This window comes from Oncorhynchus mykiss, chromosome 5 (assembly GCF_013265735.2).
Source record: "Oncorhynchus mykiss isolate Arlee chromosome 5, USDA_OmykA_1.1, whole genome shotgun sequence".
Classification (NCBI taxonomy): domain Eukaryota; kingdom Metazoa; phylum Chordata; class Actinopteri; order Salmoniformes; family Salmonidae; genus Oncorhynchus; species Oncorhynchus mykiss.
Genome location: NC_048569.1, coordinates 28883973 through 29133545, shown reverse-complemented (window position 1 = coordinate 29133545; position 249573 = coordinate 28883973). Strand labels below are relative to the sequence as shown.

General features: G+C 41.7%; 12 protein-coding genes, 1 long non-coding RNA gene and 1 pseudogene across 20 annotated transcripts; 8 read left to right on the top strand and 6 right to left on the bottom strand.

Moving 5' to 3' along the window:
* Positions 1–12318: 12318 nt before the first annotated feature.
* LOC110523572 (zinc finger MYND domain-containing protein 19) lies at positions 12319–17055 on the bottom strand. Of its 2 annotated transcripts, none has more exons than XM_021602377.2 (6): positions 16834–17055; positions 15546–15605; positions 15287–15393; positions 14983–15123; positions 14546–14726; positions 12319–14336 (listed from the first exon to the last, which is right to left on the bottom strand). In XM_021602377.2, exons 3-6 carry the CDS (start codon positions 15385–15387, stop codon positions 14193–14195), a joined length of 567 nt encoding a protein of 188 aa, XP_021458052.1. In that variant the 5' UTR covers positions 15388–15393; positions 15546–15605; positions 16834–17055; the 3' UTR covers positions 12319–14192. The 2 variants fall into 2 exon arrangements, with proteins under 2 accessions (XP_021458052.1, XP_021458051.1); XM_021602376.2 differs by having other exon boundaries at positions 16688–17053.
* A 125-nt stretch (positions 17056–17180) lies between these two features.
* On the top strand, positions 17181–29983 carry bspry (B-box and SPRY domain containing). Its single transcript, XM_036977217.1, is given in 9 exon segments — positions 17181–19029; positions 19827–19845; positions 19848–19924; positions 20074–20304; positions 25381–25406; positions 25531–25546; positions 25548–25656; positions 28368–28723; positions 28725–29983. Coding segments are annotated over 9 exon segments (1407 nt in total). The 5' UTR covers positions 17181–18636; the 3' UTR covers positions 28905–29983.
* A 6220-nt stretch (positions 29984–36203) lies between these two features.
* coq4 (coenzyme Q4 homolog (S. cerevisiae)) lies at positions 36204–44021 on the bottom strand. 3 transcript variants are annotated; one of them, XM_036977216.1, is made up of 7 exons: positions 43828–44021; positions 38314–38466; positions 37754–37850; positions 37513–37615; positions 37298–37427; positions 37116–37209; positions 36204–36432 (listed from the first exon to the last, which is right to left on the bottom strand). In XM_036977216.1, the coding sequence occupies exons 1-7, from the start codon at positions 43859–43861 to the stop codon at positions 36240–36242; spliced, it is 804 nt and encodes a 267-aa protein (XP_036833111.1). In that variant the 5' UTR covers positions 43862–44021; the 3' UTR covers positions 36204–36239. The 3 variants fall into 3 exon arrangements, with proteins under 3 accessions (XP_036833111.1, XP_021458049.2, XP_021458050.2); XM_021602374.2 differs by lacking the exon at positions 43828–44021 and adding an exon at positions 40563–40786; XM_021602375.2 differs by lacking the exon at positions 43828–44021 and adding an exon at positions 40587–40786.
* Positions 40699–62973, top strand: traf2b (Tnf receptor-associated factor 2b). 2 transcript variants are annotated; one of them, XM_021602372.2, is made up of 12 exons: positions 40746–40889; positions 41076–41129; positions 48077–48275; positions 49425–49503; positions 49810–49908; positions 51654–51815; positions 51941–52015; positions 56625–56699; positions 57944–58180; positions 58475–58778; positions 58939–59087; positions 59236–62973. In XM_021602372.2, exons 3-12 carry the CDS (start codon positions 48106–48108, stop codon positions 59452–59454), a joined length of 1569 nt encoding a protein of 522 aa, XP_021458047.1. In that variant the 5' UTR covers positions 40746–40889; positions 41076–41129; positions 48077–48105; the 3' UTR covers positions 59455–62973. The 2 variants fall into 2 exon arrangements, with proteins under 2 accessions (XP_021458045.1, XP_021458047.1); XM_021602370.2 differs by lacking the exon at positions 41076–41129 and having other exon boundaries at positions 40699–40889; positions 59236–59647.
* A 3449-nt stretch (positions 62974–66422) lies between these two features.
* On the bottom strand, positions 66423–72271 carry LOC110522906 (annotated as a pseudogene).
* A 1489-nt stretch (positions 72272–73760) lies between these two features.
* Positions 73761–77603, top strand: LOC110523568. The gene is made up of 4 exons (XR_002473465.2): positions 73761–73918; positions 75574–75725; positions 76970–77059; positions 77197–77603. It is a non-coding gene; the product is annotated as an uncharacterized LOC110523568 (long non-coding RNA).
* On the bottom strand, positions 77604–88443 carry alad (aminolevulinate dehydratase). 2 transcript variants are annotated; one of them, XM_021602368.2, is made up of 12 exons: positions 88306–88443; positions 87378–87500; positions 86751–86801; positions 85450–85546; positions 81200–81335; positions 81011–81094; positions 80786–80874; positions 80553–80608; positions 80366–80453; positions 80169–80255; positions 78340–78469; positions 77604–78235 (listed from the first exon to the last, which is right to left on the bottom strand). In XM_021602368.2, the coding sequence occupies exons 2-12, from the start codon at positions 87491–87493 to the stop codon at positions 78177–78179; spliced, it is 993 nt and encodes a 330-aa protein (XP_021458043.1). In that variant the 5' UTR covers positions 87494–87500; positions 88306–88443; the 3' UTR covers positions 77604–78176. The 2 variants fall into 2 exon arrangements, with proteins under 2 accessions (XP_021458043.1, XP_021458042.2); XM_021602367.2 differs by lacking the exon at positions 88306–88443 and adding an exon at positions 88236–88279.
* On the top strand, positions 88333–91221 carry LOC110523567 (transmembrane protein 203). Of its 2 annotated transcripts, XR_005051708.1 has the most exons (3): positions 88333–88464; positions 89014–90142; positions 90288–90321. XR_005051708.1 is itself a non-coding variant. In XM_021602369.2 (2 exons), exon 2 carries the CDS (start codon positions 89306–89308, stop codon positions 89720–89722), a length of 417 nt encoding a protein of 138 aa, XP_021458044.1. In that variant the 5' UTR covers positions 88333–88464; positions 89014–89305; the 3' UTR covers positions 89723–91221. The 2 variants fall into 2 exon arrangements, 1 of the variants encoding a protein (XP_021458044.1); XM_021602369.2 differs by having other exon boundaries at positions 89014–91221.
* Positions 91222–92165: 944 nt separating this feature from the next.
* Positions 92166–121527, top strand: tprn (taperin). Its single transcript, XM_021602366.2, has 4 exons — positions 92166–94456; positions 118041–118257; positions 118792–118916; positions 120579–121527. The coding sequence occupies exons 1-4, from the start codon at positions 92279–92281 to the stop codon at positions 120639–120641; spliced, it is 2583 nt and encodes an 860-aa protein (XP_021458041.2). The 5' UTR covers positions 92166–92278; the 3' UTR covers positions 120642–121527.
* A 2908-nt stretch (positions 121528–124435) lies between these two features.
* Positions 124436–128779, bottom strand: ssna1 (Sjogren syndrome nuclear autoantigen 1). The gene is made up of 3 exons (XM_021602365.2): positions 128386–128779; positions 126736–126935; positions 124436–124725 (listed from the first exon to the last, which is right to left on the bottom strand). Exons 1-3 carry the CDS (start codon positions 128435–128437, stop codon positions 124633–124635), a joined length of 345 nt encoding a protein of 114 aa, XP_021458040.1. The 5' UTR covers positions 128438–128779; the 3' UTR covers positions 124436–124632.
* A 130-nt stretch (positions 128780–128909) lies between these two features.
* On the top strand, positions 128910–139447 carry anapc2 (anaphase promoting complex subunit 2). Its single transcript, XM_021602363.2, has 14 exons — positions 128910–129052; positions 129314–129572; positions 129685–130006; positions 130253–130385; positions 130637–130856; positions 131037–131156; positions 131328–131445; positions 135299–135477; positions 135709–135850; positions 136125–136200; positions 137836–138039; positions 138192–138324; positions 138429–138670; positions 138803–139447. Exons 1-14 carry the CDS (start codon positions 128975–128977, stop codon positions 139013–139015), a joined length of 2439 nt encoding a protein of 812 aa, XP_021458038.1. The 5' UTR covers positions 128910–128974; the 3' UTR covers positions 139016–139447.
* Positions 139448–139929: 482 nt separating this feature from the next.
* On the top strand, positions 139930–197977 carry LOC110523562 (atrial natriuretic peptide receptor 2). 2 transcript variants are annotated; one of them, XM_021602361.2, is made up of 22 exons: positions 139930–140949; positions 147762–147943; positions 152368–152481; positions 153293–153428; positions 153587–153681; positions 155937–156072; positions 162794–162878; positions 175258–175378; positions 176556–176651; positions 178137–178214; positions 183578–183682; positions 184063–184134; positions 185082–185241; positions 185363–185518; positions 188642–188810; positions 190435–190581; positions 191287–191410; positions 193364–193432; positions 193530–193704; positions 194577–194675; positions 196882–196973; positions 197446–197977. In XM_021602361.2, exons 1-22 carry the CDS (start codon positions 140247–140249, stop codon positions 197506–197508), a joined length of 3177 nt encoding a protein of 1058 aa, XP_021458036.2. In that variant the 5' UTR covers positions 139930–140246; the 3' UTR covers positions 197509–197977. The 2 variants fall into 2 exon arrangements, with proteins under 2 accessions (XP_021458036.2, XP_021458037.2); XM_021602362.2 differs by having other exon boundaries at positions 176577–176651; positions 197446–197975.
* Positions 197978–202135: 4158 nt separating this feature from the next.
* On the bottom strand, positions 202136–207283 carry spag8 (sperm associated antigen 8). The gene is made up of 6 exons (XM_021602360.2): positions 207075–207283; positions 206612–206771; positions 206318–206363; positions 205184–205298; positions 204932–204994; positions 202136–203523 (listed from the first exon to the last, which is right to left on the bottom strand). Exons 1-6 carry the CDS (start codon positions 207144–207146, stop codon positions 203410–203412), a joined length of 570 nt encoding a protein of 189 aa, XP_021458035.1. The 5' UTR covers positions 207147–207283; the 3' UTR covers positions 202136–203409.
* Positions 207284–217501: 10218 nt separating this feature from the next.
* LOC110523560 (pro-MCH 1) lies at positions 217502–218123 on the top strand. The gene has a single exon (XM_021602359.2). The coding sequence runs from the start codon at positions 217569–217571 to the stop codon at positions 217965–217967; it is 399 nt and encodes a 132-aa protein (XP_021458034.2). The 5' UTR covers positions 217502–217568; the 3' UTR covers positions 217968–218123.
* Positions 218124–249573: the final 31450 nt, after the last annotated feature.

Here is a 249573-nt window from a genome sequence, read left to right as displayed (position 1 = left end):
TCAGTGTGATCCAATGCTTTACTCTACTGGTCATAGTCAGATTTTATTTAGGCAAGTCAGTTAAGAATACATTATTATTTACAATGATGGCCTACCAAAAGGCAAAAGGCCTCCTGCGGGGACGGTGCTGGGATTAAAAATAAAATAATAGGACAAAACACGCATCACGACAAGAGAGACACTACAACACTACATAAAGAGAGACCTAAGACAACAACATAGCAAGGCAGCAACACATGACCAAACAGCATAGCAGCAGCACAACATGGTAGCAGCACAAAACATGGTACAAACATTATTGGGCACAGACAACCGCACAAAGGGCAAGAAGGTAGAGACAATAATACATCACGCAAAGCAGCCATAACTGTCAGTAAGAGTGTCCATGATTGAGTCTTTGAATGAAGAGATTGAGATAAAACTGTCCAGTTTAAGTGATTGTTGCAGCCCATTCCAGTCGCTAGCTGCAGCTAACTGAAAAGACGAGCGACCCAGGGATGTGTGTGCTTTGGGGATCTTTAACAGAATGTGACTGGCAGAACGGGTGTTGTATGCGGAGGATGAGGCTGCAGTAGATATCTCAGATAGGGGGAGTGAGGCCTAAGAGAGTTTTATAAATAAGCAGCAACCAGTGGGTCTTGCAACTGGTGTACAGAGATGACCAGTTTACAGAGGAGTATAGAGTGCAGTGATGTGTCCTATAAGGGGCATTGGTGGCAAATCTGATGGCCGAATGGTAATGAACAGCTAGCCGCTCGAGAGCACCCTTACCTGTGGATCTATAAATTGCGTCTCCGTAATCTAGCATGGGTAGGATGGTCATCTTAATCAGGGTTAGTTTGGCAGCTGTGGTGAAAGAGGAGCGATTACGATAGAGGAAACCAAGTCTAGATTGAACTTTAGCCTGTAGCTTTGATATGTGCTGAGAGAAGGACAGTGTTACCATCTGACCATACTTCCAAGTACTTGTATGAGGTGACTAGCTCAATCTCTAAACCCTCAGGAGGTAGTAATCACACCTGTGGGGAGATTCTTCTTACCAAACCATATGACCTTTGTTTTGGAGGTGTTCAGAACAAGGTGAAAGGCAGAAAAAGCTTGTTGGACACTAAGAAAGCTTTGTTGTAAAGCGTTTAACACAAAATCCGGGGAGGGGCCAGCTGAGTATAAGACTATCAACTGCATATACATGGAGGAGAAAGCTTCCTACTGCCTGAGCTATGTTGTTGAAGTAAATTGAGAAGAGCGTGGGGCCTAGGATCGAGCCTTGGGGTATTCCCTTGATGACAGGCAGTGGCTGAGACAGCAGATGTTCTGACTTTATACACTGAACTCTTTGAGAGAGGTAGTTAGCCAACCAGGCTAAAGAGCCCTCAGAGACACCAATACTCATTAGCTGGCCCACAAGAATTGAATGGTCTATCATATCAAAAGCTTTGGCCAAGTCAATAAAAATAGCAGCACAACATCCCTTAATATCAAGGGCAATGGTAACATAATTGAGGACCTTTAAGGTTACAGTGTCACAGTCCATAACCTGAGCGGAAACCAGATTGCATACCCGAGAGAATACTTTAGACATCAAGAAAGCCAGTCAAGCCTCCCGGGTGGCGCAGTGGTCTAAGGCACTGCATCGCAGTGCTAGCTGTGCCACCAGAGATTCTGGATTTGCGCCCAGGCTCTGTCGCAGCCGGCCGCGACCAGGAGGCTCATGGGGCGGCGCACAATTGGCCCAGCGTCGTCCGGGTTAGGGAGGGTTTGGCTGGGCAGGGATATCCTTGTCTCATTGCGCATTGGTGCAGCTGGCTTCCGGGTTGGATGTGCATTGTGTCAAGAAGCAGTGCGGCTTGGTTGGGTTGTGTTTCGGAGAATGCATGGCTCTCAACCTTCGCCTCTCCCGAGTCCGTACGGGAGTTGCAGCGATGAGACAAGACTGTAACTACTACCAATTGGATACCACGAAATTGGGGAGAAAAAGGGGTAAAAAATAAATAAAAATAAAAGCCAGTCAGTTGATTATTCAAGTTTTTTCAATACTTTTGATAAAAAGGGCAAAATAGAAATAGGCCTATAACAGTTAGGATCAGCTTGAGCTCCCCCTTTAAATAAAGAATGATCCATGGCTGCCTTCCAAGCAATGGGAACCTCCCCAGAGTGGAGAGACAGGTTAAAACGTTTGGAGATAGGCTTGGCAATGATAGGGGCAGCAACCTTAATTGAGAAGAAAGGGTCTAAACCATGTTTAGAAGTTTAAGAAGCTCATTTAGCACCTCGGACTCAGTAACCACCTGCAGGGAGAAACTTTGTAGCAGGGCAGGGGAAAAAGAAGGATAAGCATCGAGGATAGTCACATTAGAAGGGGTGGGAGATGAGGAAATGTTGATGGGCAAGGATGAATGGCAGAGTCAAATAGGAATCCTGACTCAATGAAGTGGTGATTAAAGAGCTCAGCCATGTGCTTCTTGTCAGTAACAATCACATCATCAACATTGAGGGAAATGGGCAGCTGTGAGGAAGAGGGTTTATTCTCCAGGTCTTTAACCATTTTCCTGAACTTCTTGGGGTTAGACCCACAGAGAGAGAACCGCTCCTTAAAGTAACTAACTTTGGCCTTCGAGATAGCCTGAGTGCACTTATTTCTCATTTGTCTGAACAAGAGCCAGTCAGCCTGAGTATGCATGTGCCTGAGTATGCATGTAAATCCGCAAGATCACTGTCGAACCAGGAGCTGAACCTGTTTTTATTTGTGAGGATAACGTAGAGGAGAGGAGCCTTTTCTGCGTGTATGGAGTCATACCTTTTAGGATTGGTAATAATATGAGAAAGATTTATGGAGTCCCATTGCTTTAGGACTAGGTCAGATGGTTTAAGCATGTCCCAGTTTAGGTCACCTAGCAGGACACATTCATACTTAGTGTATGGGGGCAGAAGAGAGTTTAGGGCAGGTAGGGTACAGGCCGGTGCTGGAGGAGGACGATAGCACCCAGCATCAGTCAACAAAGAGATATTTGAAAGTTTAATACTTAAAACCAGCAAATCAAATTGTTTGGGGACAGACTTGGTGGAGACAACTGAGCCCTGAAGGTGATTGTTGGTAAAGATTGCCACTCCCCCACCTTTGGAAGATTTGTCTTGTCGAAAAAGGTTACAACCAGAAAGGTTAACATTAGTATTAAAAAATAGTCTTCCTTAACCACGTCTCAGTAATAACCAACACATTTGGCTTGGAGCTGTGAACCCACACTTTTAATTGATCCATTTTAGGTAATAAGCTTCTAGTGTTAACCTGCAGAAAACCCAGGCTTTTCCGAGAGCAGAAATCAGTGTAGCAGATATCAGAGCACAAGTCAGAATTGTGGCTAGCAACAGTAGATGGGTCAGGGTGTACATGCACATTTCCAGACATCATCAGCAGTAATACAATCAAGGCACGGCAGAGGACAAGGAGAGCTCTGCAGTGTTGATTTATGACATTTGAATGTGCATTAGATGACAACAAGATAATATTGTACAGCAATTTCAGTAACATTAATACAAAGCCGGAGAGAGGTGGTTAGAATAGGATGGAAGGCCAAAAGTCAGTGTAACCAATAGAGAGTCAGAGTCCCGAGTGTGGGAACAAACAGTCTGTCCCACGGTTGGGTAAACAAGAAAGTTCATAGTCAACAAAGCATGCAGGAGTCATGAGGCAAAAAACAAAATAGCAAAATGCACACAATTTTTTTTTCATATTTAACGACTTGGGGCTAGTCATTGTAAGTTCAGAGTCACTCGCCCCAACAGTGCGTGTGTGCTCGATGCGAGCGAAAGCTTGGGGGTACCTGACATGGGGAGACAGAAGGTGAACAGATCACCAGGTGGAATTCAAGCAGCAGTGCAGCAGGCAATAGGAGTAGGTGACACACCCACTTGAGATAAGCTTTTATTTCTGGAGGCAGATTTATTGTAGAAAAGGCCAGTGGATGGTCTCTGAACAGCAGGAAGGGGCTTCAAATGCCTCTGGATTTGGGTGGGGCAGGCTGCGAGGGACTCCTGCACTTGTTGGGCCCAAAGGCCTCAACACCTCTCACTTCACGCCCCAGTGCTAATTGAAGTTGCATCTGGTCTGTCCTTGCAAGCCTGGCAGCCTTAACTCAGCATTCAGTCCCCATAAAGTTTGGTCAAGTTTGTTGTCAGAGAATGGCTTCCTCTGATTTCGCTCTGTACTCTTGGTCCTGTTATAAGCCTGGTCCTAGAACAGAGAGGGTTATTGTTATAGGAAGGGATTTCAAAGCATAATACACGACACGACGATGAGACGGTCTACATGGAGGTCAGAAACCCGACAATGTGGTGCCAGGATAACCTCTCCCTCAACGTCACTAAGACAATGCAACTGATTGTGGCATGGACTCTACAAGGTGCTGAAAGCATTCCACGGGGATGCCGGCCCATGTTGACTCCAAAGCTTCCCACAGTTAGTTCTCCTTCGGGTGGTAGACCATTCTTGATACACAGGAAACTTGAGTGTGAAACACCCGGCAGCATTTCAGTTCTTGACACTAACCAGTGTGCCTGGCACCTACTACCATACCCAGTTCAAAGGCACTTAAATATTTTGTCTTTCCCATTCACCCTCTCAATGGCACAAATACACAATCCATGTCTCAATTGACTCAAGTCTTAAAAAAATCCTTCTTTAACCGGTCTTCTCCCCTTATCTTCACACTCCCTAAGTCCAGAACAGACTCCGGGAAACACACAGTACTACATGGAACTCTATTCCACGCCAAGTTACTCACGCAAGCAGTAAAATCAGATTGAAAAAAAAAAACACCTTATGGAACAACAAACTGTGAGGAGACACATGCTAGCACACGCACTCCACACATAATGGTATTGTTGTATGGTGCTATTGTACATTTTTGTGTTGTGGATAAGTAGTGGTGTAGTAATGTTATATGATCTGTTTTATTTGCAATTTTTTATGTGATGTGTCTTAATGTTTTTGGACCCACGGAAGAGTAGCCGCTGCCTTGGCAACAGCTAATTGGGATCCCTAATAAAATACATGGATTAAAGTGTATTTAACAAGTGACATCAATAAGGTATCATAGATTTCACCTGGACAGTCATGGAAAGAGCAGGTGTTCGTAATATGTTGTACACTCTATGTACACATCTACCTCCTTCTACCCTTGCGCGTCGACTCGGTACTGGTACCCCGTGTATATAGTGGAGTTATTGTTAATCATTGGGAATTTATTTATTGTGTTATTTTTTTCTATTATTTCTCTGCATTGTTGGGAAGGGCCCAAAAGTAAGAATCACTGCTAGTTGTTTATGAAAACGTGACAAATAAAATTAGATATGATATACACTGCTCAAAAAAATAAAGGGAACACTAAAATAACACATCCTAGATCTGAATGAATGAAATATTCTTATTAAATACTTTTTTCTTTACATAGTTGAATGTGCTGACAACAAAATCACACAAAAATGATCAATGGAAATCTAATTTATCAACCCATGGCGGTCTAAATTTGGAGTCACACTCAAAATTAAAGTGGAAAACCACACTACAGGCTGATCCAACTTTGATGTAATGTCCTTAAAACAAGTCAAAATGAGGCTCAGTAGTGTGTGTGGCCTCCACGTGCCTGTATGACCTCCCTACAACGCCTGGGCATGCTCCTGATGAGGTGGCGGATGGTCTCCTGAGGGATCTCAGACCTGGACTAAAGCATCCGCCAACTCCTGGACAGTCTGTGGTGCAACGTGGCGTTGGTGGATGGAGCGAGACATGATGTCCCAGATGTGCTCAATTGGATTCAGTTCTGGGGAACGGGCGGGCCAGTCGATAGCATCAATGCCTTCCTCTTGCAGGAACTGCTGACACACTCCAGCCACATGAGGTCTAGCATTGTCTTGCATTAGGAGGAACCCAGGGCCAACCGCACCAGCATATGGTCTCACAAGGGGTCTGAGGATCTCATCTCGGTACCTAATGGCAGTCAGGCTACCTCTGGCGAGCACATGGAGGGCTGTGCGGCCCCCCAAAGAAATGCCACCCCACACCATGACTGACCCACCGCCAAACCGGTCATGCTGGAGGATGTTGCAGACTGCTGAACATTTTCCATGGCGTCTCCAGACTCTGTCATGTCTGTCACGTGCTCAGTGTGAACCTGCTTTCATCTGTGAAGAGCACAGGGCGCCAGTGGCGAATTTGCCAATCTTGGTGTTCTCTGGCAAATGCCAAACGTCCTGCACGGTGTTGGGCTGTAAGCACAACCCCCACCTGTGGACGTCGGGCCCTCTTCCACCCTCATGGAGTCTGTTTCTGACCGTTTGAGCAGACACATGCACATTTGTGGCCTGCTGGAGGTCATTTTGCAGGGCTCTGGCAGTGCTCCTCCTGCTCCTCCTTGCACAAAGGCGGAGGTAGCGGTCCTGCTGCTGGGTTGTTGCCCTCCTACGGCCTCCTCCACATCTCCTGATGTACTGGCCTGTCTCCTGGTAGCGCCTCCATGCTCTGGACACTACGCTGACAGACACAGCAAACCTTCTTGCCTCAGCTCGCATTGATGTGCCATCCTGGATGAGCTGCACTACCGGAGCCACTTGTGTGGGTTGTAGACACCGTCTCATGCTACCACTAGAGTGAAAGCACCGCCAGCATTCAAAAGTGACCAAAACATCAGCCAGGAAGCATAGGAACTGAGAAGTGGTCTGTGGTCACCACCTGCAGAACCACTCTTTTATTGGGGGTGTCTTGCTAATTGCCTATAATTTCCACCTGTTGTCTATTCCATTTGCACAACAGCATGTGACATTTATTGTCAATCAGTGTTGCTTCCTAAGTGGACAGTTTGATTTCACAGAAGTGTGATTGACTTGGAGTTACATTGTGTTGTTTAAGTGTTCCCTTTATTTTTTGAGCAGTGTATGTAACATGCTCTGATACTCACCAACAGTGCATTCAGAAAGTATTCAGACCCCTTGACTTTTGTAACATTACAGCCTTATTCAAATGAAATCCCCCCTCCCCTCAATCTACACATAATACCCCATAATAACAAAACAAAAACAGGTTTAGATGTGCAAATGTATAAAAAATTAAAAACAAAAATATCACATTTACATAAGTATTCAGACCCTTTACTCAGTACTTTGTTGAAGCACCTTTGGCAGCGATTACAGCTTCAAGTCTTATTTGGTATGACGCTACAAGCTTGGCACACCTGTATTTGGAGAGTTTCTCCCATTCTTCTCTGTGGATCCTCTCAAGCTCTGTCATGTAGGATGGAGAGCATTGTTGCACGACTATTTTCAAGTCTCTCCAGAGATGTTCGATTGGGTTCAAGTCCAGGCTCATTTACTCAAAGACATTCAGAGACTTGTCCCAAAGACCAGGCCTTGTCCCTCCATCCTCTGATTCTATGGCATGATTCAGAGGTAGAGTGGAGTAGTCGGGGTGAGAGTTCAATGTCCATGTTTGAGGATAAAGACAGACAAGGTCACAAGACTTAGGGTTCCAAGATAGAGAACAGTCTCTGTCCAGAAGGCTGAGGACCGAAAAAGAGTATCATGCAACTGCTTACACAATGATACCTTTTGATATTGGTTGACTATTTCCAATTCTACATTGATTGACACAATGTTGCTTGTCCATGTAACAATTTTTCATTTATGTTTCTGCTAAAAATATTGAGCCTTGGAGTGGGTCTATTTGGTGAAAAGGTCCCTATAATAAAACTCATTTTTATTTGGCAGTCAGCTGACCTGTATGTGATCTCTAGGCCATTCTCAAGGAAACACTTCTCCTAGGACACAGTGCAGGCCCCCAATGGGAGGAGTCTAGTTGTCAGGGGCAATGGCTTGGAAAACAGCTACAGGTTCGTAAGACATGAGTTCACATCCACCCTGAGCTCCTGGCCAATGGAGGGAGAGCTGGATAGAGACTGGAGGGGAGTCAGAATGGGATTGAGACCACAGGAGGTTGGTAGTACCTTAATTGGGGAGGATGGGCTCGTGGTAATGGATGGAGCAGAATGGTATGAAATACATCAAACATTGTTTCCATGTGTTTGATGCCATTCGCTCCGTTCCAGCCATTATGAGCCGTCCTCCCCTCAGCAGCCTCCCCTGATTGAGAAATAAATGCAAGTAACAACAAAATGTAAATTTCATTGGTTGAGGTGTTGTTTATCCATATTGAAAAGAATATGCCATTGTCATTTTCATGTAATTATACCACCAGTAACTGATAACTAATGGATATTGATATATAATCAACCTTATAGTAATATGATCAATACAGTAATAGACATCCTATTGATATTACTCTATTTTTCAAGCTATGTAATAACTGACCAACCAAGCATACATGGCATTCGAGGTTTGTTGGAATAATCTGGTTCAACAGAGATGTTCCAGAGTGTACTGTAATGAGCCAATTTTCAGTCGCTACTCGAGGAACCTGTGCTCTCACGTGTAATAATTCCAGCTGTTCGTGACAGTACTTTCACTGCCCTGTGAGAGCGAGAGAGGATGGAAAGGGTGAGGGGCTGTGCTTCAGCCAGGTATCTATCTGGCTACACTATGATAGATTGTGAAATATTTTCCATGTTCTCTAATGGTACAGTAACAGCGAGATTAATGCTTCTTGATGACAGAATGAGCCAGGCACTAGGGTGTCAGACGGAGTGATGGACATAGATGGCAGCGAACCAGGAACTGTCCTGGTCTTCTGTTTGTAAGCGGTAAAGAAGGGAATCAAGCAGACTGGGGAAGGAGGGGCTACCCAGCACCAGATCGTGTCCATCTTCTGTTACTAGGCAACTCAATGCAAAACAGGCCGTCTGTCCCGCCTCTGGCTCAGCCACCTCACTCATCAGGGCTTGTAGACGGTGAACCTGGAGAGATTAACAAAACAATACCCCCTTTGAATAACAGAGCTTGGTGTGGATTCAAAATCAAGATAACCTGTCAGTGTCAATATTTGATGAAACAATCTGAGGTAGTGAAGCAATAACATCATTCCTACTGGCATGGCATTCTGGGATCAACAGCGCAGTATCATGGCAGCGCTGTGTTTTGCCACACAAGACCTTATCCCCCTGTGTCCTTGCCTCTGTCCGATGTGGCTTTGTGCCAGGTGGCTTAAGGTGCTGGGGACTGAAGGGTGGCATAACAAGCCTTGGCAGGCCACCTTACACAGAGACAGCCTGGCCAGGATCAGGGCAGCAGAGTTGACTGTTCTCCCGTCTTTGGTCCAGCAGGGTCAACAGGCTGGTCAAGACCTGCTCAAACACAGCCTGATCTCTCTGTAGCCACCCACGCCCAGCCGAGCTCTCAACCTGAGAGAGAGATGATTCAAGACAGAGGGTTACTGGTAAGGCTGCCACACCCACACACCAAAGAGGCTAAGGCACCAGCAGCATTCATCACAATGTCTGGATCATGTCTGGTTAGGTGTTGCCCTAGAGTCCCTACAAGGGCGTTGCTGCACTTTGGAGCCATGGCCTGCAGATGCTGCACAACCTCTTTCCACCAGGACTCCAAGAAGATAGGCTGCAGTACTGCAAAGCCTGAATGAGCAGGGGAAAAAAACATTAACCACCGGTCAGGAGCTGTCACATTGTAAAGACTGACATTAATATGCTTTAGAGATTATGTATGTGTGTCTCAGAACCATGATTATACAAATTACAAACAGTAGCAGTAAACATTATTTTCAGTAGTCACCTTATACTCAGGCGTAGTCAAGTGAAGCCAGCTTCCAGCCTCCATATCACTTATTGGTGTGACATGGGTCAGGACAGGCCATCAGTTGTCATGTATTGTATTATTTCAGGACTTAAATGCCTTTTGTGGTTAATGTAACCTTTATTTAAAAAGGCAAGTCAGTTAAGAACAAATTATTATTTACAATGACGGCCTACCCCAGCCAACGCTGGGCCAATTGTGCGCCGCCCTATGGGACTCCCAATTACAGCCGTATGTGATACAGCCTGGATTCAAACCAGGGACTGTAGTGACACCGCTTGCAGTGAGATGCAGTGCCTTAGACCGCTGCGCCACTCGGGAGCCCTATAAAAAGGGAGTCTAAGTTTAATGACTTGGATATGATTGCCTGTGTAGCATTCCAACAAGATGCAGTCTGTCTTAAAATAATACCCATTTCATTATATTAACATAACCCTTAAAATACTCACTGGGTCAGTGCTGAGTGAGAGTTGTGGCTCAGATACAGACGTTTGAAATCCATAAAGGCTGTCCGTTATGTCCAGTTAAATATCCACTGTGCTCAGGTGTGCAAAGATATTGTTTTGTTGAAAGCATTGCAATCTGTCCTTTAGTGCCACGATAACATCATTCGAGCCTCTGGGCAAATTGTACCGCAATGAAGATAGACTTGTGACATTTTCTAGTAGCAGTCGCAGTGTTTTTCCAGAAAAAAATGTTTATCCTTTAACCGCTTTTTCACATAGGTCCTAATTCATTAGTGAGGGTTTCTCACTCCTCTGCCTGGGTTGGGTTCGCTTGGGGAATGTGAAGGAGAGGGAGGGGATAAACATCACAGGCTCCTTATGCTCCTATCTCTTGTCCTAGAGAGCTGCACAGTACCAGACCAGCCCACTGATCACCATGTTGATGTTGAGTAAAGATTATTCATTCCATTTTACTTAGACACACATTAAACTGTCCAGGCTCCTTAATTTGTACATTTGCCTACTGTCCCCTCTTTACTCTAGTTTATTCACACCTGCAAATAGATTTAGGCAATAGCCTACATTTTCAAGAGGTAACGATCTGATTTTACAAGCTCCACCAATAAATTCCCTGCTATCATTTTCTGAGCCTAACCCTGATATGCAACCCCTTCAAATTGCCCCTTTGTAAAACTATTATAGTATGCTAAATGAAAGATTGACCGTTTCGTTAATATACAGTGCATTCGGAAAGTATTGAGTCCCCTTGATTCTTCCCACATTTTGATGCATAACAGCCTTATTCTAAAATTGATTAAATATCATCTGTCAGGTTGTATGGGGAGCGTCGCTGCACTGCTATTTTCAGGTTGCTCCAGAGATGTTCGTCAGGTTCAAGTCTGGGCCACTCAAGGACATTCAGACTTGCCCTGAAGTTACTCCTGCTTTGCCTTGGCTGTGTGCCTAGGGACCGTCGCCCCCAGTCTGAGGTCCTCTGCACACTCTTTAGCAGGTTTTCATCAAGGATATCTCTGTACTTTGCTTGATTGATCATTCCTGCGATCCTGACTAATCTCCCAGTCCCTGCTGCTGAAAAACTGTTGCACCACCATGCTTCACCATAGGGGTGGTGCCAGGTTTCCTCCAGATGTAGCGCTTGGCATTCAGGCCAAAGAGTTCAATCTTAGTTTCATCAGACCAGAGAATTATGTTTCTCATGGTCTGAGTCCTTTAGGTGCCTTTTGGCAAACACCAAGCACGCTGTCATGTGCCTTTTACTGAGGATTGGCTTCCATCTGGCCACTCTACCATAAAGGCCTTATTGGTGGAGTGCTGCATAGATGGTTGTCCTTCTGGAAGGTTCTCCCATCTCCACAGAGGAACTCTGGAGCCGTCAGAGTGACCATCGTGTTCTTGGTCACCTCCATGACCAAGGCTCTTCTCCCCCGATTGCTCAGTTTGGCAGGGCGGCCAGCTCTAGGAAGTCTTGGTGGTGCCAAACTTCTTCCATTTAAGAATGATCGAGGCCACTGTGTTCTTGGGGACCTTCAATGCAGCAGACATTTTTTGATAGCCTTCCCCAGATCTGTGCCTCGACACAATCCTGTCTCGGCGCTCTATGGACAATTCCTTTGACCCCATAGCTTGGTTTTTGCTCTGACATGCACATAGACAGTTGTGTTCCTTTCCAAATCACATCCAATCAATTAAATTTACCACAGGTGGACTCCAATCAAGTTGTAGAAACATCTCAACGATGATCAATGGAAACAGGGTGCACCTGAGCTCAATTTCAAGTCTCATAGCAAAGGGTCTGAATACTTATGTAAATAAGGTATTTCTGTTTTTATTTTTAATACATTTGCAAACATTTCCAAAAACCTGTTTTCATTTTGTCATTATGGGGTATTGTGTGTAGATTGGTGAGGGGCAAAAATATTTAATACATTTTAGAATAAGGCTGTAGCGTAACAAAATGTGGAAAAAGTCAAGGGGTCTGAATACTTTCCGAATGCTCTGTATCTAAATGAACCAACATCATAAATCATAGGTATGTGAAAAACAGACATTTTTGCGGTGACATACCAAGAGGGTCCCTTAAATTCCCACAAGGGTCATACATGGTGAAACATTTTATTTCATTTTACAGTTATCCCCAACTTTAGTCTTTATTCTGATTCATGCTTTTTCCTTTACCATTTAAACTTTTTTTTTTTTTAAAGACACCCAATGGTCCAAACTCTCCCTTCCTCTGAAAAAAATATAACAGTGGGGTATGTTTAAACAACTCAGTGCAGTGTTATAAACCGGTCTACATAACTAACAATCAATGTGTTGCATGTATTACATCTGTCTGCTTGTTACATGCTAGATCTGTGAATGTTTGTCAAGATTCATCAACTTAAAAGAAAACAGGAAGACTAATGCCACATTCAAAACAACTGGGAAATCTCAGACTTCCGACTTCAGTGCATTCAAGACAACTGCGAAGTCAGGAAAAAACTATCCCCGACTGGGAAAGTAATTTTTAATGGTCATTGAACTCAGAATTCCATGTTGTAAGCTGGCATCTTTCTCGAGCTCAGACTTTCCGACCTAAAGATCCCCAACGTCATGATTTGACCTGGGTTATTTCTGAATTCCCAGTTATCTTGAAAGCACCTAAATCTCATTCCCAGACACTTCTGCCCAAATGCGAAGAGCCTGGTAGACCAACGGTTCAAACTTCTCCAGCCAACACAGAAAAACCAAGAGAAACTCCCGGCGCATACGCATTGGGTTAATTTACCAATCATCTCCCACAACACCTTCCCCTAATTCTACCCTGTATGCCAGCACACCCCAAGCACAGAGTCACACGACTAGCTAAAATTAAGCTACAAATACTTTACTCAGTAAGTTCACTCCCATAAAATGCTATGGTCACTACCACTAAAAAGCCAACTTTGAATCATTGATGTACCAGGCTTATATTCACTGTGTGGAATAGCATGGGAGCAAGGTTACAGGAAGACAAACTTTGAGCAGGTATGCATCAATAGTACACTGAGGTGGTGATCTGGAAAATGTATTATTTCATCTACGATCACTTGGACATAGAACAGATCTTTTTAATGACTGATGTGTAGAAAACAAAACATATTCGGGCCATTTCATACAATCCCAACGTAGCCTGTCCAATGGCCAACCTGGGTTTAAGTTGTTCCCAGGACATCCCTCAAACATTAGCGACAGGGACTGGGTGTGAGCTTCTGGAAGGGAAACCGAACAGATCGCATTGAGAGAGATTCATTCAGGGATGTTCAACACAGGAAAGTAACAATGTGATCAAGTCCAAAAATCACTAACCCCTTTCCACCATCAAAAAATAATAATAATACACAGAACAAAAGAACCTCCCCCCCAAATGTTCACCACTTCATCTATATCCTTCAGTCCATAATGGCAGCACACACAATACTGCTAGCGTGAAACAGCATGGAAAATCTATCAGTTTTATGTTGGTCTTGGAGCATGACAGGAAGGTGTCTTGAGTATGTGCACCAAAGGTCCAAGAGGGAGTAGTAGTACAGTGAAAAGGTCCATGTCCATTGTACCAGGTGAACAGCAGGCACTGTCATCCCTATATCCCTGTACACACGGCATTACTGGTTGGTGGGTGGGAGTAAGGAGAAAGCTGATGACAACTGTAATCAATTGTAGTCCAAAAGAAGCACAGCCAGTTTCATCCATGTGACCTCTTCTTACTCAAACATACAAATTCATAGCAGCAGGTAGAGCTCCAGGAGGACCTCCCTCTCCAAAAAAAGCAAGTTATGGAGATTTGTAGTTCTGTGAACTGGTTGTAGTTTTTTTTTTTTTTTTTTTTTTTATCTTCCCACCCTTTCAACCAACCAACATTGTCCTCTGTCATTTGTCTCTGTCAGCAGATTCCCCCCCCTTGCACTTCATTTCCACCCCCCCATTCCCCTATTCTGGTGATTGATTCAGAGATCATCGCTCAGGTTCAGACTCTAGGGCTAGGACCCTCTTGCGCTCACGACACTGCTTCTTGTGGGCGGGCCAGTCCCTCTGCTGGCATTGGGAGCCACAGTAGCGAGCCACCTGACAGCGGCCACAGATGTTGAACTCTCTAAGCTGTGGGCAGATGGAATACAAAGTCAAACTGGTGGAAAGACACTGTACGGAGACTTATATTGAACACCTCAAAATAGCAAAAATAATCTATGTCAGCCTCTGATCACAAATATTCTCAAAGCCATGTACTTCAGCACTCCCTTCCCAAGAGTGAGTATATAGAGTGAAAATAACAGAAGAAAGCAGAATATATGGGTAGCAGTACATACTCTCCTCTCGATGAGCGAGCAGGGCGGGTAGTGACACTCGTAGTAAGTACAGGAGCACTCCTCCTCCTCCACCAGCTCTCCGTTAGCATTGTAGTAGCGGGTACGACTGAGCTCCAGGTACTGCTCCTCTACGGGGTCAGCTGGTACCTGCTGGATGGCCAGCCAGTACAACGACTGCTCTCTACAGGGATAGAAAAAAAGACCCGTTCAAAGTTATGTTCTGACAAGTGAAACATTTAAATGGACAAGTAATACCAGGCGAAGTCTGAATAACCTTGTATTTTCTCAATATTATGTTGTATTTTCCTCAGTAAAGAAGTGATGAATGCTAGGAGAGCAGAATGTAGCTTTAGTAATTGTAGTGGAGAAGTGATGAATGCTAGGAGAGCAGAATGTAGCTCTAGTAATTGTAGTGGAGAAGTGCACAGCTGTAATACCTTTGCTTGCTGGAGATCTCCTCTGATTTAGGGCTCCAGCCAAGGGGGACCAGTCGCAGGTTGTCCAGACGGTTATCCACTGTAACAGAGTTTATGTGGACTACTTGGAAGCTGGGAGCGATGCCTCCTCTGTGTTTCTCCCTGGATAAACATTGAAATCGCCTTATGACTCAACCGGTCTGCCAGCATCACACACTGAATATGAAGCATGCAGTTTGTTAGATAAAGGCAAAAAAGCTGCCCTAACCGACAGACTATGAGGATGTATTTAGTTGCAGATTTTGGTGATGGGACATCAACTCACCAGAGCAGCTCGTGCAGTGGCCTGCCAGCCCAGCGCCCTTTGCCAATGTCGAAGGCATAAGCAAAGATCTTTGCCCCATTGCCATCTGCATCTACCTCCATGCGTGCCTGAAAAATATGGTGTAACATTGATTTATTTATTTATCCCAGGCCTCATAGTCAAGACCAGTTGTTTTTACCAGGGCCAGGATAGCGTGGGAATGGTCTCTGACTATAACGACCCTCACACAAAACCTCCACATAAATCCTCACCCTCTTACCTCAAAAGCATAGTTCTCCACCAATGGTATGTCCTGTTCATCAATCAGTGTGTACTTTGTCTGCAAAATAATGGACAGTTATTGCCACATGTAATGTGGGTTTACACTATTATTGTGTGGGATTAAAAACAATGGGGTAAGATTACAACAATGAGGTGTGCGAGATGACGAACACATGTGATGGTATAATCAAGACCCTGATTCAAGTTACATTTGCTATGATCACACTGACTGGCACGCAAAAGCACAAGTGTTGATGGACTATTATATATGGTCTCTAGATGGATTAATGTTCCAGGGGGTCACTCCATTACACGTGATATGTATTATATATGGTCTCTAGATGGATTAATGTTCCAGGGGGTCACTCCATTACACGTGATATGTCCAAGTGGTTCTCATTTCTACAAGTGACATTTCAATGTTTACCAACTGTCCTAGCTAAAAACAAGAGGACACAAATATTAAAGTCACTGTTCAAATTCGTCTGGTAAAAACTGTTTGACGTAGCTAGCCTAAACAAAATATTAGCTAGGAGTAACGTCAGTTACATGTCAATAATAATGGAACATAATAGACGAAGTTTGACAGCCTTCAAATGTAAAGACAAAACAATAAGATTGTTTAAACAATAATAATACCGTAGTTAGCTAAAACACAAAAGGTAACAAACGTTACTTGAGAGCTGTCATGCCGGTGTTCCTGGTAGAGCGTGGCAATGGCTTCCTACTACTACTTTGCTAGCCAGTGTCGCCAGTTAGCTACATTACAATTTGCTTGACCGTTTGTGAAGTGTGCATTGAGGCCAGGACATGTTTTACTTTTTTAACATTGACCCATACAATCGTTGCGTCCATACATTAGCTAGTTAGCTACGAACGTCGGTTAACTGTAGCTAGCTTCAGCATGGCTAGCTAATTAATAGGTTGTTCTGGGCGGCTTCGAGAGAAGACGAATCCAGCGAAACATTTATATTAGACCACCTAGAATTCGAAAAAGATCCACGACTTATGTCTGTCTGTTTTCCATATTAAAACATATTCGATGCCAGCCATCGCCTATCTCAACGAGCCATTTTGTAAGCACTTTTGTGATCCCCTCCCTTCTTGTCGCACACATGGCAGCCCCCGGATCCAGCTCACCTTCCCGGCCACACGGCCAAGTCGAACAATCCCGAGCTTGAAATCCGACATTGGAAGAGCGGTCGATCAAGGGGCGAAATGTAAGAACAGGTGAGGCGATCTACTCGTGTAAAAGTCGTCAGGGCGACCCCCCAGACCCGACTTACTGCCAGTTTGGTTAAATAGGGTCAATCGATGTCCGAATTTGGTCCTCCCCACCGGCTAACAAACCTCCGTGACACACCGCTGGCGTAGAAGAAAGCCAGGCAAGATTTGGGGGAGGGTTCGAAGAAGCTAAACATTTTTCAACCACTGAGAATACCGTTTTGAAAAGCTTCAATCCAATCCAAAAAAGCGTTACATATTTTGTGTTCTTAATCTATTGTCCTATCCGATTCTCCAATCAAAGACGGGGATTTATTTTGAGCACCACCCATTTCTCTCCTGACGCCATCACGTTTCTGTTGCTTGTTCCTGTGTATTCCGACAGTGAGCTGTCATTTTAGCGCGAAAACAGAAACGGTAGGATTGCCGGGTGCCAGACAGGAGTAGCCCATGGATTGAAAGAACCCTTGGATTACCCTGCCCTGTTTTTTGTGATTGTAATCCCTGTCCGATTCCGAGTAGATTTAGAGTAGGCCTAGCTATTCGATTTAGAGTAGATTTCTACACTCGGATTCTAGTCTTCTGCGTTATTTAGTCCAGTGGTTCTCAAACCTAGACATTTCGCAATTGTATTGTAGCCCTGAACTAACTCAACTGGTTCACATGTTTTGTTGACAATTTAAAACTGGTGTGCTAGTTGTGGAATAGTTCAAATGTCTGGGAGTCCCTGAGGAGAGAACCCCTTATTTAGTCCACCAAACAGGTGGTTGTCTGTTTCCTCCTTCAAAATAAAAACGATTCCATTTTTAATGCAACATGTTTTATCCCCCTTTCCCTTTTTGTGCATTTTATTTCCGTCAATGGAAATGTATCTCTGAAATTGCACTTTAAATACATTTGATATAATGTTTATTTAGGCCTAAGTAAAATGGCCAAAAGTGCTAGGCATAGACTAGAAACCAAGATTAGCCTACACGTTTACTGTGGGGTTTACAGTAAGCCATTTATTTTATAAAACGTTCTAATGCCACATTGAAATCAAGTTGGAAACTCGGAACCTCCGAGCTAAAATGAAGGTAAATTATTTGCATAGAGCTTCCTAATGGTTTATTCTGATACTTCCCAAATCAGAAACTCCAGGCAGTCCTATCAGAGTTCCGGACATGAAGTGAATGAGCCACGGTATAATCAGTCATGTGCATATTGCTGTGTTTCAAAACAACTGGGAATTTGGGACTCTCCAACTTCAGTGCGTTCAAGACAAATGGGAACTCGGAAAAAAATGAAGCACGGACTTTGAATGGTCATCCAATTCAGAATTGCAAGTCATAAAGTCGGTCATGTTGCCACTTACAAAACAATTGGGAACTCGGAAAAATACGAGGTCAAATCGTGACGCCAGTGATCTTCAGGTCAGATAATCGGGACTCTAGAAAGAGGCCCGAGTGCCCAAATTGTAATTCTGAGTTGGATGACGGTAGCAAATCTATTTTTCCCAGTCGTATTTATCCGAGTTCCCAGTTGTTTTGAACGCGGCACAAGAGTCTCAAAATAAATGTTCATAATTGAAATACCATTCCAGGACGCTAAATGTAGGCTTATTTTGTTTATTGAATTATACAATATTCAAATATATAGCCTATACTAAACTATAATACATGTAAAGCTAAAAGATCATGTAGTTTTTTTTTCATTGATACTGCCCCGTTGTTGCAGTTGTTGCTAAACTTGCTTTTCAGCACTAGTGTACGTGTTACTTCCGTGTTCATACCTTGATACACCTGTGTTATAACTGCAGTAGATTGGCTACTGAAGCCACCTGTCGCGTTCTATTGCTATTAGGATAGTAGGCTATTTGACGTGCCATGAGCGCGGAGCCAGAATCATGTGGTTTGACACCTGTGTCTTTGCGAGACGACCCAGACACTGGAGTGGAAGTTCGAGAAAGTTCGGGAGACTTTAATATGGATTTACAAAAGCCGATTTTCTTCTCCTTGGATGTACACCAACATGAAACTCAGTCAGCTAAAGTCGTCTCCAGGTTGTCTAGAAAGGCTGCCGCTACATCAGTGGTGACCACCTCCGACTCAGAATCCGTAAAATTCTCAGGTGAATCGGAACTTTGCATGGAACATGAATCAGACCTGGACTGGTTCTGCAGCTCCGAGCAGAAACGTATATGCTTGCACTGCACCATAGTGGGACCCTGCCAGAGCCACATAGTGACACCCCTGGTCAGCAGAGTGACAGGCGTTAGGGTGAGTGCCCAGACTTTTCCCGAAATCATATTATCCAGATGTAGTCTCTTTGTAGAGACAGTTGGCAGTTCGGGCCTCTTTCTAGAGTCCCGATTATCTGACCTGAAGATCACTGGCGTCACGATTTGACCTCGTATTTTTCCGAGTTCCCAATTGTTTTGTAAGTGGCAACATGACCGACTTTATGACTTGCAATTCTGAATTGGATGACCATTCAAAGTCCGTGTAATACCATTGGAATATACCACCTATTAATTACACCATGTCCTTTTTGAGCAGTTACATTTAAGCTGCATATTGTGCGTCATATGGACCTTGGTCACAGTGAATGGGGCCAGGAGACTTTGTTTACCTAGAGTTAGGAGTGAGAATGCAACAGGCAAACTGAGTATACCTTTGGTTACCTGGGGTACAACAGTACAAAGGGTCAGCTGGTTTGTGTTTTGAAAATGTGTGTTCACATGCCCGGTGGGTGTGTAGGGTGTGCCACACTTATCCCACACCAGACTGAAGAGTTTCCCCTGTTGATGTGTCATGGGTTGTGAGGAGACAAGAGTTTCAAGCTGTTGGGAAGAGGCAGCATCAATTCTCATCAGTGCTCTTCTAAATTATTTTCTATTTCAGGATACACAATGACATGTTGGTGATGGCAGTTCAGCACTACAGGAATAAGCTTATCAGGATAGTGGGTCCCTACTTTTGAGAATGTACCTGATCAGCTCTGTGGTTTTCAAGTCCAACACCAGTCTCGTTTTATGTCAGTCACTGAATGTGTGTGTGTGTGTTGTCCTGAACAGAACCAACTGGTTAACATATGTGAGAAATGCAGCTGCAGGCCCAGCGCATGGAGCGCTTTATCAACCAGACCCTGACTGCCAAAGAGCGGACAATGCAGGTGAGCAGCCCTGTGACACTCACACTGTCCCTTATGTGCTTACACTTCATACAGCTTTGGAATCGCAAGCTCTACACACAGAAATCCTATGGATTCCATAAAAAACGTTTTGCTGTGTCCCCTATGCCCTCTGCTGTGTGTCCATGCAGGTAGAGGCGAGCGGGGCTCGGGAGCAAGTGGTGGCCCAGGTCAGTGTGGTGAGGGAGGCGGTGGAGGAGGAGGAACAGCGGCTGCTGGAAGCGGTGCAGAGGGAGGAGGAGAGGGTGGAGCAGTGCCTCCTCACCCAGAGAGCCCACTGGGGCTAGGCCCTGGCTATGCTCACACAGACGCGCACACGTCTGGTGCACACCCTCACAAACACACCGGACATACAGCTGGCAGTGAGTAAGGGAGATGGGTACAGGTAGGGAGGGAGAGACCAATGATTTATATATACACTGGGGCTACAACTGACTCCTTCCATTGTGACGTCCCTCTAAGGCACTTCCGCTAGCTGTCTGAATCGTCGTGTCTCCAGCTCGTCCAGCTACTCACTGGACCCAATTGATCACTCGGCCACGCATGCCTCTCCCAAATGTCAATATGCCTTGTCCATTGCTGTTTTGATTAGTAATTATTGCCTTATTTTAGTGTAGAGCCTCTAGCCCTGCTCAATATGCCTTAGCTAACTCTTTAGTTCTACCTCCCACACATGCAGTGACCTCACCTGGTTTAAATTATGTTTCTAGAGACAATATCTCTCTCATCTTCACTCAATGCATAGGTTTACCTCCATTGTATTCACATCCTACCATATCTTTGTCTGTACACTATGCCTTGAATCTATTCTACCGTGCCTAGAAACCTGGTCCTTTTACTCTCTGTTCCGAACGTACTAGACGACCAGTTCTTATAGCCTTTAGTCGTACCCTTATCCTACTCCTCCTCTGTTCCTCTGGTGATGTAGAGGTTAATCCAGGCCCTGCAGTGCCTAGCTCCACTCCCATTCCCCAGGCGCTCTAATTGGTTGACTTCTGTAACCGTAAAAGTGCCCTGGACACCATATGTGAATTGATTGCCCCCCATCTATCTTCAGAGCTCGTGCTGTTAGGTGACCTAAACTGGGACATGCTTAACACCCCAGCCATTCTACAATCTAAGCTTGATGACCTCAATCTCACACAAATGATCAATGAACCTACCAGGTACAACCCCAAATCCGTAAACACGGGCACCCTCATAGATATCATCCTAACCAACCTGTCCTCCAAGTACACATCTGCTGTCTTCAACCAGATCTCAGCGATCACTGCCTCATTGCCTGTGTCAAACGCTCCCTAAAACACTTCTGAGAGCAGTCTTAAAAAAAAAAAATGTATCTCTTTTTTTTTTACTCTCCTTTTTCTCCCCAATTTCGTGGGATCCAATCGTTAGTAGTCACTGTCTTGTCTCATCGCTACAACTCCCGTACAGGCTTGGGAGAGACGAAGGTCGAGAGTCATGCGCCCCCCGAAACACAACCCAACCAAGCCGCACTGCTTCTTAACACAGCACACATCCAACCCGGAAGCCAGCCGCACCAATGTGTCGGAGGAAACACCGTACACCTAGCGACCTAGTCAGCGTGCACTGCGCCCGGCCCGCCACAGGAGTTGCTATTGCACGATGAGACAAGGATATCACTACCGGCCAAACCCTCCCTAATCCGGACGACGCTAGGCCAATTGTGCATCGCCCCATGGACCTCCCGGTTGCGGCCGGCTGTGACAGAGCCTGGGCTCGAACCCAGAGTCTCTTGTGGCACAGCTAGCAATGCAATGCAGTGCTTTAGACCACAGCGCCACCCAGGAGGCCGCAAGCAGGCTTTTCTAATCAACCTGGCCCGGGTATCCTGGAAGGATATTGACCTCATTCCGACAGTAGAGGATGCCTGGTTATTCTTTAAAAGTGCTTTCCTCACCATCTTAAATAAGCATGCCCCATTCAAAAAATGTAGAACCAGGAACAGATATAGCCCATGGTTCACTCCACACCTGACTGCCCTTGACCAGCACAAAAACATCCTGTGGCGTACTGCATTAGTATCGAATAGCCTCTGTCATATGCAACTTTTCAGGGAAGTTAGGAACCAATGCATGTTAGGCAGTTAGGAACAGGCAGATAGGGAAGCAAAGGCTAGCTTTTTCTAACAGAAATTTGCATCCTGTAGCACAAACTCCAAAAGGTTCTGGGACACTGTAAAGTCCATGGAGAATAAGAGCACCTCCTCCCAGCTGCCCACTGCACTGAGGCTAGGGAACACTGTCACCACTTATAAATCCGTGATAATTTAGATTTTCAATAAGTATTTTTCCAAGGCTGGCCATGCTTTCCACCTGGCTACCCCTACCCCGGTCAACAGCCCTGTACCCCCCCACAGCACCTTGCCCAAGCCTCTGCCATTTCTCATTCATCCAAATCCAGATAGCTGATGTTCTGAAAGAGATGCGACATCTGGAACTCTTTCGTATCGTCTGAGATTCCCAAAGATTGGAAAGCAGCCGCGGTCATCCCCCTCTTCAAAGGGGGAGACACTCTAGACCCAAACTGCTACAGACCAAAATCTATCCTACCCTGCCTTTCTAAGGTCTTCGAAAGCCAAGTTAACAAACAGATCACCGACCATTTCGAATCCCACTGTACCTTCTCCGCTATGCAATCTGGTTTCAGAGCTGGTCATGGGTGCACCTCAGCCACGCTCAAGGTTCTAAACGACATCATAACCGCCATCGATAAGAGACAATACTGTGCAGCTGTATTCATCGACCTGGCCAAGGCTTTTGACTCTGTCAATCACTTCATTCTTATCGGCAGACTCAACAGCCTTGGTTTCTCAAAGGACTGCCTCGCCTGGTTTTCCAACTACTTCTCAGACAGAGTTCAGTGTGTCAAATGGGAGGGCCTGTTGTCCGGACCTCTGGCAGTCTCTATGGGGGTGCCACAGGGTTCAATTCTCGGGTCGACTCTCTTCTCTGTATACATCAATGATGACGCTCTTGCTGCTGGTGATTATCGGATCCACCTCTACGCAGATGACACGATTTTATATACTTCTGGCCCTTCTTTGGACACTGTGTTAACCAATCTCCAGACGAGCTTCAATGCCATAGAACTCTCCTTTTGTGGCCTCCAACTGCTCTTAAATGCAAGTAAAACTAAATGCATGCTCTTCTACCGATCGCTGCCTGCATCTGCCCGCCCGTCCAGCATCACTACTCTGGACAGTTCTGACTTAGAATATGTGGACTACAAATACCTAGATGTCTGGTTAGACTGTAAACTCTCCTTCCAGACTCACATTAAGCAACTCCAATCCAAAATTAAATCTAGAATCGGCTTCCTATTTCACAATAAAGTATCCTTCACTCATGCTGCCAAACATACCCTCGTAAAACTGACCACCCTACCGATCCTTGACTTCGGCGATGTCATTTACAAAATAGCCTCCAACACTCTACTCAGCAAATTGGATGCAGTCTATCACAGTGCCATCCGTTTTGTCACCAAAGCCCCATATACTACCCACCACTGAGACCTGTATGCTCTCGTTGGCTGGCCCTCGCTTCATATTCGTCGCCAAACCCACTGGCTCCAGGTCATCTATAAGTTTGCTAGGTAAAGCCCAGTCTTATCTCAGCTCACTGGTCACCATAGCAGCACCCACCAGTAGCACTCGCTCCAGCAAGTATATCTCCCCCAAAAAAGCCAATTTCTCTTTGGCCGCCTTTCCTTCCAGTTCTCTGCTGCCAATGACTGGAACTAACTGCAAAAATCACTGAAGCTGGAGACTCATATCTCCCTCAACTTTAATCACCAGCTGTCAGAGCAGCTCACACATCACTGCACCTGTACTTAGCCCATCTATAAATAGCCCATCCAACTACCTCATCCCCCATACTGTTATTTTTAATTATTTTTAAGTATCTCTACTTGCAAACTCATCTTCTGCACATCTATCACTCCGGTGTTTAATTGCTATATTGTAACGGTTGTCTTGGGAAGAAGGAGAGGAGGACCAAAGCGCAGAATGGTAAGTGTCCATAATGTTTTTAATAAATACAAATTAACACTCGAACAAAAACAATAAACGATAACGTGAAATCTACAAAACCCGAAACAGTACGGTGTGGCGACAAACACACACACGGAAACAAACACCCACAAACCAACAGTGAAACCCAGGCTACCTAAGTATGATTCTCAATCAGAGACAGCTAACGACACCTGCCTCTGATTGAGAACCATACTAGGCCGAAACAGAAACCAAACATAGAAAAACAAACATTCTGCCCACCCCAACTCACGCCCTGACCATACTAAATAAAGACAAAACAAAGGATATATAAGCATATATTGTAATTATTTCACCACAATGGCCTATTTATTGCGTAACCTTCCTTATCCTACCTCATTTTCACACAAAGTATATAGACTTTTTCTATTGTATTATTGACTGCATGTTTGTTTATTCCATTTGTAAGTCTGCTGTTGTTTGTGTTGCACTGCTATGCTTTATCTTGGCCAGGTCGCAGTTGTAAATGAGAACTTGTTCTCAACTGGCCTACCTGGTTAAATAAAGGTGAAGTGAAGTGAAGTGAAATAAAATAAATAAATTAAATTAACACTAGATGATTGATAGGGGGTGCTGTGTTGAAGCCACAGTGCCTCAAACTTGGCCGCCCCCACCATTGTAAAAAATATTTTGGAAGCTATAGAATTGCATTTGTTAATGTCTACATTTAGTTTTTTGCCACGTTTATTCTATTACAGTCATCTTAAAGCAGCAATCAGCAGTTGAAACAATAACAAAGCAATCTCTCTGCTACTGTTTCGCTAAGAAGCTGAGGAATGGGGCTGGAGAAATGTAACCACTCTCATATTCATTGACCGAGCTATGGATGCAAGGACTAAAAGTCAATTATATAAAAATTATAGTTTTAACTATGATTTGCGGCTATACCGTGTTTGTTTACATTCACTTTGTTGGCAAACATTGGAGTAAAACAAGCTTATATTTTGGGTACTGATGAGGTACGACAGTTGAAGTAAGCTCATGAGGCATTTAAGTTATATTCTTCAAGAATCAATGGGTGCAAATCATTAATTTAGAAGTCCAAAAATGAATGTAGCTACTGCAGATTGCCCCTTTTAAGGCATACTTTTACATTATATTCCATACATTCCTTTGGAGAACTGCTCTTACTGGGGAGTACCAAAATGGCTGACCGGTGGCTTCACAGCATCCTAATACATAGCATCAGCATTCTAGTGTGTATATAAATGATTTAGAACAACTATAGAGGGTGGGACGTGGGAGTGTATAGATGTGGAAGAAAGAAGGATGAAAAAAATAGGTGGTGATGGTGGTGCAAATGATGATGATAATAATGATACACTTGATTGCTGTAAATCATCGTTGACGCTCTCTTGTGTTTCAGACCTCTGGCCAGGAAATAACTGAGAGGTAAATATTCTGTTTTGACATGTATATTTGCTCAACCACTTGGTAAATCCTGCGTTGTTCATTATCCAGATTTACATGACTTTCCTTGTGTGTGTGTGTGTGTGTGTGTTTGTGTGTGTATCAGGATTGAGGAGGCAGAGGGGGGTGGATGAGCCTCATGACACCGACCATCTCAACCTGAACGCCAGCTGTAGTGACAGCAAACTCATGAGGGGCCTGTGGGCCAGCGCCATACTGCTGGGACCAACTGGTAACATGATACAGGCCAGGGCAACTTCTAGTTCAGGATACAGTAGTTTCAAATAGTTGTAGTTAGTGTCTGAACAACTGGCAATAAGTGCTTAATTAATTCTGAATAAAAATACACTCTTCTCTTCCCTCTCTCTGTCACGTTCTGACCTCTATTTCCTTTGTTTTGTATTTATTTAGTATGGTCAGGGCGTGAGTTGGGTGGGCAGTCTATGTTTGTTTTTCTATGTTTTGGGGCAGTTCTATGTTTTCGGCCTAGTATGGTTCTCAATCAGAGGCAGGTGTCATTAGTTGTCTCTGATTGAGAATCATACTTAGGTAGCCTGGGTTTCACTGTGTGTTTGTGGGTGATTGTTCCTGTTTTTGTGTTTGCACCAGACAGGGCTGTTTTGAGTTCTCACGTTTCTTGTTTTTCGTTAGTTTGTTCATGTATAGTGTCGTCAATAAATTACAATGAACAACCACCACGCTGCGCTTTGGTCCGCCTCTACTTCACAAGAAGAGAATCGTTACAGAATCACCCACCACAACAGGACCAAGCGGTGTGGTAATGGGCAAAGGAGAAAGCAGCAGCAGGAGCAGGGCGAGGAGGTATGGACATGGGAGGACGAATTAGACGGTAAAGGACCTTGGGCTCAGCCAGGAGAATATCGCCGCCCCAAGGAAGAACGGGAGGCGGCGAAAGCAGATAGGCGCTGGTATGAGGAGGCAGCGCGGCGTCGTGGATGGAAGCCCGGGAGTCAGCCCCAAAAATGTTTTGGGGGGGGGCTAACAGGGAGTATGGCTACGCCAGGTAGGAGACCTGAGCCAACTTCCTGTGGTTACCGGGGGGCTAGAGAGACCGGGCAGGCACCGTGTTATGCTGTGGAGCGCACGGTGTCCCCAGTGCGGGTGCACAGCCCGGTGCGGTACATTCCAGCTCCGCGTATCGGCCGGGCTAGAGTGGGCATCGAGCCAAGTGCCATGAAGCCGGCTCTACGCATCTGGTCTCCAGTGCGTCTCCTTGGGCCGGCTTACATGGCACCAGCCTTGCGCACGGTGTCCCCGGTTCGCCTGCATAGCCCAGTGCGGGCTATTCCACCTCGCCGCACTGGCAGGGCGACCGGGACCATTCAACCGGGTAAGGTTGGGCAGGCTCGGTGCTCAAGAGCTCCAGTGCGCCTGCACGGCCCGGTCTATCCGTCACCACCTCCACACCCCAGCCCTCCGGTGGCAGCTCCCCGTACCAGGCTGTCTCTCCGGCCCATCCGTCCAGAGCCTTCCTCCTCTCCAGCGCTGCCGGAGTCTCCCGCCTCTCCGGCGCTACCAGAGCCTTCCTCCTCTCCAGCGCTGCCGGAGCCTCCCGCCTGTCCGGAGCCTCCCGCCTGTCCGGCGCCTCTGCCGGAGCCTCCCGCCTGTCCGGCGCCTCTGCCGGAGCCTCCCGCCTGTCCGGCGCCTCTGCCGGAGCTTCCCGTCTGCCCAGTGCCGCCCGTCTGCCCAGCGCCGCCAGTGCCGCCCGTCTGCCCAGCGCCGCCAGTGCCGCCCGTCTGCCCAGCGCCGCCAGTGCCGCCCGTCTGCCCAGCGCCGCCAGTGCCGCCCGTCTGCCAGGAGCCGCCAATGCCGCTCGTCAGCCAGGAGCCGCCAGTGCCGCCCGTCAGCCAGGAGCCGCCAGTGCCGCCCGTCAGCCAGGGGCCGCCAGTGCCGCCAGTCAGCCAGGGGCCGCCAGTGCCGCCAGTCAACCAGGGGCCGCCAGTGCCGCCAGTCAGCCCAGCGCCGCCAGTCAGCCAGGGGCCGCCAGTGCCGCCAGTCAGCCAGGGGCCGCCAGTGCCGCCAGTCAGCCAGGGGCCGCTAGAGCCCCTCCGCCCGGAGCAGCTGCCCCTATGTCCCGAGCAGCTGTCCCTCTGTCCCGAGCAGCTGTCCCTCTGTCCCGAGCAGCTGTCCCTCTGTCCCGAGCAGCTGTCCCTCTGTCCCGAGCAGCTGTCCCTCTGTCCCGAGAAGCTGCCCCTCTGTCCCAAGCAGCCCCTCTGTCCAGTGGGGTCATTGAGAGGGGTGGGCATGGTGAGTAAGCCACGGAGGCGGACAATAAGGCGGACTGAGACAATGGCGAAGTGGGGTCCGCGTCCCGCGCCAGAGCTGCCACCGCGGACAGACGCCCACCCAGACCCTCCCCTATAGGTCAAGGTTTTGCGGCCGGAGTCCGCACCTTTGGGGGGGGGGGTACTGTCACGTTCTGACCTCTATTTCCTTTGTTTTGTATTTATTTAGTATGGTCAGGGCGTGAGTTGGGTGGGCAGTCTATGTTTGTTTTTCTATGTTTTGGGGCATTTCTATGTTTTCGGCCTAGTATGGTTCTCAATCAGAGGCAGGTGTCATTAGTTGTCTCTGATTGAGAATCATACTTTTGGTGCAAACACAAAAACAGGAACAATCACCCACAAACACACAGTGAAACCCAGGCTACCTAAGTATGGTTCTCAATCAGAGGCAGGTGTCATTAGTTGTCTCTGATTGAGAATCATACTTAGGTAGCCTGGGTTTCACTGTGTGTTTGTGGGTGATTGTTCCTGTTTTTGTGTTTGCACCAGACAGGGCTGTTTTGAGTTCTCACGTTTCTTGTTTTTCGTTAGTTTGTTCATGTATAGTGTCGTCAATAAATTACAATGAACAACCACCACGCTGCGCTTTGGTCCGCCTCTACTTCACAAGAAGAGAATCGTTACACTCTCTCTTAAGCTTATGGTTCAGCAAATCTGACATTTGATGAGCGCACTGTCAGCTCCGCACTTTCCCTCTCAGAAGACCTTTGCACTCTGACCTTCCTGCCTAAGTGGTCACGCCAGTCCCCGCCCTACAACCCAGCGCGCTTCGACTGCTGGCCCAATGCGCTGGGCACCCTGGCCATCTCCTCCGGCACCCACAGCTGGGTGATTGACATGGGTGAGAGCGGGGCCTTCAAGGTGGGGGTATGCTACTCCAGCATGGGGCGCAAGGGCTCGGGCAACGACTCCCGCCTGGGCTACAACATCCAGTCCTGGGTGCTCTCCAAATACAATGGGGACTTCTCCTTCTGCCATGTGGGGAAGAACACACACCCTGCATGTGGTCCACAAGCCCAAGAGTCTAGGGCTACTCCTGGACTGGCCTAGTCAGACCCTGATATTTTATGACCCAGACTCCAGTGCTGTGTTGCACTCGGTCAGACACGCCTTTAGTGGCCCGCTGCTGCCAGCATTTGCTGTGGCTGACTGCAGTGTCAGCATACTGCACTGACCTCTGAAGTACTGTAACTGAAGTGTCAATGATATAGAATTACGGGTTACACTTTCATAAGGCATATCATATGAGTTGATAATATAACAGTGAAAGGGCTCATTAATGCTTACAACAAGTAGTACTACATTATACCTGCTGATAAAATGATACTGAATTACTTAGAATATTTGTACATCCTACTAATAGAATACTATCAAAGCTTCACAATTTATTTGAATGTAATCAAATTGGCCAAATTTAGGCCCCTATGTCTCTCTGCATTGAAGAGGTATGCAGAAGGTTTTTTGATGGGAGATATATATCTAATTTATTCTTTGTTTATTTTAATCTGAAGTAATGAATCTGTAGAGATTTCTGTATGAGTCTCTTGATCAAATTATACAGTAGTCCTAATGAGTCATACTGTAGTCATTTTAGATATAGGAGTATGTTATTTATATTTCTGTTATTATATGTTATGATAATTTACTGTAAGTTAAGTGACTGTTTGATACCTTTTCTATCTTTTAAAACCGACACATGTCTGAAGGAATGGTTGATCCATACGCATACAAATATTTGTTAATTGTCTGATATGCAATGTATGTCTCTATTGAAACTCACATCCTACTTTCCATCCATCCGTCAGTGGGAAGAAAATTAATGAAACTCAATGCAAGAGAGTCTAGAAATGAACAGCAGGAGGCAATGTAGTGTCATAGTGATGCGAAGGTTGACTCGGAACCCGCAATCCCTGCGGTTAAAGGGTTGAATAAAGAGAAAACAATACCTTACAAAAAATCCATAAATGTATAAGTATTGTGCAATTTATGTCTATAGGCTACATTTACGCTTTTATTTCATTATTTTAGGCTATCTGGTATTAGTGCGTAAGCATAAATTTAAGGCTGCGATCACACCGACAGCGCATGCATTTTGGTTGCGTTGCAGAGGCAGTTGCAGTGCGTTCGGTGTGATGGCTTGACAGAAGTGGTAGCAGAAGGTGAATGTTGAACTTTTGTTGCATACATATATCCTGATGATGCTGTGTACTATTTTGTGCCATGAGACTGTCAGTGTGATGAAGCCTCAGGTACACACCGACAGTGTCATTGCGCAAAGTAGTACGCAGCATCAGGATATGTATGCAACAAAAGTTCAACATTCACCTTCTGCTACCATTTCTGTAAAGCCGTCTGCGCAACTGCCTCTGCAACGCAATGCTGCATGGCAAATGCAGCGTTTCATTGGAAATGAATGTAATTCTGGTGTACCAAAATGTAACACTGTTGGTGTGATCAAAGTGTGTGCCTGTATGCGCACCAAATAGCCTACACGCCAATCGCCAAATGGTATTGGGAACAGGCAGAAAAAGTTATGGAGGCAAAATGGACAATGTCCGAGTTTAATTAAATAAGAGAAAAGCTGCGAAAAGTAATGCTTGGTGAAATGTTAAAAGAGGATAACAGTTCCGGCTATGTTATGTGTGATGATTGTGAAACTCTACTTGTGGAGAAATATTGATTTGTCGTTGCTCGTTAAAAGAAACAAAGATGACAGAGAACTTTACCAATGTCAACTAGATTGAAGCATTCACTCTATCATTTATGACATTCTGGGGAGCATGGGGTTATTTAGTCTTCTAATCTAGGGCAACATATACAGTTGAAGTCGGAAGTTTACATACACCTTAGCCAAATACATTTAAACTCAGTTTTTCACAATTCCTGACATTTAATCCGAGTAAAAATGCCCTGTCTTAGGTCAGTTAGGATCACCACTTTATGTTAAGTATGTGAAATGTCAGAATAATAGTAGAGATAATTATTAATTTCAGCTATTATTTCTTTCATCACATTCTCAGTGGGTCAGAAGTTTACATACACTCCATTAGTATTTGGTAGCATAGCCTTTAAATTGTTTAACTTGGGTCAAACGATTTGGGTAGCCTTCTACAAGCTTCCCACAATAAGTGAATTTTGGCCCATTCCTACTGACAGAGCTGGTGTAACTGAATCAGGTTTCTAGGCCTCCTTGCTCGCACAAGCTTTTTCAATTCTGTCCACACATTTTCTATAGAATTGAGGTCAGGGCTTTGTGATGGCCTCTCCAATACCTTGACTTTGTTGTCCTTAAGCCATTTTGCCACAACTTTGGAAGTATGCTTGGAGTCATTGTCCATTTGCGACCAAGCTTTAACTTCCTGACTGATGTCTTGAGATGTTGCTTCAATATATCCACATCATTTTCCTGCCTCATGATGCCACCTAGTTAGTGAAGTGCACCAGACCCTCCTGCAGCAAAGCACCCCCACAACATGATGCTACTACAACCGTGCTTCACGGTTGGGATGGTGTTCTTCGGCTTGCAAGCCTCCCCATTTTTCCTCCAAACATAACGATGGTCATTATGGACAAACAGTTCTATTTTTGTTTCATCAGACCAGAGGACATTTCTCAAAAAAAGTACAATCTTTGTCCCCATGTGCAGTTGCAAACCATAGTCTGGCTATTTTATGGCGGTTTTGGAGCATTGGCTTCTTCATTGCTGAGCGGCCTTTCAGGTTATGTCGATAAAGGACTCGTTTTATTGTGGAAATAGATATCTTTGTACCTTTTTCCTCCGGCATCTTCACAAGGTCCTTTGCTGTTGTTCTGGGATTGATTTGCACCAAAACACATTCATCTCTAGGAGACAGAACGAGTCTCCTTCCTGAGCGGTATGATGGCTGTGTGGTCCCATGGTGTTTATACTTGCGTACTATTGTTTGAACAGATGAACGTGGTACCTTCAGGTGTTTGAAAATTGCTCCCAAGGATGAACCAGACTTGTGGAGGTCTACAATCTTTTTTCTGAGGTCTTGACTGTTTTCTATTGATTTTCCCATGATGTCAAGCAAAGAGGCACTGAGTTTGAAGGTAGGCCTTGAAATACATCCACAGGTACACGTCCAATTGACTCAAATTACATCAATTAGCCTATCAGAAGCTTCTTGAGCCATGCCACTATTTTCTGGAATTTTCCAAGTGACTAGCCTAGTTAGGGTCGGGTGCCGGCCTCAGATTTTCACTTTTCACTTTTGCCAAAAGTTTGGCAGTTGCAGATGTGTTATTGTGAATTGCAGGCGGGTGCGGGTGAACACACAGATGACCCATGCATCCTGTAGCACAAACTCAAAAACGTTCTAGGACACTGTAAGGTCCATGGAAAATAAGAGCACCTCCTCCCAGCTGCCCACTGCACTGAGGCTAGGAAACACTGTCACCACCGATAAATCCATGATAATTGAGAATTTCAAGAAGCATTTTTCTACGGCTGGCCATGTTTTCCACCTGGCTACCCCTACCCTGGTCAACAGCCCTGCACCCCCCACAGCAACTCTCCCAATCTTCCCCATTTCTCCTTCACCCAAATCCAGATAGCCGATGTTCTGAAAGAGCTGAAAAATCTGGACCCCTACAAATCAGCCGGGCTAGACAATCTGGACCCTCTCTTTCTAAAATTATCTGCCGAAATTGTTGCAACCCCTATTACTTTTGTATCGTCTGAGATTCCCAAAGATTGGAAAGCAGCCGCGGTCTTCCCCCTCTTCAAAGGGGGAGACACTCTAGACACAAACTGCTACAGACCAAAATCTATCCTACCCTGCCTTTCTAAGGTCTTCAAAAGCCAAGTTAACAAACAGATTAACGACCATTTCGAATCCCACCGTACCTTCTCCGCTATGCAATCTGGTTTCAGAGCTGGTCATGGGTGCACCTCAGCCACACTCAAGGTCCTAAACTATATCATAACCGCCATCAATAAGAGACAACACTGTGCAGCCGTATTCATTGACCTGGCCAAGGCTTTCGACTCTGTCAATCACCACATTCTTATCAACAGTCTCAACAGCCTTGGTTTCTCAAATGATTGCCTCGCCTGGTTCACCAACTACTTCTCTGATTGAGTTCAGTCTGTCAAATCGGAGGACCTGTTGTCCGGACCTCTGGCAGTCTCTATGGGGGTGCCACAGGGTCAATTCTCGGGCCGACTCGCTACTCTGTATACATCAATGATGTCGCTCTTGCTGCTGGTGATTCTCTGATCCACCTCTACGCAGACGACACCATTCGGTATACTTCTGGCCCTTCTTTGGACACCGTGTTAACTAACCTCCAGCCAGACAAGCTTCAATGCCATACAACTCTCCTTCTGTGGCCTCCAACTGCTCTTAAATGCAAGTAAAACTAAATGCATGCTCTTCTACCGATCGCTGCCTGCACCTGCCCGCCCGTCCAGAATCACTACTCTGGACGGTTCTGACAATATGTGGACAACTACAAATACCTAGGTGTCTGGTTAGACTGTAAACTCTCCTTCCAGACTCACATTAAGCAACTCCAATCCAAAATTAAATCTAGAATTGGCTTCCTATTTCGTAACAAAGCATCCTTCACTCATGCTGCCAAACTTACCCTCGTAAAACTGACCATCCTACCGATCCTCGACTTCGGCTATGTCATTTACAAAGTAGCCTCCCACACTCTACTCAACAAATTGGATGCAGTCTATCACAGTGCCATACGTTTTGTCACCAAAGCCCCATATACTACCCACCACTGCGACCTGTACGCTCTCATTGGCTGGCCCTCGCTTCATACTCGTCGCCAAACCCACTGTTTCCCGGTCATCTACAAGTCTTTGCTAGGTAAAGCCCTGCCTTATCTCAGCTCACTTTTCACCATAGCAGCACCCACCCGTAGCACGCGCTTCAGCAGGTATATCTCACTGGTCACCCCCAAAGCAAGTTCCTCATTTGGCTGCCTTTCCTTCCAGTTCACTGCTGCCAATGACTGGAATGAACTGCAAAAATCACTGAAGCTGGAGACTCATATCTCCCTCATTAACTTTAAGCACCAGCTGTCAGAGCAGCTCACAGATCACTGTAGCTGTCCTTAGCCCATCTGTAAATAGCCCATCCAACTACCTCATCCCCATACTGTATTTATTTATTTTGCTCCTTTGCACCCCAGTATCTCTACTTGCACATTCATCTTCTGCACATCTACCATTCCAGTGTTCAATTGCTATATTGTAATTACTTCCCCACCATGGCCTATTTATTGCCTTACCTCCCTTATCTTACCTCATTTGCACACACTGTATATACTTTTTCTACTCTATTATTGACTGTATGTTTGTATATTCCATGTGTAACTCTGTGTTGTTGTATGTGTCAAATGGCTTTGCTTTATCTTGGCCAGGTCGCAGTTGTAAATGAGAAGTTGTTCTCAACTAGCCTACCTGGTTAAATAACGTTGAAATAAAAAACAATAATAATAAAAACAGGTTTATGGGGGTTTGATCGCAGTGGAGGCACTAGAAATGTCTGTAGTTTTCGGTTTGGCTATTTGTTTCAAGTGTATTAGTCTGTATATAAATCTCTTTTCCAAAATTCGTCATCTTTCCCATGTCTTATTCGACTAGTAGTTGTTCTGAAATGTTTATTGCTTGCCTACATTTTACTCCCTCTATGTTAAATATAACACACATACACAAATTATTCATTTCGCTTTCCTATCCTGACGTGAAGTTCGTTCTACATAAAGTATTTGACTCTGATGTGTGCCACACAGAAAGTATTTGACTCTAGCCACAAAATTAAGGAAATTAGAAGGGGGGAGGGGGATTTAGGCAGGCAAGAAAATGGCCTTGGCGAAATCCCCCCCCCCCTAATTTCCTTAATTTTGTCACTTGAGTCAAATACTTTCTGTGGCACACATCAGAGTCAAATGACCTTGGCTAAAGCAGGTCTGATTGAATAGAGCCTTTAGTCTTTTCATAATGCTGTACTACTGTACTCATCCCAGAGTCATTGAAACGGGCATCAACAATGTGCAAAGCATTTATTGATGAGCGACACATCTCACCCCTGAGATACATGAACAGCCCTGTGCTCATCATGAATACATATAAAACATATTACATGACTGCCATTCTTTACAGTAAATGTGCCATGTGTGATACCAATAGGGCTATGTCAGATATTTAAAAAAAAGTAAGTCTTAGTGTTTTACTGATACCAGACATTACTTTTTCTATCAACAGTCATCAATTGATGACTAAATAACCACTCACTTCCACCTCACATAGCCTAACTGCCAGCAACATTACTTGTATTAGCAGGTTAGGATAATTAACGTAGCAGATTAGATGAATTAGGTTAAGATCGCAGGAAAAGCGTTAGGGTTCAGGTTAGCTAACATGCAAATAAAATCACATTTAGGCATTCATTTTACAAAAGCTGTATCTTATCCCATTTAGCCATGACCTACAAGATCCTCAACAAGGTTGTTACAAAAAGTGCCTTGCACTCAATAGGTAGGTTTATAGTGAATCATTGTGACATGTGTAATGGAAATGGCAGATATAGTAGAACAGAGTACCACAGTATGAACCATAATACCCATAAAAGCCAACTGTCAAACAGGGAAAAGGTTCCAATCGTTTTTCCACCATTCATTTTCCCCATAGGGGATTTTTAGCAACCACTACAAATAAGGGCTGTTTTGTGTAGGCTTACCCTGCTGTGATGATTTGGTAACGGTGTAAATCTCTCTAGGTCAAGTTGACTTTTATAAACAACAAATACACTTTTTCACAAAAACATTGCTACAGTGTCCAATAAAAATGAAGAGGTGTTTCCATTTAGGCAAATTGCGTGTATGCCCTCCCAGGAGTGCAAGTTTCCCCATGGCACGGTCCGTGGTGATACTTCACACATAATTATTCCAACATGGCACATATTAGTCAATTATTGCATTATATCCATGCTACCTGAGGCATGAAACAGACAAGTGGGAGGGCATGCAGATAGGTCAGGTCAGATCGTATTGGTCACACACACATGGTTAGCAGATGTTATTGCGAGTGTAGCGAAATGCTTGTGCGTCGGAACTAGAAGCACAAGCATTTCGCTACACTCGCAATAACATCTGCTAACCATGTGTATGTGACCAATACGATCTAACCTATCTGTATGCCCTACTGCATGCCCTCCCACTTGTCTGTTTCATGTCTCAGGTAGCATGGATAGAATGCAATAATTGACTAATATGTGCCATATTCAAATAATTATGTGTATCTGTGCCATGGTGAAAATTGCATCCAGCCCTCTGGTGATCCTCTGCACCCACTGTGAATATTGGCCTTTTCTTCCTTCACTTGAAATCATGGGGGAAGCTTGACACAATTGCTATGACTCAGTCAGTCCACATACAATGCCTAAATTACTGTATGACATCCCTCCAAAGAGTCCCTGCATTCTGTCCCATCTGGTTGTACAGTGACCTCTGACATTCGAGGTCAGTGCTACAAATCTAATGTGGCTTTCTGGCTGGTGGCCGTGATGGTGAGCGGGGGAGGCTCGATGTTCAGCTCCTTTCTCAGGTCCTCCAGACTCTGCTCCCAGCGGCGCTCGTAGAAGATGCTGAAGACACAGCGGGCCTGCCGGCCATTCCTCACAGCCCACGGTCCCAGGGACGTCACCAAGGGCTCCAGACGACTGCGAGAGTGGCACAAGGAAACTATCAGGCCGTAATAACTGCATCACTCTACAAATACCAGACTGTGATGTCAATGGTTATTGTATTACAGAGCAGAAATGATTTACAGTCAAAGCCAATACTCAATCATGATGACACTTTCAGTAAGTATTAGTTTCCACACACATGGGGGATGTTTTTCAGCCAGGAAGGAAACTAGACTTCCCTTCCAGAAAAACAATACGTGTGAACTGTAATTCTTTCAGAAGACAGAATTCCATTCCTTTCAGTCAATAACTACAGTGTGTTGAATATAACTAGCTCAACTAGCTCTGTGACACTTGCAAATAAACCAACTATATTGTCTTAGTTCCCTGAAGGAAGTCATCCACCTAAATGTCAGTTCTCTTTACACCTCAGGGTGCTGCTCAGGTGTGTGATTGATTACCAAATATCAGAGGTGTCCAGAAAGTGTATGTTCCATTTACCACCAGTCTCCCTTAGAATATACAGTACAACTTCCTGGAAACTGATGACATCACAGATAAATCTTGGGATGTATTCAATAAACATTGCAGAAATGTAACGAGTAGAGCCAAGACTACTTCCTATTCAACATGGCAGACAGTCAGTCTCCTGAAAAGGCCCCTGGTTTATATTACTACATACAGTATGAATAAGAAGAGAGCCTGATGGGCAGCACCTTGTGGACAGACGGAGCGGTCCCAACGCTGCTCCCAGGATGCACATGGGCAGGCCAGTTTGAGCAGCCTCAAACCACTTTACTGCCACTTCACCTGAGTTTGAGGAAGTGAGAAAGAAAATACATGTAGTGAAACACACTAATACCAATACTCTCAGTGAATCCCCTTTCCCCAGACTCACCCAGCATGTTAGTGGGCATGCCTAGTAAGGTGTGCAGTAAATCGTGGACTTCTCGGTACCGCTGCATGACATACGCCAACTCCTCATTATCTACAAATTTCACGTTCACCCTCGAGTCAGGGGTCACCCTCTGAGAAAGAGAGACGTAGAGGGATTGGCAAATAACCACTACGCTTCCTCTATAAAGAGATCCATTATGTCCTTCACAAACTCACATTGTCCTCAAGGAAGCGCAGGTACTCTCTCCCAAAGGATCCATCTGGAAGGGAAGCCATCTTGGACAGATCCAATGTGGATAGTCTGATCCGTGGGCGCTCACTTACACAGAAATAGGTGAAACATGCACACATGAGCATTCACAGACCAGCAATTGTACACACAACTTATTTAAAATCATAGAGATGTATATTTCAGGGTGAACATAGAGTGAGATAGACAGCAGAAGTTTTGGCATACGTTAGAATGGTATAGCCCTCAGGGTCTCCTCTCATTCGATCCCGAAGCGTCATCAGGGCCAGGTGTCCTGTCGTCTCTCCCAGCACTGCCACCATGTCTACATGGGGAACACGGCTTACAGTGAAGAGAAATGTGGTACTTTTTATTGAGATAATGCAGTACAGTATGTTACACCAAGAGTCACTTTCAAGTTATTTCTCACCCTTTTGAATAATTTATATTTCAAGGACTTGTTTAAATCAAAATAACATCTACGACATAGTTTCCCTATGACTCTTTTAGTTTCTTGTTTTTCTAAAATGTCAGTGTTTTCCACACCTTGATAACTAGGGATCTAAATGACAAATGACAACCATTAAATAACCCTGCATGGTATTGTGTACTGTGCGTAATGAAACGCATTCAAATAGTTTGAGTTTCAAATGCAAAAGAAAGGAAAGTAAAACAGTGAACACAGCCTACCCACATGTTCTGTAAGAACAGTTAAGCATGCCAAACTCCTTACAGATGCAAAATGACCATATGAAAGTATCACAACTGGAAGTGGGCATCCCTCTCACCATGTCTGTAGGGGTCTTGCAGAGCTGCCACCCCGGAGCCGACAGCCAACAGTGCTTTCTGGATGGGGCTGGTGGGGATGTGGCCTGGGTACAGTCCGTCATACTGCACGTCTGCAGAGTCCACGCCATGGTGAAGCTGCCGGACACAAAGGGCTGTGGGTGACACCAAACAGCATCAGACATACAGTAGAGTACACATGTACATCCCATCAGGACATGGTATTAATACTGTAGTGACCTTAGTACTGAGAGATCATGGGACCACAGGTGGTTTCCAGTGCTCTGTTTCCAGTAAACACCTTCAAACTGGGCACATATGCCAATTCAACATCTATTCCACATTAGTTCAACGTAATTCAACGGTTCAACACAAGACAAAAGAGTTGATAGTGGACTACAGGAAACTCCAACACCATCATTAAGTTTGCCCGACGACACAACGGTGGTAGGCCTGATCACCAACAATGATGAGACAGCCTACAGGGAGGAGGTCAGAAACCTGTCAGTGTGGTGCCAGGACAACATCTACCTCAACATGAGCAAGACCAAAGAGCTGATAGTGGACTACAGGAAAAAGGGGGCCGAGCACGATCCCAGGGCTATAGTGGAGCGGGTCGAGAGCTTCAAGTTCCTTGGCGTCCACATCACTAACAAACTATCCTAGTACAAACACACCAAGACAGTCATGAATAGGGCACAACAACATCCCCTCAGGAAACTGAATAGACTTGGCATGGGTCCTCAGATGCTCAAACAGTTCTACAGCTGCACCATTGAGAGTATCCTGATTGTTTGCATCACCGCTTGGTATGGCAATTGCTCGGCATTCGACCGCAAGGTGCTACGGAGGGTAATGCGTATGGCCCAGTACATCACTGGGGCCAAGCCTCCTGCCATCCAAGACCTCTATACCAGGCGGTGTCAGAGGAAGGCCCCAAAAAATTGTCAAATACACCAGCCATCCTAGTCATAGACTGTACTTTCTGGTGCCGCACGGCAGGCGGTATCGGAGCGCCAAGTCTAGGTCCAAAAGGCTCCTTAACAGCTTCTACCCTGAAGCCATAAGACTTCTAAACAGTTCATCAAATGGCTACCCGAACTATTTGCATTGACCCCTTTTTTTACACTGCTGCTACTCGCTGCTTATTATCTATGCATAGTCACTTTACCCCTACCTACATGTACAGTACATATTACCCCAATTACCTTGAATAGTATGTACCCCCGCATATTGACTCGGTACCGGTACCTCATGTATATAGCCTTGTTATTGTTATTTTATTGTGTCACTTATTTTTCTTACATTTGTATTTTATTAACAAATATTTACATTGGAAAAGTCTGCATTGTTGGTTAAGGGCTTGTAAGTATGCATTTCACATTAAGGTACCTTAGGCTAAGGTTAAGGTACCTGTTCTATTTGGCACATGTAACAAACCAGTGTGTGCCCAGTGGGTTGTGATAGGAGTTTTTCCTTTGCGCTTCATGAGATCATATGACAATGAATAGGTAATCAATACCGAGTCTAGTCCAAGGGGTACTCGGCCCACTGTACCCTTTTCTAGGGAACCCCTACACATTTTTAAGAATACAATGTGAGGCCAAAATTAATTGTAGACACTCAAAATATAAAATTGCAAAACTGTTTGTCAAACAGTTCTTCCATTATAGGTATTTTGGCATTGCTGCAGTTATTTCCATTTAGTTAATTTTATCCCTGTTTTTTCAGGGAAAAGTACTCTGAGCACTTCTTGTTTCAAGTTTTATTAGTCGTACTGTATGTACAGGATATGTACGGTATACATAGCCCAACGAAATGAATAGTTGCAGGTTCCTTCTCAAAAATGCTACAACAATAAGAAATAAAATAAGAATACGAATATAAAGTAAACGATCCCAAAATCTTAGCATAAATATAATAAGGTACTATTTATAGTCTAATATTTGAGCAGTATAATACATCTAGCTGTAGTTGTGATGTGTCTTGCTTGAGGAAACCCTGGTCTAGTCTGCGCAGTAGATCTACAGATGAGTAGGGGAAAACCAATTTGGTTTGCCCTATTTATTAGCCGTAGTTCTGTGAAGTGATATAATGGAGAACCCCCTACTGTGGAGTTGTGGTACACTCCGCTAACCGCTACTATACGACCTTATAGCTAAATAAAACAAATAATACATTATCATTCTCTAATTATCGAAATATATATTGTCCATGGTTATTTAGTTACAATACAGTCTCACTTGCATACCTTCGAACATAAACGCACCCCTACCAGTGCTTCTTCGACTTGAAACGAGGAGTGAACGCAACATTTCTTTGTTATGCGCTGGCTGGCACAGGCGCCTTTTACCAAAAATGAAGCGGACGTGATGACGTGTCATGACGGTTAAAAGAGTGTTGAAAAGGGCAAGGGAATAATGAGTTAATTTTAAATGGACTGGAAATGTGTCACTCATAATGGAACTATTGTGTGTGCGCCTTCTATGTGCTACAGTCAATTATGGTTGCATTTCATATCTTGGCTAGAAGACAACGCATCAGCAAATATCGAATGTTAGCCATCCTACTATATCAGGTAAATCAAATATTACAATGTATAACGTTAAGTGTGATGTTAGGGAAAGTTATGTGCTCAAGTTAACGTTTCCAAAAGCTAACTAAACAAAAACATGACTTTCATGATACGTGTTTGAGACATCATGTTGTGTTATCGGCTGTACGTTTGTTTAGCCCATGTGTAACTGTTGTTTTTGTCGCACAGCTTTGCAAGTTACATTACAAATGTTCCAGTAACATCACATTGAAGCACGTATTGGTGAGTGTAACACTTGGGTTACTTAGCTAGCAGTTAAATGATTGTGACGATGACTCATACACAGAGCAACTACATTTTTGAGCATGAATTCAGACTCGATCTTAGCCTATGCCTGCCTAAACATGGCTGCGTATTTCGGGTGCAGCACAGAGTAGGAAGATCCGCTTTACTGTTTATACGTATTTTTTGATCCGGCAGAAATATATATATATATATATATATATATTACGTACCTAAACTTTACAGTACCTCGAAATGTCGGATGGATCTCTACTTGAGAATTACTTAATGGCAATCTTGTTTACTTTTTTCCAGGGTCAATGTCGCAGCATATTCATTAGTTTATGCCATTCAAATTCTCTTCGTGAAGTCACAATTGATAAGACTATCTTATTGTATTGATTACATTGGCAGTATAATATCATTGACCTTGCTCCCGTTTGGACTTATGATACACAATTGTAATGGCTGATTCCTCATGAAACTAGAACAAAAAAGACTGTGCTTTTCTATATATAGAAAGAAGGTATGTGGACAACCCTTCAAATTAGTGGCTTCGGCTATTTCAGCCACACCTGTTGCTGACAGGTGTATAAAATCGAGCACACAGCCATGCAATCACTTTAGACAAACATTGGCAGTAGAATGGCCTTACTGAAAAGCTCAGTGACTTTCAATGTGGCACCATGCTAGGATGCCACCTTTCCAACAAGTAAGTGTGTCAAATTTCTGCCCTGCTAGAGCTGCCCTGGTCCAAACTGCCTAGGGAAGCAATGTCAGCACAAGAACTGTACGTCGGGAGCTTCATGGAATGAGTTTCCATGGCCGAGCAGCCGCACACAAGCCTAAGATCACCATGCGCAATGCCAAACGTCGGCTGGAGTGGTGTAAAGCTCACCGCCATTGGACTCTACCTGCCAGAATGTATAGTGCCAACCTTAGTTTGGTGGAGGAGGAATAATGATCTGGGGTGGTTTTCCATGGTTCGGGCTAGGCCCCTTCATTCCAGTGAAGGGAAATCGTAACGCTACAGGATATAATGACATTCTAGATTCTGTGCTTACAACTTTGTGAAAGCAGTTTGGGGAAGGCACTTTCTTGTTTCGACATGACAATGCCCCCGTGCACAAAGCGAGTTCCATACAGAAATTCTTTGTTGAGATCAGTGTGGAATAACTTGACTGGCCTGCACAGCGCCCTGACCTCCCATTGAACACATTTGGGATGAATTGGAACGCTGACTGCGAGCTAGGCCTAATCGCCCGACCTCACTAATGCTCTTGTGGCTGAATGGAAGCAAGTCCTAATGCTACGTTCATGACCAAGTGGGAAGGTTGTAGTTACCAGTTATGTCGTAATGAGTTTTGTATATTAATGTGCTTTTAAGTGGGAAATACAATCAAGGATAGAGGTCATTAAAAAGCTAGCTATGATTGTTTTGCTCTTTTTTTTTCTGCCCATAAGTATATCCAGAGCTGCTTTTGATTTCTGAATCAAACGGAAGATGAAAGGACACATCAGTACATTAGAAGTTTCAATAAATAAATAATTAGCTAGCTGAATGACCTGCCAAGACGGCACATGCCTAATCTGTTCTGTGCTGGTTACATTGTCTAGCTGGCTACAGAACAGTTTTACCTATCAATTTAGAAAATGATCACAGCCATTAATGTAAATGCATGTACAAAAATCAATTTAAGCATGTGTTCAAAAGCTTAAACACATTACAATTTGTATTTTGTTATTTCTGTTAACACAACTTTTTTTTGACATGATATGATGTCAGAGAGCTGCAAGTGGGTAACTTGGAGCACAGAGAAGATGCTGTGTTTACGTGCTATGAGTTATCGGAAGTTCCTAGTTCACTAGAACGACCCTACAGGCTGGAATTTCAAGTGGGGAAACTGAGAAAATGTTGTTGCCGAGTTGTGACGTTTTTTATATATATATTTATATTTAAACCTTTTATTTAACTAGGCAAGTCAGTTACGAACAAATTCTTATTTTCAATGACGGCCTAGGAACAGTGGGTTAACTGCCTTTTTCAACCAAAAGATGACCACGTCCGTTTTTGTCAACTACAATATGGGTAATGTAGCTAGTTTGACCATATTGTCAATGTTAAACAAGCAAGTGAACTTTATTATAAGCCTGTGAAAATGTTACCTGTTGAAGAATTGTTCTGACCAAAAACCATGTGAATGAAACGAAGTCCTATTTCCGACATCACAGCTAAGAAATAGGAAGCTCCAACGAGCACTAAAACGCATCTTGATAGACAGGTTTCCCAGAAGTAATACGAGTTGGAGGGGCATTCAAGTGGATTTTTCCCAGTCCTATGTTTGTATTTACGAGATGTCACGAATGCAGCATAAAGGAAGTGGAAATTTGACCTGCAGAACAACAATTAAGTTTAGGTATAGGGGGTTGAAACGAATTAAGGTTAGGTTTAGGAATTCGGGTTAGGTTTAGGAATTCAGGTTAGGTTAAGGTTGGATATAGTTTCAGTGAGGGTTAGGGAAAGGCATAAAAGCTACCATCTGCCGGTCAAATATAGCATAGACTGACAATTGTCATTTGTACAAGTACTTCCTTTTTACAATCTTGAACACAGATTTTTGGTTTTCAATCTAGCTTCCTAGTGGTTTATTTAAACACTGCACTATGAGACTGCATTAGGTCTTCCAAATTCTCTTACCTTTCTCCCATAGTGTGCACTTGTGTGAAAGCATCTGATGTTCAGGGCCTCGAGTGGCGGATGTGACAGTGGTAGGGTGTCCATCTCTGCGCTGGGGCTCCTGAATGGTGCAGCGGTCTAAGGCACTGCGTCACTACAGACACCCTGGTTCGAATTCAGACTGTATCACAACCGGCCGTGATTGGGAGTCCCATAGGGCGGCACACAATTGGCCCAGCGTCGTCCGGGTTTGGCCGGAATAGGCCGTCATTGTAAATAAGAATTTGTTCTTAGCCGACTTGTCTAGTTAAATAAAAATGTAAAACAGTAGTGTGTGTGTGTGGAGTCAGACTGCTTCATGGACTGCCACTTTCGTTGATCTTCTTAGGTCCTTGTTTCCAAAGACCTATTGGGACCCAGTGCATATGCAGCAAAGGTGCATCTGATGGCTTGGTGCATCTCTATTTGCCTTCCATAGACCTAGACGTACGTTTTATTGGCGCCCTGGTCAGTTGGAATTTATTTCCACTCTGTTCGAGTGTTGCATGCTGCATGGAACGTTTCTCGTTAGTTGTTGCATCCCTTTGTCTGTTAAGAGGTGCTACTACCATCTGTCCAGGAGAGATTAGGCTCTGCCCGGCTGTTGGTGTTGCTGTGGGAGAAGGAGGATGTAGCAGATGACTAAGTGTATCGCTGCTGCCTTTGTGAGACCAAGAAGTAGGCTTCGTTCACCTCGGCCCGGATCTAGAAATGCCTTGGCTTTACTGGGTCAGTGGGAGGCCTATTGACAGTGCTTCTTGAGTAGGCTACGTCTTTACGGTGTGGAGCTGAGGACTGTGAGATTGCGCCCCTTTAGCGTGGGAATTTCCTTTCTGGGACACTTGTGATGAGTAGGCCTGTCCTGGAGATACTGAGTATCCCAGAGCTTGGCTAATATGGTCTTGATTATTGAGTTGCACAGAGAACCGTGATTCAAAACCAGAGCGTTCATACCTTGGTTCAATTCTGAGATCCTCTGTATTTATTGTAGCCTACACGAAATAGCCTACCAATGATCAGAGGTCTGTTGAATATCAACCCACCATCACTGGATGGTCCAAGTTGCCAAACATTTTGAGAAACTAAAGTTGATAAAAATAGATGTGCTAATGATTGAAAGAAATCAAATCTGTTATGGATTGTATATGGCACCTCCCATTAGTTTCATTGGATAAATCTTTCTCAGATAGCAAACTGGCCAAGACAATAGATATCTACTGTCAAAATTATATCCACAAAGTGACCATGTACCTCATGTGCAAGAGCCAGTGATTCACCCTATCCAACAAGTACATGAAATTAGGGTTTGGAAAGATGAAGAACTTAAAGAGGAACGTGATTGATTAACTTTATTTTTGGTGGAGGGGCTGCAAAGTTGCACTATGAGCAGTGGTGTAAAAATAATTTAAAGTTCTACTCAAGTTGTTTTTGGCGTATCTGTACTTTACTATTTATATTGTAGACAACTTTTACTTATATATTTTCCCTGACACCAAAAGGACTTGTTACATTTTGAATGCTTAGTATGACAGGAAAATAGTCCAATTTACTCGCTTATCATGAGAACATCCCTGGTCATCTCTACTGCCTCTGATCTGGCGGACTCACTAAACAACAAACGCTTTGTTTGTAAATTATGTCTGCATGTTGTAGTGTAACCCTAGCTATCCGTAAATACATTTGAAAAACAAGAAAATTGTGCCCTCTGGTTTGCTTAATATAAGCAATTACTTTTGATATTTTTGCAATTACATTTACTTTTGATACTTAAGTGTATATATAAAACCAAATACTTTCAGACTTTTGCTCAAGTAGTATTTTACTGGGTGACTTTCACTTTTATTTGAGTCATTTTATATTAAATGACTACTTTTACTCAAGTAAAAAGAGTGCCATCTTGTAGTAGTAACAACAAAATAAATACAGGGTACCGAGTCAATGTGTGGGGGTACAGGTTAGTCGAGGTCATTTGTACATTGCATCTACTTAGCTGGTTTGATTGGATCGGTAAATTGTGTGACAAACCCTTTGCTGTGGGGTGGTCACTCTCTGCTGTATAGGAATTGATAAATTGCCACAGACCGCAAACTCTCTTTACCTGACTCTACCAATTGTTTACTGATTAGGGAGAACAAATCCCTAGGTACGCTATGGTCTCCAGGATACCAGTAATGTGTTTTATGGTTCTGTTTTACACAGGCCATCTTTTCTCCGCTTGGCCTGTCTTACTGATATGGTTTCTATGGAGACTCAAGCAAGCCTAAAACTTGTAATAATGCTGCATTTACAATGTTATATATTGCTATATGTTATATATTGCTGTCGTGATTTTAGCATGTAAATCTTGGTGGGGCAATTTCACCCAATTTTTATAGATGCATGCCAGCAAACCCACTACACAACACTAAACAATACATTAATTGCACTATAACAGTGACAAACGGTGCCCACAAACTGTTAGGGCATATATAAAGCTGTCCCAACAGTGGCGCTTTCCTTCAGCACCACTTACCACCGCTACACCTGGCTATCAGCGGGGCCTTGTCTGGCAGCGAAACAGTTCATATGGTTTCTACTGACACCTTGTGGATTTGTGTAACTCGATAAGAACCGCAATTCTCCTTCAATAATAATGAATGCCGACATGAGTTGTGACTTTTGAACAATACACAAACATTATTACATTTATGTTTAGTAAATTTCATAATGTTTGTTCTCATTAACGCTTAGCTCAAAGTATAAGCAAGTGCAAGCAAACAAGCTGCGACGAGGTAGGCCTATTTGTTCAGCACTTCAATGGACACCAACAGAGGTTTATCCTTTTAAACTTGAAAAGAGAACTTTTCAGACAGATGTTTTAAATCCTTAAACCCAGACTTGGACCACACACCCTCTCCATCGACTAGCAGGCAGGCGAAGCAAAATGGGGATTGCTTTGCGACACCCGCAGTTAACCACTTATTCCTTCCAAACCACTCATTGTTGAATTTGTGATTTCCGACTTGTGTAATGTTTATGGTCGATGAGCACCGATACGTTTTATCTATACTTTCTCTTCATTTGACAAGAATTGAAAAGGATTTGCCAGTAGAATGTCGATGTGATTCATGATGATCACTGCTTGTTTAGCTAGCTAGCTTGCTAGCGACGATTTTGAAAATATGATGTTGACATGATCAGTCCAATCAAAGCTAGGATAGCTATTACGTGATTTGACATTTTATCTGTGGCCAATGACCTTGGGCCTTCTTGGACAGGCACTTCTAATGTAAATCTATGGCAACACCCAAGGGTGTTTGAACAGCCTAGCTCGCCCTGTAGATTCTGCAGTGTCCCCATGAGTGACAGAACACTGAGCCAATCATGGCGAAGATTACCAACGCCTACGCTCTGTATTTTCGCTGGCTGCCCCTCCACCACAGTAAGCACTGAGATGGGCTGAAAACATCTGTATTTTGGTGCTGCCTTACTCAAGAACGAGGCCATGTTTATGCGGCTCTAAGAAAAAAAAAAATTACAACTATTTAAAAAAAACGTTGTTTGCAAACTGATTTGTGACATGAATTAATGCCAAAAGAACATGCTCTATTTTTCAATTATTATATACAAACTAATAACAAGAGCCCCACCTGCCCTTAATGGCAGGTCACCATTGGTATATTGTATGAAATAGGGTTGTAGTCTGTTGCACCTTACTCCCAAGTCATGCACTTGTCATCACAGCTTTGTTCATCACAACCCACATTTAGCCTAGTTCTTCCCAGCTGTGTCATATGACAAAACATGCATCACATGCTGGATCACAAGTTTTGATAAATGCTTTCTCATTCTTACCTCTGTACAAAGCAACCCACAAGCCAGACCCTGTGTATTCATTCTACAATGGCCTTTATTCTACTTTACCCAACTGGCAGTTGGTAGGCCTATCGGTTTCACAATACATCCTCTTTCACATCTTATTTCTCTTTCACAAGATGTCTTGAAGGGACATCACTATACCCTTTGATAGTATACAAATTATTCTCGTAATACTATGTGCTGAAGTTGTATGTGGATGTGTTAGGGGGGTGCACAACTGTGAATGCATCCCACGTGCAACAGCTGCAAATGAATTAACATAACTGTTTTGAGTTCTGTAGCTAGCCTAAACTTGCAGTGGCCTGGGAGGGGGTAGGGGGATTCGCTGCAGTTGATCTATCTACTCATAAGTGTTTGATGTTTGTTTACACAGGAAGCTGTATCAGAAGTTGATGGAGGAGCATGGCCCTGCCCTCTTTAGATTCCTCCCTCCAAGGGATCCCGAAGAATGTGCTGGCTGTTTCCATGGAAACTAAGTACCAATGCCAGCAGTGTCACCAGGTCCTGAGGAAGCCGGTCCAGGCTCAGTGTGGACATCGCTTCTGTGTCCACTGTTTCAAACTGCTCACCAGGTAGACAACAGGACCTCCTCACCTCAGCCACTCTCTGTGGCTCTGCAAACACTGCTCTTTCCCCCGCCTTTAAAAACCCTTTCTCACTGAGCATGCTGCTCTACCCCACCTTGTCCTGCTGTAGTTGCAGTACTGCAGCGTCTCTCTGTGGCGTTGTTGTTGCTCCCATCAGCATCTCACCCTTCCACTTGATGAGCCATCATGGACTGTGTGTCTGTCTGCGGTGGGAGTGTGGTAGTGCTGTCAGATGATCAACACTAATGCAGGTCCAGCCTCCACTGGGATTATCTGGAATGGATTTTAGCTCTGGAGGTGGTAACACTGGATCAAGCTGCTCTTGCTGATTACTACTCAAGATGTCTACTCACCAGAGTTTTTACTCTCCATATCACACTGCCTAATTATTTATGTTTGTTAATCTGATCATTAACACACTGGTGTTCTTTTAACTTTGTGCACCTTTTTTTTTTCCTGTGATTCCCCCTTTTTAACAATGATCTTACATTTTTGTCACACACTTTTAGTCCTTTAAAGAGAAGTGGAATCATGGATTTTTTTTATAATTCACATGCTGCTACAATGTTTTTGCCCCTTTTTTAATTTGTGAGCTCCAGTCAAAAAATGTGCAGTGGAATTGAAAGATGGAATGGAGTTGAGCATCAGCATTATGTAGTTACAGGATGTCCTGATTTTCTCACCTGATTATCAGTGAGGTTATTGGATGTATGTTCAAGACTGGACATTTCTGACTTGTGAAATGTAAAGAAATCATAGAATCTGTACTGGGAAAAGCTATGAGTGAAGGAGTACGTGGAAGGTAATTTGTTGCCTTGCATACTGATGCGCCTGTCCTTGTACTGTATGTCTTGCCCGTGCTCTCTAATTCTAGCGTTATTAATACCTATTATTACTGTCTTGTTGTAGATCTGAGTATCACCTATTTTTATCCCTCTCTTGACATGACTTGCCCAACAAAAGTGACCTGTATTTTGCAAAGTGCTACATAGTTACATGATTCATCTTTCTAGTTTAGCCCTGTGCTTTATATCCCACTGGTGATCATCAGAGATGCTGGTAGTGGATCCGGTGAGGTTAATCCACTGAAATCATGTTTAACTGTAAAATCCCATGACGTATGTCTCCCATCAGCTCTGGACCCAAGCCCTGTGAAGCCTGTCAACAGGAGGAGATATACGAGGAGCCCCAGTCCATTCTCAATAGCAATGAGGTAAGCGTTTGTACCATTAATTTGACTTCTAAGAATATCACTGGTGACTCATGTTGCTCCTGGTGAATTCACAAGATTCCGATTCATTACAGTTCGAAGCTTGCGGGAGAAAATGAAACTTGAGGGGGAAGAACTATGTAGGATATTCCCCTGCTTAGGTAGTTGGCCAGATGTCATTTTCACAAGGCACCAACCACATACTTCAACCATACCCCACATTGTCTAGACAGCTCACAGTGAACCAGACAGCTATGTAATTATAGTACTCTTTGTCGTCCCCCCCCCCCCCCCCCCCCCTCCCCCAAGGCTTTTCCAGACAATGCAGCCGGTAGAGAAATCGCCAGCCTGCCTGCCAAATGTTTCAATGGGGGCTGCTCTTGGACAGGTTGCATCAAAGAATATGAGGTATAGTAAGGACTTAAATTCATACCTGTAGGTTTACTATTAAATTTGTGGTGCTTGATTTGGCACATATTTTGAACTTTTGGTTTGAAACAGGATGCCTTTGTCTCATTGAGGCTCAGCCTGGAAAGTCCCTACATGCTTTGACTGGCACACTATGAGGTGGAAAGTCCCGAAGTCTCCCTGTGCTAGATTAACCATGTTTACAGTATTCAGTACAATGTTTAGCAATAATAGTCATGATAGTGATACTGGCTGCTATACTAAACATCTCAATGTCCTTTGACTTTAGTGCCTTAAAAACAGGAGGGAAGTATATTTTTGAGGAATGAACTTTGCCCTACAGCGCTGAAGGTTAAAAAAACATGTACTGTTGTATAATACAAGACATGTCAGCCTGGGGGATGTTTTAAAAGGCCATTTTCCTTTTTTATTTGGTCAGAGTGTTGTATTTGCTTCTTTGGGTTATAAAAGGGCTGTCAAGCCTGTCAATTATGTGACATTCTTGTCTATGCTAATGCAGTGAAAAGGGGGTTTTGGGTAATGATTGATACCGGGTGCATGTATGTCTCCAAGCTGTGGGTAGAAGTTTAGCTGAAACTTTTCCATTCAGGGAGTGATGTTGATGCTGGTTAAAGTTAGTGGTGGGTGGAGCTATATTTGGGTTTGTTTATGGTAAGAGTTAGTCATAGAAGCCTACAGTGGGCCATGCCTGTATGGTTAGTCCCAGGTCGAAATGAAGAAAATAGATGTGTACTCACCAGTTCTGCTGCTCCCACTGATGCTCAGAGAGGAGTGATTACACAGAGCAGAATTGCCATACACCCTCTCCAACCCACCCTCCTTTACCCGACCACATGTTTTTGAGATGAGACAAAGAAAAACAAAACACAGTAAATGTTGAGTTATAATTTGCTTGTTACTGCATGAACTGTGCAGCAGTTTTGTGCTTGCGTTTCATGAATGCCAAATACTTTAGTTAGTAGACACAAAGGCTTACTTTGCACATCCTCACAAATACTCCTAGACCCCACACTCTTATCATGCTTCCCGCTCAGAGGGGGATGTTTGTATTTGAACTTGAAAACGTCCCTAACTGCCTGCTTATCTGCTGGGTGCAACAAACTGCTTCAACTGTTGCAACAACCACAATCAATTGCTAACTGGGGTGCATCCCACTATTACACTTTATATACCACAGAAGAATGAAATATAGCAAAACCATTTGATATAGAAACACAGGATTTTCAGCAAATAATTAAAAAATAATAATAATATGAACATTAATAATAACATTCCACCCATGAGGCCACTCGAGGGTGATCAGGTCATTTGACTGCAGGAAAGGGATCTATGCACAAGTTTACAGTCATTGTAAACTACATTTCCTCCCACGGTACACTCATAAGTAAATGTCAGGTGTTAAACCTACCTACAATTCGAATACCATTCAACTTCAATGTAAATTCTAAGACCAGTAATAACGCCACTCCATTTTGTTTGAGGAATTTACATAAAGTCTGATAAGGAATGACTGTCCTTTACGGTATAATCTCAAAACCCAGAACTAAACCTCATTGTGCACAAAATCTAACAAGCACTGTCAAACTACTCAATTTGGTTCTGGGGGTTTTCAAATGTGGTGTAACATGTACCATTATTCCTCTCAAAGCTTGTGTCCATGTGTTTACAATCTGGGCTGCATGTGATGAATTTTTTGAATAGTGTCTCTTTATTTTTGTTTCTAGGCACAACACGAGGGCAAGTGTGAGCATGAGCACGTACCATGTGAAGCCTGCCAGGTCCTCATCCTGCGTAGTGAAAAAGAGAGGCATAACGAGAGAGAATGTGAAGAAAGAACATTGAACTGCAAGTACTGCAAAGTCTCCTTCAACTTCAAGCAGATCAAGGTGAGGGAGCTTATCTGGAGAACACCAATGGCCAACAAATGTAATGAGATGCTTATGGAATGTCCTCCTTACACTCTGGGATGAACTGATATTCTCTTACCAACGCCACTTCTCATGTGTTACAGGCTCATGATGAAATCTGCCAGAAGTTTCCCATGCAGTGCAAGGACTGTGGAAAGAAAAAGATCCCACGGGAAAAGGTCTGTGCTCTACTAGGGCTGGGCGATATGGACAAAATATCATATGTTTTTTTTTCAAATTTATGACGCTACTTTATGTTTTTGATTAATAAAAGTTCTGAAATGTGCTTTCTGAGTAGTGTGGGACTAGGGTGGCAACACAAACTCAGCAAAAAAAGAAACGTCCTCTCACTGTCAACTGCGTTTATTTTCAGCTAACCTAACATGTGTAAATATTTGTATGAACATAAGATTCAACAACTGAGACATAAACTGAACAAGTTCCACAGACATGTGACTAACATAAATGGAATAATGTGTCCCTTAACAAAGTGGGGGTCAAAATCAAAAGTCACAGTCAGTGTCTGGTGTGGCCACCAGCTGCATTAAGTACTGCAGTGCCTCTCCTCCTCATGGACTGCACCAGATTTGCCAGTTCTTGCTCTGCAATGTTACCCCACTCTTCCACCAAGGCAAGTTCCCGGACAGTTCTGGGGGGAATGGCCCGAGCCCTCACCCGCCGATCCAACAGGTCCCAGACGTGCTCAATGGGATTGAGATCCGGGCTCTTTGCTGGCCATGGCAGAACACTGACATTCCTGTCTTGCAGGAAATCACGCACAGAACGAGCAGTATGTCAGGATGAGCCTGCAGGAAGGGTACCACATAGCTCAGTCCGATGATGCTTTGACACACCGCCCCAGACTATGATGGACCCTCCACCTCCAAATCGATCCCGCTCCAGAGTACAGGCCTCGGTGTAACACTCAATCCTTTGATGATAAACGTGAATCCGACCATCACCCCTGGTGAGACAAAACAGCGAGTCGTCAGTGAAGAGCACTTTTTGCCAGTCCTGTCTGGGCCAGCGATGGTGGGTTTGTGCCTATAGGCGACGTTGTTGCCGGTGATGTCTGGTGAGGACCTGCCTTACAACAGGCCTACAAGTCCTCAGTCCAGCCGCTCTCAGCCTAGTGTGGACAGTCTGAGCACTGATGGAGGGATTGTGCGTTCCTGGTGTAACTCGGGCAGTTGTTGTTGCCGCCATCCAGTACCTGTCCAGCAGGTGTGATGTTCGGCTCTACCGATCTTGGTGTTTTTCAGAGTCAGTAGAAAGGCCTCTTTAGTGTCCTAAGTTTTCAGAACTGTGACCTTAAATTGCCTACCATCTGTAAGCTGTTAGTGTCTTAACCTCTCTGGGATATGTGGGATGGTTGTGTCCCACCTCGCCAACAGCCAGTGAAATTGCAGGGAGCCAAATTCAAAACAACAGAAATCCCATAATTAAAATTCCTCAAACACACAAGTGTTTTACACCATTTTAAAGATAAACTTCTTGTAAATAGAGCCACCGTGTCCGATTTCAAATAGGCTTTACGGCGAAAGCACACCAAACGATTGTTAGGTCAGCACCTAGTCACAGAAAACCATACAGCCATTTTTCAGCCAAGGAGAGGGCTCACAAAAATCAGTAATAGCGATTAAATTAATCACTAACCTTTGATCTTCATCAGATGGCACTCACAGGACTTCATGTTACATTTGTGTATGTTTTGTCTGATAAAGTTAATCATTATGTCCCAATACCTCCTTTTTGTTTGTGCGTTTAGCCCAGTAAACCAAATGCGTAATGCGCGATCACTTGTTCAGACGAAATGTCAAAAGTTATTTTACAGTTAGTAGAGATGTCAAACGATGTATAGAATCAATCTTTAGGATGTTTTTATCATAAATCTTCAATAATGTTCCAACCGGAGAATTCCTTTGTCTTTAGAAATGCAATGGAACGCAGCTACCTCTGATGGGTGCACACGTGATCAGCTCATAGCCTTCTGCCAGACTCTGGTTGAAACAGCTCTCATTCTCTCCTCCTTCACAGTAGAAGCCTCAAAGGTTCTAAAGACTGTGACATCTGGTGGAAGCCTTAGGAAGTGCAATATGACCCCATAGACACTGTATATTTGACAGGCAATGACTTGAAAAACTTCAGATTTCCCGCTTCCTGGTTGGATTTTTTTCTCAAGATTTTGCCTCATGAGTTCTGTTATACTTACGGACATCATTCAAACAGTTTTAGAAACTTCAGTGTTTTCTATCCAAATCTACTAATTATATGCATATTCTAGCTTTTGGGCCTGAGTAGCAGGTAGTTTACTCTTGGCACCTTTTTATCCAAGCTACTCAATACTGTCCCACAGTTAACGACCATTCCACAGGTTCATGTTCATTAATTGTTATGGTTCATTGAACAAGCATGGGAAACAGTGTTTAAACCCTTTACAATGAAGATCTGTGAAGTTATTTGGATTTTTACGAATTATCTTTGAAAGACAGGGTCCTGAAAAAGGGGCTTTCTTTTTTTGCTGAGTTTATATTCTAAATGATTTCAATGCGTATTTCTCCATTCGGATTGTTTTATACTGTTCAATTTTTTAACTTCAACCTAAAATAATTTCCTGCATTTCCATCCATTTCTGCATTTCCTGCACTCATTTCCCCACTGCCACGATATGGGCAAAAATACTAGGACTTATTTGAAACCAAATGTTGCAATTGTGATTTAGATAAAAAAAAAAAAACTTGGGTGAACTTTTGGAATCAAGGAAATTGAATGTTTATTATAATTAAATAGTTAGAATATAAATAAGTGTTGCTTGACATGACAACAAATTAAAATATCATGGAAGAGTTGTGACAGGGTAGGAACCAAAGTGATGTTCAGTGTTTCCTAGGGGACCCTATATTCTTTGTCTACATTAAGTCTTTATTCATATAGCCAACATATTCATGCTTTGCCTATTCCTCTTTGTTTTAGATACTGTTGCACAAACCGCATGCTGATTTAAGCCTCCACTAGTACTGGTATAAGGCTGTATTAGCTAGCTTAGCTGGCTAGCTAATAAAAGTACTAACTAGCGATTAGCATTAGTGGCTAACACGATTTATCTTAACTTGCTTAGAAATTACAAACTAGCTGTTTGCAGATGTAATAAACACAAACTAATATTGTAATTATAGAACGCTTGTGGATTTAAATTAAGATCAAAGTGAAAACAACATCGTTGTCATCAAAATTGTTGCATGTGCTGCATTGACCATGCAGACTACAACAAATGCGCTTCTTGAGTGACGGGGTGGGACTAGGTCTGTGTGGAAAGTGGCATGTAGAGCGAGAGAGTGGAGGGAAAAAATGGACGTTACACACGGCGTATCACATTTAACAAACCAAACAGTCAAATGCCGTTATAGAAGGTAAAGTAAGAACCCAAACTGGTTTGTGCATAAATACCTGTGTCTATAGTAAAATACGGTATACCGCACAGCCCTATGCTCTACTGTATCTCTGACCTTTCAGGCAGCCTAGCTGTTAAGAGCGGTGGGCTGGTTCGAATCCCCGAGACGACTAGGTAAAAAATCTGTCAGTGCCCTTGAGCAAGGCACTTATCCTAATTTCTCCCGTAAGTCGCTCTGGATAAGAGCATCTGCTAAATTACTAAAATGTAAATGTAATTTAGTTTAATTTTTAGGTCAGTTAATCTTAGTTTATAGCATTGTTGGTGCCATACTGTTTCTGCTTTCAATAAGGATGCATTATTGCCTAGCCAAGAATAGCCCACATAAAAATAATACAGTTTACTATAGAATACTGTAGTACTTACTATAGAATTCTGTAGTATACTGCAGAATCCTATAGTCCACACTAGTATCCCTCGATCGTGTAGTAACAAAAAAACAAGGCAGTAAGAAAGGATATGTAAACAACATAGTCAATTGCTGGGTTTCCAGACGAGTGCCAGTCAGTCATCAATGGAACCTGTATTTGCTTGTGGGTCCCCTCCCCCATTTCCCAATGTGTGCCACCCATTACTGAAAAACCTACATGCCAAGTATAGACCATATATTGTGTTGCCTACAGGTTATAGAAAAGAGCAGAAGCGTGGAACTTAACCGTTCAGACCACAGTCCTACCTACATACAGGTTATGGACAATTTGCTCTTTTTAGTTTGTCCAGTAAGTTTCTTCTAGGAGAAAGTAACGACAAGATTACAAATAAATAATTTAAAACTTAATTAAGCAAGACTATAGTATACAGAATACAGTAATGTCTGCAAAACACAATAGTAAGTACTTCAGTAATATCTTTCTCTCTGCATTGTTGGGAAGGGGCTGTAAAGTAAGCGTTTCACTGTTAGTCTACACTTGTTGTTTACGGAGCATGTGACAAATAACATTTGAATTAATGTCTTCAAAACACTGCAGCAAATACTACAGTATTCACTGTACATTATAGTGAATACTACAGTAAAGTCTGCAAAAAAACTACAGTGTATATAGTGATACTACAATATACTGTAGTATTTTTTTTCACGTGGGAGGCCAGAGCATGAACAGAATGGCCTATGTTAATCATTTATCACTCTTTAGTAGAAGTCAGTCTTACTACAAAGTCTTCTCATAACACAACTTAAAAGGTAGTTGCACTTTCCATTTGAGTTGGACCTTTGAACTTAGATCAAAATAACCTCAACTGTCAACCTTCACATTTTAAAATATGGTGGGTAATTTCAGGGTTTGCCCCCCATTCATCTTCATAACCCTGACCTTTCTCTTTCTGTTCTTTCCCTTCAGTTTCTAGATCACAGCAGATCCTGTGCCAAGTCTAAGACTGCATGTCCATTCAGTGAGGTTGGCTGCAAGGCTGTGGTATGTGTAGAAGATAAATTATATCTAATCAGATAAAACCTTATCTATATGATGATCTTTGAACATAATGTCCCAAGCCAGCTCTTTAGTACTGGTTTCTTGTTTGTCATAGAGGGAACAGGTTTATATTTTCCTATGACCTGACCTTCCTATGACCTCATTTGTTAGTCAAATAAATATGCCTATATTTGTAGCCATGTAGATCAAGATAAACTTGCCCATTGTTGGGGTGCAAAGATGACTATCATACTGTAAAAAAGATTTTACTCAGTTACAGTTCATATAAGGAAATCAGTCATTTGAAATACGGTCATTAGGCCCTAATCTATGGATTTCACATGACTAGGAATACAGATATGCATCTGTTGGTCAGATGCCTTAAAAATGGGCATCGGGATCTCATTACGATATCTCTGTGCATTCAAATTGCCATCGATAAAATGCAATTGTGTTCGTTGTCCGTAGCTTATGCCTGCCCATACCATAACCCCACCTCCACCATGGGGCACTCTGTTCACAACATTGACATCAGCAAACCGCTCACCCACACGACGCCATACACGTTGTGAGGCCGGTTGGACGTACTGCCAAATTCTCTAAAACTACGTTGGATGTGGCTTATGGTAGAGAAATTAACATTAAATTCTCTGGCAACAGCTCTGGTGGACATTCCTGCAGTCAGCATGCCAATTGCATGCTTACTCAACTTGAGACATCTGTGGCATGGTAATGTGTGACAAAAGTGTACATTTTAGTGATCTTTTATTATCTCCAGCACAAGGTGCTCCTGTGTAATGATGCTGTTTATCAACTTCTCGATATGCCACACCTGTTAGGTGGATGGATTATCTTGCCAAAGGATAAATGCTCACTAACAGGGATGTAAACAAAAAATGTGTGCACAAAATTTGAGAGAATATTTTTGTGAGTATGGAAAATTTAGGATAATTTTTATTTACTCTCATGAAACATGGGACCAACACTTTACATGTTGCGTTTATATTTTTGTTCAGTGTATCTCTGCTTTAGATCTGCCCTTGGGTATTGGACACATCCTTAAGAGAGCCATGTCTCAAAAGAGACATCTAGTGTTTGTAGAGAGTAAATTATCTTTATGTGCAGCCTTCTACAATTTAATTCCAGCTTTAATCTCAATATTGAAGGGCATCTGAAATTGACACTGAACAGTATCGAACAGACTAGTTAACTCGGTGTGCTAAAGGCCGTGTGTTGTGTCACCGCAGATTGATAATGGAAAACACAGTGACCACGAGCAGACGAACGTCGTGGAGCACATGCGTCTGATCCTGGCGACGTCTATGGTGCGGCTGCAGCGTCCGGAGGCCCCGGGGCTGGGGGAGTGGCAGGAGGACTCTGGGATTGGCCTGTACCGCGCTCCTGAGGAGGGAGCCACAGCTTCTGCAGCCACAGTTGGGGGCGGAACCGCTGCCTCTGGACAGACCAGTGGCCTTGACCATAAGGTGGGTCTCATTTGAGCAGATATTTGCTATGTAGGAAGGCTAGCTGCTGTAGTTTCCTAGCTTGTCTAAATTTTGCAGTCCAAATGTGGTGGTTGTTGTCCCTCCTCCTGTGTGACAATGATAATCAAGCTGGTAAATTATGAAACAGACTGGCGTCCTACATGTACCGTGTTGTTATTTAACTATAATAGATTACCTGAATATTTGTCCATCTGAAGTTGTTGAAGATACAGCAACTCATAGTGTAGGATTGGTAATCATTGTGTTCTCTGGTCTCCCCTTGTGGTCCTGCAGGTGACAGTGCTGGAGAATATAGTGTGTGTACTGAACAGAGAAGTAGAGAGGAGCTCTCTCACTTTAGAGGCCTTCTCGCGACAACATCGACTAGACCAGGACAAGATGGAGAACCTCAGCAACAAGGTGCGTCAACTAGAGCGTACTCTCACCATGCGGGATCTACAGCTAGCCGAGACAGACCAGACTCTGAGGGAGCTCCAGTTCTGCACCTTTGACGGTGTGTTTGTTTGGAAGATCGCTGACTTCTCACGCCGCCGGCAGGACGCTGTGGCCGGGCGAACACCCGCCATGTTCTCACCAGGTTAGATCCACGCTGATTCTTATTCTCTACACCTGCGTATCTTTACTGTATTGTAAATATACCATACCAATACACATTTATGCACTCATGTTTTCCTTGTGAGTGTGTGTTAGAGGCAGATACCGAGGGCCTGTCTAAAGAAGTTTATCTTCCCCCACAGCGTTCTATTCCAGTAAATATGGCTATAAGATGTGTCTAAGACTGTATCTGAATGGGGATGGAACAGGTCGAGGGACACACCTTTCTCTTTTCTTTGTGGTGATGAGGGGCAAGTGTGACGCTCTGCTCAAATGGCCCTTCAGTCAGAAAGTGAGTTTCTCTACCTTTCTGATTCCTTATTCAACTCCATCTGTCATATTAACCTGATGTTACTTATGTCTAACATAATTAACTACAACCGACTGCATTATAAATCAAACAAAATATGAAGTCTCCCTACTCATTTTCTTCCCTATAGGTGACTCTGATGCTGCTGGATCAGAATAACAGGGAGCATATTATTGACGCCTTCCGACCTGATGTCAGCTCCACCTCTTTCCAGCGGCCAATCAGTGAGATGAACATAGCCAGTGGCTGCCCACTCTTCTGCCCATTAGCTAAACTGACAGGCAAGAGCTCCTACCTTAGGGATGATACCATTTTCATCAAGGCCATTGTAGACCTCACAGGCTTGTAAGAGGCTGTGGAAGCCCCCTACACAAAGGCACAAAACACAGACTAATATATATATATAACTTCTGAAAATTACATGATATAAGTAATATTATAATAAAATGCATATATTTATTATTATAAGTATATCATAGACACTGTTTATTTTGCTGGCTGAAGGCACTGGAATGAAAATGAATTCTGCTAGCAGATCTTTTCAATTGGTTAAAACAGAGAAAAATAGGGTGAGTGATATGGCCAACCCAAGTGCTGGCTCTGACTACTAGAAGTGCAGTATTATGCAGAGGATGCCGTGACTTTTTTTGAATGCAAGGCAATAAGAGCTTGTCAAAATTGGTCATCAAATGGGCTCATTGCACATAAATCACGTTATGTATTTCTATTATATTTTCCAATATTTCTTAATTTGGAGACACTGACGTGATCGTGCCAAAATGACACTGTCAAGTTGTGAAACTGCTTTTACTTGAGGTAGCACCTGTTGTACACATGGACAAGGATGTGTTGGCGATCCTGCCCATTCATCATGTGAGCAGGCACAACTTTTTAAATGGCAAAACCCACAGGTCGGTAATTTATATTAAAGAAATGTTCCATAAACTCCGCCTAGTGCTTTCTCAAAAAAAGCTACAAGCCGGTCCCAAGCCCGGATAAAGGAGGATGGGTTAGGTTACGCGTAAGACTAGCAGGCGCAATCTGTAAAAAAAATATTTTAAAAATAAAAATAAATTGTGGGGGGGCAACAGTACAATTATACTAGTTGATCATAGATGGCAAATGCTCCTTGAGGAGCAACGGGTCTAACTAAGTAGCTTAGAGCATTCCAAAAACATAAGTACGCTTTCCCATTTAAACAGTTGTGCACTCGCATCCAGTAGCGGTGCGTGGGTAAAATCACTGGGGGGGGGGGATTGAATACTTACAATGTTGTGATCATTGCGTTGTTTGCTCTATAACCTGTTAGTTCATATGCCTTGACACCGTAATATATATATAGGCCTAAGGCCGAGACAATAAGAAGACACAGTAGCAGAATAAATTCAACCACAGCTTTTTTTCATCACAAAACAGGAGAGCAACCTCTGTCTGGTGAAGTCCACAAAAGATATTGCATGTAACAGTTACATGACCTACAGCATGATCAAGCAAGTTAATGTTTCTGTCATTTTCAGACTACGAAACAACTATTGATTTAGAACCACTGAGTTACCGCAAGTCACAAAGAAAACAGGAGCTGCCTCCACTATTCCAGCACCATTTCAACATTATCTAATCACCTATTCTTAGTCTAATACAGTGACAACTAAAATATACCACAAGTATACCGCAAGTAGAAAAACATGTTGACTCACCCTACACCCTACCCTAGAAACGCCAATGCCATCCTACACTTTCCTGTTGCCTAAACGATCTATGACTCTGTCATACACTTTAAAAAATGTTTTTTGTTGTCCAAGGCTACCTGGCTAAAATACTAGTTCACTAGCCTAACTTCCTTTCATTGGCAATGATGCGCCAGGCCAGCTAGTTAACATTAGCCTAACATTTCTACATGTTGAACTTCCATCCTCTCGGGCCAGGTACACAATGAATGAATTTATGGTTGGATCAGAATTCCCATTATAATCATTGGCCAGTACGGATAATTAAGTAAACCACAAGTCCAATTCTCTATCCATTGCTAATTTAGGAATGGGACAATTTTAGCTAGCTAGCCACTGGGGGACAACGACACAATGGGATGCAATTAATTCAAGTTTTCTGTCAATGATGTTTGGCTTCTAATGTGATGTGATTGGTCTGAAGCCAAATCCAAACTGGCTTACCTTGAGATTTTTTTTTTTGGTGTGCCAGGACCATTCACAGCTGATCTCACTCAGTTTAGCTCAACGTTGATTGGCTATTTTATAGAAAAAATCAAGGGAGGCCAAATGCTCCTTGGCATCCATGAATACACACCACTGCTCACATCCATGCTGTATGCGCTGTACTTAAAGCCTAATAAATCATTGAACAAGGTGGGTGCATAATACTGTGCATGTGCACAACAGGCTTTACCTTGAATTAAAGTAATTGAAGCAGTATCAAGTTTGTTACAGTTAATGTCTTCTACGAAGCATGGCAAAGAATTATCAAAATAGCTGCAAAGCGGACCAAATTTGACACCTCTTAATTGACCTTTCAAAGGCACCACATCCTCTGCATTATCCTGAGCTTCAGGCAGACATGGGCAATACTTAATTTGAGCATTATATGCCATTTTGACTGAATGGCGCCGGAGGAGATGGCTGCCGATTTTACGGGCCCTTAACCAATTGTGCTATTGTGTGTGTTTTCGTGTTATTTGTAACATATTTTGTACCTCGCTACTATTATTTTACTGCTGCTCTCTTAGTTAAAAAATATATTTTTTTTACTTAACAATTATTTTTCTCAACTGCAATGTTAGTAAAGGCTTGTAAGTAAGCATTTCACGGTAAGGTCTACACCTGCTGTATGCAGCGCATGTGACAAATACAATTAGATTTTGATTTGATCCGCTCGAGGCTCAGATGAACCGATCATCGTATCTTTCCTCAGTATACTTTTTAGTCTAGTTCTGTTAGCTAGGTAGATGAACAGTGCCTATATAGCTGTAGTGTACAAGAGTACGCCACAGTAGACATGTACCCAATTAAGATATATGATTAAATATACTGTAATAAAATACAGTATATTAACTAACAATTATATGAACTATATGTTATAGGCTAAGCTGAGAAAGCTCCTGCTCTTTTCAAATACGAAATGCATATTTTATCTCAAATTTCAAGATTAGTATTTATACTGAGCTAGCGCATAAATAAATGGTAAGTTAGCAGACTATTATGCCAGCATAATTGTATTGAATAGAACAATTAAGTGTTTTTGAATGTCATACTTGTGACAGGTTAACCTTATCTATCTTGTGTAGAGTGGATGAGAATTATTTAAGGACATCTCCTTCACTTGTTGTTGTTGGTCATTATTCAGCTATAACTAATATACAAAGACATTTGATGTGTTAATGTAGATTATGTATGTTTTTGTCACTAATGGTAGAGTCATATGTAGGTGTATTGTTGAAGGGCAGGTTACAGAAATATAACAGCAGTGTGTAATGTTAATTATATGCATGTGTTAAAGGAAAGCAATTCTGATTAATATAGTTAGTTACCTGTTTAAGTTTGCCATTGATTTATTTGTCTTATTTAACCAAGGAAGTCGCACTGATCTTGCAGGAGTCATTTTGTTTTATGCTCTCATGATTGTGACTGTCAAGACTTCTGTGCTGTAGAGTCTTGTTTTTATTGGAACATTTTGAGGTGTTTGATTTGATTGCATGTTAATTCAAACGCCTATCTAGCATGGAGTAGTCCTGGGATTATATAGAAGATGTATTGTATCTATAACAATGAATTGGAGGGGGGAAAAGTATACCTGTTTCTCAATACATTATCTACCAATGAGAATGGTGTTGTGAAAATAAATACATTTGATAAAACTGTGAGTCCGTGTGACTTTACTTCCAGAGGGGGATACTACCAAACAAGCTAGATCTACTCAGGGTTTTCTAAAGGTGGCCAGCTTCACATTACTGCTCAGGCTTCATCCATACGACGATGGATATTGATCGTCTCCCTACAACTCTAGCAGGCTTGTAACGGGCGAGTGCATGTCGCACATGGCTACTGGAACTCTTAAGTTCACAACACCATGGTGTTGTGCTCCAGGTCGGTCGGGCTGAAGGCCACAGAGTTGACCACTATGTTATGCTGCAGCCGCGCCAGGCAGATGTGGTGGTGGTCCCAGATGTAACCATGTTTGTCCTCTGCACCACTATGGGGAGAGTGATAATCACTGGTGAATGACGAGTGAAATATTCATACCCCTTAACTTTTTCCCCATTTTGTTGTGTTACAGCCTGAATTCAAAATGAATACAAAAATGTTTTTTTAATTCTCACCCATCTACACACACTACCCCATAATGACAAAGTGAAAACATGTTAAGAAATTTAAGCAAATTTATTGAAATACAGAAATCTATTCATACCCTTGAGTCAATCAATACATGTAAGAATCACCTTTTGTAGCAATTACAGCTGAGTTTTTCAGGGTAAATCTAAGAGCTTTGCACAACTGGATTGTGTAATATTTGCACATTCTTTATAAAATTATTCAAGCTCTGTCAAGTTGGTTGTTGATCATTGCTAGACTGCCATTTTCAAGTCTTGTCATAGATTTTAAAGCTGATTTATGTCAAAAGTGTAACTAGGCCACTCTGGAACATTCAATGTTGTCTTGGTAAGTAACTCAAGCGTATATTTGTCCTTGTGTTTTAAGTTAATGTCCTGCTGAAAGATGAATGTCACCCAGTGTCTGTTGCAAAGCTGACCGAACCAGGTTTTCCTCTGGGATTTTGCCTGTTTAACTCTATTCCGTTTCTTTTTATCCTAAACAACTCCCTAGTCCTTGGCGATGACAAACACACCCATAACATAATGCAGCCACCACTATGCTTGAAAATATGAAGTGGTACTCAGTGATGTGTTGTTGAATTTTCCCCAAACATAACAGACATAAGGTTAAATTATTTGTAGTTCTACTTTTGTGCCTTATTGCAAACAGGATGCATGTTATGGAATGTTTTATTCTGTACAGGCTTCCTTTTCATTTAGGTTAGTATTGTGGAGTAACTACAATGTTGTTCCATCAGTTTTCTCCTATCACTGCAATTAAACTCAGTAACTGTTTCAATGTCACCATTGGCCCCATGGTAAAATCTCTGAGTGATTTCCTTCCTCTCCGGCAACTGAGTTAGAAAGGATGCCTGTATTCTTGTACACTATTATTGCACACAGAAAGTCAATGCAACTTATTTAATGACTTGTTAAACACATTTTTACTCCTGAACTTATTTAGGCTTGCCATAACAAAGGGGTTGAATACTTACTGACCCAAGACATTTTAATTTTGTATTAATTTGTTAACATCTCTAAAAACCTAATTCCACTTTGACATGATGGGATATTGGGTGTAGGCCAGTGACACAATCACAAATTCAGTCTAACATAACAAAATGTGGAAAAAGTCAAGGGGTGTGAATACTTTCTGAAGGTACTGTAGGTGATTTCTGTGCCCAGCTGGGGTTTGCATTACATTTAGTTCAACTTCATAAAACACATGCTGAACAGGATTAAAGATGATCAAATCTGTGTATGGAAGAATATGTCCTTCATATAATACACACAATTTCTCTGTTAGTATCTGATACAAAGGCCCAATAACATTGAAAAAGGGATCAGAAGTCATTTATAAACCCATAGTAACCCCATACTGCCTGTAACTGTTAAAGCAGCCGTGACATACAGTACATACCTGGCCACAAAATCTCTGCTGACGTCCAAGAAGATAAAGAAGCACTCTTCGTTGGGTGTGAAAATCAAATCAAATGTTATTTGTCACATACACATGGTTAGCAGATGTTAATGCAAGTGTAGCGAAATGCTTGCGCTTCTAGTTCCGACAATGCAGTAATAACCAACGAGTAATCTAGCTAACAATTCCAAAACTACTACCTTATACACACATAAGTGTAAAGGGATAAAGAATATGTACATAAAGATATATGAATGAGTGATGGTACAGAGCGGCATAGGCAAGATGCAGTAGATGGTATTAAGTACAGTATATTCTTATGAGATGAGTATGTAAACAAAGTGGCATAGTTTAAAGTGGCTAGTGATACATGTATTACATAAAGATGCAGTAGATGATATAGAGTACAGTATATACATATACATATGAGATAAATAATGTAGGGTATGTAAACATTATATTAAGTAGCATTGTTTAAAGTGGCTAGTGATATATTTGACATAAATTCCCATTATTAAAGTGGCTGGAGTTGAGTCAGTGTGTTGGCAGCAGCCACTCAATGTTAGTGGTGGCTGTTTAGCAGTCTGATGGCCTTGAGATAGAAGCTGTTTTTCAGTCTCTCGGTCCCAGCTTTGATGCACCTGTACTGACCTCGCCTTCTGGATGATAGCGGGGTGAACAGGCAGTGGCTCGGGTGGTTGTTGTCCTTGATGATCTTTATGGCCTTCCTGTGACATCGGGTGGTGTAGGTGTCCTGGAGGGCAGGTAGGTTGCCCCCGGTAATGCGTTGTGCAGACCTCACTACCCTCTGGAGAGCCTTACGGTTGTGGGCGGAGCAGTTGCCGTACCAGGCGGTGATACAGCCCGACAGGATGCTCTCGATTGTGCATCTGTAGAAGTTTGTGAGTGCTTTTGGTGACAAGCCAAATTTCTTCAGCCTCCTGAGGTTGAAGAGGCGCTGCTGCGCCTTCTTCACGATGCTGTCTGTGTGGGTGGACCAATTCAGTTTGTCTGTGATGTGTACGCCGAGGAACTTAAAACTTACTACCCTGTCCACTACTGTTCCATCGATGTGAATAGGGGGGTGTTCCCTCTGCTGTTTCCTGAAGTCCACAATCATCTCCTTAGTTTAGTTGAACCGGGAGTACAGGAGAGGGCTCAGAACGCACCCTTGTGGGGCCCCAGTGTTGAGGATCAGCGGGGTGGAGATGTTGTTACCTACCCTCACCACCTGGGGGCGGCCCGTCAGGAAGTCCAGTACCCAGTTGCACAGGGCGGGGTCGAGACCCAGGGTCTCGAGCTTGATGACGAGTTTGGAGGGTACTATGGTGTTAAATGCTGAGCTGTAGTCGATGAACAGCATTCTCACATAGGTATTCCTCTTGTCCAGATGGGTTAGGGCAGTGTGGTTGAGATTGCATCGTCTGTGGACCTATTTGGGCGGTAAGCAAATTGGAGTGGGTCTAGGGTGTCAGGTAGGGTGGAGGTGATATGGTCCTTGACTAGTCTCTCAAAGCACTTCATGATGACGGAGGTGAGTGCTACGGGGTTGTAGTCATTTAGCTCAGTTACCTTAGCTTTCTTGGGAACAGGAACAATTTTGGCCCCTTTGAAACATGTGGGAACAGCAGACTGGGATAGGGATCGATTCAATATGGGCGGGGGCGTATGCTCGGTGGGCCTAAGGGCTCCGCCTCTCCTCCCGCAGGCTATTCAGGTCAATGACATGCAGGTCAATCTCCTCAGCGATGGGGTGCGGAGACATGGGGTCAGAGATCACCCAGCCCGCCAGCCACGCTCGACTGTTCACATACAGATACCTGGACAGAGACAACAGCATGGACGGTCTTGGTAAAGGTGTACTTGTTCAGCATTAAAAACAAAGTGAGGAAAGCAAGGTGATGTTGTAAGACAAATACTTACTATGTAATCTTGGTTACCTAGAAGCTAAATTCTCATTTCCTGATTTACTTCTGGGGGAAATGCAGTTAACAATTGTGATTACCATTGTGCAAAAGGAAACTCTGCCAAACCCCTCCCTTCTGTTAAATTCACCCGTGTTCATCATGGCCAAAAGCTAATTTTGGTTTTCATGAATTTTTACGATAAACAGTTTCCACAAAAAATTGTCAATCATCTGCACATGGGCTTGAAAATCCCTGCACCAATTTAAGCACCATGTTCGCCCAATGCTGATTCGTCCAGAAAATCAATGATAAAAACCCAAAACCAGGAACTATTGCTGCTCGTAATCACACAATTATGCTTGAGCTTTGACAGATTCTTGCCGTTTAATCTGTTCGCGAGAATCTGTCCATGAGAGATTAGTTACTATGAGGTTTTTATGACAGTCATTCAAATGGGTTTCAGGTGCACTCCTGTCACATCTTTGCACCTGTAGCCTTGCAACTAAGTTATTCAGCCTCTTCACACTGCTGCCCATGACGCACACTCACTCCCTCACCTGTGGTCTGGAGACAGGCCCATGCCGATCACATGGTCTACAGAGTCAAAGAACTTGTCTGTGCTGCACTCCCCCAGGACAGGCCCAGACGTGATCATCTGGTCAGGCATGATCCACTTGATACCTATCTGGTGGGGGGAGTAGGTAAGGCTCCGGTGGTGAAGAGCAGGTAGGTCTTGTCCTCTCCCTATAAACACAAAATGTAAAGTGTTGGTCCCATGTTTCATGAGCTGAAATAAAAGATAAAATACATATTCCATACGCTAAAAATCTTATTTCCCTCAAATGTTTTGCACAAATTTGTTTACATCCCCATTAGTGAGCATTTCTCCTTTGCCAAGATAATCTATTCACCTGACAGGTGTGGCATATCAAGAAGCTACAATAAAAAGACAAATGTGCAGATTTGGCACAACACAATGCCACAGATGTCTCAAGTTGAGGGAGAATGCAATTGGCATGCTGACTGCAGAAATGTCCAACAGAGCTGTTGCCAGAGAATGTAATGTTAATTTCTCTACCATAAGCCGCTCCAATGTCATTTTAGATCATTTGGCAGTAGGTCCAACCAGGACCTCCACATCCGGCTTCTTCACCTACGGGATGTTCTGAGACCAGCCACCCGGACAGCTGATGAAACTGAGTAGTATTTCTGTCTGTAATAAAGCCCTTTTGTGGGGGAAAACTAATTCTGATTGGCTTGGCCTGGCCTGGCTCCCCAGTGGTTGGACCTGGCTCCCAAGTTGGTGGACCTATGCCCTCCCAGGACCACCCATGGCTGTGCCCCTGCCCAGTCATGAGAAATCCATAGCTTAAAATTAGGGCCCAATTAATTTATTTCAATTAACTGATTTCTTTGTATGAACTGTAACTTTGAATGACAACAAAAGAGACGATTGTGGACTACAGGAAAAAGAGGAGTGAGCACGCCCCTATTCTCATCGACGGGGCTGCAGTGGAGCAGGTTGAGAGCTTCAAGTTCCTTGGTGTCCACATCACCAACAAACTAACATGGTCCAAGCACACCAAGACAGTCGTGAAGAGGGCATTCCCCCTCAGGAGACTGATAAGATTTGGCATGGGTCCTCAGATCCTCAAAAGGTTCTACAGCTGCACCATCGAGAGCATCTGGTTGCATCACTGCCTGGTATGGCAACTGCTCTGCCTCCGACCACAAGGCACTACAGAGAGTAGTGCAAAAGGCCCAGTACATCACTGGGGCCAGGCTTCCTGCCATCCAGGACCTGTATAGCAGGCAGTGTCAGAGGAAGGCCCTAAAAATGGTCAGACTCCAGCCTCCCTAGTCAAGCCATAAGACTCCTGAACATCTAGTCAAATGGCTACCCAGACTATTTGCTGTGCCACCCCCCCACACCCTCTTTACACCACTGCTACTCTCTGTTGTCATCTATGCATAGTCACTTTAATAACTCTACCTACATGTACAGTGCCTTGCGAAAGTATTCGGCCCCCTTGAACTTTGCGACCTTTTGCCACATTTCAGGCTTCAAACATAAAGATATAAAACTATTTTTGTGAAGAATCAACAACAAGTGGGACACAATCATGAAGTGGAACGACATTTATTGGATATTTCAAACTTTTTTAACAAATCAAAAACTGAAAAATTGGGCGTGCAAAATTATTCAGCCCCCTTAAGTTAATACTTTGTAGCGCCACCTTTTGCTGCGATTACAGCTGTAAGTCGCTTGGGGTATGTCTCTATCAGTTTTGCACATCGAGAGACTGACATTTTTTCCCATTCCTCCTTGCAAAACAGCTCGAGCTCAGTGAGGTTGGATGGAGAGCATTTGTGAACAGCAGTTTTCAGTTCTTTCCACAGATTCTCGATTGGATTCAGGTCTGGACTTTGACTTGGCCATTCTAACACCTGGATATGTTTATTTTTGAACCATTCCATTGTAGATTTTGCTTTATGTTTTGGATCATTGTCTTGTTGGAAGACAAATCTCCGTCCCAGTCTCAGGTCTTTTGCAGACTCCATCAGGTTTTCTTCCAGAATGGTCCTGTATTTGGCTCCATCCATCTTCCCATCAATTTTAACCATCTTCCCTGTCCCTGCTGAAGAAAAGCAGGCCAAAACCATGATGCTGCCACCAAAGTGGGGATGGTGTGTTCAGCTGTGTTGCTTTTACGCCAAACATAACGTTTTGCATTGTTGCCAAAAAATTGTTGCCAAAAAGTTCAATTTTGGTTTCATCTGACCAGAGCACCTTCTTCCACATGTTTGGTGTGTCTCCCAGGTGGCTTGTGGCAAACTTTAAACAACACTTTTTATGGATATCTTTAAGAAATGGCTTTCTTCTTGCCACTCTTCCATAAAGGCCAGATTTGTGCAATATACGACTGATTGTTGTCCTATGGACAGAGTCTCCACCTCAGCTGTAGATCTCTGCAGTTCATCCAGAGTGATCATGGGCCTCTTGGCTGCATCTCTGATCAGTCTTCTCCTTGTATGAGCTGAAAGTTTAGAGGGACGGCCAGGTCTTGGTAGATTTGCAGTGGTCTGATACTCCTTCCATTTCAATATTATTGCTTGCACAGTGCTCCTTGGGATGTTTAAAGCTTGGGAAATATTTTTGTATCCAAATCCGGCTTTAAACTTCTTCACAGCAGTATCTCGGACCTGCCTGGTGTGTTCCTTGTTCTTCATGATGCTCTCTGCGCTTTTAACAGACCTCTGAGACTATCACAGTGCAAGTGCATTTATACGGAGACTTGATTACACACAGGTGGATTGTATTTATCATCATTAGTCATTTAGGTAAACATTGGATCATTCAGAGATCCTCACTGAACTTCTGGAGAGAGTTTGCTGCACTGAAAGTAAAGGGGCTGAATAATTTTGCACGCCCAATTTTTCAGTTTTTGATTTGTTAAAAAAGTTTGAAATATCCAATAAATGTCGTTCCACTTCATGATTGTGTCCCACTTGTTGTTGATTCTTCACAAAAAAATACAGTTTTATATATTTGAAGCCTGAAATGTGGCAAAAGGTCGCAAAGTTCAAGGGGGCCGAATACTTTCGCAAGGCACTGTACATACTACCTCAACTAACCGGTGCCCCCATACATTGACTCTGTACCGGTACCCCCCTGTATAGAGTCTCGCTATTGTTATTTTACTGCTGTTCTTGAATTACTTGTTAGTTTTATTTCTTATCCGTATTTTTTTGACTGCATTGTTGGTTAGGGGCTCATAAGTAAGCATTTCACTGTAAGGTGAAATGCAACACCTGTTGTATTCGGCGCATGTGACAAATACAATTTGATTTGAAACACTTAATTGAAGAATCTCTACTGATGACCAATGAAAGGGCGTAGACTTCGGCTCCGAACTTCTGCCTGACTATATTTTTGGTGTGCGCACAAACAGCCCCAAAAAAACTTAGCGAAGACCAAAACATCACAAGCATGCGGACGCCTTTAGGGAGTTGATAACTCGAACTTAGAGAGCTGACATAGACCAAAACCTTGTTCAAAGAAACCAAGATTAATGAAACCAGAGAGATCCTATAATTCTGTGTGTTGGAAGTCCACAGTTTAATTCAGTTTGACTAGTTGTAAGATGACCCAGTCAAAATGGTTACTATATAAAGGCAAATAGTCCCACAGCTGTTTTGTCATAACATTTATGACCATGTATGGCACCGACCTGAAAGGCTTTATTGAGCCGGAGCACAGAGCAGGAGGTCATGTTGCCGATCCAGCGCAGGTTGCCAGAGACGAGGTGGGTCTCGTTCAGCCAGCAGCCAAACACATCGTAGGGCTTGTTCCTCACACAGGACAGGAGGGTGTAGTTCTCTGTGGAGGAGAGCAGGACAAGACACACCCATGGTTATCTATATTACCCACATTGGATAAGGACCAATTAGAGTATGAGAATAGAAAATATTGTTATATTTTAGATATCAGTTATGTTGTCATAGAAAGGTCAGATCAATCTTCATGAATACAGGTAGGCCTATTTCATACGATGTTGCAAAAACGTGTCTCAGGTGTGGTGAGATTCTTTGTTTTCACGGATGCACTTGCAGAACTGAAATGGGTTATAAAAAAATGGTTATAATCTGGCTTGGGTGTTTCAGAGCAAATATGCTACTTTTAAGACCTGTTTTGCATGCAAACAAACACTGAGGAAATGTTTGTTGCCTTACTGTTAGGGTTATAATTAAGAGGTGTGCTGTGTATGTCATTTAGTTTTCCTCCACATGTCCTCCTACTGAGCTCCATCTATGTGCCACACATGAGTCACAATGTCTGTGTCGTAAGTAATGTCATTGCGTACCAAAACATTTCTAATAAGGATAACTTGCGTTTTGAATTAAGTAGCCTAATTTCATTTGTTAAATGCCTTGTGATGCACATTCCAGAACAATTACCAATGAAAGCACATTATGAGAAAGAGATAGAGGAGAGTCAAGGAAGGAGACAAAAAGTGAGTGAGAAATAGCAGGTGTGTGTGTCCTACCAAGACAGATGACAGCAATCTCCCCAGAGGAAGAGTGACTTCCGGCGCCGACAGAGATGGTCGCTTCGCGTTCCTAGGAAACTATGCAGTATTTGGGTTTTTTACGTGTTAGAAATTGTTAGGTTAGATTACTCGTTGGTTATTACTGCATTGTCGGAACTAGAAGCACAAGCATTTCGCTACACTCACATTAACATCTGCTAACCATGTGTATGTGACAAATAACATTTGATTTGATTAGAGCCCAGGTAGACTCCAGACACCAATAGCAGGGTGTCGTCAGTGTTGAACTGGGAGAACTGGGTGTAGCCCCAGTTGAATTGGAGCATGCTGGAGCTGTGCACCATGGTAATGGTGCCATCGGGCCGCTCTGTGTCCCAAAGCTGGCCAGCACAGTAGAGAGGAGGATGTTGGGTGAGAGAGACGAGTGGTTTAAAGATGAGAACAGAAAAATGTGAGAGTAGATGTCAACTCTACAGCTACGAAGTGCAAATCTCAACAATTACATTTCTTTCCCCTTACATCACATTTTTGGGCACTACAAGCTTGAAACTCAGGTCCGTGATGGTTCCTGTGCCATAATATTATTGACAAATATTTATATTTTGTTTTTTGCATAACAGCAGTTATGCAAACATAGGCCTTGAGGCCGAAATGTATCTTTGTGACTGTTGTTGTGGAAACCAACAAAACAAATATTGGTGCACAATGGCCATCTTTATTTGGCTTATCCCTAGCCCTAGGCTAAAGCTACCATCTTCTCAGGTCATATGATGTGACAGACCTTGACGGTGCAGACCTTGACGGACGCATGACTTTCAACCTTCGTCTCTCCTGAGCCCGTACGGGAGTTGTAGCGATGAGACAAGATAGTAGCTACTAAAAACAATTGGATACCACGAAATTGGGGAGAAAACAGGGTGAAATAAAAAAAAAAATTGTTAAAAGTGGTAGGCCTGATCACCGACAACGACGAGACAGCCTATAGGGAAGTCAGAGACCTGGCCGTGTGGTGCCAGGACACCAACCTCTCTCAATGTGATCAAGACAGAGGAGATGACTGTGGATTACATGACAAAGAGGACTGAGCATGCCCCCATTCTCATCGACGGAGCTGCAGTGGAGAGACTATATACAGGGGGGTACCAATACAATGTGCGGGGGCACCGGTTAGTTGAGGTAGTATGTACATTTAGTTAGAGTTATTAAAGTGACTATGCATAGATGACAACAGAGAGTAGCAGTGGTGTAAAGAGGGGGTTGGGGGCAGCACAGCAAATAGTCTGTGTAACCATTTGACTAGATGTTCAGGAGTCTTATGGCTTAACTAGGGTGGCTGGAGTCTTTGACAATTTTTAGAGCCTCCCTCTGACACCGCCTGGTATAGACCTCCTGGATGGCAGGAAGCTTGGCCCCAGTGAAGTACAGGGCCGTTCGCACTACTCTCTGTAGTGCCTTGTGGTCTGGGCCGAGCTGTTGCCATACCAGGCAGTGATGCAACCAGTCAGGATGCTCTTGATGGTGCAGCTGTATAACCTTTTGAGGATCTGAGGACCCATGCCAAATCTTTTCAATCTCCTGAGTGGGAATAGGTTTTGTCGTGCACTCTTCACAACTGCCTTGGTGTGCTTGGACCATGTTAGTTTGTTGGTGATGTGGACACCAAGAAACTTGAAGCTCTCAACCTGCGCTATTGTTCATTTACCGCTGCTCTTTAATTTCTTGTTACTTTTATCTCTTATTCTTACTTTTTTGAAACTGCATTGTTGGTTAGGGGCTTGTAAGTAAGCATTTCACTGTTAAGGTCTCTGTTGTATTTGGTACATGTGACTAATAACATTTTTTTTTATTTGAAGCCATACAGTAACACATGCATGACAGCAGCACCCAAAACATATAAGACCCTGCCCCAGAAAATAACCCTATTTCCTACCAACTCGTTTTATAGTAAGCATGACAGCTAACAGTTTGACTGGAACCCCACACCACATGGCAAGGTTTGCCCACTGAGGTCCAGCAACCAGTCATGAGTTGATAGAATGAAGTGGAATTAACCAGTCATGTGTATAATCATCAGTCTTGATCATATGGAATAATGGACACAACAAGGAATGGTTGCTATATCCATAAATTATACATATCCACATATAGCTACAACGTTTGCTAGCGAATCTTCTGAAGTTACTAGCTAACGTTAATCTTGCATTCGCAAACAAACAAACCCCTTTCTGTAAACATTAGATTGCTAGCTAAACCAAGGACTTGTTCTGTTTATAGGCGAATTGCTCTGGAAGCCAAAACAGCTAAATACGCCATCTAAACGTGAATCGATTCTCAATTGATTCTCGATTCTCAAACGTGAATCGGATTCTAATATCTCTACTTTCATATCACATCAAAATAATTGTACAAACGAAAAATATACACTTAATGTACACTGTTTTAATCGATTTTAACACAGTTGCAGCCGACAGTATTTTCCAACGACAACCCGTTTGTGGTATCCTTCTTCAGTTTCACACAGGTGTTGGGAGATGCATGTAACGTTAGTCCACTCTGTCTCCCGTAAACAAGCGCTGTAACATGGACATATGGCTGTGTGGGAACCATAAACCTATGTGTGTCAATTTAACCTGTTGTTTATTGAAAATGATTTATCGCTGATATTAAAGTTAAGGTCCTTCTGCTTCAAAAACGGTACCGCATGTGATGCATGTTAATAATATCCGACCGAGCATCGGGGCTCTTAAACTCCCCATAGAAGACGCTTTCGCGTCGTCCAATGACTCTTATGTGTAACGTTAATATAAATTAGTATTGATCAAAGGCCTGCTAGTTACATTACCGGCATCAACAATTAGCTATGTTCTACATACCTCCAACTAAAAAGAACAGTCAAATTAAAACAGACAATATTCGTTACGGTTTGTTTTGAAATGTATGATTAATATATTGAAAGCTACACATTTAGGGAAGCAAAACCTTTCAGCTCGCTAACTAAAGTACCTAAGTTAACGTTACCTAGCTAACGTTACGCGATAGCAAGATAAGCTACAAGCTAACGTTAGCTGTCATACGTTCCTAAATGTCACTTTGCAAGTGTGTCCTTAAACATTAATGTAGCTATATCAATAACTACTTTCCCCCCCAACATAAATTCGTATAATATGAAACCGTGAACCACCTGCCCGTGGACAATCTTTATGGAGACGAATCAAATGGCTAACCAGAGGTAGCTACTGTAGCTAGCGAACCAGGAAAAATGACAATGTTCTGCACCTGTAAGACTCGATTGTAAAAAATAATAATCATGAAATCATAAATTCGGGTGGTTGGTGGTCACTAGTGACAAACGCGAGAAGTCTCCTGTCCCACATGTTATAGACCCGACAAATGGATAACAGAACACTCGCCATCTCATCAGAATGGTAAACCAGACATTAAAACCAGGGGTAAACCAATCAAGTACATAGCAGCAATTGGTCGTTAGGGAATTATTGTGCACTATCAGAGAGGTTTATAAACACAAAACTAATAACAATAGTAAACAAATACACAATATATATTGTGTGTATAAAAGATGGGCCTACTCAATGTATTCTTGGGTAGAGGAAAATAGAATGAGCAAAATCATGTATTTGTTGAAAATATTTGACAAATACATTTTTTGACAGTTTAGCAGAGTGAGTTTCCTCTGCATTATTCATACATAATTGCTGATGCAGGCATCAGTGATGATGAATGTTCTCTCATTGGCTTGTCTGTGCAGTCTGCACACACCTCCAACAGCTAGAGCGCTTGCATAGAACTGAGCACCTTTCTTCAGCTCCTGTGACTGTACAAGCTACCTACCACAACCCATATAGTCTATGACCAAGATCATCTTCTGAAGCCAACCCATGATGTGACTCATCTTCAGCGGTAAGAAAATTACAACATTATATAACAAATAATTACAAGTCTAATATACCATCATTTACTCAATCTTTAACTAAAATCAAAATTGTACACATTCAATGAATGCAATAATTTACCATTTTCTAGAGTAATTCCTTTTCATGCTCATCAAAATAAGACACCTATAAGAGAATGGTTAGGATTTTTCTCAATTGGCCAAGGAGTTACAACTTGAAACCTGACAGGGGTGGTATCATTTTACCAGCCTGTCGCATAGCTTTGCTGGTTGCCCTTGTAGGTAGACTAAAGTGCAGGATTGTATTGTGAATAATCGGAATCTAAAGTTCTACTAATCTAACAAATTCACAACTACCTACAAATATAAGGGATGAATAAGAATATGTACATATAAATATATGGATGAGTGATGGCAGTGCGGCATAGGCAACATTATTAAAGTGGCATTATTTTTTTATTTTATCTTTACTTAACTAGGCAAGAACAAATTCTTATTTTCAATGACGGCCTAGGAACAGTGGGTTAACTGCCTGTTCAGGGGCAGAACGACAGCTCGGGGGTTTGAACTTGCAACCTTCCGGTTACTTGTCCAATGCTCTAACCACTAGGCTGCTCTAACCACTAGGCTACCCTGCCGCCCCAACTTAAGGTGACTAGTGATACCTTTATTAAGTCAATTTATTAAAGTGGCCAGAGATTTGAGTCTGTATGTTGACAGCAGCCTCTCTATGTTAGTGATGGCTGTTTAACAGAATGATGGCCTTAAGATAGAAGCTGTTTTTCAGTCTCTCGGTCCCAGCTTTGATGCACCTGTACTGACCTCGCCTTCTGGATGATAGCGGGGTGAACAGGCAGTGGCTCGGGTCATTGTTGTCCTTGATGATCTTTTGGCCTTTCTGTGACATCGGGTGCTGCAGGTGTCACAGAGAGCAGCTAGTTTGCCCCCTGTGATGCGTTGTACAGACCGCACTACCCTCTGGAGAGCCTTGCAGTTGAGGGCGGTGCAGTTGCCGTACATGGTGGTGATGACAGGATGCTCCCGATTGTGCATAATTTACAGATGACAAAAGATTGGCAGACAAAATAGAAAGCTTTGAAATTCACTGGAGTTAAAAAATATCTGTTCTCCTAACGAAGAGCCCTAGTATATAAGTAATAACAATGTAATGAACATAGGATGAGGAAAATACAAGCACTGAAACAGACACATACTGTAATATTGCACATTAAGAAATTGTGTCCCTTCTCAGTGCTGTCCTATGTGGCTGACAGCATAGTTTCCTGCTGCTGCCCCTCAGGAAAGATCAAATCAGCTACAGGTTGACAATACCAGCTCAGGGGTAAGTGTTTTGACCTGCCAAAATGTGTATGTCTAGTTTACATTAAGTTTCATGTGTCCTGTCAAATCTATGGGTGTGTGTAGGTATAGTAGCTGAGTAAAGCATGTTAAACTTCTACCTGTTTTTCTATTTTGCAGGGGAGGATGTGTGGACAGTCTTCAAAGGGGCACCATCCAGTGAAAACCCTCAAGCCAATAAGATTCTCTCTTAGATGGCTATTTTAGAGAGGGACTAGGGGTAGAGTTTTTGTACTTTGAAAATGCATCCTTCCTTTAAGATTTCACTGATTAGTACAGAATTAGATAGTTCTGCATATGTCTAGGCGGTACTTTTCCTCTGTGCTTGTGATAATGACGACTTGTCTGTAAACTCCTTGTTTGGGAGGTGGATATATCTGACAACACCCAAGTACAGAAGGTAACCAGCAGAGTTGAGTGTATCTGAACTGCAACCTATTTTGCTTTCATTATATTTAGTCAAATCTATGACAAACGTATTGAACAAAGTTATATGTAATTAAGAAAATGTTACTTGATGGAGCACATTTCAGACTTGATTGTAGCTTTATTGCTGTTATCTAACAAATCTCTATTTTCTGGGTCAGGACCATTTACCCTGGTAAAAAAAGATCTTTACAGGTTTCTTGACCCAACCTTACAACCACTGCTAAATGTCAGCGCTAAAGCCAGAGCTATTACAGACGTCACAGAGCTATAACAAGTCAAGGCCTATATTCTTGATACTCTATTTAGAAAACTATAGAATAGTAAATAATGCCCATAAAACAAAATCAACATATTTTATATTACCATTCTTTCATCTAACAGACAAACCCTTCAAAGCGAATTTGATACGCTTTACATATGTGTCTACTAGCGCCAAGACTCCCACCTTTGGTGAGAATTAGTGGTTGCTGCACACAAAGAAAAAAAACAATATGACGTAACAATGTTATATAGAAAAATAAACTGTAAATTAATGTATGAAGATAGATTGCCTGTTCTCACATGTCAGTTTGGTTTGAATAGACACCATTTGTCAGTGTAGGTCAGCCTTGCACAGCTAGGTAAAAAGGAGTTTGTCACATGATCCATCTTTATGTCCATCCTTCTGTCTGTTACTCTTTCAGCCAGGTGAGCAGTTGAGGTGTATAGTAGGTGATGATGATGTCAGCACCTAGAGCAGAGGGAAGAATATACAACTAGAGCAGTAGAACTCACTCTCTCTATAGAGAACAGAGCACTGTTCCTCCAGACCCAAAGTCTCCCATCCCCTCTCACCTGCCCTGCGGAAGGCAGTCATAGACTCCAGTACAGCGGTGCGCAGGTCAAAAGCTCCAGCCTGGGCCCCATGCCACAGCATGGCAAATTCCCCTGACACATTATACACTGCCAGTGGGTGAGTGGGGTGCTGGAAGAGACCAGAGAAGGATGGTAAGAAAGCGATGGAGCAGATGAAACTATTGTGAAAGATAGTGAAAACATGTAAGCTCAGCAAAAAAAGAAACATCTTCTCACTGTCAACTGTGTTTATTTTCAGCAAACTTAACATGTGTACATATTTGTATGAACATAACAAGATTCAACAACTGAGACATAAACTGAACAAGTCCCACAGACATGTGACTAACAGAAATGGAATAATGTGTCCCTGCACAAAAGGGAGGGGGGGGTTTTGACAAATCAAAGTAACAGTCTGTATCTGGCGTGGCCACCAGCTGAATTAAGTACTGCAGTGCATCTCCCCCTCATGGATTGCACCAGATTTGCCAGTTCTTGCTGTTAGATGTTACCCCACTCTTCCACCAAGGCACCTGCAACTTCCCAGGCATTTCTGGGGGGAATGGCCCTAGCCCTCACTCTCCGATCCAACAGGTCCCAGACGTACTCAATGGGATTGAGATGGCCATCACTGGCTCTTCACTGGCCATGGCAGAACACTGACATTCCTGTCTTGCAGGAAATCACACACAGAACAAGCAGTAGGGCTGGTGGCATGGTCATGCTGGAGGGTCATGTCAGGATGAGCCTGCAGGAAGGGTACCACATGAGGGAGGAGGAAGTCTTCCCTGTAACGCACAGCGTTGAGATTGCCTGCAATGACAACAAGCTCATTCCAATGATGCTGTGACACACCGTCCCAGACCATGACGGACCCTCCATCTCCAAATTGACCCCGCTCCAAAGTACAGGCCTAAATGTAACACTCATTCCTTTGACGATAAATGCGAATCCGACCATCACCCCTGGTGAGCCAAAACCGCGACTTGTCAGTGAAGAGCATTTTTTGCCAGTCCTGTCTGGTCCAACGACAGTGGGTTTGTGCCCATTGGTGACGTTTTTGACAGTTACAACAGGCCTACAAGCCCTCAGTTTAGCCTCTCTCAGCCTATTGCGGACAGTCTGAGCACTGATGGAGAGATTGTGCGTTCCTGGTGTAACTCAGGCAGTTGTTGTTGCCATCCTGTACCTGTCCCGCAGGTGTGATGTTCGGTTGTACCAATCATGTGCAGGTGTTGTGGTCTGCCACTGCGAGGACGATGTCCGTCCTGTCTCCCTGTAGCGCTGTCTTAGGCATCTCACAGTACAGACATCGCAATTTATTGCCCTGGCCACATCTGCAGTCCTCATATCTCCTTGCAGCATGCCTAAGGGAAGTTCACGCAGATGAGCAGGGACCCTGAGCATCTTTCTTTTGGTGTTTTTCCAGAGTCAGTAGAAAGGCCTCTTTAGTGTCCTAAGTTTTCATAACTGTGACCTTAATTGCCTACCGTCTGTAAGCTGTTAGTGTCTTAACGACCGTTCCACAGGTGCATGTTCATTAATTATTTATGGTTCATTGAACAAGCATGGGAAACAGTGTTTAAACCCTTTACAATGGAGATCTGTGAAGTTATTTGGATTTTTACGAATTATCTTTGAAAGACAGGGTCCTGAAAAAGGGCTGTTTCTTTTTTTGCAAGTTTTGTAGTCTTTATAGATAACTGATGAAAAGCTTGGATGTGTATTTAGTGTGGTGTGGTTATTTAGCTCAAACTATCAACACCACTCCCAGAGCCTGAAACACTGTTACCAGACAGAAAGGGGTTAATGAGCGAGAACATACTGACCTTGTCTTTGACCTCCCTCACTATGTCCAGATAGGGCAGTCCTGGCTTCACCATCAGCATATCTGCTCCCTCCTTGACATCTCTGTCCTGAGATAAAACCATAAACAAAACCTCAACCAGCTGGGTAAACAGAAGATCTCTGACACAAACACGATCTCCCCCTAATACACATGGACGGACTTCAGACACTTTCTTACCACAGCTCGTAGTGCCAGGCCCCTTGCACCGGAGGGCAGCTGATAACAGCGCCTATCTCCAAATGCTGGCTTGGACTGTGCTGCATCTCTACACACACATAATAATAGATCTTAGAACATCTTGTCAAATGGTAACGTGTAAGTAATGCCTTTTCTGCCCATCTTAAGTTTTACAATCAATTGTTACCTGAAGGGACCATAGTAACAGGAAGCAAACTTGGCACTGTAACTCAGCACTGACACCTGATGAGGAGGAGGAAATACATGTATTTTCTTGGACATTTTCATTCAGGAAATTCTGCCGTTTAGCAAATGGGTTCCTTCCTGAGGATTTCCTTAAGGCAAGTTTCCCTTTCCTTATTGAGTCCATTAGAATATGCGTTCTATTTTTATGTACAAACTAGTGCTCCCATCCGTTACCTTGTTGCCCATGTCATTAGACATCAGTGAATGTTTGATAGCTCCCACTCGCCCATCCATCATATCAGAGGGTGCAATGATGTGACAGCCTGTACGAGACAAACAAGAGATCTTAAACTATTGACATGGGTATAAGGCCTCATAAACAATATCAACATTGGTATTGATAAACACTATTTTTAGAAGTGAGTAGAAAACAGAGGGGTGAGGAGTGAACAAACTCACCAGCGCGGGCATAGGCCAATGCCACTTCTGCCAAACGTTGGCAACTGGCACCATTGTCCAGAGTGCCATCCTCCCGCAAGATTCCTGAAGGAGAATCAGAGGGCAGTCTTATAACAATGTACTGTCAATCAAAATAAATTATATTTGCATTAGTTTTAGACAAATGGAATGTGATTGAGAGTGACTGACCACAGTGTCCATGTGAGGTGTAGGGACAGAGGCAGACGTCACAGGCCATCAGCAGGTCAGGGAAAAGAGACTTTATCTTCTTCACAGCCAACACAGCCGGAGTATTGTCTGTGTCTGCACCCGAACCTCTCTCATCCTGAGAGGATGACAAGGTGTGCAAGAAATCTGGCGTCAGCCTTTTAAATACATACCAAGTGCATACAGATATAGGATCTTAAATTGAGACAGTTTGCTACAGCAGGTTAATAATCCTGCAGCAACAGGAAATGTGAATTATTCTGTGGATTATAATTCATTGACATTTATTGTAGGGGTTGATACATTTTACATTAGGTCAAATCAAGTCTGAAATGTTAAAGTGGAAATTACTAACGTAAGAATAGTTTTTAAAATTCTCAACAAAAGTGATCAAATTAAGATCCTACATCTGTATCGGTCTTTCTATAAATAATTAGGGCCAATGTGTGATATTGGGATCAACACTACAAAATGTTTTAAAACAAACAGAAATGATTTTCATGCAGTACCACATGTGTACTTAGAGGAATAAAAATGAATGTATGCATATTGGCCCATAACTCCACCTATACAACAACAACATACAGTCGTGGCCAAAAGTTTTGAGAATGACACAAATATTAATTTCCACAAAGTTTGCTGCTTCAGTGTCTTTAAATATTTTTGTCAGATGTTACTATGGAACACTGAAGTATAATTACAAGCATTCCATAAGTGTCAAAGGCTTTTATTGACAATTACATGAAGTTGATGCAAAGAGTCAATATTTGCAGTGTTGACCCTTCTTTTTCAAGACCTCTGCAATCCGCCCTGGCATGCTGTCAATTAACTTCTGGGCCACATCCTGACTGATGGCAGCCTATTCTTGCATAATCAATGCTTGGTGTTTGTCAGAATTTGTGGGTTGTTTGTTTGTCCACCCGCCTCTTGAGGATTGACCACAAATTCTCAATGGGATTAAGGTCTGGGGAGTTTCCTGGCCATGGACCTAAAATATTGATGTTTTGTTCCCCGAGCCACTTATCACTTTTGCCTTATGGCAAGGTGCTCCATCATGCTGGAAAAGCCATTGTTCGTCACCAAACTGTTCCTGGATGGTTGGGAGAAGTTCCTATCGGAGGATGTGTTGGTATCATTCTTTATTCATGGCTGTGTTCTTAGGAAAATTGTGAGTGAGCCCATTCCCTTGGCTGAGAAGCAACCCCTCACATGAATGGTTTCAGGATGCTTTACTGTTGGCATGACACAGGACTGATGGTAGCGCTCACCTTGTCTTCTCCGGACAAGCTTTTTTCCGGATGCCCCAAACAATCGGAAAGGGGATTCATCAGAGAAAATGACTTTACCCCAGTCCTCAGCAGTCCAATCCCTGTACCTTTTGCAGAATATCAGTCTGTCCCTGATGTTTTTCCTGGAGAGAAGTGGCTTCTTTGCTGCCCTTCTTGACACCAGGCCATCCTACAAAAGTCTTCGCCTCACTGTGCGTGCAGATGCACTCACACCTGCCTGCTGCCATTCCTGAGCAAGCTCTGTACTGGTGGTGCCCCGATCCCGCAGCTGAATCAACTTTAGGAGATGGTCCTGACGCTTGCTGGACTTTCTTGGGCGCCCTGAAGCACTCTTCACAACAATTGAACCGCTCTCCTTGAAGTTCTTGATGATCCGATAAATGGTTGATTTCGGTGCAATCTTACTGGCAGCAATATCCTTTCCTGTGAAGCCCTTTTTGTGCAAAGCAATGATGACGGCACATTCTTCCTTGCAGGTAACCATGGCTGACAGAGGAAGAACAATGATTCCAAGCACCACCCTCCTTTTGAAGCTTCCAGTCTGTTATTCAAACCCAATCAGCATGACAGAGTGATCTCCAGCCTTGTCCTCGTCAACACTCACACCTGTGTTAACGAGAGAATCACTGACATGTTGTCAGCTGGTCCTTTTGTGGCTGGACTGAAATGCAGTGGAAATGTTTTTGGGGGATTCGGTTCATTTGCATGGCAAAGAGGGACTTTGCAATTAATTGCAATTAATCTGATCACTCTTCATAACATTCTGGAGTATATGCAAATTGCCATCCTACAAACTGAGGCAGCAGACTTTGTGAAAATGTATATTTGTGTCATTCTCAAAACTTTTGGCCACGACTGTAGGCCTAGAACTATACATACTCTAAGCAGGGTTCATAAAGACATTGGCAAGCAAAATTCAAGGACTTTCAGGGACTTTTTTCAAGCACTTCATTGTAATTTTTAAGGACCTCAGTTATACAATTGTATAATTTATATAAATTGTACATGTAGGGCTTAATATAGAACCCCCCCCCCCCTCCCAACACATTATTTTTTTGCAGGTGTAACATGGAAAACAAAATGTATTTGTCATGTTATTTCATTACCTGATCATATTGTGAATAATTCCACTAGGCTTGTCATTATATCCAGAATATCCTACACAATTGTGCACAGTTAACTCTGTCCAATCTGTGGCACAAAGACAGACTCATTATCTTAATGCCTTCTCTGTTAAATCTAATGAGACCCTGCTGTCAATCAAGCAGACAACAACAGATGATCAATATCAATTCGCTAGAGATATTAGATCCAGGCACAACTGTCTTCACCAATGTAAGGAATGAGACACCAAAATATTCAGGACATTCCTTGTGTACACCTTTTTTCCAGCTCTTGGGCTGTTGTTGCATCGCATGCACTATCACAACAGCTGTTCATCACTTGACTGTCATTCTGACAATTCCTTCCTGGATCAGATGACATGTGAAAATTACACTGGTGTAACATCAAATGGACACAAATGCGCCTCCATCAAGTATTATGCATAATTATTGAAGAACTAATTTAATGGCAGTATTGACTTAGGTTTTAAGTATCAACGTAAGGTGACCCTTTTGGTTAGAAGCATTCGATTTTGCAATCGCGTACATCATTTATTTGATTTTCACCCCGTAACATAAGGAGAAACTAAATGTTACGTAGTTACACTGCATTTCTGAGTTACAAAAAACTGTCCAACAATTAGATCCAGGATTCTTAAAGGGTTCAAGTTCAATGTCTAATTTAACTGATTAATGCATAATATTATATAACAAAAATTTACACTGCCATAAATGCAAGGAAAGAAAAGTTGTTTTATGTCACACGATTTTAGACAAATCCGTCAAAACACCAACCATGATAAAAGGTTAAGCATAGGTTTTAAATCAACTTGTGAATCGTATTCAATATAGATAGCCACAATCCCCCCATATCTTAATGTAATGACATGGGGGGGAAAAAATGCTGATTATTATCAATGACTTATCAACAGCTGTAACAAGTTGTCCAGTGTAGGAAATCCTCACTGGTACCCTAGTTCATAGAAATACCTATATATACACACTCTAAACAAAAATATAAATGCAACATGCAACAATTTTACTGAGTTACAGATCATATAAAGGAAATCAGTCAATTTAAATAAATTCATTAGGCCCTAATCTATGGATTTCACATGACTGGGCAGGGGTGCAGCCATGAGTTGGCTTGGGAGGACATAGGCCCACCCACTTGGAAACCAGGCTCACCCAATGGGGAGCCAGACCCAGCCAATCAGAATGAGTTTTCCCCCACAAAATTATTATTACAGACAAATACTCCTCAGTTTCATCAGCTGTCCGGGTTGCTGGTCTCAGACGATACCACAGGTGAAAAAGCCGGATGTGGAGGTCCTGGGCTGGTGTGGTTACACATGGTCTGCGGTTGTGAGGCTGGTTGGAAGTACTCCCAAATTCTCTCCAATGACGTTGGAGGCGGCTTATGGTAGAGACATTAATATTAAATTCTCTGGTAACAGCTCTGGTGGACGTTCCTGCAGTCGGCATGACAATTGCATGCTTCCTCAAAACTTGAGACATCTGTGTCATTGTGTTGTGTGACAAAACTGCACATTTTAGAGTGGCCTTTTATTGTCCCCAGCACAAGGTGCACCTATATAATGATCATGCTGTTTAAACAGCTTCTTGATATTACAGCACCTGTGAGGTGGATTGACTATCTCAGCAAATGAGAAATGCTCACTAACAGGGACGTAAACAAATAACTGCACAAAATTGGAGAGAAATATGTTTTTTGTCTGTATGGAAAATTTCAGGGATCTTTTATTTCAGCTCATGGAACATGGGACCAACACTTTACATGTTGCGTTTATATTTTTGATACAGTATAGTTTACTGGTACCTTAGCTATTTTTGCAGGCACTCCGAAAATCAGCACACACTTCAAGCCCTTTTCCACAAGGGGGCGTAGCATGCCCTCCAGTTTATTCACTCCATATCTGAGAAGAGAAAAAAATAGATTGAGGGAGACACAGGGAATGGACAAACAACAAAGTGCTATTTCAATACAACTTTGAGGCAAGCAATTACATAGTGACACTTCATTAGCAATGCATTGTGATGTATTTGATCTCCAATGGCCTAAAATCATGTTTGCCTTGGGCAACAAACCAAATCAGTCTTAGTAAGTTAGATAACTGCCGAAGTCAGATAACTATCGGAGTGCCAAGTCTATGACAAATAGGCTTCTCAACAGTTTTTACCCCCAAGCCATAAGACTCCTGAACAGGTAATCAAATGGCTACCCGGACTATTTGCATTGTGTGCCCCCCCAACCCCTCTTTTACGCTGCTGCTACTCTCTGTTTATCATATATGCATTGTCACTTTAACTATACATTCATGTACATACTAACTCAAATTGGGCCGACCAACCAGTGCTCCCGCACATTGGCTAACCGGGCTGTCTGCATTATGTCCCACCACCCATCATCATATACGCATAGTCACTTTAACCATATCTCATGTACATACTACCTCAATCAGCCTGACTAACCGGTGTCTGTATGTAGCCTTGCTACTTTTATAGCTTCGCTACTGTATAAAGTCTTGCTTCTGTTATTTTTCACTGTCTTTTTATTTCTTTACTTACCTATTGTTCACCTAATACCCTTTTTGGACTATTGGTTAGAGCCTGTAAGTAAGCATTTCACTGTAAGGTCTGTTGTATTCGGGGCACGTGACAAATAAACTGGGATTTGATTTGAACTATAGACACAGTATTTTCAACTCTGACACATAATAGTACCAAGGTTTAGGGCTCAGTATTGGTTTACAGCCTACTTTATTGTAACCGAATGGTGCATGATAAGAGAGGGTTGTGAGGGACAAAAAGCTAATGGATTCTCTTCTTATCTTGGCCCAGTTGTTGGCTCTGGATCCACCCTGCCTCACAGTATTTATCTGGAGGTCACAGCCTTGCTCTCAATGGTCCCATCCCCCGCTCATTCTCACTCAATCAGATAGCCATGATAATTCTAATTGAAAGTATTTTTGTTTCAAAGTCATATGTTTTAAAATATGATTACAATACATGATACATTAATAGCACATTGGGGGTATTCAACTACTGTACCCAGCATAGATGAGCAATTATCATAGATGAGATTATAAACCAAATGAACAGGTAATCTGGTGTCATTACCTGGCCTGGCCAGGTAGACTAGCGATGGGCTCCACAGCATCAGGGCTGTCACTGTTGGAGAAAAGAACCAGAAAGCTGCCATGTCACAAAAACACATAGCCACCCAAATATATACAGTACCAGTCAAAAGTTTAGACACACCTCATTCAAGGGTTTTTCAGTAATTTGACTATTTTCTACATTGTAGAATAATAGTGAAGACATCAAAACGATGAAATAACACATATGGAATCATATAGTAACCAAAAAAAAAAACAGAGTTAAACAAATCAAAATATATTTTATATTTGAGATTCTTCAAAGTAGCCATCCTTTGCCTTGATGACAGCTTTGCACACTCTTGGCATTCTCTCAACCAGCTTCAAGAGGAATGCTTTTCCAGCAGTCTTGAAGGAGTTCCCACATATGCTCATTTTTAAAAACTTTTTCAAACATACGTGTTATTTCATAGTTTTATGTCTTCACTATTATTCTACAATGTGGAACATTGTACAAATAAAGAAACAAGCCTTGAATGAGTTGGTGTGTACAAACTTCTCACTGGTACTGTACAGTTTACCTTACTTTGACATTTGTATCACAACATCAAGACATCCTAGTGTCTATGTGGTAGAGGAGAGACATTACGTGATGAAGATGGGGTAGATGAGGTTCTCAGGTCTCAAGTCTGAGGCACAGGTCTGCCAGTATCTGAGTGTTGGGTGGAAATAGCCACTGTGGAGGAGAGACTCGACGGGTTGCATCTTTGCCCTGAGAGAGAGGAAGAGAGAGGTGTTTGACAATGGAACTTATATTCACGCCCACATTTCTGAGAGGCATTGGAATGAGAGAATGGTTTACACATTCACCCACATTAACTGACCAGGCACGCGTGAAACCCGACTTAAACGAAACAATTGGATGACCCTGAGTGACAGCAGTGGTTTTCACACAACGTGAGCAAGAGTAATTGTTCACATTTACGAAAGCACATCCCAGATCCGTTTAATTATATAATTTAAAGATTTATTAACATGAAAGGGTCTACATCTATATTAAAATGGCTGATTTTATTCAAATAACCAGGTAATTATATTCGAATCAAATGGGTGGAGATTGTCTTAGGAACTATCCATAAGCACGCGGACCAGAGAAGCAAAATGCATGCTTTGACACCTGACATCAAAAGTTCACAGCTGGAAACGAGTAACGTTTAAAGCGATACCTGACGAAAAAAAGCGCGTTTGATAAACTAAAAATACAACGATAGTTAAATGACTGATTTAGAAAGCAAGTTTACAATATTGTGCTTTATGACACACAACACCCACTATTAGTAATGCTTAAGCTAAATATGTTATTAAACAATAGGTTTAAAACAAAAATGACAGAAAGCTAACTTCAATTTATTCGATAAAGAATCATGTGCTCCATACACCAAACGGCTATAGCAAGCACACTTGCAACTCCTCCTGCTCATATTCTGCAGATGTATAACTTGTTCACCTTGCAACATCCAAAACGTAATTTAGCAGCATAAACTAACATACAACAAGGTTAATGTTCGTGTTCTTACCTTGTACAGTACGTCCTTGCTCATTGGCTTTCGCTTGCACTAGTCTCACGCACTAACCGGCCACCGTAAATTCCGTGAACGTACAAATTCTCGCGATTGTACACTATCTCAGTGAAGGAAGGAAAATATTACGAAAAAATCGGAACTCAATGAATTAAGGTAAAACCACAAACTGTTGTTAAAACCTTGTAATGTCATACAATAACCCCCATCAGTTCACACATGCAAAGAAGGAGAAATAGCTGTATGTGGTGATTGTAGCTAGCTAGTATGAGATGAAGAAGGGCTTCGCTACGAGATTCTGTAGATAGCGAGCTAGCTCATTGTGCTAGCACTGTCTGACTGTAGCTCAGCTAACGTTAGCTAACTATCTGAATAATCTGACAATACAGCATTTGATCGGTTAACTACTAGACAGATGTTATTCGTTTGCGATTTCAACTATCATCACTACTCTCGAACCATTGTATTTCTGAACGACACATCAGTTTCGTCTAGACTAACCTTACAGATTGAGATTGTTACAATGTTTGCAACTTTTGATACGTTTGTTTCAATCGACTTCAAGCTTGTTACAATGTAATTTGGTAAAAGGGAACTGAAGTAAACAGTTATTGTCACTGATGTTCAGTGTATGGCCATTTTAATAAATGGAAGTTACATTTTGTTGTCATGCTCTGAATAAAATATCTCTGTTTCTAAATAAAGGCAGAACACCTTGATTCTTTGAAGACATCCTCCACATGTGAAGCTCATCACTGGCTCACAGTATTCCGTCCTCTCTGCCCCCCACTGTCTTCAATGATGTAGATGAACTTTATCGTCTGTGCAGCAGTTCCTCTTCTATTGCCTTCTGTGGATTCCTGCCCAGACGTCCATGTCTCCTTTCCTTCACACTTTACCACCCTGAGTCTGGAACATCACCTCTCCTGAGTCGAACCAGTGACCAGCTCATCCCTGGTTGAACAGTCCACCTGTCTACTTCCTCCACCTTAAGGCAATGCTGTTCTCTCTGCGGGAGCTGGTCCAATGGCTGGGCTTTGCCACTTTTGAGCTCTTCCTCCAACTGGGGGCTCTGCTGGTTTTCAGCGTGCTGGTAGCGCTACGGGCTGACTTCTTTGACCCAGGGATGAGCTGGTGGCTGGTCTTCATCCCTCTGTTTGCCGCTGATGGCCTCAGCACCTACTTCACAGCCATCGTGTCCATCCGGCTGTACCAGGAGAATGAGAAAAGGCTGGCAGTGCTGAGGTTGCTATGGGTGCTGACGGTGCTCAGCCTCAAGCTGGTGTGTGAGGTGCTGCTGTGCCAGAAGCTGGCAGAGCAGGAGCAGGCGCGCGATCTGTGGTTTGGTCTCATTGTCTCACCGCTCTTCATCCTCCTGCAGCTGCTGATGATTCGCGCCTGCCGCGTCAACTGAGACCAGGGGCGGTTTTGTTTAGCAACAAAATCGAAAATCGAACTATGGGGGGAAAAAAACCCAGACCGGGTTGGCTTAGATAAGGGTTGGGCAAATTTGGTTGTGTATCAGCAGTTTTTCTCATGTTATGTCAGTCACTGACAGTCACTCAATTATACCATGTCAGCTAACATTTTTTAGATTGGTAAATTAGTCTTGCCAGCTATTTAAACGTTGTCTAATTATCGACCAGGGGGGCCCCATTGATTTTGTTACTCACTCAGATATCAAATTAAAAACAGCAAACATTTCACTCCCTAAGGTAGAATCTGTAGAATATCAGGAAATTAGCTGTAAAACTGCATATTATTCCTTCCGCTGTCACGTTTTGCTTGCAAGGTAGGGGGGCAAAAGGTAGGGCCCCCAAAAGGTTAGGGCTGGCTCTTAAGGCATGTTGGGGTGGCAGGGTAGCCTAGTGGTTAGAGGGTTGGACAAGTAACCAAAAGGTTGCAAGATCAAGGTAAAAATCTGTCATACTGCCCCTGTTAACCCACTGTTCCTAGGCCGTCATTGAAAATAAGAATTTGTTCTTAACTGACTTGCCTAGTTAAATAAAGGTACAAAATAAAATGTGTGTCTGGATGTATGGATGTAGGTACACAGATCCAGACCTCATGAGTTCAGAATTGTGACCCCCAAAGTTCGCCATCCCTGGCTTAGATTGTTGACAACATGTAAACTATATTTACTTTCAATGTTTATTGAAAACATAAATACATTTGCACAATGAGTACTTGCTGTCTCTCAAATACATTGTTGGTTAGCTAGCTAGCGAAAACACCTCTAAACAAGATATGATATCAATAAGAAGATACAAGCTGCAACGACCCACCTTCCATTCCCCTCATGGCAGGTTCTTGTCAATGGTCGAGTTAATTTTGCATGGCCCCGGGTAGACGGAGGTCTTAAGTGAATTATCCTACCCACCTTGGGCACCGGGCCATGCGAAACGAAATTCACTATTATTGCTAGCTATCATAACAACGCATGCATTCCGGGCCACATCGATGCGCTTGGATCACTTTCGTGACGTTGTGAGCCAACCCGTCTATACAGGTGGGTTGTTTTAATTAACAGACTATTGTCAAATACTCGGTGGACTAATGGCTGGAGATGAGGGTCATGGGTTTCCCCTCAGTTTCTGACCTCGTCTGAGGACAGTGTTTCCATGCGCTTTGTCTGCATGGCTCTCCCATGAACATTGCTGCCTGTGGATAAAATGTATCGTATTTGATCTGTGTTATGGTCCTCTTGTTCAAGCATGGCCTAATTTTATCCTTCAAAGTGTAATTTAATTCCTAACGTGAAATGTGGTGCTGGGGAGGGATAATTGAAGTACTGTCTTGAATTTGGTTAGACTGTCGCCAGTTTTTTTTTTCTCCTTTTCTTATCTGCTCGTTTTTGGTAACCTTGTTGTTGTTTGTATATATGTGTAAATAAACATTTAAGCTGGTAAAGTTGATAATGTAATATTATTTAATCTCATCAGAAATCTATGAAACATTAATCAGCCCTCTTTTGGACAATGCTGAACTGATTCCATGCCGTTATGTCCCATGTAGACTTAGATCTTTGGTATGTTATACCTTATGACGACGAAATGTGGGCACAAGGTGTCGCTATTTACATTGAAGATGGGCGTGTGACCCACTCAATTTCCTATGCCTAAACCAACATTGGCAAGGCCGTTCAAGTAATAAAAGGAACTCACTCCTGTATGAACTTTCATGGAAGGAAAAGTCATAATCGCTAATATCATGGGCAAGGCTGCATAAGCTTCATTTTGGAAAATAAAATACATGTTGAGCTGTTTGACCATTTTAGGCCTATCAAGCACCAATCTCTTGTTTTCCTATTATTACATGGATTAAGGTGAGAGAATCGAATATGATCCAATCCACAGGATTTCATCTAAAGTTTTCCCTAAAAAACTAGTAGAATAGTAGTAGGCATAGCTTGACCAAATTAATTATCTTATATCCAGCACCCTTTTATTTAGAGTGCAAGGCAACAGCAGGGACTTTAAATGTATTGGTCTTGGACACTGATGGTCGATAATTTGCTCTGCTCCACACACATCTTTAAATACTTTAATCTATTAAAACCATTTAATGGTACCTTTCATGTTTAGGTCAGTAATTAAATAGAAATTAAATGTATTTTTTAAAAAATGTTTTAAGAACAATTGAGGAGTCGATACGTGCTTTTATGATAAAATATTTATATTTATTCACTGAAAGGGTTAAACCGTAAAAGTGGGGCTGAACTGAATTTCCTTGACTGACAGTTCCTCTTTACTCAACAATAGAAAGAGGAGGGATTTCCTTTGATGGGTGGTACTCTGTGAAAATGGGGTGTATCCAAATCGATATCACCAAATGAGGTTGCTTCTTGGGGCGCTGTTCTTAAAACTGAATAATGACGTAGATTTACAGGTGCGGAGGGCGGGGCAGGAGTCACAGACAGAGGAAAAGGAACGCAGAAAGACCGAAAGAGACCGTGGGGATGTAAGTGTGTATGCGATTTTCGGCGCTGCAGGTACAGCGACATACAGCTTTCTTTCCCAGTCGGGGAACACCATCTCCCGGATACATTACATTTCTCCCCACAATGTCTGGTGGAGGAGAAGTCCGTGTTCTCCGCCAGGAGGCTGGGCAGGAGAGCCCGACGATGCCGGCCTGGAAACGAGAGATTCTGGAGCGGAGGAAAGCAAAGGGTGGCGGGTCTGGAGCAGGAGCGGCTGAGCCTTGCCCTAGCGCGAGCTCATCGCGGGTTAATGGCGAAGTAACGGGAAACAGCAGCGCCCCCAAAAAAGACAATGAAAGCAACGCTGATTCAGTTCGGAACTACACCATCATTCCAGCGAGCCAGCACTTTGCAGGCAAGCGTGGCAGTTCCCCCACCTCCCCAGAGCTCTCGCCGGTGAAAACAAACAAAGACCCCTTGACTGCCACCGACCCGTATGACTCGGAGAAAACGGTAAACGATGGCGAGGAACAGGAAAGCCTGGTTCTGCAGGACAGTCTAGGCCCATTGCAGGAGAACCCCTTCATCAAACTGGAGAAGGAGCGAAAGAAACGGCAGGACAGGGAGTGTGCCATTCGTCCCGTCCAGCACATACTGGAATTGTATGGCAGTGTACCTGGAATTCGGACTATACGCGCTGAGAATATCATTATCATAGAATCCGATCCGGATTACTTTCCGGGGGCCAGTGGAATAAAAAGCGGGTCTTATCTGCAGCAGAATGGGCTAAGCAGTTACAGCTCCCTCAATGACCTCTTGGACAGGAGAGCTGGTGGGGTGACCGAGATACGGGCAAAGGAGGTGGTTATTTATGACACCACACTAAGCAGGAGCGAGGAGAACTTGAGCACGCTAAGTCATCCTTGTCACGAGGGCGCATTCGAGACAGGAGAGGGTCAGGGCAGGGTGAGCCGCATGCTGCAGAAATTTGACAGCAACTACGGAAAACTGCAACCCAAGTCTCGCAGCACAGATAACCTACTGGACTTGGAGATCAGTTCAAGCAGGCCAAGACAACGACCCAAGCCACAACCAGATCTGGTGCCAAAATACAAATCACACGCCCAGCCTAGCTCACCAGTCCGCACCCTAGGCAACACACAGTCATCTTCCTCAGTCTTCCCCAGCTCCCAGTCTTCCAAACCAAATCTACAGCCCCCTCTTTATGAGCCTGACAGCATCCTGCACTCTGCTGGACCCCCTCAATCAGTATCTTCCTACCGCCAGCGTTTTGAGGTGAGTGGGGGACACAGTGTGGTTGTCAACCCCAGAGAGAAGGCAGATGGGCCCCAGACCAAGCCTTTCCGAGAGAGCGATTGGGAGAGCACAGAAGTGCCCCCCAAATCCAAGGTGCCATGCTCTCCGGAAACCTGCTGTGCTCGTGCCGAGTCCCCTGCCAGCCCCACCACACCCCTGATGTCTCCCCCCTCTCCAGGGTTCAAGATCCGCCCCTCGCCCCGCCCTGACCTCTCCCTGCTGCCTTCCGGGGACATCCAGGCTCGTGCCCTTGCCAACCTGCGCCTCCAGTCCCGCAACTCCTTCACCGTCTTCCCCAAACGCCACAGAGCAGTCTCTTCCCCGGAAAGCACGGCCCCCTCCAGCCCCATCAAGTTTCCTCCCTCCCAGAGATTGGCAGAGATGCCCACTCCAGGAGTGCCAATTCCCATTACCCCTCCACCCACCCCAGCAGCCTCCAAGAGGAAAGAGGAGGTGAGGGCAGCCAGGCCAACCAAACCAGACCCACCTCTCCCCACCGCCACCCAGCCCCCCTCCTCTCCATCCCCAGCACCCTCCTCGGTTCCCTCTGTCCAGTCGCCACCTCCAGAGGATGCCCCAGCTGACCAGCTACCTGTCACCAACATAGATGACATAGATGTGGACCCTTCGAAGCCTGTCTTCCCCAGTCCAACTCCAGTGGTGCATGGGCGGAAGGGGAATACCTTCACTGTGGTGCCTAAACGTAAGTCAGAGCCTCAGCCTGGCTCTCCAGAGCCCCAGGAGCCCTCCGGAGGGGCCCAGACCCCCCCCACGCCATCCCAGGCCCCCTACGCCCAGCTGGGTTCCCTGCTGAAGAAGCGCTACCCTGCTGTGGAGGAGATCGAGGTCATTGGTGGTTACCAGTCCCTGGGACGCTCCTGCCTCATCAAGACAGGCTCCACTGGCAAGAAGGTGAGACACAATGTCCAACTCGTGGTACTTCACATGCTGTTTGAACACTAATCTAAAGAAGCCTTTTTTTACAGTGATAATGTAGCCCTCCTTGTTTTCATTTTCCATTTGTGCTTTGTAATTTAGTATAATTAAACAATGTTTTTATGCAACTATGTATATGAGTGGGCCTAGCCCCAGTGTCTGGTCTGGAGCGTGAAGTCATGAGCTCTGCTTGTCGGCTACTGTATAGCAACCTAGTGGTGCCAAAAGCCCTGGTCTGCCCTAGAAAGCCTATGTAAATTACGATTGCCAGAATAATTTTTTAGACTGCTGTTTTGCTCTCTAATTTTGTTTATTATATTCAAGTTTGATCCCCACAATTAATTATTTTAAATTTCTCAACAAATTTAGATATTTAAATAGTGATCCATTCTGACTACTACATTTGTCTACACATAGGACCATGTGCTCGCGCCCTTATGCTATTGACATTAAGGTTGACTCTCAGGCAAGATGAAAACAACTACATAGACCATGATCCTTTGCTAGTTACGGCCACTTTCACCATGATCCTTAGTGGGGCTGTCCCTGACAAAATAGAATCTTGGTTGACCAAGAGACGTCTGTTCTTTCGACCAATCGATTGGTTGAAATGTTAAAACTTGTTTTTCCATATATAGACACATCCTGTGTTTTAATCAAATCAACTATATGCACTGAGCTTGTCTGATGCTTTAAGCGAGCTGTTTGATTAAATAATTAAGACACAAATGACTAGATGGAGTCTGACCACAATTGATTTGATTGTGCCGCCTGGCTCAGACTTGTGGCGCTGTGTTAAAAAAAGACAGCGAGTGACTGTGTGACTAGCATCCATTGTCTCTCTCTCCTCCCTGCTTCAGCGACCACTACGGAACATCAGTATTTATCATGCTGTCCGTGTTGCTGAAGATGCAACATCATTTTACCCATTTCTGAATGAAAAGTTATGTTACTGAAATCAATAATCTGTTTAGGAAAAACATTCCCTCAACCTCTGGCTCTCTTTACGTGACACATGTATGCCTCGCATGTACATGACCAATAGGGCTTGACCTATATCATAATCACATCAATAAATTGGTTATAACAAACTCTGAACACCGTAACGCGTGACACCAAAATGGATGCAGAGGACTCGCACTTCAAATTAAAATACTTCATGTGCCATTGGGAGTTTTCCATAGAAATAAGTGGATGATGTTGGAGCTATCACTATCAGCTGGTTTTAATGTCTATGGAGTGGGCTAGGCTAAGCTTCTAATTTAGGTCTGCTTTTCAGCCCTTCTCATTAGATTATATTGTTAGTGTGTTTGTGTGGCACTTTTATTTTGCAGTGTTTTTGACCACTGTCCCGCAAATGTACGTTATTTATTTCCTTGCCAGCGCTTTATTGGGTATGTCTTTGCTTGAAGCATACTGATCTGATCAACCTGTTACTTGATCCCCAGGATTTGGTTTGGAAAACCTGACTGGAGTTGGTTAGTACCAGACACCCACCTGTCTAAGTTATGGGACTGAACGGGCTGTCTATTAGTCAGGTTCACCCTAGGACCCTGGTCTAAGTAGGCCTGTTTTATCTGTCATTGTGTGGTGTCATTGTGTAGGCCTTTTACCAACAGGTTAATGTAAGGCCTCATTCCAAACAACCCTGTCTGTCCCAAAGAAGAAAGGAAAAAAACTATGTACAGCGCATTCGGAAAGTATTTAGACCCCTTGACTTTTTCCACATTTCGTTACTTAACAGCTTTATTCTAAAATTGATTTTTTTTTTCCTTCATCAATCTACACACAATACCCCACAATGACAAAGCAAAAACAGGTTTTTAGAAATGTTTGCAAATGTATAATAAAAAAAAATCACATTTACATAAGTATTCAGACCCTTTTCTCAGTAATTTGTTGAAGCACCTTTGAAAGTGATTACAGCCTCAAGTCTTCTTGGGTATGATGCTACAAGCTTGGCACACCTGTATTTGGGGAGTCTCTCCCATTCTTCTCTGCAGATCCTCTCAAGCTCTGTCAGGTTGGATGGTGAGCGTCGCTGCACAGCTTTTTTCATGTCTCTCCAGAGATGTCCGATTGGGTTCAAGTCGGACTCTGGCTGGGCCACTCAAGGACATTGAGACTTGTCCCCACCTGCATTGTCTTGGCTGTGTGCTTAGGGTCGTTTTCCTGTTTTGAAGGCGAACAATCGCCCCAGTCTGAAGTCCTCAGCGCTCTGGGGCAGGTTTTCATCTCTGTACTTTGCTCCGTTCATCTCTTCCTCTCTTCCAGTCCCCTCCGCTGAAAAACATCCCCACAGCATGATGCTGCCACCACCATGCTTCACCGTAGGATGGTGCCAGGTTTTCTCCAGACATGATGCTTGGCATTCAGGCTAAAGAGTTCAATCTTAGTTTCATCAGACTAGAGAATTTTGTTTCTCATGGTCTGAGAGTCTTTAGGTGCCTTTTGGCAAACTCCAAGTGGGCTGTCATGTGCCTTTTACTGAGGAGTAGCTTCCGTCTGGCCACTCTACCATAAAGGCCTGATTGGTGGAGTGCTGCAGAGATGGTTGTCCTTCTGGAACGTTCTCCCATCTCCACAGAGGTACTCTGGAGCTCTGTCAGAGTGACCATCGGGTTCTTGGTCAGATCCCTGACCAAGGCCCTTCTCCCCCGATTGCTCAGTTTGGGCAGGCGGCCAGCTCTAGGAAGAGGTGGTTCTAAACTTCTTCCATTTAAGAATGATGGAGGCCACTGTGCTCTTTGGGACCTTCAATGCTGCCAACATTTTTTGGTAACCTTCCCCAGATATGTGCCTCGACACAATCCTGTCTCGGAACTCTTGGTTTTTGCTCTGACATGCACTGTCAACTGTGAGACCTTATATAGACAGCTGTGTGCCTTTCCAAATAATTTACCACTGGTGGACTCCAAGTGGTAGAAACATCTCAAGCATGATCAATGGAAACAGGATGCACCGGAGCTCAATTTCGAGTCTCATAGCAAAGGGTCTGAATATTTATGTTATTTTTTATTTTTTATAAATTAGCAAACATTTCTAAAAACCTGTTCGCTTTGTCATTATGGAGTATTGTGTGTAGATTGATGGGGCTGTAAGGTAACAAAAAAGGGGAAGGGGTCTGAATACTTTCCGAATGCACTGTATATTACTCAGGCCTCTTGCTAAATGTAGGATATTCAACATGAAATTCTACTAACTCTACAGCAGGAATTGTCAACTGGTGGCCCGCTGGCCAAATTCAATTTGATTTGGCCCACAAATGTTTTTGAAATTCACCTCAAAATTATTTTAATGTAGAAAATCTATATCCTAAGTATTTCAACTCATAAATAGACATGTGATTGTGTATCAATGTAATCAAGGTTTCAAAATACAATATCTATTTGTCTTCTTGCGTCAATTTGCAGAGTACAAATTATTTATAATTATGTTCCGGCCCCCCGACCATCCGCACAAGACAAAAACATCCCGTCGGCTTAATCTAGTTGATGACCCCTGCTCTACAGGAAGTAATGCATATTTAGTAGTAATATTGAACAGGGAAGGCAGAAGCTGTTGATTTTTAGCACCAGCCATCAACATGGTTTGCAACATGGAGATGTGTTTTTGTGACCAAGGTTGGGATCAATTCCATTCATTAATCAAGACACTCCTATACATTTCAATTTATGAATAGAATTGTAACCCTCCCCAAATGGATATCATTGTTTGTTTATTGGCTATTTTTCTGAGCTCTAGGCTACATACTTGACAGTGCAGCACTGTCTCTGTCATATCCTACTCCTTTGGTCTCTAGGTATTACCAGTCTCCTGTCTTTACCCCTTTCAACCACAGCTCCCGTCACACTTAAGCAGGTTGTGTGTGTGTGTCTGTCCCTGTGTTTGTCCCTGGCCAGGAGACAGAGAACACAGGCAGTAATGAGGCCCCTCAGAAGCAATCAGTGTTTTTGTACTCTGAACTCTATAGAATTCATTAGGCATGCTATGTTTGGGCTCACCAAATTCCCTTGCCTTTGTTGTATGTACATGCATACTTCTCCTCCCGGTCATCATTTTACCACGGCCAAGGTTCCTCTGGTATTAAAGCTAGGGCAGGGCAGCAATTACAAAAGCATCAAGGGTAGGCCTATGGAATTGTGTGGAATTACTTGGCTATGGTTCTGTGTGAGTTTCCTTTTCAGCATTTGGGATGAGTTTTTCGAATGTGCTTTTTCCTATTCAAATCCATTTCAAGAGGAACTGAGCTTGCTGGATGTAAAGTTTTTCAAACACATCAATATAAGAGAGTGGATCTTGAAACCAGTGTATCGCCGCCTACTAGGTTCTTATGTTTCTGAAAAAATTTACTTCCACTCATTTATTGACCACGGTTGCTTGTTCAGTTCTGAATGTTGTACTGGTATTTTGTTGTCGGGGGGGGGGGGGGGGGGGGGGATTCTGCAGCGTGTTGGAGTTAAGTCTCAGCATTGCTTTCAAATCATTATGACAGATTAAAATAAGGCCCTTACATGTACATGCTTTACACCTAGCCCTACTGTAATTCTGTATTCATTATCTTGGATAGTGTGTTAGATAATCACGCTTGTCCTTTAAGCCTTTACTCTTTGCTTGTGATGTTATCTTTAAGGAGTGATAGTTGGTTATATAGGTCACACTGCACCAGGGTTGATTTGCATAAGGCTTTAATCATTTGATTGGCCTAGATTCTCTCAATGGTAATAGATTTGACAGAATGTGTAATAACATACAGTGCTTTCAGTAAGTACTCAGACCCCTTGACTTTTTCCATGTTTTGTTATGTTACAGCCTTATTCTAAAATGTATGAAATAGATTAGGTGGGGAAAAAACTATCTACACACAATACCCCATAATGACAAAGCGAAAACATGGTGGTGGCAGCTTCATGTTGTGGGGATGTTATTCAGAGGCAGGGACTGGGAGACTTGTCCGTTTTGAGGGAAAGATGAACACAGCAAAGAGGATCTGCAGAGAAGAATGGGAAAAACTCCCCAAATACAGGTGTGCCAAGCTTGTAGCGTCATACCCAAGAAGACTCGGGACTGCAATCGCTGCCAAAGGTGCTTCAACAAAGTACTGAGTGAAAGGTCTGAATACTTATGTAAATGTGATACTTTTTTTAAAATTGCTAAATTATTTTATTTTTTTAACTGTTTTTGCTTGGACAATATGGGCTATTGTGTGTAGATTGATTAGGTGGGGGAAAAACTATTTCATACATTTTAGAATAAGGCTGTAACATAACAAAACGTGGAAAAAGTCAAGGGGTCTGAATACTTTCCGAATGCATTTAATACCTTTTTTGGAACAACTTTTGGTGTATTTCTTTGTTGTGGTCTATGGCAATTCTCTGTTATTGAATAGAAATGGAGCTGGCAGGAAGAGATGGGGAGGAGTGGCTGGTTGTTTTTGAGGTTGGTGACCAGTTATTATAGGAAACAGGAGATGGCCCATGTGTTCGTGACAGAACGAGAAGAGACCATTCCTGCCATTTTGTATTCTTCCTGTGCTTCCATGTTGCCATTTCCATGTGTTTTCTCAGTGGAAGGCCTGGGCCTGGACCTACGCAGCTGAGTAATGTGTAATTGATAGAACTGATCTATTCATTCAAGCTGATTTTAAAGGTTTGGTGACCGCGCTGTTCTCAAGTACTGTTGTTGTGTTGTAGTAATGGCAGTCATTCCAGACTACAAGTAGGCTACCATATTCAACTTATAAATAACCTTGATTCAAATGAAAAAGTGCTTGTGACAAGCTGATAATACCCTATGGAACCTAAATACCCATAGTAGTACAGCCAGGAGCATACCCCTAACGAGATGTTCTGGTCATAGATTTGTTCTTGAGGCTGGACTATTTTCAAATGTACTTCCTTCTCATGATATGGCCTTTTCCACAAACATATCACTGAAAACCTATAACCTTTTATTTAAAATGCTTTGATCCTTGTGTCTTTTGTACAGATTTCCTTGTTTATCAAGCAGAAAACATAAAATAGCAGTCCCAATCCCACCTCTATAGCACCTTCATGGGTCTTTGTCGATGAATTGTCATGTTGGCTCTCAGCAGAAGGCCATGTCACATGTCTTCATCATCAGGAAGTGAGTGGAGGGGCCTGTGACTGTCAGCTGTATTGGCTGTCTGATAGTACACTCAACTGCTGTTTGTCTTCCAGGCTGGTCAGGCGCAACTGTCTGTCAGCTATCAATTTAGTGCTCAGTGCTGCAGGAGTTTAGGGCCTGTTATCCAGATATGGGACTCATGATGAGGAGTATAGGCTACTGTAGTTTGGACCCATGATGTTACACTGTCACATAGGCCAGAATGAAGTAGGATGATATGATGAATCAGCAAGGTATCATATTACAGGATTATACATCATGTGTATGAATGTGTCGAAAGATATATCTACTGTAAATCACGTCCAGATATGCTACTTATTTAGCTTTTTCAAGATGCACATAAATAAGCTCAACTTTACATTTAAACTACTCAATCAGTGTGAGTAGTGAAGTCTCTGATGGGCATTGACTAGAGCAGTGAAGTCCGGTATAGTTTCTGATGTCGCCATGCGCAGGATTTGTTGAGAAGTGAGTCAGTAAGAGATTATCTGTGCCTTGACTTATAATTCATCACCGTCTGTCTGTTCACATACATCACTGTCTGTTCACATACATGGGTTATCCCAAACAGTACATACATCTTCTAAGCATGACTCCTAATCTTTAGAAGCTCGTCAGTGACATTGTTTTGAATATTTCTCCAATCACTGCATCAGGCTGAAGATCGATAAGCTCAAGTTGCAGGTCAGTGGGAGCGTTATCCACATTGAAGGTGAAAGGAGAGGAAACCAACAGCATGACATTTTCCAACACTTTAAAATCCTCAAAATGACGAGAGAACTCACCATTCAAAGCACACAGCAGCGATGCATACTTCTCCCGTTGGTCATCTGATAGGGAACCGACTAGTAGTGTCGGAAGGTGGGGGAGATTGTTGGCTTCTACTTGGTGGGTCAGGAGGAGTAATTTTCCCTTGAAGGCTTTGACAAGGCTGTACATCTGATGTGCAGAAAGGCCCTTCCCTTGTAGTCTGGAATTCAGTTCATTCATGAGGACCATGATGTCCACGGTTAAGGCAAAATCAGCCAACCATTCTTTATCTTGCAGTTGAGGGAAATCCACATATTTTCCTTTCATTTGCAAAAACTCAGCAATCTCTGACTTCAGGTCCCACACCCTTTTAAGCACCTTCCCCAAACTCAGCCATCGCATGTTTGTGTGGTAGGGGAGATCTGCATGACCGGACTCTCTTCCAACAGTGAGACAAACTATTTTTCTCTTATGAAGTTTACCACTTTAATGACCTGTTTCTCCAACATGACTCATTTTCAACACATTTTTCATTTAATTTTCAACACATTTACAGTGCACCTGATGAAGAATGCAACTCAGGGAAATAATTTTCTGATCTGGGTTCAGCTCAGCTACTTGATCTTGTATCCTTTTTTTTTTCCTGCCCAAGTTTGGGCACCCATCAGTGGTCACACTGTTAACTTTTCAAAACTCAGTCCCAGCTTTGCCACCCACTTACTAACCTCCTTCAATAAATCTTTCCCTGTGGTTGTGCTCTTCATTGACAGCACTGAAGAAATCACCTCCAATTTCAAAGTCTGGGGTTACGCCTCGTAAGAATATTAACAACTGCGCCGTGTCACGTGCATCACTGCTCGCATCCAGGGCCAAGGAGAAATGGGTGAAATCCTTTACCTTGTCTTTCAACTGTTCCATATTCTCTGTGACGTCCTCAACACGCCGTGTCACTGCTTGTCTTGACAGGGAAACCTTTTCAAACAGCCCTTTCTTGTCGGGGCAAAATATTGCTGCAGAGTCGATTTTTAAGAACAAATTCTTATTTTCAGTGACGGCCTAGGAACAGTGGGTTAACTGCCTTGTTCAGGGGCAGAACGATATATATATATATATTTTTTTTTTACCTTGCTAGCTCGGGGATTCAATCTTGCAACCTTTGGGTTACTATTCCTACGCTCTAACCACTAGGCTACCTGCCGTCCCGACCTAAAAAGTTATTTCTATTGACATTGCCAACTATGTAAAAATAATCTACATAAAGCCAACAAATAGAAACATTGCAGCCTGCAGGTAAAAAATATCAACACATTTTTTTTATTTTTTATATAAAACACAGGCCTGTCTGCAACCAACTTTAAACATTGTATCAACTTTGGTCCAGCCAGAAGCTCGTGCTAGCAAACTTGCAACATTGAAATAAAATGTAGGGCCCTCTTTCCTCCAGTGAGCTTGAGACAGACACAGCAGTAAGCTATTTTTCCCTAGAGATAAGAGCTCATCAAGTAGATCTATTTTATGACATTTCCACTGGATCAGGGCATGACATTTTTCCCTTTCACGCTGAGTGGTTATAGAAAAGGGAGAGAGCTGGAAAGATCTTTCAGATACATTGATGAACTATTGTCATTCTCAATGGATGTAAAAACAGACTTTGTTTGCCTGCTGTTTGAGGTGAAGAAAACAACATTACTTTGAGAAGCTCCACAGGTCATTAGTGGTAGTTCATTAAGCCAATCAGAAATAATATCCGATCCCCAAATGTGCTAATATTTATATGCCTACATTTGCAGGCAGGCCAGGTAGTCTATATGCCTACTTTTACACATAATCAGGGGTGCGTCCTTACTCAACATTGACAAGTAGCGCTTCTGAAAAATGACTAAATTGAATGAAATAAACCCAAACTTGTTTCTCACATGTGTAGCATAGGTTGTATGCTGTGCAAACAACGTGTCCACTCCAACAATGAGAATGGTGAAAGACTGGAATAATATATTGAATGCCTTAATAGAAATGACCATAACCAAACAAACATTGTAGATTAGGAATTCAAAGTAAATGTAGGTTACTACTGGTGATATATGTAATGGGGAACTGATAGGGCTTCCGAGTGGCACAGGAGTCTAAGGCACTGCATCTCAGTCCTAGATGCGGCACTATAGTACCTGGTTCGAATCCAGGCTGTATCACATCCGGCCATGATTGGGAGTCCCATAGGGTAGAGCACAATTGGACCAGCATCGTCTGGGTTTGGCCGGAGTAGGCCGTCATTGTAAATAATCATTTGTTCTTAACTGACATGCCTAGTTAAATAAAAAAAATGTAAAAACAATCAAGGCAAACAATTCACACAATGAAGTTATGAAACAATGAATGTGGACCAATTGTTGGGAGAGAGCACATTCTATAGAGATGTGCATTTTGGCCACAATTCCCTTCTTGGACTGTGCCATTCACGTGGCCTCCAATGGATTAGTTCACTGAGAAGGGTACAAATCAGACAGGTGTCTCGTGTGCCATCATTTTTTTATTTATCTATCTCACACACTGCTTGACAAATAAAAAATTGCTGTTGACCAACAGCCCATCGACCAAACAATTAACTAGTCAACTAATTGGGATCAGCCCTAGTTGAAATATCTCAAATTGGAAAATTACAATCCTAGCAGCAGTCCTGGTTTACAATAGTGCATTCCTCTGTCCAATGTTAAGAGAAACTGTTTTTTATTGGTTGTGGGAAAGTCATGCCATGCGTAAGGGAAGTTAAAAATGTCCATACTTAAATAATGCCAATGCACCGTGTCTGTAACACAGGAAATCCAATTATTGTGTGCTCCAGGTGTAAAGGTCCATTGTGTTTAATTATTTACCACCTCGAGTCATTTCCCATCCCTCATCACACTTCCTCCTTCTCTCCTCTTATCTCACTACTTCGTTTTCTTCTACACGCTTCAGTCTTTGCCTCTCTCCTTGCTCCCTCCTTGACTGTGTGTGTCGGTCTCTGTCTACATTTCTGTCTAGTGTGTATCTATGTACAGTTGAAGTCGGAAGTTTATATACACTTTGGTTGGAGTCATTCAAATGTGTTTTTCAACCACTCCACAAATTTCTTGTTAACAAACTATAGTTTTGGCAAGTCGGTTAGGACATCTACTTTCTGCATGACACAAGTCATTTTACCAACAATTGTTACAGATAGATTATTTCACTTATAATTCACTGTATCACAATTCCAGTGGGTCAGAAGTTTACATTAAGTTGACTGTGCCTTTTTAAACAGCTTGGAAAATTCCAGAAAATTATGTAATGGTTTTAGAAGCTTCTGATAAGCTAATTGACATAATTTGAGTCAATTGGAGGTGTATCTGTGGATGTATTTCAAGGCCTACCTTCAAACTTAGTGCCTCTTTGCTTGACATCATGGGAAAATCAAAAGAAATCAGCCACGACCTCAGAAAAATTGTAGACCTCCACAAGTCTGGTTCATCCTCGGGAGCAATTTCCAAATGTCTGGAGGTACCACGTTCATCTGTACAATCAATAGTACGCAAGTATAAACACCATGGGACCATGAAGCCGTCATAGCGCTCAGGAAGGAAATGCGTTCTGTCTCCTAGAGATGAATGTACTTTGGTGTGAAAAGTGCAAATCAATCCCAGAACAACAGCAAACGACCTTGTGAAGATGCTGGAGGAAACCAGTACAAAAGTATCTATATCCACAGTAAAACAAGTCCTTTATCCACATAACCTGAAAGGCCGCTCAGCAAGGAAGACGCCACTGCTCCAAAACCGCCATAAAATAACCAGATCACGGTTTGCAACTGCACATGGGGACAAAATGTTTACTTTTTGGAGAAATGTCCTCTGGTCTGATGAAACGACAATAGAACTGTTTGGCCATAATGACCATCGTTATGTTTGGAGGAAAAAGGGGGACGCTTGCAAGACGAAGAACACCATCCCAACCGTGAAGCACGGGGGTGGCAGCATCATGTTGTGGGGGTGCTTTGCTGCAGGAGGGACTGGTGCACTTCACATAATAGATGGCATCATGAGGAAGGAGAGTGATGTGGATATATTGAAGCATTATCTCAAGACATCAGTCAGGAAGTTTAAGCTTGGTCGCAAATGGGTCTTCCAAATGGACAATGACCCCAAGTGTAATTCTAAAATTGTAGCAAAATGGCTTAAGTACAATAAAGTCAAGGTATTGGAGTGGCCATCACAAAGCCCTGACCTCTATCCCATAGAAAATTTGTGGGCAGAACTGAAAAAGCGTGTGCGAGCAAGGAGGCCTACAAACCTGACTCAGGTACACTGGCTCTATCAGCAGGAATGGGCCAAAATTCACCCAACTTATTGTGGGAAGCTTGTGGAAGGCTACCTGAAACGTTTGACCCAAGTTCAACAATTTAAAGGCAATGCTACCAAATTCTAATTGAGTGTATGTAAACTTCTGACCCACTTCTGATGAAAGAAATAAAAACTGAAATAAATAATTATCTGCTACTATTCTGACATTTCACATTCTTAAAATAAAGTGGTGATCTGAACTGACCTAAGACAGGGAAGTTTTACTAGGATTATGTCAGGAATTGTGAAACTGAGTTTAAATGTATTTTGCTAAGGTGTATGTAAACTTCCGACTTCAACTGTACCTGCCTGGGTGTGCTTGATTCTGTACGCGCTGTGTGTGTGTTTGTTTGTTGTACCCAAGAGGCTCAGTGTGGTTTAGATGAACCGTTTCAGCCACTATCTCAGCATCTTGGAACATTCATCATGACTACGTCCCATTGTCACACGCTTGCCTGCCTGTGCCTCTCCAGTAGGTATGTGTATTTAAGGTGCATCTACTGCAGCAGCAGACACCAGTGTTTCCCTCGAGACCCATACCGAGGTGTAAATATGCCATTGATGCTGGGTATTCAGCTTCATTCCGACCTGTGTTCGGTTCGTCGGCGCCTGTGACAAGCGTGACCGTTCCAGTGAGTGTGATCCGGCTGTAGAGTTCTGTGGGCAGGGTGAGAAACGGAACTATTGGGGCAATGCCAACAACATGATGATGGCACACAGTCATATATTGCACCTACATATACATGCATGCACACACACACAGCTCTCATACAGCCTGTGTCATTTGTATAGCTCCGCCAGTCACTAATTAGAATTCATCCAGCAAAGCGTCAGTGTCATGTTTAATTCAGACCTGACCCGTGTGTGTCAGAGCGATCGAAAGAATGAGGAAAAGAGAAGTGTTTGAGAACCAGATGGATAGAATGATGCGGAGGTGGTTTTGAGGATGTATAAAAACAGTACTGTGTGTTGAGGTCATGTGGGCAGATGGAACAGCCCCTATTAATATCACTATTTCTCAGTGTGTTCTTGTAGATAATGTTGCCTGACTGTATATGTAACACTGTGTGTGTTCAGTGCTACTGTCTATTTATATACAAACACATAATATTCACATTCCCCTCTAACCCCACTGTGACAGTTACAGCACCAACTGCATGTACTGTAGATGGTCTTTCTCACAGATCATATCTGTCTGTAGTGCCATGGTTTTCTGTGGTTTATTATGTTCTTGCACTGTGTTTCTGTGCTAAGGTTATAATCAGACTCAGTTAGTTCTCTCAAATGCTATGCCCTATTTCTCCCTCTTTCAATGAGCATATACAATACGGTCTGTCTGTCTACTAGTATGCCTCTTCCACTCTCTCGTTCTCCCTCTCAGCCCTGTACTGCCTGTTCGTGCTCCACCTCCTCTCTCCCATTTATCTATGGCATTTGTCACCCTGGCAACGCAAGCCGCGGCCATTCTATATTGCCATTAGGATTCCAGCATAAGGAAGAGGTCCATACACAGCACTTGCTTTCTCTCTTACTCCTGACACTGAGTGCACAAAACATTAGGAACACCTGCTCTTGCCATGATAGACTGACCAGGTGAACCCAGCTGAAAGCTATGATCTCTTATTGACGTTACCTGTTAAATCCACTATAATCTGGGTAGATTAAGGGGAAGAGACTGATTTTAAAAGGATGTTTAAGCCTTGAGACAATTGAGACATGGATGGTTTATGTGGGCCATTGAGGGTGAATGGGCAAGACAAAATATTTAAGTGTCTGAACGGGGTATGGTAGTAGGTGACTGGCGCAACAGTTTTGAGTGTGTCAAGAACTGGGCCAGCATCTTTGTGGAACACTTTTGACACCAACGAATTGAGGCTATTCTGAGGCCAAAAGGGGGTGCAACTAAATATTAGGAAGGTGTTCCTAATGTTTTGTACATGTGGTGTATATATTCACCTTAGCTTTGACATTGTAATGGACCATGTCACTTTTTCATTCATTTGACATATTCTCTTTTTCTTTGACTGTATCTAAGAGACGGCTCACACTGTAGCAATCATCCACAGCCTACATGATTGACTGTATCTAAGAGACGGCTCACACTGTAGCAATCATCCACAGCTCTGAGAGATTCTGCCTACATGATTGACTGTGTGTAAGTAGTAGGGGGTGGTACTTCAAGGCACTAAATCAGTAAGTGTGGTTACTAACTACATGGTTGAAGATTTGCTAATGGTTGTTAGCGAGTTCAGAAACCAATGGTTCCTGCTACTATTTTGTGTTCTGTAGAGCTGCTGTCTACTTTAAGGCTGGTTAAAGAATTGGAATTGAAATGCTGTGCGTTACATGCTGATCAAACCGGCTCCGCGTGTCATTGTGCGCATGTTGATTGTTTATCTCCACCAGACACGTTCATGACACGCAGGTTAAAATGCCAAAACCAACTGTGAACAAACTATACTATACAGTGCCTTGCGAAAGTATTCGGCCCCCTTGAACTTTGCGACCTTTTGCCACATTTCAGGCTTCAAACATACAGTTTTATAGCTTTATTTTTTTGTGAAGAATCAACAACAAGTGGGACACAATCATGAAGTGGAACGACATTTATTGGATATTTCAAACTTTTTTAACAAATCAAAAACTGAAAAATTGGGCGTGCAAAATTATTCAGCCCCTTTACTTTCAGTGCAGCAAACTCTCTCCAGAAGTTCAGTGAGGATCTCTGAATGATCCAATGTTGACCTAAATGACTAATGATGATAAATACAATCCACCTGTGTGTAATCAAGTCTCCGTATAAATGCACCTGCACTGTGATAGTCTCAGAGGTCCGTTAAAAGCGCAGAGAGCATCATGAAGAACAAGGAACACACCAGGCAGGTCCGAGATACTGTTGTGAAGAAGTTTAAAGCCGGATTTGGATACAAAAAGATTTCCCAAGCTTTAAACATCCCAAGGAGCACTGTGCAAGCGATAATATTGAAATGGAAGGAGTATCAGACCACTGCAAATCTACCAAGACCTGGCCGTCCCTCTAAACTTTCAGCTCATACAAGGAGAAGACTGATCAGAGATGCAGCCAAGAGGCCCATGATCACTCTGGATGAACTGCAGAGATCTACAGCTGAGGTGGGAGACTCTGTCCACAGGACAACAATCAGTCGTATATTGCACAAATCTGGCCTTTATGGAAGAGTGGCAAGAAGAAAGCCATTTCTTAAAGATATCCATAAAAAGTGTTGTTTAAAGTTTGCCACAAGCCACCTGGGAGACACACCAAACATGTGGAAGAAGGTGCTCTGGTCAGATGAAACCAAAATTGAACATTTTGGCAACAATGCAAAACGTTATGTTTGGCGTAAAAGCAACACAGCTGAACACACCATCCCCACTGTCAAACATGGTGGTGGCAGCATCATGGTTTGGGCCTGCTTTTCTTCAGCAGGGACAGGGAAGATGGTTAAAATTGATGGGAAGATGGATGGAGCCAAATACAGGACCATTCTGGAAGAAAACCTGATGGAGTCTGCAAAAGACCTGAGACTGGGACGGAGATTTGTCTTCCAACAAGACAATGATCCAAAACATAAAGCAAAATCTACAATGGAATGGTTGAAAAATAAACATATCCAGGTGTTAGAATGGCCAAGTCAAAGTCCAGACCTGAATCCAATCGAGAATCTGTGGAAAGAACTGAAAACTGCTGTTCACAAATGCTCTCCATCCAACCTCACTGAGCTCGAGCTGTTTTGCAAGGAGGAATGGGAAAAAATGTCAGTCTCTCGATGTGCAAAACTGATAGAGACATACCCCAAGCGACTTACAGCTGTAATCACAGCAAAAGGTGGCGCTACAAAGTATTAACTTAAGGGGGCTGAATAATTTTGCACGCCCAATTTTTCAGTTTTTGATTTGTTAAAAAAGTTTGAAATATCCAATAAATTTCGTTCCACTTCATGATTGTGTCCCACTTGTTGTTGATTCTTCACAAAAAAATACAGTTTTATATCTTTATGTTTGAAGCCTGAAATGTGGCAAAAGGTCGCAAAGTTCAAGGGGGCCGAATACTTTCGCAAGGCACTGTATATAAAATAAAAAAAAGTGTGGACACCCTTTCAAATTAGTGGATTCGGGCCACACCCGTTGCGGACGGGTGTATAAAATCAAGCACACAGCCATGCAATCTGCATAGACAAACATTGGCAGTAGAATGGCCTTACTGACGAGCTCAGTGACTTTCAACGTGACACCGTCATAGGATGCCAGCTTTCCAACAAGTAATTGCTACAAATTTCTGCTCAGCTAGAGCTTCCCCGGTCAACTGTAAGTGCTGTTATTGTGCAGTGGAAACATCTAGGAGGAACAGCTCCTGTAGCACGTAAAAATCTTCTGTCCTCGGATGCAACACTCACTTCCTGGAAGCAACGTCAGCACAACTTTTCGTCGGGAGCTTCATGAAATGGCCGAGCAGCCGCACACAAGCCTTAGATCAACATGCGGAATGCCAAGCATCAGCTGGAGTGGTGTAAAGCTCTCCACCATTTGACTTTGGAGCAGTGGAAACACGTTCTCCTTGAGTGATGAATCACTCTCACCATCTGGCAGTCTGATGGACAAATCTGTGTTTGGCAGATGCCAGAAGAACCCTACCTGCCCGAATGCATAGTGTCAACTAGCGTTTGGTGGAGGAATAATAATGGTCTGGGGCTGTTTTTCATGGTTCGGGCTAGGCCCCTTAGTTCCAGTGAAGAGATCTTAACGCTACAACATGACATTCTAATGTAGCTGATTCTGTGCTTCCAACTTTGGTAACAGTTTGGGGAAGGCCCTTTCCTGTTTCAGCATGACAATGCCCCCGTGGACAAAGCGAGGTCCATACAGAAATGGTTTGTCGAGATCGGTGTGGAAGATTTTGACTGGCCTTCAGAGCCCTGACCTCAACCCCATCGAACACTTTTGGGATGAATTGGAATGCCGACTGCTCAACTTTAGTGCCCAACCTCACTAATGCTCTTGTGGCGATGTTCCAACTAGAGGTTGACCGATTTAATCGGAATGGCTGATTTTAATTAGGGCTGATTCCATGTTTTCAAAATCAGAAATCTGTATTTTTGGACATTATTATTATTATTATTATTATTATTATTATTATTATTATTATTATTTTATTTTTTTACACCTTTATATTTAACCTTTTATTTAACTAGGCAAGTCAGTTAAGAACACATTCTTATTTTCAATGACGGCCTAGGAACGGTGGGTTAACTGCCTCGTTCAGGGGCAGAACAACAGTTTTTTATCTTGTCAGCTCGGGGGATTCAATCTTGCAACCTTACAATTAACTAGTCCAACGCTCTAACCACCTGATTACATTGCACTCCACGAGGAGCCTGCCTGTTACGCGAATGCAGTAAGCCAAGCCAAGTTGCTAGCTAGCATTAAACTTATCTTATAAAAATCAATCAATCATCATAATCACTAGTTAACTACACATGGTTGATGATATTACTAGTTTATCTTGCGTGTCCTGCGTTACATATAATCTATGCAGTGCGTATCGTTGCTCCAATATGTACCTAACCATAAACATCAATGCCTTTCTTAAAATCAATACACAGAAGTATATATTTTTAAACCTGCATATTTAGTTAAAAGAAATCCAGGTTAGCAGGCAATATTATCCAGGTGAAATTGTCACCTCTATTGCGTTCATTGCACGCAGAGTCAGGGTATATGCAACAGTTTGGGCCGCCTAGTTTGCCAGAATTTTACGTAAGTATATCATAACATTGAAGGTTGTGCAATGTAACTGGAATATTTAGACTGATGGATGCCACCTGTTAGATAAAATACGGAACGGTTCCGTATTTCACTGAAAAAATAAACGTCTGGTTTTCGAGATTATAGTTTCCGGATTCGACTATATTAATGACCTACGGCTCGTATTTCTGTGTGTTATTATGTTATAATTAAGTCTATGATTTGATATTTGTTAGAGCAGTCTGACTGAGCGATGGTAGGCAGCAACAGGCTCGTAAGCATTCATTCAAACAGCACTTTCGTGCGTTTTTGCCAGCAGCTCTTCGTTGTGCTTCAAGCATTGTGCTGTTTATGACTTCAAGCCTATCAACTCCCGAGATTAGGCTGGTGTAACCGATGTGAAATGGCTAGCTAGTTAGTCGGGGTGCGCGCTAATGGCGTTTCAAACGTCACTCACTCTGAGACTTGGAGTGGTTGTTCCCCTTGCTCTGCATGGGTAACGCTGCTTCGAGGGTGGCTGTTGTCGATGTGTTCCTTGTTCTAGCCCAGGTAGGAGCGAGGAGAGGGACGAAAGCTATACTGTTACACTGGCAATACTAAAGTGCCTATAAGAACATCCAATAGTCAAAGGTTAATGAAATACAAATGGTATAGAGAGAAATAGTCCTATAATTCCTATAATAACTACAACCTAAAACTTCTTACCTGGGAATATTGAAGACTCATGTTAAAAGGAACCACCAGCTTTCATATGTTCTCATGTTCTGAGCAAGGAACTGAAACGTTAGCTTTTTTACATGGCACATATTGCACTTTTACTTTCTTCTCCAACACTTTGTTTTTGCATTATTTAAACCATATTGAACATGTTTCATTATTTGAGGCCAAATTGATTTTATTGATGTATTGTGTTAAAGTAAGTGTTCTTTCAGTATTGTTGTAATTGTCATTATTTCAAATAAATAAACAAAACAATCGGCCGATTTTAATCGGCATCGGCTTTTTTTGGCCCTCCAATAATCGGTATCGGCGTTGAAAAATCATAATCGGTTGACCTCTAGTTCCTACATTAGTGGAAAGCCTTCTCAGAAGAGTGGAAGCTGTTGTAGCAGCAAAGTGGGGACCAACGCCATATTAATGCCCATGATTTTGGAATGAGATGTTCGTCCTGGTGTCCACATACTTTTGGTCATGTAGTGTTTTAATTTGAGGACCGGTCTTAACACAAACATTCATGGACATTAAGATAGCTTGCTGTTGCTAGGTTATTTGTCCTGGGAGATTAAGATAGGGTTATTTTACCTGAAATGCATGTGGGCATTTCTATTTTTGTATATTTTTTTTAATCAATTTCAGTCAAATCAGGTTTTCTCTACTCGGAAAATAAATCTACTGGTGAAAGCAGTTTTTATTTTATTTTCTATTTTTTATTAATCTCTCCTTGTTTGTTGTCTTGTTCTTCTGTGGATTATATATGGCTGTTGGTAACCACCTTTAAGGTGCATTATCGCCACCAACTGGACTGGAACGATGTCCACACTCATCTTTCAAACACCCACGTGGGTTAATATGCTCGTTTTATAAACCAATGAGTAGATGGGAGAGGCGGGACTTGCAGCGGGTCAAGTGCCTAAAATAGAACCAAGTTCGATTTTAGGGCCTGGTTGCGTAAACGCCCGCGAGGAATTTGAATGAAATTATTGAATAACGTGTCAATTTATTTTGCAATGGTTTAGTCAGCATGTTAGTGGAATAACTCCAATCCATGCTCATCTAACAGTGTTGCTTCCGTTCCTATCTTTGTCCCAACCTGGGCTTGAACCAGGGACCCTTAATCACATCAACAACAGTCACCTTCGAAGCGTCGTTACCTATCGCTCCACAAAAAGAGCGACAAGGGAAACAACTACTTCAAGGTCTCAGAGCGAGACATGTCACCGATTGACACGCTACTAGCGCGCACTGCTAACTAGCTAGCTATTTCACATCGGTTACGCTCAAATCTCCTCTCTGTATTTGATAATGTATGCGAGTGGCTGTCTGTCTCCTCCACTGTAGTGGGATTCTAATATTAACTGGCTGGCAGGAGATGAGCTTTAATCAGGCATCTGGTCAGTCTGTCCCACACCTCAATGAGGGGCATTAACAAGGCTATCCCTCCTCCCCTCCTATCACAAAACACACCCATGTAAACCCACACACACCTACAATTGGGCAATTCCACAGTAATGCAATTACGCTTTGATTCAGATTTTTTACTTTAAGATGTATGCCAAACAGATTTCAGAGTTTAACAAACCATATGGGGCGGCAGGGTAGCCTAGTGGTTAGAGCGTTGGACTAGTAACCGGAAAGTTGCAAGTTCAAACCCCCAAGCTGACGAGGTACAAATCTGTCGTTCTGCCCCTGAACAGACAGTTATCCCACTGTTCCTAGGCCGTCATTGAAAATAATAATTAGTTCTTAACTGACTTGTCTAGTTAAATAAAATAAAAATATATATAACTCTATGCACAAAGACTACTTTGAACAATTTACACTGAACTTCACAAAAACATATTTGCTGGAAGAACTGTGTAGACTGCAAATGCAAAGTTTGGTAACCGAATTACAGTAAAATCTCCCTCAGTATTTTATGAGACCACGTTTTCCAAAAGCTCTTAAATATCTGCTCCGAATTAAGATTCAAAGATGTCTGCAGAAAGACACATTGACTTTGAAATGTTTTATTTTGTTAACGGAATTTCATCATGGGTCCCTGATTTGTACTATACAGAAATGTATAATTATGGATATGAATGTTTTTCTCTTTATGGTGATGTATCCTGAACACAAAGGTAGAAATATACAATATCCTTATTTTGCATATCTGGAAATGATTGTACACACTGGCTGTTATTGTAATGAGCTCTGCCCCCAAACACCATATTTGGTTGGTTCAGACGAGACCAAATCAGATACAATATGTACAGTAGGCACTACTCTGTGTTCTACTGTACTCTACTTTTATTTTACTGTTTTGAAAAAACAATAGTATACTATGTTATAAATAGTATAGTATTCACTGTGGTGTTTTGGGGGACTTTACTGTAGTATTCACTGTAGTGAAAAATACTTGTTAATACTGTAGTATTTACATTTTAATGTGCACCTGGAGGGGCCCAGGACTAGGACCAAGTTTGGGAAACTGGTCTAAGAACCTTTTTCCATCTATTTGACCAGAAATCAAAGCCTTTGCTTATTCCTAATTTCGGGATGGAAACTTGTTTAAACTGGTATATGGGTCTTTCTATAAATAATGGGGCCAATGTGTAACATCGTGATCAAAATTTCTAAATGGTTAGAAACAAAAATTTAAAAGATTATCATGCAGTGTACTTAGAGGAATAAAAATGAAATATATGCATATTGGCCCATAACTCCACCTATACAACAACATAGTACATACATACTCTAAGCAGGGTTCATAAAGACATTGGCAAGCAAACTTCAAGGACTTTCAGGGACTTCTTCAAGCACTTCATTACATTACATACATTCAGTACATTACCACCAAGAATAATTGTTTTTTTAGGCCTTGCCAATGCAGCGATATAAAAATGATTATTACATTCTAAAATGTGAGAATAATGTGGACATTGCCTGACTAAATAAATCTCCATGCATCCAATCTTTCTGTAGCTTATGTGGCCGATGCAGGGACACATAAAGCCATGACTAGCTGTAGCATTCATCTCACCATCGCTGTTTTTATCATGAGAAAGTGGCCAAAAACCAGGTTCCTTTTTTTTAATTTAAGGATTTGTATAGATGGCCAAGTTGAAGCCAATAATCCTCCTAATAACCACACATGGTTTTACCGCAAAAGAGAAGCCCAACGCACATCCATTGAAACGGCGGAAAACAAACGAAAGTGGCCACATCTCTCACAAAAACCAATCAAAAAGGAATTCACGGATAATTATAAGGGAGCAGGAGAACCTCTTGCAAAGCTGTCATCAAGGCAAAGGGTGGCTACTTTGAAGAATCTCAAAAAATAAAATATATTTTGATTTAACACTTTTTTGGTTACTACATGATTCCATGTGTTATTTCATAGTTTTGATGTCTTCACTATTCTACAATGTAGAACCTATTAAAAATGATGAAAAACCCTGGAATCAGTAGGTGCGTCCAAACCTTTGACTGGTACTATATATATCATTTATATATATATAAATTAATGACATTATCCTATGAACTTCACATGTTGGTGCTCATGGGTCCTTTTAAATGGAAATGCCCAAACCCTGCACTCTTGTACTTGCTGTAGCTCCTACCCAATTTCCACAGCAGAGCTCCCCTCCAATCCGCTGCCAGAATGTTGGGATGAACTCTACCAGATTCTACCGTGTGTGTCTCAATGTGCACCATGTCACTGTACCCTCTACTAAACTAGGACAGCGTGCTGGGTGGCCTGGAAAATTTTAATTCCCTCTCGCTTTGTCTCGCTCCTTCTCTCGCATTGTTACTCTTTCTGTTGTGCACTTTCTCTCCCGCACAGACAGAATTGCAAACAGACACCATTTTTTTCAACACTATATTAATATACTCTCACTACTCTCTTGAGGAAAAAAATCATAAAAACCAACAGCAAACGCTCAAATCCTCTTCAGCTGAGTCATTTCCGTGTCCTTGTCCTGTTTTTGGAGTGAGAGAGCGCTCAGACAATTTGGTTCTGTGGTCTCTGTCCTGTTGAAGTGTGCAGTGGTGAATGGGAAGAGCCTGGTGCCTGAATCGGCCCTCTGTTGGCCTGTCTCAGTGCCCAGAGAGGAGGACAGCAATCACTTCTTGAATAATACAGGCCTTCATAGCCACGGGTGGGCAGAGAGAGAGGGGCAGCCCTGACGTCTCAGCCCAGATCTACACAGAGAGCAAGCTAACCCCGCGGCTAGTCTGATTTTATTGATACACTCGTGGCATGGAGATAGACTCCTAAAGCAGGACTTTGGCGTGATTAAGTTGATCAGGGAACTTGGGAGAGAGCGAGGGTTTTAGACATTTAAAAGAGCTGATTTGTAAAGCTGATGGTCTTTTGGGGCTGGAGCTCCAGTGATATGGCTTTAGACTGGATTTAATACCTTTTAAAAATAGTATTTGTGCTCCTCATTTGGTCTTTGTCACTGGAAGGCCATGGCTGCCACTGGTTCAGCCATGACCAGGCCAAACACACAACTAATTCACTGTCTTGATAGATCACATGATTAAAAAACAAGTTGGTTTTGTCCCTAATATGATATCTGCATCTTTCTTGGGTTTTAATGTAATTTTAATTGTAAGGAATTAAAATGACAGTTTTATAAAATCAGTCTAATTATAGTGCTTAGATTATTAATAGAGTTCAATGCATGCCCTTTCCCTTCTGAAAGCACATGCTTATTATGATGATGAACTGAAAAATGCACCACAAGTGAAAATGAAAGCACTTTCGAAATCAGCGGTAAGGCAGCATGCCTCAATGGGTTTTTGTTTTATCAAAGCATACAGTATCATCAGGGCTGAGAAGTTGAGAAATGACTTGAGTTATTGAATGTATGAGATATAGCCTATTCTCATTTTGTACATGTACCCAACTGCATTGTACGCTTAATTGTCACAGCTTATTAGCCATTAAAGGTCAACGTTTTGAGCTTCATTAAGCCTTCAGACTATTGAGGTTGGCTGTTGTGAAGTTGATAGTCACATTCTGCAACATGTTGCCATAAAGTCTCACCCCACGGTGGCGTGTTTGTGCAGCACTGGGGTGTTGCCGAACGGAGATGTCATACAACTAGCTCTCCAGCAATCATTCACAATGCCAGCAGCCCCTGCAAGGCTGCCACCTGCCCTGTGCCATGATACTAGAGGCCAACACTGGAAAATTAAACTCACAGGTCAAGCACATATTCTCATATTTACAAGTGCCTTTAAGGTAACCCCAATATATCAAGATAATGTGCTTGTGTAGGCTACTAGGTTCAGTTTGGGTCACGTACACATACCATATAATGCTGGTGTTGAAATTCATCCAATCAAAGTAGGTCAGCCTGACAATGTGATAAGCCAAATGACATTTAATGATACAGTAATAAGGAAACACATTTCTTTGTTATTGTTCAATGTGGTCAGATAACTATTCTGTCATCATAGGGGAGTAAAGTACAGTATGCACAATAAACCGGTGGTATTTTAATTCTGCAGCGTTGAATCTTTTGTGGCAGTACTATCATACTAAACTGACTTCGTAGTGCTGAGGAAGAAAATTATTATTGTGGCAAGAAGAGCTAGGGGAAATTCCAATCATTGAGTTAGCCTGATGTCAAGCTTTGTACATGAATTAACATGACGCTGACATTTTCTCTCTGGTACACTTACTTATTGAAAGTGCTGATAGGAGATCAATTCAATTCATAGCACTCAACCCTTAAGAGAACCATAGAAAACAGGAGCCCTACCATTTCACCACTGAGTCTTATGTTTGAGTGTTTTTAAATCACTGACGGACTTCTCCGTTCCCCCTCACTCAGCTGAAGATATCGTTCAACGAGTCGAGCATGCAGAGCAGCTATGAGTACCCCTCAGAGAGCAGCGTGTGGGACAGCGAGGAGGAGGAGGAGGAGGAGGATGAGGAGGAGGAGGAGGCGGCGGCGGCGGAAGGGAAGGGAGGAGGTCAGGAGGAAGATCAGCCCAGCATGGTGGGCCGCATCCACATCCCTCGTCCGAGCTACACCAGCAACGGCACTGGTGAGAGAGAGAAAGAGGGAATGGGGGGGAGGGGAAAGGAAAGCAGGAAACGTATAGAATGAGAGGAAGAGGGAGGGGATGGAATTGGAGTGAGACGAGGACAGAGTTAAAGGGAAAGTAATCGAACTGACTAAATGAAACATATTCTAATGGTGAAGAGGGTAAGATAAGGAAAAGTAATGAATTCATACAACCTATTAGTAATCTGGAAATGGCTGCATGGTGGTTTGGCACTGAACTGCTACTGTTTGATGTAACGTGGGAGACACCTACTGGTCAGAGTTAGCATTACATCCTAATGAAGAAACTGCTGGGGTTGTAACTAAACATGTCTGTCATTTTTATCTGCTCTCCCATAAATGTCTCCCCACTAAACAGTAGACATGCAGTATAATTCGATTTAGTTATTCATTACACAGTTTATTGCCAATCTTTAATCAACGTGTACATGAGCTTGTGCAAAAAAATTATGTATAATAAATAACCAATGTGCTACAGACTTGCATTGTGCTTTCCCCATTCCTATGTCTTCAGATCTGTCCAGTTACATTCCCAAGCACACTGTGGATTTTAACAGCTGGCAGGAACATAAGCTTGATGACCCTGTTTACCAGGGGGACACCAATTTCCAGCGCACACAGATGTCAGGGGAAGTTATGGTAAGGCAATAGTACCAGTCAAAAGTTTGGACACCTACTCATTCAAGGGTTTTTCTTTATTTTTACTATTTTCTACATTGTAGAATAATAATGAATACATCAAAACTATGGAATCATGTAGTAAACAAAAAAGTGTTAAACAAATCAAAATATATTTGAGATTCTTCAAAGTAGCCACCCTTTGCCTTGATGACAGCTTTGCACACTCTTAGCATTCTCTCAAAAAGCTTCACCTGGAATGCTTTTCTAGCAGTCTTGAAGGAGTTCCCACAAATGTTGAGCACTTGTTGGCTGCTTTTCCTTTACTGCGGTCCAACTCATCCCAAACCAGATGTTGGGTTGAGGTTGGGTGATTGTGGAGGCCAGGTCATCTGATGCAGCACTCCATCACTATCCTCCTTGGTCAAATAGCCCTTATATAGCCTGGTGTGTTTTGGGTCATTGTCCTGTTGAAAAACAAATGATATTCCCACTAAGCGCAAACCAGATGGGATGGCGTATCGCTGCAGAATGCTGTGGGAGCCATGCTGGTTAAGTGTGCCTTGAATTCTAAATAAATCACAACAGTGTCACCAGCAAAGCACCCCCACACAATCACACCACCTCCTCCATGCTTCACGGTGGGAACCACACATGCAGAGATCATCTGTTCATCTACTCTGCATCTCACAAAGACATGGCGGTTGTAACCAAAAATCTCTAATTTGGACTCATCAGACCATAGGGCTGATTTCCACTGGTCTATTGTCCATTGCTCATGTTTCTTGGCCCAAGCAAGTCTCTTCTTATTATTGGTGTCCTTTAGTAGTGGTTTCTTTGCAGCAATTTGACCATGAAGCTCTGATTCACACAGTCTCCTCTGAACAGTTGATGTTGAGATGTGTCTGTTACTTGAGCTCTGTGAAGGATTTATTTGGGCTGCAATTTCTGAGGGTGGTAACTTATCCTCTGCAGCAGAGGTAACTCTGGGTCTTCCTTTCCTGTGGTGGTCCTCATGAGAGCCAGTTTCATCATAGTGTTTGATGGTTTTTGCGACTGCATTTGAAAACTTTTTTTTTTTTTAAGTTCTTGACATTTTATGAATTGACTGACCTTCATGTCTTAAAGTAATGGACTGTCATTTCTCTTTGCTTATTTGAGCTGTTCTTGCCATAATACGGACTTGGTCTTTCATCAAATGGGGCCATCTTCTATATTCCTTGTCACAACACAACTGATTGGCTCAAACGCATTAAGAAGGAAAGAAATTCCACAAATTTAACAAGGCACACCTGTTAATTGAAATGCATTCCAGGTGACTACATCATGATGCTGGTTGAGAGAATGCCAAGAGTGTGCAAAGCTGTCATAAAGGCAAAGGGTGGCTACTTAGAATAATCTCAAATATAAAATATATTTTGATTTGTTTAACGCTCTTTTGGTTGCTACATGATTTTGATGTCTTCAATGTAGAAAAATAAAGAAAAACCCTGGAATGAGTAAGTGTGTCCAAACTTGTGACTGGTACTGTATATATGACACATTCATTCATCAACCTCAACTTTTGTGGGGCTACTTTAAAAGTATCAGAATGGCATAACAGCACATCATTTACTAAAGTAACTCTATTTCTCTCTCTCCACCCTTACCCTGCTCTTCATTTTATATATATATATATATCAGCTCACCCCAGCAGACAGCTCCTTGCTGTCAGATTTCAGCAGTGAACCTGCTCTGTACTTCTGATATGCCTGGACCAAACAGGAATGACCACTGCCCTACAGCTTGGACTCAGAACCACAGTTACACAACCCAGGCTGGGACCAGACTCCTACCAGTGCCCAGTGAGACCAGTGCCCAGTGAGACTTAACAGAATTGGACCTCAAGTCGCACTCCAACACAATCAAAGCACTCTTTTTTTCACACCTTGTTTAATTTGATACATAGACATCAACCAACCACAACCCAAGCAGCTGGACTGTCCTCACCTTACATGTACAGTTGATCTGTCTGTTCTCTCAACCACTACCAATTCCTCTCACTGACTGCCATTGAGCGGTGAAGTCTGAACCAGATCTCTGACAGACTGTATTTGATTGTCCAAAGAAATCTGAGCTTGAAAGATAATCATGCATTATAATGCTGTTTTCCAGGCTTTACGATCTCTAGAAGGCGGCTATCTGGCTCCATTCTGTCTGCCTTGATGTCTCTCTGTCTCCATCATTGTTGTCATATTATATATACTGTGTATGTATAACAGGAATGACCACAATACAATGCATTCAGAAAGTATTCAGACCCCTTGACTTTTTCACATTTTAATGTTACAGCCTTATTCTAAAATTGATTCAATTGTTTTTTCCCCCTCATTAATCTACACACAATACCCTATAATGACAATCAAAAACAGGTTTTTTATAAATGATATTTGCGTACTTTGTTTAAGCACCTTTGGCATCAATTACAGCCTTGCGTCTTCCTGGGTATAACGATACAAGCTTCGCACCCCTGTATTTGGAGAGTTTCTCCCATTCTTCTCTGCAGATCCTCTCAAGCTCTGTCAGGTTGGATGGGGAGTATCACTGCACAGCTATTTTTCGGTCTCTCCAGAGATGTTTGATTGGGTTCAAGTTCGGGCTCTGGCTGAGCCACTCAAGGACATTCAGAGACTTGTCCTGAAGCCATTCCTGCATTGTCTTGGCTGTGTGCTTCGGGTTGTTGTCCTGTTGTAAGGTGAATCTTTGCCCCATTCTAAGGTCCTGAGCATTTTGGAGCAGGTTTTCATCAAGGATCTCTCTGTACTTTGCTCTGTTCATCTTTCCCTCGATCCTGACTAGTCTCCAAGTTTCTGCCGCTGAAAAACATCCCCACAGGATGATGCTGCCACCATGCTTCACCATAGGGATGGTGCCAGGTTTCCTCCAGACTGGCACTCCAGGCAATTGGCATTCAGGCCAAAGAGTTCAATCTTGGTTTCATCAGACCAGAGAATCTTGTTTCTCATGTTCAGAGTCCTTTAGGTGCCTTTTGGGTAACTCCAAGCGGGCTGCATTGTGCCTTTTTACTGAGGAGTGGTTTCCGTCTGGCCACTCTCCCATAAAGGCCTGATTGGTGGAGTGCTGCAGAGATGGTTGTCCTTCTGGAAGATTCTTCCATCTCAATAGAGGAACTCTGGAGCTCTGTCAGTGACCATCAGTTTGGCCGTACGGCCAGCTCTAGGAAGAATCTTGGTGGTTCCATACTTCCTCAGTTTAAGAATGATGGAGGCCACTGTTCTTGGGGACCTCCAATGCTGCAGAAAAGTACCCTTCCCCAGATCTGTGCCTCAACACAATCCTGTCTCGGAGCACTATGGATAGTTCCTTCGACTTTATGGCTTGGTTTTTGCTCTGACATGCACTGTCAACTGTGGGACCTTATATAGACAGGTGTGTACCTTTCCAAATCGTGTTCAATCAATTACATTTACCACAGGTGGAATCAAATCAAGTTGAAGAAACATCTACATTTCCAGTCTCATAGAAAAAGGTCTGAATACTTATGTAAATAAGGTATTTCAGTTTCTATTTTTTTTTATAAATGTGCAAACTATTTTAAAAACCTGTTTTCACTTTGTCATTATGGGGTATTGTGTGTAGATTGATGAGGATATGTTTTGTTTATCCATTTTAGAATAAGGCTGTAACAAAATGTGAAAAAAAGTCAAGGGGTCTGAATACTTTCCAAATGCAGTGTATGGTGTCTGTGTGTCCTTGTAAAGGGGATTTGTGTAGTGGTGGTGACCAAATTCCTTAAACAAGGAAGCCATCAGTGCCCATTCTTATCAAGAAGAGACTGTTGTGTCCTGGAGTCCCAAAACGTAGGCTGAGGACGCCACACTTCATAGGGAACGGGCAGACAAACACAAACAATACTTAAATACGGCAAGGGTTCCACAATCCTAGTCGTTTTTCTACCTGATTTCACTTGACTTGGTTCCCCTTAGTGTATGCTTCTTCTGTGTGCCTTTCAGTTGTTGTATGTTTCCAATGCTGTGTTGGAGATTTTGCCAGAAGAGTGCAGGAGCAAGCGAATGTCAACACTCCCTCTTATAATTAAGAAATGCTCTGTAGACCTGCTCAACTTTGTTTGATCATCAAAGAGCTGTGAAGTGATATTATACCTTCTGCAAGAAGCTTAATGTCAAAGGGACAGTAAATTAGACCCATTGTCTAGAATACTATTATAAACTATTTCCCCCATTCAGTGTTAATGTTTGAACACTGCCAAGTGTGAAAGATACCAAGAATAGCAACTATTGAAACAATTCACCAGCATGTGCGTTTGAAAGGTCGCCTTTCAGATACTCGTTCTTGTGTAGTGTATGGAACAAGGAAGGGTGTGTCCTCATGGCCATGTTTTTCCTTCATTGACCAGTGAATAGCTTCTGACCTCAACCAGACCTCCTTCACATTCCATAGAGCAGGGTTTCCCAAACTTGGTCCACAGAACCCCAAGAGGTGCACGTTTTTGTTTTAACACTACACACTTGAATGATGAATAGTTGATTTGAATCAGCTGTGTAATGCTAGGGCAAAAACCTAAACATGCAGTCGTTTGGGAGCCCCTGCCACAGTGAGCTGGTCTATTTTAGTAATGAAGACATTGATCTTACACACAATTGTTTATCGGAGATTTAAAAAAAAAAAATATGGCTTTAAGTCTTCAAGATTTTTACTCAATGCCAATTGACTTGTTAATTACTGTGGACGACAACTCGCATTCTCAAACATATTCCTTCGGACAGTATTGATGTACAGTTTATATACTCCACAATGTATTGCTTTTTGAATATCTTCAAAGGAAGAGGTTTAGATTGGACAGGACTGGCAACATTTCTATACTGTAACTTTCATGATTAGACACTTGTCAATATTTTATTTTAAACCTCATACAGGCAAGGTGAAAGTGTTCATCAATCGATGTACTGTATGTCAATGAGAAACAAGGAATGCATGCTGTTTCTGCCACAACCCTATTGGGGAAACCAGGGAATGATAACTGGTTAGTGTCCACTGATGAGCACACCTGCCATTCATCTGTGCCAACTGCTGCATTTAGGACCAAATCCCTAAGTAGGCCAGCAGCTTTTCCTGGGAATTGTGCCTTTAATTGAATCAGGGGACCAAGAGCCAGGGCTTTATAATGGCATGTTTCAGTGACACCAGCAAGATTGGGATGAGACGGATTCACTTGAAAGAATATTGATGACGCCTGGGACCATTGTATATTCCTGTTAAGAAAGATGAGGCTTCCAGCTACACTATTAATCTCCAGCATCAAAGATGTGCTTACTGTAAAATTTGTAGTTGTCAATGATTTGGGCAAAAAGATGTCAACTGTACAAATGAAAGCTCAATAAATAGATGAAGCCTTGACAGTGTGAATAGTTTCTGGTGCAGAGTGTCAGACTAGTGTCCAGCCCTCATGTGAAGTCAGAATCTTCCGAGTGTGCGTATTTGTTAAGACACAGCACTCACAAAATGGAATTACTTTTGAGTTGGTTCCATACATGGCAAATGTGAAGGGAATCTTCAAACTTTATTAAAATAATACAATTGATATAAAATAAGTACACCAGTAAAGGGCAGAATTAGATATTCAAAACATTTTTACATAAATATATTACAAACAGTTCTAGATGAGATGGTGAGGGGAAGTGCTGGTATCTGGGTGAGAGGGAAGGTAGTCTGGACGTCAGTGGTCTTTCCCTCTGGGTTCAGTGGCTTTGCCGAGATTTCCCGCTTCCTTTTTTAGTACACTCAGCAGTGTCTGAGAGCTCTCCAGAATCTGAGAATAAGGCATGAATTAACATAAGACACTTGCCTCAGTCTATGAAATACCATATAGTCTGAGGTAAGTGGGAATGAAATGCAGCATGACAATGTGCTATGTAACAATTTGACTGGAAAGTCTGACTTTGAGCACTCCGTTTTTAATTAACGACACTTACGGGCGTTTGTTTGCTCTGCCATTAAGCTCTTAGTAACACCAAGGGAGTTGAATATTAAGAAAACACGTGGGATGTATGTTGTCTTGAATTAAAACAAGTACAGTGCCTTGCGAAAGTATTCGGCCCCCTTGAACTTTGCGACCTTTTGCCACATTTCAGGCTTCAAACAAAGATATAAAACTTTTTTGTGAAGAATCAACAAGTGGGACACAATCAAAGTGGAACGACATTTATTGAATATTTCAAACTTTTTTAACAAATCAAAAACTGAAAAATTGGGCGTGCAAAATTATTCAGCCCCCTTAAGTTAATACTTTGTAGCGCCACCTTTTGCTGCGATTACAGCTGTAAGTCGCTTGGGGTAAGTCTATCAGTTTTGCACATCGAGAGACTGAAATGTTTTCCTATTCCTCCTTGCAAAACAGCTCGAGCTCAGTGAGGTTGGATGGAGAGCATTTGAACAGCAGTTTTCAGTTCTTTCCACATTCTCGATTGTATTCAGGTCTGGACTTTGACTTGGCCATTCTAACACCTGGATATGTTTATTTTTGAACCATTCCATTGTAGATTTTGTTTTATGTTTTGGATCATTGTCTTGTTGGAAGACAAATCTCTGTCCCAGTCTCAGGTCTTTTGCAGACTCCATCAGGTCTTTTGCAGACTCCATCAGGTTTTTTTCCAGAATGGTCCTGTATTTGGCTCCATCCATCTTCCCATCAATTTTAACCATCTTCCCTGTCCCTGCTGAAGAAAAGCAGGCCCAAACCATGATGCTGCCACCACCACCATGTTTGACAGTGGGAATGATGTGTTCAGGTTGATGAGCTGTGTTGCTTTTACGCCAAACATAACGTTTTGCATTGTTGCCAAAAAGTTCAATTTTGGTTTCATCTGACCAGAGCACCTTCTTCCACATGTTTGGTGTGTCTCCCAGGTGGCTTGTGGCAAACTTTAAACAACACTTTTTATGGATATCTTTAAGAAATGGCTTTCTTCTTGCCACTCTTCCATAAAGGCCAGATTTGTGCAATATACGACTGATTGTTGTCCTATGGACAGAGTCTCCCACCTCAGCTGTAGATCTCTGCAGTTCATCCAGAGTGATCATGGGCCTCTTGGCTGCATCTCTGATCAGTCTTCTCCTTGTATGAGCTGAAAGTTTAGAGGGACGGCCAGGTCTTGGTAGATTTGCCGTGGTCTGATACTCCTTCCATTTCAATATTATCGCTTGCACAGTGCTCCTTGGGATGTTTAAAGCTTGGGAAATCTTTTTGTATCCAAATCCGGCTTTAAACTTCTTCACAACAGTATCTCGGACCTGCCTGGTGTGTTCCTTGTTCTTCATGATGCTCTCTGCGCTTTTAACGGACCTCTGAGACTATCACAGTGCAGGTGCATTTATACGGAGACTTGATTACACACAGGTGGATTGTATTTATCATCAGTCATTTAGGTCAACATTGGATCATTCAGAGATCCTCACTGAACTTCTGGAGAGAGTTTGCTGCACTGAAAGTAAAGGGGCTGAATAATTTTGCACGCCCAATTTTTCAGTTTTTGATTTGTTAAAAAAGTTTGAATACAGTTTTATATCTTTATGTTTGAAGCCTGAAACGTGGCAAAAGGTCGCAAAGTTCAGGGGGGCCGAATACTTTCGCAAGGCACTGTAATTCCAGGGTTCTTTTGTGGGTCAGAAAATGTCTTGCCCTGTACGTTTGTAGGGTCTTTTTGCAGTCAAATTAACATGAGCGATCCTGTACAGCGGATATATCCATTCAGGGTTTTGTGAGACTAAACTAGCGTTGAAAAAACAAACGAAAAATAAAGCCCCTGAACACTGGCCTGACCTTCATATAGGCAGCCTCAGTCTCAGCGATGGTGCGGTCAAAGTCAGCGCGGGCGGTGAGTCGTCTGGCCAAGCTCTCATTGACGCGGCTTAGCTTCTCAGTGAGGACACGAATGTCGTGTTGTAGACGACCTTTCTCCTCCTCCTCCAGCTGTATCTGACGGTTCAACTCATCCCTCTTAGAGCACAGCTCCTCGATACCTGGGGAAAAGGAAACACTGGCTGTTTAGGAGATGGAATGTAAATGTACATACGACCATGGTATTCAGTTCAATTCATTTGTACATGACTGGTTTTACAGTGTAGCCGTAGCCTAAATTAATTACTTGAATGCTTAGCATCAAATATAGCCTGGGCCTACATTCCTAGTCCCAACAGTCTGAATAGTAAGACATCTGGGTATTTTAAAGAAAACAACCTAGAGGCCTATAATCTATCCTTCTAAATACATGTCAGACTTCCTGTGCACAATGTAAGAGGGATAAGAGGGGGAGGTCTAAATTGAGGTCACCCTCACTCAGCATCCCTTTCCTGTTGAATCAGCCCATTCCAGCCTGTGATGGATGAAAGTGTGAGACGGTATCAATCATACATTAATGAAATCCCACTGCCAGAGGTCACATCTTAGTCTGTAGCTATGGAATTAGATCTTTCACAGTATAAAGATAGGCATTAGTTGCATCAACACTCCATCGAATCAGCTCCATAATACTAGCCTATTTTCAAAGCCAGCCATTATGATTCAAAACTGCTGACAAATCTATCAAAACTATAATGAGTGGGTTGAGAATCAAGGGTTCAATTGATCTTAGACAATTTCAATGAAAATAGTCCTATGAAGCAGAACACCTGGGTTAAAGTCTAGATCAAATTCCTCTGACATTACCAGTCATGTCAGTGAGATTATGGGCATCTATCTATACATGGACTGATTGAAACAGTTACTCAGAGTTGGATGCATTTAAATTCTACACAAGCAGAATGCCATGTCTTGATTTAAACTACGTGTCAGGGGTTTGATGGCTGTGCTAAAGCAAGGTCAATTAAAAATAAATTAATACAAAAGTATTTCAAACTAAACATATTTCCTTGACAAGTCAAACAGGTAAACTTCCGCACAGACTGGGTCCAAGTCTAGCGTCTCTTGTCTGTAAAATACGGGAATAAGGAATAACATAATTCTGCCGCATTTAATCCCCCTCCCTAACCTTTCAACAACTCAGTTGACTGAATCACACATACTCTTGTGTAGTGATATAGGAAAAAAAGAACTGTCTGCACATGCACCTAGGGAAATAATGACTTTCTATTGGGAGAAAAGGAAATCGCATCAAAGAGAAAGAGCCTAGAAACAGGCTGCATCAAAGCATGGGATAGAAGCAGCATACTCTTTCAAGGTTAACTACCCAGATTCAGTCACAAGTGCCTAATTAGCTGTAGCTGTCCAAAATGAGGAGCTGGAATATGATACATTCGGGAAATCTTTGTCCCTGAAGGGCCTAAATACAGCATAAAAATACAGATATTTCCACAACGGACCCAAACAAGTGAAAACAAGAAGCTAGCTAGCTAACATATTGACATAGCTAGGTAGAAACAGTTAACTAAAGCAACGTAGTATTTAAAGACAAATATACGAAATGCCACTTACACTTGACAAGCTCATTGTTGTAGGTTTGTAGCGCTGCTCCTTGTTGGGTCATGATGTTGTCGATTATACTTACTTTTCCAGCTCTTCAGGGCCCTTCCCCGCGCACACAGCCAGAGTACTATCTACGTTAGTTAGCGACTCAATGATAACTTTGCAGTTTGAAGCCAAGGTATTGCTACAGATAACTCTCGCTAGGTTTAACTAGTTTGTAAACTGGCTCATTTGTGCAAAGATGTAGGCAGTCGATATGGACTCCTTCTCGACACCGACACTGTCCTTAACTAGCTTCAAAATCCCTCCATTTAGCTTGTTTCCACGACAACTAGCTAACAAACTGTCACGTACACTTCCGCCACACTTTTATGACTTCCGCAACCACACGTACGTCACTATTATGCGCCACAGGTTTGGCAAGAGCGCGATAACTTCAATCAAATGGCATCTATAATTACATTTTAGATTCATATTAGTATTTCTTATAAACTATGATACGTACATATTATTAATATGGGTGAGTGATATAACACAGACGATAACTTTGTCAGTACACAATCGAGTGGTTCTCGCTGAGTAATTAGGTCCACCCGGGATGATGGACTCTACTGAGATGTTTTTCTCAGTACCACAGGGGCTACCTTCTGCTTGGGACACCGTAACTGCAGCTCTGGTGAGTAGATGGACCTAACTTGCCTACGGTAGCACCTTGTGTTGTTGATATAGCCTGCTTGCCTTTTATGTGAGAATTAAATAAGATCAATTGTACTACTGTGGTTGGCTGCTGGACATGTAACGTTAGATAGCTAACGTTAACAGATTCACATGCCAGGCATTAGCTAACTAGCTAAGACCAATGTTGATCTATCAATGTACATACACACCATAGACCGTATCTGTTTATAAGAACATAAACAATTTCCTCTGTCTGTAGGTGTCTCCAGTGTCCAATGACATCACCATGTCTGATGAGTCTCTCTCTGAGGGGCTTAGCCTGCTGTGCTCTAACAGCCTGGGACAGTTTCTGGAGGGATGGCTAATGGAGACCCTGCAGGTGCGTCTTACTACTGCTATTGCCCCTGAGTTCTGGGCTGGAATGAAGCAACCAGAGAATGAACTGGAGGAGAAGGACAGGGCCAGGATCCTACTCATGGCCTTCCGTACCCTTTTGGACAGACTGCAACCTTTCCTAGGTGGGATCAAACATTGAAGTTACAGTTAAATGCACCCTTAATAATGCTAGAATTTTGACTGAACAGAATCTTGCCATATGCATAAAAATGTGCTCTATGTCCTTTTCCCCAGGAGGGTTGGAGAGGCTGGGTACCTGGCAGGACGAGGGCCGGGGTGGTCTGTGTGGCCCTGGGGCCAGGGGTCTCCGTGAGAGGGCCTTCTCTGTCATCAGGGCCATTCTGCTGTTCTCCCCCTCAGCTGTGCTCCAGGAGAGAATACTGGAGTTCTACAGTAGGACTTTCTCTGTGCACATGACCCAGGAGGGGGAGGCAGGGGAGGCTGAGGAGGGGGGCGGGGGGCCTGAGGGGGGGGTCTGTCAGGGCTGCACTGTCCCCACTCAGCGATGCTGGTGTCAGCAAGCCCTGGAGCAGCTGCAAGAGCTCAGCCAAGTACTGTGAGTGAATGGAGGGGTGCTGTGTCACTGTCTGCTCTGTTTTATAGACCCTAATTGTTGTACTGCTTAACGTCTTACATTCAAATATGACTACAACAAACAACATCACAAATGTCTTAGATCAAGGTTCACTTCCTTAACCATTGTCTACATCTCTACCTTTGTGTGCCTGCTATGTTTAAAATGTATCTTGTGCGGTTGTCTCTTCCTACAAATCTGCTAAAGTGTGATTGTCCCGCCCCCCAGGTCCAGGTTGCAGCTATTGGAGCGGGTCAGCTCAGAGGCAGTGACGTCCATCTTACACAAACTGATAGAGCAGCGGATGGAGCAGCACTGCAGGGGGGAGTACGAGAGCTCTTTCCTCTTCGACTTTCAGGAGGTACAGTAGACCAAAGAGCCTGTCTATGGGAGAACCACCTCACAGAATAAAGTGAAATTACCTATCAACAAGTTAGACTTTTCCAGCTTGCCTTACTCAACAGAATAGGTTGCTGACCAAATAAGATTTGTTTTTCAAACAATTTACTACACCAAGTCCAAATCTCAGAAATGTGATCATTTATCTGTTTTACTTATTATCTTACTTAAAAACATTCTCTCAAATTCCTCTTTCATTCTCTCTTTCTCCAGTGGCTAGAGCTGGTGTTGGGCTGGTTGAGCAGGGTGTTTGCCAGTGATGTGGGTGGAGTCAGTGGACTGGGCACGGTGCCCAACGGCACAGGCAGCGGGGCTGGGGTGGTGGGCCAGCCAGCCAACGCCGTGCTGCAGCGCTGGAGGTGTCACATGCACCAGTTCTTCTGCAGGATCTACGTCAACATGAGGATCGAGGAGCTCTTCAGCATCATCAGAGGTGAGGGGTTAGGGAACAAAGAGAGAAGATAGGGAGGTGGTGAATAATAAGAGAAAGCAGTTAGTGTTGGGCACTTGATGGCATAGGGAAGAGATTTGTTGGGAAGGAGATACAGAGAGGGAGGAGAGTTGTGGTTATTTATTCTCCCTCACATGCTGTTGTTTGTTCTGTCCCTGTCAGATTTCCCTGAGTCAAAGCCTGCCATCGATGACCTCAAGTTCTGCCTGGAGAGAACCAATCAGAGGCAGCAGCTCCTCACGTCCCTTAAGACAGCCTTTGACACCCGTCTGCTTCACCCAGGTCAGTGAACCGATGGCGGATTACAAACAATGACTGGTGTTTACTGTTTATTTTGTCTGTTACACATTTAAACCATTGAAGACTAAGTGTTGTTTGCAAACACAATGTTACAGAAGAAACTAGACTTGTGTATATGAATCCCATCCCAACAACATTCCTCTTCCCCTCTAGGAGTCCATACCTCTGACATCATCACTGTGTACATCTCAGCTATAAAGGCCCTACGGGAGCTGGACCCATCCATGGTCATCCTGCAGGTTGCGTGCCAACCAATCCGCAAGTACCTCAGGTGGGTTCACGTGTATTATTGTAATCTGTATTTACACTGAACAAAAATATAAACGCAGCATGCAATAATTTCAAAGTTCATATAAGGAAATCAGTCAATTGAAAAAAAAATTACCAGGCCCTAATCTATGGATTTTACATGACTGGGAATACAGATATGCATCTCTTGGTCACATATACCTTTAAAAAAAAGTCAGGGGCGTGGATCAGAAAACAAGTCAGTATCTGGTGTGACCACCATGTGTTTCATGCAGCGCGACACATCTTTGCATAGAGTTGATCAGGCTGTTGATTGTGGCCTGTGGAATGTTGTCCCACTCAGCTTCAATGGCTGTGTGAAGTTGCTGGATATTGACTGGAACTGGAACACGATGTCATACACGTTGATCCAGAGCATCCCAAACATGCTCAATGGGTGACATGTCTGGTGAGTATGCAGGCCATGGAAGAACTGGGACATTTACAGCTTCCAGCAATTGTGTACAGATCCTTGTGATATGGGGGTGTGCATTATCATGCTGAAATTGCCATCCGTGCCTGCCCATACCATAACCCCACCACCAACCATGGGGCACTGTGTTCATAACGTTGACATCAGTAAACCGTTGTCCACACGGCGCTATACACGCACGTTTGCCATCTGCCCGGTACAGTTGAGACCGGGATTCATCCATGAAGAGCACACTTCTCCAGCATGGCCATCAAAGGTGAGCATTTTCTCGCTAAAGTCAGTTGCGACGCAGAACTGCAGTCAGGTCAAGACCCTGGTGAGGACGATGACCATGCTGATGAGCTTTCCTGAGACGGTTTCTGATAGTTTATGCAGAAATATTTAACTTGTACAAACCCACAGATTCCTCAGTTGTCCGGTGGCAGGTCTCAGATGATCCTTCAGGTGAAGAAGACGGATGTGGAGGTCCTGGGCTGGTGTGGTTACACGTGATCTGCTGTTGTGAGGCCGGTTGGACATACTGCCAAATTCTCTAAAAGACATTGGAGGCAGCTTATGGCAGAGAAATTAACATTCAGTTCTCTGGCAACAGCTCTGGTGGACATACCTGCAGTCAGCATGCCAATTGCACGCTCCCTCAAAACTTGAGACATCTGTGTTATTTTGTGTTATGACAAAACTGCACATTTTAGAGTGGCCTTTTATTGTCCCCAGCATAAGATGCATCTGTGTAATGATCATGCTGTTTAATCAGCTTCTTGATATGTTACACCTGTCAGGTGGATGGATTATCTTGGCAAAGGAGAAATGCTCAATAACAGGGATGTAAACAAATTTGTGCTCAACATTTGAGAGAAATTAGCTTTTTGTGCGTATGGAAAATTTCGGGGATCTTTTATTTCAGCTCATTAAATATTGGATCAACACTTTACATGTTGCATTGTGAGGCAAATGTTAGAGAATATTGCTCTCTACTGGAACAAACAGGACCCCGAACAACTTCAACCCTCAAGCAATAAGACTGCTAAATAGTTAGCCCGGGTAGCTATTGGGTAACTATTTGACTATCTGCATTGACCCTTTTTGCACTAACTCTTGTGACTCGTCACATGCACTGCTGCTATTGTTTATGATCTATTCTGTTGCCATGTCACTTTATCCCTACCAATATGTACATACACTACATGACCAAAATAATGTGGACACCTGCTTGTTGAACATCTCATTCCAAAATCATGGGCATTAATATGGAGTTGGTCCCCTCTTTGCTGCTACAACATCCTCCACTCTTCTTTCCACTAGATGTTGGAACATTTCCGTGGGGGCTTGCTTCCATTCTACCATGACCATTAGTGAGGTCGGGCACTGATGTTGGGAGATTAGACCTGGCTCTTAGTCGACATTCCAATTAATCCCAAAGGTGTTCGATGGGGTTGAGGTCAGGGCTCTGCAGGCCAGTCAAGTTCTTCCACACCGATCTTGACAAGCCATTTCTGTATGGACCTTGCTTTGTGCATGGGGGCATTGTCATGCTGAAACAGGAAAGGGCCTTCCATAAACTGTTCCCACAAAGTTGGAAGCACTGAATTGTTGAGAATGGCATTGCCTGCTGTAATGTTAAGATTTCCCTTCACTGGATCTAAGGGGTCTAGCCTGAACCATGAAAAACAGCCCCAGACCATTATTCCCCCTCCACCAAACTTTACAGTTGGCACTATGCATTTGGGCAGGTAGCGTTCTCCTGGCATCCGCCAAACCCAGATTTGTCCGCCGGGACTGCCAGATGGTGAAGCGTGATTCGTCACTCCAGAGAATGCGTTTCCAGAGTCCAATGGCAGTGAGCTTTACACCACTCCAGCCGACGCTTAGCATTGCACATGGTGATCTTGGGCTTGTGTGTGGCTGCTCGGCCATGGAAGCCCATTTCATGAAGCTCTGGACAAACAGTTATTGTGCTGACGTTGCTTCCAGAGGCAGTTTGGAACTCGGTAGTGAGTGTTCCAACTGACGATTTTTACACGCTACGCGCTTCAGCACTCAGTGGTCCAGTTCTGTGAGCTTGTGTGGCTTACCAATTTGAGGCTGAGCCGTTGTTGCTCCTAGACATTTTCCACTTCACAATAACTGTCACATTTGTCATAAGCAGTAGACCAAGATGCAGTGTGGTGTGTTTCCATCCTTTATTTTGGAATAGAAAACTTTAAAGAACAAAGCGAACAACCGAAACGTGAAGCTATAATAATGCTCACATGCATAGACAAGATCCCACAAAGCACAATGGGGAAATGGCTACCTAAATACAGTATGATCCCCAATCAGAGACAACGCTAAACAGCTGCCTCTGAATGGGAACCATACCAGGCCAACATAGATATACAATTCCCCTTGATAACCCACCCTTAATCACACCCCGACCTAACCAACATAGAGAATAAACAGCTCTCTATGGTCAGGGCGTGGCAATAACAGCACAGTTGACCAGAGCAGACATTTTACGAACTGACTTGTTGGAAAAGTGGCATCCTATGATGGTTCCACATTGAAAGTCACTGAGCTCTTCTGTAAGGCCATTCTACTGCCAATGTTTGCTATGGAGATTGCATGGCTGTGTGCTCAATTTTATACACCTGTCAGCAACGGGTGTGGCTGAAATGGGGCTCCCGAGTGGGGCACCTGTCTAAGCCACTGCATCTCAGTGCTAGAAGCGTCACTACAGACCCTGGTTCGATCCTGGGCTGTATCACAACCGGCCGTGATCGGGAATCCCATAGGGTGGCACACAATTGTCCCAGCGCTGTCTGGGTTAGGGGAGGGTTTGGCTGGTGTAGGCCGTCTTTATAAAATAAGAATTTGTTTTTAACTGACTTGCCTACTTAAATAAAGTCTTCTTTCCACTAGATGTTGGAACATTTCCGTGGGGACTTGCTTCCATTCTACCATGACCATTAGTGAGGTCGGGCACTGATGTTGGGAGATTAGACCTGGCTCTTAGTCGACATTCCAATTAATCCCAAAGGTGTTCGATGACTATTGGTAAAAAGTACCAATAGTCAAATCCACTAATTTGAAGGGGTGTCCACAAATGTTTGTATATTTGGTGTGTCTACCTCAATTACCTCGTACCACTGCACATCGACTCGGTACTGGTACCCTGTGTATATAGCCAAGTTATCATTACTTATTGTGTATTTATTCCTTGTGTTATTATTTTATTTCTCTACATTCTATATTCTATTTTTTATTGTTGGAAAGGACCCATAAGTTAGCATTTCACAGTTAGTCTACACGTTGTGTGCGAATTATGTGACAGATATTTAATTTGATACTTGACTGATTTGATTCCCATAGCATATTGCTGTTGAGTTGCTGTGATGTTGACGTAACGTTTGTGTGCCGCTGCTAGGACGCGGGAGGATACAGTGCGTCAGATAGTGGCCAGCCTTACTGGAGATGCGGAGGGCTGCAGTGACCTGGCCAATGAGTTGTCCCGTGCCGACCCCGTGACCCTGGAGACCCAGGATAGTGAGGACGAGGGCAGCGACCCAGAGGAATGGACCCCAGACCCTAAGGATGCTGTGACAGGTCGAACCCTCTGTGTACCCACCTTACACACACTGCATTCTCTTACTCTGTGAACTCCAATTCTCCAGTGGAGATGTATTGTATATGATTGTCACTATCTGGTTGTCATCACACTAGACAAACTGTGTCCGTTTCCTGTTTCTGCTGCATTGAACTACAATTGCTCCGAAAGAACACCTCTCCAACACATCTCTTTCACTAAATGCAAAATCATCTTCCTTCTTCTCTCAGACAAGACAGGGTCTAAGCGACGTTCGTCTGACATCATCACTCTTTTGGTCAGCATATATGGCAGTAAAGAGATTTTCATAGACGAGTACAGAACTGTCCTGGCAGACAGGCTGCTCCACCAGTTCAACTACAATACAGCCAGGTACGCAACACTCACGTACAGTAGCTAGTACCTGCACTCCAAAGGCATGTATCCCATTGCCATACTGTACATTACTCACTTCACTCCTTTACTGCACACCATGAAATCCTACTACTCAGCATCCATCTACACACTTGAGACACTTTGGAGACACTATTATTACGCAGATATACTGGTGTCTTGTTGATTATAATGTATTCTCTGTCTGGTCATTTTGGGTGAGTGAAATCGTTCCATATTTGTTATATAAGTCACTTTTCTCATGTGCCTCCAGGGAGATCCGTAATGTGGAGTTACTCAAACTGAGATTCGGAGAGTCCCATATGCACTACTGCGAGGTGATGCTGAAGGTAAAGTACTGTACATACACTACTCTGTGTCTCCTTAAGTCCCCATTCATACCAGCGTGAGCTTTGACATCATGACTCCCTAGCTGTGTCACAACTGATCACCATCAGAGTATGTGAGCGGAGTTGAGCAGGGCGGAAATCGTGCTCATTGCTCATGGAGCCGTGCTTGCGCACCACTCCCGGTGCTCCACGTCCTTTCAAACCGCTCGGCTAAAAATCGCTCCTCGCTCACGGGGGGAAAAAACTGCCGCTCCATTCATTAAAGTCACAATTTAACCAACACTCATCTATTTTTGTGACTACTGGGTCACGGGGTCATTTGGTTTTGAACTATTCAAACCATATGATTTGAATGAAACGTATTTGAATAAACAACAGGAAAAGGCGACTGGAAGAAGCGCTCATAACTTTAAATGGGCTACATGTCATATTAAACATATTAAATAAGTCAGGAGCCAGACAGGGAGTCTAGGAAGCAACAAAAATGTGTTATTTAGGCTATATTATTTCAATTATTTCAAGGCTATAGCCTACAAAGAAATACATGGTGAAGCATTTGCGAGTGCAACACACTAGGCTGGTAGGGAGTCAGGGACATTAAGTGCTCAGCGTTTAAACAACATTTCGTTGTATTAAATCATTGTAGTCTATAAATTGCGCATATAGGCGGTGACTTAAAATTAAATACAAACTAAACGAAAAATGCCTTATTAGGCTCAGTCTACAGTGCCTTTGAATTCATTTTTAGAAACACGAGTTTGGCCATAGTCTGTGACTTCAGACTCATGCGATGGTGCCTGGAGAGAAGGCCAGCAGTGGAGAATATCCTCTCCACACTCGCAGAGCCACTGGGGATGCTAAACACCCTTTGGGCCACTCTTGCCAGGCTGGGCAGGGTGCATAGTTGTTTTAAATTTTTCTGCAGGTAAGCCTAAAGGATTTTAGGTAAAATAACCCTATGAAAATGGATGCAAAATCAATTTTGGCCTATTGTATAGATAAATGAATGAAACTGAACAAAACTTTTAAGAGATCTGATTTCTTTTGTTTATAAATACTTTGCTACAATGACACACTTAGCTAGCTACCAACCTCATTCCTTTCTGTTAGCATGTGCACGTAGTAAAGTACACCATCATGCTTTCAGGATATGTCTTTTCAAATTCCACAATGATTATTTAGTTGTGGAGACTACATCACTGCACTCCCTCTTTTGCTCTTAGTCCTCCTGTTTTATCAGTTTGTTTATGAAAATATTTAGCAAACTGGATGACAGTAGCTAAATCAAGGGAATATAGCAGTACACAAGTGGACTACAAATGCATGCTGGGCCGGGCATGACCTGAGCTTGTGAAGTGAGCGCTACTGGAGCGAAATTGGATCAGGCAAGAAGACCGACGCTCCAGCCTTGGGGAATCTTGCTCCACCTCCAGTCAAATTGGGCACTCTGCGCTCCGCTCACATACTCTGATCACCACTGATCAAAGCAGTATCTTTAAAAATACATGCAGTCCCATCTATCATAGGATAAAAGCTGAGGACACAGGACAGTACAGTATGAGGAAAGGAGGGCATTTAAGCACTTTAGGACAGAGCCTCACTCTCTTCTCCTCTCTTCCCTCTCTCTCTCTCCAGGACGTGGCTGACTCACGAAGGATCAACACCAACATCCGTGAGGAGGAGTCCAGGCTGGCTGAGGAGGAGCAGCCCCCTCTGGCCCTGTCAGCCATGATCCTGTCCTCTGAGTTCTGGCCCACACTGAAGGAGGAGAAGATGGAGCTCCCGCCCCTGGCCTCCCAAGCCATGGAGGCCTACACACACCGCTACGAGAAACTCAAGGTACTTGATGATGGAGCCGTAGCCTGGGTGCCAGTCTGTTTCTTCTTTAGTCAAGTCTTTATAAACAGACTGGCTGCCAGGCCAACAGAGAATGAATAGGGAAATTTAATTTAAAAATTCAATTCCATAATTCAAATGCTCTTGCTCCCCAGGCGATGAGGACCCTGAGCTGGAAGCCTCATTTGGGCTTAGTGACCCTGGATGTGGAGCTGGAGGACAGGACTCTGACTAACCTGACTGTGTCCCCCATCCATGCTGCCATCATCCTGCACTTCCAAGACAAAAGTTATTACTATCACCTTATGTACAACTTATCAATGCATACAAACATTGTACAAGTAACTGAGATTTAGCTTAACCATCGCTCTCTCTGTCTATGTGTCCTGAAGGCTCGTGGACTCTGGAGGAGCTGAGTGGGGTCCTGGGCGTGCCCCAGGAGATGGTGAGGAGGAAGTTGGCTCTGTGGCAGCAGCAGGGGGTCCTAAAGGAGGAGGCTGGGGGGCACTACTCTGTCCTGGAAACAGGCTCGTCCCGGGAGAGACCTGAGAGAGGGGTGATGCTGATTGACAGTGACGAGGAGGGAGACTCCAACACCACCACCCAGTCAGAGCAGAGGGAGGAGAAACTACAGGTGCATTACACACACACGCGCACACACACATTGGAGGCATGGAATTCAAATACAAATCTCCTGTCAAATACAAATCAAGCTAGCCCTAACAGCAGTGTTCTCTCTCCCCTGTGTACGTGGTTGTTGGTGCAGTTGTTCTGGGCCTACATCCAGGCCATGCTGACCAACCTGGAGACCATGACCCTAGAGCGCATCCACTCCATGCTCAGGATGTTTGTTGCCACGGGACCAATTGTCACAGAGATGGACGTGAATGAGCTGCAGGCCTTCCTGCAAAGGAAAGTGCGAGACCATCAGCTCATCATGTCCGCAGGCATCTACAGACTGCCTAAGTCCACCAACTGAGGATGGGGAGAAAAGAGGAGGTTCAACTGAAAAGTGGAAAATCTGATTAGTTTCTGAAATGTACATGATGCCGCATTGCAGTTGGAGACTCCAGTTTCACAGATGAACCTTTTCAGAAATAGGTTTGTAAAGGCAACTGAAAATGCCAAGCATCGTACTGAATTACTATGTCTTACAATACTAATGGCTATAAGGAGCATGAACCTCTCATTCTGTCTTTATTATTGACCATCCAGGTTGCTTGACTTTGTTATGAGTTTTGGAGGACTCAAAAATCATACTATCAATGTGTTTCAGCAACCATTGTGTTCTGATGCTTTTAAAACAAAGTTGCACATTGAATTGACACGTGGTTGGACTTTGTGTATTTTGAAGTTCCCCTTTTGATAACATGACAATTGTCTGAGTTAATAAAAATACATGAATATGTAATATGATTGTATTTGTCATTAAAGATTATTGTAGCGCTTGCCGAAATGAAGCCTTGTGAGGAACTCCTGACCTCTAGTGGATCATTATGGAATCTCAGATTTGTGTAAATCAAATTCAGCGTCTCAGTTTGGAATGTGTACTGCATGCTTGTATTTTTGTTTATTCAACTCCCACGGAGTTGAACACAAGGCTTGCATCTGCTGAAATTGTGTCTTACAGATTATTGTCAAAAACAGTTCATATTTAACTGATCATCTCTTGACCTGGTCATAGAGATCTACACGTGTGCATGTTTTTGTTCTAGCCCAGCAGGAACACCTGATTCAAGGGTAGTTGAATCAGTTATGTTAGTGCTATGGCTGAGCAAAAGCTTGCACACCCGGTGGGTCTCCAAGGACCAGGACTGAAGAACAGGGACAGCAGGCAGGGGGCGCCTCTTCCTAGTCTTTCTCAGACCTGTGATATGACGTGTGCGGGGCTGCACTGAATGTTTCTGTGATTTAAGTTCCAGTCATTTGGATGGATGTTATCACACTCGGAGGGGCGAGTTAAGGAACATCAGTCCAAGAAATGCGCTGAAGTGAACAACGCACAGAATCACTGCTGGATAACCATTAGAGCAACGTTAAAGATGATAAATGACACATGGATTACCTAAACATTTCTTCTATTGCCTGAAGTTGCATTTTTAAATAGAGAGCCATATGGTTAGGTTTCAGGACAGTAAGGCGTCTTACTACTCCAGGTGAACACACGAGGTCCGTTTTCTTGGATTTATTTTATACTTCAAATTAAAGCAATGGGATATAAAACGGATCTCGGATACTGTTTATTTGTGGTATTCACATACTCTCTCATATCCAGGTGTCGAACGAATATGGGAAATAATATCACAGTTGCGGTGATGCTTCCCGACAATTACCACAAGTATCCCTGGGCTTTGCCTCGGGTTTTCCCAGCAATTATTATGGCGAACGAGAATCTACAGAAGAAGCACGGAGTTCTCCAAGGCCACTCAATTCAACTCTTGAATTTCAGCACGGAGGATTCAACCGGTGTCTGCGCAGAAAATAAGGCACAGATTATCGCCGTGGACACCAAACTTTATAATAAACCAGATGCTTTCTTCGGACCAGGTTGCGTGTATTCAGTGGCCTCAGTTGGAAGATTTGCATCTCATTGGAAACTCCCATTGATAACTGCGGGAGGAACAGCATATGGGTTTGTTAACGGGGATGAGTACAAAACGATTGTGCGCACCGGACCCTCGACCACAAAATTGGGAGACTTTGCTAGTATTATTCACGCGCAGTTTAATTGGACCACTCGTGCCATTCTGATTTTTCACGATGTGAAAAAAGATGACCGACCTCACTACTTCCTCTCTGAAGGAATTTACATAATTTTGAAAGCGGAAAATGTCACAGTTGATGCCTTGCCATATCAAGACTCGCCAAGCTATTATAAAGAAATCATTACTTTCATGAAAGACCACGGAAGAAGTAAGTCTATAAATTGGCTATTTCCACATGTGCAATGTGAAATGTAGATGTTCCATTATAAGATGTGGAACATTTGCTTGATAGTAGGTTAATATGATATTTGGGCGTACGTTTTTAATTTACGAGTAGCCAGTATTGGTCATATACACTGAGCGTACAAAACATTAGGAACACCCCCTTTTGCCCTCAATTCGTCGGGTCATGGACTCTACAAGGTGTCGAAAGCGTTCCACAGGGATTCTGGCCCATGTTGACTCCAATGCTTCCCACAGCTGTGTCAAGTTGGCTGGATGTCCTTTTGGGTGGTTGATACACACGGGAAACTGTTGAGCGTGAAAAACCCAGAAGCGATGCAGTTCTTGACACACTCAAACCGGTGCGCCTGGCACCTACTACCATACCCCGTTCAAAGGCACTTCAATATTTTGTCTTGCCCATTTACTCTGTGATGGCACACTTACACAATCCATATCTCAATTTTCTCAAGGCTAAAAATGATTGTCTCGTCCCCTTCATCTACACTGATTGAAGTGGATTTAACAAGTGAAATCTATAAGAGATCATTGCTTTCACCTGGATTCACTTGGTCAGTCTATGTCAGGAAAGAGCAGGTATTCCTAATGTTTTGTACACTCAGTGTTAGTCAAAGCACATTCTTACATAGGCCTACAGTGGAGTTAAACATGTTCTTGGAATACCTATTTAATATAATAAAAACATATTTAGTAAGCCTGCCTATTTTATTTTTTTATTTAGATTTTATTTATTCAGGAGAGACCAGGGTCTCATTCACAATGGTGCCCTGAGAACAAACCACTCACAACATAAATCAATAAAACTGTTAACAATAAACTAGAAGATACAGCAGATAGACACACCACATCTCAACAACACAAATAAGCCACCACAATCAACAAAACACTTGTAAACCTAAGTGAATTCACTCCTCATCAGAATTCTAAACTGCCCTATTGGCACCAGGGATTCAAGATGTAATGAGGTATTAAAACTAAAAGCTGATTTACCTTGGTTGGTAGAGACACGAGGGACCTCAAGAGTTAACCAACCCTGTGAGCGGGTTTGGTGGCCCTTATTTTTGTACTGTAACAGATAAGTGAGATGTGTTGAAAGCTTGTGAAGAAGAGCTTTGTAAACAAAAAGGGAGAAGTGAAGAGATGAAGACAGTATAGAATGCACTTCTAAACCCAGTATGTGACTTACCAGACCACCATTTATTGCTGTGAACCACCTGCGTAATCACTGAAAGTGTGTTTATGTGTGAGAGAGAGATTATGTGCCTGCACGCATAGATTTTATTTATTTATTTTCTTATTCAATAGGTCTTTCATACATGTTATTTACAGCATCTATCCCAATTAAGTAGACAGGCATTTACAGCTGAAACGTAAAAAATTATTGTAAATATTCAGTTTTACTAATGCTAAGGCATTATTATTGTTCATTAATGCCGTGTTGACTCACACCACCTTGTTTTCCAGCTCATTCTATTTACAGTTCACCATTATGTACTTGATGTAGCCTATTGCTTATTTCAAAACAATTAAAAATACATTCTTATCATTACACAAATAGTGTGGATTGTTTACCTAGTGTAAAATCGCAGTGACACACAGCTGTTGTAACATTGTTTCCATGGCAATCCCCACTGTAGAATATGTTATTACATGTTCATTACAACAGGAATGTTGTCATTACATTTGATTAACTCCAAAACTATTTTAGAAATGGTTAATTAATCCTCACTACTTGTAATGGGCTGAGAAAGCATATAAACAGAGACTCTGCCAAGTCGTCACACACACATCACTCTACATTATAACATTTACAATAATTATTTTTAGTGACGTAGAGAGATGTTGTCTGTAGAGACCCATTACACCTCTGTCCTAATACACCATGTACTCAGATTTATTGTTAGATGTGGCAAAGGACCCATTGTGTTGACACATCTAAGGTTGAAAATGGGTCATTTGTATGCTACTAGTTACTTGTGAGTGTTTGCTCTCTGTTAGTCATCAGGAACAGGCAGCTCACAGTTGCATTATGCAGCTAGACTTTCTTGTTGTTTACCCTTATCAATACAATTAAGTGACATCAATGCTTTTTTTGTGTCTCAGTTGAATAAATATTTCACAAATTCAAGACTTAAGTATTTTAGGAATTTGTTGCTTTCAAATTTGTTGCTTTCAAATGTGTTGCTTTCAAATTTGTTGGTAACTCAGAATCCATCAAAATTGGATGCTGCATATCAATAATACAATGGAATGATGTTAACGATCAATTCTACTGACATAGTTGCATCAGCTAAACAATCACCTTGGACCATAGCATTATACTGCAATATCAAAATGTCTATACCGATAGAGGGGAATTGGGGCGTTGAAAGTCCAACAGCGAAACACAAATACTGGCAAGTGATATTGATGTGTGCTTTGGCCCAGAACTGTTCTGTTTGTAGGAACCGTCTGATGCTGTGTGTTGGTTCATCTGGAAGAAGTAAAGGCCCTAAACTCTTTCACATCATCTGGGAAGATACTGGCCTTTGGTTTTCTCAATAACCCTAAAACATTACTATAACCACAAAATTATACTCTTGGCTCACTGTTTTCATCCATAGTTATTGTCAGGGTACTGATTGGAAATCAGTGGATGAGAAGAACATTATAGACTAGAGTGACTCGGCACTAACCAGCATAGCACAGAATACAGATACGGCTGTGTTGTCAATGAGTGATGCATGTAAATGACTGGGTTTATTCTCTTTTAAAGCACTTGAAAAGCAGCAGTAACAATAACAAATAGTGCAATAAACACTGCATATGGTACTTAACTGCTGTTACATCAGGAAAATCATTTTGAAAGCTGCCAAACCTCTTAGCTGAATTATGGGCCCGCCATGGTGAGCTTGGGGTCACGGAAGCTAATGGTTTTGTCACGGCTTGTCTAAGCTTGGAGTTCTGGCTTGACATTCCATTCCCATTCATCCCTCTGAGATCACCAACATATAACCCCTAGGTTGTCAACCTTTACCGCAACTGTGTGGTCTCTCATTTTGGTTGACGTCTTGACAGTACTGTATAGCGTTGAGTGTTTTTAAGCCAGTGGTTGTCAGGTACAGATTTGTAATGTAAATTGATTCACTCTGACATAGTCCCTCTGATTTTGTGTTCTGAATCTGATGGGAAAACCCTTTGAAGTCTAATTATTAGCCTCCTATCAGATTTGTTCATGAAAAAAGAGAAATGGTAGAAACATGTAATATCTCCCCAAAAAAACATTTACCTGCCTCAAATTAACAAACCTTAACAACCAGACTGAACATGAGGCCAATTATGTTTTCAAAGTCCCACCAGGTTACTTGTGGAGAAAGCTCACACCTTGATCATTTTCAGACCACTAAAAAGCACACATACACTTGGGCTTCCAAGTGGCACAGCGGTCTAAGGCAGTGCTAGAGGCTTCACTACAGACACCCTGGTTCAAATACAGGCTCTATCACAACCGGCTGTGATTGGGAGTTCCATACGGCAGCGCACAATTGGCCCAGCGTCGTCTGTGTTTGGCCGGTGTAGGCTGTCATTGTAAATAAGAAATGTGTTATTTTATTTTTATTTATTTTTTAACCTTTCTTTAACTAGGCAAGTCAGTAAAGAACAAATTCTTATTTACAATGATGGCAAAAGACCTGCGGGGACAGGGGCTGGGATTTATATATATGTAATATATATAAATATAGAACAAAACAAGAGAAACAACACAACATTACTTAAAGAGAGACCTAAGACAACAACATAGCAAGTTCTTAACTGACTTGCTTAGTTAAATAAAGGTAAAAAATGCCACACGGCTGGAAGGAAGAATACATCAAGCTGTGTCTTCTCTTTTTTGGAGGCACATACTATATGTGATTGTTTGTTGCAGACTACCTGAGTGCTAACAGGGTTGCCAACATAATGTAGCACAGGTACTATATAGACCTCTCACTGAAATCACACCAATTGTGTTTCCTGTAATATATATATATATATATATATATATATATATATATATATATATATATATATATATATATATATATATACAGTACCAGTCAAGAGTCTAGACACACCTACTCATTCAAGGGTTTTTTCTTTATTTGTACTATTTTCTACATTGTAGAATAATAGTGAAGACATCAAAACTATAAAATAACACATATGGAAGTATCATGAAGTATCCAAAAAAGTGTTAAACAAATCAAAATATATTTTATATTTGAGATTCTTCAAAGTAGCCACCCTTTGCCTTATTGACAACTTTGCACACTTTTGGCATTCTCTCAACCAGCTTCATGAGGAATGCTTTTCCAACATATGCTGAGCACTTGTTGGCTGCTTTTCCTTCACTCTGCGGTCCAACTCATCTCAAACCATCTCAATTGGGTTGAGGTCGGGTGATTGTGGAGGCCAGGTCATCTGATGCAGCACTCCATCACTCTCCATCTTGGTCAAATAGCCCTTATACAGCCTGGAGGTGTGTTTTGGTCATTGTCCTGTTGAAAAACAAATGATAGTCCCATTAAGCGCAAACCAGATGGGATGGCGTATCGCTGCAGAATGCTGTGGTAGCCATGCTGGTTAAGTGTGCCTTGAATTCTAAATAAATCACGACAGTGTCACCAGCAAAGCACCCCCACACAATCACACCTCCTCCTCCATGCTTCACGGTGGGAACCCCACATGTGGAGATCATCCGTTCACCTACTCTGCATCTCACAAAGACATGGCGGTTGTAACCAAAAATCTCAAATTTGGACTCATCAGACCATAGGGCTGATTTCCACTGGTCGAATGTCCATTGCTCATGTTTCTTTGCCCTAGCAAGTCTCTTCTTATTATTGGTGTCCTTTATTAGTGGTTTCTTTGCAGCATTCGACCATGAAGGCCTGATTCACGCAGTCTACTCTGAACAGTTGATGTTGAGATGTGTTTCATCATAGCGGTTGATGGTTTTTGCGACTGCACTTGAAGAAACTTTAAAAGTTCTTGACATTTTATGAATTGACTGACCTTCATGTCTTAAAGTAATGCTGGACTGTCATTTCTCTTTGCTTATTTGAGCTGTTCTTGCCATAATATGGACTTGGTCTTTCATCAAATAGGGCTATCTTCTGTATACCAGCCCTACCTTGTCACAACACAACTGATTGACTCAAACACATTAAGAAGGAAAGAAATTCCACAAATGAACTTTTAACAAGGCACACATGTTAATTGAAATGCATTCCAGGTGACTACCTCATGAAGCTGGTTGAGAGAATGCCAAGAGTGTGTAAAGCTGTCATCAAGGCAAAGAATCTCAAATCTAAAATATATTTTAATTTATTTAACACTTTTATGGTTACTACATGATTCCATATGTGTTATTTCATACTTTTGATGTCTTCACTATTATTCTACAATGTAGAAAATAGCAAAAATAAAGAAAACCCTGGAATGAGTAGGTGTGTCCAAACTTTTGACTGGTTCTGTATATCAAAAACTGTCAGCATGCATCACATTTGTGTTGTGTGACTGGCTCTTTTCTGTCTATCGTAGATATAAATGTGTTTATGGAAGTTGTGTACAACTTCCTGGAAGAGAACAAAGACATGCGACAAAGGCGTACGGTTCCTAAGTCCTCTTACGAGAGTTGTTAAAGTCCATCTGACAGATTAGACCATGGTAACACAATGGTCTACAAAATAATTATCTCTAAAATGATCTCTGTCATATTTGTATTACACTTTCATAAGTAAGATACACATTACACAAAACACTGTGACGTTGATGGTAGTTTCTAAACATGCAAGTTTGCAGAGACTGTTCCATTGGTCTTCTTTCAAGCGTCACACCTGGGAAAACTACAAATGGAATGTAATCATGATATAGGCTTGGAGACTCAGGCGCTTGATTATGAACAGAATGGGATGCATTTAATAGTCATTGCAGCGTTAAGTTTCTCTACGTGTAGATGTTGTGTGAGTCATGGGAGATAATGCTGCCTTCTACTAGAAATGGAGAGTTCAGGTAAGGTGGGCTGGTTGCTATCTTTGAGTCTGCCGCTAAGTGAAACAAAATTTACCAAACAATTTGATGTGCTTTGTAATAAGTTAAGCCCAGGCAGATCCTTATGATTCCTACAACACAGGTCGACTTTTCCCCCGCCTTTTTGTACATTTGTTTTGGACGATGTCCAGGAGACATCAGGACTACTTGGCATGACTACTTGGCATGGCTCCTTGTGAGCTATGTTGGAAGAGATGAGAGTTGGGGTCTGAGAGGCGGTCTGTGCCGACTTTGGTCTAACACTTGAGGAAATGTCTGCTAACTGGGAGGACTGCCTTAGAGCTGGCAGCAGTCACTATGACATATGCAGCGAATGGAAATAATGCCTACAGACATACTGTCTATGGAGCAGACTGTATGAAAACAGAATGGGATGGTATTATGTAGGCAGGCGTACAGCACAGACAGCTTTAAACACTCTAAACACACATGCACACTCCCCCTAAATAGCAGACACATGGCTGTGCAACTTCAGTAGGCGTACCTACACATGATTCCTCATAACAGCATTCCCCAGAAGTTACTGATTTGGATTGATTTCCATACCTCATATGGTTCATATCTACATCTAGTCTACCAATGATAAGAGGAGCAATTCACAAAATGGAGAGGTTTGATAGCTAAAGCAGTTATAGGAAATAGAACCATAATTCAGATAATCAGTTATAAGTAACTTTTGTGTTGTGTTTTTTGTCTTCTCTACAGTTGTGTATATCTGCGGGCCTCCGGACACGTTTCTGAAAATCATGAAGCTTTTCCAGAGTGAGATCCCAGACCCTGAGAACTATGCCATCTTCTATCTGGACGTGTTTGCTGAAAGCCTAACGGAGCGCAAACCCTGGCTGAACAACGACAGCCTCTGGATTGATCCCATCAAGGTCTTCAAGGTACACTGCACTGAGACTGACAGGCAAACAGACAGACAAACATGGATGGAGACAGAGAAATATTCCTTCAATTTCATTCATTACATTTGATTAATATAATTTATTGCAGAATCCTTTTTGAGTAATTGTGTCCAAATACTCTGTCAATTAGTTGGTGCAGAACTGTCAGTTCTTTCCCCCCTTCGGTAATTGGAGCCAGACAGGATCACAAGTCTGAAACTGCCATTTGGCATGTGAAATGGATGTTTTTCACTGAGGACATTCAATTCAAAACCTCTCATTCGTGTGTGAATCAGCAGCCTGTCCATCAAAAGAATACTTTCGCACCCCTCTGTTCCAACTGAACCTGTATTAAAGGGAACACAAAGTTCATCAAGTTGAATGAGGTTGACCCACATGTAGCCTACGTGTATGAATTACTGTAAAGTTGTATCTTAAAACATAACAAAATGTTTATAAACAGTAAACAAATACAAATTGCATGAGGTACAATGTATATGTTTGTTGTTTGTCACCAGCCATTGACAACCAGCTTGGAACAATTTTGGTTCACTGATCCATAACTTAACAGTTAACGAGGTAACCCATCACATCCTTTTAATCCAACTCACAAATTTCCCCTAAAACAGGCTTACTCACTGCATTCAAGTCAGAACTGACCTTTGCTTATAATAACAATTAGTGGTCCCACAAATTGCAAAAGGAAATTGCAACATGCAACTTCATAATGGTTCAGACTCCGGCAGGCAATAATCTGTAGAAAGGTCATAACTTACTCCCTGCCTCCCCCCGTCTCTGCTTGGACTTTAATACTTGGATGGACTTAATGAAGGAGAGAGTGTTTTTTTCAGCTAAAAGCCACTTACTTATGCATATTAATGTGTCAAAAAATAAGTGAGTGGGGGTACAGATGCTCCTCTTCCAATTTGGCTGTTAAATGTCACTGACTGCACTGCAGTTACTGTAGTCACCTACTTAGTATTGGAAATGTGGATTCCGGTGTTGAACTCCAAATGAAAGGTGCTACAAATGGCTTTGGATTGATAAAGAAAAGTTAGGCTAATTAACTTGACTGAGTCATCTTAATTAGTAAGTGGTGCAAAACATGTCTGCTATTGGCTGGCAGTTGCAGACATTACAGCGCCTTCAGAATGTATTCACACCCCTTTACTTTTCCCACATTTTGTTGTTACATCCTGAATTTAAAATTGTGCCACTGATCTACACACAAATACCCCATAATGTCAAAGTGGAATTTTGTTTGTAGAACATTTTTTTTAATTAATACAAAATGAAAAGCTGAAATGTTTTGAGTCAATAAGCTGAATATTCCTTTGAGTTTGATGAAGTTATTAATTAGGCATTGGATGGTGTATCAATGCACACAGTCATTATAAAGATACAGGCGTTCTTCCTAACTAAGTTGCCGGAAGGGAAGGGAAACTGCTCAGGGATTTCACCATGAGGCCAATGGTGATTTTAACAGTGAATTAGTTTAATGGTTTCATTATCAGAAAAATGACGATGGAACAACATTGTAGTTACTCCACTTAAATGATAGAGTGAAAAGAAGGAAGCCTGTACAGAATAAAAATATTCCAATGCATGCATCCTGTTTGCTACAAGGCACTTAAGTAATACTGCAAAAAATGTGTCAAAGAAATTAGCTTTTTGTCCTGAATACAAAGCATTATGTTTAGGGCAAATCCAACAAAACACATCACTGAGTACCACTCTTCATATTTTCAAGCATGGTGGTGGCTGCATCATGTTATGGGTATGTTTGTCATCAGCAAGGACTAGGGAGTTTTAAAAGAGAAACGGAATACAGCTCAGCACAGGCAAAATCTTAGAGGAAAACCTGGTTCAGTCTGCTTCCCAACAGCCACTGGAAGACATTCACCTTTCAGCAGGACATAACCTAAAACGCAAGGCCAAATATACATTGGAGTTGCTTACCAAGATGACATTGAATGTTCTTGAGTGGCCTAGTTAAAGTTTTGACTTAAATCGGCTTGAAAATCTATGGCAAGACTTGAAAATGGCTTTCTAGCAATGATCAACAACCAACTCGACAGAGCTTGAATAATTGTAAAAATTATAATGGGTAAATATTGTACAATCCAGGTGTGTAAAGCTCTTAGAGACTTACCCAGAAAGACTCGCAGCTGTAATTGCTGCCAAAGGTGTTTCTAAAATGTATTGACTCAAGGGGTGAGTACTTATCTTATCTAATAATATATTATTATTTTATTTTTCATAAATGTTTTATAAATTGTAGAATTTTTCTTCCACTGAGTATTTTGTGTAGATAGTTGACAAAAATGAGAACTAAATCTATTTTAATCCTACTTTATAACACATCAACATGTGTCAAAAGTCAAGGGGTGTGAATAGTTTCTGAAGGCACTGTAGATGGAGATAGTGGGACACACTAGATGGACACACACACACACACACACACACACACACACACACACACACACACACACACACACACACGCAACATTGCTGCTACTATTTATTATTATTCATCAAAGCTGCTCAACCATGTCACTACTCACTTTAGCACATTTCATTGTCTATAGTGTATATTAATATTATGTATATATTTCCAAACATGGCTATTTTTCTTCATACTACCTATCTATTACTTATTATGTACTTATTATGTATAAATGTGTACTGCACTGTTGTGGGCTTGCAAGTAAGCATTTCACTGTAGTGTTTACACCCTGTATCCTGTGCACGGGACCAATACACTTTGGTTGGATTTTAGATAAACTGAAGAACTTCGTAGAGATTTACTAATACATAGTTAATATTGATTCCTTTTATTGATGGCAATTTAAATGCACAGAAATACCGTGACAAGATCCTGAGGCCTATTTTTTGTAAGGTGTCTTTGACCAACAGGCGAATATCTGTATTCCAAGTCATGTGAAATCCATAGATTAGGCCCTAATGAATTTTTTTCAATTGACTGATTTCCTCATATGAACTGTAACTCAGTAAAATGGCAATATGCTGCACATAGAACGTTGATTGCTTTTGGAAGTTGGTTGTTTATCATTACTATGTCGAGCCATTCAGCAGGATGAAGCTTATTTCAGTATATCAAGGCACGGTACAAGTCAAAACTCAAGTGATGACCTTATATTGAGTCTTTGGCAGAAAGCGTGCTTTTCCATCCAGACATAATCAAACAATATGCAACAAGACACAACTGTCGTGTAATAGCAAATGTGTAACAAGTGGTGCAACTAGGAATGAGGGATAACATAAGCAATATACAGAGTTACCACAGCTGCTCTTCTATGTTTTTGCCTTCTCTTCAAGACATGTCTATAAGTTTAAGTGCATTTGGATACAGCAGATTGTCTATTCTTCACTATAAATAATGTTGTTGCTGTTTACTCATAATGGACTTTTAATTCGACCGTTTAGATTATAAAAGAGGAGACATCTGTTCGTCATTAATCCTACTTCTGGTGTTGACAATACACTTCAAATGTAATGTTTATCATTGACATTTCCACCCAGTAGGAAATCACTCTGCATACCATTAAAAATCTGTCAAACAGTAGTTGGTACATGTTTATGATGCTCTGGGTGTAATTCCAAGCACGTCAGTTGGGTATGGCAGCTCAACACCAACAATTTAAAATAGGATACTAAAATCATTCCAATCCCGATTAAAAGGAAAATGCAGTTGAGAGGTATTAGGTTCTGATTTTAGGACCATGCCAATGCATGGGAGCGGGAAGGAAGGCGGTTTGTATGGCTGGCTGGTTTGATGAAGAGTGTAGCTGCAGGGACCTGTGCAGTGGTAAAGATGGCTGTACTAGATTGCTTTGGCTCGGTAAATGCTGTTTGACTTGACATGAAACTAGAGTTTAATCCAGGTGCTGAGCAAATGCGTAGCATCTAATTATTGTGTGACGTGTTTGTAGAATGTATAGCTCTGGGACATCCAGAGTCTGTATTAGTTGGGACTCCCTGAGTTGTGAATTGTTTTGGTGGGTTGCGACTACACCAAAAAACCCTTTCCTGTCAACTCAGGTGTATGTGTAATTTCTAGGAACTCTACCCACCAGACGTGAAGTGAAATGTGTCCCTCGCTATCAAATAAACATATGAATCAACTTTTATCAAATCCGTACCATATTCCTGCTGTGTAGACAGTGGTAGATTTTGTGGTAGGAAGTCTCACGTGAATTGCCTGGTCTGCTGTTTGGACAAAAGTTGGATTCATGTTTATTTGATAGAAAACGATGCACAACTCAGGGATTCCAAGTATTACACAGACTACCGATGTTGTGTCCCGAAGCCAAGTCCCCTATGGACTGAGGTTGAAATTACATCCCTGTGTAATTCCACAGGAATGCTCCACTTTCTCATTGTTGTCTCTCTCTTCCGCCCAGTCTGTGTTGGTAATAACATACAGGGAGCCTGATAATCCAGAATACAAACAGTTCCAAGATGAGCTCCACATTAGAGCTCAGAAGGACTTTGATGTGAACATAGAACCCTCTCTGGTAAGTTGTTTGAAATCCTGCCACATCTCAGCATCAGAGCCACAAAGTTTATTTGTTGAAAGGCTTTTACACCTTTGATAGGATTCTCCACACTAGAAAAAAAGCACTGTGTTTTTGAAATATCTTTCGAAGGACCCAAGAGAGATCATAAATTCAGATCATTTATACATAGTTATTAATGGACGTCTTTGATTCATGAAAAACTTCACTCTTCTTTGTGAAGATGTATAGCCTTTTGGCAGACTAAGTGTAATGCAAACAGATATTTAACTAGAGACAGCCATAGACCCATGCCTACAGGGGTCAAGGTAGAATTCCAGGCAAATAGTAAACAAAGTCAATCAATCAATCAAATGTTATTTGTCACATGCTTCGTAAACAACAGGTGAAATGCTTACATACGGGCCCTTCCCGACAATGCAGAGAGAACATTTTTAAAATAATAGAAGAGAATAACACAAGGAATACAATGACTAACGATAACTTTGCGATGTGCACGGGGTACCAGTACCGAGTTGTTGTGCAAGGGCACAAGGTAATTGAGGTAGATATGTACATATAGGTAGTGGTAAAGTGACTATGCAACAGGATAGATAATAAGCAGTAGCAGCAGCATATGTGATGAGTCAAATGCAACAAGGCTCGATGTAGATAGTCCAGGTAGCTATTTGCCTAACTATGTAGCAGTCTTATGGCTTGGGGCTAGAAGCTGTTCAGGTTCCTGTTGGTTTCAGACTTGTTTCAGACATGAAGATCATGAAGAATACTATCTTGCTGGCTTATGTACAGACCTCCATTCCATTCCTTTCAGATGGATTTCATCGCTGGCTGCTTCTATGATGGCTTTGTGATGTATGCTAAGGCCTTGGAGGACACGCTAGCTGAGGGGGGCTCCCAGAACGATGGAATCAGCATCACACAGAGGATGCAAAACCTGCGATTCTGGGGTGAATATTATGAGTTGATCATGGTGATGTGTTTAGTTGACTTTGCATTCATCTATTTGGTGTCAATTGGGAAGGAAAGAGGTATTGCATTTGTTAAACCCATTGTTGCATTATGGGTGATATGAAATGTCTAAATGTGAAGGTTTTCTGTGTTTAAGGGGTTACAGGACTTGTGACCACAGACAAAAACAATGCCAGGAACACTGATTTTAACCTCTGGGCAATGACAAACCAGGAATCGGGAGAGTATGGGGTAAGTGATACTTCTGCAGGTAGATCAATTTAAGCAAGACATCTAAAGCTTGTCTATTTTGGAAGCCACTCACAGAAAGACACAACTTGCTATTTTATTTTCAGGCTTTGTTTTTCTGGCAAGTTAACTGTACAGTTGTGTTCAGGTCAGGATACTTATTACTATTTCAAAAAGGACCAATAGTTTATAAACATTACACAATACATTTGTTGCTAATTTACCATAGTGGTAGACAGTGCACCATTATTTTATACTGTTTGAATTGTGGTCTGAAGTGCACAAAATGCACAGTGGTGGTGACTGCAGCTCATGGCTCTGACTGGCTCAGATAGACTGATCACTTTGGCATCTTCATGATATTTGAGCTGCATGTAATGATGTCATGCAAATATGCTTTGATGAGTGGCCATATGTTCACTATGACAAAGGTACTTTTAGGTTAGTTTTGAGTGTGATTTACAAGATAACCCTTAAGAGTTCTCCAAGTAAACATTTGGCATTATCAATATGTGTTTTCCTATGTAAACTTTAATTAACATTGTTCATTTTCAAATTCCTGCTTTTACAATATCCCACAGAGGTGATGAGGGATGCAGATTATTTATACAGTCTTATTTATAGTTATTGTTTATGGCTCTAGCCAACATTTCCATAGAAATGTATATTTCTAAACTACAAAAATATATGTTGTCAAAAGATCAATTTCTTTACTTTATGGTTTTTATATTTTATATTTCAGTAGTAAATACTAGTAATGAGTGAGAGCAGGGCTTTTGGGGGACCGGTCTAATCTGTTACAGATGTTACAGTTGCTGTAATTACTGTAACAACAATTTCCCTCGAAATTCCTCTCCACATAATGAATTATGTGGAGCTGAAATCCCAATGCTTTTCTTGGGAATTGCCAAGATGCCATCAATGTAATTAAAAGTAAATGTTCAACATCATGCAAAGGCTATTACTGTTTGGTAGATACAGTATTCTGGAGTACAGTACTCTTTTAATGATAAGATGTGTAAAAAAACAAAACTTTCCCTGAAATTCAAATGAAGATATTTGTTTATCTTGTCTTGTGCTCTACAAACACTTCCATGACTCTCTGAACTGTTACAGAGTTGCTCTCTGGATGACAAAAATGTTCCAGATTGATCAGAGAGTCCACTAACCTAACCAAAACTTCCCGGTGTGAATAAATAGATTGATCAGAGAGTCCACTAACCTAACCAAAACTTCCCGGTGTGAATAAATAGATTGATCAGAGAGTCCACTAACCTAACCAAAACTTCCCGGTGTGAATAAATAGATTGATCAGAGAGTCCACTAACCTAACCAAAACTTCCCGGTGTGAATAAATAGATTGATCAGAGAGTCCACTAACCTAACCAAAACTTCCCGGTGTGAATAAATAGATTGATCAGAGAGTCCACTAACCTAACCAAAACTTCCCGATGTGAATAAATAGCTGATTAGAAAGACACGGTCTGTAGAAACCAGCAACTAGTGAATCCATTGATAAATGTTTGAGTTGAGTGGTCCTCCTGCTCCACAACAAACGGTTACAACCTGAATTGTTTTTTACATCCCTCTGAGTGGGGCTGCCCTTCCCCTTCACAGACTGGCTAGCAGTGAGACCCAACATGCCTGTTTGGCCCTCCACTAAGGAGGCAGGCTAAACTGACATTCTCCAGCGACTGGTTAGAGACATGGGAGTCATGTTTCACAATGTCCTTCTGTGAAAAGGGAAGCTATTGACTGGGCTGACAAATCCCATAGCATCAAACAATAAACCTCCCATTGCTAGAGCTGAAAGGCCACCGTTTCTCAGACAACCTTTTCCAAACAGCTAATTTGTCTGAAAAGTTGCCAGTTCTGTTAAGTCAACAATATTGTGTCTTGCTATACATATTAGTATATGTTAATGTTGAACATTTTAGTCACATAGTTATTTATTATGGACATGCCCCAAAAAAGCATGCCAAAGATTTGCTTTCTTCACTGATGGGCTCATATGTTTTAAAGGCACTGAACAAGAGTAACGACTATTTTAATATGCAGCTTTAATGCTACTGTGAATTTAAACAGGCACTCATTAGAGTGATACTGTGCTTTGTGCTCTTATTTGAAGTGGAGAAAACAGCTCATTTTAGTTAGGTAACATGCTCCATTTTCATCCCTCTGAATGTATCATTTGGCCATGGGAATTTCTGACATCGCGTTTGTAAAAATTGCATAAACGTTTTCTTGATGTTTTGCAGCTTGTGGCCCATTACAATGGAACTAACAAAGAGATCATCTGGTCCTCAACGGAAAGGATTCATTGGCCCAAAGGAAGCCCACCTCTGGATAACCCACCCTGCGTCTTCTCTTCTGATGACCCCACCTGTGCTGATGGTATGTAAAGTAGGCTGGCTCCTGTACAAGTCATTCATAGTTAAGTCAGGTGCTTATATAGTAGTACAGCAGTTTGACTAATTCTGCTACATGTTGTACCATCTACGTTGATTCTATTTCATGTGCAACATGTTTTTTCATGGAAGGAACATATGGATGAAAAAATGTGGCTACTGTAGAAGGAGCAACATTTGTTATGAAGTAATATACATGTATTAGCTAATAAATAATAATTAGGTTGGCAACTGCAATGTGTTGATATGGTATCTATAGATATTGAATGAGGGGGAGAGTGTTGACAAGTAACAATCTCTCCAAATAGAGTCCATCCACAAATAATTATCTGACTTGTGAGTCTGGCTGTCTCAGTGGTATATGAGGAAGACAGGAGGGAGACACTCAAGCACGATGATATATTACAGTATGCCTGCTGAACAAGGTTAAGAGGCAGACAGGATTCTGCCATGTCTAGGAATGACCTTCTGACTCAGGTAGCATGAGGTAGACTGAAGGAGAACTGTAATGGAGCCACGCAGAGGGTCACTTATAGGAGGATGGTTGAAAAAGGCACATTTGAAAAACTGCAGTGATGCAGCAAGTGGAACGTTACATATATCTCCAAGACACCAATTAGGACAGTGTGAGTTTAATTTAGGAGAGTGTGAGTTTAATTTAGGACAGTGTGAGTTTAATTTAGGAGAGTGTGAGTTTAATTTAGGAGAGTGTGAGTTTAATTTAGGAGAGTGTGAGTTTAATTTAGGAGAGTGTGAGTTTAATTTAGGAGAGTGTGAGTTTAATTTAGGACAGTGTGAGTTTAATTTAGGAGAGTGTGAGTTTAATTTAGGCCAGTGTGAGTTTAATTTAGGAGAGTGTGAGTTTAATTTAGGCCAGTGTGAGTTTAATTTAGGAGAGTGTGAGTTTAATTTAGGACAGTGTGAGTTTAATTTAGGACAGTGTGAGTTTAATTTAGGACAGTGTGAGTTTAATTTAGGAGAGGGTGAGTTTAATTTAGGCCAGTGTGAGTTTAATTTAGGAGAGTGTGAGTTTAATTTAGGAGAGTGTGAGTTTAATTTAGGAGAGTGTGAGTTTAATTTAGGAGAGTGTGAGTTTAATTTAGGACAGTGTGAGTTTAATTTAGGACAGTGTGAGTTTAATTTAGGAGAGTGTGAGTTTAATTTAGGAGAGTGTGAGTTTAATTTAGGAGAGTGTGAGTTTAATTTAGGAGAGTGTGAGTTTAATTTAGGACAGTGTGAGTTTAATTTAGGAGAGTGTGAGTTTAATTTAGGAGAGTGTGAGTTTAATTTAGGAGAGTGTGAGTTTAATTTAGGACAGTGTGAGTTTAATTTAGGAGAGTGTGAGTTTAATTTAGGAGAGTGTGAGTTTAATTTAGGAGAGGGTGAGTTTAATTTAGGAGAGTGTGAGTTTAATTTAGGAGAGTGTGAGTTTAATTTAGGAGAGTGTGAGTTTAATTTAGGAGAGTGTGAGTTTAATTTAGGAGAGTGTGAGTTTAATTTAGGAGAGTGTGAGTTTAATTTAGGAGAGTGTGAGTTTAATTAAGGAGAGTGTGAGTTTAATTTAGGAGAGTGTGAGTTTAATTTAGGACAGTGTGAGTTTAATTTAGGAGAGTGTGAGTTTAATTTAGGAGAGTGTGAGTTTAATTTAGGAGAGTGTGAGTTTAATTTAGGAGAGTGTGAGTTTAATTTAGGAGAGTGTGAGTTTAATTTAGGAGAGGGTGAGTTTAATTTAGGAGAGTGTGAGTTTAATTTAGGAGAGTGTGAGTTTAATTTAGGAGAGTGTGAGTTTAATTTAGGAGAGTGTGAGTTTAATTTAGGAGAGTGTGAGTTTAATTTAGGCCAGTGTGAGTTTAATTTAGGAGAGGGTGAGTTTAATTTAGGAGAGTGTGAGTTTAATTTAGGAGAGTGTGAGTTTAATTTAGGAGAGTGTGAGTTTAATATAGGCCAGTGTGAGTTTGATTTAGGCCAGTGTGAGTTTGATTTAGGCCAGTGTGAGTTTGATTTAGGCCAGTGTGAGTTTGATTTAGGCCAGTGTGAGTTTGATTTAGGCCAGTGTGAGTTTGATTTAGGCCAGTGTGAGTTTGATTTAGGCCAGTGTGAGTTTAATTTAGGAGAGTGTGAGTTTAATTTAGGAGAGTGTGAGTTTAATTTAGGAGAGGGTGAGTTTAATTTAGGAGAGTGTGAGTTTAATTTAGGCCAGTGTGAGTTTAATTTAGGAGAGTGTGAGTTTAATATAGGCCAGTTAGTTTAATTTAGGCCAGTGTGAGTTTAATTTAGGAGAGGGTGAGTTTAATTTAGGAGAGTGTGAGTTTAATTTAGGCCAGTGTGAGTTTAATTTAGGAGAGTGTGAGTTTAATATAGGCCAGTTAGTTTAATTTAGGCCAGTGTGAGTTTAATTTAGGAGAGGGTGAGTTTAATTTAGGAGAGTGTGAGTTTAATTTAGGAGAGTGTGAGTTTAATTTAGGCCAGTGTGAGTTTAATTTAGGCCAGTGTGAGTTTAATTTAGGAGAGTGTGAGTTTAATATAGGCCAGTTAGTTTAATTTAGGCCAGTGTGAGTTTAATTTAGGCCAGTTTGTTCAATTTAGGCCAATGTGAGTTTAATTTAGGCCAGTTTGTTTAATTTAGGCCAGTGTGAGTTTGATTTAGGTCAGTTTGTTTAATTTAGGCCAGTGTGAGTTTAATTTAGGCCAGTTTGTTTAATTTAGGCCAGTGTGAGTTTAATTTAGGCCAGTTTGTTTAATTTAGGCCAGTGTGAGTTTGATTTAGGCCAGTGTGAGTTTAATTTAGGAGAGTGTGAGTTTAATTTAGGCCAGTGTGAGTTTAATTTAGGAGAGTGTGAGTTTAATTTAGGCCAGTGTGAGTTTAATTTAGGCCAGTGTGAGTTTAATTTAGGAGAGTGTGAGTTTAATTTAGGCCAGTGTGAGTTTAATTTAGGCCAGTGTGAGTTTAATTTAGGAGAGTGTGAGTTTGATTTAGGTCAGTTTGTTTAATTTAGGCCAGTGTGAGTTTAATTTAGGCCAGTTTGTTTAATTTAGGCCAGTGTGAGTTTAATTTAGGCCAGTTTGTTTAATTTAGGCCAGTGTGAGTTTGATTTAGGCCAGTGTGAGTTTAATTTAGGAGAGTGTGAGTTTAATTTAGGCCAGTGTGAGTTTAATTTAGGAGAGTGTGAGTTTAATTTAGGCCAGTGTGAGTTTAATTTAGGCCAGTGTGAGTTTAATTTAGGAGAGTGTGAGTTTAATTTAGGCCAGTGTGAGTTTAATTTAGGCCAGTGTGAGTTTAATTTAGGAGAGTGTGAGTTTAATTTAGGCCAGTGTGAGTTTAATTTAGGCCAGTGTGAGCTTAATTTAGGCCAGTGTGAGTTCAGTTTAGGCCAGTGTGAGCTTAATTTAGGCCAGTGTGAGTTTAATTTAGGCCAGTGTGAGTTTAATTTAGGCCAGTGTGAGTTTAATTTAGGCCAGTGTGAGTTTAATTTAGGCCAGTGTGAGCTTAATTTAGGCCAGTGTGAGCTTAATTTAGGCCAGTGTGAGTTCAATTTAGGCCAGTGTGAGCTTAATTTAGGCCAGTGTGAGTCTCCCTGAACAGCAGAAGGCAGATTGTACAGTCAACTTTCCTGACAGTTCTTGACCACGGTGACACCATTAATCGGAATGCAGCAGCCACTACTCTTAAACCTTTGGATGTCGTCAACCATAGTGCCCTTCGCTTTATCACAGGTGATAGTTTTAATACGCATCACTGTATCCTGTGTCAAAAGGTTGGCTGGTCCTCATTAAAGTCCCGTAGATCACTTCATTATTCAATTTTTGTTTACAAAGCTCTAGGTCTTGGTTAACTCTTGAGATTCGTCGGGTCTCCATCGAACTAGGTAAATCCGCTTTTAGTTACACATTTTGGACTCCCTGGTGCCACTAGGGAATTTTGAAAACCCTAATGATAAATGAGTTTTGATTGACATTAATAATTTGTTTATGATGCCTGTGATGTTCTAATGTAATGTTGTTTTCAGGGAACCATTGAAAATTAGACCCTGGTCTCAATTGGGCCCCCCTGATTAAATAAACGTTTTTAAAAATGTTATGAATTGTTTGCGAGGTTTAATGTTTGACTTATTACATTAAATAATTCAGTAATGATTGGAAAAATGATGGCAATCATCTGTTTTTATCGCTAGTAAGAAACCGCTAGCCATTGGCTGCTAACCAATGTTCCTTCAAAAAAAAATCAGCACTGAGCATATTTCAGGTCTGCTGAGCACAAACTTGAACATTGTGAAAATGCAGTCCGCGTTTACTGAGTGAGCGTTTACTGTGAACACAGAGGCGGTACCCAAGTAGGCTACTGTGGATATTTGATCATAATGTAGGCCTACCAGAGTGGCCTAACATCAAAAACAATGGAGAAAATGCATCCCATAACAATTTTATCATTCACCCTACAGTAGCAGTCAATGTCTGGTGTTCAATGTAGGCCTACATTCCATGAGACTTTTGAAAAACAAAAACATGCAGGACTTGTCCTTCAGACAAGGAGGTGACTGAAAATGTTGTTTTGTTGTTTGATGCAAAAAAATACCTTTACAAAATAAAATGCATTATTATTCCCATACCATTATCACAGTGAATCAGACAAATTATGCCACCTTCTGCCTATTGGCTACTTAGCTTATTCAAACCGGTCTCAAAATACAACACTGCCCCTTTAAGAAAAAAAAGCTCTTTACCTGACTCACTTTTCAAATATGTCTAGAATTGTAAACATTTTGTGCTCTTGCAGGCAGCAATCACTCCCTTATTGCTGACTACAAATGATCTATAACTGGGCTAATAACTCACTAACTAGTAAAGGATATGAACAAATGTGCACACATGGCTACGTGCAGCTCTTGCTTTTATCTCAAAACAAGCGCATCTACTCATGACCGCTCATGCAGTAAACACAGTCCAGATCAAAGTACAACCTACAACCAAATCTCTTGCATTGTTAGTTTTGTTTCGGTATGTTGCATTGAAAGTGGATAATATTGCATTGATTCGATCACAATTGCCACAATAAAGGGAAACGTTGATAGTGTTAACAGGGAAAACTCTAGAACAGTGGTCACCATACTTTTCTGAGTCAAGATCATCTTCTGAGTCAAAATGCAAGCCGAGATCTACCGCTCAGTAATTTTTTTAACATGACTTAAACGTAAGCCTATGAAACATTAACCCTTTTAAAACTGTACTGTAGCAATGAGGTTTGTACAGTAAGCTATAGGCCCTGCCTATAAATGATCTACGCATATTGGCTTTGCTTGAATTGCCCTGCCAATGCATTATTTAAAAAATTTGAGGTAGGCTATATGAACACACCGGTAATAGATCCATCGTTGTATTACTTGTGAGGCACAGTTGAGGGAGCATACATTTAAGTAATTCATGTTGTTACTCCTATGAACAGAGAAAGTGAATTATTCCTTGATATTAAAAAAGACCCAAGCCACTAATAATAACAACAATGCAAGCCTATAGATACACTTTCATACTCATTCCTTACTGCTGCAGTGCTTGTTGTAGCCCTGAGTGGAAATATGAAGAACACACATTTTATGCCTTATAAAAGTGTTGAATACAAAGTGTTGACAGTGCTGAGTAAGAACTTAGACTGTCAAAGAGCGAGTGAGTTCATCTCTAGTATCTCTCTAGTTTTGAAATCTCATAGTATCAACTTTGCTACAGCTTTCTTTTATTCCTGCTACGTTACTGCAGACACGGTAGTCCAATTGACCAGCGTTAGGCCTATAGTGTACTTGATTTGCTCTCGGGCCTGGCGGGATGGCAGAGTTTGTACCTTCTACCATATGAAATGGTTCAAAATGGCAACAGTTCACCTGCAAGCCAGCTGAATCAAGTGTATCTACCGCCATCAGCCCGAGACAAATAAAAAACATAGGAACACAAGGCTTTATTGTTTGTTCTTTTACAGAAATGTTTGGCAATCGACTTAGAATGCCTTGGACATCGACCAGTCGATCGCGATCGACCGGTTGGTGACCACTGCTCTAGAAAGTTGAGTGAAGTTCAACCTTGTGCTTCTCTCTGTGGGCTAAGCGGCAGGCCCTGGGGGAGCTGCGAGGTAGTCTCGGCAGGCCCCCGGGGAGCTGCGAGGTAGCCATGGGGCTATTGCGCGCCTGCTGCTAACAGCTGAGAACTACTAGCTAACTGGCAAGCACAAAACAGTCAACAACTTCGGGAGTACAAACCCCCAGAAATCAGCCAATTGCCCTAAGTGGCAAAAGTATGAACTATCAAAAACGCACAGTTAAAGAGGAGAATAATTATTCTGACATACTAAGAAAAAAGAAACGGGACACAGTGTGTAACACATTAGTGCAGAAAATAAAGAAGTTGATTAAAATGCTGGAAGTGAATGCTGGAATCAAACAATTAACTATGCAAATGAGCAAAAGCTGTGTGAATTAAGGAAATAGACGCCTGGCTCAAATAGAAGCCTATTTCTAATAAGTGCATGTTGCGTTCAGTGATTTAAGCAAATACAGTTTTACCGTACCCAAATACAGAATATATTCATTTCAGGAAAGCATTGTGGAGTTTTAATACTATTGATTTTTGAAAGCATAATTTGGTTTTGAAAACAAATTTTATAAATCTTGAAATGTTAATACAAGGAGAAATGTGTACATTGCTGTGTTTCCCTGTATTTTCAGGTCATCTTCCAGTGCTGGGGATTGTAGCTGTCGGGTCTGGCTTAGCCCTCATCATTTTTGGAATCTCCAGCTTCCTCATTTATAGGTGAGTTGTTTGTTAATTCAGGCTTGTGCTCTGAAGACCAAGCAGTGAAATGAACATCTTTCATCTTGGAGGGAGGTAGAGGGAGGGGGAGACAGAGAGGGAGAGGGAGAGGGAGGGAGGGATAGAGGAAGGGAGGGAGAGGGGGGGGGTAGAGCGAGAGAGAGAGAGAATTGATGTGCTTCAAAGAGGATTTATTAGGAGCACAACTATAGGTGCCAGCATGAAATGTACATGATTGTTGCCAGGAGCAACCACTCAGCAAGTGATGGTGGAAAAGTAAAGCAGAAAAGTATGTCACTTCCCAAGGTAAACTCAGTTACACTATCTGGCCTAAATATTTGAACAACCACATAGTTACGCTCACATAATAGTAATTAACACGTTCCTTTCTTATTATTCTTTACATTGAATGTAGACAGAGACCTTTGCTTGATCTCCAGTCGCATTCTATGAACTTTGCTATGAACCTGTTTGTGAAATGAAATAGAGTTCCGGTGAGCTTTCGGAAATAAGTTCTAGTTTTTCATAATTGGATTTTTAAATGCGGAGGCTAGAAACACCCACATGGGCTTGTGCATCTGCTGGGGAAATGATTGGTACTCTCAACCCTGTCTATGTAGGGGCTGCATTCGGTCTTCAACAAGGTCTAGCGGGCTGCTCTGACAATTGGTTACACTTCCTCGCCGTCAAAATTAGCAAAAAGCCATCGTTTCTGGAATTTCCGAAGCTGCCTGAATGTCTAGCTTTAATTTATGTGATTATTAGCGAGCTGGACACAGTCAAGGAAATGTATGAATGTAGGTCCATTTTCATTTCTACACTGTTTCGATTTGGTTTTAGTCATTTTAAAGTATGTCGAGTTAGTTTTCCCAATATTATTTTTACTTAGACCACCCGTGGTCCGGACATTTGACACCCCTTACTTATCTAGAGTGACATGTAAATGTTCGCACATGCTCTTCATGCAGATATAGTTTTGGCAGTAAATGAATGCATCTACTGTCACCCCTAATATTGATGTTAATGTTGTCCGTCACAGGTTGAACACTGATATTTCATATTAGTTATGTTTAATATCAAAACATGAATTGGCCTCCCTCTATTTGACAGGATTTTAATGACCAAATCTATATAATTACTTCTCACAGTTAGATACTAGTTAGATACTAGGTATTCCTCAGGAAATAGGCAGAATTGCGTTTCTGGAGTGAAACATATGTTTGGGTCATTGGCTTTATATGAAACTCCATTATTTGGCTATATAGGGTTCTCTTATAGGGGTTGTGAACAAACACATTTCTCACAGACTTCACAATTTAAGGTGTCATTTCCTTCCATGTGTATCTTACAACATTCAAAGAAGGGTCATCTTGGCTTTCTAATAAAGACTGACTGGGTTTAAATGTGTGTGAAGTGCAGGGTTGGGTAGGTTACATTCTAAATGTAATCTGTTACAGTTACTAGTTACCTATCCAAAATTGGAATCAGTAACGTAACTTTTGGATTACCCAATCTCAGTAATGTAATCTGATTACATTCAGTTACTTTTAGATTACTTCCCCCTTAATTAACTTATTGGTGACAGGAGGGCAGTATTGAGTAGGTTGGATGAATAAGGTGCCCAGAGTAAACTGCCTGCTACTCTGTCCCAGATGCTAATATATGCATATTATTAGTGGTATTGGATAGAAAACACTCTGAAGTTTCTAAAACTGTTTGAATGATGTCTGTGAGTATAACAGAACTCATATGGCAGGCAAAAATCTGAGAAAAATCCAACCAGGAAGTGGGAAATCTGAGGCTTGTAGTTTTTTAACCCAGCCCCTATTGTAGATACAGTGGGATATTGCTTCCACTAGATGTCAACAGTCTTTAGAACGTTGTTTGAGGCTTCTACTCTGAAGTGGGACCGAATGAGAGAGGAATGAGTCAGAGTCACGCGCATTTCACATGAGAAGTATCTCCCATTCCTTTGCTTTTCTGAAGACAAAGGAATTGTCCGGTTGGAATATTATTGAAGATTTATGTTAAAAACATCCTTAAGATTGATTCCATACATCGTTTGACAAGTTTCTACAGGCTGTAACGGAACTTTTTTAACTTTTCGTCCGACGTTTGGTTGGACCTGAACGCGGTTTTGGATTTGTTTACCAAATGCCCTAACAAAATAAGCTATTTGGACATAAATGATGGACATTATCGAACAAAACAAACATTTATTGTGGAACTGCGAATCCTGGAAGTGCATTCTGATGAATATCATCAAAGGTAAGTGAATATTTATAATGCTATTTTTGACTAATGTTGACTACCCAACATGGCGGATATTTATTTTGGCTGGTTTGGGCTCTGAGCGCCGTACTCAGATTATGCTTTTTCTGTTAAGTTTTTTTTTAAACCTGACACAGCGGTTGCATTAAGGAGAAGTGTATCTAAAGTTCCATGCATAACACTTGAATTTTCATCAACATTTATAATGAGTATTTCTGTGAATTCATGTGGCCCTCTGCACAATCACTGCATGTTTTAGAACTACTGAACGTAACGCGCCAATGTAAAAAGAGATTTTTTTATATAAATATGCACTTTATCAAACAAAACATACATGTATTGTGTAACATAACATCCTATGAGTGTCATCTGATGAAGATCAAAGGTTAGTGATTAATTTTCTCTATTTGAGCTTTTTGTGACTCCTCTCTTTGGCTGGAAAAATGGCTATGTTTTTCTGTGAGTTGGTGGTGACCTAACATAATCGTTTTTGGTGCTTTCGCTGTAAAACATTTTTGAAATCAGACACAGTGGCTGGATTAATCAGAATTGTATCTTTAAAATTGTGTAAAACACTTGTATGCTTGAGGAATTTTAATTATGAGATTTTTTTTGTTTTGAATTTTGCGCCCTGCACTTTCACTGGCTGTTGGCGAGGTGGGACACTACCGTCCCACATATCCCAGAGAGGTTTTAAGAGGCATTAGAAAGACAGAAATGTTGGTTACCAATTGAACAAAATCTATTGCAAGATAAATCAATGTTAAAGTTTAAATTGCTGGCCATATATGGATGTTAGATTTTAATTTATGAGTTGGTAATGTAGGCTTCTTCTAACCCATCGCTTTCTACTACATATAATACAATTAAATTAGATCTTTACATTAAAACCAAAGGCTATCAGAATTCCAGTCATTACAATAAATTATATACCCCTTGATCTTCAACAATAGGACTTGGAAATATGGAAGTATAGATTAGCCAAATTATTTTACTTGAGAATAACCCCAAAACTAAGGATTTATAAGACAGCCCTACTCTGTTTATGATTTTGTTGTCATGGAGGACTGATTGGGCTCATTGGTTCGAGTTGAAAAATAAATGCCGCGCTCATGGAATGGCATGCTTTGAGCACTACTGAAAAGGGCTATTTTCATTTGGAAAATGAATGTCATATGCTGCATAGGCCCATTGTTTACCTTTTTGTTGGTGACACTTTGATATATTGACAATATGCAGCAGTTTAAAGGGCAAATCCACAGATGACACAATAACAAAACGGTCGCCCCTCCTCTGTTTTGGTAAAAAGCTAAGGGATGGGCCTGGAGAAATTGAACCACTCTCAGATTAATAGACAGAGCTATGGATGCAAGGACTGACCATCCATGATATCAAAATTATTGTTTTAACCATGGTATGAGGCTATACAGTCTTTGTTTACATTTACAATGTTTACAGACATTGGACAAAAACAAGCTTTTATTTTGGGTTCTCATGGAGTGTGACAGTTGAACTAAGCTTATGAGCCATTTATTTATATGTTATATTCTTCAAGAATCAATGGATATACACCACCGGTCAAAAGTTTTAGGACACCTACTCATTCAAGGGTTTTCTTTATTTTTACTATTTTCTACAGTGTAGAACAATAGTGAATACATCAACACTATGAAATAACACATATGGAATCATGTAGTAACCAAAAAAGTGCAACGCTGTCATCAAGGCAAAGGGTGGCTACTTTGACGAATCTCAAATATGTCACGCCCTGACCTTAGTTCTCTTTGTGTTCTTTATTATTTTGGTTGGGTCAGGGTGTGACATGGGTGATGTATGTGTTTTTGTTCCTGTCTAGGGGTTTTGTTTTTCTATGGTTAGTTGCCTGTGTCGGCACTTGTTTATATACAGCGTCACGTTCCTTTTGTTGTTTTGTATAGTTTGTTTCTTCGTTAATAAATAGAAGACTGTATTCACATCACGCTGCGCCTTGGTCTCCTCCATTCAACGAACGTGACAAAATAGAACATGTATTTTAATTTGTATAACACTTTTTTGGTCACTATATGATTCCATATGTGTTATTTCATAGTTTTGATGTCTTCACTATTTTTCTACAATGTTGAAAGTAGTAAAAATTAAGAAAACCCCTGGAATGAGTAGGTATGTCCAAACTTTTGACTGGTACCGTAAATATAATTTATAAGTCCAAAAATGGATGTAGCAACTACAGATTGCCCCTTTATGTCTATCAAAAGTGTGTGAGTTTGAGCATGTGTCCATTAGGACTATGGATTTTTTTTATCAGCATGAATTAGATTGAGCAATAAAACAGACTTTTATTCCTTAGGCTGGGATCTGCACTATGCAGCTGTTGCAATAGCACATTTTCCCCTGGCTGTCCACTGGTTTCAAAAACAATGATTGATTGTTACGGTTTTCTTGGTGAGAAGGAGAGTCGGACCAAAATGCGGCGTGTCTATTGCAATCCATGTTTAATGAAGTAACACACTAAACACAAACACTATCAAAACAATAAACTTAACGAAAACCGAAACAGCCTATACTTGTGTAACCTAACAGAACAATGACATCAGGACACTAAGGACAATCACCCACGAAAAACTCAAAGAATATGGCTGCCTAAATATGGTTCCCAATCAGAGACAACGATAAACACCTGCCTCTGATTGAGAACCACTTCAGACAGCCATAGACTTAGCTAGAACACCCCACTAGCTACAATCCCCATACATACACACCACCTACAAAAACCCATGCCACACCCTGGCCTAACCAAATAACTAAAGATAAACACAAAATACTTCGACCAGGGTGTGACAGAACCCCCCCCCCCTAAGGTGCGGACTCCCGAACGCACCTCAAAACAATAGGGAGGGTCCGGGTGGGCGTCTGTCCATGGTGGCGGCTCCGGCGCGGGATGTGGACCCCACTCAATCAATGTCTTAGTCCCCTCTCCTCGCGTCCCTGGATAGTCCACCCTCGCCGCCGACCATGGCCTAGTAGTCCTCACCCAGAACCCCACTGGACTGAGGGGCAGCTCGGGACTGAGGGGCAGCTCGGGACTGAGGGGCAGCTCAGGCAGGTTGATGAATCTACCAGATCCTGGCTGGCTGGCAGATCTGGAAGAGTCTGGTCGGCTGGCAGATCTGGAAGAGTCTGGTCGGCTGGCAGATCTGGGAGAGTCTGGTCGGCTGGCAGATCTGGGAGAGTCTGGTCGGCTGGCAGATCTGGGAGAGTCTGGTCGGCTGGCAGATCTGGGAGAGTCTGGTCGGCTGGCAGATCTGGGAGAGTCTGGTCGGCTGGCAGATCTGGGAGAGTCTGGTCGGCTGGCAGATCTGGGAGAGTCTGGTCGACTGGCAGATCTGGGAGAGTCTGGTCGACTGGCAGATCTGGGAGAGTCTGGTCGACTGGCAGATCTGGGAGAGTCTGGTCGACTGGCAGATCTGGGAGAGTCTGGTCGACTGGCAGATCTGGGAGAGTCTGGTCGACTGGCAGATCTGGGAGAGTCTGGTCGACTGGCAGATCTGGGAGAGTCTGGTCGACTGGCAGATCTGGGAGAGTCTGGTCGACTGGCAGATCTGGGAGAGTCTGGTCGACTGGCAGATCTGGGAGAGTCTGGTCGACTGGCAGATCTGGGAGAGTCTGGTCGACTGGCAGATCTGGGAGAGTCTGGTCGACTGGCAGATCTGGGAGAGTCTGGTCGACTGGCAGATCTGGGAGAGTCTGGTCGACTGGCAGATCTGGGAGAGTCTGGTCGACTGGCAGATCTGGGAGAGTCTGGTCGACTGGCAGATCTGGGAGAGTCTGGTCGACTGGCAGATCTGGAAGAGTCTGGTCGACTGGCAGCTCTGGCTGCTCCATGCTGACTGGCTGCTCCATGATGACTGGCTGCTCCATGCTGACTGGCAGCTCTGGCTGCTCCATGCTGACTGGCAGCTCCATGCTGACTGGCAGCTCTGGCTGCTTCATGCTGACTGGCAGCTCCATGCTGACTGGCAGCTCTGGCTGCTCCATGCTGACTGACAACTCCATGCAGACTGGCTGCCCTGGCTGCTCCATGCTGACTGGCGGCCCTGGCTGCTCCATACTGACTGGCGGCCCTGGCTGCTCCATGCTAACTGGCAGCTCTGGCGGCTCCTTGCAGACTGGCAGCTTTAGCGGCATCCTGCAGACAGGCAGCTCTGGCGGCTCCTTGCAGACTGGCAGCTCCATGCAGACTGACAGCTCCTTGCAGGCTGGCAGCTCCTTGCAGACTGGCAGCTCCTTGCAGACTGGCAGCTCCTTGCAGACTGGCAGCTCCTTGCAGACTGGCAGCTCCTTGCAGACTGGCAGCTCTGGCTGCTTCATGTAGACTGACAGCTCTGGCTGCTCCTTGCAAACTGACAGCTCGGGCTGCTTCATGCAGACTGACAGCTCAGGCTGCTCCATGCAGACTGACAGCTCAGGCTGCTCCATGCAGACTGACAGCTCCTTGCAGGCTGGCAGCTCCTTGCAGACTGGCAGCTCCTTGCAGACTGGCAGCTCCTTGCAGACTGGCAGCTTCATGTAGACTGACAGCTCAGGCTGCTCCATGCAGACTGGCAGCTCAGGCTGCTCCATGCAGACTGGCAGCTCAGGCTGCTCCATGCAGACTGGCAGCTCCTTGCAGGCTGGCAGCTCCTTGCAGACTGGCAGCTCTGGCTGCTTCATGTAGACTGACAGCTCTGGCTGCTCCTTGCAAACTGACAGCTCGGTCTGCTTCATGTAGACTGACAGCTCAGGCTGCTCCATGCAGACTGCCAGCTCAGGCTGCTCCATGCAGACTGACAGCTCCTTGCAGGCTGGCAGCTCCTTGCAGGCTGGCAGCTCATTGCAGACTGGCAGCTCATTGCAGACTGGCAGCTCGGGCTGCTTCATGCAGACTGGCAGTTCTGGCTGCGCTGAACAGGCGGGAGACTCCGGCAGCGCAGGAGAGCAGAAAGGCTCTGGCTGCGCTGAACAGGCGGGAGACTCCGGCAGCGCAGGAGAGGAGAAAGGCTCTGGCTGCGCTGAACAGGCGGGAGACTCCGGCAGCGCAGGAGAGGAGAAAGGCTCTGGCTGCGCTGAACAGGCGAGGCGCACTGTAGGCCTGATGCGTAGTGCTGGCACAGGACGTACAAGGCTAGGGATGGGCACAGGAGGCCTGATGCGTGAGACTGGAACCAACTTCACCAGCCGACTAAAACGGACCTCAGGACGAGTATGGAGCGCTAACCCAGGTGCCATCAAATCCCTGACACGTTCCGTCAGGCGAATTCTATGCAAAATGCACCAACACAGCAACTCCCTCATTTCTCTCTCCTCCAATTTCCCCATTAACTCCTTCACAGTCTCTGTTTCGCTCACCTCCAACACCGGCTCTGGTTCTGGTCTCCTCCTTGGCTCCTCACGATAAACAGGGAGAGTTGGCTCAGGTCTGGCTCCTGACTCTGCCACACTCTCCCTGAGCACCTCCCCAAGACATTTTTGGGGCTGACTATGGGGCCTCCGTCCGCGCCGCCTTGCTTGCTTCGCAAACTCCATTCTCCTATATCCTTCCGCGCACTGCTCCATCGAATCCCAAGCGGGCTCCGGCACTCTCCCTGGGTCGGCCGCCCACCTGTCGATCTCCTCCCAAGTCGTATACTCCATACTGTACTCCTCTTTGGGCTGCTCCTGTTGTTTCTTCTCCTGCTGCACCTTTGGGCGGCTACACTCCCCTGGTTTAGCCCAGGGTCCTCTCCCGTCGAGGATTTCCTCCCATGTCCAGAAATCCTTATTGCGCATCTCCTCGCGCTGCTCCTGCCTGTTGACACGCTGCTTGGTCCTTTTGTGGTGGGTGATTCTGTTACGGTTTTCTTGGTGAGAAGGAGAGTCGGACCAAAATGCGGCGTGTCTATTGCAATCCATGTTTAATGAAGTAACACACTAAACACAAACACTATCAAAACAATAAACTTAACGAAAACCGAAACAGCCTATACTTGTGTAACCTAACACAGAACAATGACATCAGGACACTAAGGACAATCACCCACGAAAAACTCAAAGAATATGGCTGCCTAAATATGGTTCCCAATCAGAGACAACGATAAACACCTGCCTCTGATTGAGAACCACTTCAGACAGCCATAGACTTAGCTAGAACACCCCACTAGCTACAATCCCCATACATACACACCACCTACAAAAACCCATGCCACACCCTGGCCTAACCAAATAACTAAAGATAAACACAAAATACTTCGACCAGGGTGTGACATTGATAGGCAGCTTAAACTTCTTGAATTCAACCTTTATTGGGTTCAAATACACATTTAGATTTGTGAACAGCCATCCACAACAACCACAATCCGTAAGGCGCAAATACATAAATGAGAGAGCAGCAGTGTGATTCACATCAATGCGCTATGAAGATATCAATAATAAGTGATATCCGTATCGCTGTAGACTACACCACTGCTGTCATCCTTACCTCCAAGCGTTTATTCAAATTGGATAATCTTTGGATGCCGACAGCAGTTGCACCATTGGAATACATAGCTTGGACAGTAGCCTACAAAAGCCTATTCCTGCTCTTTTCCCGCGATCCATTAAGCACATTTGGTGTGTCATCATAGTGGTCTCTTACTTGTGGTCAGACTCGCTCAGGTGGAACAAACTTAAACTTGCGCCTTTTTTCAATGCTGATTTGAATGTCATTGCGAAAACAGAGAAGTGTCAAATATTTTTTTTCGCAAACATCTTTTCTGAGTTTAAAAGTCATCATTGAAGTAATCATCTAGTTTTTCAAAAGCATCTGTAATCTGATTACAATAATTTAGCTGGTAATGTAACGATGACAGTTAGTGTTTTTTTGTAATCCCTTACATGTAACGGATTACAACTCCCCATCCCTGGTGAAGTGTTAGGGGATGTTGAGCAGAACCTACCATAGGGCTCTGTAGTTTAATGGAGAGTTTGTCCAGCAAAGGTATTCACATATGGGATTTATGAAACAATAGAGCTAGTGTGGAGCACTTTGGTGCTGCGGCTACCAGACTGCAAATGAAGGCCTTTAAATAGAAAAATAATTTTGGGGGGAGAGAGAATTGGTTTAATAGTGTTTCCTGCCTTAAAAGATTGCTCCGCTCCCCAGCGATAATGTGACATTTCCATTCTTCCACACGGGCACAGTCCAGAGAGCTTATACAGTTGAAGTCGGAAATGTACATACACTTTGGTTGGAGTCATTAAAACTTGTTTTTCAACCACCCAACAAATGTCTTTTTAACAAACTATAGTTTTGGCAATTGGTTAGGACATCTACTTTGTGCATGACACAAGTAATTTTTCCAACAATTGTTTTCAGACAGATTATTTCACTTATTTCACTTGTATCACAATTCCAGTTGGGTGGCAGGTAGCCTAGTGGTTAGAGTGTTGGACTAGTAACCGAAAGGTTGAAAGATCGAATCCACAAGATGACAAGGTAAAAATCTGTCGTTCTACCCCTGAACAAGGCAGTTAACCCACTGTTCCTAAGCTGTCATTGAAAATAAGAATTTGTTCTTAACTGACTTGCCTAGTAAAATAAAAAATACTGCCCACGAAGGAGACGTGTTCTGTCTCCTAGAGATGAATGTACTTTGGTGCGAAAAGTGCAAATCAAACCCAGAACAACAGCAAAGGACCTTGTGAAGATGCTGGAGGAAACAGGTACAAAAGTATCTATATCCAGTAAAACAAGTCCTATATTGACATAACCTGAAAGGCTCAGCAAGGAAGAAGCCACTGCTCCAAAACCACCATAAAAAACCTAGACTATGGTTTGCAACTGCACATGGGGTCAAAGATAGTACTTTTTGGAGAAATGTCCTCTGGTCTGATGAAACAAAAGTAAAACTGTTTGGCCATAATGACCATCGTTATGTTTGGAGGAAAAAGGCAAGCCAAAGAACACCAGCCCAACCGTGAAGCACGGGGGTGGCAGCATCGTGTTGTGGGGGTGCTTTGCTGCAGGAGGGACTGGTGCACTTCACAAAATAGATGGCATCATGAGAAGGAAAATTATGTGGATATATTGAAGCAACATCTCAAGATATCAGTCAGGAAGTTAAAGCTTGTTCGCAAATGGGTCTTCCAAATGGACAATGATCCCAAGCATACTTCCAGATTTGTGGCAAAATGGCTTAAGGACAAGAAAGTCAAGGTATTGGAGTGGCCATCACAAAGCCCTGACCTCGATCCTATAGAAAATTTGTGGGCATAACTGAAAAAGCTTGTGCGAGCAAGGAGGCCTACAGACCTGGCTCAGTTACACCAGCTCAGTCAGGAGGAATGGTTCAAAATTCACCCAACTTATTGTGGGAAGCTTGTGGAAGGCTACCCGAAAGGTTTGACCCATGTTAACCAATTTAAAGGCAATGCTACCAAATACTGAAATAAATCATTCTCTCTGCTATTATTCTGACATTTCACATTCTTAAAATTAAGTGGTGATCCTAACTGACCTAAGACAGGGAATGTTTACTAGGATTAAATTACAGGAATTGTGCAACTGTGTTTAAATGTATTTGGCTCAGGTGTATGTAAACTTCTGACATCAACTGTATATACTCACGGGCATGAAACAAATAACTTTACACAAATCAACAACCAATCAGCATACTGCTAAAGCAACACTAGAGTGGTTTAAGGGGAAACATTTAAATGTCTTGGAATGGCCTAGTCAAAGCCTAGACCTCAATCCAATTGAGAATCTGTGGTATGACTTAAAGATTGCTATACACGAGCGGAACCCATCCAACTTGAAGGAACTGGAGCAGTTTTGCCTTGAAGAATGGGCAAAAATCCCAGTGGCTAGATGTGCCAAGTTTATAGAGACATAGAGACATACCCCAAGAGACTTACAAGTTTTAATCTGGTTTATGAATTGACTAAAAGTAGCTGATCAGACACTTACTTACTAAGATGAGGCTTATCTTGTAGTCACTTGAAAGCCCAGTACCTTTTGTTTTCTACTCTGAAATGGCTACTCTGGAATGCAGGGCCATGGAAGTTGGTTCCTGTGCATACACATCAAGAACAGCTCCAAGTCTTCAATGTTAAGACCCAGCAAAAGGAGGACGGGAGTTAAGATCAGAATGAATGGTGATTAGCCACTGTGGGTGGAAATGCAGCACTTGCAGAAAGAGGAAATTAGGAATATATGAATAATTGTTTAACCACATGTACTGTACATGTGAGTGAAAATAGCTGTTTTATTTGTTTCTCCAGAACACATTTTCAAGTCACATGTATGGTACATGTAGTTAAATAATTATTCAATAGGTGGCTCAGCAGAGGGGCAAAATCCACCAATATGCAAACGCTGCAATAATATACTGGCACTGTCTGGAAGTGTCTTGCACCTTTTAGACTGACCTGGAATGTGTGGCTCTGCTCTTTTTCCCCTTCATGTTCAACGTATCAAACTAATAACGATTTCCCCCTCAAAACGCTCACATTCCTAACATTGAAGCCATGCTTGAGGATTTTAAAAACATGGATTTTTTGCAGCAAATCGGGGGGGATGTTGAGAAACACCAGGTCCTGAGAGATCTGCACCAGATGTGTTTATTCACTTGGATTTTTTTCTTCTTCACTTTTCAGAGTGACTTCCAGTTATACACTGGTGTTTAAAAATATTTTGAAGTGGTCTATTTTTGGTCACACGGTATTTAGTTTTGTTCTGGTAACTTACAGTTTGATCGACACTGGGGAGGTAGAATTGTAACATTACATCATTAAAGTTATTATCATAATACCACAACTTTATTTGGATCATTTTTCATAGAGCTGTGGACAGTTCAAACTTGACCCTTTGTCAGTGTTAGATTGCTGAGCCCTAATCATTCATTTAATCAGATAGTATCTGAGGAAATACCACGGACAAAAGTTGAATATCTCATTTGATATGGCAAGTGTCAATTATGTTGAAAGATCATAACAGTAATGATTCTATCATGTTAGAACAATCTGATAACAACGATGTATGCATAATGTTCGAGTTTCAGTTCGGTGCCTTTGTTGTAAACACTTTTATTCATGTGTCCTCCTGCTGTTGAAGGAAACTGAAGCTGGAAAAGGAGTTGGCTGGAATGCTGTGGAGGATAAAGTGGGAGGACCTGCAGTTTGAGAGCCCCAACAAATATCCTAAAAAAGCAGGCAGCCGTCTCACCCTCTCACAGGTACATTTGTCTCTGAAATAAGACTCAAGAGTTCAAACCAATGAATGACCTGTATTATGTTGTTTATTATTTGTTCAGAGCGATCTCATATTATGACATGCTGGCAGCCTAAAACATTTCCTCACAATTTGATCTTAATATTGTTTAGATTTGGTCAGTAGTCCTGGCACTGCCGTGCATCCGAGATTAAGATGTTGTTGTTTCTCTAGCAGATTAGAATTCCATTTTAGCCAGTGGGAAAGAAAAGGCTCAACAGATGCAGTTTATCTTGCTAAAACCTCTCTACAGACCCACAGTATCACTGCTACCTCTCTCGTAGCTTTGTTCTTCAGGCATCTTTGAGATTCCGTTTGTAATGAAAAGTGGTATATAAAATACATCTATTATTATTATTATTATTATTATTATTATATGCAACAGAGGACTAGATGTCTGTCTCCGTGGTACAGTTCATGACATCATTGTTGTTTAATAGCACACCAAATGTGCAGTAACAACACTGGCATTGGAATTTATCTAAAACTGTAGTTACATGTCTGTACATACAGTATATGTTTTACATTGAGAGCAAAAGACAGAGAAAGAGAGAAAAACAGTCCAAATCCTTTGTTAGTTTAAACATTCTTGAACGTCTTCCCGGTGGTTTACTGAAGGTGGCTGGGTTTGCGGTGGCAGACACATATTAAATGATTGTTAAAATAATCCCAAATCTTACAGTACACACGTGCAGACATTCGTGCACGCACATGCACACACCTTATTCATTAAAAGCTTTCAGCCCAATTCCTGGGATAATAGTGTGGAAAACATGTTGATTTTCCAGACCAATTTATTTCCAGTATGCCATGTGTTGCCAGTATTTGCATTATCTAAACATGTGTAGTGCATGCTGACACTTAATACATTACCCTCACTCCCTTTTCATTCACTCTGTGTACACCCGTTGCTACACAGACGTCTCCCGAGATTCGGTTTAGCATATGAAAACAGCAATTCTTCATTTAACTGGCAAATATACCCATTGCACTTACATATGAATAAAATGCTCAAGCTATTGCAAATAACTAATCTGAAATGTTTAAGTGAACATTGTATATGTGTATATGTAATGATAACCAAACTGAACCTAACTGTAGTGTGCCTGAACATTTCTCTGACTGTATCTTATCTGAGAAAGGATACTTGTTACTCCTTCCAGAGAGGCTCCAGCTGCGGCTCCTTGATAACTGCCCATGGAAAATATCAGCTATTTGCTAAAACAGGCTATTTTAAGGTAAGGCTTTCTGAGTTCTGACATTTTCAACTCCTGCTCACCCACGTGTACACGCTCACAGAGGAGATGGAGAAGAGAGTAGGCGAGCTCTGCACAGCTCAGCTGGGCTGGTTTTAATGTGATACACAGTGTGGTTCACACCTCGTCTGGACACAGCTAGCAACGTGTTGTTGTTAATGTCTCTGTTTAATGAGTCTACTGAGAAGGGGGAGGATTATGTGAAAAACGTCAGGCTTTGAATGTTGAGACGTGGTTGTTGGCTACATGTAACACATTTCTTCTCTATAGAAATTTGCTGTAAAGTATCCAAAGCATTATATTTTCTCCTTTTTTCTATTTAGAATGCACACCTTGAATTTGATGGTGAGCTGCTCAATTGCTATAGTCATCCTATTGTACCTAGCAGTCTATCATGTACTGTCTCCCTGGATTTCTCTCGCTTCCTCACCTTCTCTGAAGATTGACTTATCATCCCATTTCAAAGTGACAGATATAACTCTCCATTCCGGTAGCATAGAGTTCATGGTAAATATACCTGGCACACAGATACCATACTATGTTAAAGGAACACTGAAGAACACCTATTTTTACTTATGTTTTTCCCTTTCTCTTCCTCTTCCCAAGAATTCAGTGAATAAGAATGGAATACGTCAACGTTCCCATGACCCTTATACATGTCCTTTCTTTTCGCTATTTTCCTACAATGAATGGATGGATTTTCCTACAATGAATCAATCAATGCCTGTCTGTCACACAGCTCCCAAAGATGGTCACATTAAGTTCTAGAACACATCTCTTTCAGTACACCACACATAGAACACATCTCTTTCACTACACCACACATAGAACACATCTCTTTCAGTACACCACACATAGAACACATCTCTTTCAGTACACCACACATAGAACACATCTCTTTCACTACACCACACATAGAACACATATCTTTCAGTACACCACACATAGAACACATCTCTTTCAGTACACCACACATAGAACACATCTCTTTCAGTACACCACACATAGAACACATCTCTTTCACTACACCACACATAGAACACATCTCTTTCAGTACACCACACATAGAACACATCTCTTTCAGTACACCACACATAGAACACATCTCTTTCACTACACCACACATAGAACACATATCTTTCACTGCACCACACATAGAACACATCTCTTTCACTACACCACACATAGAACACATCTCTTTCACTACACCACACATAGAACACATCTCTTTCACTACACCACACATAGAACACATCTCTTTCAGTACTCCACACATAGAACACATCTCTTTCAGTACACCACACATAGAACACATCTCTTTCAGTACTCCACACATAGAACACATCTCTTTCAGTACACCACACATAGAACACATCTCTTTCAGTACACCATGCAGTAGTCTGTCGCGCAGCCTGCATAGAAGGTTATTAATATCTGTCTCTTTATCTTGCTGTCTCTTTGACACAGGGCAACCTGGTGGCCATCAAACATATGAACAAGAAGAGGATAGAGCTGACCAGACAAGTGCTGTTTGAACTCAAACATGTAAGTCCAGATCAGTGCCAAATGTTTTACTGTATACAGTGCCTTCGGAAAGTATTCAGACCCCTTCACTTTTTCCACATTTTGTTACGTTAAAGCCTTATTCTAAAATTGATTACATCGTTTTTTCCCTCAGAAATCAACACACAATACCCCATAATGACAAAGCAAAAACAGGTTTTTAGACATTTTAGGAAATGTAAAAACAAAAATACATTATTTACAAAAGTATTCAGACCCTTTGCTATGAGACTCAAAATTGAGCTCAGCTGCATGCTGTTTCCATTGATCATCCTTGAGATGTTTCTACAACTTGATTGGAGTTGACCGGTGGTAAATTCAACTGATTGGACATGATTTGGAAAGGTACACACCTGTCTAGATAAGGTTCCACAGTTGACAGTGCATGTCAGAGCAAAAACCAAGCCATGAGTTTGAAGGAATTGTCTGTAGACCTCCGAGACAGGATTGTGTGGTGGCACAGATCTGGAGAAGGGTACCAAAAAATGTCTGCAGCATTGGAGGTCCCCAAGAACACAGTGGCCTCCATCATTCTTAAACGGAGGAAGTTTGGAACCACCAAGATTCTTCCTAGAGCTGGCCACCCAGCCAAAATGATAGTAACTCTGACAGAGCTCCAGAGTTCCTCTATGAAGATGGAAGAATCTTTCAGAAGGACAACCATCTCTGCAGCACTCCACCAATCAGGCCTTTATGGTTGAGTGGCCAGACGGAAGCCACTCCTCAGTGAAAGACACGACAACCCGCTTGAAGTTTGCCAAAAGGCACCTAAAGGACTCCCAGACCATGAGAAACAAGATTCTCTGGTCTGATTAAACCAAGATTGAACTCTTTAGCCTGAATGCCAAGCGTCATGTCTAAAGGACACCTGGCACTATCCCTACAGTGAAGCATGGTGGTGGCAGCATCATGCTGTGGGGATGTTTTTCAGTGGCAGGGACTGGGAGATTAGTCAGGATCGAGGCAAAGATGAACGGAGCAAAGTACAGAGAGATCTTTGATGAAAACCTGCTCCAGAGCGCTCAGGACATCAGACTGGGGCGAAGGTTCACCTTCCAACAGGACAACAACCCTAAGCACACAGCGAAGACAACGCAGGAGTGGCTTTGGGACAAGTCTCTGAATGTCCTTGACTGGCCCAGCCAGAGCCCGGACTTGAACCTGAAAATAGCTGTGCAGCAACGCTCTCCATCCAACCTGACAGAGCTTGAGAGGATCTGCAGAGAGGAATGGGAGAAACTCGCCAAAAACAGGTGTGCCAAGCTTGTAGCGTCATACCCAAGAAGACTCAAGGCTGTGATTGCTGCCAAAGGTGCTTCAACAAAGTACTGAGTAAAGGGTCTGAATCAAATCAAATCAAAGTTTATTTGTCAGGTGCGCTGAATACAACAGTGAAATGCTTACTTACAGGCTCCAACAAAAATTATGTGTGTGTAGGTAAGTAAAGAAATAAAACAACAGTAAAAAAATATTTGAAAAAAGAGTAACAGGGCTATATACCGACACCTATTAGTCAGGCTTATTGAGGTAGTATGTACATGTAGGTATCGTTAAAGTGACTATACATATATGATGAACAGAGAGTAGCAGAAGCGTAAGAAGAGGGGTTGGCGGTTGGTGGGACACAATGCAGATAGCCCGGTTTGCCAATGTGCGGGAGCACTGGTTGGTCGGGCCAATTTAGGTAGTATGTACATGAATGTATAGTTAAAGTGACTATGCATAGAAGATAAACAGAGAGTAGCAGCAGCGTAAAAGAGGGGTTGGGGGGGGGAACACAATACAAATAGTCCGGGTAACCATTTGGTCACCTGTTCAGGAGTCTTATTGCTTGGGGGTAAAAACTGTTGAGAAGCCTTTTTGTCCTAGACTTGGCACTCCGGTACCGCTTGCCATGCGGTAGTAGAGAGAACAGTCTATGACTGGGAAGGCTGGGGTCTTCGACAATTTTTAGGGCCTTCCTCTGACACTGCCTGGTGTAGAGGTCCTGGATGCCAGGCAGCTTTGCCCCAGTGATGTACTGGGCCATACGCACTACCCTCTGAAGTGTCTTGTGGTCGGAGGCCGAGCAATTGCCGTACCAGGCAGTGATGCAACCGGTCAGGATGCTCTCGATGTTGCAGCTGTTGAGGATCTCAGGACCCATGCCAAATCTTTTTAGTTTCCTGAGGGGGAATAGGCTTTGTCGTGCCCTCTTCACAACTGTCTTGGTGTGTTTGGACCAATCTAGTTTGTTGTTGATGTGGACACCTAGGAATTTGAACCTGCTCCACTACAGCCCTGTCGATGAGAATGGGGACGTGCTCCGTGCTCCTTTTCCTGTAGTCCACAATCATCTCCTTAGTCTTGGTCTTGGTCTTATGTAAATGTGATATTTCAGTAGGACATTTTTATACATTTACAAAAATGTCTAAAAACCTGTTTTTACTTTGTCATTATGGGGTATTGTGTGTAGATTGATGAGGGAAGAAACGATGTAATCCATTTTAGAATAAGGCTGTAACGTAACAGAATGTGGAAAAAGTCAAGGCGTTTGAATCCTTTCCAAATGTACTGTATGTGTGATGTTATTACTTAACATTATTATCATAAAGTCTGGTGTGTTGTTTAACTCTTTGCTACCTCACTGCAGGGGTATTCATTCCCTAAGTAAGCGTTTGTTAAGCTTATGTTCAGCTAGATGGTCCCTTGGGGCTCAGTTGGTAGAGCATGGTGCTGTAAACATCACAGTCGTGGGTGCAATTCCCACAGGGGGCCAGTATGAAAAAAGTATGAAAATGTGGGCACTCACTACTGTAAGTTTGCTCTGGAAAAGAGTGTCTATTAAATGACTCATATGTAAAAAAAATATAGTGGTCTTTTACCTCGTTGATGATTTAGTTTTATTGGCTGCTATAGAGAGTCCACTCACCTGATTTAAACCAGTCGCTGATGAAAAGAATAAAGTAGTAAACACTTGGACCCTCCAGGATTAGAGTTGAATGTGCCTGTCTTGTTCCCTGCCTCCTGTTGTCGTGGGTGATCATACCTCTGTTTATGACCCCTGTGCAACAGCAGTAGTAGAATAAGTCTCTCCCACTGAGGTGGTTAAGCCACTGTAGACTTTGGGGGATGTGAAGGGGATGTGTACTGAATCATTACCAGGTTGTTCACAGGAGGGCCTCTTTCACTCTGCTGCAGGAGATGTCTCATTAATGAACCTGTGCTCTTGCTGCTGTTACAAAATGACCACTCCATTATAGCTGATTATAAATCCATAATATTATATATATTATCACCTAATGTTGTGATAGATCTTTTTATCAACTTAAGTTCTTGTGAACATTACAAGTTTTGAACTTCTATTTGCTATTTATGGCCTCTAGGCCTCATTGACCTGAGCTCATATAACTTGTTTTTAAGTTAGAAAAAGCATAATGTATGAATTATTTTGACTATAACAAATACTCAGATTAAATATATTGTGCTAGTTATCACAGACTACTTTGTGTCAAAGTTTAACAAGGACTCTCTCTCCTCCTCACCAGTATCATGATCAAAGATATGATCAAGAGCCTCACATACAGTATATCGTTTGGTCATTGTGCTGCCACAGTATGAATTGTGAGCAAGGCCTCAAAAAAGCTTTATATACCAGAGCTGAGAGAAAAGTTCTATATATTATTGAAACAATGTTGCGATTTTTTGTGAGAATGCCAACAGGTGTGGTTCCCGTGGGGGAAAGATTCTATTGGGGGTTGCCATGGAAGCCAAGAAGGGGAGTGAGGTGTGTGTGTGTGCTCAAACACACAGGCATGTGGGGGTCTGGGAGAAGAAATGTGTTCATCTGATGAATGGGGATATGCCTGAACTAAATGTTATACACCAATTGTAGTCTCACCTATTAATTTCCTTTGACCGGGAACAACACAGGTGTACAAAAGTTAAATAAAACACCCAAAATGTAATGAAAATCATCCAAATGTATTTTGTGTGTTGAGATACTCTGTGTGGACAAAAGTCATGGAATATTATGACAATCAGATTAAGTGAACTAAATTTTTCAGAGAGAAAACTTGTAAATCGGTCCAATTCGACCAGAACACAGCAGGAGGGTTAAAGCTACTGAAAAGCCAGAAGTCAGTGCTATTATCTGATCTCTGGGTCTGTATTAATTGAGTTATCACCCGTGTTGGTGGATAAGGCTCTGGGTGGCCTGGGCTCTCTCACTCTATGTCTGTGTCTGAGCTTTGGATGTGAGACACGGCGGTGGGCAGGCTGCGAGCACAGGAGAGACAACAGTCTGAGCTAGCAGCTCCTCAGACGCCCCGGCGACCTGATCGGCAGTCAGGCCCCGCTCATGAAAGAGCCAACCAGATGGGGGAGAGAGGGGTCTGCCAATGGAAACTTAACTCCTTGTCTTCCAGAGCCTCTCCTCCCCTCCTCCCTTAGCTAGTGTTCAGCATGGGAAATGATATAGGCCAAAGGGTATGCTAACTTCTCCTGAGTCGTGAAACAGGAGTGACTGACTCCCTGGTTTTGGTGTTATAGCAGCTGTCACTCACCTCTGTTTTCCATGAAATGGCCCCAGACCAAAACACACCATACAGGTTATGCTCGCTGTTTTTTTAGAAGTTTCATGCTGCTCAGAGATATTATGTACATCCTCCCTGCTAGGGCATGGATGTATTGAAACCGAGAGGATATGTGGAGAGGAATTAATTTGTGTGTCTCTTTAAAAGATTCCTTCACTCTGTTGTTTATACATACACAGCATATGGAACTTTTAAATACAGAGCTCACAATGCTTTCCAAGGTGATTTCCATGACATTTTATGACATGATTCATTTTTGGACTAGATCCCATGTAATGCATTTTACACGTTAGCCAGCTTTGCACTCATATTATATTACGTTAGCCAGCTATGCACTCATATTATATTACGTTAGCCAGCTATGCACTCATATTATATTACGTTAGCCAGCTATGCACTCATATTATAGCTAGTACATCCTTTCAACACCTCCATATGTTTTCACATTCTGTGGTTTTTCACAACACTGCCTCATTCATAACCTCTCGGCCCAGTTTATTCACATGCACGTGTCAACTGGATGGCCTATGAGTGAATGCTATACTCAACACGTAGACAAGACACCGTGCCAAACCTGCTAGCTGTAAATAGATTCTGGTGAGGTTTTGTCTGTCCTATTTATTAGCTTTTCTAGAAAAGCTCATCCATTGTTTTTTTAGCATCTATTGCCATATATATTTTTTTATTTTTTATTTTTATTTCATCTATTGCCATATAATCTTGAGCGATATAGCTATAATGATGTAATAATTATATTTGTTTTGGTTACAGATGCGAGATGTGCAATTCAACCATTTAACCAGATTCATTGGTGCCTGCATTGACCCTCCCAACATCTGCATCGTGACTGAATATTGTCCCAGAGGCAGTCTTCAGGTAACACCTCACAATCATTATATTTAATGGAATATTAGTTGTATTGCATGTTTTGTCAAGTATGACCACCAATATTATATTAAAATGGCCGTTCAGTGTAATCTTACTCATTTATTCATTCATACTATTTCTGTAAATGTATGGTTTGGAAACAAACACTTGACTTTCATGTTCAGTTTGAAATGCCAGCCTGATATACTGCTACTGCCAAAAATGTAAGAATGTAAAACTATAGGAAACTTTTAGCAATGGAGCTTATTGTGTGAAAACATTTCATACTGACTCACTGTAACACCGTGTTACTGTTTAAAAGACAGGACAGATACATGTGATGTAGCAAGATGACAGCAAGATTCCAGAAATGCTTATTTAACTTTTAGGACATTTTGGAGAATGAGAGCATCAATCTGGACTGGATGTTCCGCTATTCACTCATCAACGACATAGTCAAGGTATGTGTTCTTCACCTACTTAGGTGTCATATTGTGGAAAATATAAAGGGAATCCATGTGTGTAGCCACGTCACATGTTGCTGTAAGATAGCAGTCAACAATACTATGTTGGTGTAACAGTATAATTTTAGACCGTCCCCTCGCTCATACCCGGGCGCGAACTAGGGACCTTCTGCACACATCAACAACTGACACCTACGAAGCATCGTTACCCATCGCTCCACAAAAGCCGCGGCCCTTGCAGAGCAAGGGGAACTACTACTTCAAGGTCTCAGAGCAAGTGACGTCACTGATTGAAACGCTATTTAGCGCCCACGCTAACTAAGCTAGCCGTTTCACATCCGTTACATTGGTAACTGGAGTTTGGTTGTTTTGAGGTCACATGGCTATATGCATCAAACTTCATATGACCTCAAACTTGGACAGCAACATAATCACAATCTCACCACAAAATTCTTTGCACTTAATAAAAAGTAATCATCCATATATTTTCAATAGTAATTTATAGCCTGCTCTAACAAAGGGGCTTTTTGTTTGAAGTCACTATCTTGAGAGATACTATATTGGTGAAGTACATGGAGAATGGAGTACACTAACCACATTGCTGTTAAAATAACAGTCCTTCAAGCTGGCAACAACAGGGACCTTCTGACAAGCAAAAGGGCCTATAAGCCACATTCTGATACACAAGTGTCGCAAAATATTAGACGTATACATGGGAGTGCAATATCCTTTTGAGTCCCCGTAGAAATGTTATGCACATTAATACCACAAAAGTTCCAATGTGACATGTAAACTGAACACTTGGATCCATGCAGAATTTTTTATTACATTTCCATTTCGATCAAACTCAAAACACATATTTTCCACATGATCAGTATGTTTTCATGTATGCTATACTGTAGGAAAAATGTCTTGAACGGTACATTTCATGCTTGCTCCTCCAGGGAATGAACTATCTGCACAACAGCTACATCGGCTCCCATGGAAATCTGAAGTCATCTAATTGTGTGGTGGACAGTCGATTTGTGTTGAAAATTACAGATTACGGACTGGCCAGTTTCCATTCATCATGTGAAAATGACGACTCGCACGCACTTTATGCAAGTAGGTCAACATTGTCAGCCGAGGTGATCACTTTGCCTCTCACCAATGGAAGAAAACTAAATGGAGGATTGGATAAAGGAAAAGGTGTTCAGTGGATAATGTGAGTTTGTTGTGTTTCCAGAGAAGCTGTGGACGGCCCCTGAGTTGTTGATTTACGACAGACACCCTCCACAGGGCACCCAGAAAGGAGATGTGTACAGCTTTGGCATCATACTCCAGGAGATAGCCCTGAGGAATGGACCCTTCTATGTGGAGGGCATGGATCTGAGCCCCAAAGGTAAAATTAATTACGCCAATTAATTACGCCAACCATTGTTTATTATCAGCGCGCTGGAGAGGTTCCAACCAACTCAAGTACACATGTTGGTCAGGAGCTCCTCCCAGGGCTGTCCAGTTAGTTCTCTTTTATACAGACAAGTTATATTTGCATGATTTAGCTTATTCATCATTCATAATTAATTCATCACTAACATTTGCTTAATTCATGTGACAGACCAATACCTCATGAGGCTTCTTCTCTCTAAGCTGAGACCTTGAAACTAAGACATCCCTTTCTCAAAACAAGGTTCTGGGCGTACTGCCAAATTGCAGATACTGATAGTGAGGATTCATTCAATCAGTCACTTGCATGAACAAAGAAATTGGATATTAGAAAAGCACATGAATAGAACACAGAAATTGAATAAAAGCTATCAGTAGCTATCAGCAAAGTCAATGCTAGTAGAAAATAGAAAGGTGTGTGCAAGTGTTAGTTTACAAGAGGCAAGGGTGCTGTGGGGTTATTTAAGATACTCTTTGAAGAGGTAGGGTTTCAGCCATTTTCTGGAAGATGAGCAGGGACTCTGCTGTCCTAACTTCAAGAGGAAGCTGGTTCCACCACTGGGGTGCCAGGACAGAGAAGTGCTTTGACTGAGCTGAGCGGGAGCTGGCCTCCCATAGGGGTGGGAGGGCCAAGAGATCAGATGTGGCAGAACGGAGTACTCAGGTTGGGGTGTCGTGTTTGACCATAGCCTGAAGGCAGTTCTTCAAATCAAATCAAAGTTTATTTGTCACGTGCGCCGAATACAACAGGTAGATCTTACACTGAAATGCTTACTTACAGTCTCTAAACAATAGTGCAAAAAAGGTATTAGGTGAACAATAGGTAGGTAAAGAAATAAAACAACAGTAAAAGGACAGGCTATATACAGTAGCGAGGCTATAAAAGTAACGAGGCACACTGGTACCGCTTGCCGTAGTAGAGAGAACCGTCTATGACTGGGGTGGCTGGGGTCTTTGACAATTTTTAGGGCCTTCCTCTGACACCGCCTGGTGTAGAGGTCCTGGATGGCAGGCAGCTTTAGCCCCAGTGATGTACTGGGCCGTACGCACTACCCTCTGTAGTGCCTTGCGGTCAGAGGCCGAGCAATTGCCAGTCCAGGCAGCTGTAGAACCTTTTGAGGATCTCAGGACCCATGCCAAATCTTTTCAGTTTCCTGAGGGGGAATAGGCTTTGTCGTGCCCTCTTCACAGCTGTCTTGGTGGGTTTGAACCATTCTAGTTTGTTGTTGATATGGACACCAAGGAACTTGAACCTCTCAACCTGCTCCACTACAGCCCTACAGATGAGAATGGGGGCGTGCTTGGTCCTCCTTTTCCTGTAGTCCACAATCATCTCCTTAGTCTTGGTTACGTTGAGGCATAGGTTGTTATTCTGGCACCACCCGGCCAGGTCTCTGACCTCCTCCTTATAGGCTGTCTCGTCGTTCTTGCTGCTCCGTAGGCAAGTACCATGGTCTTGTCGTGGATGCAAGTTCCCACATGGCTGACATATTGAACATCAAGTTGGGCATTTCCATGGTAACGGAATTACGAGTTGATTCAGTTGTTTCACTTTAAAATGTATGCCAAACAAAAACATTGATATCAAAGTTTAACAAACCCTACAACTCTATGCACAAGGCCTACTTTTAACAATGTACACTGAAAAAAAACTTTAGTAAGGAATTACGGTAAAATATACCTCAGATGTTTATGCAAAACCACGTAAATATTTGCAGAATGGGGTGGCACCTTGAATGACATGGCACCTTGAGTTTGAAAAATTTTACATTTTGGTTATTGAACTACAGTAAGTGAAGTGGATTTACACCCGGTAACAGAATTACAGTAATGGAATTACATCATGGGTCCCTGATCTGTACTAAACAGAAATGCTTAATTATGGATATGAATGTCATTGTTTCACAAGTTTGGACATCACAGTAGTGTACAGTGCAGTACAATACAGCACAGCAGAGCAGAGTTCAGTACAGTAGAGTACAAATATACTGTACTTGTTACTTCTGTGAACTTTCATTATCCTCCCTCATCGGGAGGGGGAGAAATGAGAAAATATCTTAAATATATGTGGATTTTTGGTAACGGAATTACAACCCACAAAGCATTTCTTATTCTTACTGAAGGTAAACAATTTCTCCAAAATTATATATACTGAACAAAAATATAAACGCATCTACTGCAAAGATTTTACTGAGTTCATATAAGGAAATCAGTTTACAGTTCATATACGGAAATCAGTCAATTGAAATAAATTAATTAGGCCCTAATCTATGGATTTCACATGACTGGTAATGCAGATATGCATCTGTTGGTCACAGATACCTTAAAAAAAAGGTAAGGGTGTGGATCAGAAATCCAGTCAGTATCTGGTATGACCACCATTTGCCTAATGCAGCTTGATAGATCTCCTTTTCAGAGTTGATCAGGCTGTTGATTGTGGCCTATGGAATGTTGTCCCACTCCTCTTCAATGGCTGTGTGAAGTTTCTGGATATTGGTAGGAACTGGAACACGCTGTCGTACACATCGACCCAGAGCATCCCAAACATGCTCAATGGGTGACATGTCTGGTGAGTATGCAGGCCATGGAAGAACTGGGACATGTTCAGCTTCCAGGAATTGTGTACAGAGCCTTGTGACATGGGGCCGTGCATTATCATGATTTATAAGTGCATTTATGAGTGCGTCCAATGCAGATTTGTAGAGACGGGGCTATACTGAATATAGTCTATTCACGTCGCGTTTAGAGTTTCCTCCCGCATGTTGTTGGACGACAAAAGAGAAAGTAGTAAGAAGATGGGAACACAAGTGTTCCTTCAGGATAATCATCAATGCATTTTTGTCCAATAAGCAAATGACTTACATGGACACGTTTAGACATTTTTATTAGTTTGACATTTGGCAATGTGAAACCAACCTGACCAAGTTAAAACATTATATTAACAAATAGTCTGACTCTGATTCAAACTATAGCTCTAAACTATGTGTGAAAACGCCCTTAATTGATCGATCGATTTCACTGTTTTCCCAGAGAATGCAGAACACACACACTAACACACACCTTATCTTGTCTATTACAGAGATAGTGCAGAAGGTGCGTAACGACCAGAGTCCTTACTTTCGGCCCACCACAGACAACAGCTGCCACTGTGAGAAGCTGACCATCCTGATGGAAAGCTGCTGGGCCGAGGACCCAGTCGAGCGGCCAGACTTCAGCCACATCAAGATCTACATCACCAAACTGAACAAGTGAGCACTGAGCACCGTCGTGCCCCAAAATGGCTTCCAATCTCATCTTGTATCAGATACCATGGAGATAATATTTTCTTTGGATTTATTTTATGAAGATGTTTGAAAAAGAGAATGAAGGAAATAATTGCTTTAAGTTGATATTATCAAGAGACGCTGGAAAAGGGATCTACTATTAATATTAAATAAAATCGGGATGCTTATCACACACAAATCATTTCAGATCAGAGTGATAGGAAGTCTTCTACCTCCAAAAGTGTGTGGTTTATATTTATCTTGTTGTTTTTCATGGCATGATTTAGATGCATATTTTGGTTCAGTGGTGTGTGCGTGTATGCATGTAAAAAGCATGTTTTCCCTTGAGCTGGGCACACCTGACGCTGATCAAAAGCAGGAACACCTTAAAGATGTACAGATGAGTGACCTCTGTAACGAAGAAATTAAAGTACTTTATGAGCTGTGGGAGGAAATCAGACCCTGGTATTTGCTTTGTCGCTGAATTAAGCTTTCCTTCAACTTTCAGATGTGCCCCCTTAGCTTTCCTTCAACTTTCAGATGTAACTGTAGCCTGTCTGTTGCTCTGCACAATTCGTCAGCCTCCTTTGTCCTCTTTCATCAATGACCCATTTTCGACCACTGGCCTGCCATTGGCTGGATGTCCTTTGGGTGGTAGACCAGTCTTGATACACACAGGAAATGGTTGAGTGTGAAAACTCCAGCAGCGTTGCAGTTCTTGACACACTCAAATCGGTGCGCCTGGCACCTACTACCATACCCTGTTCAAAGGCACTTAAATGTTTTTTCTTCCCCATTCACCCTTCAGACAGCCATTCACCCACACATACACAATCCATGTATTAATTGTCTCAAGGCTTCAAACCTTCTTTAACCTGTGGCATCAATAAGGGATCATATCTTTCACCTGGTCAGTCTATGTCATGGAAAGTGCAGGTGTTCCTAATATTTTGTACACAGTGTAAATTGCACAAGAATTATACATTTATAGATTTTTTTTAAGGTATTTTTTTCTCTTTATTCAACCCGCCACTTTGTGTAGCCGTTAATGATAATGATCATGATAACCATCTGCTGGTAAATGGAAAGGATTTCCCAAAAACCTTCTCAATTACATTTGAACTACAGTGTAGTCTATGCCTACCTGACAGAATTATATTATGATTATTTGCATCAATCCAGTGAGCATTTTGTTTAGGAAACTCTGCAATCACACGAGCGCTACAGAAACACTGCTAACCAAACAATGGTCTCTGGCTGGTGTACACTTGCATTAAAGGGTAACTACACACAAAATTCAACATTCTTAGATTTTTCCCAGATCTTAAAAGTGGCCTCCTGATGTATAAAAAAAGTGTGATTTTGAGAGGCCGAAAACCTGAAAATAAATTGGAAAAACAAAATGGAGAAATGGATTTAGGAAAAACTGAACGGAATCAGGCAAAAAAAAAAACAGATTTTATCGGGCCCTAGACCGTGAAGTCACTTCTGAAATACGCATTGAATTGTACATTAGGTGATGTTAACAGAATAGAAAGTTCAGATATTTTTCATTCAGAATGACAACAAATGAATGGGTATGTTATCTTTCTGTCTTTTTTCATCACAGGGAGGGAAGTACCAGTATTCTGAACAACTTGCTGTCCAGGATGGAGCAGTACGCCAACAACCTGGAGAACCTGGTAGAGGAACGAACGCAAGCCTACCTGGAGGAGAAAAGAAAAGCCGAAAATCTACTTTACCAGATCTTGCCACAGTAAGAATCATTATTATTCCGATTTTCGTCTTGCCCTATTACCCTTATTATCAGTCTGAACTTCTGCTTATCAAATTGTGAAAATGAGGAAACTATTTTCCGTGTAATGCTGTGCCACTTGATCATTGTTCAAATTCCAAGAAAGAGCGTCTCAGCTTTCTATATCTCACATTTAAAAAAGATACACATTCACAGTTAAGCAGAGAGGAGATGAAAGGGCAAGATGGGAGCTGACAAGCAAACTTCTCATTAACCAGAACTAGGAGGAGAAATGCGATAGGGTGTTAAGCACCTCTGATAACACGAAAGCAGCAAACGATAAGCCACGTCCTCCATCTATTTAAGCTGTCTGTCTCAGCGCCGTAGTCACACTCATTTATCCTCCCATTGTCTGGCCAAATGACTCCCTCCAACTTTCAGCCAATTTGACAGACAGAGAATGGCCTGAGAGAACCGAGACATACCTTCTCTCGCTGCAGAATTCCGATCATTTGACCAGAGTCCTGGATTAACCCAGCTGCTAGTGCTGCACTGTGCCTCTGGCTCTTTACTGTACTTTAAAATATTGGTGAACAGGAAATGATACTGGTAGAATCTGCTTATTTACTCATTGTGGATCGTAGCTGCCAAGCTTACTGTCACTTTTGATTTATAGCAAACGATAACATTATCTCTTAAGCACGGCATAAGTTTTCTTGTCCACAGCTCAGTAGCAGAGCAGCTAAAGCGAGGGGAGACGGTCCAAGCGGAGGCGTTTGACAGTGTGACAATCTACTTCAGTGATATTGTGGGTTTCACGTCAATGTCAGCTGAGAGTACACCACTGCAGGTAAACAACTGTCAGTAGATATATTTACTCCTAACCAACAACAGGTACAGACTTTATACAGTAGCTATCCTATACCAACCAACAGCAGGAGCAAATCCACAACATGATTTTGCACTTTGAATCTTACTGTGTGACTAGTCAGTTTTGCTAAGTAAAATGCACTCAAGGTTTATTGAGTCAAAGTATCAATTCACCATGGGAAATTAGAGACTTCCTGTAAACTCTCCCTCAAGACACTTGAAGGTAGTTGACAAGAAACCTTGAAGATATGCTGGTCCAACAACTCATTATGGGAAGAGAATATGAAGAGGAAATGTAGAGGAGCTTCTTTGTTACTTACACCGATCTCACTCATGCAGAGCCTATTAAAGCACCTACCGTGTGTCTCATAGTTACAAAGCATTCCCACATGGAGGCCACAACTCAAAATAGCTATTGTGAGTAGCTGAGAGTGCATTGACGCATTGCTGAGTCACTGGGTGCTGTAGCTGCTATGAAATGTGTTCTCTCTCATGAAGAAGAAGATGAAGAAGAAGATTTCAAGACCACTCATATATTGAGAATCCCTTCACCAGGGTCTAAAGTACTGTATGACGAATGGCTGATGAATGGTTAAGGGCTTGTAAGTAAGCATTTCACTGTAAGGTGAATGAATACCTGTTGTATTCAGTGCATGTGACAAATACAATTTGATTTGATTTGATGGGATTGTTGTAACGGTCTCAATGGTTGTAATGGTTTTAAGTGCAGTGCCCCAACATGTTATTTTCTCCAGACATTTTGGTCGTTCCGAATTCTGAAATCCATCCAGAGAAACCAGGTTTTCTTCTTGATGCTACTTGTGCCATGAATTCAGACAAAGTCTTACTGGAGTGTTTCTTCTAAAATTGTGAAGACATGTCAGTCTTCATATAATTTCCAATAACTCTGCATGAGCGATATTTTGTACTTGGCGAGTGGTACACTCAGACAGATCTACTCTATTCATCCAGCAGAAGCTACTTACAAGTACAGTCATAAATCTTACCTTTCATCAAATGTATTTTAATATAGCTCAGAGTTAAGAATCCGACCACTAGGTTTCAGTGGCGATGTATTATGTGAAATATATTCATTGTTCACTTATATTCTACGCACTTGATTTTAAGGTCACATGTCTATTCAATTAAGGCCACAAAACAGACGGTATTCTTTCAACATTAGTGTAGCTTTGAGGTTTAGGTATCTCACCTACCAGTTTGGGCTCTGTTTAATTAAAATATCGAATTACATTTATCAATTTTCCCCCCAGTTTAAGTCGTAATTGTTTAAGAAATAATGCTAAGCCCCTCTGAAAGTTAAACTAGAACTAAAGACTGTTTTTCTAGCACCATTTCTCTCTCCATAAGCCACTGAATCACTTAACTTGACCAATAGACCCTCAAAGGAATTACAATATACAAACATTTATTTTATGAATGACAAGAAACACTTCATATTTTGAATAAACAGCTGATGTGTATTACTCTTCAAATTCCGGAAAACATTGTGAAAATGTGTCCCCGGTATTTGGTCTGTTGCGTTGTTTTACTCATGCAAGCACATTTCTCAGTAAATTGAGGTTCTGGGCACTTGTCCAAGGCAGGGGGAGCAGAAATATTTTAATCTGACTGGGGAACCATTGGGAGTTCATGCAGAAACACTTCTCAGTCAATCACGGGGGCAAACCAAATGGAACATGCCTCATGAACACGCACAGTGGAACTTATTATCTTTGCACACTATCTTTGAAATTGCTATGTTTCACAAATGTTTGCCACTAGCTGAAGAAGTATTTCTAAAATAGAGAATGAAGGAGCAGGAGGGTAACAGTTACCCGGTTTTAGTGGTGGTGTTTGCGATTGTTCTACCCTTGAACTATTGTTTCTAGTTTACCTGAGTACGGTAGCTAAAGTTTTGTTTTACTCTTCATAGGTTGTGACAGTGCTGAATGATCTCTACACTTGCTTTGATGCTATCATTGATAATTTTGATGTGTACAAGGTATGTCAGGTTAATAATGTTTTGTAATGTAAATATGATTATTTTTATATATAATCACCTGTTTCAACCTACTAACATGTTGTCATGTATATCTGAGGTGGAGACCATTGGTGATGCGTACATGGTGGTGTCAGGGCTTCCAGTCAGGAATGGTAACCTACACGCAAGGGAGATAGCTGGGATGTCTTTAGCCTTACTAGAACAAGTGAAAACATTCAAGATTCGTCACAGACCCCAAGACCAACTACGGCTAAGGATAGGAATCCACACAGGTATCATTTCACATTTCACATAGAGTTTGAAATGATGGTTAAAATGTCTTATGCTTAACTACTGTTAGAAGATAGATGTTGTTGTTGTTGTTTTTTTTTTTTCAAATTGAATGAATCAGTGCTTTTGGGAACTGCCCAATCCTTCTCCTGATCCTTAGCATCCATATCGTTACCAGTCAAAACACCTCTAATAAATCATACAAATGTAAATCTTTCAATACCTCCTAAATGTTACATGATCTTCCCTAGCCAATGACAGTTTATTTAATTCTAGGACAAATAACTGAATTATGTTATGACACAAAATTATTTATTATATGGTAAATAGTTGTCTAGACAAGAAGTCATTTGTGATTAAATTGCCCACTTATGTATCCTGCCTCATGATTGCATGGGGTTTTTGCTCACTAATTGTTATAAACTGCTGTGATTGGTTATGACAGTTGATGACAATATCTAGGTTTTAAGACATACAGTATTTCAGCTAAGAAATCTCTGGAGATATCTCCAGTACCGACAATATTTTGACATGATGATCAAATACAACAAATACAAGCTGTATTGCATGCAAAGGAGGTTTTTCGTTGTGCTTGGACACAATTATCTCATGCAGGCACTATTTATATTCTTATTCAAACACTTGACATGAATATCATCACTGATAGGTCTTTAAAAAATTGTGTGTGGGAGGTGCCTGATCCTGTCATTGTGGGAATATGTTGTTTTTGAGTTCAATCATATCTTGATCATGCTTTTAAATACACTTGGCTTATCATGAGGTTCTGGTGATGAAAGCAATTGTTATCCATCTACAGTATGCTTTTCCATGGAGGATATTTCCAGTAAATGTCACTGCCTTTTGTTCTGTACAGGGCCTGTCTGTGCTGGGGTGGTGGGTCTGAAAATGCCCAGATATTGTTTATTTGGAGATACTGTCAACACAGCGTCTCGGATGGAGTCGAATGGAGAGGGTGAGTTCCAGATTTGGATCTCTGTTTTCCTATTTTCTATTTTGATTGGTGTCAGCACTTTAACACTTAAAACTATTAATGTGGAAATGTAGCCGCATAAAACAGTGTCACATTCTGGAATCCAGTTGGGACAATAATATAAATGATTACCTCATCTCTGTACCCCACACATATAATTATCTGTAAGCCCCTGAGTCGAGCAGTGAATTTCAAACACAGATTTAACCACAAAGACCAGGAAGGTTTTCCAATGACTCGCAAAGAAGGGCACCTATTGGTGGATGGGTAAAAATAAAAATAAACATTGAATATCCCTTTGAGCACGGTAAAGTTATTAATTACACTTTGGATGGGTTATCAATAAACCCAGTCACTACAAAGATACAGGCGTCCTTCCTAACTCAGTTGTCAGAGAGGAAGGAAACCACTCAGGGATTTCACCATGAGGCCAATGGTGACTTTAAAACAGTTACAGAGTTTAATGGCTGTGATAGGAGAAAACTGAGGATGAGATATTGTACAATCCAGGTGGGCAAATCTCTTAGACTTACCTAGAAAGACTCACAGCTGTAATTGCTGCCAAAGTTGATTGTAACGTGTATTGACTCAGGGGTGTGACTACTTATGTAAATGAGGTATTTCTGTATTTCATTTTCAATACATTTGCAAAAATGTCTAACAACATGTTTTCACTTTGTCATTATGGGGCATTGTGTGCAGTTGGGTGAGGTTGAAAAAGCCATCTTGAATTTAGGCTGTAACACAACAAAATGTGGAATAAGTCAAGGGATGTGAATATTTTCTGGAGGCACTGTATGTTTCAGCTGACACAAACTAAAACAACTAAGTATTCATTATTTCCTGTTGACTATGTGGTATTTCCTTGGATTAGGATTTTGTTCGTCTGTCGAGCATTCCCTGTTGTATATTTGCTTATGCAATTGTTTTGTGAAAGACTGGTTTCCCGTCATTATTTGTCTTGACTAAATCTGACTAATGCTTGTGTCTGAGAATCCATAACAAAAAATATTGTGGACTAGCTCTTTACACATACTTCCCTGTAAGAAATGAAGCATCAAGGGATAGATTAAGTAGACAGGGAATGGGATATTTATCATCAGAAAGCAACAGAGGGGATGGAGGTTGTCGTCCTAGTTTAATAGTGTTTATCTGGACTGGTATTACTGGCAGCAGTTCTTAACTGGTGTCGTGGTAGTTGGACCGCTGGTGCTGTGCCGGCCAGGATTTTTTGTGAGTGACTCATCACATTATTGATTAACCCACTCACTTCCTGCTCACTTCCTGCTGTGTGCTTTCACGTCCGTTTATAAATAATTAATAACACTTATAGCCAGGCCACATCCATAGTGATAAACTGCATACCATAAAATATCCTATAGTGGTAGGAATCACCTCTGGGACTGGACTGTCAACAGCTGTTTCTAGGGACTATTTCTACAGCAACAGGAATATTTCACTGTTCATTTCTACTTTTGACCTTCACATAACATACACTTGGTTGACATATGTATGTATGTATGTATGTATGTATGTATGTATGTATGTATGTACGTACAGTGGGGCAAAAAAGTATTTAGTCAGCCACCAATTGTGCAAGTTCTCCCACTTAAAAAGATGAGAGAGGCCTGTAATTTTCATCATAGGTACACTTCAACTATGACACACAAAATCAGAAAAAAAATCCAGAAAATCACATTGTAGGATTTTTAATGAATTTATTTGCAAATGATGGTGGAAAATAAGTATTTGGTCAATAACAAAAGTTTATCTCAATACTTTGTTATATACCCTTCGTTGGCAATGACAGAGGTCAAACGTTTTCTGTAAGTCTTCACAAGGTTTTCACACACTGTTGCTGGTATTTTGGCCCATTCCTCCATGCAGATCTCCTCTAGAGCAGTGATGTTTTGGATTGTTTTTCTCATTTTGTCTGCCATAGTTGAAGTGTACCTATGATGAAAATTACAGGCCTCTCTCATCTTTTTAAGTGGGAGAACCTGCACAATTGGTGGCTGACTAAATATGTTTTTGCCCCACTGTATGTATGTATGTATGTATGTATGCGTACTGTAATTGTTATGATCTAACACAGTGCATATGGCAGAGGATAAATGTTTCATTAATGCTACTCGGTATCACTCCCTGCAAAGCACTCACTGTGATTGTCTATTGATGTGTTTCACAGCCTTGAGGATCCACCTCTCCTCAGCAACCAAAGAAGTGCTGGATGAGTTTGGCTATTTTGAACTCCAAGAAAGAGGGGAGGTAGAAATGAAGGTAAGGCCACAATGAATAATGCATGTGTTGTTGTCAGCATTATCTGTAATGGCTTCATGTATTCAATATTGTCTGATAAATGAATATGATAGAAAAATAAATGAAGAATACAAAAGTGTTTTGTCACATACACCAGATAGGTGCAGTGAAATCTGTTGTTTTACAGGGTCAGCTATAGTGAAATGTGGTCTTGTGATTCCCATTCTGTTTATTATATGCAGCGCATTTCAGTAGATTGCAGCTCTGGATCTCTCAGATTACGAGTGTCATAAAAAAAGATCTTCTGTTGAAATGGAAGAAAACCATAAAGTCTGGTTATGAAGTGTAGCGTACTCTCTCTAGGGATGCCAGATTAGTTTTAACAGGCCCGGCTAATGCCAGGGTCACCCTTTAAGAAAGAGAAGCCCTTTTGTGTATCTATCACTCCCACTCGTCTCCATTGATGAGCCTATTGATTTATGTGTTTTTCCAGGGCAAAGGCAAAATGCGAACCTATTGGCTTGAAGGGGAGAAGACTGATGTGTACGTTATCTGAGAGGCCTGCTGACAGCGTGTACCCACAGTGGAGCCAACCACAGAGGCTACACAGTGGCACAGTCAGCCAATGCTTTATTTGTTCTAGAATAAGGCCTAAAGGTGATTCCTTCCCCAAAAGCGGAACAACAATATTTACTGAATTAGACCTTTTTGGAAAGGAAGGGATGTTTAATGGTATGTTTATAATACCTGTGTACGGTTACTGCCCCAACAATTGTAAGATGTTTTGTATGGAGAATCTTTCTGTCCTGAGATTGAGTACTTTCTATATTTAGATTTATATCATGTGTTTGGAAGTCAATTCTGTATTAATATTTCCATACAGCGTTCATAACGGACGGGCGCACAGTGTAATAGATGTCAATGCAGAGGTCCGAGTTCCACAGTGGTGTTATAGAGTACAAGATGATATATGTATTTCCAAGATATTGTAAGATATTTTGTGCAATAAACTGAGTACAATACAACTGTGTTTCATACATTGTTCAGATAATATTATTTATGTTCAACCCTGTGTGTTTTCATAGTCGTGTGTGATTCGGTGCACTGCATTCATGTGCTTTTGATAAAAACATTTCATGATTTAGTAAATCCGATTCTTACAAAACATTAACATTTTGAAATGTCATCATTGACGGTAAAAGGGGGACATTTCTTGTAACCAGCTCACTATTTATGTGTCTGACCGTACGTCTTAACTTTTATACAGACCCGGTGCCAGGATAAAGTGACTAAGGGGGCAGTTGAAATCGGTGAGGGAGCAACATTTTTGGTGGTTCTTGCATTGGAATTATTTAGAATTCTGCTTCTATCACAATAAACATACAGTTCAAAGGCTGAGACTCCGAGACCATTGAGTGCTTTTGAAGTGACAGGTTGGCGCGAAATCTGTAGCCCATCTCAGCTGCGCTGTATCAATACAATAGACAGCGCCCTACACACTAAAGCAATGCCACTTTGGTAATGAATATAGGCTACAAGATAGATATGCTGTTTGTAAAAGGTGAATTACCTTATGTGAATGCAGCCCTACACACATATGTCTAACCAAAATAATGCAAACTAAATGCTGAAAGTAGTAGCCTAGTTATTCATGCAAAAATAAATGGGGCTTTGAATAATAACACAACTGGGAATGCGAAAGAATGAATGCGAAAATAACAAAACAGCGGTAGGCCTATAGACAAAATATCAGATCAATAAAGGCATAACACAATCTATATTTGGCGGCTTTTTATTGAAATCCAACGGAGTCATACCTAACCACCCGGAGCGCTCTGTCCATGGTGCTGATACAGCGCAGCAGAGGTACAGATTTCGCGCAAACCTGTCACTCAATCATTTTAACTTTTATGCTTTTATGACATACAACTAAAACTGAGGGGACACAAGTTTCAACTGAGGGGGCTAAGTCCCCCTTTGCCCTCTCGTGGAACCGGACCCGCTTTAATAACTGAGCCATATTCCCCTGGTGTAACTTGGACAGAATTTAGTGTCCTTATGACGTTCTCTAAAAATGTTAGAGAATCTGCTTTATTTATTGTTTGAAAGGTTTCTCTTTTTAGGAGTGAAAATGTAAGTTAGTCAGCAAAACCTGTTGGGAATCTTGAATGGCCCGGCACTTCTGTTGAAATTGCTGCGGTACCTTAGACATCCTAAATTCTAATTACAGCGTTGTCCCCTGCTTTGTCCTTTTTAGTCCATTACAGTATCACTTTAATAGGTTCCTAAACCAACAGTGACAATGACAGAAGTTATGCAAAGCAAAGTAGCTTTAAATGTTTTCTTTCTTTTATTTAACTAAAGTCCCACGATACAATCATCTGTAGCCTAGTATTTGCATTGCATCTGCCAGTATCAGAAACCTTCAATTAAATGTTAGAACACCACCATATGCACCATTGACAAAAATATCTTGCCTTTTCACATGGCAGTGTTGTCAAACCGCACAGGTAGTGACTATAATGGACTGTTTGCAAAATTCAGGTGTGAACAGACAGAGAAAAAAGAGATGCAGAGTGAGAAGAACCTGACTGTACTGTACAATAACAGTCATTATCAGGTTGTGCAGGATGCAGTTGTGTTCAGTTGCAACGACACATCACCAGTCATTAGCTGCTGTGACATGGCAGTGGGCATCATGTGTCTCTTCATCTCTGCTCCAATTAACTAAGGGGGAATCCCGTAATTAAGTGATCATGCTTATTTATTTAACCTTTATTTAACTAGGCAAGTCAGTTAAGAGCAAATTCTTATTTACAATGACGACCTAGGAACAGTGGGTTAACTGCCTTGTTCAGGAGCAGAACGAAAGATGTTTACCTTGCCAGCTCGGGGATTTTATCTAGCAACCTTTCGGTTACTGGCCCAACGCTCTAACCACTAGGCTACCTGCCACCCTGTAGCCATGCGCAAATGACCCTATAGCGCCAAACCCACGGAGTTGATTTATGATTTCAAGAATGCTTTAATTATATGCCTGGACTTTTCACTGTATTTTTTTTTCTTCAGTTTATATCATGTTAAATAATAGCCACTACCGGTAGCCCTCGTCAGTTATACCACCATAAATGTAGAACTGTCATGTTAGTGTTAGTTTCATTCCATTTTGCATCATTCCATTTCATCGTTAGTTTACATTACTTTCTGTCACGTTCCTGTGGTTGTTTCTGGGGATCGCTAGCAATAGTGGATCATGTTAGGCTAGAATATTACAAGTTGTGCTATAATTTGTCACATGTAACCTATTTGAATCATTATGGAATGCAGACCATATTGAGTTAAACCTGGAGCCTGCACTACGACCCCCACAAGCGCCAGGGGATTCTGTCAATAATGTGATATGCCAATTTCTGTTTGTAGCATACATTTCCTAAATCTGAATCGGGCCCTTATCAACCAAGTACAATGGGGCAAAAAAGTATTTAGTCAGCCACCAATTGTGCAAGTTCTCCCACTTAAAATGATGAGAGAGGCCTGTAATTTTCATCATAGGTACACTTCAACTATGACATACAAAATTAGGAGAAAAAAATCCAGAAAATCACATTGTGATTATGAATTTATTTGCAAATTATGGTGGAAAATATGTATTTGGTCAATAACAAAAGTTTAGCTCAATACTTTGTTATATACCCTTTGTTGGCAATGACAGAGGTCAAATGTTTTCTGTAAGTCTTCACAAGGTTTTCACACACTGTTGCTGGTATTTTGGCCCATTCCTCCATGCAGATCTCCTCTAGAGCAGTGATGTTTTGGGGCTGTTGCTGGGCAACACAGACTTTCAACTCCCTCCAAAGATTTTCTATGAGGTTGAGATCTGGAGACTGGCTAGGCCAATCCAGGACCTTGAAATCATTGCCCGGGCGGTGTGTTTGGGATCATTGTCATGCTGAAAGACCCAGCCACATTTCATCTTCAATGCCCTTGCTGATGGAAGGAGGTTTTCACTCAAAATCTCACGATACATGGCCCCATTCATTCTTTCCTTTACACGGATCAGTCGTCCTGGTCCCTTTGCAGAAAAACAGCCCCAAAGCATGATGTTTCCACCCCCATGCTTCACAGTAGGTTTGGTGTTCTTTGGATGCAACTCAGCATTCTTTGTCCTCCAAACACGACGAGTTGAGTTTTTACCAAAAAGTTATATTTTGGTTTCATCTGACCATATGACATTCTCCCAATCTTCTTCTGGATCATCCAAATGCTCTCTAGCAAACTTCAGACGGGCCTGGACATGTACTGGCTTAAGCAGGGGGACACGTCTGGCACTGCAGGAGTCCCTGGCGGCGTAGTGTGTTACTGATGGTAGGCTTTGTTACTTTGGTCCCAGCTCTCTGCAGGTCATTCACTAGGTCCCCCCGTGTGGTTCTGGGATTTTTGATGACCGGTCTTGTGATCATTTTGACCTCATGGGGTGAGATCTTGCGTGGAGCCCCAGATCGAGGGAGATTATCAGTGGTCTTTTATGTCTTCCATTTCATAATAATTGCTCCCACAGTTGATTTCTTCAAACCAAGCTGCTTACCTATTGCAGATTCAGTCTTCCCAGACTGGTGCAGGTCTACAATTTTGTTTCTGGTGTCCTTTGACAGCTCTTTGGTCTTGGCCATAGTGGACTTTGTAGTGTGACTGTTTGAGGTTGTGGACAGGTGTCTTTTATACTGATAACAAGTTCAAACAGGTGCCATTAATACAGGTAATGAGTGGAGGACAGAGGAGCCTCTTAAAGAAGAAGTTACAGGTCTGTGAGAGACAGAAATCTTGCTTGTTTGTAGGTGACCAAATACTTATTTTCCACCATAATTTGCAAATAAATTCATTAAAAATCCTACAATGTGATTTTCTGGATTTTTTTTCCCTCATTTTGTCTGTCATAGTTGAAGTGTACCTATGATGAAATTACAGGCCTCTCTCATCTTTTTAAGTGGGAGAACGTGCACAATTGATGGCTGACTAAATACTTTTTTGCCCCACTGTAAGTGTCACATAAGTCTCTCATCACTTTTGTCTCCCCTTCAGGGAGTGTACAGTATCCAAATCTGTACATGTGTGTGCATACAGATGTTTAAATTAAATGAAATGATACTGTAGAATTCAGTAGAAGAATGAAGGATGAATTTGAGTAATTGTTGAGTCATCAAAGGCTCCTGGTTTTATCTTTTGAAGAGAGTTGAAGGGAGGGTGAAGAACGCCATTAGCATTTTTGATACAATTTGGGAGGAGAGACAACAACAACCAAGAAGGGAACTTTTGACGGGGGAATGCATTGAAGGAATTTCTACTGCAGGTATGTAGGCCTACTGTATCACAAGCACATAGTTCATAAGATGGTTCAACATTTGTCTCCTCTGACAAAAGCACTACATTCATTTGAATAACTCAGAGCAGTGCTCCCTTCACAGGGAAATACAGAGAATGAAGTATTGTAATACATGTTTTATAAACTTAAATAAATACACAGTTATGTATAGATCAAAACATACATTATTAATTTAATTGAATCATGGAAGAAAATTAGTAGCCAAATTTATTCAAGGAAATATTTACTTTTTCACAGTTAATTTGAATTAAAACAATTATATGCAATATATTTCACTTGGCTGGAAGTAGCTAAATGTCATCTGTTTCAGACATCAATTGTTTCCCCCTCTAATCCCATGAGGTAAGGAAATGTTTTGGGGGATAATTTGCATAAATGTAGTCTAAAATTACTTGTTGCCATAGCTACCTCCTCATAATCTCTGCTGAAAGCAAGAGGAGAGAGGGACACAATGTAGATATGTCTCTTGATTGACAGAACACGAATCTGAATCAGAGCCATGCTCTCTAAAGTGAGGAGGCTGCATGAACATCAATATGAACATCAATATTTCTGACATCTGTAAGGCGGAGGGTTCTGTGTGCCTCTCTTTTTAACGTTGGAAAAACACTTTCCTCATCTCAAAAAACAAATGGTTTTCTTGCCATTTGTCCAAGGACAATAGCCAGATCCATTTTTGCCCAGCACAGAGGAAAGTGGAACATGTGGCTTTCTGTTGTTCAGCACTGCTCATTTGTGGTAATTACAAGTTGCAAAGGTTTGAGAAAAAGACCATAGGAGAAAATAACCTACAAACAAAAATAAAAGCATGAACAAACAGAGAGAATATTCTTAATACAAAGCTCTGGTATGAATAAAAAAAACAACAACTGTAATTCTGCAAGGAGACAAGGACCCTGAGATAAAGTTACAATTCAAAACCATTCATCTGTCTGCTTGTGTTAAATCATTTGTGCAGTACTTTTGCAATTCATATACAGTGCAGAGACTAGTTAATTGAAATGATAAACAGAGCAATATTCATACACAATATTATGGAACAATAATTTAATACCACTGTGTCCAATGAGTAACAGCTTAATTCTCCGGTGTGTACAGAATAGGCTTGTCATCCATGTGTTCACTGATAGGTGTGCTGAAGGTGGCATTCTTCTTGAATGGGGTATCCCTGGTTCTCACCGCTGTCACACCCTGAGACGGCAGAACATGGTACATGTTACTTGCTGTTGTTTAAAAAGGTTTTTGTGTAGACTATTATCAGACTACAGTGTGCCAGGTATGCTATTATTACAGTAGCTGCTCATTTAAGGCTTAAATTAACTGAGTTAAAAAGTGGATGAGCTGTGTCATTTCTTTCTTAAATTGTACCCCTTTTTCTCCCCAATTTCGTGGTATCCAATTGTTTAGTAGCTACTATCTTGTCTCATCGCTACAACTCCCGTACGGGCTCGGGAGAGACGAAGTCATGCGTCCTCCGATACACAACCCAACCAAGCACTGCTTCTTAACACAGCGCCATCCAACCCAGAAGCCAGCCGCACCAATGTGTCGGGGGAAACACCGTGCACCTGGACAACCTTGGTTTGCGCGCACTGCGCCCGGCCCGCCACAGGAGTCGCTGGTGCTTGATGAGACAAGGATTTCCTCCCTAACCCGGACGACGCTAGGCCAATTGTGCGTAGGCCGCGACAGGGATACGACAGAGCCTGGGCGCGAACCCAGAGTCTCTGGTGGCGCAGCTGGCGCAGCCGGCGCTGCAGTACAGAGCCCTTAACCACTGCGCCACCTGGGAGGGAAATCGACAGTATCCTGTACCAGCTGTGCTCTTTAAAGTCTATTGGCAGAATTTAATAAGATGTCTTATTGAAGGGCTCTTTGAGACCACATTCAAAATGGAGGCTTGTAAATAGCCATCAAATATGACACCAAAATTACAAACATATGCTAAATAATTTTCATTTGTTAATATCTTACATATCAACAGCCATCAAATACTAAAACTCAAGGGCCAGATGTCCAACAATAATGATGGTTTAATTGAGAGAATAAAAACCAGATTGTGCAGTAGAGATTAAATACTATATAATATGAATACTATATTAATATAAATACTATATCATTATATAATATAATGTTAGGAGTGAGTCCCAAACAGTACAAACCATAGAATACTTAAGAATATAAGGCTATGGTCCTCTAACCTTGATAGGGTAAATAAAATGCTTCTGAAAAGAATTGCTTTCTTTACACACTCATGTAATGTTTTACTGTGTTGTGGGTATGTGGGAGGTCTCTTCCAGCCATTTATTGTATTCAATTTTGTAAGTGGAATAGCCAAGCAACAAATGCTTCACAAACACAGACAGACCACTAACGCCACAGTCACTGTACTATAGCAGAGTAAATGACACACCACACAAAAGTTGACTTAAAAATTGAAAATAATAAAGATGATAAAATGTAACAACGGCATTTTGTCTAGTGTTGACTATAATGTTAAGCAGCCATCCAGTAATAGTGAAAACATGGTGCTCTCTCCATTTATGATAATGTAGAGAGGGTTATGCAAATGGAGGAGTAATGTAATAATCTGACCAACCTGTATCTGATGATGATTCTCACTCCAAAAGGTAATTGCCTGATCGCTTTTGTAGTCATGCACCTAATCACAGCAAACCAAGAATGCATTAGAAATGAACATTCTGTTCAAGTATGAGTTGAATAATAATGACGTCATTTTTATATTTGAAAGCCAGGAAAATTATAAAAGGTAGCTAGTCCCGAAACAAGGTGTCTCACACAGAGCGGAATTTTGTAATCATGTTCATAGAATATACTTGATTTAGAAGACCTTTAGTGGTGAAGGCAGGGAAGGCAGAAAGCCTTCAACTTTGTAGTCCTCTTTGGTAGTGGAGCAGAATTCTGTTTTGGGAGGCTCAGGATTAAATTCTGCATGTGTCTGCTCACTGTGGGATAGAGGAGGAAGGCCATATCAGCATGAGAACCTACAGCAATAGCCTTATCTGCCTCTGCTACTCTGACATTGTTTTCTCACATGTTCACATTGCTGAACTTTAGATTACTATTTTTAAATCTATCAGTAGCTGCATTGCTGTGTGTAAGGTCTATGCAGTGATAAAGGCTAGTTATTCTTAGGCTTACATGATTAGTGTATGAATATGCATAATAATACATTCATTATCATATGAATCAAAATAACATTGTTCCACTGTTATTCTACATTATTCATACAGGTTGTCATAACATACTGATGTGTGGTGTAAACTCCCTGTCCTATCTCTTCATAACTGGTTTCCACAGATCCAAATTTAATTCTCACGTTGAGCAGCTTCCAAGAAGTGTTGATCTGTTGACATTTACTCTTACTGTTTCCCTGCAGCAGACTATTGCCATGGAAAAACAAAGCAACACTCTCCAAACCACTATTAAAGGTTCTATGACTAATGCTACTTATTTAAATTGATGTTATTTTTGTCATAATAAACTAGTTAGAGCCTTGTTAATGTTCTTTACATTTAACTTTGAGCATTCAGTAAAAATCTAGCTCAGTTTTGTGACTGTGCGGTTTTGCATGGCATAAGTCAGTGAATATGAGTTGAGACTCTCGCCCCTCCAACAACCCGTTTTAACCGTCATACCTCCCTTTGTTAAAATCGCTTGTTGGGGGATGTTAACCACATTGTTGTGGACACATTCTATGAACCACATTACACTGCACATAAATGTTAAATCAGATAATGAAGTCAAATCAAAAAGCACAAAGTGTTCATAGAACTGTAAAACTAACCAAGACTTGTAAATTACATCACTTTCCTCCTACCAGTTCCGCTCAAGGCATTGATTGAACAGTGTTGTGTCACGTCTCGAGTAATATATTATTATATATATATATATTTCAAGTTTGAATGTGTTGTTCACATTATGATAACTGTTATGAAATGAAACTTTGGTCAATTAGGCCTACCTTATTTTCTTGAGCAGATCATTTTCCAAAAGTTCTCCTCTGAGGCCTTAACAAATAAAACATGGGCAAAACACATACCGAACTCTAAAATGCTTGAGTGAATTTTAATCAAGTCAGACAGTGAGACAGCATAACAGTATGCTTATGAACAGTTTGCACAGTAGTAAGGTTACAGTATGTTTGAATGTTGCGTGGCATCCACTGAATCTAAAACTCATTCCAGAAAAAATCTATTCAAGGTCAGCTGGATGTAGGTATGTTTATTGGTGTTCAATGTTCTCATTCTGTACCTACCTCTTTGTCTCACCCCATGACCCCTGGGAGGGGTGAAAGCAGCATTCACTGTGGTGACACCTTGAACTTTGGATGACAGATCCATGGTGAGAATCCCTTTATGTCCATTTTTGTGGATGTGCGCTCTGGGCCTCTCATTGTCAAGGACGGCAGTGGCCCGCTGAATGAATGTAATTCCAAAGACTAATAAAAAGCTGTGCCATGTGTGACAACATATTGTTGTTTTCAATAATTTTTAATGAGTTAAAGGAGTGACTTGTACTAATGACCTATTAATGATGGCACTCATAGCTAACTGAGAAAACAGGAGGGAGAACATGCGAGCCCTCATATACCTGAATTTAGCTATACATGTAGGCCTACCGCTAACTTACATCTCTCGCTCTCACACACGCACGCACACACACACACACCACTACCAGCTTTCATATTGAGACAACTTTTGCCAAGAAAAAAAACTCACCTCCTCTACCCAGTTATACAGCAAACATTTTCCAATAGATTTTTGTTCAACAGAAGTGTCCAATGCAGTCATTATATTTTCATTACAATGCACTTAGTTAGTAGTGTGAAATCGCTCATTTATCTTGTGAAACCAAGATAGTTGATGTAGCTAGCTAGCTTGCTTCTAGCTAAACGTAGCTACCACTATTTATTATTCTGTTGTGGAAGTGTAACCCTAACAACTGTAAACAAACGACATCGTGACGTCATTCGAAAATAAGCATAGAGATAATTTTGGGTCTTTGCGGGTCAGATAAGCTTGTTGACCAATCAGGGCCGGAATATGACTGCAAATCACATAATAATTTAACACGCTCATTCTTTTTTTACGTAGTTATTACACATTGATTACACATTGATCACACATCACTCGTATTTCATATGTCACAGCATTCACCGATATGTATGCCATGATGTTAATAATAACATCTGTATCAAATATATTTGTAAACATTTTTGATCCTTCTCTTATTTCAAATGATCACACAGACGTTTTCCCAATCGGTCGAACAAATAATGCCTTATTACCAACGCGGTATTGCACACATGACGTGTAATTTCAGCACACACAACATTCTATAATATAATTTTGATATTAAATCCATGGTGTAAAGTTTTAATATAATTTGGCGCATAAAGCACTATATTTTATGTAGCTAACATTCACATCACTCAATGTGTATTTGTGTCCACACCCCAATTTCAAAATCCTGGTTTCAGTATTTGCACTGTGCAGCTACACGGCATATAGTCAGATGTGGTTGTGCACAAAGCAGCCAGTCATGACAAGTTTTCTCCCGAGACCCTTGGGATGGGGAAAGGGATGGGAGGGTGTGTGTGTGTGTGTGTGTGTGTGTGTGTGTGTGTGTGTGTGTGTGTGTGTGTGTGTGTGTAACAATACAGACTGAGGTGTCTCTTGTGAGAGGAAAGACAAATGAAAGGGGTATGTAGAGGATGGAAGGTATGGCATGAAATGCAGGTATGTGAAATGCATTGTTTTGGTTCCAAGAGAAGAAATGGCCCCCTTGAGGTACATTACAGTGAATAAAGAAGATGTTATTGTGTTTGGAGGCATTGTGTTTGGAGAAACACTGCCCTGTGTCTGTCTAAATCTTGACAATTTAGCAATCTTTTTTTCTCCAAGACATCTCCCCTATGAATTAATTTCATACACATCAAATCAAATATTTTTCCTGACTAAAAAAATATTTAAAAAAGCATAGTGTGTGCAGGATTCATTCATGGTATCATCACAATCCAATTCCAAAGGCTGGTTTGCTTATTGTTTTGTAGACTTTCCATTGGTACACAGAAGCACTATCCACAATAGAATACAATGGAGGAAAACAACTGATACGCCTCAATTAACATCAAAGCAAAGCTCTATAATGGAAGGCCACAATGTTGAAGATGATGACTTAGGAGTAACCCAAAATGACTTAGAACTCAACTTCATTCTCTGCATCTCTGCATGTCCGCAATATTGTAAAAAATCATCACAATTAGACGGTCCCCATTGACTAGATCTTTCCGTATATTGTACATGGTATGATAATTTGGTGCAGTAGTATTTACTGCTTGCCGAAACAATGAACACAATTGCACATATGTATGTTGTGATGAAAACAATGTGTTAATATTCTGTGAACTAAACACTTAACAGTGAATTTTGTATTGAATGATGATATTTTATTTAAACGCAAATCTAGCTGAAAGACGATGGCCAAAGCATACCCATGATGTTGCACAACGATTTAAGGCAATAAGTCGTTATTTTACTCAATGTATGATATATTTGGGCTTGAAGTAACATATCCATGTGAATGCGGTATCTTTTCCTACGATATGACACACAAATTATTTTCAACCTAAATTTAATTTCAGGGCTTGGTTTTAATTGAAAGTTACCACCCACCAACCAGCATGGCATTGTTAATGAATCAGAAACAGCTACAAAATCAATCCTCTTTGCAACTGAGATGAGCCAAACATCCTTGTGTCTGCTTGGCCGCCTGAGCCATGAAGCAAATTAGAATAGGGTCTGGAAACGTATGTTTTTTTAACCTCCACTATTTTTAACATAAAATTATCTTAATCCATAATAATTTGTCAGTTTTCACTTATTTTTGAGCTAGTCTGTATTAAAAATACATATATCTGACCACTTTATAAAATGGTATAATTGTGTGATATGATAACATTTTGCAAATCCGCTCCCACCCGTCGCCCCAAGATGAATGGTTTTGACCACTAGAGTTTTGCCTCGTCACACGCTCCAAATATACATGTCATCTGCGGCGTGCATGATCTTGAGGCAAATCATTGTAGCCTATCATTTCACTTCCCATGTGAGAACCTTGAGCACTTCCTGATTTGGCTTTTCTGTACCGCAGCCAAAGCCTGCCAGCAGCTTACCTACCAAGGGTTGTACCGTGTCTATTAGAATTTCGCATTTCAATAGTTATACATATTACCGGAGCTTCATCTTATTCTTTCAAACCTTTTCTTCTGGCAGATAACAATAGTTGACGAAGTCAAAGATAGTCCAGTGGTTTCCATATGTGGCGAAGTTTTACCTAAATGAATGCTTATGACAAATCCAACTCCAGAACCAGCTATAAAGCCAGCTGGCTAATCTTTTTAAGATGGTGTAGTAGTAAAAAAAAATGCAACAACATAACATGAGCTAGCTAGACAAGGTTAGCAAGATCGCTAGCTAGTGCTGAAATGGACTTGAGCATACTTTACGTTTCAACACAGATCCGAAAATTGCTTGTACGCAATTGAGAAAAACTGTAAGCTCCACACCAGCTTTACTCAGTTCGGGTGCAAGGCAAAACAATTACGTACATTGTTAAAAGAAATATGTGCCTGCACACTTTTAATACGTCCTAAACGTGAAACTTTACAGCACAATCATCCCCAAAATGACTAGATCTTTCAAATTCCTGCATGAGGGATTTCAGTGAAATTATAAATATCTCTTGAGTGAATGGCTGTTTACATGTACAGTGCATTTGGAAAGTATTCAGAACCCTTGACATTTTCAAAATGTTGTTATGTTACAGCCTTATTCTAAAATGGATGAAATTGTTTTTAGAAATTTTTGCAAATATATTCTAAATAAAAAACAGAAATATCACATTTACATAAGTATTCAGACCCTTTACTCAGTACTTTGTTGAAGCACCTTTGGCAGCAATTACAGCCTCAAGTCTTCTTGGGTATGCTACAAACTTGGCACACCTGTATTTGTGTGCTTAGGGTCGTTGTCCTGTTGGAAGGTGAACCTTCCCAGTCTGAGGTGCTGAGCGCTCTGAAGCAGGTTTTCATCAAGAATCTCTCAGTACTTTGCTCCATTCATCTTTCCCTCTATCCTGACTAGTCTCCCAGTCCCAGCCACTGAAAATCATTGCCACACCATGATGCTGCCTTCCACCATGCTTCACTGTAGGGATGGTGGCAGGTTTCCTACAGACATGACACAGGATTTAGGCCAAAGAGTTCAATCTTGATTTCATCAGACCAGAGAATCTTGTTTCTCATGGTCTGAAAGTCCTTTAGGTGCCTTTTGGCAAATTCCAAGGGGGCTTTCATTTGCCTTTTACTGAGGAGTAGCTTCCATCTGGAGCTTTGTCAGAGTGACCATCGGGTTCGTGGTCACCTCCCTGACCAAGGTCCTTCTCCCCTGATTGCTCAGTTTGGCTGTGTGGCCAGCTGTAGGAAGAGTCTTGGTTCTTCCAAACTTCTTCCATTTAAGAATGATGGAGGCCACTGTGTTCTTGGGGAACTTCAATGCTGCATACATTTTTTGGTACCCTTCCCCAGATCTGTGCCTCGACACAATCCTGTCTCGGAGCTCTAAGGACAATTCCTTCGACCTCATGGCTTGGCTTTTGCTCTGACATGCACTGTCAACTGTGGGACCTTATATAGACAGGTGTGTGCCTTTCCAAATCATGTCCAATCAATTTCATTTACCACAGGTGGACTCCAATCAAGTTGTAGAAACATCTTAAGAAAGATCAATGGAAACAGGATGCACCTGAGCACAATTTCGAGTCTCATAGCGAAGGGTCTGAATACTAAATTTGCAAAAATTATAAAAACCGGTTTCTGCTTCGTCATTATGGAGTATTGTGTGTAGATTGATGAGGAAAACATTTATTTTATTAATTTTAGAATAAAGCTGTAACATAACAAAATGTTTTATGGCCTTGGTGATTCTACAGTATATTCATCTATTTTCTATGATGAGCAGCTCCATTGAATATACAATAGCCTATAACAAAAACATGTGACAAACAGACAAATCGCAGAGTAAGTCATGGAGTAGTCTGTCACAGCAACCCAAACATAATGGGATCCTGTTACTGAGTAACACAACAGAGGAGTTTCTTGTAAAGGCCTAACCACTCAAGTCTTTTTTACATGAGCCATCAGACAGCCTATGTGTCTGGAATTTTCTACCTCCACAGTATAAAGCGTGGTTAGAAATCCAGTCAATGTTTTATTGAAGCTAGACTCGTCAAGATTAGATTTTTCATATGGCGCAAAACGATCCTCCCAACCAGATTATTCATGCGTTGTGATGTATGAAGACTTTTTGGTTGAAATCATCAGAATTCCTCGAGACATTTTTTCTTTGTATCATTCCACATGGGAGCACAATAACAATTTGGCAACAAACACATCCTGCCAAGAATCGCACACAGTTTCTACTTGGCATTACTTATATTGGAACTAATTAGTTGAATTAACACTTTGATAACAAAGACCTAGGAAAAGAGAGTGAAAAGGTCTCATACATTACAAACCTTACCTATTTCCCACTTTAAAATAGTCAATGCACAACACTCATAGCAAATGTGCAAGTCCCCTTTGAAATACAACATTACTAATGCTCATAGTCCAGAGTCTTGGAACAACATTCCAAAACCCAATATTAACAGTTTGGTCACCGAGGTGTGTGTGATTTGGAAGGGGATCAGATTTTATCGAGCATGTCCATATAATGAATTATTCCTTCGTTTCACTAAGAAAAAAACCTGAAATACTTTCCGCAAAACATGTTTTTGTCTCTCTCTTACACAACACCCAGAGAGCTTGTGTTGCTATTTATACTCTGCATCATGATTACTTGTTGTCTGACCATCACCATGGCTACTGGTATCTCTGCAGATCTCTTTGTATGTGTAACCTGTGTATGTGTATGGGAGATTATACATCCTTAAGTGCTCAAAGATGAGAAGATGGCTTTGCCTCTTGTTATTGCATTTAGCGACCCCTTCATGACTCAGACCTATTTGGGTCCATATAGCTTTTATGGTGTCTCTGCACTGTATCTAATGAGTGATTTAGGTGGAGGTGGCCTCTGATCTAGGATCGGCTTTCATCCATTGCCTTTTATCCAAGCCTAACCTTATCCATTAGCTATAGAGCAAAACTGACCTTACATCAGATCTGAACTTCTATCTTCCATTCAGACCCTAATTAGTTTGTATTCATCTCTAAATCCCAATGCAATAGTGCCTGCTGCCTGAAAGCGTCCTTGGGCACGCATCCTAAGTGTCCACGTCAATGCCTTACCCTGGTGAGCTGACTGTTATCCAAAGTCTATATGAATGACACACTAGATTACCTTCTCTAGGTTCTTCACAGGATAGAAGACTGGAGGACTATGTCATCCATCCTTTAGAAATTGCATGATCTGCCTCTGAATGGTGAGTTTGGTTCAGAAGTCCTCACGCCGTAAGTGGAAAGACATAGATTTCTATCACCCCAATCTCAAACTGGCTAGCAGAATGCATGGAATTTCAACAACATAATTCAATTTGTGCCTGTTAATATGTGGCATTCGTCCCTGTTAGATCTGTGCCCTGTATTTACCTAGCTGGAATAACACTTTAGCCTGTTTGGTGCGGCCTGCCTCTTGGTGTTGTTTTAAAGAAGTGCGTTGCCGTGTCCAAAAGGGCTCTGCGTTATGTGAGAGGCACTGTCTCCCCTCGGTGCTTGGCTGGGGTCTTTTTGCCCCCCTCAAACCCCCGAGACTCAGGCCTGGTGTTTGGGTTGGCATCGTCAGTGTAGTCAGCTGGTCTGCCCATCTTGGCCTCGCACTTCAAAGGGCCTTTTTTTCTATAGTGGTGTTGCAGTTAATATGTGATTCTCTGTAAAACACAAACACCTTGAATGCTGCTCTGGACTAGCTGCTACCCCCTCTCCTCGCCCAAGGGCAAACATGGAAGGGGTACCCTGTCCTCTACCCTGCCACTCGACTTTCAAGGAGAGAAAAGTTAAGAAAATACATATTGAGGAGTATAAAAAGTCTGCAGTCTTTCATGTTGCCTTGACTGCCTATTTTATCCAGTATTTATGACAGAATGGCATCCATAGTGCATAAAACAAGCATTCTAGTTATGTTATAGAGTCAGGTCTGTCATGGACATGTGGTGTACAGCTGTACTCCAATAACCACACACATCACCAAGCAAACACCTGAGGAGGGAGAGGCCTGAAACACACTGGCCACCAACAGATAAACACCCCACTCTGTTATAACTACAGTATCCACAACACCACTGGACACATACAGAGGTCAATACAGTTCCATACTGCGAATGAATAACTCGGTGGGGTTCGGACTGTTTGTCTTCTCCACATGTGGTTTATAAGGAAAGTCATGAATGAATGAATCACCAATATGATTTGGAGGTTCTGTTTTATCATCAGTTCAATTACAGGTTATAAAAGTTCAATGTGGTTTCAGTTAGTTTTTCACCGTGTCATTACTCTGTTTTCCACAACTTTCAGTGATGTCTGTCTGTTTGAGCCATTTCTCCACTTGTAAATAAAAGTAGATTTATCGTCATGACATCCTGTTTCAGTCATCTTAGCTGTAGTCACCCCCTATAGCATCCATCCATTTGGTCCTTACATGTTGTCTTATGGAACAGAAGGCCTGTGAAATGCACTTTATCCAATCTCGCCCACCTAAAAATAAAGAATGTTATTTACATCGACAAATACATGAGCCCTGTAAGACAATATAAAAAAACAAGGTGAAGAAATGGTCAACTGACAGACTAATTAGTCATCACAGATTGGCTAACTTTGACCATTCAGAACACAGACACGCTTTTCAATAAGAAATGGTCCATGGCATTTCCCATCTGGCCACACTGGCAGTACATCACCCACACTAAAATAAGCAATGTGATTTCTTATTAAAGGTCATAGTTTTAGAAAATGCACACATTTCAGAATGACATTAATGTTCTTAATGTGACTATGGACTGTTTGACCCATTATAAACTGTTGGCCTAATTGAAAAACATTTAATTTAAGAAAATACATGCCTACTGCTGTGGCCAGGTGATTTTTGATTTACTTAGTTAGCTTTTAATATATACTGAATAAAAAAATAAATGCAACATGCAACAATTTCATAGACTTTACTGAGTTATACAGTTCATATAAGGAAATCAGTCAATTTAAATAAATTTATTAGGCCCTAATCTATGGATTTCACATGACTGGGAATACAGATATGCATCTGTTGGTCACAGATACCTATTTGTAAAAAAAAAAAAAAAAAAAAAAGGTGGGGGCATGGATCAGAAAACCAGTCAGTATCTGGTCTGACCACCATCATGCAGTGCAGAATCTCCTTCGCATAGAGTGGATCAGGCTGTTGATTGTGGCCTGTGGAATGTTGTCCAACTCCTCCTCAATAGCTGTGCGAAGTTGCTGGATAATGGCGGAAACAGGAACACACTGTCGTACACGTCGATCCAGAGCATCCCAAACGTCAGTGTTCGTTGTCCGTAGCTTATGCCTGCCCATACCATAACCTCTGTTCACAATGTTGACATCAGCAAACCGCTCTCCCACACAATGGACATACTGACAAATTCTCTAAAACGACATTGGAGGCAGGTTATGGTAGAGAAATGAACATTGAATTCTCTGGCAACAGGTCTGGTGGACATTCCCACAGTCAGCATGCCAATTGTACGCTCCCTCAAAACTTGAGACATCTGTGGCGTTGTGTTATGTGACAAAACTGCACATTTCAGAGTGGCCTTTTATTGTCCCCAGCACAAGGTGCACCTGTGTTATGATCATGCTGTTTAATCAACTCCTGGATATGCTACACCTGTCAGGTAGATGGATTATCTTGGCAAAGGAGAAATGCTCAGAAATAAGCTTTTTGTTCATATGGAACATTTCTGAGAAATGTATTTCAGCTCATGAAACATGTGACCAAAGCTTTACATGTTGCATTTATATTTTTGTTCAGTGTAAGTTTGATATAGATTTTAAGGTTGCTTTGATTTTGAAGAAATATGAAGTGCTTGAATATAATTTTTTTTTGGGGGGGGTGATGAACATTTTTTAAATAAATGGAGTAAGAGGACATTAATTGAATTTAAAAAACATAGTACTGCATCCTGATACGCTTTTTTTCTTGTATATCATACTAAACCCTGCTAGAAATCCTTATGAAATTTTGATTTTGTCTCTAGCTAGTTGCTTGATTTTACTAGCATCGTGTTTGATTATTTGAGTTGCAATATAATTTCATATTTTCTGTTCGAGCCAGTCTGTCACGCCCTGACCTTAGAGAGCCTGTTTATTTCTCTATTTCGTTAGGTCAGGGTGTGATTTGGGTGGGCATTCTAGTTTTCTATTTCTTTGTTGGCCGGGTATGGTTCCCAATCAGAGGTAGGTCCATCGTTGTCTCTGATTGGGAATCATACTTAGGCAGCCTGTTTTCCACTTGTGTTTGTGGGATCTTGTTTTTGTTCAGTTACTAGTTAGCCTGCAGAATGTTACATTTGTTTATCTTTTGTTGTTTTTTGGTGTTCATCTAAAAATAAAGATGTACACTTTCCACGCTGCGCTTTGGTCTCATTCCGATGACGGACATAACACAGTCGGCTTGTTTACATCCAATTCGTTTTTGACATTTAACATTCACCTGCAGAAAGAGGAGGCTAGAGTATTAATTTGCTGAAAACAATAATGCAAACTTCTAGATCCCTTTCAACAGAACCATTTTCTCTCTGATAAGGAGAAGGGAAAATAACATTAAAGGAGGCCATTAAAGCATTTCTCTGAGACGAAAACACAGATACCACCTTCTTCAAGTTTACTCCTCTTAATTGGGGAACTATGGGAGAACTTCTTAGAGTGACATTTTCACACAGTATACATGTATGTGTGCTAACGATGTCTGAACATATCAGATTCCCATCTAAAGTGATCAATTTCTTTAAAATGTCTTGGAAAAGTACTCTAAGACATCCTCCACTTTAAAGTTTTACAGCTGGGTTTGACCATTGGGCAAAAACCAACCCTTGTCAAACAAAGCTAAGTTTTGAAGCAAGACATGCTAGTATGAATAAACAGACAAAATGTCCAAAATATACTGTAGTAGGCCTATTTATAGAACAATAATAACAGCTCCCCAAAAATATATACTTCTTTGGATGAGAGTGGTGCGTATTTGAAACGTTATTATGCAGTAACAACATCTGACCGTAGCAATATCTTATCTGAGGTCATCTCTATAAATCACCAAACGAAACAATTGACGGTTCACCAGCCAACATCTCCTTTTTTGTGCAAATCTCTAGCCAAGCTGACTTTGAACCCATCATCATCACACCAGCATTCTGTTTGAAGAGGGCTACAGTATGTGAGCAGGTTTTCAACCCTTAACTCCCTGTCTGATCTTCCTAATTAGGTAAGGTTGCAAATATGCAGGTACCAGTAAGTGAACAAATAAGGCTTTACAGAGAGCACAGACAGCAGACATAAAGGATATGCTCTGAATTAAAATACATTTCCGATCTTCACCAAAGCCTTACATCAGTGACGACGTGAATTTCCTCTCAACACGAATTCAAAGAACCCTGCTGGTTTTCCTGGTGCCACATACACACCAAGCTCTTCAATGATCACTAGTTAACTTTTCAACTGTAATCCCACCTGAAATCCCTTATTTTACATTGTCATAAGGTGGCCATGAGAGGGGAGTATGTATCATTGAGAGTCCTTAACCACAAGGTAGTAAATGGGTGAGTAATCCTCTCCAGTTGTTTTAAAGGGCAGGCCTTTGGAATGGCGTCTTCCTTTGTGTTCTCATTCAATGAAATCCCACTGTTTCATCCTCACAGACTTTAGAAAACCAGCCACGTTACAAATAAGCTTAATTAACTCTCCACAAGACACAACACTCCAACACTGTTAGGGGTCTCACGACATCATACTGTTGTTTAATATCCTGAAACACAATGAGAAGAAAAGCAGTGATGAAACAAATTTCAAATCCTGGAAGTCCAAACAGTATAAAAGAGGAAGACAAACATCTCGGTCAGAAGAGAACGAGCTCGAAAAAAATCACAACAACCTGCAACATCAACCTCAACGAAGATCCTCCTTCTCCAAGATGAGACACTCTGTCCTCTCCATCTCTTTTGCCGTGGCACTTTTCTTGGAGTGCTACACACCGTCCACGGCGATCCCCATCGGCAAGATGGACGACGTCGCCTTGGAGCAAGATACCCTCGACTCCCTACTGCGTGTAGAGGTGTCTGAAAACAGCCCTGATTCAGTCAGAGGCAGGAGCTCCAAGATTGTCTTGCTGGCAGACTCTGGCCTGTGGATGAACCTGAACAGAGGACTTCCTTTCTACAAGCTGAGAGCTGCAGCCGCCGGGCCTGACAGAGCCCTGACTCTGGACCGCCAAGAGGCTGGCCAGGACCTAAGCCCCAGTATCTCCATCGTCAGGAGGGACACCATGAGGTGTATGGTGGGAAGGGTGTACCGACCCTGCTGGGAGGTGTAGAGTTGACCAATGAGAGCGTCTCGTCTCATCATCAATCTGCCAGCCAGATTACCCTTCTGCATCTTAAGTTGTATAATATGATCTTTCGCTTTTGAGTATATGTATTCATGTAATTACATGAACTGATATCTGCAATTAAAAAGACAGGACACTGCATTTGACGTCTTGTGTATGTTTTTCTCGAGTAGCACTGCGATGCAGTGCCATAAACACCTCCACCACTCGGGAGGCCTTTATCAGTCTTAATAAGGTTGCGACAGCCAATTATTCTAAAATAATAGCATTCTGGAATTACCCACAGTATTACATTTACAACAGCCTTTTGTTATTTGGTCTTTAACGTTTACATCACTCTGGAATGGGAAGTAAGTGGGAAGTAGGTCTATAAACTACACAAGAGACTTGCATCATTCCGGGAATAATGTGGTGTTGCTAATAACCAGTATGATATCAGAAATAATCAGCTGAAATCATATTCTGTTTGTCCACCATACATCCCATGGGGCACAAGTATGAAAAAAGTATGAAAATGTATGCAATCAATACTGTAAGTTGCTCTGGTTAAGAGTGTCCCCTAAATTACAAAAAAATGTAAATGTAAACTGTCCAGGTTCTGAGTGGATACTGTCCAGCTTTCAGAGGAAAAAAGGAACGTGTATTTATTGCAGTGTTTGATTGTGAAACCATTGATAATCATTCCCTCTTGTGGATGTGTACATGACTCTGAATGTCTCCAAAGTTGCTGGGTTGAGCTGAGAATGAATATGGTAATGAGTTTGCATCAAGAAGCAATTACTTGGGTTGGCGATGATTGCTCAAGTTGGCCTTTAATCACCGATTATGTGACAAGTTGAAATACTCTTTTCCAGTCTCTTGATTGAGAGAATAATGTTATTATGGTTAATCTTGTTGGTTTTCAAAACACATTATTACAAGTTTCATGTTGTCTCATTCTGTTACCTACTATAATCTTACATGACTGCACACTTTGTCCTGTTGCCAGTTTTTCCTCTGTATACAGTATTCTCTACCATTTTTATCTCTCCCATCTCATTCCACTGACTGCATTGTACAAGTAGATTTCTCCTCATTAGTATTATGTTGCCCGTTACCGTATGATGTTATGAGGGAGCTGCATGTGTAAAAAAAAAGACCAAAAGAAAGTCAATGTGTATCAACACAGATATACGTATCAGACTTTGTCTGGAAGTTTGACATGCTTTCATGCTAAACATCCCAGTCCCCAGTTACATTACTAACATGTCTAACGGCTGAGTGTCTCAGGACCCTAAGCAAACGTCCTTATACTTTCAAAGCATTAGGTTGTATATGATTTCCACTAAGTGCTGCAGTAAGGTTGAGAAAACCTCTGAACACTAGTATGTTGTCTGCCTCTTGTCTGTCTGCCATTCTGAGGTACACTTAAATTGAGAATGACCTTCGGGGTTTATAGCTCAGTTAAGAGGTGCATTAAGCTTTCTGTTGTTCCGGGGACATTAATTAAATGCCCTGAGAGTTTGGAATGGGCTTACAGTATCTACAATGTTTTGATGCAGCCACCCTGTCAAATGCAGATGCAAATGAAGGCCTAAACATTTGTAGATAGACACTCTGAACTGTCAGAGCAGCAGGCTAATTAAAGTCCTTTGTAGCATTGATTAGTCAAAAGACCACCGCTTACTAGAATTTAGATGTGGTAGAATTAATTGAGGACATTTCTACTGGCCAACCTGGAGTGTGTTTTGAATATGTTATACAGTGCCTTGCGAAAGTATTCGGCCCCCTTGAACTTTGCGACCTTTTGCCACATTTCAGGCTTCAAACATAAAGATATAAAACTGTATTTTTTTGTGAAGAATCAACAACAAGTGGGACACAATCATGAAGTGGAACGACATTTATTGGATATTTCAAACTTTTTTAACAAATCAAAAACGGAAAAATTGGGCGTGCAAAATTATTCAGCCCCCTTAAGTTAATACTTTGTAGCGCCACCTTTTGCTGCGATTACAGCTGTAAGTCGCTTGGGGTATGTCTCTATCAGTTTTGCACATCGAGAGACTGAAATGTTTTCCCATTCCTCCTTGCAAAACAGCTCGAGCTCAGTGAGGTTGGATGGAGAGCATTTGTGAACAGCAGTTTTCAGTTCTTTCCACAGATTCTCGATTGGATTCAGGTCTGGACTTTGACTTGGCCATTCTAACACCTGGATATGTTTATTTTTGAACCATTCCATTGTAGATTTTGCTTTATGTTTTGGATCATTGTCTTGTTGGAAGACAAATCTCCGTCCCAGTCTCAGGTCTTTTGCAGACTCCATCAGGTTTTCTTCCAGAATGGTCCTGTATTTGGCTCCATCCATCTTCCCATCAATTTTAACCATCTTCCCTGTCCCTGCTGAAGAAAAGCAGGCCCAAACCATGATGCTGCCACCACCATGTTTGACAGTGGGGATGGTGTGTTCAGGGTGATGAGCTGTGTTGCTTTTACGCCAAACACAACGTTTTGCATTGTTGCCAAAAAGTTCAATTTTGGTTTCATCTGACCAGAGCACCTTCTTCCACATGTTTGGTGTGTCTCCCAGGTGGCTTGTGGCAAACTTTAAACAACACTTTTTATGGATATCTTTAAGAAATGGCTTTCTTCTTGCCACTCTTCCATAAAGGCCAGATTTGTGCAATATACGACTGATTGTTGTCCTATGGACAGAGTCTCCCACCTCAGCTGTAGATCTCTGCAGTTCATCCAGAGTGATCATGGGCCTCTTGGCTGCATCTCTGATCAGTCTTCTCCTTGTATGAGCTGAAAGTTTAGAGGGACGGCCAGGTCTTGGTAGATTTGCAGTGGTCTGATACTCCTTCCATTACAATATTATCGCTTGCACAGTGCTCTTTGGGATGTTTAAAGCTTGGGAAATCTTTTTTTATCCAAATCCGGCTTTAAACTTCTTCACAACAGTATCTCGAACCTGCCTGGTGTGTTCCTTGTTCTTCATGATGCTCTCTGCGCTTTTAACGGACCTCTGAGACTATCACAGTGCAGGTGCATTTATACGGAGACTTGATTACACACAGGTGGATTGTATTTATCATCATTAGTCATTTAGGTCAACATTGGATCATTCAGAGATCCTCACTGAACTTCTGGAGAGAGTTTGCTGCACTGAAAGTAAAGGGGCTGAATAATTTTGCACGCCCAATTTTTCAGTTTTTGATTTGATAAAAAAGTTTGAAATATGCAATAAATGTCGTTCCACTTCATGATTGTGTCCCACTTGTTGTTGATTCTTCACAAAAAAATGCAGTTTTATATCTTTATGTTTGAAGCCTGAAATGTGGCAAAAGGTCGCAAAGTTCAAGGGGGCCGAATACTTTCGCAAGGCACTGTATCTCATGACCTTGAAAGGGAGGTATTCAATTATTATTTCATGTCATAATGATGCCAGATGATTTGCATTTGATGTGTAACCACATTTCTAGAGTACCTGACAGTATTGTAGTGCACTTGTGTAAATAACAAGACGCCCTATAGATAATTAATTGAGGGTTTTTTAGAGGTACATGTCTGAAAGAAGAGGGATGAGGAGTGTCGGTTTTTGTATTTGTACCCCCAATAAACCTTGGTTTGAAATGTCAAGCAGACCGTAACCATTCATGATCAGCTGATCAGCTGACAGAGATGGAACTAGAGGGACAGGAACAATTCCTAGAAAATATAGAGTTAATGAGTCAGCAACAATTTATTGTGTTATGATAATGAGCACCCCTCAGCAGTGGAGAATAACATTTGTTCACCATTAATGCAGCAACATTGAACAGCACTAAGCTATTCTGAAGAAAATACTTCCTGGATATCAGTTCAACCCACATTAACATGGGGATAGATGACAGTAATTGCAAAAGCATTAGGATGTTATGTCATTTTATTTCAATAGCACTTTGTTAATACCAAGGAGTTATATTACCTAAGAATGGATGGGGTTGAATCCCTGTAGGAATTGGTGTGTGTAATCTCTGAAAGCATTTACTTACAAATACACTTCCCTTAGGGTGCTTACAAAGTGTCCCCCTGCTACCTAACGGCAGCGCTGAATGTGTGCTGTGGTGCTGGTTCACTGTTTCTCAGCATTGAACAGGAGGTCTACATCAATGATGTCGCTCTTGCTGCTGGTGATTCTCTGATCCACCTCTCCCCAGACGACACCATTCTGTATACTTATGGCCCTTATTTGGACACTGTTAACTAACCTCCAGACAAGCTTCAATTCCATACAACTCTCCTTCCGTGGCCTCCAACTGCTCTTAAATGCATGTAAAACTAAATGCATGCTCTTCAACCGATCGCTGCCCACACCTGCCCGCCCGTCCAGCATCACTACTCTGGACGGTTCTGACTATGTGGACGGTTCTGAATATGTGGACAACTACAAATACCTAGGTGTCTGGTTAGACTGTAAACTCTCCTTCCAGATTCACATTAAGCATCTCCAATCCAAAATGAAATCTAGAATCAGCTTATTTCGCAACAAAGCATCCTTCACTCATGCTGCCAAACATACCCTCGTAAAACTGACTATCCTACCGATCCTTGACATTGGCGATGTCATTTACAAAATAGCCTCCAACACTCTACTCAGCAAATTGGATGCAGTCTATCACAGTTCCATCCATTTTGTCACCAAAGCCCCATATACTACCCACCACTGCGACTTGTATGCTCTCGTGGGCTGGCCCTCACTTCATATTTGTCGCCAAACCCACTGGCTCCAGGTCATCTACAAGTCTTTGCTAGGTAAAGCCCTGCCTTATCTCAGCTCACCATAGCAGCACCCACCCGTAGCAAGTGCTCCAGCAGGTATATTTCTGTCACGATCTTCGTAAGAAGCAGACCAAAGCGCAGCGTTGTGTGAATGCATCATTTTAATGGATGACGAAAACACGACGTAAACTGAACAAAACAATAAATGAACAACGACCGTGAAGCTATATACGAAATGTGCTGACACACGCAACTAACATAGACAATCACACGCAACACACAATGACAAAACAGGCTACCTAAATATGGTTCCCAATCAGAGACAATGACTAACACCTGCCTCTGATTGAGAACCATATCAGGCCAAACACAGAAACAGACAAACTAGACATACAACATAGAATGCCCACTCAGATCACACCCTGACCAAACAAAACATACTGTATAAACATACAAAGCAAACTATGGTCAGGGCGTGACAATTTCACTGGTCACCCCCAAAGCCAATTCCTACTTTGGCCACCTTTCCTTCCAGTTCTCTGCTGCCAATGACTGGAACAAACTGCAAAAATCACTGAAGCTGGAGACTCATATCTCCCTCACTAACTTTAAGCACCAGCTGTCAGAGCAGCTCACAGATCACTGCACCTGTACATAGCCCGTCTGTAAATAGCTCATCCAACTACCTCATTCCCATACTGTTATTTATTTATTTATTTTTCATCTCCTTTGCACCCTAGTATCTCTACTTGCACATTCATCTTCTGCACATCTATCACCCCAGTGTTTAATTGCTATATTGTAATTATTTTGCCACCATGGCCTATTTTTTACCTTACCTCCCTTATCCTACCTCATTTTCACACACTGTATATAGACTTTTTCTATTGTATTATTGACTGCATGTTTGTTTACTCCATGTGTAACTGTGTTGTTGTTTGTGTCACACTGCTATGCTTTATCTTGGCCAGGTCGCAGTTGTAAATGTGAACTTGTTCTCAACTAGCCTACCTGGTTAAATAAAGGTGAAATAAAAATAAATAAATAAAGGACTATGGAGTCTGCAGTGTACACTTCCCCACATACAGTACTTTCTCTGGCTGATATCCTGATGGGTGTCACATTCTGCCCTTGCACCACAAACACTTCTCCTAATTCCCTTCTCTGTGCAATAACATACTGCCAGGGTTTAATTATCAAAGCCTAGCTCTTTCCAAAGGCTAATTTCTAAACCAGGTTACCTTTTGACATTTACATACAGTGCCTTTGGAAATTATTCAGACCACTTGACTTTTTCCACCTTTTGTTATGTTACAGTCGTATTCTACAATGGATTAAATACAAAAAACGCTCAGGAATTTACACACAATACCCCATAATGACAAAGTGAAAACATTATTATCATTATTTTTGCAAAGGTATTAAACATAAAAAACTGAAATACCCTTTTCTCAGGTGCATTCTGTTTCCAATGATCATCCTTGAGATGTTTTTACAACTTGATTGGAGTCCAACTGTGGTAAATTAAATTGATTGGACATGATTTGGAAAGTCACACACCTGTCTATATAAAGGTTCCACAGTTGACAGTGCATGTCAGAGCATAAACCAAGCCAAGAGGTCGAAGGAATTGTCGTAGAGCGCCGAGACAGGATTGTGTCGAGGTACAGATTTGAGGAAGGGTACCAAAACATGTCTGCAGCATTGAAGGTCCCCAAGAACACAGTGGCCTCCATCATTCTTAAGTGGAAGAAGTTTGAAACCGCCTAGACTCTTCCTAGAGCTGGCCGCCTGCCCAAACTGAGCAATTGGGGGAGAAGGGCCTTGGTCAAGGAGGTGACCAAGAACTCGATGGTCACTCTGACAGTGCTCTAGAGTTCCTCCGTGGAGATGGGAGAATCTTCCAGAAGGACAACCATCTCTGCAGTATTACACCAATCAGGCCTTTATGGTAGAGTGGCCAGATGGAATCCACTCCTTAGTAAAAGGCACATGACAGCCCACTTGGAGTTTGCCAAAAGGTACCTAAAGACTCTCAAATCATGAGAAATTATTCTCTGCTCTGATGAAGCCAAGATTGAACTCTTTGGCCTGAATGCCAAGCGTCACGTCTGGAGGAAACCTGGCACCATCTCTACAGTGAAGCATGGTGGTGGCAGCATCATGCTGTGGGGATGTTTTTCAGCGGCAAGGCAAAGATGAACAGAGCAAAGTACAGAGAGATCCTTGATGAAAACCTGCTCAAGAGCGCTCAGGACCTCAGATTGGGGCAAAGGTTCACCTTCCAACAGGACAATAACCCTAAGGACACAACCAAGACAATGCAGGAGTAGCTTCGGGACAAGTCTCGGTATGTCCTTGAGTGGCCCATCCATAGCCCGGACTTGAACCCGATCGAACATCTCTGGAGAGACCTGAAAATAGCTATGCAGCAACGCTCCCCATCCAATCTGACAGAGATTGAGAGGATCTGCAGAGAAAAATGGGAGAAACTCCCTAAATACAGGTGTGCTAATCTTGCAGCGTCATACCCAAGAAGACTCAATGCTGTAATCGCTGCCAAAGGTGCTTCAACAAAGTACTGAGTAAAGGGTCTGAATACTTACGTTTATTTGTATTTTACCTTAATTTAACTAGGCAAGTCAGTTAAGAACAAATTCTTATTTCAATGACGGTCTAGGAACAGTGGGTTAACTGCCTTGTTCAGGGGCAGAACGACAGATTTTTACCTTGTCAGCTCAGGGATTCAATCTTGCAACCTTTCTGTTACTAGTCCAACGCTCTAACCACTAACCATCTGTCATAAATGTGATATTTCCGTTATTTATTTGTAATGCATTTGCAAACATTTCTAAAAATGTGTTTTTGCTTTGTCATTATGGGGTATTGTGTGTAGATTGATGGGAGAAAAAAATAAAAAAATCATTTTAAAATAAGGCTGTAACGTAACAGAATGCGGAAAAATTAAAGGGGTCTGAATACTTTCCAGAGGCATTGCATCTCATAAGCACATGCACAATGTACCAAGATAAGGGTTTTATGGGAGAGCGTGGTTCTTTATAGACGGCACACTTTAAAGGGGCAATTTGCGATTGATACTTTTAAATGACCGCTGTATACCCATTGATTTTAGAAGAATTGAACTTATATGCATCCATAGCTCTGTCTATGAATTTGAGAGTAGTAACATTTCTCCAGTCCCATCCCTCAGCTTTTTCCAAAACAGTAGTGGATGACTGCTTTACTATTGTTTGAACTGCAGATTGCATCTTTAAGCCTTGCTGGAGAAATCTGGAAACTGTTGATTTGGAGGCTGTAAGTGTCACTTGCAGGGCTGGTTATCTTTTTTTTAAAAGGGACTCAATTTTGTTTTCATTGAAATTACTGTGGATGTTATTACACCAACAATTCTTTAGATTAACACAAAAAAATGCATCTGTCTGGAAAGGTTGTTTTTCATTTGAATAATTAGCACAGTTGAATCAGGACCCATATTCAAAACTTTAACATTATTGACCAAGGTGTAGCCTTTCCTGCAGTCAATGACCAAAAGCGCCCTCTTTGGCCTCACGTGCGGCATGTTAGTAATATTTTTCAGAATAAATTTAAAAAACAACTAAAATCCAGTGTTTCTGTCAAGCAGTTTTGTTATATTTCAGTCTTCTATGATGTATATGAAGTGTAATGTTGTGATGCAAAAACATTTCAATTCTATATCTGACATAGTACAGGTGTCTTATTTTTGAAAGCCCATAACCATGTGTATAAATAAGGTGCATACTTCTGTTCCAAACTAGATTTGTTCAACACTACTAAGAATCACTCCGTGTGACCCTGATTTTGCTCACTACACAAAATTAAGTATAATCTCCAAATACTTGTGTTGGACTAACTAGACTCCCAAGTAAAAAAAACTAAAAAAGCAAGAGATCAATGTTGCATGCATGACCATTTTCAGTTTATTCTACAGTATACAGAATACATTTTTCGTTTCATGTTTTGTTTACAGTATAGATAGAGCCACCTATAATGGTTTCAGATATTTTATTTCCCCTTTGGGGGGAATTTCGACCTGAGTTAAGCACACATACATGGAACACAATTCCCTTTTTGTGCACTTTTCTCTCTATGCGTATTCTGACATTGAACTTAAGCATGAGAATAGTATGCTATTCACCCACTATTTGTTTGGGGTGGAGATCAACCAAATGAAGGTGTGGCAGAGGTATGTCTACAGATACACCATATTCTGACCTTTGACTTAATTCCCTCATAATTCCGACACCTTTACGTGTGAGGAAACCATGAATAAGGTTGTGCAAACCTGCCGTTTCGAAGTGGGAAAAGCCTCTAACTTTATTTTTCCAATAGAAATAACAGCATTCTCCATGAACTGTAATCTACAAATTGATCAGAGCTATTGATAACTGGTAGGTAAATTAGTAATTCGTTTGGAGAAGGGTATTGTAAATACACATAGCAATTGTTTTAGATTATTTTTCCTTATGATCCATGGAGACTCATTTTAAACCAGTCATATGCATAATTTGCAAATCAATTCATTAAAAATCCTACAATGTGATTTTCTGGATTTTGTTTTCTCATTTTGTCTGTCATTAGTGAAGTGTACCTATGATGAAAATTACAGGCCTCTCTCATCTTTTTAAGTGGGAGAACTTGCACAATTGGTGGCTGACTAAATACTTTTTTGCCCCACTGTACATGTAGCTGTTCCTGTGGGATGCTAGCATTAGTGGAACATATTAGGTTAACGTTGTGCAATCATTTAGGACATGTAGCCTATTTGAATCATTATGAAACTCAGACCACATGTTGCAGTTTAAACCTGGAGCCTGGCACACGGTTCACAATGACTGGACCGTTGTCACACAGCTCCGTGATTAGTGAGGATTAGGGTAGATTTATAGGACTACTGGTCAAGCCCTATTACTATTTCATGGATTGAACTTGAATATGGTCACTTTCAGGATGAATCAAACCACTGTATTCTTGATTTATCAATATATTTGGTGCGTAAATGCTCTACAAACCTGTTTTTTATGATTCATACACACTTTCCTAACCCAAAAAGTTGAACAGGTTTGAACCTGTTCTCTAAATGTATTCTAGTGAGTCTGTCAACAAAATTAAAATGTAAAGGTACATCGTATTTAAATGGCTTAAGGTAAATGTACTGAAAACCCCATTGAATGAAAACTCCACGAAAAAACCCTCCCACTTGGCCAGCAAGTGGGAGGGTTTTCAACTGTTGAATAAAATGAATTCTGTTCACGCAAAGTAGACACACCTGAAGAGCACATTACACACCTGCATTAGGTAAGTCTGAATACCAACTACTGAGAAATGCACAGGAAAGGCATGTGTAGGAAAGGCAGAATTTTCCGATGTCTGAATTGTGCCCCCCTTTCCAGCCTCTATTGCTACAGTAAGTTTACACAAAACTTGTTGGCTCTGGCAGAACTGCTCTCACCTGAGGCCAAAGCCAGCCCACTGGTACTTTCAAGCAGCATTTACATAACAATGGCTAACTGTGAACTTTAACACCTTTTCACAAAGCAACCATTTTCATTGTGCAGAGGTTGTTGATTCTGCTGTTATTTGTTTTATTTGTTTATTTGGATCCCCATTAGCTTTTGCCGAACAACAGATATTCTTCCTGGGGTCCACAGAAAACATGACAAGTAACAAAACCCTGAGACACTGCTAGAAAAAAACAGTCACACAAATGTCAAATAAAAAAATACACAAACAATACAACAAAAATAAATAATAAAAAATAAAAAATACAAAACAATACAATTATAAAATAATGTGTGTGTTAGAGTGTGTGTGTGTGTGTCCTCACCGCTGATCATGGCTCTGTATAATACTGTGCGTTGCTGTGAATTCGTTTTGGGCTCGGGACTGTGAAGAGACACCTGGTGGCATGTCTTGTGGGGTATGTATCTGTGTCTGAGCTGAATGTTATTTGATTTTGCAGACAATCTGGAATTTTCATTACAGTAATAATTCTCATAAAAACTAGAAGAGAAGCAATTCATCTCTCACCAACCCTCAACCTGCTCTGTTTTGAGCCACCTGCAGCTTTGCTTGGTCTTTCTTTGCTGCACTTGACCATATTACTGGACACTCATCAAGATGGGATCAGAGCCTGAACAACTAGTACAGTTGATGTTTTTGTCAAAAATGCAGACATACTATACCCTTCTCCATCTTCACTACATCTTTGTCAAAATGAGTTGACTATGATAATTGACCATCCAATGTTATACCAAGGAGTTTAGCTTCCTCAACTTGTTCAATGGTCATACCAGGGCCGGCCCGCCCATTAGCCAGGATTAGGCAGCCGCCTACAGCGGCAGTTTGACGAGGGCGGAATTTTCCGAGCTAAACTGACCAAGAAGCACCTCCAACAACACAGAAAACCTGAAATAATTCTGCCCAAAAGTAATGAAAATGTATCTCAACTAGTGGCATATGGGTTATTTAGGTGAGCACTGATGCCTCCCTGTGATAAGCAGTCCCACTTTGTCAAAAGCAGGAGCGCAAAATATTTTGCTTGGCCATACCGAGCTCCCCTCTCCAGGGTGCTGTTGGAGAGAAGCACCACTACAGCTCTCCACCAATGTTCCGTCAAAAACACATCTAACATAAATCATGTACCTTATAGCCTATGGTAGAATGAGTATATGGCCTTTTCTGTATCCTACAGGCTGGAGATCAAATGTATGACAATGTCATGAGACAGACACTTTTTACATTATATCATGCACATTTCTTTGATCAAATAAGCCTAAATTGAATTGAAATTGAATTGAAATTGGCCAAACAAAGAAAAACATGTATTTGATGTGAATATGTCAAGTCAAGGCCGTCCGGACTGGGACAGATCTGAACCAATTATAGATCTATAATTGGTTCAGATCTGTCCCAGTCCGGACGGCCTTGACTTGGCCCAAATATTTGACTGGACCAAATCTGAAACAATCTATTTTTCACAAGTTTGGGCAGCACATTTTAAAAATTGTATTTATTTAACCTTTATTCAACTAGGCAGGTCAATTAAGGACAAATTCTTATTTACAATGACAGCCTACCCCAGCCAAAGCTGGGCCAGTTGTGCACCGCCCTATGGGACTCCTAATCATGGCCGGATGTGATGCAGCCTGGATTTGAACCAGGGACTGCAGCGACACCTCTTACACTGAGGTGCAGTGCCTTAGACCGCTGCGCCACTCGGCACAGCACAGTACAGTAAATTACAGTACAGTACAGTAAAGAAAAGTAGAGTACAACACTACAGCACAGTAGAGTATAGTACAGTATAATGTAGCCTGGCGGGTAGGAGCGTTGGGCCAGTAACCAAAAGGTTGTTGGATCGAATCCCTGAGCTGACGAGGTAAAAATCAGTCGTTCTGCCCCAAGCAAGGCAGTTAACCCACTGTTCCCTGTGCGCCGATGACGTGGATGTTGATTAAGGCAGCCCCCAGTTGTACAACTGAATGCAGGGGGTATAGGAGGAGGGCGGCAGAACAGCCAGGACTTGGCCGGGGTCACACCCTTTATACACAACCCCAGTTGAGGTTTAAGTCTTAGAGACTGTTTTGAACCAAATACAATGATTTAAGTTTTAGATGTATTTAACACCAGTTTACTATGAATCACCCAGTCTAATACTGACTGTAAATCCTTATTTAGAATTTTGGGTTTGGGTGCTGACATGTAGAGTGTGGAATCATCTGCATACACAGCCATTGTAGCTTTGTGTAAGACCAGTGAAAATCATTTGTAAAAATAGAGAAGAGATAATGGCCCAAGGCAACCGCCCTGTACATATCTGATGTTAGAAAAGCTTCCATTGAAGAACACTCTCTGGGTTCTATTGGATAAATAACTGTCCAACCATGTGATGGCAGGTGATCAAAAGCCATAGCAAGTGAACATCTTCAATAATTTCTGATCAATAACATCAAAGGCTGCAATGAAATCTAACAATACAGCTCCAACAGTCATCTTATTATCCATTTATTTTAACCAATCATCTGTCATCTGAGTCAGTGCAGTACACGTTGAGTGCCCTTCTCTATATGCATGCTGAAAGTCAGTAGTTAACTTGTTCTCTGAAAAATAATATTTGGTCAAACACAATTATCTCCATTAGTTTACTAAGAGCAGGCAGCAAACTGATTGGATGGCATTTAGAGCCAGCAAAGGGTGCTTTCTATTTCTAGGCAGTGTAATTACTTCAGCTTCCTTCCACGCCTGTGTACACAAATACTCCTTAAGGCTTGGTTAAATATATAACCAATGGCAATACAGTCTGCTACCATTCTCAATAGTTTCCCATCAAGGTTGTCTATACCTGGTAGCTTATCATTATTGATGGATAGCAATAGTTTTCCCACCTCTCACACTAACTTTACCAAATTCAAAACAGCAATCTTACTCTTTCATTATTAGATCTTTTATACAAAAAGATGATGGTTCACTATTCAATGTTGTAATTTCCCTTTGGAGTTTTTCCACTTTACTAGTGAAATAGTAATTGAAATGCTAGGCAATATCAAAATGTTTTGTTATAAATGACCCATCAACTTCAATGAATGATGGAGATTAATTGGGTTTTCTGCCCATGATATCACAAGTCCTGAATGTCAGTCCTAGCTATGGAAACACAATTTCCCTAGAATAACATAAGGGTGTATACACTAGTGTAACACTGGGGTTACAGTCGAAAAACAGTATAATTAAGGACAGGCACCACAGGCAGAATTTGTGATTTTGCTTCCATTTGTCAATTTTCAGATGTTGGGATATTTTGCAACAACTTCCATACTTTCATAAAATGTACAAATAAATCGGCAATAATGTATATAAATACTTAATTTTCATTTTATCCCAATTCTGTCAACTACACCTAGCATAAATGTTGTTGTTGTTAGCATGTTTCATGTAGAACTTCAACCACTATTTTTAAAACTCTCCATGTTGAATCATATATCATTCAAAAGCTTGTTTTCCGGAGCATATCGTTAGCTAGACCATACATGGCTATATCCTTTGTAGACGTAGTGCTTCGTACGGAAAAAAAATAGCAATTTCCTGACATCCGGTTACTGGCATTTCCAGCAACCTGATTGGTTAAAATGCCTCACTTGTTCAAACTTGCTTGTTTGAAAATATCTCCCGCAAAGAATTCGGTGAAGAGAGACACAATTAGAAAATGTCAAAGAATATACTTACAGTTTGTGAATAAAAATAAGCAAACTCAGTTAGCCAAAGCGAGAAAAACAGTGAATGAAAGAAAAAACGTGCCAGATCACCCGATCGAGGCAGCCAGTGGCAGTACAGATAGATGAGGAAAAGGAGGTAGCCGGCAGCAGCGAGTCGAGACGCAAATTAGTTGAGATGAAGATGAGAGCTAGCAGCGATCAACCAGGCAGCAGCCAGTCAACCAACAGTGGCTTTTATTCCACATGTCACAAATAAACCAATTTGTACATGTTTTGATTTGCCCTAAGTATCTAAACACTAGACTGAAAATCACCATAGACCCCACCAACCAGTGATTATGTAATTCTGTCATGATAGAATGTGCACACTGTGAAGGTGATCGTGGTACATTTGGGAGGAGTGTTTACACTTCTTCCAGGCTGCAGGAATGCTCCAGGGGAGATGCATTTGATATAAATGTAAAGATGGTTCTTCTAGCCCACAAACGTGGACTTGGTTATGCAGCTCTAAAGAAAATAAGCAAAGTACTAGGGATTACTTCCGTGCTTCTCAGCTCATCAGGTAAATAATATCAGGTAAATAAAAAGGGAAGGAGCCCATTACTGTCAGGTCTTGCTGTGCATAAATACTATTTATTTCCTTGCTTCAGCAAATGTATTCAAAGTGAATAAACAGAGTGATAGGAAAACATAACTGTACAATGAGACCGTCACATAGGCCAGAGTGTCATAGGGCTGTAGCCTGCTGTGATTACTGAGAAATTAGCTTTACATAAATGTAATGTTGATAGACATAATAAGTACCCACCCCCCTCACACACACACACACACACACACTTTAGTTGCAGAGATTCAGAGGGCTACAGTCAATGTAGAGTGCTGCAAAGCTATTTAGCAGAGCTTCACAGATATACAGTAGACCCAGATAAAGCAGAGTTGCTGAAGATGGATGAGGATGCCATCATAGACGTTCATGCATCCTTCGATGGCACTTGGCACAAGAGATGATTCTACTACGGGATAGGTGTGTGCATTGGTGCTGGTACCAGTGAGCCCTAGAAAAGGGTGAAGATCCACCCAGTCACAAAAACTATGGAGGCCATACATTTTTGAATAAAGAGGTTGCAAAGAATATGGTACCTGTATATCATAGGATGTCAAATGATAACCTCCTCAAAAGAATGCAGGACGGAGGAACCCAGAATTAAAATGAATGTCTGAACTGTAATGTGATCCCAATGCCCCAAAACTGTCTTTGTGGGCAACGGCTGCATTGACGCAGCAGCCAGTATGGCAGTAGCCACATTCAATGAGGGAGCCACTGCTATATCAAATGTGATAGACAAATTGTGGCTTGACAGCACTTTGGTGGCACTGGAGGCAATCAGAGAGGAGAATGTGAGGCGTGTTGTGAGAGCTGATGCTGCTTCAATGGAGTGTGCTAAGCGTAGGCGCAGGTCCCAGGACACGGTCAAGAAAGTAAAGCGGCTCCAGCAACAACTCAAAGAGGGCCGTACATATGGGGCAGGCATAGCTGATTAATGTTCTGCACATTTCAACAGCCATACAAAAACCTTGAATGTGACAAATTGAACAAAGTGATGTGAGAATTTTCTCAAAACTGCAGATTTGCCCAACAGATCTTCATAGCATATGATATACAGTCACATTATTTCACACACAGGTTCTTAGGTCTTATAGTCAGACTTTTACAGAGGCTTTTTTTTAAATATCTTCTATCGTTTTGATTTTACTTGTCATTTTATCTGTAAATATATGCAAAATATGCATCCGTCATACATAGTTAAAAAAAAAAAAAATCATGAAATTACAATATTTTGATTAACTGCTCTGTAAAAGTCTGACCATTGAGTGTCTTATCACAATAAAACAACAAAAATTATTCTGCCATGAAGCAATGTGTTGAAAAACGGATTCTCGCAATATGCAAATAAGCGCATTTTAAGGAAGTGTTGCCTCATTTGCATATGTTATTAAAAAATAAAGCTCATAAATCAAAAATATCAACTGGTAAAGTTTCAGTCTGATAAGAGTAAAGAAGAAAAGGTGCCTGGCCTTAATGGCTCTGGTTCTACACTCTCAGTGGAAAGGGGAAAGGATCAGGCCATTGATGTGTTTTGTGTTGTTCTCAATGACTAGGACATAGTGATTGAATGGAGCATATACTGAATGAATGTATCCCTGTACTATTGGAAAACAATATGTTGAACTGTATGTGCTATCTATGTTATTGGATGGGACATGAAGGAAAAAAACTGTGTGAGAATACATGACTTTGTTCATTTACGATGAAATGAACATAGGCGAAGACCAACAGGTCTACTTTAATCTCACCAAACAATGGCAAAAGATGGAAAATTAGGAGGCTAAACATCTTAATCATGAGATTGCACCATTTGATGTAATGTTTGAAATTACAACCACTTAGCCCAAGTGTTACGCTGATGAAACCCAGAGTGTTGGCCCAGGTACAGTATATCGCTACCACAGTCCCACAATCACACTGTCTGTGCTTTCATCACCATCTGCCTAATACAGAACAGAGTGCTATCTTATTTATTGTGGTGGTGCTTGTCCATGCTCATTGTTTCAACTCCATCTCATATAGAGATGCTCTCTCACTGCAGTTGAGATGACGTGAATGCTTTGTCTCAATGCCCATATAAGACTTGGTCATAAAGTTGAGCTCCAGCACCTTACAGGTCCAAAGAGAAAAGTACAATAAAAAAGTATAAAAGTACGATAAACCAAGAATTAGGGTTAGGGTTGTCTTAGGGGAGAAATCCAATTTCCCTGTGTATCCCTCATGTGTTTTATGAAGTCCAGGGAAATAAGGTGATGCATTGTCAATCCTGTGGATAGAACCTCCAACCTCAAGGGTTGAGCTGGGGTGTGGACATTAAGCTAGGGTTAATGTTGACATAACCCTAACCCTAGCCTTATGTTGAAGCCTGGTTCAACCCTAATCCTAACCTATCCTCCCGAAATAGGACTCCCCCACCTCCAAAATCCCAATTTAACCCCTGATTATCTCCTTCAAACCACTTATCATTGCAAAAGACACTCTTGTGGTTTATGAAAATAATGTAAACAGTAGATAGAGTATGTAAAATGTGAATGAATACACATTCAATCATTTGAGGAAATGAAATCTGATGGATGACACTCAGTTGATGTTTTTTCTTGGGTAGAGTTTCAGCAGATGTTGGAAGACATTTTGGCTGGAGGGAGGCATTCTTTGCAGTGAAGGTAGACCCATGAGCCCGTCCAAAATGCTTGAAACAGCTGACAGTGAAAAGAGGTTAGCATGTGAAGCATAATTGTAGCAGGCCAGGAATTGTCTTTAAATGGTCTCCTAGATTTTCATTGTTTAACAGTAGTCGATTTGCAGTTTAAAATAAATGTGTCTCGCCATCTGTGGGGTACCTTGGGGGAAAAAAATCACATCTGGAAGACATCAATGGTTAAGTGATTTGCCTGTCTGGTCAAATCCTAAACAGATAAAAATCTTGTTTTACAAATGTTAACAAAATGCTTTTTTTCTTGTTTCATTGCAACATGATGGAACTGTCTGTAAATCATTATTTGTATGCCACATTTTAAAGTGAAATTCGTAATAAGTAACTTTTTAATATAAACATGAATTTATTCATTTTTACTTCATGAAAATCCCATGATATTCCTTAATCTTCGTCTTGACAGAAAGGAGTAAAAAAAGAAGAAGAAGGGAATGCATTTAATGAAAAGGATGGACCTTGAAACAGAGACCTCCATTCCTGGGATCTTCTATTTCAGCTCATCAAACCCTGGACCAACACTTTAAATTATATTTATATATTTTTTCAATGTACATGCTTTCCTTTTGACAGGCAGCCCAATTCGGATATTTTTTCCACTAATTGGGCTTTTGACCAATCACATCAGATCTTTTCACATCATCTCTTTTTCATAGCTGATCTGATCGTGCTGCATGTCTAAAAATAGTCCTGGAGTCCAGAGTTATGTAGTCAGTAGCATATAACATGTCTATTTGAGAGGACCCTGTCTCCTGGTAACTGACGCTTGTACAAACATAACCATGATGTACAACTCAATTTAGCGATAATAAGATTAACCTAATAGTTTCAATAACCTGTAACACAGCAGCTGGCGCCAAAGGCCAATTGGACTATGAGCGCTTAATCTGCTGATTGAATTCCCTTAATCGGTTGAAACAATCAGTGCAAGTACTTAACATGTTTCAGTTTGACTTTTGTTTGATTAACTCTCAACAGAGAATAAATCAAATCAAACCGTTAAGCTAGAGAGCATTGACCAAATATCCCAAAGGTCTTAGTGCAATAACATCTTGGATGCTAGCTTGAGCCAGTGATTTTAATGCTCTGAGAAGTGTGAAATGGCGCTGGAAGAATTGGCAGCAGTTTTACTGGCGCTCTACCAAATGTGCTATTATGTGGGGGGGTTTCGCGTTATTTGTAACTTATTTTGTACATAATGTTTCTGCCACCGCATCTTACGGCAAAAAAATTGCTTCTGGATATCAGGACAGCGATCACTCACCTCGGATTAGACAAAGATTTTTTCTTCAACAAGCAGGACGCACAGGACTCCGAACACCCGACAAGGCCAACATCCCAGTTATTGGCAAGAGGAAGAGACGCAGGTACAAGGGACACAGAGTGGGGTGCCTCGTAAGGATCCGCAGAAGGCGAGTGGGAAATCTGCCGTTACCGTCAATATTACTCGCCAACGTGCAATCATTGGACAATAAATTAGATGAGGTACGACCACGAATATCCTACCAACAGGACATAAAAAACTGTAACATCTTATGTTTCACGGAATCGTGGCTGAATGATGACATGGATATTCAGCTAGCAGGATATACGCTGCACCGGCTAGATAGAACAGCACACTGTTCTAAGACGAGTGGGGGTGGTCTGTGCATATTTGTTAACAACAGCTGGTGCACGAAATCTAAGGAAGTCTCTAGATTTTGCTCGCCTGAAGTAGAGTATCTTATGATAAACTGCAGACCACACTATTTGCCAAGATAGTTCTCATCTATACTTTTCATGGCTGTTTATTTACCACCACAGATGGATGCTGGCACTAAGACCGCACTCAGTCAGCTGTATAAGGAAATAAGCAAACAGGAAACCGCTCACCCAGAGGCGGCGCTCCTAGTGGCCAGAGACTTTAATGCAGGGAAACTTAAATCAGTTCTACCTGATTTCTATCAACATGTTAAATGTGCAACCAGAGGGAAATATTTTTCTAGATAACCTGTACTCCACACACATAGATGTGTACAAAGCTCTCCCTTGCCCTCCATTTGGTCAATCTGACCACAATTCTATCCTCCTGATTCCTGCTTACAAGCTAAAATTAAAGCAGGAAGCACCAGTGACTCTGTCTATAAAAAAGTGGTCAGATGAAGCAGATGCTAAACTACATGACTGTTATGCTATCACAGACTGGAACATGTTTTGGGATTCTTCCAATGGCATTGAGGAGTACACCACATCAGTCACTGGCTTTATCAATAAGTGCATCGAGGATGTCGTCCCCACAGTGACTGTACATACCCCAGGACGTGTGCTCCGGGCATGTGCTGACCAACTGGCAGGTGTCTTCACTGACATGTTCAACATGTCCCTGATTGAGTCTGTAATACCAACATGTTTCAAGCAGACCACCATAGTCCTTGTTCCCAAGAACACTAAGGCAACCTGCCTAAATGTCTACAGACCCGTAGCAAATCAAATTTCAAATCAAATCAAATGTATTTATATAGCCCTTCGTACATCAGCTGATATCTCAAAGTGCTGTACAGAAACTCAGCCTAAAACCCCAAACAGCAAGCAATGCAGGTGTAGAAGCACGGTGGCTAGGAAAAACTCCCTAGAAAGGCCAAAACCTAGGAAGAAACCTAGAGAGGAACAAGGCTATGTGGGGTGGCCAGTCCTCTTCTAGCTGTACCGGGTGGAGATTATAACAGAACATGGCCAAGATGTTCAAATGTTCATAAATGACCAGCATGGTCAAATAATAATAATCACAGGCAGAACAGTTGAAACTGGGGCAGCAGCACAGCCAGGTGGACTGGGGATAGCAAGGAGTCATCATGTCAGGTAGTCCTGAGGCATGGTCCTAGGGCTCAGGTCCTCCGAGAGAGAGAAAGAAAGAGAGAAAGAGAGAATTAGAGAGAGCATACTTAAATTAACACAGGACACCGGATAGGACAGGAGAAGTACTCCAGATATAACAAACTGACCCTAGCCCCCCGACACATAAACTACTGCAGCATAAATACTGGAGGCTGAGACAGGAGGGGTCAGGAGACACTGTGGCCCCATCCGAGGACACCCCCGGACAGGGCCAAACTCACATCCGTAGCTACATCCGTAGCCATGAAGTGCTTTGAAAGGCTGGCAATGGCTCACATCAACACCATTATCCCAGAAACCTTAGACCCACTTCAATTTGCGTACTGCCAAAACAGATTCCACAGATGATGCAATCTCTATTGCACTCCACACTGCCCTTTCCCAACTGGACAAAAGGAACACCTACGTGAGAATGCTATTCATTGACTACCGCTCAGCGTTCAACACCATATTGCCCTCAAAGCTCATCACTAAGCTAAGGATCCTGGGACTAAACACCTCCCTCTGCAACTGGATTCTGGACTTCCTGACGGGCCGCCCCCAGGTGGTGAGGGTAGGTAGCAACACATCTGCTACACTGATCCTCAACACTGGAGCCCCTCAGGGGTGCCTGCTCAGTCCCCTCCTGTACTCCTTGTTCACCCACGACTGCATGGCCAGGCACAACTCCAACACCATCATTAAGTTTGCAGATGGCACAACAGTGGTAGGCCTGATCACCGACAACGACGAGACAGCCTATAGGGAGGAGGTCAGAGATCTGGCTGGGTGGTGCCAGAATAACAACCTATCCCTCAACGTAACCAAGACTAAGGAGATGATTGTGGACTACAGGAAAAGGAGGACCAAGCACGCCCCCATTCTCATCGACGGGGCTGTAGTGGAGCAGGTTGAGAGCTTGTCCACATCACCAACGAACTAGAATGGTCCAAACACACCTAGACAGTTGTGAAATGTCCTTACAAAACCTATTCCCCCTGAGGAAACTAAAAGGATTTGGCATGGGTCCTCAGATCCTCAAAAGGTTCTACAGCTGCAACATCGAGAGCATCCTGACTGGTTGCATCACTTCCTGGTATGGCAACTGCTCTGCCTCCGACCACAAGGCACTACAGAGGGTAGTGCGTACGGCCCAGTACATCACTGGGGCTAAGCTGCCTGCCATCCAGAACCTCTACACCAGGCGGTGTCAGAGGAAGGCCCTAAAAATTGTCAAAGACCCCAGCCAACAGTCATAGACTGTTCTCTCTACTACCGCATGGCAAGCGGTACCAGAGTGCCAAGTCTAGGACCAAAAGGCTTCTCAACAGTTTTTACCCCCAAGCCATAAGACTCATGAACAGGTAATGAAATGGCTACCCGGACTATTTGCATTGTTTGCCACCCCCCAACCCCTCTTTTACGCTGCTGCTACTCTCTGTTTATCATATATGCATAGTTACTTTAACTATACATTCATGTACATACTACCTCATTCAGCCAGACTAACCGGTGCCCCCGCACATTGGTTATCTGGACTATCTGCATTGTGTCCCGCCACCTGCCAACCGCTCTTTTACGCTACTGCTACTCTCTGTTTATCACATATACATAGTCACTTTAACCATACCTGCGTGTACATACTACCTCAATCAGCCCGACTAACTGGTGTCTGTATATAGCCTCACTACTGTTATAGCCTCGCTACTGTTATTCTTCACTGTCGTTTTTTCTATTGTTTTTATTTCTTTACTTATCTATTGTTCACCTAATACCTTTTTTTTTACTTAAAATTGCACTGTTGATTAGAGCCTGTAAGTAAGCATTTCACTGTAATGCTGTTGTATTCGGCGCACATGACAAATACACTTTGATTTGATTTGATTTGAAGCGAAGCCCTTTCCAGCCCTCCTGAAGCTCTGAGCTCAGAGCAGAGAGCTAGCGCTTGGCAATGTCATCCTTTCGTTCTTGGCTTTGTTGCAGAATATGTTGATTTTTCCACAGTGTTTCTACTGTATATACTTTCAGCTGGACTTCCCAGAAATGAGAGAGAAGCAGACCAGCAGGAGAGCAGAAATACATCAGACTCTTTCTTTAAATACGCAATTCTTGTTTCATGGTGTTTTTAAACCTGGACTGAGGGCTGGGTATAGTCTGGATTTGCCTGTCTGTTTTAGTCATAGCTAGCTCAGCTGTTGCTGCCTTGTTTGGCATTTGGCATTACAAAGACAATAGTCCTGGCTAATGCTGAAGGAAATTGGAAGACAGGCTATGCTGTGCTTTAGCTTTTATGACACATGGACATTATAAAATGGCTGTTATGAAACAGGCTAGTTCTAATCCTTATTGACAAGCAGTCAATAGTCAATGGCAGTAGCAATCCCGAAGGTGACTATAGTTAGATGAGTAGGTAGATGAGCTGCTTTGAGCTGTGTGATAAAACATCCTGTCAATTGGCTGATTTCAATCAGTCTATTCTCCATTTCGGAGTTTTGCACAAGAGTGTTTACTTTAGATGTGTGCTGTTATGAAGGACATGAAAATGTCTGCTATTTTATGGGTATTAACCTCAATGTATTCTGTCTGAGCTTAGCCACAGAACCCTGTTGATGTAACACTGATGGAAGAGGCTAAATAAAACAGAAGTTGTTAGATGCCCTTTGTGATCTCCAGCTGATATATATATTTTGGGGTAGATAAAAAAAAATGGTCACACGTTCCCTTTACTGCAGTCCAAGACTGGAATATGAAATATCAATTCAGATCTTTGACACACTGTCACTTTGTCGAAACATTCATGTATCTCTTCATAAATGGTCCCATTTGTGAGAAAAGCTATCAAATCCAGTCACATTTTCCCATCTCTCTGGTCCGACCCAATCAAATGGGGTTACGTAACTTTTCAATTGAATGCCTCTACAGTCCTTCATTCTTTGTCCTGGACATAGGTTGAAATGATACTGCCTGAGCGGTTTGAACGGAGCGTGCATAGCTGACTCGATCATTCACTTTCAGTCCCAGGTGCCCTTGTCTGGCTCCATGGGGCTGTGTGACATCATCGCCCACCGCCCGCTCGTCTCTAATGGAGGCCTCAGCTGGTGAAGGGGCTTGTGAATAATTTACGAGCTCTGGTGCACTTTATGACCTGGCCTGCAAGGCTGCCTTCCTGGGACATTCTCTCTAATTGCATTAGTATAATAGTAGTAAGGGGAACTAGCTTTTATTGACTAATCTAATCAATAGCACCACTTCTGTTCACAAGGACTGGGGGTGCGGTGGACAGATGATCCTATAGGATAAGATTAACTACAGAGCATTTCCAGATGAATTGTTCTCATTGGAGTGAATTCAAGGGGCGAAATTGTGGTGTTGATATTGAGGGGGGACGAACAGTAAGTCATGTCCCATCTGTGCAACTCTACAGTTTGTCATCACTTACTATGCCTCTCTTGAGAGGTGTTTTGAGGGGTATATGGAGGGGTATTTTCAAAAACACAGTATAAGTGGAAGGATAAGTGGAAGGCCCCCCAATGAATATACCTGTAAATACAGTTGAAGTCGGAAGTTTACATACACTTAGATTGGAGTCATTAAAACTAGTTTTTCAACTACTCCACAAACTATAGTTTTGGCAAGTTGATTAGGACATCTACTTTGTGCATGACACAAGTAATTTTTCCAACAATTGTTTACAGACAGATTATTTCACTTATAATTCACTGTATCACAATTCCAGTGGGTCAGAAGTTTACATACACTAAGTTGGCTGCGCCTTCAAACAGCTTGGAAAATTTCAGAAAATTATGTCATGGCTTTAGAAGCTTCTGATAGGCTAATTGACATAATTTGAGTAAATTGGAGGTGTACCTGTGGATGTATTTCAAGGCCTACCTTCAAACTCAGTGCCTCTTTGCTTGACATCATGGGAAAATTGAAAGAAATCAGCCAAGACCTCAGAAACAAAATGGTAGACCTCCACAAGTCTGGTTCATCCTTGGGAGCAATTTATAAACGCCTGAAGGTACCACGTTCATCTGTACAAACAATAGTATGCAAGTATAAACACCATGGGACCACGCAGCCGTCATCCCGCTCAGGAAGGAGATGCATTCTGTCTCCTAGAGATGAACGTACTTTGATGCGAAAAGTGCAAATCAATCCCAGAACAACAGCAAAGGACCTTGTGAAGATGCTGGAGGAAAACGGTACAAACATATCTATATCCACAGTAAAACAAGTCCTATATCAACATAACCTGAAAGGCCACTCAGCAAGGAAGAAGCCACTGCTCCAAAACCTCCATAAAAAAGCCAGACTACGGTTTGCAACTGCACATGTGGACAAAGATAGTACTTTTTGGAGAGATGTCCGTATATAGAAATATATATATTTATGGAAAACACCTAATTTCTTGCATTTCAATACATTTTGCCATGTGGCAGAGAGAATTTTTTTTTACCATTTTATAATGCTATTCCAAACATGTTGTCATGAGCCTGAGAGAACATTTTGCAGTTTTAAAGCTAATTTCCTGCAATTCTACACATTTTGCAATGTAACAGAGAGAAAAATGTGTACTTTTTCATGCCCAAAGTTGACAGTTAAAGCAAATTTCCTGCAATTCGATGAAACCTGTTCTGAATATTGGGGCGGGGACATGTCCCCCCATCCCCCACGGCAATTCCACCTATAGGGGAGTTAGTTTCCCATATTCTGTTGTATACCAATGAGCAAAACAAACAGCTGATAAATGATTTGTGTTGATTCACTCAGAGTCATTTACCATTCATGTCCTGGTCAGAGCGAAGAGCCATCAGTGACAATATTCACACACAACATCCTCGTGGCAAGGGGATGAGCTATTCCAACAAGGTTAAGTACCTCTACACTATACTGAATGACTCAAAGTGAAATAGTCGTTGAGAGAATTGTTTATTAATGAAGGAGATCGTATTGGAATATAAGCTCAAGGTCATTTATGAGAGAATGATGACAGATGAAGAATGTCAAAAATCTCAAGAGCTTAACCATGTTGATAGTAATGGGATTGTCTTTTGTAGGGGATTGCCCACCTTTCATGTAAAGAAAAAGAAAAATGGGGCTCCCTCCCATTCCAATTTATGGAACTGCTTACTCAGCATTGTGTGCCTATGTAACACCTACTCCGTTACACCTACTATACATAGCGTTTTGGCGAGCTTTGGGGTAGAAATTAATTACCCGAACACACTGCTCTTACAATAAGGTCATCCCAGTTGATGATAGTAAACTTTCACTGAAATCATTTTACATGGACATATTCATCAATTTAATTCTCCAACATGTTATGTAAGGAAACAGGTCATGGATTGTGTTGTCTCATTCGGGTCAATTCAAAGTCATAATAGAATTATGATGATGCATGGACAGCTGTTCTCTAAAGACTGGATTCTGGTTGGTGAGCAAACTCACAGAAAGTGTCCAGGTGCAATGGTCTTCTCAGCGAATCCACTGCCACACACACACTCACAACAACATTGGAGATGGTCAAGTGACCCCAGAGGTAGATTTAAAATGTATCAGCAGCAGCCTCCCCCCTCCTCCCTATATGCCCTAAAGATTTATAACATGACTGGAGAAGTGTTAGCTTGGCTAGGAGATTCACCAAGGTCAAATGACAGAATCTTTCTGTTTGATGAGCCACATGATGAAAGAGCAATCATATAGCACTTTACATCACTCCCCATAGACTTCCGGCTACATCTGGAGCCTTTTACACCATGGTTTCACTATGTGGTTGAATTGAAATCCTACGAAGTCAGAGCCAATAGCTCATTCACATTGTGGTGTACGTGTCAAAGCCAATCTGGAATATAGATATACAGATGAGGTATTCATAAATCGTGTATAGGGATTGGGGTGGAAATATGGTTATGGGAATGAAGAGTGGATCTATATTGAACATAGATTACAGCACAGGACAAGTTGGTGATAGACTGATAGTATAGAAAGATGTGTTTTGGAAATGTTCCATTTCCCGTCAGATTCTGCACTAAATTTAAACCTACTGCTTGATAAGAGGGTTCATTCCAGGTTCAAGGCCAGATGGCAGAAAACCCCCAGCTGGAATTGTCATGAAGTGATCAATATTGTACACACAAAAAACAATACCTATAGTTCTGGCTGATAAGAAATCTTGTTGTAAACTGTTTTCCATTAAAGGTTTCTTGATGTAGTCATATTGCAAAAGCCAGTGGTTCCAAGAACTTCTGTAGAAAGAGGAGCTGGACCATTTGAAAATGTGTTGATTTTAAAAGCATCAAGTAAAACAAGAGTTACAGGCACCCTTGGTCTCATAATTTAACATATTGTCAAATCAAAACATAAACAAAGTACATTGGCATTAATCCCTAAAAATTTGACAGCTACTAAGTAACAGTGTGATTCGACTCACAATAATAAGGTTGCGTCTACACAGGCAGCCCAATTCGGATCTTTTTTCCACTAATTGGTCTTTAGACCAATCGCAAAAATGGAGAAAAAAGTGATCTGATTTGACTGATCAATTATAAAGCGAATGGCATTATCATAAACTTTATTCAATGATAACAGCATAGCAATTTTCCACAAGATAATAACTATGTAAATAATTTACCAGTGTATCTGTTGTGTTACAAAGTCAGATGAGTTGGGAGGTTCTCAGTTCTTAGAGCAAAGACAAACAAACAGTGGGTTTGGTTTAGTAAGAAAATGTGCAGTATAAGGATCAATGTTGTACTATTCAACAAATGTGAGGGTATGAACTTGTTTGGGCAAAGAGGGTGAAAGAGCTGTTGCCGTTCAGTTCTAACAGAGAGGTTATGTGGTCAGAGGAAAGTTCTGCTCAGTGAATTGGAATGAACCAAGGTGTGATGCTTTTTCACACCTGGTTGAAACAGACCAGTGTTCAGGCCACAATAGGAGCGTTTCTTTCCTTAACGTGCCATTGAGCAGCAAAGATCTGTAAAGTTCAGGGAGCACACAGATTTTTTTGTTTTATTATTATCTATAAATTGTGAAAATGAATGCCCCCTTGGTTTATTCGTGCTTCACTTTTGGGCCTAGAGACTTCAGTCCGGTTGCCAGCTGCGTACCTATTCGCACCCCACAGAAACCCTAACATCATCTCTGTGGGGTTGTGTTTGTTTGACTTTGTCATTATTGAACTGAGACACACATACACAGTGGTTGTGAATTGAGAATGTGTATTGACTCATTTTCAAGGGTGCACTGGCTATCCCGGATAATGTTTAGACTGAGAAACACTTCCAAACTTTCGACTCTGGTCTTGGACAATTCAACTTTGGTTGAGTTTATCTCAGAAATATTAAATGGGTTTCTGAGGCCAAGTTTTTCATTCTTTCTGGACCTCAATCCTGACTCTTGAATTCATTTATTGAGGAGGGCTTGAATAAAAATAGAATATGACATGAGTTTTTGTGCCTTAGTGTTGATTGAATATGTTTGAATAAAGATTATCCCAAAAGTGTCTTTAAGATGTCATCAGTGAGTGTGTAATTTGATGTAATGAGTGTGTAATTTGATGTAATGAGTGTGTAATTTGATGTAATGAGTGTGTAATTTGATGTAATGAGTGTGTAATTTGATGTAATGAGTGTGTAATTTGATGTAATGAGTGTAATTTGATGTAATGAGTGTGTAATTTGATGTAATGAGTGTGTAATTTGATGTAATGAGTGTGTAATTTGATGTAATGAGTGTGTAATTTGATGTAATGAGTGTAATTTGATGTAATGAGTGTGTAATTTGATGTAATGAGTGTGTAATTTGATGTAATGAGTGTGTAATTTGATGTAATGAGTGTGTAATTTGATGTAATGAGTGTAATTTGATGTAATGAGTGTGTAATTTGATGTAATGAGTGTGTAATTTGATGTAATGAGTGTGTAATTTGATGTAATGAGTGTGTAATTTGATGTAATGAGTGTAATTTGATGTAATGAGTGTGTAATTTGATGTAATGAGTGTGTAATTTGATGTAATGAGTGTGTAATTTGATGTAATGAGTGTGTAATTTGATGTAATGAGTGTGTAATTTGATGTAATGAGTGTGTAATTTGATGTAATGAGTGTGTAATTTGATGTAATGAGTGTGTAATTTGATGTAATGAGTGTGTAATTTGATGTAATGGGTGTGTAATTTGATGTAATGGGTGTGTAATTTGATGTAATGGGTGTGTAATTTGATGTAATGAGTGTAATTTGATGTAATGAGTGTGTAATTTGATGTAATGAGTGTGTAATTTGATGTAATGAGTGTGTAATTTGATGTAATGAGTGTAATTTGATGTAATGAGTGTAATTTGATGTAATGAGTGTGTAATTTGATGTAATGAGTGTAATTTGATGTAATGAGTGTGTAATTTGATGTAATGAGTGTGTAATTTGATGTAATGAGTGTGTAATTTGATGTAATGAGTGTGTAATTTGATGTAATGAGTGTGTAATTTGATGTAATGGGTGTGTAATTTGATGTAATGGGTGTGTAATTTGATGTAATGAGTGTGTAATTTGATGTAATGGGTGTGTAATTTGATGTAATGGGTGTGTAATTTGATGTAATGAGTGTGTAATTTGATGTAATGGGTGTGTAATTTGATGTAATGGGTGTGTAATTTGATGTAATGAGTGTGTAATTTGATGTAATGAGTGTGTAATTTGATGTAATGGGTGTGTAATTTGATGTAATGAGTGTGTAATTTGATGTAATGGGTGTGTAATTTGATGTAATGAGTGTGTAATTTGATGTAATGGGTGTGTAATTTGATGTAATGGGTGTGTAATTTGATGTAATGGGTGTGTAATTTGATGTAATGAGTGTGTAATTTGATGTAATGAGTGTGTAATTTGATGTAATGAGTGTGTAATTTGATGTAATGAGTGTGTAATTTGATGTAATGAGTGTAATTTGATGTAATGAGTGTAATTTGATGTAATGAGTGTGTAATTTGATGTAATGGGTGTGTAATTTGATGTAATGAGTGTGTAATTTGATGTAATGAGTGTGTAATTTGATGTAATGAGTGTGTAATTTGATGTAATGAGTGTGTAATTTGATGTAATGGGTGTGTAATTTGATGTAATGAGTGTGTAATTTGATGTAATTCTGGGGCATTCCAAGTGTGAACTTCACAAATCATAAATCCAGTTTTGACATATGATATGTTGTTATTCAATATTCAACAATAATACACAGGTTAATGAGTGTGTAATTTGATGTAATGAGTGTGTAATTTGATGTAATGAGTGTGTAATTTGATGTAATGAGTGTAATTTGATGTAATGAGTGTAATTTGATGTAATGAGTGTGTAATTTGATGTAATGAGTGTGTAATTTGATGTAATGGGTGTGTAATTTGATGTAATGAGTGTGTAATTTGATGTAATGGGTGTGTAATTTGATGTAATGGGTGTGTAATTTGATGTAATGAGTGTGTAATTTGATGTAATGAGTGTGTAATTTGATGTAATGGGTGTGTAATTTGATGTAATGAGTGTGTAATTTGATGTAATGGGTGTGTAATTTGATGTAATGAGTGTGTAATTTGATGTAATGGGTGTGTAATTTGATGTAATGGGTGTGTAATTTGATGTAATGAGTGTGTAATTTGATGTAATGAGTGTGTAATTTGATGTAATGAGTGTGTAATTTGATGTAATGAGTGTGTAATTTGATGTAATGAGTGTAATTTGATGTAATGAGTGTAATTTGATGTAATGAGTGTGTAATTTGATGTAATGGGTGTGTAATTTGATGTAATGAGTGTGTAATTTGATGTAATGAGTGTGTAATTTGATGTAATGAGTGTGTAATTTGATGTAATGAGTGTGTAATTTGATGTAATGAGTGTGTAATTTGATGTAATGGGTGTGTAATTTGATGTAATGAGTGTGTAATTTGATGTAATTCTGGGGCATTCCAAGTGTGAACTTCACAAATCATAAATCCAGTTTTGACATATGATATGTTGTTTTTCAATATTCAACAATAATACACAGGTTAATGAGTGAGAGGTCATTCATCACTACAGTTATGTGGTCACTCATCTCCACGATTCCACTATGTCATATGGGAGAGTGGGGTAAAAAAAATTTTTTAAATTACATTCAGCATCACTTCGTCTCGGGAAATATAGTATTCTTTCTAACAAAGATATCCACATATATTTCAGGATGTTGCATTTACCTGGAAATAATCAGAATTCATGTGAACATTACAGTTTTGAAAACAAAGCTTGTCCAAAAAAAGTGGTCTCTGCACAACTTGAGCCCTGGGCCAGGTAAGTTAAGGCGCCGCCTACACATTTCTGTACTGAATGAAATATTACCACTACCTTTTTAAAACCATGTCTATCTTTATTTCCCAAACACAATTCAACACAATCACAATCACATTTTTGTCCTTTATTAATTTTAAGTGTATTTTAACACAGGCTTAACACCTAACAAACACTTTTTTGAACACTTTTTTTTGCATAGGATAGGCCCTGTTGATACCTCATATCCCAGCGATAATGACTTGCATTACACCTGGGAAGAAAACACTTACATTTCCTCAACTTGCTATTGGCTCAACTTACCCCAAGGCAAACATTTTGATTCATATCCCAGATAGTTACAATGATGCACTTTCATGCTAGGTTTAGGACCTCATATTAAAGCTTATAGAAACCCCAACTGATGTATAGAACAATATTACAACTATCTACTTTGGTTTAGATACAAGCATCATAAAATCTCTAACACAAATTAATTTGACTTGGTGTAAAGCTAGTTTGTTTTGTTCCCTAACTTGCTTACCACTTTTTCCATCTGGTTTCTTCCTTCACAGACTCCATGATATTATGACCTCTTCCTAAATTTGGTAAACTTATACATTGTATGGTTTCTTAGAAACAAAGAAACAAATGTGGCTCAACTTACCCCACTCTAGCCTACAACTGCTTTCCATGAAATTTCCACAAAAAAGCTAAAGGCCAAAAATCCAGGGGTCCAGGCAGCTTCAACCGTATGTTTTCAAGCTCCACAGAAGGAATATGTCTTGTAAACTGATCTTGCTGCCCATTCATGACCTCACCCTTCAAGCATGAGTTCTCAGCATGGGCCGGGTTTAAAAGCACAGCTTTCTAGGGTAACTGAAACTAATGATCATCTGTCCCTATGAAGAGTAGCATAAGGTAGAGCTAAACAGATGACCCTATAGATGTTCTTCAACACATCCCCTCCGCCCATGACAGCAGGTTTTGTTTTGTTTTTCTACTTTGCATGTGTTCTAAAAGCAATTACCTAAAGCAATGTTTTTCTCAATTCTCCAATAAATACATATTTCAGTGAGTGCTGCTTGGTATAATAATGGTGTTCTTAACATTTACTACGTTAGACTGA

Bases quoted from the DNA above. Each gene is read 5' to 3' on its own strand.
- spag8 (XM_021602360.2), bottom strand. From the start codon at position 207,146: ATGACTGCATTGGACACTTCTGTTGAACAAAAATCTATTGGAAAATGT. The intron at 206,364-206,611 runs GTAGGTACAGAA...TTATTTGTTAAG, and splicing joins TCATGGGGTGAGACAAAGAG to GCCTCAGAGGAGAACTTTTG. The intron at 204,995-205,183 runs GTCTTCTAAATC...TGCTGTGATTAG, and splicing joins CCCTGCCTTCACCACTAAAG to GTGCATGACTACAAAAGCGA.
- traf2b (XM_021602372.2), top strand. From the start codon at position 48,106: ATGGCCCTGCCCTCTTTAGATTCCTCCCTCCAAGGGATCCCGAAGAAT. The intron at 52,016-56,624 runs GTCTGTGCTCTA...CTTTCCCTTCAG, and splicing joins AAAAGATCCCACGGGAAAAG to TTTCTAGATCACAGCAGATC. The intron at 56,700-57,943 runs GTATGTGTAGAA...GTGTCACCGCAG, and splicing joins AGGTTGGCTGCAAGGCTGTG to ATTGATAATGGAAAACACAG.
- LOC110523562 (XM_021602361.2), top strand. From the start codon at position 140,247: ATGGGATATAAAACGGATCTCGGATACTGTTTATTTGTGGTATTCACA. The intron at 153,429-153,586 runs GTGAATATTATG...TCTGTGTTTAAG, and splicing joins GCAAAACCTGCGATTCTGGG to GGGTTACAGGACTTGTGACC. The intron at 176,652-178,136 runs GTAAGGCTTTCT...TCTTTGACACAG, and splicing joins CTAAAACAGGCTATTTTAAG to GGCAACCTGGTGGCCATCAA.
- alad (XM_021602367.2), bottom strand. From the start codon at position 88,267: ATGCTGCTAAATTACGTTTTGGATGTTGCAAG. The intron at 86,802-87,377 runs GTAATGTCTCTC...TTTCTCCAACAG, and splicing joins ATCTACCCCATCTTCATCAC to TGACAGCCCTGATGCTGTGG. The intron at 78,236-78,339 runs GTGAGAGGGGAT...CCTCTGCTCTAG, and splicing joins GACTGCCTTCCGCAGGGCAG to GTGCTGACATCATCATCACC.
- LOC110523567 (XM_021602369.2), top strand. From the start codon at position 89,306: ATGCTGTTCTCTCTGCGGGAGCTGGTCCAATGGCTGGGCTTTGCCACT.
- LOC110523572 (XM_021602376.2), bottom strand. From the start codon at position 16,738: ATGTCGGATTTCAAGCTCGGGATTGTTCGACTTGGCCGTGTGGCCGGG. The intron at 15,394-15,545 runs GTAAGAGGGTGA...CATATTTTTCAG, and splicing joins TGGAGAACTATGCTTTTGAG to GCACGCATGGAGGTAGATGC. The intron at 14,337-14,545 runs GTATGTACTGCT...ATCTGCCCACAG, and splicing joins GCTCGCTCATCGAGAGGAGA to CTTAGAGAGTTCAACATCTG.
- LOC110523560 (XM_021602359.2), top strand. From the start codon at position 217,569: ATGAGACACTCTGTCCTCTCCATCTCTTTTGCCGTGGCACTTTTCTTG.
- anapc2 (XM_021602363.2), top strand. From the start codon at position 128,975: ATGATGGACTCTACTGAGATGTTTTTCTCAGTACCACAGGGGCTACCT. The intron at 135,478-135,708 runs GTCGAACCCTCT...TTCTTCTCTCAG, and splicing joins CCCTAAGGATGCTGTGACAG to ACAAGACAGGGTCTAAGCGA. The intron at 138,325-138,428 runs GTTATTACTATC...TGTGTCCTGAAG, and splicing joins CCTGCACTTCCAAGACAAAA to GCTCGTGGACTCTGGAGGAG.
- ssna1 (XM_021602365.2), bottom strand. From the start codon at position 128,437: ATGACCCAACAAGGAGCAGCGCTACAAACCTACAACAATGAGCTTGTC. The intron at 126,936-128,385 runs GTAAGTGGCATT...CCTTTTCCCCAG, and splicing joins CAACAATGAGCTTGTCAAGT to GTATCGAGGAGCTGTGCTCT. The intron at 124,726-126,735 runs GTCAGGCCAGTG...CCTTATTCTCAG, and splicing joins CTGAGGCTGCCTATATGAAG to ATTCTGGAGAGCTCTCAGAC.
- tprn (XM_021602366.2), top strand. From the start codon at position 92,279: ATGCGATTTTCGGCGCTGCAGGTACAGCGACATACAGCTTTCTTTCCC. The intron at 94,457-118,040 runs GTGAGACACAAT...CCCCTCACTCAG, and splicing joins CAGGCTCCACTGGCAAGAAG to CTGAAGATATCGTTCAACGA. The intron at 118,917-120,578 runs GTAAGGCAATAG...TATATATATCAG, and splicing joins AGATGTCAGGGGAAGTTATG to CTCACCCCAGCAGACAGCTC.
- coq4 (XM_021602374.2), bottom strand. From the start codon at position 40,770: ATGAGTGACACATTTCCAGTCCATTTAAAATTAACTCATTATTCCCTT. The intron at 37,851-38,313 runs GTGAGAGGGATG...TTCCCCATGTAG, and splicing joins GCAAGACCCCTACAGACATG to ACATGGTGGCAGTGCTGGGA. The intron at 36,433-37,115 runs GTGCTGCCCATC...CCACTCTCGCAG, and splicing joins CCGCTCCGTCTGTCCACAAG to TCGTCTGGAGCCCTTGGTGA.